Source organism: Tauraco erythrolophus, chromosome 2 (genome assembly GCF_009769465.1).
Source record: "Tauraco erythrolophus isolate bTauEry1 chromosome 2, bTauEry1.pri, whole genome shotgun sequence".
Classification (NCBI taxonomy): Eukaryota; Metazoa; Chordata; class Aves; order Musophagiformes; family Musophagidae; genus Tauraco; species Tauraco erythrolophus.
The window spans coordinates 16,306,707-16,595,064 of record NC_141466.1 but is presented as its reverse complement, the minus strand read 5'-3'; the positions used below and the strand labels follow the sequence as shown (position 1 = coordinate 16,595,064).

Here is a 288,358-nt window from a genome sequence, read left to right as displayed (position 1 = left end):
AGGGGCAGCAGGACTGGAATGAATTTAGCATAGAATTTGATCCTATGATGAAATTTAGCTAATGAGGCAACAGAAATAAAAGGAACTAGTTCACTTTCTCTGAAGCATCTTACACTCGCAAAAGCTTTCTGGAAAAAAATTTCATTCAGAACTGGCTCTGAACATATCCAGATAGACCTTGAACACAGGCAGGTATTGCAGGAGTCACTTTAAAGATGCAAAGATATTTAACTTGTCAGATCAAGATTCAAGTTAAAAACTGAAACCTCCTCAGAAGGATCATGCAATTCCAAAAATTATAGGTTAAAAAAGTATGCTAAGACAACTTGTTACTATTTCTACCAACTTAGAAATGTTCTTTGCAAAGCATCAGTGGCTGCAGTGTCCCATACACTGTCCAGACCAGTTGCTTGAATTTCCACGGCATTGGTGATTGGAGGGGAAGGAAAAATGGAGAGTGCAGATTTTATTCTATGGCTCAACAAGGGAAATTTTTTTTGTAATCATATTTCAAGGGTTTTTTTATTATTTTATGGCAGATACAGAATGCTATTATGGATTCACTGAAGTGTGAACTTGAAAGGGAAAGTTACACTCGAGTTTGTGAAAAACGAAAACTGACCCAGGCAAACGCAGCAGCTCTTAACCTCTTGTACTAAGCCAATAGCTTATCCGTAAGCTCGAGAGGAGTAGAGGCAAAGGGTTAAAGACATATTTTGCTCCCCAGCTGCTTTGCTTCTGCATCTGCCATTCAGGCCCCTCCAAGCATCTGAAGAAGACCAAGGGCCAGATGAGGAGAGGATAAAAGTTTCTTAACTTCTCCAGGACATTATTGTAAATTCATAGAGGAACAATCCCAGTTTTTGTCACCTTTCTTGACAACTCAGAATTTACCCAGCATCATTACATGTTCTTCAAATTCTTCCCATGAAAATCTCGTGAAGATGGCATTTCAAAGCATCAAAATACATACCTAAGAGAAGCCTATACTTTGAGGACATAGGCTCAAATCCATCTTCCTTGAAGCTAGGTCTCAACAAGGTGAGAATAATGAAGGAATCAGGGAAGGGCTGGGATCTTGCAGGACAAGATCTTCTCTCCCAATACCTTAAGAATTCAGTCACCTTCTCCAGAGGAGGTATCTCTGCCAAAGAAATGTACTGAAACATTAGACTCTGTCTGATGCTGTTCAGGTGTGAGTTGCTTGTGTTTGCTGTGTGAGCGTGTGGAGATTCATTAATGGTCACTGGTGACAAAGCACTTTGACAACTCTGTCCCTGGACAAGTTTCAGAGAAGTTAGAGTGTGTTATCTGGTTTTCACTGCAGATCCTCTGCAGAAAGAAACTAATATTTGTGAACTTGCTGGCTCCATCATGTGTCCTCCAGACAACACTGCAAGGAGGAAAACACTCCTCAGATTTTTCACGTTTCTAAGCTTAGAAATGAAAATGCATCTGTTTTAAAACAAACACTTTGAGTTACAAAAGGCTGTGCAAAGCCTCTGATGACTGCAACTGCACTGTCTGGCTGGGAATGAAAAGGCACACCTGTTCTTTATGATAAGAAAACCAACCAGAGTAAACACACTGTCTTTTGTTTTATGTTGTCAAAGATGAACTAGAATTTTTTTTAATTTGCCAGTATAATGATGACTGTAGTTAACATAGTGAAATGTGACTGCTAGGTTGAGCATCAAGCCTGACTCTAGTTCTTTTTCATTAACTTGCTATGGTTTTGTGCAAATCACATAATTTTCTTCCTCAGTTTACCTGCAGTTAGCACTTAGTTACATGAGACTCGAGACTGAAGGTATATTCATGCCAGTTGTGATAGAGGTTTGGAAGCTTTGGAAGGAAATCATTACATGCCCTGTCACAATGCTCCTCAATAAATCATCTGAATAGTGTCAATAATAAATAGACAGTATTATTAAAATATCATGTACTCAATTATACAACTTTAAGTAATGAATATTTCTTGGAGGTTTTTATGCAAGAGAAGTAGAATCACAGTTCTTTTCATGAGACATCCTTCAGCACTATGTACTTTGATGAAAGAGAAAGTACAGGAGGCAGTTACTTGAGAAACTGTGATAGTTTGATGTGTGGGGGGGTGTTCTGGTGGCAGGGGAGGGGATTTGCTCCCTGTGCCACCAGACCTGAGTCCCATCCCCCCCGGGGGAGGTTGAGCCAAATCGGCGCCTCTGCGAATTGCCCTATTTAAGTTGGGACAAAGGGGCGGGAAAGGGCTTTTTGCTCAGGAGCGAGGAGAGAGCAGGAGGGCGCTGCCCTCGCTCCCGGCTCCCGGCCGAGCGGCCGCTCGGGCCCGGTGCCGGCGCCATGTGCTCAAGATGGCGCCGGGGAGCCGCATGGGGGACTCGGTAAGCGCCCCACTCCCGGGGTGCCCGCCGGGCCGAGCTTCCCCAGAGAGGATTAATATCTAAGAGAAGACAACCACAACGACCGGGTCAGCAAAGATGGAGCAGGAGGAGGTGTACTGGAGCTGAGGCTTCCCTTGCAAATCGGTGTGAGATGGCAGGCGGCCCCCCTGCAGCCAGGGTGTACTCGGCGGAGCAGCGACCCACTCGTGGCCCGTGGAGAAACCCACGTCGGGAAGGAGATGCCTGAGCCCAGGAGAGGTCGTGGAGCAGGGGATGCGCGACCAGGTACTGTTGATAATGGGGCATGGAATGCACGACGAGGTCGTGGAGGCATCTGGAGACCGTGGGACGACCCACGCCGACGCGAGTGGCAGCAGCTCCCTAAGAGGCCGAGACTGGTAAAGCCCGAACTGGTGCGATCCATGGGGAAGGATTGCAATCCTGCGGGCAGGACTTACTTTGGAAAAGTTTGGGGACTTTTTCTTTGTGAGTAGGGGATCCACCGAAGCAAGGGAAAAATGGTGTAAAGACTCCTCCTCCTTTAAGAAAGGAGCGGCAGTGAACAACATGGATGAACTGACCTGTACTCCCCCATTCCCTGTCTCCCTGCGCCGCTGGGGGGAAGGCAGAGCCAGGAACGAAAGGAAAATAGGGGGTGGGGAGGTGTTGTTTTAAGATCGGGCCTTGTTTTCTCTTTTCTCCTCTCGAGTAACCGGTTTCGTTCCCTTGTCTCCTGTTAAGTAACTGTTAATAAATTGTTTTGTTTTTATGAAGAAAGCCTGAGTCATGTTTTGCCCGAGACCATGTTTGGTGGGTGCTCCCTTTCGGTTCTTGTCTCGACCCTCAGTCCAAAAAAAAACCACGACAGAAACATTTTTCAGAAAGTATATTAGCTGCCTTTTCTGCTATGTATAACATAGATAATGTAGCATCCTACAAGCAGTACAGTCAGTAATTACTGTGTGGATGCAATTAGTTAAGTTTGGGATTCATCTGAATAAACACAGATGTCAACAAATGTAGATGTGTACATCCAGGTTAGTCTCCCCACACTCTCTTTGTAGTCATAGGAAAGAAAGCATCTATTCTGAGACAATCAACCAAACCATATCACACAAAGTTCTGACTAAAACTTCCCTCCTGTTTCTCTCCAATAACTACAAAAGGAGCTGCAACAACCTTCAAAGTGCAGACATTGAGACTTTAGTTATCTAACAACAGATCATCTGAAACTTACATCAAAATTTGGAGTATATACACGTAGGAACTTGATTCACAATTCTGCCAGAAAAATATCAGGTGATCGTTAATAATTCACTCACTCTGTTGTGCTTCCATTTCTTCATTTGCACTGAGATGATGTATTGGATTTATGTGGCAAGGTTTTGGTAGCGGAAGCAGGGGTGCCTTCTGTGAGAAGCTGCTAGAAGCTTCTCCTATGTCCAATAGAGCCAATGTAGCCAACTCCAAGACAAACTCGCCGCTGGCCAAGTCTCAGCCTATCAGCAACTGTGTTGTAGTGACTCTAGGATAACATATTTAAGAAGGGGAAAAAGTTGCTATGGGACACCAATTGCAGCTGGAGAGAGGAGTGAGAACATGTGAGAGAAACAACTCTACAGACACCAAGGTCAGTGAAGAAGCGAAGAGGATGTGCTCCAGGTGTCGGAGCAGAGACTCCACTGCAGTTCATGGTGTAGACCATGGTGAGGCAGGCTGTAGCCATGTAGCCCATGGAGGTTAACAGTGGAGCAGAGATTCACCTGCAGCCCGTGGAGGACCCTGCACCAGAGTAGGAAGCTGTAAACCTGTGGGAAGCCCATGCTGGAGCAGGCTTGTGGCAGGACCTGTGAATGTGTGGAGAGAAGCATCCACACTGGAGCAGGTTTGCTGACAGGACTTGTGACCTCGTGAGGTACCTACGTTGGAGGATTCTGTTCCTGAAGGACTGCACCTCGTGGAAGAGATCCACATTGGATCAGTTAATGAAGAACTGCAGCTCATGGGAAGGACCAACAGTGGAGAAGTTCGTGGAGGACTGTTTCCCATGGGAGGGATCTGACTCTGGGGCAGGAGAAGAGCTTAAGGAGTCTTTCCCCTGAGGAGTAAGAAGCGGCAGAAAAAATGCATGATGAACTGACCACAATCCCCATTCCCCTGCCCTGCTGAGGGAAGGGAGGTAGAGAACTCGGAAGTAAAGTTGAGCCGAGGAAGATGGAAGGGGTAGGGGGAAGGTGTTTTAAGATTTGGTTTTATTTCTCATTATCCTTCTCCGATCTGATTGGTAATAAATTAAACTAATTTCCCCAAGTCGAGTCTGTTTTGCCCGTGATGGTAATTACTGAGTGACCTCTCTCTGTCCTTATCTTGACCCATGAGTCTTTCACTATGTTTTTACTCCCCTGTACAGCTGAGGAGGGGAGTGATAGAGTGGCTTTGGTGGATACCTGGTGTCCAGCCAAGGTCAACCCACCACAGGCAATCATGAGATTTATTCATTATGAAGACCTTTACAGAACTCAAGTGAAGGGAAATATTTAATCTAAAGTAATAATGCTATTATTATTGCAGATGACTCACCAAGAGGAGTGCCATTTTCATTTCTCTTCTGAAAATGTCTGGTTTGGTTTCATCCAGGGAAATGCCGAAGACAAAATACTCACTGTGTTCACTTCTTATCAGGTTAGATTTCCTTACTGAACATTTCCAGTCCAATCCTACCAAATAAAATTCTTCTGAAAAGATTAAGAATCATTACCCACATAATGTGATATTAATCATCAAAATTACTTATTTTGTTTGTGCATCACTGTATTTCTGTACCAGGTAAGTATTGCTTTTTCATTGCACGCCTCCCCTCAGCATAACACAGGCATAACAAATAAAAGGCTGGATCTGAAGGCAATCTATAAATGTTAATGGAAGTGTTGCATCATTTTTATCCTCTTCCCACAAAACCTCCTAATTATATATCTACTGAGTAACACAGTGAAGTATGGGAGAAGAGGGAGGTAGAGCCTCTTACCTGGGCTTGAGCCAGGCCTACAGGTATCCCGTGACCTGAGTGTGGAAATCAAAGCATGAACTTCAGAATATGTAGTAATTGGAGCACTAAGTGATTTCAGTGTCAGTAATTAGCTTGTCATTGCTTAATCTAAGTACGAGAGAATACTTAAATAGGTATAATGGAATTCTATTTTATAGAAATTTTAAATAACTCTATTAGAATCCATTATGATCCCAGTAACATGCATTCTTGCTTCTGATACAGTTTCTATGGCTGGCTCACAGTAAACAGTGTTACTCATTTCAGGTGACATAAACTATCACCTAAAATCTAGAACTGGCTGTATCTAAGAGATGGGAGACTCCAGAATACTCTCTGTTTCGGTGACAGGACTATCTCAGAAGACACATTATCCAAACATTACACTAAAGAGCAACAGTGTCATTCTTAAGTCAACACAAATGTTTGGTTGCTAATAAATTACATATCACTGGAGCAGCCAGTCATCACTCCCAAACTTAAAGAGAAGATTGAATGGTTTTCATCTAATCAGCAAGCCTGTGGGAGGAACATCAGAGGAGGAAAAAAAAATAAATTGCAATGGCTCGAGGTAAATGGATTAGCGTGCAAGGAAGAAAAGTAACCGCACTGAGCTAAGAGTTGATCCAGACGGAAGCTACTCTGAGTAGAAAACTCCAGACTGCAATGGGTAGGAAATTTCCAGAAAAATTCTGTTTTTTTAATTGGGAAAGATTTACTTTGGAAATAAAAATTTTGGAAATAAATATAATACTTTTAATTTAGTTCTTGATCAGACAGATTTTTTCATTATGTAATTCTGGGCAAAACCAGAGGGAGGGAAGGAAGAAGAGAATAAAATTTAGCAGATAGTCACCAGTGAACTAAGTCACTCCTCTTAAGCATGGAAGACTAGAGTGTCCCTTTCTACCCTTTTTGAAGAAGATTGAATGTTCTTCAGTCTAGTTTGATGACCTGATCACTTGAGTTTTAGTTACTTTTTGGACAGAGGGAGGGGAAGGCAGCTGTGTAAAATAGGGAAAGTTGTGGTAATATATAAGAAAAGCATTTTTGACATTCATTTCACCAAGCACCAGTAATGCTATCACAATAAGGCAGCAGGATCAAGCAGGATCACTGAGTCCACTGTGCACATAAACTGTCATAAGTCAAAGCCTCTGATCTTTCACATGTCAGAACAACTGACACGCTCGTTTGGGCCAAAAAATATTAACCCTGTTAGATCCTGGGACAAGGAGGTATTGCTTTGCAGTATGGAACGTGTATGTGTGTCTCTCAGAATCAGATCATTTCATCAGTATTATTTTCTACCATAGATTGTTTAGTCATGCCTTTATAAAAACATTACACTGACAGCCATGTCTCTTCCTAGGGTGATTTCCAACCTTTCCATAGAGGTAAGAAACAGTTAAAGATCTGTGATCTTTTAGTATTCCATGGGATTCCTCAGCCTCACAAGTTCTCAATTTTTATATGGACACTTACATTTTCTCACCTCGTACTCAAAATAATTTGGATAGATATTAAATAATTACATTGTGTTGCACCTTGACAAAAAAAATGTGTTTAAGGCTCTTAATGCAGTTTGATTGTAAACAGATTTATGATTTATTTCTTGCTTTTGGTAATTGGGTGCAATTCTTCCTTTTTGTGTAAAAGTAAAAATATATATTGAGCAATCAGTGAAACTTTTTAAGGAAATAACTGATAAATGTAACAGATGAAAACCATCCTTGCTTCTTGATGTGTCATAATGGGCAAATTTTTTTGAGGGTGTATCAGCCTGACTTCATTAGAGTAAACAGTGAGTCTGCCCCAGGTTTCTTTGTTTCCACAGTTACCTTTTAAAATGTGTTTTGAAGGGTGGCTAAATAATAGAGAGACTTGTGTAAATCTGTGATTTGTTATTACTATTATTGCTGAATAGATTTTATCTGCGCTTAGACTAGAAATAAAATTAGAACTCCCCCACCAAGGGAAAAATACAGAAGAATGAAGCAGGCAAACAGCCACATTTTATCTGGGCATGAAAACAGTAAACCACACTACATTTTCACAGTACACTCCTCTGAGAGCCCTTCATCATGTCTATGCTTATGTAGGCTGGTTTCTATTAGATGTTTCTGGAGATGCGCAACACTTAACATCCATGCATAAAAGGCCATTAAAGCATTAAAAGCAATAAAGGGCTAACCAGGCAGCTGCTGAACACAAATATCACAGCTTGCGTATCACAGCAATGAAATGGTGAGCATGGTCTAAGTATCTGCATTGGGAGCTCAGGATTTGAGTTTCTGCCTCTTATGGATTGTGTGACTTTTAAATAGTAAGTCTAGGCCAAATTAGTTCACGTGGTAATGATAGCTGTGCAGTGACTGTAGAACAATCTACAGGAGTTCACATTTCTTCCATAAAGAGTGGCTTGGTGTCTCATTGCCAAAGATGTATTAAGGGATGAGCCAGTCCCCAAAGAAGGCAATAACATTTTTCTTGCCGCTTTTGAGGCAATTTGTACAGTTTCCAGTATATATCAGAGACAGTAGAAAGATTGCCGCTGACTTCAGCCTGGACAGGCTGGTCCTTTGGAATGGAGTAGGGGAGACAAGCCTTTTCATCTCTGGCCCCTTTACCACCTTCTTTTGCATACCTTGTCCTTGGTAAGAGAACTTGAACTGGAAAAACACTGTGTGTTCAGTCAAATCTGAGCTTTATGCTTTGGCCTTCCAGGTTGCAACCATAGCTAGGCATGCGGCCCAGCCAGGAAAGGGTAGCCCAACTACTCCACCGTGATTTGGAGTTGACAGGAGAGATCATCTCCCCTCTGGGGCCAACTGATTAGCAATAACTGGCCAAATCTGAGCTCGTTTATATTAATCCAAAAAGAGACCAAGAGATTAGAAAGCCTAGAATAGATTTTAAACAAGTGAATGAGAAGTTATCCAACATTTAAACCCAGGGTTTAGGTCTGCAAGTGACATGCAACGTAAATGTAGCTATAATGTTGTGTATTGTAAGATTTTTGGTTGTTTAGTGCTAGTCCAGCTGTAGTGGGTTTTAACCACTCTGGAACAAAGAGTGTTTAGACATGGGCAAATAAAGTTTTATTGATGGAGTAATTAGAGCTATCATAGCAATAGAAAAATAGACAAAGCACAGAAACCCTTTCTCAAGCTATTACAAGGCCTCTAAATCCAAATTCTGTCTGTATTTTCCCAGTATATTAGGTGGTATAATAGAGAGTATTGTCTGCATCCACAGATTTTATCTCATTTTGCGTGTGCACTTTGATCTACATCTAATAATAAAACCCTAAAAGAAATTGTACGTGCATCTTTATATCCTTGTAAAACTACTTGAAAAAGGTCCCACAGTACACCAAAGCCAAACAGTTAAAGAGGTACCAAATTCAGTACTTTGGGTGGATTGTTGCCAAAATACTCACAAAGGGTGGACAAAATAATCTTAGTTTCCAACATGATACATTGAAGGTATGACTACAAACAGTGAATCCTCCTTCCAAACTAGATAACTAATTAAAAATATGATTAAGTCCAAGCGATATCTTAGCTTGTTTGTAAGTATTCCTGACAGAAAAGTAAGAAGCAGAATATAAATAGATGTTCAGCAATACATTTTGTAAATTTTACTTAAATGAAAATTTCAACAGGTTTTCACTGCAATTTAATGTGGAATTTATCCATTATTATTGCTGTATTTTCAGATTTGTTGAGCAATTTCTAAATCGTTAATTAGAATTCTAATGGTATTATTTTTTAAAATTAGAATTAATTAGAATGACATCTTTGGTATTCCATAAACTCAGATATTATTCATGGCCCTAAAGTAAAATCACATTTGGTAGTTCGGAGGTTGTATATGTTGGAGGTAATTTATTTGACTGCAATATCAGACAGTGTTGGGATTCCAATAATATGAAAATGTGATTTTTAGGTGTCTAAACATTCTCTTGACTGCTCTAGTTTCTTTAGGGGACTCAGAAAATCTCTTAGAGACTAGCTGTGTGAATCAAGTTGTTTAAAGGAAAATGGCATTCTCTTAGAGATTTTAAGATTTTCCAGTTGGCCTATAATTAAAATGAAAAGCGGAAGTGCTCCCTTTGTTCAGAGTAAATTCCAAAATCATTAGCATAAAAAGAAGTGCAAGATGTTTCTATTGCTAGCAAAACAAAACATTTTAACATCTGAAGATAATTTAGACTCGATATTTCAACATATTGTTAACAAACCATATTGATATTTTAAGACAAAATATTTTTATTTGGATGCACATTTTTAAAATTCGTCTGATTAGACTAATTTGAAAATTGAAAAATACCAGAACTGACATTTTCTAGTGTCTTTTTCAAAGTAACATATATTTCAAAGTTGAGTATATGTGCGTGTGTCAAGAAATTTTGACTGTTACCCAACTATTAGGTACAAACGGTACCTAATATCATCTTTTTAAACTAGACAAGGACAAACATTGCCTTGGATAAATAGTCTTTTCAGTGGTGATAGCTTTTCTTCCTTAACCATCAGAAGAAGAAGGGAAGGACTATAAAGGAAAAACAGTGTTCAGAATTCTTCTTTACCCAAATACATCTGTTAAAAATTGCACAGATGGCTTCTTCAGATTATACAGAAAATGTCTTCAAAGATTAAAACAAAGTAATTAAAATATTTAAAATCCTATTGGTGTCACATGTTTGCCAGTACAGTAGCTGCAACTGGAGAAAGGAGAAGTCACCTGAGTCTCAACTTGAGAAGCCTACTAAACTCTCCAGGTTTATCTACAAACTGCTCAGCAAACTTGTGCCTATTGCAGATGAGAAAATGTCATTTTATAATGTTTATTCAAGGACACCATGAAGGACATAATACTGCAGAGCCAGTTGAGGAATTCCAACAACATTAAAAAGACAAGAAATGAGCAGCAATCATTTCCCTCAGCATGTTTCTTGTCCGTATTCTAGGCAGCTTGCTTTGAATGCAAAAGAGCTTAGAGGTGGGACTTCTGGATAGATGACAAAGCTTACAAACCTTTCCATTAGAAGAACATTCAATTAACCACTTCCTTTGCCTCCAATATGTAGTCTTTCTTTTTTTTTTTTTTTGATTTTTAAGGGCTATTCTATGAAATGAAATGAAAATTAGTTATAATGCAAGTGGGTTTTTTTCAGGAAGATATATTTTTTCTTGAAAAAGTAACTCATACAAAATGTTACAAAGAAAATCAGATACAAAAGGCATGAACTTGCATGTATTTCTCTGGTCTGAATGACTACACATAATTACATATTTAAACTAGATTCTAAATTATAGGCAAAAAAAAAGAAAAACAATAGGCAGGGAAATAAGAGTTTGAAATGAAAGACTGAGTTAAAAAGAAAAATAATTAAAGGTTTATAGAAAATTTTAAAAGGAAAATGATTTTTCAGTGCTATGTAGGTATCTATTGAACAGCAAATGTAATCTTTACAGAGAGCGAAATTTCTTTAAGATAGAAAACATTGCGAATTTTGTTACTCTTTCAGCCATTTGTAGGTTAAAAAAGTAAAAAAAAAAAAAAAATCACACAAAAAAAACCCACCTCCACCTGTGGCTAAAATAACCAAAAACCAAAATTATTTTTTTCTTTTAATATTATATGAATTGATACTTTGTTGAGAACAGAAGCAACTGAATAGCTATCACAGTCTGACCTTGCATACTCGGTGGTCTGCATGTAGGGATTAGTCTCTGTGAGAAGAGTCAAAAGATTTTTTTTCTCCATTTTTCTACCCAGAACTGCAGTAGAAATTCTGTGCATAGACCAGTTTCGGTATCTTTTAAGCACAAAAATATCATGCTCTGGGTAACTCTGTTAGTATTTTCTTCAATATTACATGATTTGGAAGCATTTTTTATCTCAGTATTGTTAGAAAGCCATAGAAACTGAGTGGTGTTTTCCAAATGCTTTGCAACACACATATTTGCCCCAGATATCACCTCTCAGTTGTGATTCTTGGCATGAGATATCCCTTTTCATTGTACCATATACCACAATTTTTGTCTAGACTTTCTTCTTTCCTGAATCCTTTTGAAAGCTTTATGTTTTTCCTGGGATACAAAATATGAAGCAAGTTATTAATATTACACCTGCTGCAGATGAAGAAACACTGCTCATTAATGAAAGCCATTTAAAGAATTTCATGTTTAGATAGCAGTACATCTCCATTTGTCTCACACATTGCGTTGCAATGACCCATTAGTTTCAGAACCTTACGGTAAGTCACAGGCACAGAAGGACGCTGGGCTCAAGGAAAGACAAGATAGTCTCTGGCTATAATTTAAACTCTGGCAGCTGACAATTGCTTACATGCTAAATTAGAGCACTTTACAGTGATGCATCAAGCAGCTCCAAGGGCAGAATACAGCCCTGAAGAAGCAGCAGTTTTGAGAAATGGAAGATGCCATCTGCAACTGTTTCCTTTCTTAAAGACAGAGACACTCGGTTTTCTCCTTACTCTCCACAATTTCCCAGCACTTTGTGTTTTTATGAAAGCTATCAGCATCAGACACATCAAACTCCATTCACTCCAAGCACCCCTGGATAACTTGCTTATTTCCCCAGCCTCCAGTCTGACTTGTCGGAGAAGGTCTGCCAGCCCAGCCTGTTCAATAGCCATCTCTGTGAGTCATAACATAGCAGCTCCAGATGGAAGACAGGGCAAACATCTCCCTCCAGAGTTATCACCAATTCAGTTCCCATCAATCAACCAGCAGCTGGGAGTGAAGAATCATTCGCTGCTTTGCCTGGCTCGCTCATGCCAAAGACTCAGCACATTAGAGATGCACTTTCTTTTGCATCAAGTCCTTGGGGAAGGAAAATCCTGAAGCCTCACACAGATTTCCCACATGGCTATTCAGCCCACGTCCTCCAAGCATCATGCGAAACTTAGTGTAAGAAAGGGATTTTGTCTTAGCACTTTGACTTGGCTTTTTTAATTCGGAGAATGAAGTTTTCTGGCTTGTCAAGCCACACGTGGTTTACAGGTGAGATCTAGTCAACCTTGCCTCCATCCAAAACACAGAGGATTGTTACATTTATTCGTCTAATGGCACAGGAACAAGTGATTGGCAAGCCAAAAGTCTGGGTTAACATGTGGGAAGCAAGCACACTGAATAAATGTGATTGCTCATGCCCGTTCTGCAGTTGGTAGAAGTAGTAGGAGTTGGCTGGTGAACTGTGATAACGGTGAGAATCTAGTTTCTGCTCTGTAGTAGCAGACGTGGCAGGAGGTGGCTGTTCCTTGAGCCAAGACAAAAATGGAGAGTGAACAGTTGGAGCACTCTGGCAGCAGAGTTTTGGCATGAAGCTGCACAGCAAAGGCTGCATCATGCCAGTGTGACCTGCTGAGCAGTGCTCTCAGCTATCACCTGCACGTGCGGATGGCTGCAGAAGACGACACCTTGGAGGATACGAAAGAAACAAAATTGCATGGAAAACAAATGCATAAACTGAGTATTATCTTCTAATCTGTTACAAACACAAGTAGTAAACACCAGAGAATACTTCTTTGCTCAGAATTACATGGACTAGCAGATAGAGCCCTTGGTTTCCTTTGAATTAATGACCTCTCACCGTTCAACAAGGAAGTTTGCTTTTACAGGAGATCATGGGCCTGCCTAAGTGAGAATGGGGACCAGTCTGCAGGGTGATGTCTGACTGCCATTCTCAGGAGTGGCATTCAGTACCCCAAATTTGCCCCTTCGTACTATAAGCAGGCCTGGAAGTCAAAAGTGTCCTTTTTTGGAGATTTTTTTAAAGCAGTAACCTAGGCATTTCTGCCACTCATTCAATAACAGAAGGAGATGAAACAGATCTACACCACACATGGCATTTCCATTTTAGGGGCCTCTATTTGATGAAAAATTAATCAAAAACATAGTTCTGATTCTTATCCTTGGCTGTCTATGCAATGGTGTTATTTTTCTGGGCTGCCTGGACAACAGTGGGCAAGATCAGTTTGTATCGTTTCAAATGTACCTATCTGTTAAAAATTTGGCTCAAATACTATTGGTGTTGTCTATCTAGGGAAAAAGGAACAGTGAGCAGACCAAAAGAAAATCATACACCGCAGGATAGTGAGGAGGGAAAAATATCAACCCAAGAGGGAAGAAAAACGTAAAGAAAGAGATTCAGCTGGGAAATGAGAGAGTACTATACACAAATTATTTATAGAAAGAAAAAGAGAAGAAGAAAATCTACTTCTGTAGGCTAGCCTTTTGTGAGCATCACTTTTATCTCTAGCTTCTATATAGGTAGCAGACCTTTCTTTTGCAGAAAACCATGCATTAGAAAAAGAAAATTTGAATCACCTATGGGGAAAAAGAGAAAGGCCGTAGGGCTAAATCATATGAGTCAAAGATTTGAAACATTGAACTAAAGGTACAAAGCCAAAAAATACGGTGACAAATTCATAAATTCTACATAGTTGCTCCATTCAACATAAGACATTGTTCACTGTCTCTAGTCCTGGGAGATGTTTTATTCACCTAGAAACCTGTCTTCAGTCTGTCCGAAATAGTATTTTAGTTCTAAGATAGAGGGATGTCATTAAATAGAGGGCATTTGACATTGCTGTAGGGTTTCTCAACTGAAAAAAGTTCTATCAGATGAAGAATTTGGCATCCTTGTATTGTTACTATCTACTAAAGTTAAATAAAAAATTATTACCTTCTTTGCACCTATTGTATCTCGGAGTCTCCAGGGAAATCAGCCAGATCACAACTGAGTTAAGATTTCAAATTGTCAATCAGAAGCAAAAGCGGTTTTCAACATTTTAAGTAGGGAAAGTGGATCACCCCTCAATGTTAACCAAAGGAAGGGAGTAGCAAAGAAACCCAGCTGGGCTCTGACTGACCCTCTTTCTGATTTCCCATTACAGCACCGAATAGATCTTTTGTAACCTATTGACAAGACAAGATTTTAATATCCCCTCCTCCACCCTCATCTCCCCTTTTCTCAAATTCATAATCACTGGAAACCCGCGTTCAAGTCAGTGATAAAGCGGGCTTGTTTGTAGTTTGAAAAAATGCCTCTGTTTCCGTAGAACAGTGTTCTGCTCATTCTTAAGCTTTTTTCTCCCAATCCACCAGTCACAACTCAAAAATGTCATGTTAATGTTTTATAGGCAGACTCCTCCTGGCTTCTTTATAGAAACAGCAGCATCCTTGAATAATTTATACCAGTGTGTTTCTGCTCTACTTTTTTCCTGGACTTCAGTAAGCTTCCATGAAGAAGAGGGAGGAGGAATCAAATAAGCAAATGCTAGCAAGTATCTGCCTCTGTATCCAGCATTTGTCCTCCATTGTCCCCCCCGCATCTGGAAAGATGGGAAAGGAAACTCTCCTCTCAGAAATGTTAAAGGTTGAATTTAAGACTAGCAGGGCTTTCCAATAACAGCTACAAGGACCACAGCAGGTAAAATCAGGTTGAGCAAACACTTGCTTGTCAGTATTATGCTTAGCATCGTAAAGATGTTTTAGTGAAATATGGGGTAAAGAGGGAGTTTGACCATGCCGGGGTCATTCATAGATTTCATAGATTTCTAGGTTGGAAAAGACCTTAGAGATCATCGAGTCCAACCATCCCTAATCCCCATTAAACCATATCCTCAAGTAGATCGTCCACCCTGTTCTTAAACACATCCAGGGATGGGGACTCAACCACTTCCCTGGGCAGCCTATTCCAGTGGCTGACAACCCTTTCAGAGAAGAAATACTTCCTAACATCCAACCTGAATCTCCCCTGACTAAGCTTATACCCATTTCCTCTTGTTCTATCACCCACCACTAATGTAAAGAGCCCTTCCCCCACCTCCCCACCATCTTTTCTCAAGTATTTATAGGCCGTAATCAGGTCTCCCCTCAGCCTCCTCTTCTCCAGGTTAAACAGCCCCAACTCCCTCAGCCGCTCCTCATAAGTTTTATTTTCCAGCCCCTTGACCAGTTTAGTCTCCCTTCTTTGGACTCACTCCAGGAGCTCAATATCTCTCTTAAAGCGAGGGGCCCAAAACTGGACACAATATTCCAGGTGCGGCCTCACCAGTGCCGAGTACAGGGGCAGGATCACTTCCCTGTTCCTGCTGATCACACTATTCTTGATACACGCCAGTATCCCATTGGCCTTCTTGGCCACCTGGGCACACTGCTGGCTCATATCAAGCTGGTAGTCAACCAAGACCCCCAGGTCCTTCTCCGCCAGGCAGCTTTCCAGCCACTCTTCCCCGAGCCTATAGCGATGCTTGGGGTTTTTATACCCCAAGTGAAGGACTCTGCACTTGGCCTTATTAAAGCTCATGCCATTGGCCTCAGCCCAACGATCCAGTCTGTTCAAATCCCTCTGAAGGGCCTCCCTACCCTCAAGCAGATCGACACAGCCTCCCAGCTTGGTGTCGTCCGCAAATTTACTGAGGGTACATTCAATCCCCTCATCCAGGTCATTGATAAAGATGTTAAACAGAACTGGACCCAGCACTGAGCCCTGGGGAACCCCACTGGTGACTGACCTCCAGCCGGATTTAGCCCCATTTACCACCACTCTTTGGGCCCGGCCATCCAGCCAGTTTTTAACCCAAAGGAGGGTGTGCCTATCCAGGCCAGCAGTTATCAGTTTCTCAACCAGAACACTATGAGAAACTGTATCAAAGGCTTTGCTGAGGTCAAGAAAAACTGCATCCACAGCCCTTCCCTCGTCAACCAGGCGGGTCACCCTGTCATAGAAGGTGATCAGGTTTGATTGGCAAGACCTGCCTTTCTTAAACCCATGTTGACTGGGCCTGATCACCCGGTTAACCTGTATGTGCTCATTAATAGCACTCAAGATAACCTGTTCCATGACTTTGCCCGTTACCGAGGTCAAACTGACAGGCCTGTAGTTCCCCGGATCCTCCTTCCGCCCTTTTTTGTAAATGGGGGTAACATCCGCCAGCCTCCAGTCCAGCGGAACTTCCCCAGTGAGCCAAGACTGTCCAAAGATAATGGACAGGGGTTTGGCAATGACATCCGCCAGCTCTCTCAGGACTCTCGGGTGGATACCATCAGGCCCCATAGACTTGTGGGCATCCAGCTGAAGGAGCAGATCCTTGACCCGTTCCTCTTGGATCACAGGAGCTTCGATTTGCTCTCCCTCCCTGCTCTCAGACACCGAAGGCCAGCTCACCTGGGAACTGCTGACCTTATTATTAAAGACTGAGGCAAAGAAGGCATTAAGGACCTCAGCCTTGTCCTCATCCCTAGTGACTAACATACCCCCTGAGTCCAGTAGGGGCTGGAGGTGATCTTTAGCCCTCCTTTTGTTATTAATATATTTATAGAAAGACTTTTTGTTGTCCCTTACGGAGCTGGCTAGTCTAAGTTCCAATTGGGCTTTTGCCCCCCTGATTATCTCCCTACATGTCCTAACTTCCTCCCTGTATTGATTCCTGGATGCCTGCCCATTCTTCCAAGACTTATAGACATCCCTTTTTCTTTTGAGATGTTCCCAAATCTCCTTTGTCATCCAAGCTGGTTTTCTACCCCGGTGGCTCGACTTCCGGCACACAGGGACAGCTCGCTCCTGTGCCTCCAGAATTTCCTTTTTGAATAGTAACCATCCCTCCTGCGCCCCCTTACCCTTGAGAGCTGTCTCCCATTGGACTTTGTTAACCAGACTTCTAAACAGCCCAAAGTCAGCTCTCCCAAAGTCCAGCTTGGCCGTTTTAGTGTTCCCCCTCCTAACTTCCCCTAGAATTGAGAATTCTATTATCTCGTGGTCACTATGCCCCAGGCGTCCTCCAACCTTCACATCTCCCACAAGACCTTCTCTGTTCACAAACAGCAGGTCTAGGGGAGCACCTTCTCTAGTCGGTTCACTGACCAGTTGTGATAGGAAGTTGTCCTCCACACTCTGCAGGAACCGCCTAGACTGTTTCCTGACTGCCATGTTATACTTCCAACAGACATCAGGTAGGTTAAAGTCACCTATAAGGACAAGGGCTAGTGAGCACGAGACTTCCCCCAGTTGTTTAAAGAATAGCTCATCAGTCTCACTGTCCTGATAGGGTGGCCTGTAGCAGATTCCCACTACAATATCCGCCTTCATAGGCCCCCCTTTGATTTTTACCCACAGACATTCTACTAGGTCATCCCCAACATTTAACTCTAAACAGTTTAGACCTTCCCTTACATACAGGGCAACCCCACCACCCCTTCTACCTCTCCTATCCCTCCTGAAGAGCTTGTAGCCATCCATGGTAGCACTCCAGTTATACGAGTCATCCCACCATGTTTCAGTGATGGCAACTATGTCATAGTTTCCCCGGATAGCAAGAGCTTCCAGTTCCTCTTGTTTATTGCCCATACTGCGTGCGTTCGTATAGAAGCACGTAAGTTGGGCTTTCGACCCCACTGCACCCCTAGGGGGGGAAGTTTTATTACCTGAGCTGTTATTTTTGGGATTCTCTTTTACCTCTGGGCAACTTGTGTGTTGCTCCTGACTACACATATCACCCTCTACTATCACTGAGGCCGCAGGCCGAAGGCACCTGCCTACACTCCCTTCATCAGACAATGGAGGGCCGTCCTCGGCTGTTAATCCTCTAAGTCTGACAATACCCCCCACGCCCTTCACATCTAGTTTAAAGCCCTGTTGATGATCCCAGCTAGTTCTGTAGCAAGCAGCCTTTTCCCCCGTGGAGACAAACCCGCCCCATCCCTAGATAGAAGATCTGTCATTAAGGTCAGCCCGTGGTTAAAGAAGCCTAGGTTGTTTTCCTCACACCACTTTTGTAGCCAATTATTTAAATCCTCGATCTTTGTTTTCCATCTTGTGTCATGTCCTAGAGTCGGTATGATAGAAGAGAATATTACTTGGGCCCCCGATCCCTTCAACATTCTTCCCAAAACCCTGAGATCTTTCTTAATTGTCCGGATGTTTCTTTTCCTAATGTCATCCATACCAACTTGGAAAATAAGAAGAGGGTAGTAATCGGTGGGCCTGACTATAGATGGGAGTTTTTTTATCACATCCCTAATTGTTGCCCCAGGAAGGGAGCAGACCTCCCTATGTAAAGGGTCAGGTCTACAAATCTGGTCTCCCCTCAGGGTCTTACATTGCCTCCCAAGATGATCTGTAACTTAAACCATTTATGCCTCTGCTGAAGTAAATTTAAAAGCAAAACAAAGTGAGTCAAAACCATACACATACAAAACCCACACCCTCCCAACTCCAAAAAAAAAAGAAAAAATACTAATATAGCCTACCAAGGCTGCAGGACTGCTAGAGTATCCCTTCTTTAAGCTGAAATACAGAGCACGAGAAAGCAGCAGGGGAGACCTGCGATGGGGATCAGGCTGGAAACTCCCTGTCAACAGCCACTGATGGGGCAACTGCACCCTCCTTCGGCTACCAGCCCTCTCTAGAAAGCAAACGCCTCCCTCAGCTTGGGGGGAGAGATGGCTGACACTCAAGAGCAGCCCAGCCCAGCCACTCAGCTGGTGTAGCTGCTGTCTGACGCAAAGCCAGCATTGAGAGGGCTCTCCCAGCCAGGGCTAGTGTTTGCTCCTGCCTGTTCCCTTAACCCCCAGTGTGCAAACCTTGGTGCAAAAGCCCCAGTTCACAGGAACTGTCCTGCTTCTGCCAGGCATTTCCGCAAGACTGTGGCCAGTGTGAGCAGAGGACAAGCCATCAGATCTTGGAATTTTGGGTTTATGACTGACTACTCTGAAGAAATGAGCTTCTCAGTCATACTTTCTAAATATAGGTACGAAAACTTGAACTGTACTACTGTTTCATAGCATCCTATTTGTTATAGTATAAACCAAGGGGTTAAGGTAAGCCCCTTGGTGCCTACAGATGTGGGTCTGCGCCTAGCTCTGCGCTGTGCCAAAGAGCCTGGTGGTTCAAGGTGGGGAGAGAGAAGTGGCTGTTCCTAACGCCACACAGGGCACACCACTGCGCTCGCTATGGAGACCAGTGTACCTAAGCCTTGCTGACCTCATGCACCATGTAAACTTTGAAAAAGCTTTTTGTAAAGTTGATACCATTTCTGCTATCTCCTATGGCACACAAGGAAAGGCAAACAGCCAAAGGAAGTTGTGTCTTTGAAAATGAACGTGGCAGATTTCTTTGAATTCTTTTTTTCTAGATGAGGTCAACAAATGACATCTATATTTTTGGGCAACCTGGTGTAGTGGAGGGTTTCCCTGCCCATGGCAGGGGAGTTGGAACTAGATGATCTTTGAGTCCCTTCCAACCCTAACCGTTCTAGGATTCTATTCTATGATTCTATGATCTAAATCCCACTGGACTCGCATAAGGTCACAAGGAGACCCAGCCTTTTGGCTTAATTGTCTTCGAAACATCTGGAGGAGGACTCTAGGTGTTTAGCTGTCAGATGTTCTTGACTGCAGCACTGGTTTTTAGACCAGAACACTTCACTGCCATATGCATTCTCCTTCTTTGTCTGTCTTTTTATCTCACCTTCATCCACTTAAGGTAGACAATTTCCAGTGTTTTACACTGCAAGTCAAAAGTGAGCCTGCAGTTTGTACAGGCCTTTCCTATCTATTACCTGAACCTGGTACCAGCACATCCGCGGTAACACAGGGTGAAAGCATTCAGCTGAATATCTGCCTTGTACTGAACTCTGAGTTACCTGTGATGGATAAGAAAAAATGGCATTTTAAAAGCTGGTCCAAAGTGCTGCTCAGGAGACTATTTTTTAAACTTTCTTCTCTCTCTTTTGAAATGAAAATACTGAGCTTGGATGACTAGGTGATTTAGCTTTCTCCTTATCAATTTCTCAAAAGTGCAGAGGATATGTCTTCATTGCAGTTGTTGAAACTTATGCTAGCCTACCCAATATATTTTTACCAGCTAGTGCCGGCATTGCTAACAGTGAGGTCAAAACATCACAAAACTGCAGAGACTAACTCCATGATACATTTCTTCAGCTTTCTCTGTGAGGCTGGTAATAGATTCTAGTTTCCTACAACTATTTGGTAGTGACACCAGAGTTATCTTGCAATGTAAAGCTTGGTTAGTTATATCCACACAGATTGAAGTCACTCCTTTGCCTGAAGCATGGAAATACCGTAAAGAAAATTGCTATTTCCTAATTTCAAAAAGCCTATTTGAAGTACCGGAAGGTTTAACAGCCTTCATAGCCACAGAAAATATATTCATGTTGAGAGTACGCAACTGTAAATTTTAATCTTAGAAGGACAGAAGTTTAATTTTACTCATAAAATATAAAAGATAATAAAGTAAGGGGTCAGATGTTTTTAGCCTTAAGAAACAGCACCATTATGATTTAGATATCAGTCATAACTTAACTCCAAATCAATATTTGACACTTGCACTATATTTAAATTATATTGCTATAAAGTACATTAAGAATTCACCGTTGAGAACAGTTATTCCACAGAGCAGGCTAAAGAAGGGTCACTGTAATAAACAATTTATAACTTTAAGTATGTTTCCTGTAATAAAGTTCCAAAAATCCATCCTAAATAAATCTTAAGTAATGTCTCATTATAACTCATAATTTACTTATACGAAGAATTAAAAAAATAAATTATGGTTATTCTCTCATACTCTGGATGTTTTATCTCTGCCCTTAAGAACCCTTTCACATGATAATCGATTGCTGGAGTCACATCTCTTATCTCAAGGGTGAATAGGAAAAACTTCACAAAATTATTTTAGAGCTTTGGGGACTATAAGAGGATGTGATATGCACTTATCAGACCTGTAGAAACCACAAGTATAGTGAAATCTCTTATCACTCTATGAAGCAGAGATTAGCAAATACACTTCCTTGATTAGCCTGGCAATTGATTAAAGGAAAACATAGCTACATCACATGCCCCTGACGTGGAGCAGGTGAGAGTTTTCAGGAGTCAGACATGCAGTAATACGACCACGTGCCACTGTGGTGCCAGAAAGGGGAGAGCTATTCCATCACCCTGAAGCTGTTTCATCCTACTGCTGATCCTACACAGCAAACTGTGGCATTACTGGACTATACAGTGCTAAAGCTACAAGCACCATGGAAAATGAGCTTGGCACAAGAGTGCTTCCAACTTTCAGCTAATTCAGTCAGTTTGACAGTAAAAGTTACCCTTGCCTTAAATTACTTAACTAAAATTAGCTAGAACGTTCTAGATATTAGTAATGGCTTTAGTTAGGACTAGATTTTCCTGTGAGTCCAACTTGAAAGTGGAAAGGGTAAAATGAAACAACCATACATATCTAAAAATGTAAATGGATAACTGACCCAAAAAACAATTGATCTATTGCCCTGCATTCTCCGCTTCCTTCCTCATCTCTTTTAGTTATACTCTCCTGAAAAATTGCGTCAGCTTGCCAAGTCCTTCATCTACTTCTGCTAATATAGAAAGTCTATGGCACTAGGAATGGGCCTTCTGCTACTGCAACCTGTAGTCTTTTAAAACCTCTCAAACATCATGGGAAAGGAGCTGAGCAAGGTAGAAACACTTGCTGAAACAAAGCCTTTCCCTGCAGAATTTCCAAAGCAAGAATGTTGTCTTGGTTGTGGGTGAGCTCCAACGTACACCAGTGGTATTTCAGAAATCAGAGGTCTCATCCACATCAAAAGTCAGAATGAACCCAATTAGGAACAGCTGTTTTCAAATGGCCATGGCCAAACAACAGCAGCTACCTCAGCTGGACAGCCTGGAGCTGGTTTACAGGATTGTAAGCAGAGGCAGAGGTTTTCTTAAAGGCAACTGATAGTGATGAAATTTCCTCTCAGTTTTGGTCTTCAATATGTGTCTGCTTTTTGAGGCTGGTTGCCCAGGAGTCAGTCCCTCATGTAGTCAAAGCACAGGTAGAAAAAGCATACCAGCCTGCCCTCTGACCCAGCCACAGTTGCAGATTTATACATTGCTAACACCTTAGGCTATAGTTATGCCTTGTATCACTGATTTTTCCTCCACTAAAATTCTAGTCCATTTTGTATTTCTAGTCTCGCAGGAAAATGCCAGATCAATATTAAGATCCCGATGTCAGGAATTTAGGGAACTATCACTGTCTCGTGTCCTGCCCTCAATGAATTCCTCTTCCCACTACTCCTTCCTTCAGAAATAGGCCTCCAGAGAAGGCTATTGTGAAGTTTGTGATGTAGCAGCTCTCATACCTCATTTCTTCCAAATTCCAGTACCTTATTAATCTGACTATAGTAATATTATTCATTCATAGTAGAGAGGTCCCAAAGATTTGTATTGAGTCATTTATCATTAGCTCCAAAGGCAGTCTGTCAACTGCAACAGAAGTCTATCTTATTATCTTAATTCAATGTATGTGTGTGTGACAGAGTGACAGTTAAATAAATCAGAGAAGATCTCTGGGCTTCTAACTTGTTACTACACGTCTCTCTTTCCCTAACTGATCTGGTATCTGGCAGGGACGAGAGCATGGATGTGAGCCAGCTCGCTAAGAAGACAGGCAACACTGATGGTGGAACAATTGGAAGAAGAGAGACAGTTACTATCAAAGCGTTGTGATAAGAGTGTGGCTTCACACGACATTGTTGACTTTGGAGAACTGGTGACTACATTTAGAAAATGAGGTAAAAGGAATAGTGAAATACACATTTTTGAAACTCTTGATTTTGGTGCAAAGTAACCCAGAGCTAAGGAGTTCTAGAAAAACATGCAAGTTCAATTTTCGTTCTTCTGGCTTCTGAGAGAGATGTGGAACTGAGATGCTGGTGATGGCACAGAGCAGACAAGTATTTGTTTACAAGAATCTGCTTCATAGGAAAAAAAAACCACTGAAGGTATTGTGTTCTGTTTTTGGTCACTTCAAAAACTTACCACAGTAATGGAGCACTTTGGAATACAAACAGGTTTCGCTGTTAACAAATGTAAATAAACTAATCATAGCACAAAAACCTCTGAGTAATATTTTTTAAATATCAAGAACAGAAAAAAAATAGTGAGAAAAAACAATGCTGAAAGTCATATATGACCAACAATAAAAACTTTAGCATGTTTAGACATTCTTCTAAGTAGAAACATAAAACTATCCAGCTACAGAGAGAAACAGGACATAAAAATAAATCTGTTGCGATATTGCTGTATATATTTGAATTCTCTAGTATATCAAAGCACAGAAGTCCAATCAGTATACTCAGATATTTATATCAAAGTAATTAGAGAAAAGAATGCAGTGCAATATGCTTTTATTTTCTTTATTAGTGTGAGTAGCACAAACAGCTTGTCTAAAGAGTGTTTTTTAAAAATTCAGCAGCAACTGTCTGTTTGCTCTGAAATGTTTTACCATTTTCTTTTCTAAAGATATGAACAATTGTAAAAGTATGATAAACATTTCCTACATTTCTTCTTTTTTTTTTGGGGGGGGAGGAGAGTAGTTTAGGGAATAATCTTCAAGGCTGAATTTTTTTGGTTTTGCTTCAGCAAAAGAACAGAAAAAACTCTTACCTCTCAGCATAACTAAAAAACCTTTTTACTCTGTGGGAGTTCTAATCCTCCTGTAATGGTATTGATAAAGAACTGGGGGGATGGGAAAGAAGTAAAGAGGTTATTGCATACCTGTCTTCTCACATATCTGCCTAATTTTAGCAGAATTTATTTTGTTGAAAATTGTGGTGGGAACCAAGGTACAATTTCTATCATATTTTTCAATTCTAGCAATATTTAGATCTAAAATTCATTTCTAGGATACTGAATGCTTCAAATGCTTTTAATTTTCTCTATACCAAAATAAGGAAGGACTGAATTCTTCAGCACAATGTAGCTGTGAAGATTAAAATGCCAAAGTACTTTTCAGTGACTTTCCCAGCTTGCTTATACACGTCATTTCTCATATTGATTTTTTTTCTTTTGTATTAGTCACTCCTGAGAAGCCTGTGACTGAAAAACTAAATTACATGGACCTGCTAACACAAAGCGTGGATAGAATGTCTTTTTCATAGACTCCAGTTCAGTACTTCTTTCGAGCGTATGCAGAGCTCTTCTGGGCAAACTTTTGCACCAGGTGACTGAGGTGAGGGTCTGTAACACACTGGAGAACACATCTGGCCTGGATATCGCTGGAACAGAATGGAAGCCACAGTTTTCCATAAAAATATGCCACATATCTCTATCTCTTTGAACATAGTGGCACAACTCTTATGTGCAGCAATCTTGTCTGCTCCAAAGTCCATACAATAAAAGCAGCTGACCAGTGAGTCACAATGACTGCAGGAGCACTGAGTGGACATGATACCACAGCACCTTTTAAAGGAATGAAACAGAAGCACGTAGGAAAGCATAGAGGAGCAATCACTTGAAAGAGTCATGTGTTTCATTTCTATGCACTGATAGTTTGTTGAGTCTGAACCACAATCAAATAATGTGCTCTACCAGTTCAGTTCCTTGAATGCTAGAAGTTTACAAATCTACACACAAAAAATTGCTACAAGTACGAGATACAATGGACAAAAAAACACAGCACGAGTGACAGAAGGTTCCTTGTTGCCCTATCACATGTTTAGTATCACTGCATATCTTCTTGAATGCAGATTATGTGAGCAAAGTTCTCTAAGAGGAATCAAAAATAAACACTAGGGACTCACTAATACTTCCAGTTCAATTGCATTGCTTCATAACTTCCTGAAGAATGGAGAGTGTAAGAAAAATAGAGGTTCTTTCTTTCTGGTTGGACATTTTTAAGTTATCTTTTGTAAGACCACATAAAATGAGTTAATTCTCAAAGAATTACATAAATAAAACATTACATAAAATATGTCTCAGTAGAATTTATGTGAAGTGAATTTCACAAGGACCAGTTTATTGTAGAAAATTCAACTTATCTCTTCCTGATCCTTTTATTCTATCTAAACATAGAAATTTATGTCAGTTCAAAAAAATCTATTACTACTTCTCATAACCAAATCTATTATTTCCCTCCATGATCCATCAGGTAAAAACAAGTGCAATAGATAGCTCTAGCAGAACCTTGAGCATAAAAGGCCTCAAGAATAGAATGAGATAAGTTAAACCTATCTCGCTGTGCACTGTAACTGGAAATGATAATCTTGATGTTTAATTTAAACCAAGTCACAGCAAAGACTTCTGACTGTAATTGTTATCTGTCATATAACTACAATTATTATAAAATGGAATTGGACTTGGAAAGGTATAGCTTTGCCTGTTGCATTGCCTGTAAGCAAACTGAACTCTGTGAAGGTTTATTGCCCTTTGCTGCCTTCTTCCTCCAGTCTTTCTCAGTAATGGATCCATTTGACTGCTAAAATTTGGAGAGAAAGAGCTGAAAACAAATGATTAATTTTCCACATCACTTTTTATTTCCAGAGCTTTGCTGATGCCATTGCATTGCTGATTTTTCTCTCCTCTGTTCCCTTGCCAGCCCCAGGAAAAAGAGATTCAAAAAGAGAGCTCATGTTAGAGCGGCAGCGTTTCACTGGTATAACAGCAGTTTACAGACAGGCAAAATAAGGGAGCAACTTCAAGTGCGTGTGTTTAAGCCAGGAAGAGGAACCACTGGATCTCATAACAGGATCTGTGGTTTCCAAGCTTGTCCTCAGCTGGACTGATGACAGTGGCAAAGGGGCTCTACCAGGCATCAGACTTTCGCAGAGCAACCCAGTGCAAGAGAAAAATGAACATCCTGGCCCAGTAGCGTGCCTGCCTTCCCTTACTTCCCACTTCTGCTAAGGAAAGAGAGTGCACTGGTCACAGCACACATACCGATGGGGTGGAAATGGTGTTCAGGCTTGGAAGACAAAGACTGACTGCACCTCTTCCCCTACAGTACGTAGCTCTGGGGAGAGCAAACATGCGCAGGCTGCCTCAAAGATCAATACAAAATAATTTCTTTGATGCACTGCCTATAATGAGACACACCAAAGTGAACCTACCTCCTGCTTCAGCCACTGCTGGTGTTTGTCTCCCACCCTGGGCCAGCACATGCTAGAGGCAGCTGGCAGATCCGAACTCCATTAACCAGCTGCAGCTGTGCAAGCATGCAAACAGAAAGCACAAGAGGTAAAACGGCAGCAGCCCAGCATGCCAGGCTGTATAACCTGGAGGACATCACATGCTGATACCCGCTCCTCGCACAGCTCAGCAGGGTCCAGCTCATTTGCAGCTTCTGCTCATTTCAGCTAAAGGTGGCTCACGAGGCCATGCTCAGTAGAGGGAGCTTGAAACAGCTAATTTCAGTTTACAGCATATGAGTCATTACACACACCCCTCAGCAAAGAGTCTCATGCCTCCTGGGTATCTTTACAGCAGCCAACAGAAAGAAGCCAGTCAGGGGTGCTTTGGAGGAGAAATGCAGTTTTGGTGCACTGATTCATCAACTCAAGGAGCCTCTCTCTCTCTCCTTTGACTATAGAAGAAATTAAGAAGACAAAGTATTCAACTTAGCTGGACAAACAGAATTTCTGTTCCTTATATGATGGTTTAGGAAGATATTTATTGTACAGGTGTGCTTCCTTCACAATTACTGGTGTCACTTCAGCGGAGTTTTACAAGATCCCTTAAGCATAGCAGTCTTCCACTACTTAAAGGGGGCCTACAGAAAATCTGGAGAGGGGCTATTTACAAGGGTATATGGTGATAAGACAAGGGGCAATGGATTTAAACGAAAAGAGGGTAGATTTAGATTAGATCTAAGGAAGAAATTCTTCACTCTGAGGGTGGTGAGGCACAGGAACAGGTTGCCCAGAAAAGTTGTGGATGCCCCATCCCTGGAAGTGTTCAGGGCCAGGTTGGATGAGGCTTTGAGCAACCCGGCATAGTGGAAGGTTTCCCTGCCCATGGCAGGGGGGTTGGAACTGATGATCTTTGAGGTCCCTTCCAACCCAAATCATTCTATCATTCTATGATCCTGCTGATTTCCAACCGAGTGCAGAGGCCAGCACAGAGCAGCATGGATCAGTTGGTATAATCTGGAATTCTGAAAGCTTTGCTATTTCCCAGCTGTCAATTCATTTTTTTTCCTGGTAACTCATCTCCTGGGAACTGCATGTATTTGTACTTTTCGAGATTATATTTCTTTTATCAACAGTTTTTTTGAGTTGGGCAAACTCAACTTTTATTTGCAATATTCTTAACATTTTTAGGTCTGAAAAATCATGTCAGAAATAGTGCTTGAACATCAAAATTGCAAGTTTGATGCAGGGATCTTTCCAAATAACAGTATTCCTGTTCTTATTACATAAACCTACTCTGTGGGATTTGCTAACCTCATACTGTAACAATGTTAACACAGCTCCTAGCCAAATGAGAGGTGGATGGATTGATGGAGGTTTGATAATCACAAATAACAACTTGTTGGGGCCATGAGCCAGTAGCTAGCATGAGTCTCAAAACAAACATGGATCGAGGACAGCAGGAGACTTTGCCTGGGAGTCTCCCAGTTCCTTCCATGCCAATTCTTATCAGGATGGATTGGGCAAAGCTGTTTAACCTCTTCTTCTTTCAGAGTGGATGATTATTTTCCAAAATCGCATGGATGCTATGACAGCTAATTAATTATCACTGTGTTGTGCTTTACAAATGTAATTAGTATAAAGAGGGTTAGTAGCAAGAACCACTGCACAAAAAATGAAGGTGAACAGAGATAGCATGCTAGAAAGACTTCAAGCGTACTAATATAGAAAGAGGAGAAAAACAATAAATAAGGAAAGGAGATTTGAGTACCGAGTACAGAAGAGATGTGTATGAAAGAAAAAAGAAAAAAGGTGCGCTGCCTTCCAAAAGTAGAGGAAGGGAATAGGAAATTAAAAATTAGAAGCAAGGCATTGAGATGAATGGATCTGAAGTATAAAGAGACGAAAAGAAAATGAAAAAGATGTAATAAAAGCTGCCTAGCCTTTAAAGTAATGAATCTTTTAATTTATTTATACTCTTTTTTGATTTTAGAGGAAAATGGTAGCACACATACTGAGCTCACACTGTGTTAACACAGTACAGCTCTTAATTCCTCGATTATGTTGTTAAATAATTAACTGATGAATCATAAGTAAATAATTGGAACTTGGTTCTCCAAGGCTCACAACTGAGAACATAAAACCGTCACAGTGATATTAGATTTTAGCAAAACCTATATTGTAGTTAATTAGAAAAACTGGAAAAAAATTTAAAATCTGCAACTACAAAGACTGCTAGGAGAAGCACTTGGACTCTATTTCCCCATGGAACAAAATAAAATGGATCATCTATTATTTAAATCTCCTATATTAAAGTTACATCTGGAGAAGGTGGAAGCATGGATTGCTAGTTCTTCTGCAAAATACCTAGACCTTCCCTGGGCCTTGTCCTGTTGGAGAGGGTCTGTGCAGGAAGATAGGAAAGAGTGTCACTCTAAAAGGCTAAGGCAGTCTTGAGTTCATGTTAAATATCTTTTCCTCCAATATTTCTGAAATTAAGAACTACAAAACAAATCCTTATACTTCAATGGACAATAACTCGTCGGTTCCATGGCACTATTTAACAGCATTAAGAACAAACAGCTTCAAGAATCTAATAATAATTGTGTTTATTTTTGTAAAAGAGGAACAGTAGACAAGCTAAAAAAGATCACTCTTTGCATCCACAAAACAAAATAATTCCTTTTCTCCCATGAACATTGGTTTAATTTTCCAATATAACAAAAGCACAAGTACGTAAATTCTAAGCAAGGCAATTAATCTGGATTCTGCCATCATCACAGTCACGAGATTACTCTTTTTTTTTTTTTTTACAATGAGAAGACTCTGGAAGCACAGATCCTGCTGTGCAGAGCCATCACATTCCTTCATAAAAGCAACCGGCTAGGAATCAAAAATCTAAGGAACAGCAAATAATTATTCCGATAAAGAAATGACAAAACGCTACAGTGGTTATTGAATAACACTCATTTCAATTTCATTTGTTCATTCTTGAAATCTGTTATTTAAAAAATAAATAGAAGACATTTTATTTTTCAGAAGCCCCCACCCTTCCAGCTTCCTGATGCTTAGTCTTGCAAAATACTTGCCAGCAGCAAAAATTTGAAGTGTCTTTGAGTATCAGCGTGGAGACGAAAACGTACCACAATTCTTCAGCACTCCCTAATAACCTCCACGCCTGAGGTTAGACTGATTTCACACACACCCCTTCATCGTGGTCACTAGCATCTGTCCCTCAGCCCCTACCTGGGGTTTCATTTCACCATGGACTGGACGTGGGCGTAGGAAGAGGAGTCGGTCTCAAAGTAGCACTCCAGCTGCCCACAGATGGCCTCGAAGGTGGGCCTCCTGTCTGCTTCTGCGCTCCAGCACTGCAGCATCAGCTCGTAGAGTGGAGCTGGGCAGGTGTCTGGCTGAGGAAGTCTATACCCCTTGTCCAGCATCTGGATCACCTGGTGTCCTGGCATACCTGTAAGCCAAAAAAGGTTTGTCAGACTACTCGTGGTCTACTTAAAGACACCACAGGTCCCCATCTCTTACCAAGACAAGGCAACGGGATGCTCTCGTGTGAGACACAAATGCACGCTAAAGGCAGAACTGGCCTCAGCAACAGGCTATAGAAATCACTGGAAGATCCCAAAACAGCAGTTAAAAAACACCTCCAACACTTCCTAGTCTCCTCACCCTGACTGCAACACCTAAGAGGCATAGCAAGTAGATTCATCCAGGTGTGAGGCTTTTCCTCTGCCACTTGAGTTTGCCGAAACTTTTCTGACATGTTTTACTTAAATTGCTCCTAAATTGCTCTAGTCTCAGTGACTCCAAAATCTCCTAAGAAAATCTGTCCTGCTGCTGAATTTTCCTTACATTTAGGAAGTTTTCTGTAGCGTCAGTTCTAATTTTCCTCTGGTGTAGCTATGTGATGGCGTCTTGCCTGCTCTGTCACCACGGATCACAGAGAAGAAACCACTCCCCTGCCTTTGCTATATCTTTATATATTAAAACTATTGTCCCATTTCCTTTCAATTTTCTACTCTTTAAATCTTGAATTGTATAATCTTTGCTTCTTTTCCCTGGATCTCTGAATGGCATTTCCTCTATACTTTACCCACTGCCACCATGGATTAACATAACCTCTTCTCCCAATCAATTACTGAGGGCAACTTCCTGAAAGTAATAACAAGTAAGCAAATAGCCATGGCAAAAGGGCATTTTCTACTGTAAAGTTACAGCTGAACTATGCCTTTGCCAAGGGATAATGCTGAACATATATGCAGACAATACTGAGAATCATAGTGTTATATATCATTTATACTTGAATAGTTTATTTACATCCATGTCTTCATATGCACACATCTATGGTTTATACAAGAAAGAGTTGAGGATTTTTGGCTTTGTTTTTTTTTCTTCTCTTTTCAGAATAGTTTCACAGGAGGTGAAGGTGAGAATCAAAGAGCAAAATCAATTTCTCCTTTTACAGGAAATACCAGTTTGGGACCCTGTAAAATGTAGTTTATGGCGAATGTACCAACCCTCAGGCCTGTACAGATGCAGCATAACTTTTTTTTTGGTTTAGTTCTTCCCTTGTGTTCTCCTCACCAGCACAAAATGAATCACAGTCAATCATTTCACTGATATCTTGTGTTATTGGAGCCATGGTTCCTTGAGCTTTTCTCACAGTGCTAGGAATAATAACTGCTCTCATACCATTAAATCTACTTCTGAGGTTGGTGACATTTTATTCCTAATTCTTGTGATTCTTCCCTTTCTGAAGGCTCTCCATTCCAATAGTCAAATATGAGGTAAAGGCATAATAATACCCTCATTCATTTTTCAGACACCTTCTTCCTGAAGTGTCTGTGCAGAACTTTACACATAATAATCTATTCTTCCATGAGATATCCTAAAAAAAAATAAATTTGAAAAAGCAGCAAGAATGGAATGGGGAATAGAAAAATTCTTCCCTTTTTCCACATTCCATGAATTGGCGTCTTTGATCTGATACTGGAGAGAAATAGCCGGTTGGCTTAGGCACCTGTGCAATGCAGTTTGACTCCAGCAAGAGGAAGCTTGCATGGCTGCCAATCATAGCCTTTGGAAAGTTTCCAGGGAGTCTGGGACAGCCAGGAGGTCTGACCCACTAAACGAACCTCATCTGAATAGCCTTCTTGCTGTATTTACGGTTTTAACCCTTTCACATGCCTGTAGTACAGGCATTCAACTTTTTTTTTTTGAGTAATTCTCAAAGCAGGAAAACGTTAGATATCATTCTTTAGGTAAAAGCACTTACCAGCATAAGGCATCTTCCCGTAGGTGATTATTTCGAACAGAAGTATTCCAAATGACCAGACGTCTGACTTAACGCTGAATTTGTTGTAGCGGATTGCCTCCGGAGCTGTCCATTTCACTGGGAGCTTGGTTTCAGGCCGAGCTTCATATACGTTTTCATTTTCTACCTGTCATGGGTAAAACGAAGCAAGCCTGATTTCAGATCCGCTCAGCAGAGCACTTAAGCACCTGACTAAGTTAAGCATGTGCTTAATCTTATCCTCTTTTAGCTGAGCACTTGCCTTTCATGGTGTTAAAACACGCACTTACTGAAGTCTATTGTTGAATTGGGCTTCACAGTTGAGAAATGCTACCCTTCATCGGAGGCTGTTCTAAAGCATTTATCATTTCAAGAGAACATGCAGTGTTGGAGTGGCTTGTGATTAATTATGAGCTACTATTGTGAATTCTGGACCTGGCATGCAAGATTTCAAAAGTCTGTCAAGAGTGGCAGTGTAAGCATCCTGCTGACACTGGAGACCAAATGGCTTCACGTCTGGTCTTCAGTAAACAGAGAAGGCAAGAGCAAGAGCTAATGAATTTCGGAAGCTTTCTTCTGTGATTTATTGCGGTGTTGAAGGGCCATTGACTTTAATAACAATCACTTAAGCAGGTTTTAGGGACCAAAGAACAAACTCCAAGTGCTTCAACTTGACGTATTAGCTTACTAGCAATTAATGCATGTAAAGTGAAGGTGAAAGGCACGTAGAAAAGGGAAAATTGTTTACTTGCAAATTTATAGAATCATGTCCTTAAAGTTTTATAACACAGACATCTAAACTTTGTGAGCATTTATTCTCTCTTTAATTCTTAAACATAATTTAGCATGCATCGGTCACATGCAAGACTTGATCAGGTTTTTCACAAGTAAATCCAGGCAAATGTGTACAAGATTTTGTTTGTTTGATTCTTTTTAATACAGAATGTATGTTTCCCAGCTGTAATGCTCTGTAGTTTTGAAAAGATGGATTGCTAGTGTTTTGTATCTACATACTGATACAGTTGGCATCTTGACCATAATACTCATCTACAGAAACAAGAAATTTTTTCATTAGGCTAATTAATGCACACAGAAATACAGATTTAATTTCTCACACCTACTCCGTTGGGATCTTTGCATGCACCCATGCTAGTGCTTTGGCTTAAAAGACAGAATATTCCTAAGAAAGTCTGCCAAGATGACTCTATGATAGAGTATTTTAGTAAAGTTCAGTTTTAACAAGAAATGTCAACAGCTGTAAGTTATTACCCTCCCTAGAGAGGACAGAGGAGAAATATCCATTGTAAGTATTGTTCATTTAAAAATATGTATTTTTCATGTTAAAAAATGTGCACTCTAAACTTATGCATAACTAGAAGAATAAAAATTAAGCAAAAAACACTTTCAAAGTCCCTTGATGCCATTGTCAAGCCATTATTCTATACTTCAGTATGTAATAAAACCAACTCTGTTATGAGCTTCAACTTCTGCTGCTTGAATGGAAAAAAAAAAAAAAAAATGAGCAACAGAAATCTTTTTTCTCTGTTTTTCCTTCTCAGTGCAAGAACATGAATCAATAAAAACAATAATAAAACTTCAGAAATTATGGATTACATCTTGAAATCCATATAATATGGCAAATCAAGTCATTTGAACTCTGATCAAGTCATTTTCAGAGGTAGGAAATCTCATTTCTAAACCACAACTCTTTCCTAGGGTGATCTTGGTCAGCGTTACTTGGCATTCCACATCCTCAAGGGCTGGAGAAAAAAAATCAGTGCAATGGCAAAGAACTCGAAACTGCATCAGATTTAAAGCTCTGAGAGCTCACTTTATGAACTCCGCTGTTAGTCGTGGAGAGAAATAAGGTCCTTTTATGATTACTACCTGCACTCACAAGCATCACAGAGGCAGTGGGCAAGTGAACATGGAGAGAATAGCTGTCAATACATTTTTATATGCTTTCCCTTAGAGGCTCAGGAATATAATTTTGCCATCATTCCTTTGATCTCTCTCCACATGGCAGACATTAGTGTTGTGGATAAAGATTGTGCAGCAAAGGGTATTGCTTGCCAGGCTTCTTCCTTGGTGGCCAAGTGGGACACAGACATTGGGATGCCTTCTTCAGACTGACACAAAGGCATAGGCCAGCTTCTAACCTTGCATGGGATAATACAGGTAGAGGATATAAGTGAAACATTAGGGGTTCTTTTCTCCCTGGGCATGCCTTTTGCCTGAATGTAGCAATTCAGAGGCTACAGTTCATCCTTTAGTTTACCTCTTCCACCTTGTTCCCCAGAGTTAAAGTAGAGCCAATTCACCTTCTCACAACCTACCTTAAAAACTCTTGCAAGTCCAAAGTCTGCTACTTTGTAAACACTGTGTTCACCAACAAGAACATTCCTGGCTGCCAGGTCCCGATGGATATAGTTCTGGGATTCAAGGTAAGCCATCCCGGAAGCCACCTGAGCAGCCATATCTACTTGATGTGGCAGGAAGATCTGGGAGCCTGCATCTTCTGTTTAAAAAGAAGATGACAAGGATAACATAATATTTATGCTATTCAGATATAAATAACATAACAGCTGAGTGGTTCAAATAGCCAACGCAAATCGATAAAACCATCCAACACAATAAAGTAACAGTCCAATCAAATGACAGAGGTTAGTGAACGACACTAAGTAAAGACATGCAGCTAATTTTACGATAACTGAGCAACAATGCCTGTCCCATCTTCTCTAAAAGAGTAGATACTAAGTGCAGCAGTTGATCTAGGCCTGGAAGGAGCTGCTGACACAGTCCAAAGAAAAAGGCATTTATCTACCATTAGTAATGGAGATGTTTGCCTTTCTGACAAGTGCATAACTCATTTCAAACTGTGAGTAAAAGCTAATGTCAGTACTCACTGGGTGTAGTCAAAGCCAACCAAAGATGGAAAAGCACAAAGCTCTCCTTGTTCCCTGTCCTCCAATGATTCTTACTAGGAAGTATACCATCTGCTGTCAAGTGTAACTCTCATTTTCACTTTCCAGTCCACTTGACTGCTTCACGCTGTTATGTCTGTTGCTACTGCTCAATAGTAGAACTCCTTGAGCTGCTTTCAAGCTGCCTGCTTCTCTTGTAGAACTTTCTGAAGTAATATGCATACCATTTCCACCACTGTAAGATCAGCAAGTCCCAGCAACAGACATCTGGCAATCAAAGAACGGCTGTTCAAACAAAGTAATAGAAGAACTTTGAGCAGAGTAACTTGCCTCCTTAAACGAAGGAAAGAGCCTTAGGCAGTGAAAAATTGCAGTCAAAAATAGTAAGAGAGGTACCTCCAAAAAAAAAAGCCATTGTGGTATAACACATTAGAATTCAAATTCAGGGTCTTTGTGGCATTTTGGGGACAACTGATCTCCTCATGATAAAGAATTTATATCCCAAGTTAGTCTAAGTAAGCCAAACCAGTGTTATATTCAAGCATCAGTCACCCAAACTCAAACGCTGCAGCACTGAAGCATGAGTGCCTACCTCTGTAGCCTCTAATACTCAAAGCAGTTTCACCTTTCTGTTTCAGAACCTTAACAATATCAAAAAGCTGAGTATTTTTTGCTACAGTTATGGGCATTTTTCCTTTCTCACTGAGGATGATGACTTTTCCTTTCTGCCTCTGCGTCAAAGAAATAAAACATTTGTAACTGGCAGTTTTCTGTTGCTTATTTTGAATTGATTCATAATGTTAGTGTCTTAGCATTGTTTTGCATAGCCTGCTCCAGTTCTGGTGTTTTATCTGACCTCTCCTTGTAAATACCCATTATGAAGAGTGTGAAATTCCATTGTTTACCAATCTATTCTGCAATCTCTAGGCCTTGAATTTCCTGTTTATCTGGATATTCTGAGATGAATAGGTAAAATAAATGAATTTTAAATTATTAAATTCGCCCTTTTTGCATATTGTCCTACTTCCCTTTTGCGGTTAAACTTATTGTCACCATAATCCAGCAGTGAGATTATTTAGTTCTATTGTTGACTCAGAAAGTCTTTTCCTCTCCCTCACATACATTTAATAGCTGCCTTGACCTTTAAAAGAGAGAGGGAGAAAAGTCAGGCTATGTGAAAATCTATGGCTTAACCATCAAGAAAATCCATCATCAGGCCAGAGAATAATATAACACTCTGAAGTTTTGCAGTTTTGATAACTGGCAGACATCAACATTTATTATTCAGCTTGCTGGACAAAGATATAAATCTGCAAATGATGCTTATGCTGTATTTAGTCATAAGATAACTAAATACGTACAAGTAACTAGCACAAGTACCTGGGCTTTGGAAACTAGTTTATGTGACTCAGTTTAAAATCCCTCTCTCTGTATTCCCTTTCACACTGCCCCTTCATCTGTACTGCCTGGTGAAAGCAGACAAGGACGTAGGCAGACTTGAGCACAGGTTTGTCATTCCTCTGTCGATGCTCCAGGCTGGCCTGAAACAAGCTTGCTCCAAGAGGCAGAACACAGTAATGTCACAGCAAAAAAGGATGACTCTTAAGCCTTGTGTTTAATGAGCTGCTTCAGTGCAGAACTGGAGTTAGAGCTGCTAAACTATCCCTGTTTTATTCCCTACACGGGTGCATCATGTTAATGGACAAGGACAAGATCCAGCTCTACTGGTGGAATTGCAGCTGAAAGACTATTTCTTCCCTTGGGGCCTGTTTGGGATCCCAGACCAGCTGATCAACTGCCTTTAGCATGTGGGTTGAAGGAGGGGAAGAGGCTACTGTTGCCCTGGCTGCTGCAGTATTTCTTGGAGAGTTCCTCTCTGTGAGCTGGTTCTGTGCTGCTGCTGATCTGAAGCTAAAGAAGGGAAAGATGTAAGGAGGAGTCTCAGCTATTCAGGAGCTGCAAACTGTGCACAAAGATAAAGGATGAAAGTACAGGTCTATTTGGGATCTGAAGTGCAAAACATGTATGGTTGTCTCATAAAGGTTTCTGACTATACCTCCCAAATCCCCAGTTGGGTCAGCCAAAGCACACGAATTCAAGCACAGCACTGCATTAGTACAACTACGAAGGTTGCCAGGCCAGAGCTAGCTCCCATCTGGCTGGTTCAGAGCAGGCTAGAAGAGTTTAAAGCTGTATTCATATGGGTATGCATGTGCTTTAGTTCGTTTTAAAGCATTTTAAAACAGAAAAAAATACAACTAAAAACGGAAGTTAATATAACTTCCACACTCAAAAGCAGGCACTACTGGTGAATTTATAAAACCTTCCCATGGTTTATACTTTATCCTAAAGAAAACATAGTGTCTCCATGTCCTTTTTTACTAATAGTTTTTGACAAAACTATCATCCTTATATGAAAAATTTGTTAGAGAAAATATTAAAGAAAGCTTAGGGTCTGCACCTTGTTGTAAGCAATCAATCATGATATCTCATTTAGGAAAGACAGGAAAATAGCCTCATTGACAGACACCTGTCAATAAATAAATAAATAAGCAGCACTTTCCGCAGCTGAGAGCATTGCCTCCATAATAATTCACCGAACTTCAAGACTGCATCCCCCCTAGGTCTATCAGAATTGATAAAAACACTCATACATTTATGACGATTTCATTCACATCCAATAACAAAGAAAAGTTTTCAGTTGCATCTTTCTCATATCTGTGGCAGCTCAATAACTCTGCAGAGCAGTGTTCATCAAGAGGTATCCCAAAGTACATTCACAGGGTGCACAGGGAATTCACATGCCCATCATTATTAAGTAGCTGTTGCTATTGTGGAATGCGATAGTCACTATGCGTGAAATAGAATGGATTTTTAAAGCTAGGAAAATATACCATGTATTTCTAGGAGGGGAAATTTAACCAAAGAATAATCTCTGGACTTTCCCTCTGTTCCAGTAGAGACAGCAGCCTTTTGGAAATGTTTTCCTGGTTCCTGAAGTGATTGAGCCTCAAGAAGAATGCTTATTAGGAGCTGTGCACTGGCTGCCAGCCAGTACAGATCACTTCCAGTCACAAAGCTGTGCAAGCTTCAAATCTGTTTCCTTATTACTCTCACTGATGACGACTTTTCTCTGACCAGCACCTATCAAGGCACCTGGATCTCTGCCTCCACCTCTTAGCTCTGTTTATCCCGCTGCACATAGGCCATCAGACAAGGAGAGATACCGCTGGGCTGGGTTTCAACCAGCTATTTTTATGGTTATCTTGACAGCTGCCTGGAAACTAACTGACCTTCCACAGCCTCTCTGATGCGGGGCTACGGGAATGAGCTCTCAGGCAAAGATCAGGCTGCACACATGCACTGCCTACAGCAAGGGCAGCTACTGTGCACGTGCCGGCAACTGATCTGCACACAGGCTGCAGCGCTGGTATGTCCTGGACACATTGTACTCTGTGCACAAACAGGCCAATTTTCACCTCTGTGATATCTGTGACTCATCCTGGCTTTCTCAGAGCTATTTCTCCCATGCAATAATTTTCTTCGTGCACAGCAATCATTTCCTGATGTGCCAGGCTCTTTCAATCAGATAAGCAGCAATCTGCACACAACGGCACCAGAGATGAGATTTTAAAGGAAATTTGTGCCTCACTACCTCTGGTAGCTAAATGCCTACAAAACTTTAGATGATCAGGCCCAAGCTCCTTGCAGCCCCTCTCTGCACAGTTCCTGGTGGGGCTGTCCCTCTGTCAGAGATTTCTTTAGCTGTAATTGTTCCCAGACTGAGCCTCACTTGAAAAATGACTCCACAGAGAAGATGGGAGAACATATGTGTCATGGTAAATACTGTCTGTGGTATTTCACAGGGCTTTGCCTTACAGGCTAGAGACAGAGAAGAAATTTAGCAAGTCAATCTCAGCAAACATTTTATCTTCAAGAGATCATTACAGCTTTAGAGACATTTAGCATCTCAGAGACATCTGCTAATCTGAAAATGGATAACAAACACTAGAATCAAACATTTCTCAATAGTAGAGGTGAACTTAAAGTGTAATCATTATGTTAGTCTGTTCCAGGTTGTACAACTTTATTTTTAATTATTATTTGCCTTCAAAAGAGCGCTTTGAAGTGCTGCTGAGATAAAACCTCTGATGTGATAGGCAAGGGACAAATTCGCAGTGAAATGCTACCTCTGCCTAGTAATAGATTTCAAAGCTGCTAAGTGCGTTTTGTGGAAATGTCTCTATTTCATGTTACATATGATGACCTAACCTTCTGTATGCTTATATTTTTATCCTGCTGGTGTGTTCCTCAGGGGTCAGTACTGGGGCCAGTGATATTTAACATCTTTGTCGGCGACATGGACAGTGGGATCAAGTGCACCCTCAGCAAGTTTGCTGACGACACCAAGTTGTGTGGTGTTGTGGACACGCTGGAGGGAAGGGATGCCATCCAAAGGCACCTTGAGAGGCTGGAGAGGTGGGCCCGTGAGAACCTCATGAAGTTCAACAAGGCCAAGTGCAAGGTCCTGAACATAGGTCGGGGCAATCCCAAGCACAAGTACAGGCTGGGCAGAGAATGGACTGAGAGCAGCACTGAGGAAAAGGACTTGGGAGTGCTGGTGGATGAGAAGCTCAACATGAGCCGGCAATGTGCGCTGGCAGCCCAGAAAGCCAACCGTGTACTGGGCTGCATCAAAAGGAGCATGGCCAGCAGGTCGAGGGAGGTGATTCTGCCCTTCTACTCTGCTCTTGTGAGACCCCGCCTAGAATACTGTGTTCAGCTCTGGAGTCTCCAACATAAGAAAGACATGGAGCTGCTGGAGTGAGTCCAAAGGAGGGCCACGAAGATGACCCGAGGGCTGGAGCATCACTCTTATAAAGACAGGCTGAGAGAGTTGGGGCTGTTCAGCCTGGAGAAGAGAAGGCTCTGGGGTGATCTTCTAGCAGCCTTCCAGTACCTAAAGGGGGCCTACAGGAAAGCTGGAAAGGGACTTTTTACAAGGGTATATAGTGAAAAGACAAAGGGCAATGGATTTAAACTGAAAGAGGGCATATTTAGATTAGATCGAAGGAAGAAATTCTTCACTCTGAGGATGGTGAGACACTGGAACAGGTTGCCGAGAGGAGCTGTGGTTGCCCCATCCCTGGAAGTGTTCAAGGCCAGGTTGGATGAGGCTTTGGGCAACCTAGTACAGTGGAGGGTGTCCCTGACCATGGCAGGGGGATTGGAACTAGATGATCTTTGAGGTCCCTTCCAACCCTAACCATTCTATGATTCTATGATTCTATGTTCCCATCTACTCATAGAACTGGGTGGAAATTGTGGGTCATTATAAGGCAAGAATCAAGTTGTGAATGTGGTTCTTCCCTACTTCTCAAATACTCTGTCATGTGAAAAAATTCATATATCTCTTTCTTTCCTCTTTTCTTATTCCTCACACGTGACAAATCATATAGCTTTTATATTAAACCAGTGTATTTTACTTCCATCTTTTATGTTAGTGTATTTACTAAACTGACAGCTGTGGCACTCCTTGAAACGCATTTATATCATTTGCTTACTTTGAAGGTATTCTAGAAGACTTCCATATCTCATCAGCTCGGTAATAATATAAATTGGGTCCTCCAAAGTACAAACAGCATAAAGCTGTATAAGCTTTGGATGTCTTAAGTTCTTCATTATTTGTGCCTCCCTCAGAAAGTCTTTTGGATCCATTGAACCTGAAACAATAGCACATAACAAAACATAAGCTGAAGTTATTAAAGGCCTTCCTACCAGCATGGCAGTCTTAAGGGAATAACTGAGATTGTTTTCTGTCTTTCAAAGAACATTAGCATCTCAAATTTTCAGAGTTCACAGAGAAAACAGACAGTGCAGCTGAAATAAACAGTTAATGAGTGAAACATGCCAGTTACGCAGAGACAGAGAACATATGTGTTCCAGCCACCAGAAATATAAAGGCTAAAATTAACCTCCCCCAGGCAGATAAAAAATTAAGCTAGAATGTTAACTGATATAATTTAAGCAAACAATTATGTTACAACTGGTTAACAAAACGGCGAGAAACTGAAGCAAGAGTGCCTAGGTAATGAATATAAAATTTCTGCCAGAAAAATAGTGCTGCAGTAAGAACTTGTTGCACTGTTTTTTCTCCTTCAGCAATCAAAACCTGAAAGCATTGAAATCACTTTAGCATATAAGGAGTGGATGAGTGCATTTTATATACATAAATACAAATAACTATTTATAATGTTCACATAATATACAAATATATATACACAAACATTTTCATAGTGATCTGGAACAACGTTATTAGAAATGCCAATTTATTCACAGATGTAAAAGTAATTTTACACTCTCTTAGATGCAGGAGTATCTTAACAGCTAACGATCCCAACTTTTTGAGTGTTAAGATCATAATATCTCTGGTTCTGTTCATGTGCATAGTGAGTCAATGCATAAACTATGTCAAAGAAGCAATACAGAAATGGTGCAGGGAGCTAAAGTCAGTGGCAAATTTAGGATTAGAGGTCATACGTCCTGAATAGGGGACTGATTAGAAAAAAGTATCCACAAACAAGGAAGGAAAGCTTTCTCTATGGATGATCCAGTAGTGATCAGATATTCTTAGACGTTTGAGGAAGATGGTAAATAGCATCTACTTCACAAAACTTGTTAAAAACAAATGTGAAATTATCCAACTACACAAATCTTTCCTTCCTCCTAAATCAAAATAGTTTCATTAAGAAAAGATTGCAGTAAAGATTTGGGGAAAAAAATATCTATCCAAGTCTAATCTGCTCTATGCCATGTTTAAAAACAAATTCTTTTCTCAGTAAGTAGACTGAGTCATTTGAGAACCCAATGCTGCAAGAGTAAGAGTCTTTATTTTATAGGTTTTTAACATAAGTTAACCAACAAGGTTCATTTGGGAGTTTGGCTCTGTTCCAAATATGGATGTTTCAATGAAGTGAAGTGCTGGTAGAATGCTAAATGGCTCAGCAATAAAACTCCACCAGAAAATCTGTACTACAGAAGGAACTGGCAAATCAGCCTAGGCCACCTTCACTCAACACCTGCCCTGAATGCTGCCTCCTGAAAAGTGCTTCAACTTGTTTCCCAAAACACAACAATGATGTATATCCATGCAAGAGGAATGACTCAGAAATGCTTCTGACACGGACTTTATGAAAAAACAGCCACTTGACATTGCAACTTGTGAGAGCAAAGATTATTGGAAGGGCTAGGCGCTCCTCTCCCCACTGTCCTCATACTTCCCTTGGCAATCCCACAGGGTCCAATTTGACAATATTTTATAGGATGTCATTAGGAGCAATAGTGAAAGGCAATGGATTCCCATGCCATCAATAAATGGATAGCAGCCAATAATACATCTCCTCAACAGGTACAGGCTATACCCATTTCCTTTTGTCACTGTCAGAGGAGAGTGAGGGCCCGCATGAAAAATAAATGACTTATACTTGGTCTAGATAAAGCAGAGATTATGACAGTCAGGTGGAAAAAACCAAATACCTGTAATGCTAACACGATGTCCTTTTCCTTTTTAGAGCAGCATAATCTTTACAGCTTTATTTGAACTTTCCACCAATCCTAGCCTTTTTTTTTTTTTTTTTTTTTAAAAAAAGCCTAGAGTTATCTTTAAACGGTTTGAACTCACTTTGATACTTATTTAATATCGTGGTTCTTTTGGTTACTCTTTTCAAGAAATACACATTTGTTGTGGAATTCATCCTGAAGTCTATAGAGAAGCTGCATGGTATGAGGTATTCTGCCTCCAAAGGTAAATGCATAAGCACAGCTAGTGATTGAGCATCGGTGCCAAAATTTGACAAGTTGATCTTAAAAAGGATAAAGTATTTGTTAACTTGGGGTCTACCAAATCACTTTCCCTCTATGGATCATTATACAGGATTTCTTCAAACCATAGAAAACGACAGTCTGATTTGTTCCTATCATCAAAGTTTCCCTGTAAGGAATCTGTCGGTTCAATCATGCTGTAAACTGTTCTAACAAACTGAAACCAAGCAACATGTTTTTCACATATGACAACTTCCAATAAATAGATCAGGAGGAAAGTATTCCATTACCTGAACAGCAGTAAATAATTCTTTATGCTGTAAAAGTAATTAATAATAATAACAACAATAACAAACCAGTGACAAAGATCAGTATTGCCTGCATGTTTTAAAGAGCATATGTAACCTTCAGTTTTACTTAGTTTACATCTTTAAACAGCACAAATAGCAGATAGTGACCAAAACCCCAAAAGCCCTGTAGCTCTTATATTGTAGTTAATAAGTGATTGGATTCTAACTAAAAATGTTAAAAAGTGGCTTTATCAGTGTTTTGTCTAAGATTAGGCTTTAGCAACTAGATAAGCCAAGTAAAAACTACTTGTAAAAACAATCAGATTCAATTTTACAAATTAGTTACATAAAGCCTGTCACAATAGTGGCAAAGAAGTTACAACACATTTCTTTGAGAAAGTTTATATAAATGAAATATGTAAAATATATGCTACATGGAGTTTCAAATAACTGGGTTTTTTTAGCTTGTACTTGAATTACATGCATTTTTAATGAACTATAAGTTTTCAGCTGTAAGTGGTAAACACACTATGGAGAGCAGATTACTCTAAGGAGAAACCACTTGATCAAAAACCAATTGGTTAACAGAAGCCTTTACTGAAACAAGTATCCATTGTGTAAGACACCAGTTTGGCAGTAGATTGATCGGTACCTGTAGAAAATATGGGTTTGATAATTCATTTTTTGAATGAAAAATATTTTTGTAAATGTCAAAGTCCTTCTTAAGAACAAAATGTTGAAATATGTTTCTTTGATGTGTTCTATGATATGCTGCTTTGCCAGAAATCACCTCTTATTTAAGCCTACTTAAAGCAGGCATATCAGTTTTGATTACTATCTTTCTGAAAATACTTTGCTCTACAATTGAGGAAGCTTCACATTATAAAATAAACAATGATAATTTGGAAATGAGTTAGAGAGGAAAGCCAGGGTTTTTCATGTAGTTTCCACTGGCCTAAATGTAAATGGTCCTTAAATATTTGATAAGCCACTCCAGGGAACCTTGTTTGCAACTTTCAATAAACCTTCCCAAATGACTTCAAAGTAACCTTGTACTTCACAGCAATACTGTCTTCTGAATAAGATTATACAAAATGAACTTATGTACAGATTACATTGAGCATACATTGTGATCTTCTGAAAAAGTTGATGTTTAATAAAGAAACAACACTAAAAAGTACAAGTTCTTGGTAACACAAGAAGTTGAGTGTAAACTATTCACATTAACAGGAGAATGGGATAGGTATCTGACAATCCTCAAGCACCTTTCTCACCATACAGAAGTGCAGAAGTGAAGTTACAAGTTAGTGTAAGATTATGTACTGAACTAAACGGAATAAAATAATTTCTTTGTTCAGGGAAACTGGGAGACTTTCCTGAGTGCAAAGCTTTTTACACTGCATATGCACTGAAGAGTAGATATATTGAAGAACTCAAAACATTATTAAAACCTCTGCTGACACTACCAACTCAGACACTATTTTGAGAAAGCCTCCTTAAAAAAAAAAAAAAAAAATCATGCTTGAGCAGCTTCTATGCAAAGAGAGAAGCTTGGGAGATGTTTTGCAATATGATAATGACAAATGCACCTGTCAACTTGAGAAGACATAAGGAACTTTCTCAAATACAATTAGTTGGTGATGATAGATGTCTGCTTTATGCGCTAACGATTGGAGAAGCAAGCTAACCCAGACAACAGGTTCTAGAGAATCCATCACACTCAGCTTAGGACAAAGTGCAAATCCCTGCTGCAATGGTTTCTGCTTAAATAGAAAAAACAATGTCTCAGTAAGGAAATAAAAACAGAAATGTAAAATGACGTGTTCAGGGACCTACAGAAAGACAGTGCTCTGCAGAGTCAAGAACAGAAATAGCAATCGCTGGCTTCTAGACTATTTTCTTATCTGCTGATCCTTACACCTCTTGTTGATTGTGGATCAACAACTCAAAAGTCAGAGATGCTCCTTAAGGTAAAGATCTTCTTGTGTTTTGATTTTTCATTCACACATCCATCACTATGTTTTTGGCTGGTAAAATGTCACAGATGTCTCAAAGCAGAGTCAAACACCAGTGGACAAATCAGAGAATTATCTGAATGAAGATATCATGTTAATACTGCTTTTTGTTTATAGTCACAGTGATCAACAGATTGTTTCAAAAAGATCTATACACCTATGCCTGCAAGTCTAGGAGCCATGTATTTTAATCCCTGTGACCTGGAAATACTAATGAGCATCCAACTTTTAAACCCAGGTGGAGCGTCTCCAATGCAGTGCTGAAACATTTAAGCAACTCACTGTTAGAAGCCCAAAGAAGGCTGACATTGGTTTGTGTGATGCAGTTCCTCAACACAGGATGAATGGTTCATGATTGTGCACCTCTATATTCCTTGTGGGGAATTTGATCCTTATAGTGCAATGGACACAGTTACAAGCCCACACTGCCCAATTTTTTCATCCGACCCCTACAGTAAATGTGTACTCAGTCACACCGCTGTAAAGTTAGGAATTTATGTTTCCTTTGATATTAGGGTTACTGTATAAGATAAGGGGTTTTATAGACCTCTAAAAATGCAATCATGGGATTCTCCTCTGAAGAAGTATTGTTTTGAATATAAACACTAATTTCAGATAGCATATATGAAAGTATTAAAACAAGATTGCATAATCAGAGGGCAAGTAGAGAAGGAAATCCATCATGAACATTCTGGGGAGCACCAAACAGACAAAGTAGGGGAGTAGGAACTCTTAAGCTTCTCTCAGGCACAAAGGGAAAAAGGAACCTCCTGCTCCACTGATGTTTTTCACCTGGACCAGGTCCTACTTTGGAGGTGGCAGGGAGCATAGTATGAACAACTGGATAGAAGATGAAGCAAGAGGGAAACTCAAATCTTTGGACATTTATGATTATTGCAGAGGGGATGTGGCAGCAACCATGGTTGATAGGGTGTCTTACCAGTGCTGGGATCTTCTACCCCTGGGCCATTCTTCCCTGTATTTTTTGTGGGAGGAACAATAGGAGGGTGAACTAAAATTACCAGAAATAATGCAGGGAAAAGGGAAGAGAGGAAGGGGAGAGAAGAGAAAAGAGAAACGAAGAAGAGTAAGAGATGGCAGAACATGACCACTATCTGCATCCTCTGCAATGAAGGATACTGTCCCACAGGGACAAAATGCTACGTTGCAATCTCTAAATATAACACCAGGAAGTAGTGAGATTACACAGAAAGCTGGTACTAATTAAAGGATCAAGATTTACGATTTTTAGCATAATGACAGCCTATCTCACACTCACAAATGAGGGTTAAGATAACAAAAAGTTCTGAATATTGTGGTATTAATGAAAGGTATTAAAGATATTTTACAAGACTTGGTATTACTTTAACCAAAAGACTAGTTTAATTATGAGTCTTGTGACTCTTCGTGCAAGATTAATAGAAATCTTGTATAAATATAAAGATCACAGATTAATCATTCTGACATTTCAAAGGTCTCCATAATCCACCACTGGCTCTGAAAAAAAGTCTCCAAAGAGTCAGGGTAAAAAAAGTGGTTCTGGATCAATAGCTTTCATCTTCTGATGTTTTTGATACTGAAGTGTTGAAAGTTCTGTTTAGAGATGGACAACAAACTGCTAACAGAAACAAGAATTCATTAAATCTGAAAACAATCCTTGTTGAGTTCTTTTTCCTGCCAAATCTCCCTTACAGTCCAGAAGGGTTGTGTGTGGAGCCCTGTCATCTATAGCCAGTGAACTGCAAACCTCAAACTCTGAAGTTGGTTAAACTAGATACTCCATAATCATAAAGGCAGAGGGTGAAATGACACCCCATCAGGCTAACCAGACAGGCATTTCCCATGGCTTCCTTAGGAACTCCAGTCCCTCTGCAGTTCTTGGTCAGAGGGCTCCCAGGCTGACCAGGTTAAGGTCTCAGAGGCTCCACCAGCTTGACATTTTCTCAATGACACTTCTCATACCTAGATTCACCTCCTCCAACTGTAGGCAATTATTCAGGCACCTGGATCTGAGTTAGTTGTCCAGACCTTATAATCAATGGAAAGAAACATGCTTTAATAGTGTGTTATTCTCTCATTGTAATGCACATTTCTAAACTATAGTATGATTTATCTGATATGTAAGTTCTTATTTCTTCCCATTAATTATTTAAAAAGCCTGATAGATCTAAGACGTAAGATGCTTAAAATAGGGAAAATGTAGCTAGTATGATACATGTCAATGTTTCTGAAAGACACACTTGTGAAATTTCCAGTTTGTATGCAATATCTGAAAAAACGGCTCTTGCTTCAAACTAGAATGGAAACAGATTTCTGAATACCTTAATTAGTCACAAGCCAGGAACCACACATTTCCATCAAGTGAGAACCGGCTCCTGGAAAAGTCCATCACTGTCATCTCACCAGTATTCTGGGAATTTAATTGTTCCTACAGGTTGGAAGGTCATCTATTGAAACACAATCATTTTAAGCCTTTTAGCAGCAATAGACAGAAACTAGTGTAAGTCCAGGCAAACTATTTGAGAAATGAGGAGAGTATTATATAACACGAAATTATATTTAGCCTTTCTAAAGACTATTGAAAATTAATTTAACTCTCCCTGTATATACCTCTAGAACAGAAAGAAAAAATAATGCATATAAAGAAGCTTTAATTTTATTGTAAGAAGACAAAACAAGAGTTAAAGAGAAGACATCAGGTAAATCCAGACGAGAAATTAGTCCCACATTCTTACAGACACAGTGATATATCATTGATACAAACCATCAAAGACAGCAGAGGCAACTTCTCTCTTTGCCTCTATCTCAGGACTAGAAGACTTCTGGTTATTATCTAGTCAAGAACAAACTGTGTTTTGATTAAATACAAATACTCTATCTCAGCAGAGGGGTGAAATGTAATGGCATATAATAGCAAAGTGTTCAGACTATACACAATCTAGGACAGACGTACACTGCAAAATAATGCTCAACAGAAAAATTCAAACCAGCAGAAATCCCTTCTGGCCTTCAGGCTTAGAACTCTACAACATACTGATTGCATTATGCTCTTCTGTTTTGTTTGCTATGTGATTACCTTACTTAATTAACCTGTTCCTGCTTGGAAATGAGAGCATGGTTCCATGTTACAATTTCTCTGGTGGTAAAGCCATTTTACCAGAACCCTCTCTATCTCAATCCCCTATATTTGCCAGATCACTTACAGTTTATCACACCCCTCTGTTGTTCTGATGACTTTCTTTGCCAGTGGGTCTACACTATAAAGCACCTTAGCAAAAAGACTGATTTAAAATACGCCGCCTCCGCCCCCAGCGTAAAGACAACTGATTTAGATCTTTGAGCCAAGCAACAGGAGAGGATCATTATACATTGTGTGACACTTGAAGCCTGAAATATTACCTATGTGAATATTGGAGGTTTCAATCATCGACATAGAGCATGATGCATTTCTTGATTAGTCATGAACTACTATGTTTTCCATTCACTTATCATCTTTATATTATGATGAATGAAATTACCAGACCTAGCCTTTGCTGTAATTTTATTAGTAGCAAGCTAAGCCTTTACTACTCAGATTAGAGTGAGGTTATTGGGGTTTTTCTTTAATTATTGATATGTTATTCCTCATGAGTAACAATGAAAACAAGTTATGGAAAACCAATGTGCTAATCGATTACAGTGAGACACTCCAAATGGTGAAAAATATTGTATAGAAGAGGATAATTCCCTGCTGAAGTATACTACAAGGTTAAACACTTCCATTTGAGACTTTTTGAACTAGTTTTGTAGAACAAGATAGTTTACAGAGTACAGTGCTAAGAGATTCAGTATTATCTATAAGATTTATTAAGATGGCTTTGAGAATTGAAGTCTTCATTTTGAGCATCACTAAGTGCAATGCATGACTTCCTTATCACAGTATTAGATCATAAACTCTCTGCTATCCAAGCATCACATCCAGGTGGGGCTTGTGTCTGCCCTAACTCAATATAACCCACTGTGAAATCAATGAGACTACTATTGTTGACCTTAACAGGAGGCAGACTAGAGCGAAAAAACAAAAAAATATGGCAAAATTATTGATTGATCAAGCCCTTTTTCCTAGCCAAACCATGATACTACAAAAAGTATCAGTGTTGAAAGGGCTTCTTCATCTGTACTGTGCTAGTCTGTATGTAGTAACAAGTTTGCAGTGAATATTACGTTTATTCCAGTGTAAAATTTATTTTTTAGCTAACAAATTCATTGAAGACGTTTACGTAATCATTTTGTGTTATTTTATAGTCTTCTGTAAGGGCATTCTTAGGACACCCTATAATTATAAAACCCCTAAAAGCCCTTCTTTTCATGCTAATGTTACCCTGGAAGTATTGTGTTCTCTGTGTGCTTTATGAGAAAGACATTAAAAGGATAATGAATTGAGCAACAGTCAAAGAATGGATCTCCACAGATCAGTTTGGCTTTAAACACAGAAATCTGTTTCAGATACAAAATTAACTAATGCTTCCTTTTCTTCAGGTAGAGTATTAGTAGCAGTCATTCAGCTGATCAGCACTAAAAAGACCAAAAAAAAAGAAAAAAGAAAAGAAAAGAAAAAAGACAAGAAAGGAAAAGAAAAGAAAGGAAAAGAAAAGAAAAAAGAAAAGAAGGTAAATTGCAGCTGGAACTTGCCACTAGTTTTTCATGTACTTCTGGGTAGTCTTGTCAGTTCTAACTGGATCCATTACTAAAATAGAAGTTTGTTTCATGGAGAACTGATAATATGTACTGTCCCCATTATACAGAAGGAAAAGCTGAATTAGTTTTGAAATGAGTTATTAAAAGAAGGAGATCAAATATGATTAAGATAGCTTCCCATTTTTGCATATTCAATATAAGATAAATGTCAGCTCCACTTCCCTGCAAAAGAAAATAAGTAGAAATGCATGCACTGCAATTTGTTAATAATCTAATTATTTTGTTTGATGAGAAACAAATCTTTTCCTAGAGCGCTAATTGCCACATATTTTTTTAAAAAGGAAAGAAAAGACAATTTCTGAAAGAAAATTTAATGTCACAAAAATTATAGTTTAAATCTTGTTCTTCAGTTCAGCTTCATTAGTTTCCTTTTTTAAAAACACTGTTTAAGAGATTTCACGTTTTAGGAAGAATCCTTCTGCAATAAAATAGACTTGTCCAGATGTTGCATTAAATCACTAAAGGAAAGTAAACTCAAACAGAAATATTAGGTCCTTGTTGTATGGAGAAGAAAGGCAAGCATCATAGTGGACTGTTTAAGCAGAGGTTTAGCACATCACAAACATGAAGTAAATCCCTCTCTTTACACATCTAGACTTGTTCTTCCTTTGAGCATAATACTTAGGAAAAAATATGGTTATTACCTCTAAACAGAGTAGTAAAGATCTTCTGAAAACAATGGGATATCTAAAACATCTAAGCTACATGAAGAATCTGGTCGAACTGTTTAACCTAAAGAAGAGAAGACTGAAGAGGAATTCGATAATAGTTTTCTAGTATGTACAAGACTGCCATACAAATGAAGAAAATAATAGGTACTCTTTAGTCATGGTGTATAAAGCAAGAGGTAATGAGCTTGTACTGCAGAATGAAAGATTCAGGTCAGACACAAGGAGAAAAAGACTGGTTTCAGATCTGTGGTTTCAGAAGTCAATAAAAAATCAGAATATGGATCCCTGTCACAAAAGGTATAGGCTTAGTGGATACTGTCTTAGGAAAGAGAAATGGACAAAGAGATTTCCAGATGGTTTCTGTGTTTACTGGGTCACTAGGGAGATGCATCAGTTCACTGAAAAAGTGTCCTATCTTTCACATGAATTATAGAAGGCCTTCAGTAGGAGCAGTTTTTCTAATTTCAGTTAAGCAGAGAAAAAATGGTTCTTATTTGCTTTCAATTCGCAAGTCCCAAAACATAAACAATATCCTGATACAAGATAGCCCTAAAACACGTGCATAAATTCCTCCCTGTTCAGGGCACCATTCAAGCAGGGCTCAAGCATATTTAGTTGTTCTTCTGAATCTGTTCTACTTCGTGAAACATGATCATTAACACTCAACACAAGCTTTTTCAGTTAACAACAACTCATTATATTGTTATCTCTTTTCAAAAAAACATGTATATCATTCAGGTTACCTTTCTTATCTATGTGGTTCTTGCCATCTGCTGGTAGATATTTTGTGTTGTCAATTTAAAATGTGCAAATTACTTGAAGTTAATGAAAAGTAGTTACGAAAAATGTTAAAAGTTGTATTAGTAACAAACCAATATTGCATGCAAATATTGGGTATTAATATTCTGTATCAAAAACTTTAAGAAATTTTATTCAATCAAGATTAAAGTACTTCTTAAATACAAATTTAACATAGTGCATATTCCATATTACCAAAGGAATCATTATAATATAGAACGTAATCACTGGAAGAAATTCTATAGATGGCAAACCAATAGTAAACCAATGACTTCACCTACAGATGAAATGCAGTCATTCAATTTTGTATCAGCAATGTTGTACAAAAGAGATGGCCTTGCTGGGGTTGCTTTTTTATGTAATATAGATAACTTCAGCTCATATGGAAACAGAAAACTGCACAAAATTGTCATTCAAAATACCCAAGAGTATCTGGACCTTGAGCTTTACTAACCTTCATGTTTAAGTGGATGGATTTTAAGAATGATTGCATATATGGATAGGCTCTCTTTTTAGTAGCATTTAAAAAGGTTTCACATTCGTAACATTTCACATTATGAGCATTTAAGAGTAATTCACATACCTGGTTTTAATGTTTTGATTGCCACGGGGGTGGTATTATTCCACAGTCCTTCCCATACCTCACCAAACTGACCAGATCCTAATTTTTTCAACAGTTTCACAGATTGTCGGTCTATCTCCCACTGATCGACAGTTTTATACGACAAATCAAAAGTAGTAGGAATTTGTACCTGGTAAAAAAAAATAAATAATACAGTAGTTGACACTTCTAATATTTTTTCAACAGCATATACAAGTCATTGTTAACTATGTCATGTAAATTCACAACTGATATAAATAATATTTCCTTAGAGTACACACATGTGATAAAGTAAGTTGAGAACATAAAATACAGCCCACATCCTGGGTACTTTTTATTAGAAATAAGAAATACTCGAAAGAAAATATCCTGCCATTAAAAGACAAAATTAGAAATCATCCCTCTAGAAAGCTTTTTGAACAGTGACGTATTGCTTGCCTGAACCTTGTGGTTTTGTCTCAGTAATTACTTATAGACAGCTAGAGTTATGAAGTTGGAGATTTCATCTCCATATACATTTATAGAAAGATATTCATAAATCATGATTTGGCATATTTTCTCCTCCAGCCACATAATGATTTGTTCAAAATGGCACGGTATTTTATTATTAACATGTCAGCTTCAAGAATGAAACTGTAGCACTATACAGAACTTCTTCAAAATAAGCAGATCATCACCATTTTGAAATGGCAGAAGCAGGTGTGAGGTTAACACCTGATTGATATCTGATGAGTCAGCTTACAAAAAATGTCTTGTACAATGTAATACCTGCTCTTACCTTTAGGCATGGCTTTCCAAGCGCCACGCAGAGGCCATCGCTGTTCTTACTGTAATAGTCAACAAACTCGTTCAGAGTTTTGAAAGTTTTCCTTCTGCTTAGGAAAAAGCCTCCTTCGTCCAGCTTTCTGATCCTGTAGTGCTTCACAGATTCACCATCAAAAACTAAGAAGATTTAAAAATATTAAGTTTCCAGGAATTATAGCGGTGGTACAATATAGCTTATGGTCAAACCATCATAATGTTCCTTACTGTATCTGTGAGGACCTTAAAATAAATTATTTCTGTTTCAAAGATAACAACAATAAAAAATCTCTTTCAAACCAAAGCCCGCTGTTTAGATAGCTTAACATATCTAGTCTATTGGTTTTCAGCCATTCAGGTTCATTGATTCTTGCTTGCACCATAAGAACTGTTCCAAAAAATACATAAACACATCTTCTGTGAGGCAGCTCATATTTTCCATCTTCTTGGGCACTAAAACCAGCCAGGAGCATCTAATTCACAGTAATAATTTAATCAGTTTTTAATATTTCATTTACCAGTGTTAACATTCCAGATAGCAACCGCTGGGCTGACAGGTATTTTAGAGCAAACAGACAAACCCTCCACACGGCTATGATCCTCCAAAAAGCACTCATGTTTTCCATTGGTTTTATTGAGTTTTGTTTGTGTTTTTCCAAATGTAATGTAAAAATCAGACCTTTAATTCTCTGTTTTGAGTAGCTGATGACTCCCTTTCCATTGAAATACATTATATTCTAACCTGTTCTTTCCTAATCAGCAAGACTGTTGTCTCTTCACTTTTGTAGGTTATTTGCCTGCAACTCATGATACCCAAAGTATCCTTCCCATTGACCGTCAGAGCAGTCTTTGGAGGAGTCAGAAAGAAGGTTGGGATGTTGCGTCCTGGGGCTAGACCTGGATTAGCAGCAGGCCAGAGATGGTCAAAAAAAAATGCACTGTCACTCACCTATGTTATTTAAGGAATATTAGGCTTGGAATTGCTATTTCCAATGGCTCTGTCATATATGGCTTAGACCAATGGTCTCCAGAGCAGATTGCATGCAACCAGGGAGTGCACAAAACAATCCATTGCGGAGTGGAAAAAAAGTATTTTTTGTACTATAAATCAATAAAATAAAATCAATATTTTAAAAAATACTGTTTATTCTGTCTTTATCTCTTCCTTTTTTTAATTTCTTTTCTTTTTTGTGTGTATTCTAGAATGTACATAATCTGTCATTACAGTACTATATGTATATAATTTACAAATAAAGATATAAATAAACATATATTAAGAGAGAATGCTCAAATGCACAATCAAAAAAGTTTGGAGACCACTGGCTTACAGATCTCCTTTATAAAGGAATATCAGCAGTAGTGATGGTGGGCTGAGCGTCAGCTGAGAGAGCAGTTCTGAAGAGTTGGAAAGGGATTAGTATCTCATGTGGGACATTATTTAGCACGATGCTCCATGACTGAGACATCACTGTCCATTTCCAACGGGCAACGGAGAGCCTATGCTACATACTGAAGGGTAACTTTAGCTCCTATCCATGAGGGGTATCCCACTCTGCATTTAATGAAAAAACAGTGCTTTTCCATGAAAAGTGAGGAGGGAGCTCTCAAGGGGAGGTGGATGCTCCTGTTGCCATCCTAGTCCTCATAACCCAACATTACACCTTTCCAATAGGCCAGGTGGCTCCTTCCACACCCATCGATTTGGGATTTACCATTACTGTCCCCTTCTCAGGGCCCTCACACAAGATGAAAGCCTGAAAAGCAAAAGAAAGGCATTGGGGAAAGGCTTTCTGCTGTTTACCTCTAGTATATTCATAGATTCATAGATTCATAGATTTCTAGGTTGGAAAAGACCTTAGAGATCATCGAGTCCAACCGTCCCTAATCCCCATTAAACCATATCCCCAAGTAGATCATCCACCCTATTCTTAAACACATCCAGGGATGGGGACTCAACCACCTCCCTGGGCAGCCTATTCCAGTGGCTGACAACCCTTTCAGAGAAGAAATACTTCCTAACATCCAGCCTGAATCTCCCCTGACTAAGCTTATACCCATTTCCTCTTGTTCTATCACCCAACACTAATGTAAAGAGCCCTTCCCCTACCTTCCCACCATCTTTTCTCAAGTATTTGTAGGCCGTAATCAGGTCTCCCCTCAGCCTCCTCTTCTCCAGGCTAAACAGCCCCAACTCCCTCAGCCGCTCCTCATAAGTTTTATTTTCCAGCCCCTTGACCAGTTTAGTTGCCCTTAGATCACTTCCCTGCTCCTGCTGGTCACACTATTCTTGATACACGCCAGTATCCCATTGGCCTTTTTGGCCACCTGGGCACACTGCTGGCTCATATCAAGCCAGTAGTCAACCAACACCCCCAGGTCCTTCTCCGCCAGGCAGCTCTCCAGCCACTCCTCCCCGAGCCTATAGCGATGCTTGGGGTTTTTATACCCCAAGTGAAGGACTCTGCACTTGGCCTTATTAAAGCTCATGCCACTGGCCTCAGCCCAACGATCCAGTCTGTTCAAATCCCTCTGAAGGGCCTCCCTACCCTCGAGCAGATCGACACAGCCTCCCAGCTTGGTGTCGTCCGCAAATTTACTGAGGGTACATTCAATTCCCTCATCCAGGTCATTGATAAAGATGTTAAACAGAACTGGACCCAGCACTGAGCCCTGGGGAACCCCACTGGTGACCGGCCTCCAGCCGGATTTAGCCCCATTTACCACCACTCTTTGGGCTCGGCCATCCAGCCAGTTTTTAACCCAAAGGAGGGTGTGCCTATCCAGGCCAGCAGTTATCAGTTTCTCAACCAGAACACTATGAGAAACTGTATCAAAGGCTTTACTGAAGTCTAGGAAAACTACATCCACAGCCCTTCCCTCGTCAACTAGGCGGGTCACCCTGTCATAGAAGGTGATCAGGTTTGATTAGCAAGACCTGCCTTTCTTAAACCCATGTTGACTGGGCCTGATCACCTGGTTAACCTGTATGTGCTCATTAATAGCACTCAAGATAACCTGTTCCATGACTTTGCCCGTCACCGAGGTCAAACTGACAGGCCTGTAGCTCCCCGGATCCTCCTTCCGCCCTTTTTTGTAAATGGGGGTAACATCCGCCAGCCTCCAGTCCAGCGGAACTTCCCCAGTGAGCCAAGACTGTCCAAAGATAATGGACAGGGGTTTGGCAATGACATCCGCCAGCTCTCTCAGGACTCTTGGGTGGATACCATCAGGCCCCATAGACTTGTGGGCATCCAGCTGAAGGAGCAGATCCTTGACCCGTTCCTCTTGGATCACAGGAGCTTCGATTTGCTCTCCCTCCCTGCTCTCAGACACCGAAGGCCAGCTCACCTGGGAACTGCTGACCTTATTATTAAAGACTGAGGCAAAGAAGGCATTAAGGACCTCAGCCTTGTCCTCATCCCTAGTGACTAACGTACCCCTTGAGTCCAGTAGGGGCTGGAGGTTTGGTGGACGAGAAGCTCAATATGAGCCGGCAATGTGCTCTTGCGGCCCAGAAGGCCAACTGCGTCCTGGGCTGCATCAAGAGGAGCGTGGCCAGCAGGTCGAGGGAGGTGATTCTCCCCCTCTACTCTGCCCTCGTGAGACCTCACTTGGAGTATTGCGTCCAGTTCTGGAGTCCCCAACATAAGAAGGACATGGACCAGTTGGAGAGGGTCCAGAGGAGGGCCACAAAGATGATAAGAGGGCTGGAGCACCTTTCCTATGAGGACAGGCTGAAAGAGTTGGGGCTGTTCAGCCTGGAGAAGAGGAGGCTCCGGGGTGACCTTATAGCGGTCTTCCAGTACCTCAAGGGGGCCTACAAGAAAGATGGGGAGAAGCTGTTCAGGAGGGCCTGTTGTGATAGGACAAGGGGTAATGGTTTTAAAATAAAGGGAGGTAGATTCAGGTTGGATATTAGGAAAAAATTTTTTACCATGAGAGTTGTAGAACACTGGAACAGGTTGCCCAGAGAGGTGGTGGATGCTCCATCCCTGGAGACGTTCAAGGCCCAGTTGGATGAGGCCCTGAGCAACCTGATCTAGTTGGAGATATCCCTGTTCCTTGCAGGGGGGTTGGACTAGATGGCCTTTGAAGGTCCCTTCCAGCCCTAACGATTCTATGATTCTATGATTCTATGATTTAGCCCTCCTTTTGTTATTAATATATTTATAGAAAGACTTTTTGTTGTCCCTTACAGAGCTGGCTAGTCTAAGTTCCAATTGGGCTTTTGCGCCCCTGATTATCTCCCTACATGTCCTAACTTCCTCCCTGTATTGATTCCTGGATGCCTGCCCATTCTTCCAAGACTTATAGACATCCCTTTTTCTTTTGAGATGTTCCCAAATCTCCTTTGTCATCCAAGCTGGTTTTCTACCCCGGCGGCTCGACTTCCGGCACACAGGGACAGCTCGCTCCCGTGACTCCAGAATTTCCTTTTTGAATAGTAACCATCCCTCCTGCGCCCCCTTACCCTTGAGAGCTGTCTCCCATTGGACTTTGTTAACCAGACTTCTTAACAGCCCAAAGTCAGCTCTCCCAAAGTCCAGCTTGGCCGTTTTAGTGTTCCCCCTTCTAACTTCCCCTAGAATTGAGAATTCTATTATCTCGTGGTCACTATGTCCCAGGCGTCCTCCAACCTTCACATCTCCCACAAGACCTTCTCTGTTCACAAACAGCAGGTCTAGGGGAGCACCTTCTCTAGTCGGTTCACTGACCAGTTGTGATAGGAAGTTGTCCTCCACACTCTGCAGGAACCGCCTATCTCTCAGTAGCCAAAATTCCAGCAAACATGTTCAATTTAGTCATGTTGACTAGTGGCTACTCTTACCCAAAAAATTTAATAGAAATATTTGTCAGTCCTAGAAGCAGCATCAGTCTGTTACATTCGAAATCTAATTATCTAAAAAATTGTTATTGCCCTCTCCTGGAGGTATTATAGCTGATAGATCCTTGATATTGTAACACAGCATGAATTTTGGCAAACACTTGGGTTACACTAAAAGAATACACAGCTACATATTTTATGTAGAAAAAAATATAGAAAATTATGGATTACATGCAATTATGAAGCTGATATAAAGGATAAATTCGCTCACTATTTAAGTGATTAAGTTAAAAAAAAAGAAAAATCTCTCCTTCCTTAATTCCTGTCATGTATGATCAAATATTTTTTTACTGTACTGTGCGATTGTCGTTCCAGACCACCAGAGGGCACAGAGGAGCCGTTAAAATATTAGGAGAGTTTATATCTGCCAGATAATATTTTGAGAGTTGATTTACAACTTACAATTCTGCATGAGGACCAGAAAGAATAAAATTTCTAAATATAATTCCATAGTATAAAGATAATTACACCACAATATTCAAATGTTATTTCTTTTTAATTTAACACCTCACAATTAGTATTTTTTAACTATAAAATGCATATATATCTTTGTGATGTATTAGATGGAAATGGGGCTGAAGCAAAACAAAGGAAAGCATAATTCATTAACAACGAACTGGACATGTAATGACTTTTCCAAAGCCCACAGTAAAGTGTCTCTGGTCAAATGAATTGCTATTTATGATGAATAAAAGGGCAACAGGACAACTATGTTAATCCAGTCTCAGTTGTGTATCAGAAGTGATAGTAGTTTGACTACCTGTTTTATTTATTACCAGCATTATAGTTATTACTTACGAAGCAGCTAATGTTAATGCAAGAGTTGGTTTGAAGGATGTGCTATAATTTCTTAAACGAGCCTCGTATGAAGCCCTATGATTGGCAGTATACAGGTCAGGCAGTGATGTGTGTACAGAATCTGGAGAAAATTTCTGCACTGATACCATCTTTGCTTGTCATAAGCAGCTGACATTAGTGCAGTATTTGACAGGGGTCTGTTTACTTTTATCTCAGGGCTGAGTCTGACTGTACGAGTCCTGCACCGCACACTCGCAGAACTGCAGCATGGTGTGGCTCCTCTGCCCTACACGACACATATCATCACTCAGGGAAGAGCTAGCCATAAGTCCCTCGGTGTTTCCAGTCATCCCTACATACACACCAGACCATTTAACAGGACAGGAGTGCAACTTCAGTTTCACCCAGTTTTACAGCAACTGGTTTGAAGACTGCAGTGGTTTTCTCTTCGACTTGCCCTTCCCAAAAGAATCACTGCTCCCCATTAGATTTCTTCATAGGATCGCTTTAACAGAGGTATTCTCCTCTCCCTGCTTCCCATCTTCATAAAGTTGGCCCACGCAGAAGTAGATTTTGCCACGCAAAAGGATGAGAATAAAATAATTTACTACTCCTTTCCCAGGGGAGCAAAATTCAATTTTATGGTGGCATCAACAGGGTCAACATCTTCACTAAATGAATCGTGGAGATACCAAGGCACCATTATCGCCAGTGTCACAACATCTCTCCTGTCAGCAGTTGTCCCCCAGTGCTGGCAGCATGACACTGCTAGAAGGAACTGTACTCAGTCTCCCTGCCCAGGGTGGATGTGAGAGAAGGGTGGCTTGTGAGATAACCCTCACCAGCACAGAATGGGTGCAGGAGCTGCTCAAAAATCATTCTCCTGATATGGAAGGCCATGATTTTGTCACTCCCATCAGTCTGCTGCCTTAAACTATTACCTATTTTTTCCTATGCTGAAAGCCAATCTGGCCTAGAAGAAACTACACAGTCTTTTTTAGGAGCAGGGGAAAAAAAAAAAAAAAAAAAAAAAACAACCACGGAAGAAAACACAAACCATTTACATTGTCATTTAATGCAATCAGTCTTTCAGATACCATTATTCAGTGAGGGGGGAAGTAGAGAGCCTCCTGCTATCATTGGCAATGACACGCAATTAAGCTGAGCACATCTAAATTATGGCTTTTAATTAAAAAGAGGCAATGTCTAAGATGGCACCAACATGTTTAAAATTTAATACATTTCACGCCAGATGCTGGAGTCATCAACATAAAAATCTGTCGACAACATGTGCATTTTTAAAATGGGAAAATCTATTTTTAAAATGTCAAACATTTTAAAACGATAGCGACACATCTCAGTGGCCTATCTGGTTTGATGTGCTTTCCATTTAACTATTCATAGCTGAGAAAAACCATTCTGAACATGACTTTCCGTTTTTAAGTTAAATATCCATTTATCATCTAAATCTTACAAATGATGAGTTTTCTCATTAAGGCAAGTTAGAAGTGAAAAGTGTCATTTTAATGAAAGGTAGAGTTTATTTCTTCCTTTTTTTTCCTTAAGGAGATCCGTTTGTCTCCTTCATTATTAACATTGTCTCATGCATTGCCCATATGAGTATGAAATCAAGCATGAAAGTCTTAGAATCAGTTTATGGGTGCTTGCATAAAATTCTCCCTCCCTTTTCTATTTCTTTTCCTTTTTAGTTTTATTACATTTAAATGTTAGTCTGGACAGAGAGTTGCAATATTTTCTTAAAGACCTTAATTCTAAAAGCAAGGTTGTCACTCTTCTAGTCATTATCATCTACTCTGGAGTGAAACCAAAACAGCAATAGCAGGTAGAGCAAACCCAACCAGTCCTACAGAAGATGGGATTTTAGAGGTCTATTCTTTATGCATTGAAAAAATTGGGAACAGAAATTAGAGAAATATTCTGAAATAGCAGTTGGTGACTTCTCCCCTATCAGTATATCAGCTATCATCGAGATAGAAGCCATCCAAGAACTCTTAAAAGAAATACTCCTGAATCACTGTCCCTGAAGAAAACACTGCTTTTCTGCCTCAGCTTTAAGTGTCTCATAACTTCTTCTGATGGAACAGAGGAGAGAGTCAGAAAAACCGCCTTCTCCATAGCATCTGGTGGACTAAACAACCTTCCTTCCAATTAATTCTCCCCACAGCACAATCTTCTTCATCATTTGCTTTAGAATGCACTAGCCATCCCAAAAGTAGACATAAGTAATGAGATTACAGACGTACAGTGTCTGGACCATTATGTATACTATTAGGTTGGAAGCAGAAAAGCTTGCACAACACAAACAGATGCCATTCAGCCAAGCCTGTTCAGTAAGCAGCAAATAATATTTAGCTCTTCAGGATGAAGTAGCATGTCGAGGTGAAATTACATTCAAGTCTTGGAAGCTGCTAAAAGATCTAGCAGCACTGGTAAATCATGTCTTCAATACTCTCTACAGACTGCTTCAGAGTTTATTCTCTTTCTTTACCTAAAATAGCACAAATGTTTAATAAATCTGAGATGATACACATATATATGCATACATGATCAGAGGACAACCCATGTTTGTGCATGTCCTGAAGGAGGGCTGTATTGTTCAGTGCCACTCTTCCCTTCCCTCATCAAACAAACCAATATGGAAACAAACTGATGGTTTCATATCTTGCTGTTATCAGCCATCATCATGTCTCCTGTTCCCAAATAAGCTCATATAGAAACCTGAAATACACTAAATTGGATGGAATATAGTTTCTGTCCATTATTTGTAAGGAAAAAATTAAACAGCAGCATCAAAGGATGGTCTCATCCTAACACAAATGCTGGCCCAATAATTATTTTCGTTCTCTTGGAGCTTTCTCTATGGTACTTCACGGTTTAAAAGAGGTACTGCTGTCTTCCTGTTACAGAAGGATTCCACTCCTACATTTACAAGCACAAGACTTTTCACTGATTTTTAGTAGGTGTCATGGATTCAAGTGCCAGAGATAAGCAGACAATACAGGCCTAGCTATCCTTCCCTGCATAACATCATGCAGTTATCAGTCTACCTCAGTCCTTGGACGAAATCGGTTCACTGATGAAGAACACTTGAAGGAAGCTGAAAATAAGTAAGACATGGATATGTTGGCATGTAGAGGGAAAGTATTTTGAAAGGTCTTTGGCTGTAATGCAATCTTTGGCTAAAAGGGTGCATGCGCAGGGGGCAGCTCAGTCTCAATTCGGGAGCAGTGTGATTCCTTGGTGATGTTAGTATTTGTATCAGTGCTTCTTGGCAAGAACAAACTTCCTTGAGGGCAAACTGAAGACTAGGGAACGATCTCTCCCAAAACTGTAAATATCATACTTATTTCATTAACTTCCCTGTGTTTCCCTCCACAGGCAACGTATCTTTCTTTGTCTTGTCAACAAAAAACAACCTTATTGCCACAAGACGTTGCAGGTATATACCCTTTCCTTATGATTCAGTAAGAGAAACCAAGAATGTGCCAACAGTTCATTAAGCTGCTTAATGTGTTTTTGTGTAATGCTCAGAAGGTGACTGCCACATAAACATCCAGGCAGAAGAGGACTCAATATGAAAGAATCTAGTTACGCACAAGGTGCTTCTCATTTTACTGGCATGATTCTGCATGTGACAACTTACAGTTTATTGACAAACATCAAGAGTCTTTACTGGTGTATGGAATTACACAGGCAGAGCACGTTAGGAAGTTTGGGTGTATAGACCTGTTGTCTCAGGGTCAACATTACACTCTTGACTCACACTTGTATGACAAGTTTGATAGAAAATGTTCATGCAAAATTGGTTGTTACCAATGAACAATCACGTTCATTATCCAACAAGGCAAATATCTACGACATGAAAAAAATGACGCATACTTATATGTGAGTAAGTAAAATTATTATCAAATAAGTGTCCTTATTTGATAGTCTTTTGAATCAAATCATCATAGAATCATAGAATCATAGAATGGTTAGAGTTGGAAGGGACCTCAAAGATCATCTAGTTCCAACCCCCCGCCATGGGCAGGGAAACCCTCCACTATACCAGGTTACCCAAAGCCTCATCAATGTAATTTTATATCAATGTTTACAACTAATTTTTCAATGAAATATGACTGATTCTAAAGCATAGCTTTTAAGATCTTAGCATTTTGCCCAGAAAACAAACAAGTACAAACCTAAGGGTGTGCTCTAGCAGAAATCTCATTTTCTTAAGCTGCAGATATCTGAAAACATGGTTTAATTTTTATTTTGTGTACTAATCAGAAAAGTAGAGTACAACTGTCATATATTTTTTGGCATTCTAATCATGAAAATAGTCTCTATTTTAAGGCAGATGGAGCACTGGCGGTACTAAGCACAAGAAAGTTAATCTGTGTTCTGAGCATATTAATAAACAAAGCCTATAAAATAAATGTTGGTAAAAACCCAAATGATTCTTGCCAAGTTTTCTTTATATATCTTCTGGGAAAGAAATATTATTATGAACTTGATTTCATTTCCGTGCCCACATGAAAATCATTCTCAAAAATTAAAAAGTCCAGATCACAAAAGAAATTTTTAAAACATTGCTTAAAATGAAAAACTAGAATATACCTGAAAGTGAGTATTCTCCTTTTAGACTTTCACTTTCTCGGATTAGGAAGGCTCCTGTCTGGTTTCCACGGTATGACAGTTGTCTCTCGGCATCTGCTCGTTTGATTGGGCCAAAAAACCATCTGAACAAATAAAAAACATTAATTTTACCAGTCAGTGAAACATATCAGGAAGACAATTTAGTTTTTATAAACATGCTGCATATTTACTAAAAGATAATCTGTGCTATGTTAATTAAATTCCAATAGCATGGGGAAAAACAGCCAACAAGAGCTATACAACAGATTTATTGCTAGAAAATATTGCTTACACCTTTGTGTGAAATCTGGATTTTACTGCCGATGGAAAGTCCTACTGATTTCAAGGGAACAAGAATTCAAAAGTGACAGACTGGCCTTGTCCCCGGAAAAATTCGCCAAGAAATTTTGCCAAAGTTACTGCGGCAGAAATTAATGCCAAGTCTGTTGATGCCACTTGAACTACCTAAAGGTGCAGGTATGTGCTAACATCTTCAAACTCAAAAATCCCGGAAACTGCACAAGGGGGTCTCAGATTCCAAGAGGTAAACCACCCTGTATCTTTCTCCGTTCCACTGCCACGTCGATAACTCATATGAGTTACTGGCAGTTTTTCAGCTCTGCTGCTGTTAGACAAACAAAGCCAGCATGTCCCTCAAGTCACTGCAAACATCTCAACATTCTTCTTGTTCTGTAACGATCTACTTCTATCTATGCCTTTTAAAACATGTTTTTCTTCTCTCAATGAACCCTGTAGTTTACAAGGACTTGTTCAAGCAATAGCTTCAGTTTGCTCCTCTGAAGGTACTATTTAGCTCTTTTGCTGCTTTGTGCCGAGTGTAAATTAAATGGAAATGAGACTGAGATGAGTCAGCATTTTCAACTGGGGCGGCATTCAGCTTCCATCCAACAAACATACAAAGCTCTTTCGAAGATTAGCTCCACCTCTTACTTGAAGCAAATAATGATAAATAGCTGTCATAAATATGCCATGTACTCATAGGAGAACTCCTTTTAAATTAATCATAGCCAAACCTATTATGCAAACTTTTAAGATAAATCAATGTATCACACCACAGGTAAGTTGCCTATTCAGCTAACTACTTGATTTGTCAATTACTAGTGAAAAGTACAGAAGGTGTCATCAACAAAGTACTTGAGTATCTGTAAAGCTTGTAATCACCACGAGGAATGGAGGAAATAAATGAGAACATTGGGTGACACCTTGGCTGAGCAAGCATGAGGAATGAAAAATGGTTTTGGATGAATAAAGAGAAAACAAAAAGAGGTAAACATAGATGATGCTAACCCACGCTGGATATGCTTTATTAACAAAATAAAATGAAATCCACATATTCCGGACTGCATTCCTGTCCTCTGACTTGAAGATTGTTCAGATAAAATAGGTCTTGATGCATATTTGGCAAGGAAAGGAATCTCATGAGAAAGCTGGAATGTCTAAGTAATAATTTTAATTAGTTTAACATGTTAATTAATTCAACTAATTAATTAAATTAATTCATTAATTAGACTGTAGAAAACTAAGTGATCAATAAATATTCAAATCCTTGACTGAGGTTCTCATTAAAGGGATGAGAGAACAGAATACAAGTTCAACTCTATTCAAGTCCCAAGGAAAATTTGTCTACGCTAAAAACTGAATTAGAATCTTTCTGAAATTTCTAAATACAACTGCTTTGAGAATAATATCTGAAAACAAATAAACCATATGATCTGAAAAAAAAAATTAAACTGATATTTTTCTCCTTAAATTATAAGATATCACTTAGTAATGCCCAAAGTGACCGATTCTCATAAAAGTGTGTAAGAAAAAAGTTTAATTTTGTGTTTCCTTTTTTCATGGTTAAAAGGGTAATATCTTCTCAAAAGGATTTCATTGCATACCAAAGCCAAAAGAGCTTCCAATCAGCAAGTTTGAATTTTATGTTCCGTGTAGTCAAAAGCATAGTCATTACATGTACAGTATTTTTACATACACTGTTAGTCGCTCATATTGATAAAGCTGAAAAAACGGGCAGTAAAACGATGTATGTAACAAGAGGGTATTGTTGGTTTATTTGGGAAATACAATTTAAAACAGTATTACATTTGTGTATATAAGATCATGTCTACAATACAACATATGATTTTGGAAAAAAATAGCATATTTTGTATATGATATATAATGATATATAATGTATATGGTATATAATATTATATTCAGGCATATGTATCTGTGCTTTTGACTTCAAAATATTTCAAATGATATGTTTGTTTTTCTTAGGTTGGAAAAACTTCATTTAAATCAATATGAATTTACCATTAAAGATTATAAGGAGCACAAGTAGTATGTAGATCTGACTCTAGATAAATTTAGCAGTTAAAAAGATCCTGGCTTGCAAAATAAGGTAATTAGAGTAGCAGCATTTGAGAAGGTAAGTGTAACTGAAGCAATTATTATGGAGAGTGAAAAGGGGACATATATTGTACATTACCGCATTTACCTGACTTTATATGATCTGATTAAAATGTTTCAGGAAAATATAACAAAAATTACTTTTAATAGCATTTGAATACGGGATTCTTAGTTCAAAGTCATTGGGCTTGCAATAATAATCATACACGACAAAAAGCAATACTGGTATTGAAAAAATAACCCCTTAACCTCAAAGCAAATAATTTAATTTGTTATTCACTTTTTTTTTAACAAAAGCACATCCAAATTTCAAGTACTATTTCCATTATAAATGGAAGTTTAAAATCCTTTTATAAAGCGTGAAGGGCTTATTTCAATTTCTTACGACTGAAGTTATGCTTCAAAAGACTTAATATTTTACTTCATCCAAAAGTGTGTATTTTAGAGGAAAAAGTACTCTAAGGAGTAATAATGAATCAAGGTAATTGCTCAACGTGAGATATTGTTCTGTGTGGCAGGAAGGTCAGACAAAACAACACCCAATACATAGTAAATCTATTTGGTTTTATAGCTCAAAGTTAGATAGAGGTTTTGAAACAATGCTTAGAAAAACAAGACCGTCAAGCACCGTCCATTGCACAAGTTACTTAACTAGCACTTTCTCTGACTTCGGAGTGCTATATTGGCATTAGGCAGTTCAGGAGAAGGTTGAATTAGCAATTGTTGTACAGTTTCACTTTGAATATCAGCTTGCAGTCAGATCAATTTGGGTCATGATTATGAATGCAGGATCGGCACATTACCAAGTACGGCACAAATTAGTGTGTTTGGACTCGGGCATAAGTTTCCATTTCTAGCAGGAGCTGTCTAGTTAGCACAGCAGTAGTGATCTTCTGTCAGTGAGACCCTTTCTTCCTTTTCAGTGTAGAATGCTAGATCTGCTTTCTGGGCATTGTTTCTAGCAGCTTCCACAAAATCCTTTGTTTCCACCATCATTCATAGCTCTCAGGAAACCCCTTCATTAAAAACTCCAGGATACTTCCAGGTCACTCTGGCCACCAGATATAGGAGGACTTTGGGGACAGAGAAGATTATTTTCATGTAGATCCATAACAAACAGTCTTTACTTGGTGCAGATGATGCCCAATACAGTGAGGTTTGCTGTGGTCATTCAGAATGTAGTGATCCCATCTCTAGTGGTCATCAATTCCACTGGCAAGTTTTTGACCACAGGATCAACAGCTGATGGACATGTATCATAGCAGGCTTTGTAGGATGTTCCATGACTGTGATAGTATCATTACTGAGACCGTACTCCTATCCTATGACCTTTTTGTTCCACCAAAGGAAAGGATGTATCTTTATCAAGATGAATGCTGCTGGTTATTCTTGGAGAGTAAATTTTTTAAGAAACAGAGGTCATGTCACCTATGCTCACCCTCGCCTCCCCATTCAGTCCAGCTTGAATCAAAATGGAGTCATGAGTTCAACAGAAGTTGATGGTGTTACTTGGTTCTGCCATCACCTTTGCTCAAAAGCTCTCTGTCCTCCAGGTTTCAATGCACTGCTGACCTCTGTCTAAATGTCAAAGCCTCATTTACTTGGTTCTGATTTTTGTTTCTCTGTGCTTTGCTACATAAAAAATCTGCTAAAATAAAACAGTTCTACTTCTGCACTTTTTTTTCTTATAGCAGAAAGATATGGCAGGAACTTTTAATCTGAAAGGTGGAGCAGAGGAAGAGTAAGATGGGCCAAGGGCATTGCATATCGCACAGCTGCTGACAGAATCACTAAAGCAAAGAAGGATACAGAGGCAAAGTTCTGCAATGCTATACTGCTGGCAAAGTTTCCAGTGCCTGGCAACATGCCTAGAAGAAGATAAAACCCCAGTGGAAAAACAAACACAAATATCCCTGTCCAAAAAAAAAAAAAAAAAAGAATATGCAAAATGAGTTTTCTTCCCTTCCATTCTGTTTGCTCCCATTAATGTAATATCCCTCTTTGATCATGTCACCCTCATCAGTGCAATGCACTCATTTGAGGTAGAGATTGGAGATTTTACAGAGGATCTCAACTAATCTGGGAACTACAGGATCTCTTTCTCTCCTGAAATTAACTCTATCCAACACCCAGAGCAAAACCCAAACAAAAGAATTCCCAGCCATGGTCCAGATGAAAAAGCTCATAGGGGCAACATGTTTTTGTCAGCCTATCATTCCTTCGGCAGCCCTGCTACAACCCTCCACTCCCCTCTTACACTGGAGCTTTATGCTTGGTCTCTCCTAAGTTCCAAACAGCTTTGATCTTCCTTGGGCAGTCTCTCAGCAGCCATAGACACAGTGGAGCTCTAGGGTTCATCTCTCTCTTAATACTAACCCTAGGCATGGGCTGACTTTTACCAAAGATCCTCAGTCATGCCAAATGAACAACAAATAAGGCATGGGTGAAGTCCCATGGAGGGGGAACCCTTGGCCTGGGCCAGACACTAAAGTCCTAAGAGGACAAATCTCTCTGCATCCTCAACCTTCATTGCCTGGCCACTTTGCCACCTCTCTCCAGCAGGAGCTCCAGCAGTTGCCTTTCTCCTAATCTAACCTCCTACATTGGAGGAACCACAGCCAAAGACTCCCAAACGCGGTCCAGGTGAAAAATCTGTTACTGAAGAATTTTTTTGGCAGCTTATCCTTTCCTTGGGCAGCCCCTTTGAAGCTGTTGAACTCCAACAGAAACTCTTAAACTCATGACTAAGGACACTGTGTGCATTCCCCTTTGGGATGCGGATAAGATCTTCATCACCAAGCCAAATATCAATTAACAGCTATGATTTTTGGCTTTCTTGGAAATTTCAGCAGATCCCTCACTGCTCTTTTGTTATTCACACTGAAGACCAGCATAGAAAATGATGTGGAAGTTCTGACTATATCACCTATTTCCAACAGGGCTCACCAGAGCACAGCTTCCCACTTTTATCTTCTGTCTTTACTTAGATTTAATACATACAGGAGCAAAGTCACAATTAGCTCCACAACATCATATCTGAAGTGACTGAATTTGCTTTAATAACTAGCTGTAGCTTGGATAAGGGTGTATTATTTCAGTTTCTCGTTCAAGTTGCAGGACATTGAAGGTAAGAAAAGTCTAAAAGCAGAGGTCTGTGACTGACATTTGTGAATGCCCAACTAAAAGCGAAAATCCTGAGGGCTGAGTCAGCAGTAAGATATAGTCACATATAGAAACCATGATCATTACAATAGGAATGAGGGGGGAAGAAAAGGTAGAAAAATTGCTGAGAAGGACTACATGGCAAGGTCATTCAAAGAGCAGGAAGGCATAACAGAAGACACAGCAGGAAATCAGTCACATGATATTTATTTTCAAAAATACTCAAGACTTTAAAATGGACATCATGATCCTACCCTGGATCAGCACTTCATGGTACCAGGACATCTTAATTCTCCTTTTCCATAAGTGTTTGCAACTGGGATTTACCTTCTCATGTTACAATAAATCTCATGAGAATGGTAAATCTCAGCAGCTGGGAGGGTTTGCTGCGATCCCTGTGGTTCCCAAACAGAATTCTCCATTATGGAAGAAATGATGATGACAAACAGGTTAGCTGGCCCTCCAGTAGATTAACTGGATTGCGTTAACTGTGTCTACAGGGCTAGACTATGAGGAGAGTAAAAGATTTCCCAGACTAAGAGCAAAGAATTACCGCAATTAGAGCAAAAGTCTTGGGTGAGGACAAAGAAAAATAGGTACCGTATATATTGAAACCAAATATATGCCAGTTTCTTACAGAATGTAGAAAGCTTGTGCAACAGCTAAAACAAATAAAGAAAAGCTTCAAAGGTATATAAATTTTACATTCTGAATGCCTCAAAATCTACAGTCATAGAAAGCTGTAGATGCAAAGTCAAGAACCCCAAAGTTAGGAGATGGTAATGTTAATATTGCTTTCACGGCATTCACTCAGCCATTTTTCAGGAAAATCCAGTATGATACCATCTTTAATTACATGGCCACATCTACTGCTTCCTACAGTGCTAATACGAATGCTGCTCACTGAAAAGTTACGCTCTATTTTGTTTTATCATTTTGTAGATAAAGTTTATTTACTGTACATTGTTTAGTCTCTGCTCTCAATACGAGTTATAAAATTACATGAATGGCTAATTTCCTAGCAGCCTCTATTATAGTATTCATGACTATAATATCTGAATGCTTTACAAACATTCATTAATTTCTATTTTTGGCACTTTTCCTTGTAAAATAATTTTATAGTGGAGAAACATCACAGAAAAGAACTAAAGCAATAAGACATTATTATAAGCATTTTCTACTAATTTTGAATGTCCAGATTGAAATGCCTAGGGCCTACCTTTCAGAGAATTTAGCATCATACAGTATGTAGTAGTTTATTCAGAGAGCAATAGCTTCTAACTTCCGTGTTACAGAAGACAAGGAGACATGTATGGAAATCTAAAGAGACAGAACTAGAGACAGAGACCATCCTGTGAGCACTGCCCTTACTCAGCACATGGAAACCTGAACAGGCTTGCATGCACCACTCTTCACTGCCGTCATTTGTGCAGGACAAAGGGGGCTGCTGAGCCAGCTTTTAATCCTTGCCAGGTTTGCAGTCTGCTGTGGGTAAACATTCGTGCAGAAGCAGGGACAGAAGTTTACCAAGGGCGACACCAAAATGTCCTCTCTGCGCTGAGAGGAAGGCTCCAAGCACTTGCTGGATTTTCCCAGAATACCAAAAACATAGCATGCAGCTGTCAAATGCTAGTGAGACTGTTCTGTCACCACATATAAAGTGCAATTTTATTTTCAAAGGCTTGGTTAGTTTGAAGCAAAATTTTCTTAGATATCAAAAAGCACGCGCTTTTAACACAGCAAACTCCCCTACCAAATATCAAGCCCTACCTCCAAAGTACATGCAAAAGGATTTCTCATGCTGTTCTGAGTCACGTCTTTTGCTTTCAGAGACAGAAAGAGGCAGCCTGTGCCTGGTATCAACTCTGAAAAAATCATATCCAATCAGGTAAAGCCTGGGAAAATTATAAGCAACTAAACAATCTCTTCTGATAGAAAATATCAGGCTGCCTTAATTATACGAATAACGAAGGAATGTCATTTCTCCAAGAGCTGACATTTCAAGAAATCAGGAAATATCACTGTAAAGATGAAAGCCTTCCACATATAACATAGTTAAGAAACCGATGTGCTTTACAAATGACGAACTGCATGCGTGAAGGAGAGCGTGGGAGATGAGCATGGGCTGCTTCAATTTTCCCTTTATAGTCTACAGCAAACCCGATGATGGCATTGGGGAAAAAAAAAAATCTGTAGTCAGGCTAAACCATGAAGATGATAACTTGCAAAAGTTTCCTTTCATGAGCGTTTTCAAAAACACAAGCCTTCCCAGTTATGGCACGAGAATCTACACAGCGAAAGGCCCAGGATTACTCTAGGGCTTGCAGACTTTCACTACGCAGAGGCTGGAAAACCTGAGTTTCTGGTCCTTTAGAAACAGAGCCTTACCTCCTTACTTCCTTCTACAGGCTTGCCTGGGATTGTTTTTGATGCTGTCTATCTCTCATTGTCATTTATTATCAGATACTGAAGGATGCGTGGCACTAGGACAAAATTTAAGAAGAGGAAGGAATTTCAAGCTAAAGCTAAAGAAATGCATATGACACTGCAGGGGGGAGGGAGGAAACAAGACAGTAAAAATTCAAAGCAGAGAGGACTGTAGAATATTTTCAAGTAAATGGAGGACGAGAAGGGAGAAAGTCAGAGGTAACAGGCAATGACGAAGAGAAAATAAAGACAAGACAAAACTGAAGACTGCATTTATTGCCCAAAGGCTATAACATGCTGCTGCCTGAGCTGCTGCACCTGCTCAGCAAATGCTGGTTTCCAGCTTATCCTGCTCCCACAGGGCATGTGTCTTTGGCAGTGATTTCAGTGCTACTTGGGGAAACAATTTCACAGAATATCTCTTGAAACAATTTCACAGAATATCTCTCGAAACAATTTCACAGACTAATGCTCACTGTAAGGATTGCTCTCGACAGATCTTTTCCCTTTCCCTTTCTTATTTCATCACACCACTCATGTTTGTACTGGCCAAGAGAATACTTTAATATTCATTTTCATCATGTATTTATTGACTAGAGGTCACTGCTGAATGTACTGGTTTAAACCTTACCAAAGTACCATCAGCAACAAGTGAGTCAGATGAAGTCTTTAAAAAAATGTTTAGGTAACAACAGCCTTCTGTATTTATAGAAGGAAATCAGTTAAAATGTTAACACACTGCAAAAAGTACCTGACTTGGACAATACTTGAAATAAAAAAATCATTTAAAACATACATACCAGTAACACAGTTCAGTCCTGATTACTTATTTACCAAAATCAGAACATAGTTCCCTCCAAGTGAAACTAGAAATTCAGGTTTTCAGGGATGGTTATGTAGGGCAGCACACTTAACCTTTCGCAACCACAATGAATTTGCTTCATACATAAGGATCTGAGTCATGTATATTGCTCAGTTCCTTGTTGTTGAATAACTTATCACGAATTAAAACGAAGACTATCTGCATGTATTGTGCATGGGATCTGGAACTTACGAGATTTTTCGCTAATGACAGGGAGTGGAATAAGTCTGTTTTTCTTTTCACAAGGGAAAACATAGAACATGAATAGTTGTGAAAAACTCAAGGCTCATTTCTACATTATGTAAGTGGCAGAGATCTATCAAAACGACAGGGCGGCATTAGTTTGTGTTACGTATGTATGTAGGAGCCTGCCTCTATGTTTGAAAGTGACAGCCTGTCTGCTGCAGCACTCTGTAAGTTCCACTGTATTTTCCATATTTCGAGATCAACACTGTGATTTTTCTTTAAGTAACCATTACAATGAGAAATACACAGTTTTGGAAAATAACAGATCCCGTTTTGCTCTTGGCTTTTGGATAACATTTTGCTAATGTTCTTGTCAACAGATTATAGCTGACTGCTTGTCGTTTCTCCATAAATACTAGATTTGTGTTAGACTTGAGAGAGATTTATTGGTGAGATGGCAGAATATAGGAGGTGATAACTGAAGAGACATAGAGGCAAAAAAAGGGAAAGAAAATGAAGTTGTACTTCTCTACATATTTTCTAAACAAAATATTATAGCTTAATTTGTGAAGGTACTTAATTTGAAAAAAATCAAATTTAAATGCTTTTTCATTTCTGTTTTCAAACAGAGTTTCCATCAAAATATAAGGAGTTTCTCTTTTATTTTTTTTCAGAAAGGACTGTGTTACCTGAAGACAAGATACAACCAAACAATACCCTTCATTTTGTTTCAAGTCATGTTAAATATTTTGATTTGATAGAAAACTAAAATGAAGAACTCTTCTTTTTGGAAAAAAAAAAGCTAAATAAACAAAAAGAGAAACATCACTGCTTCCTTCTTCCTAGAGAACGAGCTATTTTTCTTTTCTTTCTTCCCATACTTATTTGGTCATGAACGTGGGCACTAGGACACAAGTGATATACTCCTCCATGAAACAAGAGATCTTTAGTCAAAATGAGGCAATTTAAACACATTTACAACTGAAGTAATCCTTTTGGGACTGAACATACATGAGTTATCACCAGAAGTAGGCAGAACCTTCGCTACCATTTATTTCCAGGAAGACAGGAAATTGCAAGTTATTACGTGAAAAGAAAGCTTTATACTACTAGACTCAAGGATCAGATTCACCACACTTATATTGTGTAATGCCTTTTAAAAAATGGTTTTAATTTTACCGCTCACTGAAAACCTGACTCTAACACTGAACAGTAACTTACTATACATGACTCCAATGACAGCAGTGTAGCCCACTTAGGCTGGTGAACCTTGTGTATGAGACCCAAAAGAGGCCCCAGGTTGCACTAACGAATGACCAGAGGAGCCCAGATGAAGAAACTGCAGGAGAAGATTTTTAGCTCATGTGAGAAGAGGGTAGCAGATGCGTCAAAAAGAAGGACTCTGAGCTTGCAAACTCTGTTTTGGTCTAAGAAATATCTTTGGTTTGTGTTACTCCATTGTTTTTGTTAGGAATAATGAGCTGTGCCCTAAAGAAAGGGCCTGTCAGAGCTTTAAAGACTTTTACAGTAAATAACTGCTTGGGACCTTTTTGATAAAGTATCATTCAAGAGTGAGTAAGTGTGGTAAAACCCGCCACAGAGGTAGGCATTTCCTCCTACAATCTAGAACAAATTTACTGTCATGTAAATGTAAACACGAAGGTTACTTGGACATTAGTCTAAAAGAACGATGACACATTGTGTGTAAAACTTTTGTAAGTACTTCTGTAGGCCATATCTCTACTCTTATGTGATTCTGTTGTAAGGGATTACGCACAATACTACATTAATTTTTCTCTAGTTGATAGTAGCAGTTGACTGTGCTGCAAACATGGAAATTAATTTGTTCTGAGTGTGCTTCAGAGTGACAAACCATTGCACTTTTGGCTACTTTTGCACTCTGCGATGACTGGGAAGTGACTATTTTTCCTGTAGGGATAGTACTATAAGGCCAAGTGCCTGAGCTTTGTAAATTAGCATAGCTCACACAATATTAGCCTCAATGCACAATATGAACCAAAGTTGAAAAACCAGCATCCAAATTGCAATCTGACAGAGTTAATTTCAGGAAATCTCCATAAATAAATCTCATCCTGTGAGCCCCTACTTCAGTATTGCGTAATTAATGTCAACATTTCCATTCATTCTCCACAATATTGGTCATCTGCATGCTGCATTATTTTATCTCCTCTGAAGTTCTTCTGTATGAGAAAAAAATTGTAGCTGGAAGTGATATCATATTACTTTTTCTGTGGTGTTTTAGTTACGTAGGTTCCTGGTATTTCTCCAGTTTGAAAGAATAAAGTAAATCAGCAAAGTTTGTTCCCATTAGTGGTTTTCTGCCCGGATAAGGACTTTGAAACTTGTTCTAAAACAACTTGTCTTTGGAGTCGATGAAAGGTTACCATTGGCTTTAATAGGCATTGCTTTGGGACATTAGGTGTGAAATATAGCTATATAATCACCTCTTTTTAAAAAAACTTAAAATGTTTACTCAGACTCTATTTCTGCTGCACAAAGTCTTCCAAATAGAGTTGTAAAATCTTGTATCAATGCTAGTACCTGTATTTGTTAACACATACCTGAACAAAAGTACTGATATACTGCTATAATATACTCTAAAAGTAGCAATAACTCTGCTATTCATAACAACTGAGGAACAAAGTTAAAACCTTGAAGTAGCCTTAATGTTAACATGGTACGAAGAACATTAATAACATGAATTGATTTAACATTAAGGGAAACTCAAAAGGACAAGAAAATGTTCAATCATACATTCACTTAAACCATTACAGCTTCCAAAAGCACTCAATTGATTTTCTTGAGAAAATCATTCCTGAGGAATTACTTTCTTTTCTCACAGAGAAACTCATCTCAGTACAGAAGTAATATAGAAACCCTTGGAAAAAAAAGCCCCCCTTGGCTGCAAAGGGCACCGGTGGCAAAGCAGATCTGCCCATCCATTTTGTGCAGAGCTCTCTCTTGAACATTGACTTGGGCACATACCTCCTCAGACTATTGCCAGCAGTCTGAGCAGACTCATGTCCTCTGTCAGGTCAATTTTCTATGGAGAATGACCAGGCCACTCCATCCCCAGGGGGACTCAGAAAGGAATTGTGCAGTCTGGCACCCCCAGGTGACCCCAAGCAAAAGGACAGAATGGTTCTTTCACATGGGGACAAATTTCTTAACCAAATGGTCTCCCAGTTTTCAGGGTAACCTTTTCAGATGGGAAAGGTGACACACTAAAGACATCTCTGACTTCCAGCTGTAAAGCTAGAATCATAGAATCATTTAGGTTGGAAAAGACCCTTAAGAGTTCAGCTGTAAACCTAACAATGCCAACTCCACCGCTAAACCATGTCCCAAAGTGCCACATCTACACTTTTTTTAAATGCCTCCAAGGGTGGTGACTCCATCACTTCACTGGGCAGGCTGTCCCAGTGCTTGACAACCCTTTCAGTGAATAATTTTTTCCTAGAGCACACTCAATTCCATATCAGTGTGAAATCTGAGCATATTATGAGCCCGAGAACCACACTCAGGGTTTGTTTTGTATGAGATCATAACACTGTCAGAAAGATATGTCAGCATCAAAGGAAGTTTCTAGGTGATTTTTCAAAAATCTTAGCTCTGTAATAAGAACAAGATCTCATTTTCTCTTTTCTTTCCTTGCAAGTATACAGAAAACTAATAATTATCTTTCCAATCCAGTCAAGTTGTCATTCTGAAACAGTAAAAAACCATCAGGTGACTTTCTATGGAAAAAAATGACTAGTTCATCTATGTCAGTGGCTAAGAATATATACAGACATTTAAACATTCATAAATCTGTAGGAGTTTGGGAAAATCATACAATGAAAGGAATAGAAAGCCAAGACACTCTTGTTTGAAGTACACATAAAGAAGACCACTAAGGGGAGTTTGGAGCAGCCACCTCTTCCAGCCACTGCGGCCCAAGGACCCCCTGTCCAGCTGCTGGGGCCCAGCTCGGGAACAGTAGACTCTGCCCAGGCTGAGGAATGTGGCTGCCACTTTCCCGTTTGCAGGTTTAACCAGCTGGGAAGTTCAGCATGTGTGTCTAAGAGATACACAGACACGTCTGGTCACACAGACTCTTACAGACAAGGCTCTGTCTTCAACAGCACCCACTTACAGGGCTCAGGTGAAACACAAGCACAGTCCTCTCCTCCTCCTCTTTGGCTGTCAGAGCCAGAAGGTCACTATCTCTATCTCTATCTCTATCTCTATCTCTATCTCTATCTCTATCTCTATCTCTATCTCTATCTCTATCTCTCTACCTCTATCCCTATCTCTACCTCTACCTCTATCTCTACCTCTATCTCTGTCTGTCTCTGTCTCTGTCTCTAACTCTAACTCTATATCTTTCTCTCCCACCACCCTCAAGCACACGCATATTTTCAGATCCACTCCTCAAATACTGGCACAGCCGCTCTCTCCATTCAACAACTCTGCCCCAATCCCAGTCTCTCTTACCCACACTTGCCTCGTGCACACCAGTCCCCCCACAGCTGGTTTTGAAACACAGCCCAGGGGCCGGTGGCCAAGACCCCAACCTGCTCCAGCACCTGGCACTGAGATCCTACTCACTTCGGCAGCTTACACCACAGGCCAGGGACACCTACAGCCCCGCTCCAACTCCAGTTGCTGGCCCAGGAGCCAGTCACACCAGACCCCCCAGTAGCTGGCACTGAGTCCTTGCAGCACTCACACATCCTGGACCCCCAGGTTTGCATCCTTAACAGTTGCAGTGTCCAAGTTTGCCTGCCATTTCTCGATAGCCAGCCCACCAATTAGTGCAACTGGCCAGGTTTGTTTCCAATTATTGTCTTTGTTAACATGAATCAGCCAGGTTTGGTGTGTCTGTGTGTTTACCTCTCTCCCGTTCTTCATTGGCAAGGTCCTGGGTCAGATGATCTTGCCAAAAAATAAATATTCCCACACTCCACACATACCCTATTGGCGAGTGCGACTGAGCAGGCTTGTCCACATCACCACCTGCCTTCTCACCTGTCCCTCAGGTTTGTCTCTGCATGCTCTTGTGTATGGCTCCTTTCACCACGTAACCTTAGAGGAGTAGAGACTCTTTCCATAAATCCTTACAAAGACTTCCACTAATTGAAAAGATAAATAGTTACAAAAGGAAGACCGAGTTTTTTGAGTTCTCATCATTTCTGAAATCCATGGTATATATTTGTTCTCACACGTGAGTCTCAGGGGTTGTTTTCTCTTTTCTTCTGCAGTGAGATTTGAAAAGATTTGTCACAAAATCATTTGTGCCATAAATACAGAAAAATGTTATTAATTTTTCAGGAAACTGGCAATATATCTGCTTTAGTGAGAGAAAGCTAGGAGGAAATGTTTACCAACCTTACTGCAGATAAATGTATAATGTAAAATATTATGGATTGTAGAGCAGTCTGCACAGAGGTAATGAAAATGTCAATTGGTGCAATCCTTTCTGGAACCATCACTTATTATTTAATTCACTGTTTTGTTTTTCCGGTTGTAATTGATTAAGATTAGTGTACCAGCGTGGAAGAAACATATATATTTCTATCTGGTTTAAGTGATAAAGAAAAGGAACACATTCGTAATGAGTATTTTGGTTGATTATCTGAAAAGCTATTTCCAGGTGAGTTCTAAGTATGTCTGGAGAATTGAAAACTGAAAAGATGTAGATTTCCATTCTAATTTCTTGCAACTTTTATGGTTTTCTTATGCAGTTATGAATGTCAACATTTAAGAAAACTCTCACAAAGAATAAGCTTCTTAACTAAGAATTTTAGTCTCTTATTTTTAAAGTTCTAATGCAAGAAGGGTCTTCAAATATGTCCCATACAGTACTATTTAAAAATCACTGAAAATTCTTTTTTCCTTTTACAGGTAGTAGTAAATATTTAATAACATTTTGTCTTTTATTAAAATACCACATAATAAATTATATTCTTTATTTTTATGTGTGCTTTGCTTGCATAACTTGAAAAAGGAACAAAACATTTTATTACAGAAAAACAAATGAATCCTGATTAATCTTATTTTTTCTGCTAATCTGTTTCAAAATTGAAGTGCAGTTAATTTTTATGTTGTCTAAACTAGGCTACTGGAAGGCTGCATCTTTATAATGTTTGCATGAGGCATCTCTGCTATATCCTCATGTTAGAAGATAATGTCTGTGAGATAATAACAGGACACATCCTGGGTTTAGTTCTGCATCTTTGGTAGGAAGCATAATGAATTTATGGGTAAATCTGTGAGGGTAAAGTCACTGAGGTCTGCAGCCCAGGCTGACTCAGGTGCTTTAGGGTAGATGGGGCAGACAGGTGCTGTCTGTAAAGGCCCAATCCCTGAATTTCACAGGGACCTGTGCAGCACTACCATTTCCTTTTGTGCTCATTTATTTTGAGGATAGGTTTTTTTGAGTCACTCATGACTAAGCAATCACCAATTCAGAAAAAAAAAGCCAAACACTTGTTTAGGAATATAAAACTTTCTGCAGAGATAAAAGAGGTTTTTGTGACTTTTTTTTTTTGTTTGTTTGTTTGGGGTTTGTTTGTTTGTTTGTTTTTTTGTAATAGCTTGGTCTTTGCCTACAGACAGAAATAAAGAATTGTGCATTGTCAATACCTATGCTTTTGCTAAACAGACTTGACAATAGGTCTGTAATTAGACATGGCAGTGATGTACCCTCTGACATTGCTTATACAACAGTTCCAGCCTCTGGTGAAGTACAAAGGGGACAGATCAAAGAAAGTGGATGGGCCTGTGCACTTTTCAGAAAATCCTGTCTGAAACAGAATAACGAGGCTAGAGGGGCCATTGGTTTGACCTCGTAGAGTATCTCTCATGTTTTTGTGGCTTAATCTCTTCAGTACAGATATGATCCTACACAAAGCAAGCCACAAAGTCTTCTATAACCAACAGTGCTTTTTACATGTTACAAAATAATTCTTCACAGAGATACCTGACCTAGTTTGTTTAAAATCAGCCCAGCTTTAGGTCTTCTCAGCCTGGTTGAACTGTTGGTTACTGTTTTTCAGTTCTAAACCTGCTCAGAGATCACTCACCTCTGCGCAGCTCTGTATTGTGCTGCATGAAGAGCCATCAAAGCCAACTACTGAGGAAACAGTAACCATTGTACAACACCTGGGGAATGTTTTTGCCAACAACATTACTCAAAACCAGATAATTTAGGCTAGCCCACACAACACTTATTCCTACTGAGTGTGAATTAAAAAAAAACATCAAACAGGACTATTGAGTTATTCTGTCCAGTAGACAGTCTTTGTTTTTCTAAAAAGCACCGTAAAGGTCACCTGGGCTTCACAGTCCTGTAAGAAAAGCTAACTGGCTGTGTTTGCAGGTTTGAAGTATATTGCTTCTGGTCTTCACATGATTCATTGTCACATCTTTCACAACAGGGCAATGGAATCTAGTATATAATGACTATAATATATAACATACACGCTAACTTGAAATAAAGACGAGGTACGAAAAAATGTCTTCTTTTGTCAGAGTTTGAACAGATAATGTTATATATTTAGAAAACCACATTGCCAGAAAATAGGTGACCTAAATTGGACAATGTCATAATTCCTTCCACCTTTCTGAGCAGAGACACATTTTCTGGACCTGGGTATACACATGGATGGGCAAATACTGCTGGCACTTGACAAAATCTGACATTTCACAGTTCTGTAAACCGTCTCCTTTTGTGTTCAGGGTATCTTTGCATATTTAAGAAGTGAGCAGAAATGAAGACGAAGTTTGAGATGTGCTTGAAGACAGCACTGGAATGTTCAACCATGACTAGAGAAGTGAAGTGATTAAATTAATGATCTCTTTCTAGTATTCAATCATTTAAATTGAAGAGAGGCCCAATAAAACAAGCATGGCAGTTCCAAACTTTGGGTACTTCAGACGCTATGAACACAAGGTAAAAAAACACCAAAAACATGATCTTCTGGCTTTGCAATTCCCACCCTGTCTCATAGGGCTGTTTTGTGTAGTCATATTGATTATGTGAAGTATTGATCTTCTAAATATTCTTTATGTGTTTGTGTGTACAGGTGCATCCACACACAGAAGCACATAAACTATGTTCAAGTACATACATAAAGTATAGCCATTGAAAGAAAAGATTGAATTTTATGAGTTTGTATACAGATATTTCACTGATTTATAATAAACACATGTTTTGGTGAAAAATAAACCTTTTCTATCAAAAATGACATAAGAGTAGTTTTCATACTTAATGTAACGAGTTCCAAGAACGTGAGAACAACCTACTACTACCTCATGTAGTCATGTGAGCTAGGAACAGTTTTTACAAGTTCATTTCAGTACAAGAGTTACTGCTGATTTTATTGGTGTCCTCGGGAGTTTGTACTGTAATAGAGGAATTAGGAGAGTGGGAGAAAGGCAGCACACTGAAACCACAGTGGGATTACATTCAGATTTCTGAGGTGTTCAGCAGAATCCAAGGTTTCACTTTAAAAAGAGCCTCTAGACATTTTGGCTTTAAATACCACTTTGAAAAATGACCCACATGAACCAAAGAAACCCCACAAGCCTGACTTTGCAGAAAGTCTGAAGCAGGTCAGCCCAGGGAACACTTTATTGTTCACGTACAGTAACTCAGATTCAGTCAATGTATGACATAGTTAAAGCTGAGTCAGGTCACAGAGGTGAAGGGATTATGAAGATTAATAAAAATAACCTGCAAGTCACTTCTGTTTTCAATGGGTTGTTTAAAAAGCTCATCGTGGAATTTCACTAATGAGGTTTCATTTATTAGGTCTAGGAAATACCCATGTAAGAAATCTCTGTGAAATAAGGAATGTTTCTGAAACTGGCAACAGTTAAAAGTATTTGCTGTGATCTTCTTTGACCTACTCTACTAAGAATTTGCATGGATTTACTTCCCTCAGCACAGCAGTCTTGTGTCAACAATGTTGGGATGAACATATGGAATGAAGTTGACTTTCAGTAAACAGCCAAGAGTTCCATCAGGATGGCAGCAGACAGCCCCCTCTAAGCACATGAATTCACACAGTGAATTCATATCACTCCAAGAGTGGATTTTTTTATTTATTTTCCTTCATTAAAATTAACTGTACAGCTGAGCTGTGTTTGTTGTCCATAACAATTCATACTATATCACTTTCTTGTTTAGTTAAAACAACTGGCAGTAATAAAATAAGGGCAGGTGAACGCGTTACTATGGTCCCTGTTTATAGTGCAGAATTACAGGCATAGAAAGATCATAGAGGTATGAAGGTCACACTGCTTGCCAAGGAAATTTATATATTTTATCCATATTTATATATTTTTATATTATTCATATTTATATAATTTATATATTTTATCCATATTTTGGTGTTACTCAAATTGCTCTTTCTGATCATCCTTTGCTGGACATGCAAGGTAAACTTGCATGCAAAGTTTAAAGTAAAATTGTATTTTTCACTTTCTTTTTTCTAAATGTTAGGTGTCTAAACCAAAAGAAAAGAATTCTGAAGTCAAGAGATGTGGCAGATATGACCTCACTCAAGCTTCCTCAGAAATGATAAATCTGTCTGGCTTGTGATTTTGACTGCTACCTGTGATGCAGAGAGAAGAAAAGCACCAAGCGTTCTTACAGTTGCTAATTTATCATTAGCATAGTCTGCGTCTGGTTTTGGTCAGATATTAAGTAAAATAGCATTTTTGTAGTAACAGATTTAATTCCTCATGAAGTGAAAGTCCACTGTGCGACTATATAATCGTTGTTAATATAAGGAGTACTGCAGGTGCTAGAAAAGCTCAGCAATGAGAAGATGCTTTACCGGTAAATATGAAAATGAAGGGTCTTGTTTCCTCAGTCTGTCCAAAACAGCCTTTGTGGTGGCAGGTGTGCATTTCTTGGACGTATTTAATCTTATGTAGCACACATTTGGACTGCAATGTCGCAGCAGGCAGAAGCCAAGCCATGGATTTACCATTTTTTACCCCTTCCCATTCACACAGAACATTGCTGATTTCTACTGAGTCATTCACACTGGAAGCTGTCACTCAAGCCGAAAGAAGGAAGCAAGAGAAACTTTATTTTAATGAGATGTCATGCACAAATAGGAAGTGATTGACTTTTGGTATGTTAGTTATATTATTTAACAGAATACACTTATAATAAGAATATATTAGCAAAATATAATATAAGCAAAATCTCCCTCTAATTTTAGCATGCAATTTCTACCAATAAACTTTGGTCCGAGGAAAGTAACACAGTAAAGAAGTCTCTTTCTTTATCAGTTCTGCTTGAACATTCTGATAGCCAAGGATGCATGAAAATTCCCTTTGTTATAAATAGTATTTAATTTTTGTTTTCCCCAGGCTAGGGATATTGTACATCCTTTCTTCCTTTTCACGTAGTTATTGATCTGCCTTATCAGCATTACCTCAGTCATATTGGATGGAGTCAAAGAGACTTTCAGGAAGGAAAACCGTTCTCTAAATGAGGACAAGGAAGGAAAGTCTCTCACTTTCCTTCTTACTTTGCTTCATTCTCTTTCTTTCCAAAGAAAAGTTCAAAAAAGCCTTTCTCCTTGAAAAAAATTGTAGATTTTTCAGCAAGGAGACAAAATGGTCTGCTGCAGCGCTTGCCAAGAACAAGCAATTACCCAGCATTATCTTCTGCCAGAATGGACAACACAGACCCAGACGGACTTTCTGGTCTCTATAATAAAGATATAAATAAACTGTCTCTATAATAAAGATCATGTCAAAATGTTGATGAAAAAGGCCTAGATGCATTTTGTCGTTAATAATCTTGAAGGCTATAGGCAAAACCTAAATAATTAGCAAAAGAAATTTGACTGGTCTGCATGCAGCTAAACTTACATAGTGGCCCTGTAATCTCTAAGTCATTCCACGATTTGTAGAATATTCCATGCCCCTCTACCCCTTTTTTTAAGTGAATTTATGGAGCATCCATGCACGCATATCAATGTCATTGTTTTAAAAAGTTTATGTACAATCATGCTGAAATCAGCTGCTAAAGAATATGGCCAGTTTGGTTTTCTTTCCAAGTTTCCTACGAGTCATCCTATGAATCAAGTCTGTTTCCCAAAAGAGTTTAGACAGTTTGTCTTGATCTAATAAGATGGAAACCAATTCAGAAATAAGATACAATTCCCATCATCTCTGCAGACATATAGAAGCTAGCGGGTACAATGGAATGTGCCTTCAACTAGCTCAAAGACTGTTGATCAGCTATGCCTAGTAAATATTATAAAGCATAAAAAACACACTGCAAATACACAATATATATGCATTTTGGGAGGTGAACATGTCTATAAGTCTTTCATTCTTTGCCTGTCCTGTGCTGGGACCATAAAGAACTGGCATAAAGGATGGAAGGACGCAATAATAACTTCTCCTATTTCCACAGATGTCTATATCATGGCCATGAGCAATTGGCCAACACCAAAGAGGAGAGCTGATTAAAATCAAAATGGAAAGACAAAAGAAGGTAAAGTTAAAGTTCAGGCAGAGAATATGATTAAAGCACTGAATTTTAATTAAAGAGATATTAAAGTAAGTTTTCCACCCTTACTTTTTCACTTTGGGGAAAACAAAGGTTAGTTCTTTAAAACTCCGTCATTACTGTTGCTCTTATTGTTTCACTCAATAACACAAGTGTGAAGTGTAGAGGATGGGTGAAAGGGAAGTCTTGGAGGAAATTGTGGCAAGGCGTATTCCAGCTGGATACGGGGAAAAACAATCCTAACTGTGAAAGTGAAAAGCTTAATGGAAAATGACCCTAAGCAAATGGGTCTAGCTCTATTTTGGCCACCTTTGAGTTGAGATGACTGGATCAAACGTCCTTCAGAAGTCCTTTCCAACCTGTGTTAGTCTGTGGTTATATGAAAGGATATCTGTGTGGCTTGACAAAAGACAGTCTTGCATACTTCTGTTCAGGGTCACTAAAGTCAACTGACTTAGGAGGAAATCTGAGGAAAGACATGTTTAGTCAGATTAATTTTTGGCATGAAACTAAAAACTCATCAAACATTTTGGAGGAATGACTTCATGTGAGAGCTGTAAAAAGATCTTCATTTCCTCCTCTTCACTGTTCTAAGAATCTATATTAAAAAATATTTTGCCGAGACTTAGTCTTTATCAATAAAGAGAGAAAGGTATATAAAAAGGGTAAAATAAAATAAAATCTATTCTGTAACACGGAAAAAAAAGAGGTTATGCAACAATACACATCGGCAAAGTTAACTACATATTTGATGCTGTAGGCAAAGATAAGAGGGACTTTAAAAGCTGAGTCTTTGTTGTATAACTGAGCAAAATTATTTTCAAAGTATTACCAGCAAGCAGACATCTTAGATGACTTGTAATAAAACTAGTTCTTGAAAGAGAGCAAAGGCCAAGCTGAGTTGAATTAGAGCCACCACCATTTCTCTCGTGGTTCAGAAAAAGCCTTCCCTGCACATTAATTTCTGCAATTGGAAGAATTCTTTTGAACATGACCACTGAAAGGGTTGTCTGCCAGAATACAGAAATAGAAACAGCTGGTTAGACTCCGGAAATTAAGGTCTTCAGGTTAGAGAGGAATCTTACAGTTGCCTCAAGATGCCTCTAGCACAAATTCTACAACTGATAAAAGACCGGCATAATCATATCTGAGCCAATTTTCCTAGCACTAGCCAGTACAGTGGGCAGATGAAATCGGAGATGATGTTTCAGGTCCAAATGAGATTTAACTGAAAAGCTGCAACATCATCCCTCTAAAGTAAAAATGAAATCTGAGAGTAGTAATGAATGACATTTCTGCTGGCTCTTTCCACGCTGGTAACTTTTGCCAAAACATACCTCTGGAACTGCAGTCAGAGCTATTTCAGCAAAAGCTGCTTCTGATTGCAACACACATAAGTAACTCTGCATTCCAGGCTGACTTAGACCCTACACGCTCTCACTAGGGGGTCAAGTAACTGATTTCGTGTGATTTCTGCTCTAGTTCTGAACATTAAATAAGATCAGACATGTTTTGAAGGGGCAGAAAAACATAGGCTGCATAATTAAACTCTGTGAAACTGGAACACATACGATTTGTACTCTGTTGCTATATCCGTCATTGGATGAGGCTTTGCGCAACCTGGTGTAGTGGAGGGTGTCCTCGCCCATGGCAGGGGGGCTGGAACTAGATGATCTTTGAGGTCTCTTCCAACTCAAACCATTCTATGATTCTATGACTCTATGATCCACTCCTTTTCCCTTTGCAGTACTTATTCCAGTTAAGTTTGTCCTGAGAGTAGAGATTTGCCTCCAGAGAAGAAACAAATAATTGAGAGGAAACCATGAAAAAGTTATCGGTTAGAGACTCACCCATCACTTGTAAAAAGATTTAAAGGTGTAAAGGTAGCTTCCTGAAACTCTGATTAATTGATAACTTCGCAGTTGGTTAGGCTGAATGCTATTTGGGGCAGGGGTCATATCTTTTCACTTTCTAGAAGCATCTGACACACAGTTACTGTTATCCAAAAAATAACCCTAACCATCACAGTGGTAACCAACCTGATATTCCCAGATGCTTCTTAAACAAGTGATTAGGTATATCAGAGAGGGAAACAATGTAAGCCAAAACAAAACCCTCAACACTCTGCCTTTTGTGATTGATTTTCTTGTGATTGCAGTGCCTTTTCCTTGCACATGCTGACCAGCCCTATCACTGGTAGGACCACTGGAGGTTGAGCGTGGCAGGGCACTACTCAGCAAGCGAAAAGGCCATAACCCCCTGTCCCAAACCCATTCAACCTTGCAGAAAAGAGACTACAGTGTGCGTTACGTAGGTTGGTTACTCACGGCTCAGCTTCGATGCTCTGGTCAGCAGCTATGTAGTTGGCAGGGATGTAGCCTTGGAGCTTAGAGCCAGGACGGACTGACCCTGTTGGCAGGAGGAGCCTAGCGTACCACCAGCCCTCATGGGACGCATCCAGCACTTCAATTTTATCCCCGGCTCGGAAGCTCAAGTCCTCCTCAGTGCGAGCCTCGTAGTCGAAGAGTGCCACAAACTTGCAAATATTCACCAGATGCTGGCCAGGCAGTGCAGGTAAAGGTTTCTCTTTTATCTTATTTTCTCTGTCTTTCTGTCTTGCTTGGAAGTCGTGCACCACGGCAGCATTGGCAAACACTTGGCCACCTTTCTCATCCTGCTCACCATCCCTCTCTGAGAATAAGCAAGGGATGTAGGGCTCCAAACAGGCACAGTGCTTCTGACAAAAGTTTCCCATCCTGTTTCCTTGTGCCTTCCTCTGCTTCTGCTTTTCTCTCGCTTTTCCCCGTTGCGATACCCTTAGACCAACTTTTGCACCATCAACATTTTAGCTTTTTGCAGGATTTCTTCTCCTCCTCCTCCTTTGGCACAAAATGAAACAGCTCTTGGCACAGCTGGAAGCTCCTCTCCAAGCCCCACTGAGAGCTCATTACAGGCGGCTCCTGGATCGGCAGTGAAACCTGAGTATCCAAGTGCTGGAGCACATGTGGAGGGAATTTCTCACTTCCTCTTTGGAACAGGAAAGCAACACAACAGCTGGCCTGGGCTGAGCTCCGGGAACAACAGGGGAGAGTGGAGCCTCTTCTCCCACAGCCAATGAAGTCAGAACATCTAAGGGGAGGAGGCTTCTCAGCTCTTACTGCTCAGGGTGGGTGATTTCTTATCTCAGATGAGGTCCTGTCGTATGATCACCGGTGAAAGTCTGTAAAGCCTGTCTTGGTAATGATTAACCAAGCTGACCTGCCTGTTTCCTTAGCAGTCTCTGACGTGGACAGCTTGAATACTTCTTTTCTGTTTCCTGATTCGCTCTGGTTTCAGTTCCTGGGAAAAAGCTTTGACTCACCCGAGGCCGGCAGACACCCTCACCTGGGGCACACCTGCAGCTTCTGTTCTCCTGAACACCTAGGCAATCTCCCCTGCTGAGCTCCCGCCCTTCAAACCACTCCTCTGGCTTTTTCTTTTTTTTTTTTTTTGAACTGGGTTTGGCATTTCTTACAAAAAAAATAAATATACAGGGCTTACGGTAATACAGTAATAGATTTTAATTCATTCCATATTCTGCATTTTAAGGAAACAAAAGCATTAGCCAAAAAATTGTTCGAGGTGGTCAGCTAATTAAACTAATCACATATAAAAACAATGGCTGCCTCCCAGTCACCAAGCAAGCTGATGAAACTAAGTTGATCAGTACATCCCCATTTCTAAAGCACCTATAACCTGGCATACAGACCGAGCATGGGTGTCAGGGTGCTGCTGTGGCAAAGCAGCCTGGAGTGGCACCTGCCACATCCCAGCAGCACAGCCTGAGCTTTATAACAGCTGGAAATCACCACAGCCTGGGGGCATGTAACATGTGGAGTGGGAGCAGGAAGCACAGGGGACAGGCTACCTGCACCACACGGTGGCATTTCAGTAGGAGGCAAACTCTTACAGATAAGAGGTCAATCAAAACTCACACATGGACCTGTAGCTTCCTTAGCTTCCTGGTGATAAAGCAAGCTGGCTCTTATCTTTTTTTTTTTTTTTTTTTTTTGTCAGGAATAACTGCTGTTTTCCTAACCATGTCTCTCAGTTCCATTTAGAGTTGATTACTTCAGTCGCTTTGCTTTACTAGAAAGAAAACTCAGCTAAACAATTTAGAAACCAAAGCCACTTGTTTTCATCATGTCTCTCAGTCAGTCCTTTGAATGAAGAGAACAGCGGCACAGGCATAAGCCTGCTGATGGACTAGGGACTATGGGATGCCTGAAAGAAGTCTCTACTGAAAGTTTATCACTGTCAGGTGCATATCCACTGAAGAGGAATGGGGACTGCTTACTCAATCCTCTCTGCAATGCCACAAAAGAAATCAAATAATGGAGAAAGTACTATACACATGAAGTTATCACTAAACCTCGGAATCTTTAGTGAAGCTTTTGGGTCTGATAAAAAAATGGCACGCTGATTTTGATTAAAATGGTATTTAGTTTCTGAAGCACCACTGGAGATTACTTCTCCCCACAAAAACTATTAATCACTACTCAGATCAGTAAGAACACAGATATTCAAGAGATATTTACTTTTCTTAGGTCCGAGGGACAACATCCAAATTTGGGAAAGGTCTGTGTTGAAAAAGAAACTATCTTCATTAGTCTTGTTTAAAAAATTATCTACATTTACTGAAACCAGAGAATATTAGAAAAGATGTATTGAATAAGCTAGGTTTTTTCAGATTGCATATTTGTTTGGCTTGTCCTGTAATGTTTCATGGTTCTGGCAACTTGGGCCAGTTGCCCAGATTGCGTACAGTTGATTCTGTACGATGTAAATGGCTCCACTGTCATGAAGAAACTATTCTGTGCAGTAAATGTGTATGCAAATATTGGTCGGATATTTGCATACACATTTACTGCACAGAATAGTTTCGTCATGACAGTGGAGCCATTTACGTCGTACAGAATCAATCTCATGTACAGCTCTTTTCAGGATCAAGGTCCGTCTTTACACTCAGGGACCAATAAACATGCACATTGGAAATCACACTGCATTCACTGACACCGCTCGTATTGTAATTGTATGTGTATATGAATATCTTCTCTCAAATAAACCCAGGCATTAAATTCATCTTCTCTCCCAATTTATGCCCCTTCTTGGCTTTACAAGACCAGAAAGACTTTTGCTGGAAGTGATCAACACTATAAATCAGATTACTTTCCTTCCAACTGACTCTTCAGGATCAGTTCTATTTCTGAAATAAGTAGACTTTAACAAACAGCCATGAGATTCATCAGTCAGATTCAAAACTCTCCTCAAAAAGAGAGAGGAGTGGGGATGCTAAGAACTGCTGAGAAGATGGTTGAGGCCGTGTGGGGCAAGATTGTGGCTGAGCTGTGGTGGCCACAGCAAGGGTCTTTGTACCCATCCTGGTGACTTTATTGAGGATTCCCTGCATTTCTGAAAATAAAGCAGGACTCTCTATGTTTTAGAGACTATATAATTTTATCACAGGCAAGAAAAAAATTAGCATGTAATAAAAATGTTTTTGCCGGTTTTAGTGAAAAAAATAAAATCTGATAAATCCTATAATCCTAATTTTCATGCTCACAGTTTGGAACAAATGAGGATAATCAGGCGAATTCAGGGGCTTTTCAATATAAACTACTGTCGAAGTCCTCTGCACTGGTATTACATGTAATTCAATAGGATAATCTCTGCAGCATCTATTCCTGGGCTTAACTTATTTCTTCTGTCTTGCATCCCACTATATTTTCTTTTTGCAAAAGGAGGCCAAACAGTTCTGTATTGCTTACTGGCTTTCTGTATCTTTCCCTTAATTTGTTTTGGAGGCTGACTGTCAAACCAGAAATTGACCAAGTAAATAAGCTACTGGATGTAAAGTGACTGTGAAAGACTTAATCAGATACATTGATGAATTTTATTAGCAAAAATGCTTTGAAAAGGACACAAGAGTCTCACCTCATTCATACAGCCAGCAATAGCTGGAGAGAAAGATGAATTTATTATGACCAGAGTGGCATATTTACAGTATGGATACTGAAATTTAGCATTCTGGTCCCCATATTATTAAAAAAAAAAATCATTAATATTGCAAGTAGTTTCTTGATATATGCAACACCTTAAAACAAAGATGGATCATTTACAATCTGCATCTGACAGGATCATATAAACTTAAATTTTAAAAAAGGAAACAAATCTATTTGATCAAGTAGTACTTTCCCTCTTCAGACTATATAATTTCCCATTGTTTTTAAAGCAGATTTCCTTGTTCCATAAAGAAAAAAGTCCATACTGATACTGTAGTTTTGAGGGTGACAGATATCTGAAGTTACTTTTTTATATTCTGTGTGTTGCTTACAAAGTCCTATATAAGCAAGACTCTTGCAAGTAGCCTTACCCCTGCTTAAAGGATTAATTTGCAGTCCTCTAAATCCATTAAATCAAATTCTAATTAACTTAAAGTCAATATTCTTTAGGCCTTGCTTATTCTACAAAACAATCATGTTTAAACATGGTGGTGAAATACATTTCTCTTAGTTGTCTGAATAGACAAAAAATAATGTGTTAATATGATATGTTTTAGTAAGCCTAGTGCAAACCTAATCTGCAACATTGATATTAATTGAAGTGCTCTTGGAATGAGGTACTGCTCTGCATGAATTAAGGTATCAGACGGAGTCATATTAACTAAATACAGATAAGATTTGAATCCATAATATTTCAAAAGTCTTGTTTTGATAGAATTTTTAGTTGTATTCCATGCTTTCAAAAATGATTTTGTATGAGGTTTCATTACAGATATTCCCTATGGAGAGGAACTTTTTACAAGGGTATATGGTGTAAGACAAGGGACAATGGATTTAAACTGAAAGAGGTGAGATTTAGATTAGATCTAAGGAAGAAATTTTTCACTCTGAGGGTGTTGAGGCACTGGAACAGGTTGCCCAGAGAAGTGGTGGATGCCCCATCCCTGGAAGTCTTCAAGGTCACAAGGTCAGGTTGGATGAGGCTTTGAGCAACCTGATGTAGTGGAGGGTGTCCTTGCCCATGGCAGGGGAGGTTGGAACTAGATGATCTTTGAGGTCCCTTCCAGCCCTAACCATTCTATGATTCTATGATTCTATGATTCTATGATTCTATATTTATTGAGTTGCATGTTTTCTGTATGGAACTACTGGTATAATTACATAAAACTTTAGAATTTTAGAAAAAAGAACCCTCCTCCATCTCGTAAATATGCAGCTAGATATTTCAGAGTCAACGAGTGAACATCACTGAGTGTCAGGGTTTGGCACTGACGATATATGATGTTTGAAAAAATTCCCCTATGCCACACGGAGAAGAATTACAGTCAGAGCAGTACTCTGCTGGGGTAAAAAGAGTATTCCAAAGCAGTACAATATATCCACTAACAGTTTTGTGAAGAAATATGAGAGTTCAAACTGGATACTGAAAAAGAGAAGGATTTTTCCTAATACTAAGATGAGATCACAAAAGAAACAAACATTTTGTTCCACAATTGTTTTGAATTTTGTAAACAAAAACTGCATGAGGGAAAATGAGAAATCAAGATATAAAATACAAGAATCGTAATTAAATAATGTATGAAACTGCTGCCTATAGCATCACTTTCTATATTGTGTATTTTTTTCAAGTCAGTAGTTATACTGCTGCATTAATATATGCTAATTTGAATATTTGACATAACATATCTCACTTAGAAAAACTTAATGCATTATGATAAAGCAAGTCAAATGTTCCAGCAAAGTAAAATATTCAAATAATATGATCTTTAAAGAAATTAGAAGAAAAGTAAATGCTTACTGCTCTGAATTTGTGCTTAAGTTAAAGTTCTGTTGTTTTTTTAAAGTAACAAATTGAAATGAAGCACCATGGTTTTTTTATTACAGCTGTCTTTTCAGCTATTACTTTCCATTTGCAAATTAGAATGGAACACATTACCACCACTTTGTAGCATTTTTGTAATCCTTTTCATCAGCACTTCCATTTTGTTTCTGTAATTTGCAAAATGCCATTTTTTTCAATGAAAATAAATTATGTGTGTAATTTTACTCTTGACAAAATTGTTTACTCTTATTGATTAATCACATTCTTGGTTTTGTATATTATCTTAAACCATAAATCGACAAAGACATAGAGATATATTTGATTCTCCATTTTCCAACCTTCAATCTTTCGCATCTGTAATGAGAGAACTCTGGCTATTTATTTTCATAAGGCTGATCCAGTAATCCATCTCTACTCTAGAAAGCATTAAAAGTGCATTTTGAAGTGCTTCGGTGATGAGGGTTGCTTATTTATTAGCTGAATTCGGACCTAAAACAGGCTACATCTGACAACAAATGAACACAGAGGAATAAGGCTCTGCCAAGGAGTGACAGAATAGAGACTTTCTCTATTTTTTTAAACAATCAGATCTCACTCTGCTTAAATTTAATGTGATTTTTGCCATTATCTGCAACGGGACCAGACCTCAGCCATTATTTTTCATTTTATTGTACATTATTCTAAATGATATACAGCACACACTGTTAAAAATTGTAAGTTAATTTGCTTTCTATGAAGCAGCCTTTCTGAATAAAACCATTCTGCAGTTCTGCAGCTCTCTAAGGCATGAAAAATACTTCTAATCGAATCTATCTCTGGGTGAGAAAAAATATGGTAAGTGGATGACAAAGAATTATCAGTGAACATGACTTTGCCATTCTTTTAAGAAAATGTATTCCAAAACTGACCCTGTTATGGATAATTTTCAGATTTAGAAAGTATATTTATGAAGATTTTAAGATAGGTCAAGATCATTTCTCACATAACTCTATCAAAGTGTGTACTCTATGCCAAGGATGACTTATGAACATGATTTACCATCTTTATCTTCAGAAGTCGGAATTACATCAAGAGAAGCAGAGAAGTCCAAAGAGGAATGGATGGAAAAGAATCACAGAATCACAGAACATTAGGGATTGGGAGGGACCTCAAAGGATCATCTAGTCCAATCCCCCTCCCTGAGCAGGACCACCTAGATCAGATCATACAAGAATGTGTCCAGGCGGGTTTTGAACATCTCCAGAGAAGGAGACTCCACAACCTCTCTGGGCAGCCTGTTCCAGTGTTCTGTTACCCTTACTGGGAAGAAGTTCTTCCTCATGTTTAAGCGGAACCTCCTGTGTTCCAGCTTATATCCATTTCCCCTTGTCCTATCGTTGGATGCCACTGAGAAGAGCCTGGCTCCATCCTCATGACAGTCACCCTTTACATATTTATAAACATTAATGAGGTCCCCCCTCAGTCTCCTCTTCTCCAAGCTAAAGAGACCCAGCTCCCTCAGCCTTTCCTCGTAAGGGAGATGCTCCACTCCCTTCATCATCTTTGTGGCCCTGCGCTGGACTCTCTCAAGCAGTTCCTTGTCCTTCTTGAACTGAGGGGCCCAGAACTGGACACAATATTCCAGATGCGGCCTCACCAGGGCAGAGTAGAGGGGGAGGAATAGTGTATCAAAGTACTGTACTCATTTTTTCACTTGTGAATGAAAGTGGGCTTTTTTTTCCAAAATAAAATCTTCACTCTAGCCTGACTTGTGCTTGTAGGAAAGGCAGCATGTTACAAGGAGTTAAAACTCACAATTAGAATATACTAATATATCATAAAAGAATACATCTTTTTAATTACTTCAAATTACTGAAATATTACATGTTAAAACAGTAGAAAAATACTAGCTTTCAATTTCTAAATAGCACAGGAGTCGAATCGAATCGAATCGAATTGAATCGATCGAATCGAATCGAATCGAATCGAATCGAATCGAATCGAATAGAATAGAATAGAATAGAATAGAATAGAATAGAATGGAATAGATTAGAATAGAATAGAATAGAATATTTCAGTTGGAAGGGACCTACAAGGATCATCTAGTCCAACTGCTTGACCACTTTGAGGCTGATCAAAAGTTAAGGCATGTTATTAAGGGAGTTGTCCAAATGTCTCTTGAACACTGGCAGTCTTGAGGCATCAACCACCTCTTCAGTAAGCTTGTTCCAGTGTTTCACCACCCTCTTCATAAAGAAATGCTTCCTAATGTCTATTCTAAACCTCTCCTGATGCAACTTTGAGACTTTCTCATGCCTCTTATCACTGGGTACCAGTGAGAAGAGATCAGCACCTCCCTTTTAGCTCCATTTTACTTTTATTCTTCCTGCTAGATAAACCATATTTATATGAATTGCTCCACATTACTGTAAACTGTGCACATACTGGGATTTTACACAGCTAAAATGTCTCTGTAGGAAAAGGGCTGGGTCTATAAAAAGTTTCTGTGATTATATGACCCCTGTGGATTGTCCATCCACCCTCCAGATTAGGTCTCCCTCTCTCCTTGTATATTTTCTATATGGTTTCCTACCACCTGTTTTGTTTCTGTTGCGTGTCTTTCACGAGTATGCAGTGAGATGCTGTATAAAGAACATTACCCAACATGGAAGACATTGTCTTTATAAACCAAAGAAAAGGGGATCGGAAGTGCCCCACAGCAACCTCAGGATGTGCACGTATATATTTTCCAAATGAAAAGGAAAGGTTAGGTAGAAAAGGAAGCTATAATCCTAGGGTTTACTTCAAAATGATGTCAAGAGGCAGCAGTCAGGGCATGTATTGAACTCTGGAAACAAGCACTATAACATAGGCATTGCCAAGGGTACAACTGATTTAAAAAACATTTTCTTACCTACCCATCCTCAGAAACATAGGTATAATCTGAGGGTCAACAAATATCAATACTTAAGTGATTAATTTCTATATTTGACCCATTATGAAAGGTCTTATAATCATGTTTTTCCTACTCTAAAGTCAGTGACAATATACTCATTGGTTTAACTAAGAGCAGGATTTCATTTTTACCCTTAGTTCATGTATCATTATTTTTGTATCAGCTTGTGGCTTCTGTTTAGAATAGTCTTTATGTAAAGGTAAAGATGCAATATGTGAAATTTCTTTACTGTGTTTCAGCATCAGTCTGACCTGTTTTCTGTATGTTCAAAATACAAAGTTTCACAAAAGAACGGATGCAACTTATCCTGCAAATATGTATATTCTTACTCTTCTTCCTTTCATTTTGTTTTTGTTCTTCTGTCACTCTCTCCTACTATCTTTTCTATATAGTTTCCTACCTCCTGTTTTCTTTCTGCTGTATCTGTCTTTCACAGGTATGCAGTGAGATGCTGTACAAAGAACATTACCCAACGTGCAAGATATGGTCTTTATAAACATAAGGAAACGGGGACAGGAAGTAAGCACTTTGAGTGATACTCACTTTCAGTGAGCACTTGTAACAGATTTCTGTTGTTGCAGACAAAACAATTTAGTTTCTTTCTCTGAAAAAATTGTCCAAAATGCAAATTCCTCTGTCTTTGTTTCCACAGCTTTAAACCTTATTGCAATTTCCCCTCTCCCTGAGAACAGCATGAAGCTTAACACAACATCGTAGGTAAAGGCAAACGTGCTGTTTTCCTAAATACAGAAGAGGTGGCTCCGACCTTCACAGACTTATATAGAAACAGAGTATAGATCTATAAAAAGTTACATCAGCATGATGGAATTTTCTTGAGGCTTAGGATATACTTAGAGTTTTAGAATATATTCTTTTAGATCACTTCCTCCTTATCAAAATCCAGCACAGTTTTTTTTTTATATCCTTTCATCAGATCATTACTAGACACCCTCTAGAGGCAGAAGCAGAACAGTAGTATCAAATGTAATTTACGTTCAAAATAAGCTCTTATATTTGAGATATATAAGCATTACTATTAGCATTTTATTATTGCCACTCCAAGGAACATCACTCTCACTGTCCAGTATGCTCACCAATGAACATATATAGAAGAAAATATTTCTTAAGTAGAAGACGAATCACTTCTCAAGAAAGATAAGTTACTGTAAAAGAATTTAAAAAATAAATAAATTGATCTCTCTACTTATCACAGTGATAGGGTAGAATCTGATCTTGAAAACTCTAAATGATGATGATGGAAATAAATTAGGTAACTTGTATGTTACTTTGAAAGCACAGATTGCTGTGTTACATTACTGTGGGTTCATTATTTCTGTACTCAGAAGCAATGTGTCCAGTTCCCAATCCTGTGTTCAAGGAAAAAGATACAGACTAATTTGATAAGAAATGAGTGATTAATCAGTATCATTCAGTTTAAGAATGAAATCTCAGCAGGCTCAAAACCCCTCAGCCTTTAAGGAAGGATCTTAAACAAACAGCCAAAAAGAGATCATGGGAAAACATAGAGTAACAGCCTTCAAATAGGTAGAAGGCTGGTATGCAATGTGGTTCTTAAATCTGCTAGGAGTAGGACGAGATGTAAGAAAAAAGGATGCATTAGAACAAGAGAGACTTTGTTTTGACATAGCAAGGGGTGGAGAAAACTCAGCGTATTCTTTGTGTGAAAGCTGTTAAACACTGGAAGAAATTGCCCCAGTGGCTCTTCCGTCCTTTTTAAGAAGGTGGCAGACAATTGACTATTAGGGATGTTTGTAGTCAGATTGATCCTGTCCCAGGGCAAGAAGATTACTGTCTTTAGGTGTCTCCCAGTTCTGTTGAATCTTCAAGTCTGTAGTTTTATAATCGTGGTGTTTCCCACTGGCTGTTTGATAGCTCTGTTCTTTTGCATTGAAATACACCAGATTTGTCTTTTATACAATCATTAGCAAGTCCCAGGCTTGAAATTCAGGTCTGTAACCTACTTGCACAACTCAGAAATCCTCAGAATGTCTGAATTAGACATATTCCAATTTGAAGATATTGAAGCCATAAGTGATTAAATTACCAGCACATGAATACATCATGAATGAATGGGAAGTAAGGACTGAGAACTTAGGAGTCCTACTCTGGATTTTCTGCTTAAAATTGTAAAAATAAAATAATAATATATTCAAAAAAAACCCAAAACAACAGAAGAATTAAGGCAGTGTCCCATATATCATAGAAACTGCACAGTTCTCTCGCCACAAAATACACACAGGTCTACGTTGGAAGTATAGCTTCCCAAAAAAGTCCACAATTCCAGTACAATTTCTCTTGACTAAATGTAGCATCCATCCAGCTCAAAAAGAAAAATCTTTCAAAGTACTTGTAGACAACTATTCGGTTTTAAAATATAAACTCACTAAAGGGTCCAGCAATCAGTCTTGGCTATTAATCACTCTGAGCAAATCATTGATTTTCATTTCCTTGTTTCATGTTGCGTGGGAAGAGCCTGAGTCAGATTACAAGATCTGAGAGAAATGATAAAGACAATAAGCAGGCTTTCGAGAGATTCTGAACACCTGGTGGATTACTGTCTGTTTAACCTTTTAAGGAACCCTTGGATTTAGTTTTGGTAATCTCGTCTTTTCAGCAGCATGAGTCCCATTTCCATACTGGTGAGACAGAGAATGTAACCAATATAGTACTGAGGTGCCAGATGTAATCACAAGTCCCACTCCCAGCAGGATACTATAAATTCTATGTACGTGGTTCTGCTGAGGAAGTTAATGTGTCTATATTTTGTGCCATATAAAAAGGCTACTAAACAACCCAATAAACAGTAAAACTTCTGAAATCACTAGAATCTAATCAAATCTTAAATCCTGATCAATAGTCAAGTATGTTCACTGGGCTTTTATACCTAGTAACAAGACACAGAGGGATGCCTTGAAAATTTTGCTAAACTTTTAAAGGTCTACTAAAGAAATAGTAAGTGTCAGTGATTGTTTTTCAAAGCAAATATATTCTTGACAGCTTTCAATTACTCACAGAGAACCAGGATATCCTTGAAATGAATGTGTTGTTTGTTAGATCTATGTCTACTAAAGAATCACTCTGTAATAAGTTTCAGACCTGCTTCTGTCTATTCTTAGATTACTGCTCTGATGGTTCCTAAACAAAAGTGCTTCTTTCTAAGTGTTCTAGATTTCAAAACATAGAACCTAATCCTGCAAACCTGTTTAATTTAAACGTGTGAAGAATGCCATTGAAAGTACATTTTCATGCAAATCCCAGAAACATGTGTTGTACCTGTGTGACTACCACTGCCTACTAGTAAGTTCTTCTTTTAAGCTGTGATTGCAGGGTCAGGGATGAAGCGAGCTTTACACTCCCTAGGCCCTTTGAGTTAAATAGGTACAGCATCCTTATGCCAAAACAACTGCATTTTATTTGAATCTGAGTATCGATTCATGTATAAGTGAGGAAGCAGAAGGGTAGTGGTGCATTGTCAGGAACTGTCTATAGGATCGGAACTGTGTTGGTGGCTTTTCAGAAGTTGTTAAGGCTGGACGTGTGCTGTGGCAGCACCAAAATTACTAGCACATGGGCCTACCTGAGACAGGAGTGACGTTAGAGCAACAGCAGTGTTTGTTTGGGAGCTACCTCAGGTTCAAAGTCTTACTAATGTGCTAAAATAAAATATATTAAAAAACCCCACACTTTTTGGTTTGATTTATTCCACTCCAAAAGTATTTTGTTTTTAAAAACAAACAGGGAAAAATCTAGAATGTTCTGGGCTCACTTTTGTGTAAGCAGGTGCCTCTTATCCAAAATGAAAATGCTTCCTGTTTGTTCAAATTCTTCTTTTACTTTCATGTATCACTATTGCGTACTCTTCGCAGCAATACGAGTGGTCCTTTCCCTTTTTTTTAATTAAACTCTTACAGCCTTTGCCTAAGTAGGCAAATGGCTGTAATTGCAGTCAGGAAAAAAAAAAAACAAACAACTGACGAGGTCAGCTTACACAGCCTGAGGAAAATCAAACCGAAGTTTGAGGGAAGTAGAACAGACTAAGGCGAGGAGGATTCCAAGCAAACTCGCAGGGATGCTCCACTGCCGCCCTCTTAAGGACACAGAAGGCGAGGAGCTGGAGCACCTCTTGCTTCGGGGCGTAGAACTCCTGAGCGACAGCTAAGGTTTATTTGAGGTGTTTTGCCACTGCTCTCCTGCCTTTCTATAGGTTACCAGCCTCCGTTAACGTTCCTTTCGCGCTCCGGGGCATGTCAGCACCCTCCTGCCCGCCGGGGCGGCTGCAGCTGGGGGCTGCGGGGGACGGCTCCCTCCCGGCCCTGGCCGGAGGGATGCGGATGCTGCTGGAGGTGAGTCACACAGCACAAGTAATTATGTCTCCTTCAGCGCCACCGGTTAGGAATTTCCCCTGCTAGGACAGGATTTATGATTTTTCTCAGTGGGTTATCGCCACATACTTACAATACAAAGGCGATTGTTGTGACGTGTAAATTAACCACGGAGAAACCTAAAATATTGTCGGCTAGGACCCGATAGCCCAGCCCGAAAGGTCACCCTCAGTTAGGCGGACATCTCAGGGTAGCTCATGGTACCATCACAACTTCAAAGACAGAGGTGAAAAAGTAATCTGAAAGGATGCTGTTAACACATTAAGGTACTTCAGTTGTTATTAGGGATTTTGATTAAAGGCAGCTCTTTTCTGAGAAAAGCCCTAGAGTGGGATGTCAGTATGTTCAGGGGATTCATCTGAAAGGAAGAAACTAAGAGACAAACTTTTAAGACAAAAGAAAAAGAAATAAAGTTGAGGGTTATGTGCTGAAAGTATAACTGCCGAGTCTTTCCTGTTATCAGGTTTGTGCTGTGAATACTGAATATGAAGGTGATATTCTCTCATTTATCTTATCTTCTCCCAGAACTGAAAACCAATTTTCTTCATCAACATTTTCTATGTTTATTGTTGACATAGTTCTAATTTAATCTTCAGCTTCACGTGCTTGAAATTTAACTTGCCGAAACTCTCCACTGGTGAGTATTGTTCCTCACACAAAGTGGCTTACAATTAAATATGATTAGTACTTTTCTGTTGTAAATTCTAAGATAGCTTGTCATTACTGCCAGTATAATTGCGCAGCAGTCACAAAACCTGGATGTTCAAGGTCACGTTCAGATGACAGTAAATACAGTGACCAGGGAGTTGGACTAGGTGATCTTTAAAGGTCCCTTCCAACCCAAACCATCCTATGATTCTATCAGTGAATAAATGATTTTCAATATCTGTCTAGGTGTTTCAATACTGCAGCGCGGTGAGTTCTCATATAACATGTTTTACAGCCATTGCAAGCAAAGTTATAAATTTAAAATGCCATAATCTAAACACAATTTTGGAAGCTACATGCGTTCTTGGGGGGGAAAAAAAAGTCATTTTGGAATAACAGACCTGTAATGATATAATCTTCAAGTCAGACATACTTTAAGTTAAAGCGAGGATAATGTGAAACAGCAGCTATGGGTGAACTTTTGGACCTACTGAAGTCAATTGAAGTTGCAGTAATTGCCTTCAGTGGGGCAGGAATTTGTTCCTGTTTCCTAAATTGAGCAGCTTTAGGAAGATAAAATGTCTTGGGCTCAGAGTTCCCAGGCTGCTGCCTCATCTTTATGGTTGTGATCCCTGTCATTTGTGGAAACCCTGGGTGAATCAGGTTTCACACTTGTTAATTTGAAAAATATATACATACATGCATATGTAGGCATGTATTCAAACATACATGAATATATATTTATTTAACATATATCTAAAATGTATGTATCGTTATTTCTATCTAATTTATGGTGTATATATAATGTATGATGTATACAATATATACAGTGCTCATGTATATACGTGCACAACTTTAGAAATTATATTAATATCTGTGGGAGAAACTGAGAGCCTTTGAAAGAAGCTGCTATACAATGATCTGAGGTAAAATTATGCAATACGTTTGTTTCTTGCTCTGACACCTTAAGTGCTCATTCTGTTCTACTATTAGCATTAGTGAATTTTGTTCCTAATTTCCATGTATTTTCCAGTCTAGTCCATATTCTAATCTGATACTGAACTTCTCTGTAGAATTTTTAAACATATGTGATAGGTCATGTTATTTAAATTTCTCTTATCTGTGCTTACCTGAGCATAGCAAACTGAATTTTAACATGAAAGTACATTTTATCTCATTCAACTATTTGAGTGTATTTCCAAAAGCATTTCACTCTGGAATACCAAATCATCATTGAGCCATCCCGCAAAAATCAAATCATAATTTGATATAATCAAAACATAATTATTTTCATATAATCAAAACGGCTGCTGTGCACTGCTGCTATGGTTATGCACCCCAACTTTCCCACCTGCAAAGAACAACATTTACAGCTGTGCACAGGAAGGCAACGCTGGAAAAGATGACTTGCATTAGATATTTCATAGTGATTACTCTCAATTCAGACACTTTTTGTATGACTCTATATATAGCTATACAAGAATTTTTTAAAATGAGATTTGTTTGCAGAGTAATTGAATCAGAATTTTTCATCTTTTGTGAACCAAACCAAAGTTTTGATGGTGTCATTGGTCTAAAGAGAGAAAAGAATCGCAGAGAGGTACGAGGAGGTCCTCCAAACAAGGCTGTCAAGCCCAGCTATTTAAGCATCCTGAGTCTGGCCTTAACTGAACACTATATTCAAGTTCAACCCCAGATCACAGAATTACATCAATGCAACTCTCATCTGTTTACTTTTCTCCAAATACGGTACTTCCTTTCAGACAGCACTTTCTTTCTAATGGCACTATGGCGGTACTTGTTGGGCAGGTACCCATCCCAATACCCATCTGATTATGCTATCTGGAGGCAGACTGTACTGTTCTTAATGTTATTGGGGTTTTTTTGATTACCAAAGCTGTCAGGAAATTAAAAGGTAGTTAGTTCATAGAATCATAAAATGGTTTGGGTTGGAAGGGACCTCAAAGACCATCTAGTTCCAACCCCCTACCATGGGCAGGGACACCCTCCACTACACCAGGTTGCTCAAAGCCCCATCCAACCTGGCTTTGAACACTTCCAGGGATGGGGCATCCACAACTTCTCTAGGCAACCTGTTCCAGTGCCTCACCACCTTCAAGTGAAGAATTTCTTCCTTATCTCTAATCTAAATCTACCCTCTTTCCATTTAAAGCCATTGCCCCTTATCTTCTCACCATATAGCCTCGTAAAAGTCCCTCTCCAGCTTTCCTGCAGACCCCCTTCAGGTACTGGAAGACTGCTATAAGATCACCCCGGAGCCTTCTCTTCTCCAGACTGAACAGCCCCAACTCTCCCAACCTGTCTTCATAGCAGAGGTGCTCCAGCCCTCGCACCAGTTAACTCCGGGCTTTTCGTTTTTTACCAGCCACGCCTGTACAGTGTTGCTCACTTCACAGTGTTGCTCACACCCTGCAGAGCCCTTGACAACGAAGTAGCAGTAGCGTTTCCCTACGAGCACGATAAGGTTCTCCCTTCCCTAGCAGGGCCCTTGCGGCGCGGCGCGGCACGGCGGGCCGTTCCCGCTCCCGCCGAGGCCGGCTGCCTTTCTCCCCGCACACCTGCGGCTCGCCGCGCCTCGGCCCGGCGCCCTGCAGCCCGCTCGCATTTCCGAGGAACACGGTGCCGCTCCCGGCGCGCTGCAGCCAGGGCCGGACCCGGCAGGAGCCCCGCCGCTCCCACGCCTGTTCCCAGGCACGCAAAGCCTCGGCGGGAAAAGCGTGTTTTAAATCTCAGCGCTTAAACACGCCTCCGGCCAACTGCCTTGGCGCTCGCCTTTCCAAACCCCGTCTTTACGGGCGGAGGCTTTGCTTCCCTGGAAGCGACGGCCCCTTCGGCGGGAGGGGATGCGGTCACCCGGGCCCGGCCCCTGGGGCGCCCCCAGACCCGGTACAGGTGAGGGCGGCCCTGCCGGGGCGGGACGGGACGGGGGCGGGGCGAGGGCGGTGGGGCTCCGGGGCTACGGCTGTACCGATCCGCCCAGCGCCGCAGGAAGCACCGCCCGCGCCCCTTCCTCCTCCTCCTCCTCCGCCCGCCTCCCCGCGGCGGCGGCGGCGGCAGCGACTCGGCGATGCAGCAGCACTTCTCCCTGGCCGACTGCGACGTGGTGGGCTTCGACCTGGACCACACGCTCTGCCGGTACCACCTGCCGCAGAGCGCACGGGTGAGTGCGGGCCGGCACGGCCCGGCCTGGGAGCCGCGGACCGGGAGCCGCGGGCCGGGGGCGCCCCGCTCCGCTCCGCCCCGCTCGGCCGAGCGAAAGGGAAAGTACCGGGGCCCGGGACTGCCGCTGCGGCGACGGGGAGCGCCGAGCCTGTTGGCTCGGATACCCCTGGGAAAACCCAAAAGGAGAAAAGAAGCACAAGTGCGTGTCTCGCCGGCCGCTTCCTCAGCAGGCCTCTGCCCGAGCAAAGGGGACAGCCATGTCTTCTGCCTTGAAAATGGTGCTTCTTGAGAGCTTTCTGAACTGTAGCGGCGCCGAGAAGGTAGAGCCCCCCCCCCCACCTCGCTAGATCTAGAGATGCTGCAGCCGGAGTTGGCAGCCCGCAGCGCTTTCGGCAGGCGACCTTTGCAAACTTTCTGCTGCTTAAAATAAAACGCCGAGCTTCAAGGCGCTCAGCATCTCTGACTTTGCCCTTACGGGGAGGAGCTGCTGTCATGTGCGGTACCTTCCTGCCTTTGGCGTTTTTCTTTTTTTTTGTTTTTCCCCGACTGGCACGTTTTATACTCCCTGATCATCTTTCGTTGACTCGCCCTTCTTTGTTGATGTCAGGACTTTTCCACGGAGCTGTCGTGTGTCATGGATGCTCGTGGTGTCCCCCTCCCTTTTATTTGCCTCCATTCACCTGCAGTACATTTCGCACTGCATGAGACTCCTACGTTAATTGCAAGATACTTTGGAATTTGATACAGAAACAAATGTTTATGAAGTGGCCCAATTACAAATAGGTATGGTTCAGTGAGTCCTGTTTTGAAAAATTACATCACTTCCTTTAGCTGTGAGTGACTTTCTGTAGAGAGACATCTTTCTTACCAAAGAGAGTTCAATAGTAACAAGTTAAAAAACGTATGTGCTTCTAAGAGCCTGCTGGAAACTGTACAACTCTAGGTTTACCTTCCATCTTTCTGTTATGCCACACATGTTACATCTTGCACAGGCACATTCTTCCTTATAAGAATTTTGTCCAATGAAGGCAGACATTAGGCAATTGATGACTAGAAGGATTAAAAAAAAAAACCAACAAAACAACCCACAACTAATGAACAAAATAGACAAAAAACCAAAATCATTTAACATTTACTAAGCTTGGCTCACTCTTTATCATTCTCACAGCATGCAGAGACAGACTGACACATGCCCGTTGCATGCCTCCTTATCTATTGGAAATAAAAAATGCTTAAAAACGCTGACAGGCACAGATGAAGATGCACTTAGTCTTGCTCTTTCACTGTTGGCCTTCATATTAGTCTTTCTCAGACATTATTCATGTTCATTCCAAGATCAGCTTTTGTAATTAAGAAAAAAAAGGCCAGGGAACAGCTTTAATGAAAGAATCTTGAGAAAAAGGGAGCAATTATATTTTTGTATGGTCATTAAGGACCTGGCAGCATCTGCATAGATCTTTTTGTACAACTTTACTAGCACATTACATGAATAAATCACTGACTAATGTCCCAGGCTTTAACGGTGTTCTTTCTGAACTCAGTAACAATATACTTAGTAGTTGTCTGTTTCCTTCAAACTATGTTCCTTCAGGTACTTTTAAAATGTCCCCTAAGGGTACTTGTTCATTGGTTCAGAAGCCACTTGTAGAGTGTTGGTAACTGTGACATTTAAAATTTAAAACCAAAAGAAGTTTGGAGAGGGGAAGTAGTGACTAGTTTTAGGTACTTGCCATCTGTGTTTCCCAACAGTCTTGAACCTTGGGGGCAGTAAAGGTAGAATGATGTAAACTTGGTTATGCTGGACACATTGCACCAGAACTATTGCGTGAGCTTCTTGAGCTGTCTTCCAGCCACAACAGAAATACCTTCAGGCACTATTTCTCAGTAGTGGAGGCCATGGGGCAGGGCCCTTAGGTCCTTGTTTTGATTTTGCTTAGGAGGCACTAACACTCCCATTTTGCCACTTTCCAGAGAAGCAGTATCTTTGGTCTCACTTAATCAATATAACTAATGCTTATATTTTTTTCATTTGTAGCTAATATATGATAGTTTTGCCCAGTATCTGGTAACAGAGAAGGGTTATGACAAAGGCTTGCTGACTCTAGCTCCAGACAGCTTAGACTTCTGGTGAGTATGTTGGAAGTAACAGAAACTTTCTTCATAACTTCCTTTATGCTGTAACTTTTATAAAGCTTGGAAAACAGCTTCTTTTATTAGATGGTAGCTATGATTGTCAAGCTCTGTAGATAAATCCAAAATTACAGGTTTAAATACCTGTTCAAACAAATATTTGTCGTGAATTACTTCTAACGTGATATTTTGAAGAGAGAACTGAGCATCCAAGCTTGCTTTCTCTGTGCTTCTAGCTGTCTAGACGGAAGCTTTTCAGTCTGACTTATTCTTTTAATTTATATATCTCCTTTGTCTTCTACCTTTAATTCAACTGGTAAATCCAATAACCATCAGAATTTAGTAATTTTTATTTTGATAAATGTGGTTTTGTTTGTGTAAGGCAGAATAATCTCTCCAGCCTTCTGAGGAACTGAGGAAGGGTGACAAGTGAGGAGGTAGCTCTTGGGTGGCACATCAGGCACAAAGCTGGGATGCAAAAGGCTGAAATGCAAGTTGCTGCTCTGAGCTCAGTGGTCTCTGAGCAGGACCTTGAATGTGAACCTCTGATCTTCCAACTTTAATAGGTTGTTATTTAGGCTGGGGGGTGGGGGCTTGAACGCCAGGTAATCACTAAATTTTTTTAGAAGAAAGAAACACAAGGGTTTTTTTTTAAGTAATGTGTGTGTTATTGTGTAGCAGTTTTGATCAGTTGTTTTTACAATTCAAATATTTGACTGGACAGTTTCCAAAAAGATCGGTTTCAACTTCCGTGAGACAAGCAATGTTATCTGTATTTCTCATATTTTGAGGCCTCTGATGGATGAAATCCTTTGTCAAGATCTAGATATCTTGGCCTCAGTCCTTTATTGGAGCTGGAGGTTCATTAATGTGGACCTGGAAGCCCAAAGTGCTGGTAGCTGTGTGTTGGTGCTACTCACCTAGGTGTCAGTTGTGAAACGCTGGAGTCTACTTGCTGTCTTCACGGCATATCTTCTTTCCTTTAGGTACCTTTTAACAGAGGTACAGATTTACTAGGAGAGTTAGGAACTCTTGTTGGATGTCTGTCCTACGCTGTCAACTCTTCACTTGTTAGCGCTGCCTAGCATGACAATGCTTCTGCTTCATGTGCTCCTTGGATGTTCAGTTGCCTCATTTAGAATGATGTTCTACCTTTCTCTCCCTTAATAACTGGTGTTATCAGTCTAGTAATAATAAGTAGAGAAGTTGCCACCAAGAAAAAATGTATTTCTTTAATAGGAGTGGCTTCATTATCACATTTCTTAGTCATATATATTTGGACCTTAATTCTCCAACCTCATCTGTATGAACAGTCACTGAACTCACTGAACAATGGAACTGGATTTATTTAGTAGGAATTTGCTATGTAAGTGAAATCCAGTCCTCATTGTAGTAATATGTATTTGCATATATAGACCATTGTTCAAACATTGAAGTATTTGAAGGGTTGTGATTTTGCTGCTTTTGTGTAGCATCATTACATAGCTTCTGTAACTGCGTTTCACTATATAACATATATAACAAGACATTCCTCTGAAAGCATTAATTGTTTGTTTCTTCCTTAAAATAAAATTATTCTTAGTTGTAAAGGCTTGGTGTTGGACATTGAAGAAGGAAACTTCCTGAAACTTGCAGAAGATGGAACAGTTTTAAGGTAATATTGACAGTTTATGTTGTTAAACACAAAAAAATTATCCTCTATCCGTAAGCCATCTTTCAGGTTTATTACATATTTGAAATACTGATTTCATTTATTAGATGCAAAAGTTTAAATACTCTTTGGTAATGTGGTGCTCAGTTTTTCATAATGTTACATATGCATTTTTTTTAAATATTTCCATGGTAGCTGCTAGTAAAGAATATCTCGGTTTTAGTAAACATCTAAGACTCTCAGGGCATAATGATCTTGAAAGTAAAATCACTTTTTAAATCACTACCGATGTACTCTTTGTCCAGTTCTGCTAAGATCCAGAGTAAGGTTTTTCTGTGAGAAACTGGCTCAGAGTCACTGGTAATGACTAATGCTAATGATGAGAGCACTATTATCTTTGTACCATACCCTTCAAAATTGTGCAGGCTTAACATATAATTTAAATAGCCTGAGGTAAATTAAACACAGAAACTGACACATTCTCTTTCAAAAAATCTGGTTTTTGTCCTCATAAAAGCTGTATTTTGCCTTCAGTCATCACTTCTATTTTGAATCACAAGTCTGAAAAGTAAAAATAGCTAAAGTACATGAATCCTAGTCCCATTTCCCTCTTATTTTTTTTTGAAAATGAAAATATGCGTAATTTAGTACGCAAGATAGACTCCACTTTTTCTTCTGATAGTGTGTGGGAGAAGGAGCTTGAAGATGCTATGGAAAATGAGATTTCATTGAAAGAAAGGAATAAATACATGTGGGTCTGTACTGCCTATCCCAAAATTCGTTTAGTACCATGAATTTTGGAGTACTAAATGCAGAATTCAAGACTGGAGGATATACCGCAGTAAAGGGAAGAGTAGTACAGGATTACTTCTCCTAGCATTGCCTGCATTTGCTTCAAAACTGGAGTCTGTGCATTCTCTTGGGGCCCAATTTGATGGTCAAGCTAGTTGACTTTTAATTCCTAAAAAGGCTTGTGTGTACTTCTGTATTACACAGCTGCTTGTTGGGCTCAAACTAGCGCTTTTCCATAGTTCCACCCTGCACTCTGTGAATGTTACCAGGCTTCAGAATGATGTATAGGCTTTCTGCCACTGTGTTTATTGTGCAGTGTATATTGATAGTTCAAGTATAGCGAGTGTCCTCACACAATTGAGAACAGTCGAGCAATACAGAGTGATTGTGTTAGCAGGTGAGGCACAGTAGCTGTTCCCCCAGCCAGCCAAACCTCTGTGTAGTAGGGCTTTTATCGAGGGCTGTAATGTATATAATAAAAGCTTAGGTCCTGGGAAACGTCTAAGTTACAACTTAGACGTAGTTGTTGTGTAGTATTAGAGTAACTTCTGATCAACTTGCATGCATCTCAGTATTCAGTTGCATTGTGTTACTTTGCACTAGGAGTAGTTTGGCTGTTTTCAACTTTTTTATTTTTCTTTTTTTTTTTTTTAATGTAAATAACTTAATGCATCAAATAGGGCAAGCCATGGTACAAAGAGCATGACATCTGAAGAGATCCTGGAGACATATGGAAGGAGAGAGTGGAAGCATTTTAATACAGTCAGTGGAATGGTTTCCCGCTCAGGTAGCTATACCTTAGCATATCCTCTTCTTTGAAATTGCTCTGGTCTCTTCAGTGCCTTGTAGTATTTAGATCTTAATACCTGGGCTGATAATTACCGGAATGAATGCTTTGGGGGAGAGTTGCTTTTCTTATTATTTTCAACTTCTAATACTAGAGTTAAGCTTAGATTTAGGTCACCAGTGATGAGACAAACAAGCTGACATTATAGGCATGTTGTGGTTATAGAGATGGGCACCTTGTTCCTTGAGGTAGAATAAGATTACCAGTCTATTGCATTTGGGACATATTTGGTAGATCCTAAATTTTTCTTAATTGTTGACTCATTGCCATCAGTGCTGTTACTGGAGGCCTAGGTGCAGAGAGAAAGAACTGAGCAGGTCTGGAAACAAAACTCCTCTTCCTGCAATTGAAGTTTCTTGCTTTTAAGATGAGAGTAGCTTTGAAGGCACTGTGGCTAGGTTTGTGTTCTTGCTAGCCGCTCTGTGCGTCCTCTCCATTTCACTTTGATCTTGGTGATTGTGACTAATACACATAATGTGCTCAGTTAGTTCACATTGTCTCATGTAATGGAGATATTTTCCTCGAGATTTTGCTGACATAAACTTGGTTTTGATGCTTATTCTAAGCTTCAGGCAATCATTTGCAACAAGGTAGGAGAGAAAGGTTTCCATTGGTCATGTAGCAAATGTGCCTTTCTTATTCGTGGAAAAGTGTGCTTGGTCTCTCTTGTGAATGTTAATCCCCGATTTGCTGACTTGTTCTTTAATATACCTAAGAGGCAGCACAGACAAGGTCATGAATACAAAAACGATCACTGGTTAAGTCACTTTACTCCTAGGAAAGAGTTATTGAACATAACCTTGGTCTGGGGGAACATTTACACCGTTCTGATTTTGTTTTGGTTTGGGGGCTCTGCTTCCCCTTGGACTAAGGCACTGTCTGCAGCATGTGTGTGCAAAGGGAAAGGCTGTGTAAGACCTGTCCAAATTTTGCTGAAACAACTTTTCAAATCCTTTCTTTGTGTTTCCACTGGTATGGAAAAGATATTTTGGAAGAGTTTAGTGATACTGACCTGACTCTTAAAACTCATGGTTCTCCCTCATCTCTTCCACCTTAACTTTTAGGACCTTAAAATGTATTTTTAAAATCTCACTGCCTTGATATAGGTGAACAACTTTAAGCTGTCAGTTAATGAGAATCAGAAGTGGGAATAAAGACTAACAGAGATTGGAAAGCAGATAATGCTTGTTACCAGTAAAATCCCAATAGGAGCTTATACTATTATTTAAATGTTGGGGTTTTTTTTTGTTTGTGATACAGTAAGGATTTTTTTAAAATATTTTTTTATTTTTTTCCAGCTAAATACTATTTGTACGATAATTATTTTGACCTGCCAGGAGCTCTCTTGTGTGCGAGGGTTGTGGACATCTTAGATCAGGTAAGAACCGGATTGTTTGAAACTAATATTGCTTTGTCTTTCTCTTCCCCCTCCCACACTTCTTGCATACATTATTAAATGCATAGAAACAGTATATTGAACAACATCAAGTTCTTCAGTGTCTTCCTTGTTTGGAATTTTTCATGACGGACTTAACGTTATTAAAGTTGTCTCCTAGGCTAGGTGTGAGCTACATGGCATGTTCAAAATAAATGTACTTCCACCAGAGGGCACAAATAACTAGGATACGAATAGAAATGCACTATTTACTCAAGTTTACTCTGTGATATGCAGAATATAGTTCTTTAAATCCCCTTTAATTATACTTGATGACACTTGAATTAAATCTAATGTGAGTCTTCTGAATAACGATTTGCCAGTTTGCAGGGTGTTAATGAATTGAAAGCTTAATTCCATTCTTTTTTAAACATGTTTTTGTCTTAAATATATTGATCTGTGTACACAGATGTAAATATATCTCTAGAATAGTATCCAATTTTTTTTTCCCTGATAAACAATAAGTTGAATTCTGAAGGAGGAAAATGCAATTGCTTGAACCGTCTTCAGTGCTTTTTAGATAGATAGAATGTCCTAAATTCTACCTTAGAAATTTGATGCTAATTGATTTGGTTCTGTTAAAGGCTTGAATCTTTAACTTGCGTGCAGTTGGGGAGTAGGAGAGGGTTCTTCTCATACAGTAAGTGTATCGGTGTCAAAATATGTTGGTACTGATGTAGTCTTCTGGCTGACGGTGCCAAAGCACTACAGCACTGAAAATTGCAAATATTAAACTTTATCTGCAGAGTGAAATTCAGAGCTGCGAGATGGGAGTCTGGTGTCCCTTTGGATATCACCTGACTTGAGGCTTTAACCTCTGTTCCAAAATAGCATGCTGATTAGATTGCTGCCTAAGTCCATGCGCTGCATGAAAAGTTAGCTAAAGCTGGCTTATCAGGAAGCACTGAGGGCAGGTGTACCATAAGACTCTTAATTTTGTCCCTGATTAATCTCCTTCCTCTATTCTTCACAGCTTAGAACCCTGTCTCAGATGTGACATCTGTATTTTATTACTTCATTTTATATTTGATTTAGACTTGACACAAGTCACCTACTTATTGAGAAAGCATGTCATAGCATATGTGTTACAAGCGTTCAGATTCAGTTACTAGTTTGCAAGCTGGACCACTGACCCTGGATCAGTGCCATCTTCAGCCAGGGAGAATTAAACCCGTGCCATTTCTCCAGAGAGTGACCAAAAGTGGGTCATGGCTCTTCTTTACCAGCTAGCAGTTCTTGAATATTTTACTGGATGTTGGCCTAGTGTCAACAGGAGGGCTACAGTAATTCCCTGGAAGGTCAGCATCATCCCGATGAGAAAGGTGCAAGGCAGGAGGTGGTAGGCATCTCCAGCACTCACATCTGCAAAATGCTGCATCCTAAGGATTAGAAACATCAGATTTTCTTCTTCCACATTTCTAAAAGGAAGTAGAGGCTTCTGTTTCCTATTCTGGGAGCCTGTTTAGTAAGGGTTTTTTTTCGTATTGTTCCAGGCAACGTTCTAGCGTCAGGAAAGCTTTCTACTGGAAATGGGTGGGAGAACTGCTAGGTTGGAATTCAAAATGGGTTTAGACATGAGGTGGATGCTGGGCTGCTCCACACTGTTAAGAATGAATCTGGTTTTGCTGATTCCAGAGCCAGAACTCTTACGTGTTTTCAGACAAAGCAGGGGAGCTTCTTAGTGTTTTTGATTTTCACGTTGAAGCTTTACACAAAATACTTCCTTGTCTGATACTTCAGCTAATGAAATCACACTTGGTAATCACTGCCAAAATCTTGGTGGACCGCATGGGCACACACACAGTTTTCTCTCTGCTTTCTGGGAATTGGTCTGTTTTCTTATACATCTCAATGCAACAGCTGTAGATTTGCAAGGAATTAATTTGACAGTCTTCCCTGAGATCAAATGTTTAGAAGGAAGTATACTCAGTTTTAAACTAGTATCCATCTGTCCTCAAAACAGCGCTCTGAGGGACTGTCAGCTCATTGCACTGATTATTTTTTTTTTTTTAAAGAAAGAAACAAAAAAAAAAACCCCAAAACCCCAAACTAAGGAGTAAGTCAGCCATGTGGGGTATGAGGGGAGCTGGCAGCTGAATCTCTCTGTCCAAAGGCTAGTGCCACCGTGGGCTAGTGCCATTGCCTCTATACAAGCAGGTGCTCCCTAGCATCTCCCAAATGTGGCTTTGAATAATGACCTTGGATAGCAGCTAAATGAAGTTTGACATTCATGAAAGTTTTTTTCTCTCTTAGCTCTGTTATGTATTTCTCTGGCAGTTTACTATAGGAATAGATTAAGAAAAGAGCTAAAAGCCACAACGTTGTATCTTTACTTCTTTTAACCTTGTTATGTTAAGAGTTTGTTTTGGTTTTGTTTAGTTTCTGAATGTGTCCCTCTCCAGAAAATGCTTTATGCTTACAAAATGGATCATTATTCGGGTATCAGTGCAGTGGTCAGGACACAGAGGGCAATGCTATGGAATCTGTCAACAGTTGCATTGGAATTTATCCTAATGTAGGTGTGGAAAGCCAGTAACAGCACTGCAAATATACTTGTATGGCGTGCAAATTCAAAGAGAATATACCACCTGTTTTACTGCTGCCAGGTTGCCTTGTAACTGTGAGCACCTCTTACAAGCTCAGTAGCTAATCCTCTGCTCTGTGATACTGACTGGCTGCATAGCTGCATCTGATTAACTCGGCGCTCCTAAAATCTGAACTTCTGAAAATGGAGTTTGAGTGCTGTGGGGCTCAGCTGGTTGAGAAGCTTTTTCTCTCCCTTGGTGAGATGCTGAAAGGGCTGTTGAGGTCAGCTGGAGCTCTTCTGTGCCTGGGTGGCTTTCTAGGAATGGTGAGAGACTGTTCACAAGTGCAGATCGCCTTCCCCTGTCCTCCTGCCAGCGCTGGGGTTTGGCAGTCTCGGAGTACAATGTAACACGGCGCTGCTCAACCTGGCTCCTGGATGAATGTTTTATACGGTGTTTGGGCTGGACTTGTTGGCAGGAGGACATTATCTCTAAATTATAGCGAAGAGCTTTGCCAGTTCTGAGGGTGGAAGGTGATATAAGTGCCAGGCTGTAGATAATGTCAACCTGCTCATTAAGGACAGTATCTGCCGCTCTAGGCACTTCTTTTTCCCAATGTCAGTGAGATCGCTCACGCAGTAAGGTGCTGTTCTAATGCCATCCTTTGCTGTAACGTCTTCACAAATATGAATCCTTTCTCCTTTCCCCTTCCTCCTCCCACCCCCACCATAAGCTTCTGAAGTAGGGATGCAAGTTGTCTGTGGTTACCCAAAGTTAAGCTGGGTACTACTGAGTCCCAATGTCCTGAATCCTGCTGTCTAAGACTGTTTTAGTAATAAACAAAATACTTTTGTTTATTAATGGCATTCCTGTTGCTGTTTCAGTAGGAAAGCTCAAAATAGCCAATACTTGGTATAATGACTAGATTCCTTTTGACACTTACAGCATGATGGTCAGAAAAAATATGACTTCTGGAAGGACATGGTGGCTGCTATCCAGCATAATTATAAAATCTCAGCTTTTAAAGGTAAGTGGGTTCATTGAAAACTTACTATAATAGCTGAAAACATCACGTGCTTGCCAGAGCAAATACGTTTGCAAGTACAGGGTAGGATACTCAACATAGCTTTTACTTTTCAAGCTTACACATAGTTCTATAGTAGACACATATTTATCCTGGAATAGAACATCTTTGTCATTACTATTTTTATTTCATTTAGCTGTAACTGTTTTGCTGTCTTTAATAACAATTGTGATGTGCTACTTCACTGAATTTAGAGGAAAAATGATTTCTTACCATGATTGGTATGGTAATGTGGACACCCTTGAACTGTATTTTAATTCTATTCCTTCTGTTCTTGTAATCATAAATAAAATGAGAAATGCATTGGGAAAAAATTAAGATTCTAACTAATACTTGATAATTTTCTTTAGCGCTCTAGTTTTGATTAGAATCCTTCATGTAGTATTGACACAATAGTGAAGAGATTGTTATTTTGTTACAAGCTTACTAAAAATTGCAGAGGAATTATTATTAATTGTTTTTTAATAATAGCCTTCCTCTACCCAAAGCTGACCTTATAAAACTAAAATGTATTACAGTTGGGAAACATCTTGGATGCCCTTCAGCTAGAAATTACTTGCCTTCTTTCACAGACTTAACTTCTGAGTTTCTATTAGGCTTATAATAATAAGTTGATAAAAAAGTGTAACCATCTTGTGTGCGTGTCAAGTTAATTGAAATTATTTTTAACTATTTTTTTTTTGTAAAAAGATTATATGAAGCTCAGTGCAAAATTCTGTATCATTTTGCTGACAGTATTTTCCAATAGAATTACTTCTATTAATGCAACATTCATTAAGCACGAGTGTAGTTTTGACCCTCTTAAAACTTACCTTTTGTTCACCAGAGCTGTACTACTTGCTGTATTGCTTTCAACTTTAACTGACAGAATAGAGAGAGGTTCCAAACAAAAATAGGAGTTGATATCAGGATGTGTATTGCAAGAGACAGCAAGATATTCCTAAAATCTTTTGATGGTTGTTACTGTTTCCTTTGGAGCTTAGAGTGTGATTGGTAGTTAAGAATTCCTCTAGGAACTCATTCAGACGTGAAATAGATGTATCCTTTGTTTTCTGCTGATGTTAAACAAATCCTAATCAACTGTAACTATTTTTTTAGCATTTTGTTTTTTTCCAATCATGAAAGCTCTTTGTTTTAAAAGGTATGGATCATGCAGCATTTGGCAAAAAGTGTAATTTTTAAGTGTTCTTTGGAAATTAATTAGATCCAACAAAAGTTAGTCTGATCTTTTAACTCATATAAATAATTGCTCAGTTTTCTTTACGTCTAAGTGTGTACATATGTACATTCATGAATATACCTACCTATCAGGTACCTATTTGTGTATGTAAAGCATGGAGTCTGCATACAAACAGATGTGTGATATGGCTTAATCCTTTTTAACTCCTATCAGAATTGATACCTAATTTAATACACCTCATTCTCTGTTACAGAAGTCATAAGGCACATGCACAACAGTGTTGGAAATATAAGAAAACAGTAATTGATAGACACAATTTTTTTTTATAAAGCTCTGTACAGTGCAGATTGTATACACCTCTTAAATATTTTAATACATGACAGTGTTACGCTGTCAAGCATCGCTTTGAAAGGGTTCATAGTGGTCTTATTTTCCTTTCAATAACATGGTCCAGTACATAAAGCACTGAACAGGAGTCGGAAGAACTAGAGGTAATTTCTTCCTGTATCACTTACCTGTGATATTCCCATGGAGTATCTCTTTTTGCTTCAGGTCCCTCTGTGAAATGAGAATAATGGTCCTAATGCTCTGTCACAAGTTTGTGCCAAAGAGATTTTTTTTTTTTTTTTTTCTTAGCTGCAAGCTTAACATAACTTCCTGAGGAAACTCCTAAACCTGGCTCCAGCCCAACATTTATACACCAGGAAGCCCCACTGTCTGTTTTAGCTCAGAGCCTGCCCTGAAAACCACAGTCTCTTGACTCAATCCCATGTCCTCAATGCCTTGTAGAGGGTTTAACCCTTCAGAGAAAAGCAGTGCTCATTAACAGTTAGTCAAGGTAAAATTTCAAAAGCAAACTCATTAAGTGGTCAGTTGAGGAGACGCAAAGTTCCCAAGTAGAAATGCCCTCTAGTAGTGCCATTGTCAGTGATGGAGCAGAACGACTGACCATTTTATTTTTTCAAATTTGTAAGTGTTTGCAAGTCACTTTGGTTTGTTGTCAGTATGCCCTTGTTTCTCTATGGCCCTTCTCTTTTTCACATGATTTCTTTGATCTTAATCGGGTGTCTGGTGGATTTTGCTTTTCATTGTCTTAGCTATGGTAATTGCCTTAGATAATTGCTCTGTGATATTTTTTTTGGATGGCTCTTTCAGATAGCCATGATTGTCCTGACTCAGCTTAAATGAAGGGTATTAACCCACTCTTCTACTTGTAAAGAAGTGAAGAACTGAGGATTGCAGAGGGAAAAGTAAGATGGTTCCAAAATAATCTTGTGTTGTTCAGGTCTTCCTTTGTGAAGAATAACTCAAAAATACTTGGGATAATTTTTTAAACAATACTATCAGAAAAGCATGGTGTTGGATAGCAGTAAACACAGATATTCTTAGTTTCTAAATAGTCATTTCTTACCTAACCATACCTACAAGAATGCTCTCTGCATTCTATATCCAAGTTGAGCATTAAATTACTTGAGAATCCTTTTTGTAAATTTTTAATTTATTACTGGAATGTTTTGCACCTTTAAGGTGATTAACATTACTTTGTATGTGTTTCATTTAGTCTATGTTCTATAGAACAAGCCTTCAAAGAATATGGGTCTGAGGTACTAAGCTGTAGACTTATTTGAAGTTCTATATAGTCGTTCGAGGAGTGAAGACATTAAAGGACAAAACCTGAATTAAAGTGGATGGACAATAAGGACTGGTGAACCATGCTTTTTGAGAATACTATCTAGGCCCACTTCCTTTTGCAGAGACTAGTTAATTGGAATCACAGGACAGTAACGTACTGCTGAGCACCGAGCATCTCCCAACAGTTTTAAACACGTGCTTTGGCATACGTTTCAGATGTATAGCAATTAACCAGTGTTTTCCAGCTCCAGTACCCAGTCTCTCTCTTTGCTTCTGAAACAAAAGTGCCAGATTGGTTGAATGTACTGGCAGCAGCACATGCTATGTTTAAATACTGGAAAGTGCTGTTGAACTAATGCAAGTGACTGCCTTTTTAATGCAAAAAAAAAAAAAAAAAAAGATAATTATTAGGAGCTATGTAATTAATATTTGGCCTAAAACGGGAAGGTAGAAAAACAGGGACAGATAATTCAGACTCGAATGTCTTGAGTTTTATTTTGGCTCAAAAGAAAAGTATCACAGGATTGCTTCGTATAAATTGTGGTACTGTCCAGCATATTAGTTCCATGCAACAATTTGTATGTGATGCTTGTAAGAGTAGTTCCAATTTGCTTGCTGAGGTCTACTAGACTGCTAAAATAAGCACATCTTGTGTTACACTCTCTACTTACTATTTTACCAAAGCATAGCCTAAGCCACAGGCTTCGTTATCCAGCAACACTTAATAAGGGGAGAAAAAACACTTTTCCAAAGTTACTTCTTGGTAGTTCTTTACAGTTCCCAAAACATTATATAGTTTCGCTAATGATCAAGTACTTAGCAAATTGCTGACTTCAAATGTATGCAATGTAACAAGCCTCAGGTTCTGCTTCCATGAAGAAACAGTGATACTACAAAATTTTTAAACGTGGGCCTACGTACTTTTAGTTCACGTGATTAAAAACATGTTTAAAAAAAAAAAAGCTAAAAATAGTAGTTTGAGTTGATAAGGTTTTGATGTAAACAATACTTTTAAAGCATGTGAATGGTGACTTTCATTGGAAGAAATGTGTGATCAAACTATTATGGTTCGATAATTTATAAGCACTGGGTTTACTAAGCTATCTTACTTTACACCATTAACTTTTTGTAGTGCCATAACAGATTTATGTAATGTCTAATGTTTGTGAGACATGAGTGTATGTAGGAGTATGGTAAATATGATTGTGTCTGCTGACTAATTACTGTCGTCATCTGATACATTTACCGTTTAAGTAAAATATAGTCTCAAGAGTGGCGTATTTTCAAGGCATGAACTGTTCAGGGAAAAGCAGTGCAAAGATCGTCTCCAATTTTGGGGTGGTAAAGCTGTTTTGATTTTGTCTGTTTGTGGAGATATGCTCTTAACTTCTGGATTTAGTGATAATTGTTTTACTGTAGTTTGAACATTGTAGTTTTAGAGAATGTTAGGGGCTTAAAAATACTGAACTATTTTGTTGCTGCAGATTACAAAACGTGCATCAGACAAAGCTGAGTGTATTTCTAGGCTTCAAATCTGGTTGCTTTTTTGAAAAGTCTTAGATTTTTAGTAACAGGTAATAATTTGTAAATCTACCTTTCTCCAAGGTAGATATTAATTAATAAGAAACGTGGAACTAATTTAAACTGTGACATGATATATGCAGTTGTTAGTTGTGTGTTCTTTACTCCTGTTTGATAGCTCAAAGATGAAGCTGTCAGATAGCAGACTAATGTTCCTGAAACATATTGTCCAGCTGTTGTGATAACTGTGTTGTATCTGAGACAGTTTACTTTGAATAATATCTTCAGTTAATTCAAGTACAGTGAAGTATGATCTAGAGTCCTGGAATGGCTGCTTTGTGTGTTATGAGAAATGATAGTTATAAATTCTGATTTGACTTTTTGTTTTTTTAAAAAAAAGAAGAAAAAAGAGAGAGTCTGGTGCATTATATTAATTCATAAAATTTTAATGTTTCATTCAATTGGACAATTGATCATTTGAAACAAATTTCTTATGACAATTATCTAAAAACATACAATATTATTCTACTAGGTGTGAACTGATCTCTTCCACCTTCTCACTCCCTCCTCCATTTCTGTTGCAAAATTGAAGTTGCATGACCTGCTAATGACAAATTAGGTCAGTGCCCGTTAAAACGGTCTGAAGGAGAGAGTATCAGGAGAGTGTAAGTGGGATGTTGTTACATGTGAGCAAATAGGAAACCTGAGAAAGAAGAGTGAACGTAGTCAGAGGAATAGAGACCATTGGATTCTGCATTGGGCAGTTGGAGCCATACTTGATCGTTCTCCATGAGATCGATGACAGCACTGCCAGAAGCCTGGTCAAGGTATCCTTTCTGGTACTCATCATAAGTGTACATGAGTGGGGAGCCGTTTTTGTAGAGTGCAACCCAAACATTTGTTCCTTTTGCATGTACGTGGTAGGAGAAATAGTACAGTCCAGGGATCCTGCAGGTGAAGATTCCTGTTCTGGGGTCATAGTGTTGCTGCCTGTTGTACAAGATTTTGTCAAATTTGATGGGGACTGTTGCCCCAGGGTAGGCTTTCGAGAGGATGACACTGAAAGCAGACACTGGCATCCCTGTAAGAGCTTGGTTTACTCCTCCTTTCAGGAAAGACATTCCTGATAGCTCCCGAGACTCTCCTGCTTTAACGTAGCTTTCGGGTATCTGTGGGATTACAGCTTGGCCGGGGGGACCGGGAGGACCGGGGGGCCCTGGCAAGCCAGGCTCTCCATTGTTACCTTTAGGCCCCGGGGGTCCGGGTGGTCCCATGGGCCCGCTTAAGCCTTTTGTGGAAATTCCCGCCGGGCCTGGCAGCCCCGGCGCTCCTGGCTCGCCTTTCGCACCGGGGGCTCCCGGCAGGCCAGGGGGGCCGATGGGGCCTCTGGTCCCGGGTATTCCGGAGGGCCCCCGGGGGCCTGGCTCGCCGTTGATCCCTGGCACTCCCTTAACTCCTTGTGGACCCATCGGACCAGGCAAGCCAGGCAGCCCAGCGTGGCCAGTGTCGCCTTTTGGACCTGGGAAACCCTGGTGTCCCTTAGGACCAGCAAGACCCTGCTCGCCTGGGTATCCTGGTTTTCCCTCTAATCCCGGCAGACCTCGTTCACCCTTGGCTCCCGGGAATCCTGGGGGGCCTGCGGGGCCCATGTCGCCTTTGGGCCCGGGCAGGCCGTTCTCACCAGGCAGGCCTTTGAGTCCTTGAGGGCCCATGTTCCCTGGTGGCCCAGCCGGCCCTGGTTCTCCCGGCACACCAGCGGGGCCTTGGTCTCCTTTAGGTCCTGGAAGGCCAGGAGGACCTTCAGGCCCTCTGTGTCCCTTCATCCCTGGCAATCCTGGCTTTCCAAATCCTGGAAGACCTGGGGATCCAGGCAAGCCAGCAGGTCCGGGGTGTCCCTTGGCTCCAGGTATGCCTGCTACTCCTGGTGGTCCCATTGGCCCAGGCTTGCCAATGCCAGCTTCTCCTGGTTCTCCGGGAGGACCCTGGGGACCTGGGATACCAGCCGCTCCAGGTGCACCTGGTAAACCTCTATCCCCTTTCATACCTGGCTGACCTGGAAGACCATTTTCACCGGGCTTCCCTACTCCGGCAGGACCAGGGAGGCCCTGGGGCCCCTGCGGACCTGGAAGACCTCTGTTACCCGGGCGGCCCGGAACCCCAAATCCATTTTCTCCCTTTTGTCCATTTATACCGGGGATACCTGGCTCTCCCTTCTCACCAGGGAGGCCCCTTGGTCCTTGAGCTCCCGGAGGGCCTTGTGGTCCTGGCTTGCCGGGAACAGACAGTCCTGCGGGGCCGGGAGTGCCGGGGGGTCCCTGTGGCCCTCTTGCGCCCGGGAGCCCAACAGGTCCAGCTTCTCCTTTCTCACCGTTCAGTCCTCTCTCTCCTGGCTTTCCTGGTAGACCTGGCATGCCTGGCTTTCCGACCGCAGAGAATCCAGGTGGTCCTGGGGGACCAGGGGGACCCTGGGGACCAGGGCTTCCAAACCCTGGCTTTCCTGCAGGACCTGGTTGTCCTCTTGGTCCGATGGGGCCCGGAGGACCAGGAGGACCTTGTTCACCCCGTACCTGCACACCTGCAGGAGAGAGGAATCAGCTGTAACAGATTTGCAGACTTGTGGCATGGTGGTGAGTTGCGTGAAGGGTTAACTTAACCTGAACCTCATAGAAGTCAAGTTTCTAATGCTGTGTTCGGTCACGGAGAACCTGACACGTTCAGAGCAAAAGTGTCTCAGAGCCCTTATATGAATAAGTAACAGGTGCAAATGTGTTGGAGTTGTGTGGTGAGAATTTTTTTGGCTTCAATACATTTAAAGTCATCAGAGAGCTTTTGAAAGATGCTGTGCAGGTAGATGCAAACTATTAAGGAGAAAAAAAACACAATACGGGTAACTGATTTAGTAGGTCATCGGAATTACATCTTGATGAATGAAACCGGAGAAGGCTTCCTGTGTGGGTGTAGCTGCTTTTCTGAAACTACTTGGTGCTACATTTAAGTAGTGAGATTTTTGTCCTTTTCCCTCCTATTTCCAACAGTGGGCCATGGATCTGTTTTTCATGGTAAACATACAAATATTACATTTTAAAATTCTGTCTTAAAGATTTTTGTTTGTCATAAAAATTTCACACAGTGGGAAGGTCACAATTAATAACTCATCTTACTGCAGTCAGAATTCCAGCATTGTTTTGTTTTTTTTTTTAATAATACTTCATTTTCTTAGTTATCAAAACAGCAGGTGGAGCCACTTAACCAAATGTCAAAACCAGAAGAATAAACAAACAAGCTCACGGCTTAGTTTTCCGTGCACTTTGGGAGAGCTTGCAGCTTCATGTTGGAATTAGGATGCTTATTCGTAGGATGTTAAAGACAAGATTAACATGCATATTGTGAGACAACTTCAGTAGTTTGCAGCAACTGACAGCATTGCAGAATGAATTACCATACCTATGAGAAATGTTAATTTAAGAAGTTGTTTTAAAAATAACAACTGAGGGGTGTAAGAAGAGCCTGGATTCTGTTTTTCGTAATGGCAACATACTCTGTTTGATGCTCATTTAGAAAAGATTGGTAATTGATCAACAATCGAATCAGCTAAAATTTGCATTTCAGTTTCTTATAAAAAGGGCAGAGTGTGCATGTGTGTGTACACATACACATATATATACATATTTATATGTGAAAGTTTATGCAATTACTATTCTGCTGTCTCTTAGATAGTAAATTGCATTTTCTAGTCAGTGGCTAGTCTTGACGAACTAAAAATGAGATAGAGGAAGACGACTATTCTTGTACGTACTGTATTTAAAAAAATAAGAGATGCGTATATGAAATACATTTAGTTTTGGTTTGATATTGGATATGCAAGGTTGCCTTCTTCCTATGTTGCCGGGGAAATTGTTCTTATCTACCAAGAGTAGAGAGTGCATTTTCTCTTTTGCTGATGCATAAAATCAGCACAAATGCGTATCACCTTGTTTTGCACACCTTCCTGGCTCATCCTCCTTCAGGCAATGAAAAGGAAGGTAGTTGTTAAAATCCTACACATCGGAAGAAAGTAATGTCTGTGACTTATTGACAGACTGAAAATGCAAGCACGCAACCTTCTCAGCTGCAAAGGAGATTGTGGAAGCTATGGGTACCAGTGACAAGTCTGGTGCAGTCTTTGGTATCTTACTGATATTGTTGGATTTCTTGCCACTGAACTCCCACATTTAGTAGGCTGCAGTTGCAAGTTGGTTTTCTTGTTATTTAGGAGACATAGGATATGGCAAATTTTAGGAATGACATAGTATGAAAAAAATAATTTGGAAAAGGCTTAAGCCTGTCAGAATTAACACGTACCCTGCAGCGAAGTGGCGTATAAATGTTCTTTACATGTTAAACATTGTTTCTTCACCACAGATAAGGGAGCTACCATCAGAGAAAACAGCTTACTCAGCTGGAGGACTCGGAATTTATTCCGTAAGTTCTATCTGTGGGTAGAACTTCAAAAGCTACCTAGTCACATCAGGTAACACAGGCAGGTCAGATCGAAGCCTCAATACAAATACCTAAACAGGTTCCTGAGCTAATGCTGTTTCACTTGTTAAAGATTAGGGGAAAAATACAAATAGGTTTGTACATCAACGGCATGAAATCCAAACCCAAGCGTTTATGTTGGTACTTTAACAGAAGACAACAGTGACTCCAGCCAGGTCTGCACTTTCATAACCATAACTCAAGGAACTATGGTCATGCCTACGAATTGTGTTTTGTTCTTTAGCAGTCAGAGTGAGTTTAATTTCTGCAGGGGGGCAACATTCATTGTATTCTGCTATGTTATTGCACTCGATCTAAGTTTATTTTTTTTTGGTGGCAAATTGTATCAGATTTTAGCTTCAGAGTGCTTCTATTTCTTCCTTTTTACCATGTTTTAGATGCACCTTCATGTCTGCCCTAGGTTCATAAAGTGGTGGGTGCTGCCTTTTTGCAAAAGATGCTAAAGGCTTTGTCACTGTTCATGTTACTATAGAGATTTTCTGTGAGGAGTTACATTGCTTCAAAGTTGTGCTGCTTTTACATATATCTGGTAATTGTGCTGTCTAGAGACAATGATAAACCTTCGGAGGAAAGGACAGCTGAAGACATTAATGAGGTAGGATTTTTTACCAGGAAAATTGAAGTAGTGGTTGACTGCTCTTTTATATGTCTCGGCATGTATCTTAATGCAAAATTGGTTTATGTTTTCTGAGTGTAGTCAAACCCTATTTGTGTGTTGAATTAAGTATGAAGACTTCAGCAAAACCTGCAATAATGGCTTATTTAACCATTGCTGAACAGGCAGACTTAATTCAATGATTATTCTCAACTAGGACTTTTCAAAGATTTCAGGCTAAAGAGTTACTAGTTTAAAAATCATGTCCTAGTGTATTTAAAAAATGATGACACTAAATACATACAGAAAAGGAAAGTATATTCTGACTGGAGAGCTGTCAGGAACAGGATTTTTAAAACTGTTAATTTCACCAAATTAAATGAAGCTTTAATAGGGTTTAATTGCCAACAGAAATTGTATGTTCTATTACGTGTTGTCCTGAGTCACCAGCTTGGGCCTAGATTAAATTTTAGTTCCAGATTGCTTTTTGACAAAGCAGTACAAAAAAAAAAAAAAATTATTGGTAACTAAATCTCTAGAAGCCAATGTTTGGTGACCAAAAAAGGAAAAGTAAGCTATGATGAAAAGCTTGCCGTATGCTACTTGGGTTTCTTGCATATGGAAGAACTCACTAGATAATAGCGTTAGATGAATTTGGTTCTCTAGTCTCCTGGTTTATTCTTCCGATGTCATCTCAGACTAGAAATTATGATCCATAACAGTCTGCTATCTGTAAATTTTGCTAAAAACCCTCTATAGATGCTTGTTTTCCAGACTGAAGAATAGCAGTGGTTTTCCAGTCCTCCACTTTGATGGTTGTTCCCCAATTGACGATTTGTCAAGCAGTTTGGAAGACTGGACTCCCACATCTGTAAAACTGTAGGCTGTTCCTGCTTTTGAGGTCTAGTATATATATATAGTCTTTATTAACTTTCCTAAACAGACAGCATTTTAAACTTCTCACATGTTGATACATTCATTCTCATTCTAAATATGGAGTTTCACGCCTGTTAGATTCTGTGTTAGTATATAAAGTGAAAACTTAGTTCAGGACAGTTCATTTCCTCCTTTTACCCTGTTTCCTATTTACACTGCTCCTTCCTTAATTTGCTGCTGGTTTCCCCCTTTCCAAATGTTTTTTTTTGTAGAGCAGGAAAAAAACCACAACAGTAGAAGAAGAGAAATAAGTGAAGTATGTTAGAGGATAACCAAGTAAATACTGTACTTCACTTAAAAAAAAAAAAAAAACAAATATGTAAATGATTCTGAATAAAGTCATGGAAAAATACTATGAAAAGTTAATGTGGGGAGAGGGAGGAAATGCAACTCTAACTTAGTGGGAATTCCAGTTAGCAAGTCCTCAGAGTGTCTGTTTATATACATGTACCTAAATTCAATCTGAGAGTGCTGGTAGGTTTCCAGAAAGTCCTTATACTGAAGGCAGTGGGTGAAACTTTGACAGTATTTTGGTCAGCCCAAAAGAAGAGTTTGGAGGGTAAGCTTCCTAGCCATGCTGCTTGCGCTCGGCTCTTACTGCAGAGTGTTCTTGGAGCACAGGGGCAGAAGCTGGCTGGAGTGAGACCAGGGCTGCATCTTTCAACTCAGTGTGCTGCTCAGAAGCATCCAGTCCATAGGATCAGAATAAAGCTATTCTGAAACCGAACCTCCTAAATGAAGGTAATGTGGGTGCTGTGTCCTGAGCAGCAACTGTTCTGCTCTCCAGATCTGCTTCTGTTGTACTACCCTATTTTCTTATGCAGATACGGTCTAAAATGTCTTTTTTCTGGTGAAGAGAAGCTTATTTACAAATCCCATTTTCTGAGTCCCTCCTTCAGTTTCCTCATTTCTGCCCAGCTAAAAGTAGATGGAATACAGCAAAAGCAAAAACTGTTCTGAATAGCTTGTTAATGTCTGAAAGAAAATAATATTGTTCTTGGAGGGGAGAGAGGGATGTTTACAAGGAAGATTGTTATCTTAATTTTAGTCATGATAATTTTGAGTAGAGACCACTGATCATACTTTGGGGGACAATTAATCAAATAAAAGCAGCACCTATGAAGTCAGAAGTTTTGATTTCAAGTTTTTCGAAAAAATAAAAACCTTTGGCCTAACTGTGGAAAATAAAACAGGACTCATAGTTTCAAACACTAAGTCTGCCCATTTGACTTATAAGGACAGGATACCCAGAAATGAGATGTGACAATGTATAGCATTGCAATTATATGTTGCCTATACAATAAGACTGATTTATGAAATGAGAACTTTTTATAATAAAGCTGGATTTGTTATATTACTATGAGATTAGTCTGATAATTAAAGTATAATCTTAAATCACTCATGAAAAAATATATAGAGGTTTATGTCATGTTTTTATGACTATGTATCAATTTATTTTGCCTTTCTAGACTTTAAACATGTCTTCTTTTGTCCATATGTATCATATATATATATATTTAAATTCACACCTGAAGTCTGTTTTGAGTAGAGATAACCTGACAGAATATGTAGAAGTTCTTTCTGAATATTGTAGATGGTAGGTCTATTATTACAAACCCCAGTGCTGAATCAAGAAATTTGAGGATGATTAGCATGTTGTACATAATTATGTACACAATCATGTTGTATTATTCCCACTACTGAAGATCAGATCTGTAGCTGTGATTTTTTTTCTGGTCTTTATGTCTTTAGTGATTATGTAAAAAAATTTGTCTGTGGCAAATGTGCATCTTTGTCAATAGGAGTCAATTGCCAGAGACAGACAGTTCTTTCTGCAGTGATGACGTTATTTTAATAAGCTGTTAGTGAAAGTTAATACCAATAGTATAAATAAAGAGCTTTTGTTTATGTATTGACCCACTAGGAATAGTTGTATTAATTTATCATCAAAAAATAGTAACTTACCTTGACTCTTTACATTGAATGGTAGAAAATGTGGCCCCTTGATGCTGGATTGTTTCTGATATCGCTCAGAAAAATATCCATCGCTACCATGGACAATGTTCAGACAAAACAGCAGCAGTAAGGATATTTGTAAATGCATGTTTCCAATTCTGTTCTGTGTTAGAAAGGAGAGAAAAAGTTTGTTATAGAGAAAAGCTGTTCAGTTCTGTTTCTTGTGCATGAATAAATGAGTTTTCTTAAAGTATTGGTATTAAAAGTAACATTATTTTGTGCTTTCTTCCTCCTGCTTTCACTAGTTGTGAAAGATCCTCTAAGGAAAAGAGAATCATTCATTATTGCTTTCACTTTGAATGATAGAGCTCTTGTATAGATAGCTTAGAGGCAATAGTGTCACTTTTAGAAAAAGAATAATTTTAAATGGATGCCAGCCTATTTAACACCACTGTCTTCAGAAATGGTTATTATTTTCCAATTTATGCTAGGGCTCCGCAAGTAAATTCAGAAGTTACATATATCAAAACTCCTGAAATGAAGAAAAGTTTTCAGTGGAAATATAGACACTCTACCACGACCTCGTTGCCTCTGTCTAATGCTATAGCAAATGAAGCATGAAGTCCTGGCTCCTTCAGCATCAGTGGCAAAAATCTTACATTGCCTTGCTTGAAACCAAGCTCTTATCTGTCGCCTTTCAGGTAGCCCCAAGTGGCAGTGAGGATGCTGTCACTGGCCCTGAAATATCAACCCCCTTCCCTCCCCAACCAGAAAACCTGTATCCTGTAGAAATTACCTTCAAAACCAAGTAGAATGGAATGAAATCATAACATACCAAAATGTTGTGGAGCTCCAGTGCAGAGTAGTAGAGCAGTGAATCCTCCTCTATTGAGGAGTAGTTCTGCCACTGGTGAGTGAGCAGAAGCTGATGATTTCAAGTGTCACCCTTGAGTATTTATACGATTTTCCTCCTAGTTGGTTGACTGCTGGGCATAAGCTCCTCCCCAAAAATCAGTAATTGTCTTTGTTTATAAATGTGCCTTTTTTAGGGGTGGGGGAAGCTATTTTGGGCAGTTATCCTAGATCCTGTTACGTGTTTTTGTTTTTTTCTTCTTCTTTCCTTGGATTTCTTATTATTGATGAAATTGTATTGCTCATAGTTAGTATTTTCTAAAATTTTACAGCCCCTCTGTTTTAAGAACTGAGAAAGGTAACATTGGAAAAAATCATGAACTTGTAAGTAAGGTTGGTAATTCTAAGTGCTTCGTTTGGATTTCTCTGTAAATGTTTTAAGGAAAGAACTGTACATTTTGAACTTCGGTGGGCTGTTACTTTCAGGAGTAACTCCACTGAAGTTTGTAGAGGCTACTTATGTGAGTAGTTGTTTGTTGGGATACGAGTGGAGAACTTACAATGAAGATATTAATAAGAGAGTTGTGTGAGAACCTGAAGATTACTTATAAGCAGTTATTGGTTTAGGAGATTGTTATTTTCACATTATATTTCTAGACTTCTGATTTGATGCTGGAGATGCAGTACTGTGCGTATATGATGTATTCTGCAAGTAATGTTTCTGTGTTATGAATTCTTGAAAGGAAAGCCTAACGTACACAATGAAAACTTAGTTCTCTCTATTTGTAATAAATGTATTGAAATCCATACTGCTTAAATTTGAAAATGTTATACAGGCTGATGTTTGGGGCTGGTGCAGCTTTTTTGAGCTTTTCTGCATTCAGCAATTAACTTCTTTTAAGGTTTGTTTGATCAAATGCAGTTAGTGCTGTACTTTTACTAGATGCATGTTTTTCCTATTAAATGGTTTCAGTTTAGTAAATATTAACTACTGCAGTTTTACTGTTGGTGAATCAAACTTGATTGCAGCTTATCATGTTTTGCCTTTCTTTTTTCTTGAGATTATAAAGCGATTTTAGCCATTAAGAAAATTTGTTAAAGTAATCTTGCTTAATATACTGTATCCACACATTGTGACTTCTTTTTTTGAATAAATAATGGAATCTTACCTTACAGTGTTTCTGCATCACTTTGATTAGTGTTCAGTACTAAATAGGCAGTAATTTTCAGTCCTCGAATTGTTTGTGACTCTGAAACATCACTTAAGATCGAGGGGCAAAGTAGGACAGAAGAAGCAAACCCTTCTCATTTAGAATGAAACTGTAGAACTAAATATGTAGTGCATTTTGCTTTTATCAAGCATTCTCAGCAAAAATACCTACATATAAATTATCTGTGTATTAAAATTCTGTTGCCAATTGTAGGCTTCTTTGAGATGGATATATGATATTCAGTCTTGTAGGAGTTAGATTTTTGGATGTGTCTGAAATTCTTCGTTTCCCTTGCATAAAAATTAGTGGAAAATAAAGATAAATGATGTCTGTGTTCATAGGATCATAGAATCGTCTGGTTGGAAGAGACCTTCAAGATCATCTAGTGTTGTTAAGATCAAGATCGTTTAGTATTGTTACTAAAGGAAGCTGAGCATGTGCTACAAGTTACTGTCCTGGTGAAGTGAGCATGTATTTATTTTTCAAGTTAATTTATCCCATTTGTGGAAGCTGTCTGGAGAGCCTTTTCATGAGGAACAAGCAGTATCTATGCAGAAGAACATGTATGTGTATGCACCCTTACCCTAATTCCAACTGTAGAAATACTGTAATCAGGCAAGGGTACTAGCATACTATATTATCGGAATACTAATAAATAACCTGTGCTACCGTGAGTTCTCATGCATGGTGGGTGCAGAAGGGACACCTGTTACCGTTCCAACCAAAAGACTGAGCTGGTGGCCCTGAACTGTGCAGCTATCCTGTGGAATGACAGGTTAACGTGGGCTGAATTTTACCTGCTTTGTGTCTTTGTTTAATTCCACACTCTTCAAGTAACAACTTTTTTGGCTTTTATGTGTTATGGCAAATATCCTAGAACACAAGTTACTGTACTGAAAGAGACCAATGGACCATCAAGTGTATTCTGCTTACAATTGTGCTAATACCTTTGCTTACTAGAGGGCTGTATTAATGTTGTGATTTAAAGACTACTGCAATCATTTACTTAATGTAGTTGAACAGTTCTTTTCTTCTATTCTTCTTCCTAGCCATCCTCTGAACGACATTATGTTCCATTTTTGTAAGTAAACTCTTTCCACTGCAGGGGTCTTCAGACTGAAGCCTGCTTTCCCTATTAAGCTTGTGTGTCCAATCTTGTCAGTGATTTTCAGAAAATGTTTGCGTGTCTGAGATGACATTTCTACTCCCCTTGTGTGGATTCAGTTCTTTTTAATCTTTTGAAGAAGGAAACTTTGTCCTCAAGTTGTTTGTGTAACTTCTCAAGGTGCTTCATTTAAAAATTATTCTCTATAAATCCAAATGAGAATCCAGCATCTGCTTTTGACAGAGGCAGCAAATGTATGGGCATAGAGTTTATTTCCTCCTTGAGGAAACACAACTCCAGCTCCTTTTTTCAATTCACATAAATCCCAAAATAGCTTTTAATTTTAAAACATTTAAATATACAGCCCTTAGTGGGAAGTGTGGTTGTTGCTAATTTGGCAATATTTGGTTAAGAAAGTAAAGAACAGGAGGCGACAGTTCTATGCACACACAGTTTCATGCTAATTTCTGGCCTAATTCCTAAATACCCCCAAAGCAGGAACACTTATGTCACAAAAGCACCAATAATGTTCCCTGATATTTGCCCAGCAGCCTCGCTTCCTGCCTTGGCTCCTCCTGACCAGGAAGGTGAATAATCTCTGTGTGTCTCTGCGTAAACAGGGATGACTGGGGGGTCAAAAGGTATATACAGGCAAACCTGTTGTCCTCGTGTTTAGCCTGAGCTCCACCTTATTGTGCTAACTTATGCCACTTTTTGGGTTTGAGGTTTTGTTTTTTGTGGGTATGGGAAATTGAGGTAGAATTAGTGTTCACTTCTTTTTGTATGTTTTCCCTGTTGCTGTGGATATTTTCCATTGGCAGAGCACTAACACACATTTAGCTCTAAGCACACATATGAAAGGTAGGCTTCGGTATATATTTGCAGGTGCAAAAATACGTACAGTAGCCATACTTGTGTATACCTATTTACAGTAACAGCACATTTTAAAAAATAGATTATTTGCATGCCTCTTCTCAAAGTATAGACTTTCAGGTGCTTTTGTTTTGTAGCCATGCAGTTAGAAAGTTGACTGCTTTCAAATGAAGGTATCTTCACTGTTCCCTGCTCCCCTGTCCCACGACTCTAAGAGTCAGGAATAATGGTGTAACACATGGATCCATGGCACCACTCCTGAACTTGCTTTTTAGTTATGTACTGGCGGCTTCTTCCTACGCAAAGGTAGCTGTGGTAGTATTCCTTCAAAATAGCTCTGTAATGCTTCAAGTCCTAAGTTTAACTGCAATAAAAAGACTCAAAATAGATTTTCTCTGGACCATATGAAGTAGGTGCTGGAATCACAGAGTCTTTAATGCCATTCGCAGCAGTCTGCAGTGTTTCATCATATTTGCTGACCGAACGTTCAATTTACTGTTGAATATTGTTGGAAAGCATGCACTCACACATGCTTTCCAAAATCCCTTTTCTTCAGTGTCTCACTCCCACAGTGAGTGGAAGCGCCTGTGTAAGTGATGTGGAAGTGGCACCATGCCTTGGGAAATGGCAACTGACTTTTGCCACAGTCCTGCAAGTTACTTGCAAAGAGACTTGAATGAGTCCCACGATAAGCAACTGCTTACCAGGAAGAAATGTGGAATAGCATATTTAGGCATAAACTGTAATAAAACAAGCAACCACTCTCCCTTTCACACACCCCGCCCCATCCTCCAAAAAGAAAGGCTGGGCTAGGTCCTTGCCGTAATTGAGAACTGGCTGTGTTCTTGATACTGAGGATTTTGTGCTGCCTAAGCACAAACCATGTGCTTGGAGAGTTTCAAAGAACTGTGAGTTCTTTGAAAGTAAAAATTCACAGCTTTTTAACTTGGAATTTGTCTAATTTTTAATAATTGGCTTCTAGTCTTAATCCTGGAATTTTTGTTATTTATAACTACTTTTTATGTTAAAATATGTTACCTAAGGAACTGGGGGCGGGGGGGTGGTTACTCCTTTTGTTTGGTTAGGTAATCTCAGTTTTGAAGAAAGAGGCAAGAAAGTGTTGGTAGGAGGTTTCTCCTGTAGTTTAAATAATAGTCTGAAAAAATTGAAGTATTTTTTTATAACATAAAATCTCAACGTTATTAAGAGGACACAATTATTTTGGTTCTTATAGCTCAGTATCTATGACAAGTGCTTTCTGATGTTGTCAGTTCCAATTTTGTTACCTGCCTGAAGTTAACTTTGAAGACCCTACCCTAGTCTGTGGTAAGTTTTCCTCTATTGAAGTGCTTATGATAGCAATGGACTCTAATAGCCTGTAGCACCATTTTTGGTGAAGAAATTCTTCAGTCTCTGATTTTAAGTTCTCAAAGGAAGGCGCTTAGGAATTTCTAAGAGAAGTTTGAAAGCTGTCATGATATTAAAAAAATAATTGGGTTTTCTAGTTTGTAGTGTATGTTATGACACTCTGGAAACTCCTAAATCATCTCAACTCCATGGTTTAAAACCATCCTATCTCCCTTTCCATCACACAATGCTGAAAAGTGTTTGCACGCTCCTGTGATAGTAGCCAAGTAAACCCTCAATGGGAGTGCAGAGGAACAAAGTGTTCCACTGTACCTTTCTTAATGGGGAAAACTAGTGCAGCTGTCTTTCACCTTCTTGTTGCTCACAGTCAAGTGAGCTCTAGGAAACAGGAAGCAGGAAAATCTGTGAATTTAATAGCTGTAAGAAGTCTGGGATTTTTTTGTTTGTGTTTTGATGGTGTTGTTTCTTTGTTTTGTTTTGTAATCATTGTTACTTTGTGTTTACATGGAGGGGATTTTCTGTTCCAACACTAGCCACTTGGGCTGCATAGGACTAGAAAACCTCTTAGTGAAGAAAACGTTTACCTTACTAATTGCAAAATAAATAAGATTTCTTCTGAGTTTCAGAATGCATGTCATCTTTTGTAATTAATAGATGCATGTTGAGGTAATCTGCAGGGCTGTGCAGTCCTATCCATATTCATACTTTGAGATACAATAAACAATTCTGTCTTCAAACAAACAAAAGAAACTGTGTTACCCCTACAGTCCTGTATTGGTCTTTTTATAGGTTTAAAGCCCTTGTTCTTCTAACACTTGTAATTGTGGTTGGATAAATGTCCTACTTTCAAGTAGTAATGGAAAGATGGTCTGTGTTTATTCTGGCACTGCAAAACTGACTGACTGCTGACCATTTTGTTCTATTCAGCTCAGGTAACTGTTGATCACAAGAACTCTATTTAATATAGCAATATATTTAAATAGATGGCACCTAGTTAAATATTTATAGTTATATTCTGACTGTGTTAACTTGCAGAGGCAATGAATAACCATACTGAAACCTCAGGAAAAGACGGGTACCATGTAGGTTATACAGAAGGCTTTGAGACTGACATGAATTTCTGATTATACATTCCTCAGAGTCAGATAGTATTATTGATTAATGCTTTTTAACAACACTACATTGTTCATGGCCCCATTTCATTATGCTTATATAAAGATAAGGTGATCTTCACCCATCTTAGAGAATTTATGATACTAGAGCAAAGCATGCCAAACAGAAGTACTGGTGTTAGGAAAGATGTTTTCCAGTACCTTGGGTATGCTGCTGGCCTGAATAGACCAGGAATAAGGCCTAACCTTACTCCTTTCTTATTTTTATTCCTTCTTGCCCTACCTCTGAACGTAGAAACAACAAGTATTGATCAAATGAATGCATTAATTTGAAACTCATATCAGTTGTGTGGCTTTAAATGCAAGCTGATCAGTTTTCAAGATACGGAAAACACAAATGTGTTTTATATACTGATATTCATCCTTTCTCCCTTAAATGCATTTCTAATTAAGTAGCATAAATGTTTATATATTTAAAGTTCCAATTTTCACTAGATTTGTTTAAAAATGCAAACATGCACGGGATGCGAGGACTTATGTCTTTTTGATGAAGAACAGAAATATCCTGTTAACTTTGCACACAGTTTAGGAAAAGAAATTTTCAAAGGGCCTGACCACTGAATAGCCTAAGCAAATGTGAAAATTTGACTTTGGATTTTGAGGCAGGAATTCCACAAAACTGTTTCTGAAACTGCTTAAACATAGCCAGATAAAGAGGCTTCCAGTTCTTTTTACCTGGAGATGCTCATTTTCAGCCTTCTGCCTGATGTTGACTGCACTGTCACTTGTGTCAATACAGTGGTTTATGAAGCTTTTCTGTAAGCTGAATTAGTAAGAATTTGATTTAGACTAAAATGTAATCAAACTTTCCTGGGAGTGATGGAAGGAGGAAAGCTTGTTTTCCATAGGTCCAGGTCAATTCACAGGATGTGTTAAATGATTTTAAATACCTGAAATATATAATTCGTCTTTAAAGATTACTGCAAGTGTTCTTTCTTTTTTAGTAAGTTCCTGAGGTTCTGTTTTAAAAACCTGATATGTAACAGCAGAAAGAGCGTTCACATAAAAACATGAAAATGCTAAATAGTATTTCCAGGGTGGGGGTGTATTTTTATGTTTTCTTTAATTCATGCTCTATTTTTCTTTTAATTAATTCTTTTAATCCATGCTCTTTTTTTTTTTTTTTTTAAATTCATGCTCTATTTTAAAGGCCAGGTTGGATGAGGCTTTGAGCAACCTGGTGCAGTGGAGGGTTTCCCTGCCCATGGTAGGGGGGTTGGAACTAGATGATCTTTGAGGTCCCTTCCAACTCTAACCATTCTCTGATTCTATGATTCTAACTTTTACCAGAGTATTTAATATCTTGTTCTACTTATGTTCCTGCTGGACTCCAAGTTTCTTTCAGACTCCCGTGGACCGCAGTAAATAAAGTAGAAGCTGTGGTAAAAGAAAGGTGAGAACACCCCTACTTTCCCAAAGGTGAAAAAGTTCAAGCAGCTCCCTCAGGTATTCCTTAATTAGGGGAATCTTCCAAACACTTGGCGAAAAATAGGTGTAACTAAGCTGCTTTTGCGAGTGTACTCACTGGAGCAAGTAGTCAGCCTGCTGAATAGTCTTGTTCATTGACCTTACTACCCGCTGTGGTTTGGACAATTGGCACAGAGTTGTTTTTAAGCTTTCATGTTTAAAAACAGGTGCCGAACGGGGAGTGTGGGGGGAGAAACCCAGACTTTTACAGCCAGAACAAATAGAAGTTGTCTGAGTTCACTTTAAAAATAAGGGATTTGTTTGGGTTTTTTTTAAGTCTGTTTCCTTTTCATTTATTTAAATTGAAACTTGGGAAAGTTCTGTTGGTGAGTGTATATAAACTTTCTATACTCTCTCCCTTATGCAAAATAAGCTTGAGTTCATGGAGCCTAATTGTTCCTAGTGATTATTAATAGGACCAGTTTTAGCTTCCTGTAGCTGAGATTGGATTTTTACAGTCATTATATTCTTATAAAGGAGAGTCATATTTACCTGCTTGTAATAAAGTGCTAATGATGTGGCTGCTTTTATTATTACAGAAAATGCATCAGGGCTGCAAAGTTTTATAGATGACACATATAATACCTGACTCAAATTCAATGTCTCCTGCATTTCATAGAAGAAAAATCACATGAATGTGAAGGATGATTTTTTAAAAGTACTTTAACCACTAGGCCCTCACATTCAAATATTTGATAATTGAAAAGACAGTTATAAAAAAGTGGTTGATATGTGGAGCAGGTAAATAATTCCCAAGCTACTGATACCAAAAATTATCCAGATATCAGGGAAGCATAGGGACTACTAAACTCATGCCAAACATCCTGACCAAAATGCCACCTTGTTTCCAATGGTGATACTTTCTAACTCTGCTGTTACTGTAGTAAATGGGAAAATAAAACCAAAAATGGTACTCCTCCTGGAGGTGGTTAGATGACCTCTGCACCCATTGGTGGTGAGATGTAAGCAAGTTGCTCCATGGAGTTAATGGATAAAAGCCCGGTGTAGTTCTGCTACATACAGGTAGAAGTGGGTGACTTTGCAAGCAGAAATTATGTACTTTGAGATTTTGAGTTTGTCACTCCTGGATTTAGGTGTTCAGGTTCCACTGAAGCCATTAAACCTTTCCAGTCATTCACAGTAATTGACTATACCTTTGAATTTGTAATTGTCACAGCTTAAGAATAGAGCTATGGAAAGGTAACGGCTGCTTGGATTGTCTGTGGTTAAAGTGCTATAATGTGAATGTGTTTAAACCTTAATGGATTTACTAAAGATCAGAGAAGCTGATCTGAAGATTTTCTGACGTGCTGGTATTGCTACAGGTCTGGAGGGGAAGAAGTCTTCCATCAGTCTGCAATAACAGGAATAAAGAGTTAGGACCTTGAAATGGGAGTGAGAGAGTCATATAGGATAGGAAATGAGATGGGAAGGAGTTGTTTATCTGTGTTACACAGTCCAGATTGTGATGTGGAGCCTGAATTTTGTGGTTATCTTATACAACATCTTTCTTGAGGAATTCTTGTAGAACCTGTGAGTTTCTTTAGTAACAAAAGATAAAAGGAAAGGAGGGAGGACACTCAACTCCTGATGCTCAGCTCATCTGTTTTCTGATCAAACTTCATGAAATGGGGAAGACCTCTGTGCAGCTCACCGTACTGGGTGAGTGTTAAGCCCGCGTAATAGACAAATTCAAGAGAAGTAAATGGTGTTTGGGACAGCTGAGTTGGAAATGAAACCGCCTTAAATGTAGCTGCCGTAACCTGAGCCTGAACCCAACCTTTCTGGCTATATGCAGGCTGTTGGACTTCAGTGCCGAAAAGCAGAAGCAGTTTTACTCAGCAGTCTGGCTGCAACCTGTGTTAAGTTGCTACAAAACCAGAGGGAAATGCCTTATGGTTAGCTTGCCCTGTGCTCCAAGCTGTTGTGGAAATGAGCGATCTCCTTCTACAACTAGTTCGAGATGGTGTACTATGCATTTGCACCTTAGGCATACTCATGAGTGCACTCATTCTGCTATATATTACACTGGTTTGACTGAGGTTTGAAACTTACTATAGTTTGAGTATGAAACTGCTGTAGTTTCATTTCATTCTCACTACTGAATGGATTTAGTAGGTCTTTACAGTGCTTGAAAGTCAACCTTAGAAAACCTGTGGCAAAGGAAGTCTCTTGTTCAGTTTGCATCAGTTTTGTTTCTGATTAGAGCTTTAAAATGGTATTTTTTTTAATTTATTTTGCCTGACTGGGGAATGTATCTAATCATTGCAGCTATAGCATTGAAATATAAGGCAGACTTGATCAAGATCTGTAGTGAGCATCTAGTCCAAGTATCTTGGAGTTCTTTACAGATTCACCTTGGACAGAAATGAAGAGAGATATAACTGAAACGAGTGACTTTATACCCTAGCACATATTCGAGATTTTTCAAATAGTGCAAAGAATTGGCCACTCACAAGCTGCAGATTCCAGTTTGAGAGCTAGTATAACTACTTGTCTGCAGAGGAAAAAAATATCTTATGATAATTAGGAGGGTCTTTTGTATGTGGAAAATAAGGGAGAATGTATGCAAACCTTGAAGGTTCTGAAACAGCTTGCCATGTTACTCTAAATTATTTTTCAACAAAAAAAAAGTGTAGAATCTGGGAAGCTAGGGCTAAAATGAATGCTATTACTTGATATGGTATCTACATTTTGCTTGATATGTTTTATTTATGCTATTATCATCACATCATTTATCATTAGTTTTGGTAGAGACAATTCAACATTGCCTTATTGGCATTGCATGGCTTATCCAGTTAATATCTGGTTATCTGATTCTGCACTTAGAAACAAGACAAAATTCTGTCTTTATTTGCAATCTCGTTCTGCATACTAGCTTTTTTTTTTAAGGCACTTCACAGTTTTTAGATAAGTGAGAAATAGACTTCAGTATTAGATTTAGATGCAGTAAAATCAAAAAGGATCCTTATATACAGAAGATCCATTTGCAAATTCAGTAGAAGTTACAGGAATGAGATTTGGAATTGGGTTTTTTGGATGGGAACCCTTTTGTTTACCAGCTTGAAATATTTTTATATAAAGCTGAACATCTTTAAATATTCTCCTTTTTTCAGGACCTAAACATAACACTGTTTGTCCGTTGAAATACTGGATCACCAAGAATGCATGTCAGGTCATTCAGAGAGAGCTTATTGTTTCAGAAAATAGACCTTCTGTGTCTATAGACCTATGGTGGGATATATTTGCTTACCTACGTATTAGTAAGTAAAAGTAAAATTAACATTACTAGCATATTTTCCTCCTGGTTCCTTTTTATATCTGTCTAAATCCAGATCTTTTCTGGTATGTCCTGTGTACATAACCTGCATTGGGTTTCAGAGTTGGATTCCACCTTGGGCAGTGCTGATGACCGCAGGATGTTTATGTGTACTATGCAAAGTTTCTGGCAGACTTCTCCCTCTGAGGCCTTCGTGCAGTATTCAGAGATAGAGACACTCATGTCATTTAGAACAGGGTTTTTTGTTTGTTTGTGCACCAATAGTTTGCAGGTACTTTAAGGCAAAATATATTTAAGCTAGTCATGTTGGGAGTGTCAACATTGCTGAGAAACTGAGAGCTGGCAGGAACATGAGCAGAATTTCTTTGATATGTGAAATAATCTCTGGACAACCTTAAAAAACTATTTAATAGTAGTGTATGATAGTTTTAATACCTTTTCTGGTTTCTATGGATCATAAATGCCAAATAAAGATATGACAAATTTTTGCATTAACAAAAGAAAATCTATTTTACAAACTTAGTGGGGATAATGAACATGGTTTTGTCATGTTCTTTCTAAAACTGATTTGGAATATTTAAACTTCTAATGGATCATCTTTTAGAAGCAGAGAAATACCTCACTTTAAAGATTCATCTACTCTAAGAAAACAGTCTGTAGTTTCTAGAGAATTTGATTAGTCATAGTGACTTATTGTCACTTATTGTCATAGTGAATGTCACCTATGAATCTCCCAGTTAGGGCTAAATGATCTTGTGGGAACGCAGGACCTTGGTGGTTTGAGAATGAAGCGTCAAAAAAAATCGTAGAGGTAAAGGATCGAAATATCTATTTCGATTGAGCATTGACTTCTACAACTTCAAGAGTAGAAAGCAAGTTATAATTTCAGTATTTTTTTAAAACTGTCCTTCTGAAAGATAGTGTGGGCCACACTAACATCTGGCTTTTCTGATGGAAAAACTGCCTTGGGCTGTCTGTTTAAAGTCCCGGGAGAAGCCTCTCTGCTGAGTTGTTAACATGCTGTCCTTGGAGTCATTCATTCCTAGGTTACCTGAAGGATGAGTATGACACCTCAGATGCATAGATGCACGTGCTTTTGTATGTCTAATAGCTGTGGGCAGTTATTTTTAATACTGACATGCATACAGCTGCAAAAAAAGTGATAGTTAGCAAGACAACATTTTGTGTTTGGAGTTATTTTATGTTCTTCATCTAAAATGTCTACTGAAATGAAACATTTTTTGTCCTCATAGAATCATAGAATGGTTAGGGTTGGAAGGGACCTCAAAGATCATCTAGTTCCAGCCCCCCTACCATGGGCAGGGACACCCTTCACTACACCAGGTTGCCCAAAGCCTCATCCAACCTGGCCTTGAACACTTCCAGAGATGGGGCATCTACAACTTTTCTGGGCAACCTGTTCCAGTGCCTCACCACCCTCTGAGTGAAAAATTTCTTCCTTATGTTCGGGAAAGGACTGTAGGGCTGTCTAAAAGAAAACAAATTTATAGACAGAGTCTAAGAACCTAGTTCTGAGTTTATACAATCAAGTTTATGGCTCATCGAAACTTTAGCAGTTCCCCATGCCCCTACAGTGCAACACTTTCCTCTACTCCTGCATTTATGCCATGTGCCACATGCCTGGAAGGCACATAAGAAGCATCTCAAGTTTCTGTTCTTGTGCTTGGAAGACAAAGCAGACGCAGTTATATTCTGCTACTGCCTCTTCCAAAAGAAACACAGTCTGTTTCTTTTGGAGAGTGGTCCATTAAGTGGCTAAGTAGGTGTGAGATCTCAGGGGCTAAACATAGATAAGCTCTTCAGAGCATTTAGCTCCCAAACTCTAATAAGTCTTTGTTGTACAAATGCAATCTTATATTTGTAATAGTTGTACAGAATTTAATGACAGTGGCAGAATGGATAATTTGCACATTAAGCCAATATGTGACAAATTTCAAACCTATGGAAAGAATGAAGGACTTGAAGCTGCTTTGCAAGATGAATGTACAGAACTAGAGACTTTCTTTTGCTAATATTTTTGTTAAAAAATGGACAAAGAGTTTTAAACAAATCTTTCTGAAAAAAGAAAAAGCCTGAGGTGTAAGAAATTGGAGTTGAAATGGTGAAAATTTGGCAGTTTTAACTGTCTGAAAACCTGATCTTGAGGAAACCTCGCACTTCGCACTAGAGATGAAGCAAATCGTGTTATAATATCAGGTAATTATTTTAATGGTTAAGCTCTTTTCTCTTATGCTTTTACAATTCAGGGCACTAGTTTTAAGGACAACTGCTTTCCCAGTCTTTACTTTTTATTATTATTTTTATTACTACTACTATAAAAGACATATTTAATATTCTTATTAAAAGCTGTTTAATCTACAAAAACTGGGGTTGAAGCTGCTGTGTATTAAGACTAAATTATTATGAATTAAAATGAAATCTTCACAAGAAAAAAGCCAAGAACACAAATGTTTCATATGTGTCCTTTATAATTCTATAATTTAAACTATGATTACTTGTTATCTCTTCATTCCCTCTCCTTACTGATATTTTCCTTCCTCTGAGAAGCTCTTGCCAAACAGTTCCTAAAAATAGGAAACTAGTGCTTTGGAAAAGTTTAAATTCACAAGTACACCAGCTTCAGGCTTGCCATCTCTCCCCAGTGGGATTTCTTCTCTTCTTCATCCCAATCATTTATGAAGTTTACATCTGGAGAATCTTTTAAAGATGAGTATTGCAACGTTCCTGGCTCTTTTTAAAGAATGATGTTTTTTACTTTTGAAGTATAAAAAACAACGGCAAAGTTGGTAAGAACTGGGGTTTTTTCATTCTGTTTTCCCAAGGTCTGGCATTTGTTTTCTTTAGTCTAGTACAGAATGTTTGCTCTGAATTTTAGTTATTGTCCTTCAATATGAGGACTCAGAAATGCTTTCTGTATTCTTTATGTTTTGTAGCTGATTGGACTGTTAATCTTGTATCCTCCTATATATAGATATGTATATCTGAATAATCTGTAGAGGCCTATAAATATGGTTAGGAATATCAATACATCTTTTGGGGTGCATCCCTTTGGTAAGCGGGATTGTAAGATACTTTGGGAAACTGGTTGGTCACTACAGCATGAGAGGATTACAGAGTCACTACAGAGAGAGGATTAGAGTTTTAAAGCTCTGCACACATGGATAGATGATCACTCTTTGGCTTCACCTCTCAAAGTAATCAGAATATAACTATTAGCTGTTTTTCTGTGGTTAGTTTTTGGGTTTTGATTGGTGTGCGTTTTTTTTTTCCCTGCCGTTTCTTTCCTCCTGGATATTGCGGTTAGGCAGGTATTAAGGATTTTCATGACTATACAGATCTCCAGCTTTTCTTAGTGCCCTCATACCAGGAATCATGGATGCCAATAGTATGTATATGACCACTGGTGTCTCAATGGCAGTAGCTAAAATGGTAAATGAAAGTACAGATGATCATATATCAGTGTGCTCCATTCATATTGTTGTCTTTTAGTTTACTTAGACGTAGCCCACAGGTCCAACGCTGTCCAAATAGGTTTGACGTTGCTTCCTGTTGTACTGTGCACTGTGAAGACATGGTACTCATGTGCAGTAAATGCAATGCTTCCAGGAAGTTTTGTTTCTTAGATTAGAAAGATTCTCCCTCAGAGGACTCAGAGTTACTTTGTGTGCTGTGGTTATCTGGGAAGCCTGAGTTGTCAGACGGGGTCTGTAATTCAGAAAATTAGCGATATGTTTTACCTCCCTTCCCAGTCACGAGGGAGCCAGCGTTCAGAATGGGAGTCAGTAGAAGGCAGTTTCATGCCTGAATATCTCGTTTATAGAGGCAACTAATTACTGTCCTCAGATGAGGTTGGAGATGTTTCAGATGCATGCCTTTCTCCAGGTGACTGACCGAAGCATTTTGGCACTTGATATACTGACAGTTATAAATCCATCCTTAAGTGTCTCGCTCTTCTTTGTCCATCGTTTAGTGAGCTCTTTGGTACTAAATGCTCTGTAATGCCTTCATCTCTCTTTGCGTATGGCCCTTAGTACCCACTGATGATGACTGGCAGAACCACCCAAAAGGACTAAATCATGGCAGGATGCTGTCTACATTTAGTCAAACCTTCCTAAAATGAAGTTGTAAGTACCTTCATTGATGGAGGAGATGAGATCGTACAGATTACCACATTTTTATTGTAGTTTATATTTAGAATGGTTACGCAGTGGAAGATGAGGGTGGGTAATTTTATTTCTTTGGACTTAGGGAAGTGTTACGTTCTTTTCCTGTATGACCCTTCCCTAGCTTCTGCTTATGGCAGCTGTTTAAGACAGGATAGTAGAATAGGCAGATATTTTGATTTGACCCATTTTGATCACTTGTAAATTCTTAAAGCATGCCTCTCATTCCCCAGAATGTTTGCTTAATTTCCATGCTATGAATTGGACCATTTTGGATCAACTATTCTATTCTGTTTCTGCTGAAGCTGGATCACTTTTGAAAACCGTGAAAGATACAGGGAGATAGAATGTTTGCAAAAACATCTTGCTTATACTGCAAACTCTAGTCTTGCCATGAAGTGTAAGACCCTATTTCAGAAGTGTTCTGCTATACAAAGTAATTTAAATGGCATTTAACAAGTTAAATGGCATTTAACAAGTATATAAATTTATCTGCTGTCATATCTATGATCCGTGCTGATTCCTCACCTATGGTTTCAGGAGCGTAGAGGGACACATGGCAATAGTAGAAGATTCTGATGTGGAATCATAGAATACATCATAGAACCATAGAATAGCCCAGGTTGAAAGGGACCTTCAAAGATCAGCTTGTCCAGCCTTTTATGGGAAAGGGAGCCTAGGTGAGGTTGTCTAGCACCTTGTGATGGGGGTCTACCATGTCCCTGGGGAGGTTGTTCCAGTGAATGATTGTTCCCACTGTAAAAAATGTCTTTCTTATGTCAAGATGAATATACTTTACAGCAGCAAAGGGTTTTGTCAGTTTGTTTTGCTTTGTGGTTGTTGTTGTTTTTTTAGCAGAATAGAACTAATAGGAAAAAAAAAGTGCATTTTAAGAATACCTCCTCTTTTGCCTTTCCTCTACTGTTGATTTTCACAGCCTGTCAGTTCTTGAATGTTGCTTTTCAAAGTTTGCAAAAGGTAAAACGGCAAACCAAGGACACAAAAAAGGAAACCTATTTTGATGTCAGTCTATCCTCATTCAAACAGCACATCTGAATGTGTTTTTACTGCCTTTAGAGCAGAATTTCTTCTCCTGAAGACTCTCTGGGCTGGTGGAAGTGGGTGTTAATGGAGAAGACAGTTAGCTTTTAACTAGAAATGTGAACACTACACAATTCATACATTAAGCATGTAAGCAATAAATTTTAGAAATGAAAGCCTGTATCTGCCTTTCAGTGATTCATTCTATGCATTTCTTTCCATCTTCCATATCTTCAGCTTTGCTGTCTGCTACTCCATGTATTTGTTACTTCCTCCTCCTATTTACTGTGTCCTACCTATGCATTCAGCATGGCATGGGTGAAGGAATTTGTTGCTGGTCCTTGTATCATCTCTTGATGCTTATGTATTATCAAGCAGGGGTTCCTTGGAGCCAAGCAGTATGAGTAGGGTGGGAGTCCTTTTCTGAAAAATGAGGCCCAGACAGAGAAGGAAGGAAATTTTTGAAGTTGGCTAGGATAGAGGCTTTAGATAGTGAGAAACCGCTGCATTGTACACTATATTCTTGCTGCAAATCTTCTGAAAAGTTGACATAGAATCAGTGCTTTTAACTAGAATAATTCATCTAGCACATAGTTTAGATCATATTTTAGTCTATTTAAACCTCCCTTCAAAAACACTGTATCCAAAACTCGATATTTAGCATTAGACCACTGAAGATGCAGTTCTGTCCATTGACTCACTTTAAAATGCATTCCTATAAAAATGCAACCTGCAACAGAATCCAGCAATCCTGAAACTTCAGGAGGAATCACCATCTACTTCAGGTGAAAGCTTTGACTTTTCTGATTTTCTTACAATTTCTGTCATGCTATCTGAGAGCAGAATTTGCAGTCTGTCTCGTCTTATCTTTCTCATTCAGCAGAACTGAAGGTCATTTGAATTTGAATGCCATCCTGGAGGTACTGGATAAAAATTAAGTTTTACATTTCTCACTATTTTTGCTTGTACTCACTGAAAAAAAAAAACAAAACAAAACAACCTGCTTTGTGGCTCTTAGCTCTGAGAAGCTGCAGAGTACCTCAGGCTTGTGATGAAATATTTCTGCTGTGACGACAGCCCAAGAATGCCGCCTGTTCTTTTGGGTCAGCTTTGGAATTCATGGTACTTTTCTTTTGTTTATGTCCATGAACTTGACAGAAGCTTCTTTCCAGCAGGAAAAAAATAGGGATGTTTTTGATATTCCACTTGTTTCAGACTTTTTCTTGCAGTTGCTCAGTCACTTGTTTTCTTCAATTGTATTTAAACTTGGTGAGACTGAAGAGCCTTCTTGCTATCTGAGAAATCACTACCAGGTTTCCCAGTAATTCTCTGGAGTCTTGACATGTGCCTCCAGTTTATTCTCCCTTAAGAAAAACATAGTTTTAAGTATTTTCATCGTCTCAAGCCAGACTGGGTCATTACAATAATTCATTCCGACTGTCGTAACACAAGCTGAAGAAGCTTGTCCAGTAGCTTCTGTTTCTGCCCAAAGCAGATCTTCAAGGGCATAACATCCTAGGCTTTTTTTAGCTGTGGGTTGCTCTGGTTGCTTCACAAAGAGCTCCTGATTCTCAGGAGGAGAATTCCTACTTCACACCATGTAGGGGGGCTCCCTTTAGATGATTTGTCATTACAACTTTTGAATGTTTGGCAGGAATTTTGAGTTTTTTCACTTGGAAATGTGAATTTTCTATTAGAGTATTGTGCAATACCATTTTGGTATGTAAGGAAAATTGAACTTTGTTAACTATACGGACTTGTTTTGATTTGGGAGAATCTAAGCATCTGGAACTATCAGAGATGGCTACTTCAAACACAATCTGTCCTGTATCTCCAAAGGAACTCGATTTTTTCTTAGTTTGATATTTTCTCTCAATTACTTCTTTAAGAATTGATTCAGTGGTTCCATGTTCACATCTTTTTCTTTTAATCAGGTTTTTTATCCTACTTCCTACTTGGCTATGATACATGTATTGTGGATTCAGCATGTATATTGCTGTTAATATATATATGTATATATCCACATATATTTTATGTAAGTGTACAGATTGGATAACAGACTTGCACAAATAAACTTTACAAGTATTTTTTTTTATAAAAGACATCTTTTGTGTATATGGACATGAAAAGTTATTTAGCATCATCTTACTTTCAGCATTTGATTCCAACACCATTTCAGACCATATATAAAAATCATACATTATGTGTTTTTTACAAAATATTCATTAATTTTGGAAAATCGATGTAAAAAATGTACCCAGACAAATTTATGATGTTACATAGAAAGTATATAACCATTTATTTCCAATCTGTGATTTCAACTAGTTCTTGAGTTGAAAATTCAACTTTTATACTATCTTACATCAAAGAGATATCTATCAGTGCTAGGTAAGCTATAGCAAAACTTTGTAAATGTTCTATTTAATATGTTTATCTGCAAATTTAAAAAAAAAATGAGGAGCATTCTTTCCTTATCAGAGAAGGAATATTGCTCGAACTATTTTTGAGACTTTACTCTTAGGTGCATCGAAATCTTTGCTTTTTCAAGTATATTCTTTTTTCTTTTATCTTTTCCAAAGCAGTTTTAAACAATGTAATCATTTTTTGAGAATTATTAATTAATGCTTTTAAGAATAGAGCTCAGTTAGCTCATTCATTACACCTCAGAACAGGATTGTTCCCAAAAATGAAATTACGAGTATCTTCAAAATTATTTGAGGGTCTATACATTAAAACTCCTCTCCTTTGAAAATGGTGGAAAGTGGAATGACAGACTGAACTGTTCACCAGAGCAAATGTGGGCTGGCCCCCTGCATCTCTGAGTAGAGTCTGTTGGATCCTGACTTTGTCTATGTTGACAAAAGTCCTGACCTCGTCAAAGGTTTTCTATTAGAATAGTCTGCTAAATTAGTCTGAAGTGTATCTTTCAATCTGGAAAATGAGTTTAAACAGGAAAGGGTAAGGTTGAAATAAGGCTGTGGTAGCAAATACGAGTCAACAAAGGAATGCTGTCAAGCCTGACAGGCCCGAAGCCTACATGACCTACATGAAGCATTTCACAGTGTTTCTTTTGACAGATGCTTGACTGACCTTGCATCTGGCAAGTTCTACTACGAGACACCAAAACAACTCTCTTCTTTTTGACCAGAAGAGTGGATATAAAACCCTTTCTGTGACTTGCCAAATGCACACAAATAAATTTGGAACATCAATTTCTATTTGGGACTGTGGTAGCAGGTTGTACTTTTCCTCTGACTGTTGTTAACTCTTCACAATTTCTGATTTCACATTAGCACTCCTCATGTTCACGCTCTTCACATCTTCCAGTGCTAGTTTCTAATTGGCCCCATTAGATTTGTTGTGCTTCCATTTGAGTTATCAGGAGATTGCCCCTTTTGTAGCAGCTGCAGCTTTCCAGGAAGGTGTTCCTCAGTGTGTTTCGTGCCTCTGGCCAGCTGCACCAAGCAAATCCTTCTTTTTTTGATATTTGGACCTCTGAGCACATTGGACATACCTATGCAGCTGGCACAAAAGTCTTGCACTTCTGCGGAAGCCGCTGGATGTGAAGCAGGTCTCAAGTAGAAGCTATGTGATCATCGTAGAGTGGTGCAGTGCCTGAGCACTCGATACATGCATTAGCAAGGGAACTTGCATACTAATGCAGCTAAACTGCTTCCAGACCATCACTGCTTCATATGCAGCCAGCCCAGGGAGTAAGCAGAGTGGTTGCACTTGCCTGTGCAGATATCTCTGCTGTGTTCAACAGATTATGTAGAACTGCCAGTTCTGGTCACCTAAAAATAAATTATCAAATTACAGCAAAAAGAAATAGTTGCATTCTTACAGAATATGAAAAGAGTGGAAAAAGAATGCTGCTGGAAAGGGAAAATAACTTTTTCTTTTACTCCAAACTATTTCCATCAAAATGCCAGAGCATACAAAACTGGGAATTGGCAGGAGCCTCCTTCATGCAGCAGTTCTCTGTTGGACGCTTAGGGGAAAGCGGCTTAGGAGCTGGATGAGTGAGGAGGAGGCTGGAAATCCTATTGTGTGCACTTATGATTTTGAACAGAAGAACTTCTTCATTCTGAACTGCAAAATGTGGTAGTTGGTATGTGGCAAATGGTAAAGTTTATAGCAAATATCCATAAATTATTACAGAGTATGCTGCGAAGCAGTGGATCCAGGGAGGACAGCTTTGGTGTCTGTTACGCTGCATTCCTAGAACTCTGCTTGGTGATTGAACGATTTTAAAGAAAGGAAAAGATAAATACTTCCACACCCATTGGAAAAACAGATATTTTCCTTTTAGGAGAGAACATCTGTTGTAGTTAAACTTATATATGAAATACTTTTTTCTGGGAAATCAGAGCTACTACAGTTTTTACAAACAGTAAAAAAGGACAAGAGTGCTTATGAATTAAAAGTCCCCTTCTACATAGAAAACAAACACTTCTTTTATATCAACAGAGATTTTACCATAACCTCCATGACTTACATGGATTTGGAAAAAAAAAAAAAACCACAACAACAACAAAACAAAAACAAAAACCAATGCAGCCACATCCCCAAGAAGAACTCTAGAGCTGTTGTCTTTCCTAGTTTTAAATAGATGTAGTTTGTGTTAGTATTCTGGAAATGTAGACATGTCAAAAGCCCTGCTTTACACACGAGACAATGTGAACAGCTAAATATTTGTGTAAGTGACAGTAGGTAGCATTAGTCTTTGTCTCCTAAAAAGGCTAGTCCAGATAATAGTATAAGAGCCACCTTCTTTAGCTCAAAAGTTGACTCATGCTTTTAGTTACTGATTCAGCTGAACAAGTTCTGCTTACAGCACACGAACAGCCCCATAGAATCGCACAAACTGCTCACATGATTCAGAGAACAATTATCTTGTTGGTTAGTACGACGGTGGGTTTTTCCCTCCATAAAGAAGGTCAAGAGTCACAGAAGATGGTTTAATTTATCTTTTAAAAATACATTGAATACTTTACTGCTAGAAGCAATATTTTGGGGCTGATTTACCGCAGGAGGAGCCTCCAAACATGGGTTAGGAATATCTACTCCTTTACAAACCAACATTATTATAAAAGGCAAATGTTGGGACTTAAAAGAATTAGATGAGAATTTTAAAAAAATCCAAGCTAATCAATCCTTGAGGCTTTTTTTTTTTTTTTTTACTTTTTCTGGCTGTTGCAGTTAGATAAATAGGTATAAATACACAAAAAAAATTTCAGAGGAACAGGATATACTATAAACACGCGTTGTTTGAGACCAGCCATAGCTTTGATACTTGCAATGTTGGGTACAACTAGGTGTTTTTTACTAGCCTGACTTAATTAAGTGAAGCATGGATTTGCCTAAAGTAGGTATTAATTAAAAAAAAAAAAAAAAAATAGTGTCCAAAATGTTTAGTGCTATTACAACTTAATACCTCATTCAATCACTGGGCTAAATATTTTTTTTTCTGAAAAATAATTTCCAGTTCATCTATACTTAATTTTCACCCTGTCATGGATTAGTTAATGTTTCCAAAATAACCTAAGGGAAATGTAGAACATTGATTTACAGTGCTACTAATACAGTGTTAGAAACAAGCTGTTATGCCTTGAGAGAGCAGCGGAAGCAGTTGTGTGCAAGGTGTGATTGTTTTTATGTGGAGGTGAAAGTGACACGGTTAATGAAGTGAGCTGTTGGAAAATGTCATTATATTCCTTAGTAACTAAATTACCTGTCCCCTACAAATGGAAAGAAATCTCAATTATGTTTTAAAATCTGGGTTTCTTTTAAAAAAGTAGTTTTCATTCAAAAAATCTTTTGTTGGGAAAACTTTGTAATATATTTTTTCCATGAAACTCTTTTTCTTCTAAATATTATTGTGAAAGGCTGTGAAGTTTGTGGCTCAGTTTTGTTATGTTTCACGTGGTCTTCATTTTCTCTTACTAAAAGCAAATTGCATGTTATATGTATGTATGTGTGTGTACGTGTATTTATAGTGAGAGAGAGAAAGGAGGCTGGAAAAGGTGACAGAAGATTAACAAATATTTTCCCATCACTAATTTAGCCATTCCAACTTAGTTATATATGGTCAACGAGTAAGTTTCTCTTTCCAAATTGGCTTTTGCTCATGAAACACAACATGTTTACTTTGGCTGCAGGAGCTTTAAGCAGAGGTGGTACGAGAGGCGAACAGTGCCAAGTTAGTTGAAAGGGCTATTAAAACGTTTTAAAGTGGGCAAGGAGGAACAGTGCTACTTATTTTTTTGAACTCAAAGTATTAAAATATGGAACTGCTTTCTGTGGTAGTAGAGAAAGCGTGTTTTTTCATAGTTGAGACTGTAAGATGCTATTGGCAGATGGCTGTTGAGTATTTGTAGACTTGCAAGAAATCATTATCTCCTATTATAAGTAGAACTATTTGAACTTATCCTCCTCTATAGACCTACTTTTACTCAGCAGTTCGTGAAAGAAAAAGAGTAAAATTCATATTAACACTGAGGATGGAGAAAATATTTAGTTAACAGTGGTTTGAGTTTAGCCTGGGAGGATACTTTTTTTTCTGAAGCTGGAATGCAGTTGTTTTTCTTTTGTTTGCCCAAGGACTGAAGTCCACAAATTACGGCACACCGACTGGTCTACAAATAGCTTTTAATTTTAATGCTTAATGCATAAATTGGTATTTTTTCATTGCATTTTGAATTTCATATTAGGTTTTAAAAAATGATGTGATGAAATATAGAAATATATGATTTCCACAAAACAGCTTGTAAAAGAAACAAGGTATATGTCTGTGTCTAAAACTGAGCCACAGAGTTGGCCCCTTCTATTTCTTCTTCCTTTGCACATCTTTGTCACTCATATGTACCTTCTGCCTTTTGTTAATTTTTTTTTATTTTAGTTTTTCTAGTTTTGTTCAGATTGTAATTTTTTATTGACAGCAATATATTTTATTACAGCCTTTTTTTGAAATCAACATTTATTTTTCTAATTTCCTATATGTAATAATATTTCTTTATGATATCACATAATTACATATGTAATTATTGCATTGTTTGTTCTTGTATGCTTAAGGATAAAATGGAAACAAGCTGTATCTCTTGTAATCCATTTGACAACATAGAACTAAATGAAAATAGCACCTCATTAGAATTGTTTGTTGAACACTTCTATGTCGTTATAAATGAGAAGTCTACTGTTATCTTCCTTTGGTGTTGATTGTCAAAGGTGTATGTGTAATGGACAAGAGATATTATATTTTGATGAAACAAGAAGGATTAACCATTTTCCAGAACCAGAAGAGCAATGCGATTGTGAGAGAAAGTAACCTATATGAAATTTCGCTATAAGCTTGTTCATCATAACAATAGAATTTATCTGCATGACTTTTTGAACAACCTTATGTCCAATTCCTTATTTAAGTAGGACAGAGGAACAGCACAAAGGTATTTAGTAGGCTGAGAACTCCTATCAAAGCAGTTTCAGCACCCTGCGGTAGCATTCTTGTATTCATATTCAATATATGAATTATTCCTTATGTTCCTTTGCTTTATGCTTTCTTGTTATAGTAAAAGAAATAAATAGAGAAGACCTCTTCATACACAGGTCAACACAGGTGACAAACACGTCAGGGTTTATCTTCCTACTTCCAGACTAGAAATCTCTCTTAAAGGAAAAAGTATTTGTAAAGAATAAAAAGAATACGTACCTGAGTGCTAAAAGTATTCTCATGTTTCTATTTCAAACTAAAGGTGTCTCTGAGTAATTCCCACAGATATAACATTATGGTTACCTTTAATAACTCAGCCTACAATTTTGTATGTGTTTTACTACAAGAGTTTAAGTGTTCAGTCTAGCACAGAACTGCATGGGACAGGAAAGACTGTATTTAGAAAATATACCCCTTGACTATTGGAGTACCAGATTCTTGCCCTTTTATATCCTGGTAGTACCTATTTTTATGAGTAGTACTAGTTGGATTTAGATGTAAGGATGGCAAAAGGCTCTCAGCTTACATTGTAGTGGTGTAATTTGTTTCACAAAAAAAAAAAAAAAATTCTTTAATAAGAAAAAAAAAGGAAGCCAAAATAAGTAGTATCTTCTTGGTGGCTTTTGCAAGTTACTTTTCATATTTTAAAAGTGTTCTGGCTCTTTTTCTTTGTAATATAATGCTGCTTCTTAATTTAATAACTTCCAAGATAATCTTTGGCCTGACGAATGATTGGAATAAACCTAAGAAAACTGTAACACCATGAGACATTTTTTCAAAAGCTAACCTCAACATCTAAAATAGCAAAAGGAGAAGAATTTTATTCCAAATTTGACATCTGTGTCTTATTTTTAAGCAGACTTCAAATAATTTCACGTGTCACACATCTTTATGAAGTGCGTATTATCTCCTAAACTGTAACCCTTACAATTCTGCAAGATAATGTGCTTCTTACTCAGTACCCTTTTTTATTTTCCTCCAAAGTGTCATAACCATTGGGATGGTTTATGTGTATTTCCAGGGGTAGGTACTTGAAGGTTCACATTTTATGTGTAACGTGCTACTGTGATCTGTTAATTCAGAGTAATTTGGAGGCAGAGGAAAAGCCACCAGCATGTGGATAGAGTCCAAAGTGCAATGCTAACTGTCATCCCTCTATTTCAGTGCTTTAACTCTGGGACACGCCGTGTAATTAATTACTTTGCATCAAAACAGCAACGTGTGATTACAGGCTTAGTAGCCTGTGGTAAATGTGAAATTATGAGAGTAATTAATTATAGTCATTATCTTTATGGGCTAAGCCAAAGTTTCACAGCTGAGCCCATCTAGAGGGCTGCTGCCACCAAAAACTCAGCTTCTCTGCCCTTGCTCTGTCCTCTTCTCTCCCTCTTGTGCTCTCTTCATTCCCTTACACTATGTGTGGTGATTGTCAGGTTCTTCTGGGTCCTATTTTAACTGAGATAGCTAAAACTAACCAACCTTGTTTGCTGGTTTAGTCTTCTCACATTTTAGAAAAATAAAGAGCATTACATAAATGTTTCATCAGCATTGGATGGAAGGAGTGAGCAGAGGAGGAACAGGTCCATAAATCACCTAGCACGTTTCATAGCCCGTATTTTAATTCAGGTGTTTGGCTCTGGCCATGAACACAACAGTTACTATGGTTTAGCTGAGTAGTGTGATTTTTTTTTTTTTTTTTTTTTTTTTAAACCTGCATCTTGCATATGAAACAGAGCCATTTCTTCCCTGATATGGTTAGAAGTAAACTGAGGTCCTGAAAATGAGCTATGTTGCAATTTATCTTTTATAACATTAAAAGGTCGATTGTATCAATACACTCTAGATATTTGAAATCCTTTTGGATTACTGAGTAGTTTGGAGCATCTTGAGTTAAAACTTGATGTTCTGCAGGAAATCAAACCAGTTCGAGTTCAGATCTATGACAGCCAGTAATTTCAAACTGATTAATGCTGGAAAACAAGACTGGAGAGAAGTGTATATTGGAGGAAGAGGTCCAGTGGTTGGCCAGTCCAGCTTCTCTTTTCCCCTGTACGTCCATGACTACAAACAGCCACCACAGCAGCATCTGAACGAATCAGATAGCCAGTCCTCCAGTGCAGACATGCAGGAGTCCAGGATGTGGCCGCCTTCCTGCCCTGCCCACAGGCTGGTCAGAGCTGGTTGCAGGCAGCTGCAGGTGGACAGCGCTGGTGGACTCTGCTCCGCTGGATGTGGCACTGCAACAGCTGAGCAGTGAGGCTGGACTCCTCTGGTGCCTGGCTCCTGCCATGGCAGGGGAATAGGACAAGCTGTGACATTATCCTGCACTAGAGACTGCAGGATTTGCAAACTTCGTGAATATTAAGGAGAGCTGTTTCTTAGTTAAATCACTTTTCTAAACCCATAGCGAGAACCTGTTAATCTAAATAAAGTGTGAATGAAACCAGGAAACTTCCATTAGTACAAAAGCAAATATACCAACTTTTATATAAAACTTGGGTGCAGAAGAAAACATATGTTCTATTTCACATCATTCTGTGAGCTCTAGGTTTTGTGTTGAAACAGTTCTGAAAGGTATAGGCAAAAGATTAGAATACAATAGGCATTTAGTTTGGTAAATAACAAATATAGTTGTACTTCTTACTACTAGTTTTTTAAGACCTATGTCTTACATAATTCAAATATAAAATCAGACTCCCTGAAGTTGTTAGTTATTCTGAATCCCACAACTTTTCAGTAAGTATTTTAATTAGTTTTTAGTTCCTGCCTCTAAACTTATGACATTTGCTTTACTGCAAAATTGTTACCATTTTCCATGCCTGTCCCTGACACATACGGACTATGCTGCTCCAAGGGAAATGGAATGAGGTCACCTTATGGAAATGTTTGTCATATAATAAACATCATAGGAGGAGAGAGTAAAAATGGAGCATAGAAGTGACAGAAAATTGTCAGCTATTGGCAACAGCTGAGGGGAGTAGAAGGAAGCGTGTGACAGCAGGGAAGTGTGCAAGGGCAAAAGGAGAGAGCAATGCAAAAGGAGGTGGAGTGGAAAGCTGGAAAAGAGTTCCTATTGTTCAAAAAGGATAGCACAGCAGCTTTGCATACCCCAGCAACATCTGTGTATTCACTGAAACACAGACAACATGTTTAAGTCTGTATTTAAAACTGAACATTGGCTGTAGATGATCCTACAAAGAAGCTGTCAGAATGCGATGACGTACTTTGTCAAGCAAATGTCCCTGCAGCCCAGTGTGCTACTTAGAATAGTCCTAAGCAGATGTTTGGGGAAGAAGAGAAACAGAGTAGGCATCCTAAAAGATGAAAAGGTCAAAAGGCTGTTCAATTTGGTTTTAATTTCATGTTTCTTGGGATTTCAGTCACAGTTTTTGAATACTTGCAGATGACAATACTTCTGTGTACAGTACACCTGTCATGCTGTCTCCTTTTTATTTCCTGATAATTTAGATTCTTGGTATATCTTGATTTTGATGGGGAAAAGTTATTAAAGATCGTTTTTAGATAATAAATTTTGTCTCGTATGAACACTTTTACTTTTTCTACCAGAAAAAAAAGAAGCTAACCAGCTTAGCTTCAGCAAAGTATTGTGCCTTTTCCTTCGCAGCTTTTTGAAAGGAAGCCAGTGCTTGGGTAACTAGTGCTAATGTGCTAATAAGGGTTTAATAGTCTTATTTCAGTTACATAGATAATACTTAGGCAGCTTTGACCCAATGGATTATTGTTTTCCTCTGTTTCATGAAATAGGATATGATGCTGATGTATTGCTCATTTTGAGAAGAGTAAGCTATCGATAGCTGTATTCATCCAGACTCTGATGTAAGAGCACCTGCCAATTGCTGTGTATTATGTTTGCACATGCACTGTTGTCTGCAGTGTGGCCTAACAGAGGATTGTGATGTTCCTTAACACCACCCATCTGGGTGACCGTCCTAAAAATAACCAGATAATGCTGATTAAGGTAATGCCCTAAGCACATTGACTACAGCCACTGCCTACTAGCTTCCTTATAAACACCAAGCTATTGTGTAAAATACAGAGGAGACATGTTATGCTCATTTTGGTTCTGTCTGCTTTAGAGTTGATCATGGCATGCAGTTCTGCTCTCCATGACCTATTCGTTTTTTTAAAGAATCCTATACATACAGTCTTTTTTCTTTCACCTGTTTGCCACACTATTAGGAAAAACAACATCTGTTATTCAAAGGATCCATGTATTCCTGGATGATGGGGTAGGAAGCTCTGAGCAGTGGCATTTGTGAAACCTTAGCCCCCAAAATTACTACCTAAGTGTATCTTGAGACTTAAACAGATTCCCTCCTGATAGATCACTTAGTACAGGCCCAAAGCTTGTCTTTGAAAAAGGCAGGCATTCTTAGTTAAAGATCTGGATGTTTTCCCCAAGATTGTCTTTATTCTACTTTTTTCCTTTAAGTAAATTGCTGAATGGACTTCCTTGGGTTTGATTTTTTTAATACTATTTTCTTCTGAACCAATAATCAGTGGTGGTTTCTATGCTCCGTATTTTCCACTTGAGATAAGTATTAAGTGTTAGAGAAAGATAAATACTGAGCTAAAAGATAACCTTAGTATGATTCGACCAAATTCTTGTTCCTCTATTTCATCTTCAGAAGTTATTTTCAATAGATTTATTTTTATCCAAATTGTGTGCTATCTGTCTTTTCTTATGTTTCACAAAAAATATTCAATGAGCATATCTTGGAATTAGGGTTGAGTCGTGTCCCAGACACCACTATCCCAATCTACTGTGGCAGGTGCACCCACCCTGACAAAGACCTGGCAAAAGCCTATGAAATCTTCCCACCACAGCTCTTGTTACACCCATACAGTAGTGGTCAACATGTACGTGTTGCGACTGAAAGATTAGGAAGTTAAGGTCTTCAGCCAATGTGGGAGATGTGTGACCATATTTGACCACAGATCAGATTCGACTAGGGTATGAATGGAGCCCCACTGGAGAGCCACTTTGAGTTAGTCCTCCTCGGAGCAGCTGGTCTGCAGTTGGAAGCTCTTCCTTTGGGTCAAGACATTTCCCAAGGAGGCTCCTCAAGGTTGAGAGCCCTCCCTTTTTTAAGTGAGCGCTTGCACATTTTGGGTCATTGGCCATAAACTTTAAGAATTCCGAAGTCGGTTGCGTAGTATTAGCTCCCAACTGACGTTCTGAACCTGTGGATTGTTAATGTTTGTTGGAGCCTCAAAGCAGTTTTGGTTGGGGTAAAACTTAGTTTGATTTTGTTACCATCTTGTAAAAAATAAATCCTATTTCTTGTTTGTTAGTCGGTCTGGCTTGGTTTTGTGAGGTTCTACGACATCTACATGGCTGATTTTTCCATGAAAGACCTTAAGTGTGATTTCATACTTATTCTTCGTCGAACTCTGTTCACTGATTTATTTATTTCTTTAACATAAAGTGAAAGTTGATAGCATCACCGTTTCTGGACCATAGTGTGTGTGGTACCCGCGTTTGTCCTATCCAGAGGAGTCACCTGTGACAGTGCTTCTTCTCTCTAATGGGAGAGCAGAGGACCATATCATAGCTGATGTGGGCCAGTCATGCCACCCAGACTGCAGGGGAGCAGATAATACTGGCAGTTGTAAATATAAGGTGCTATTGCAGTATTTGCAAGTTGAATTCTTTTTGCTTTCTATAAAAATTTTCCAGGCTATGATCAGTTTTTCAGAAATGTCGCATCTCATTACCCCTACAGTCAAGGCATGAAAAAAGGACTCTGGTGAAAGGAATGTTTAAAATGACATTCTGTCATTCAGGAGGAATTGTATTTATAAAAGATCAGTAGCATTTCCCTGAACTGTGTAGTGAATGAACCTGATAGTGGACTTTTTAAAATGAAAATGAAATGTTTATTGAGAAAAGTAATTAAACTGTTGCAAGCTATGGAGAGAGTAAGGGAGTGAGTGCTTTCAGAGTAGTAAAAGTTGAAGAAAAATCACTGATAAGTCATTTAGGAAAGCAATGAATCTGAATGAATTATGTGAATTGGTTTAGTAAGCAACTAACACTTTTCTCAACCCCCAAATAATTAACAACCAGTTCCATCCTTAATCTAATTTAAATTTGGCAAAGTAAGAGAAATTTATCAAACCTTTAATAATCTTGGGGCAGAATTATGAAATACACATGTGCTTTGAACTTGACCCGGAAAATGACTTAATGCAAAAATAAATAGCTCTAATGCTGTTTCTTGGAAAATATTAAAAATGAAAATTCAACACTTGGATCTACTGATGTGATTGGTAATAAAGAATACACTGTCCCATGAGGAATTGTGCATAGGCCATTGATAAGTGATTTATGACTGAAAGATCAGGCTGAGTTCACTAGAAAATGGTCACAATGAGGAAAAGGCTGGTGATCTGCAGTCTCCCATGTGCTTGCAGAATGTCACTGAGCTTGAAGAGAAGCTGAACAGCAATTCTGACACTGAAGGAGCCATGAATAAGATTTTTTTGCTGACAGAGTTACTCAGACTTGTTATATTCTGTTTAAGTTCAGATTGTCCCTGGTGCAAGATTTTCTTACTGGATTAGACAATCCAGAGCAGAGTATTAAGTCAGCTATAATGAGAGTTTCATTGCTTTCAGTGAAGCAGCTATGTTAGCTTCATCTTGCTAATTCCTTTATACTATAAAGGGCCACGAAGATGATCCAAGGGCTGGAGCACCTCTCCTACGAAGACAGGCTGAGAGAGTTGGGGCTGTTCAGCCTGGAGAAGAGAAGGATCCGGGGTGATCTTATTGCAGCCTTCCAGTACTTAAAGGGGGCCTACAGGAAAGCTGGAGAGGGACTTTACAAGGGCGTGTAGTGACAGGACAAGGGGCAATGGCTTTAAACTGAAAGAGGGCAGATTTAGACTAGATCTAAGGAAGAAATTCTTCACTCTGAGGGTGGTGAAGCACTGGAACAGGTTGACCGGAGTCAAGTTGTGGATACCCCATCCCTGGAAGTGTTGAAGGCCAGGTTGAATATGGCTTCAAGCAACCTGGTCTAGGGGAAGGTGTCCTTACCCATGGCAGGGAAGTTGACTAGATGTTCTTTAAGGTCCCTTTGAACCCAAACCATTCTATGATTCTGTAAACAATCTGCGAATCTATTGGCAGCGTTTTGGAATGACATTGATTTGGTGATCTTGGGCTGTGTCTGCATTAGTAAATTAAGCTGTGCTGGAGCCCAGGGCCAGCCCCAGCAAGCAAATTGTTAAACTCTCCTTGTCATCGTGTGGTCCAAAACAGCTGCCATGCTCCCAGACAGTCCTCGGGCCTGCTTCAGGAGTTACAGACTTGGCCAGCCTAGCCAGTGATCCCACTAGGCATTTGGATGGAGCCTTTTTTTATTCTTTTTTTTTTTTATATTTTACTTTCATATGATCAGACTGTGCTAGTTGTGCTCAGGGCCAAAGATCAGCAGGCAATGGCCCTCTTCAGCTCCCTGGACTGAGGGGTAGAGAGGGAACTACCAAAACACACCAAAATGTTCTGCAATCTGTAAAAAATACGGTGACACCAAATAGCAAGTACTTTAATGAAAAATGTTGTCATGTAAAAAATATGTCCAAAGTCAAACAATATTTAATAGAATGATATTAATTTAGTGAATCCTAAATGCAGCTCCATATAAGGTAAATTTTATTATGTCAATCCATTCCATAAATGTATTAGGAAACATTATTCATCATATCCTCAGATAATAGCTTGAAGTAAATTGAAATAATAGGTCGAAGTTGTAGTGCATAGCAAAAAGTCAAGTCCTGGCAAAACAGAAAGATAAATGAAAATCTTAAGTTTTAACTTATGTGTGCACTTACACACTTTGGAGATCCTTTAGTCAGCAGCAGCTGTGTTTAGGAGAAACAGTATTGTCTGGTACAATTCTCTCTCACTCCATCTTACATTATTAAGGATATTCTCCTTTGATTTATACCACAAGGTAACTTAGGCCACGATTATTAAAATGCATGCATAGTTTTCTTTCTCCAAGCTGCTTTTAAAAGGCAGGATTATCAATTTTCATGGCAAGCCATTCTAAACTCTTTTACCAATCACAAAGTCTTAAGTCTTTCATTTTAGGAAGGCTGCGTTCTATATCATAGAGAAATTTCTGGCACATCCATTTTAAAATTAAGGAAGAATTCTGCTGTTTGTAACAGGCTGTTTAGGTCTTCTGCACAAATAAAAATTATAATGCTACGTTTTAAAATATGTTTGGCTCCTCTCCTCTCCTCTCCTCTCCTCTCCTCTCCTCTCCTCTCCTCTCCTCTCCTCTCCTCTCCTCTCCTCTCCTCTCCTCTCCTCTCCTCTCCTCTCCTCTCCTCTCCTCTCCTCTCCTCTCCTCTCCTCTCCTCTCCTCTCCTCTCCTCTCCTCTCCTCTCCTCTCCTCTCCTCTCCTCTCCTCTCCTCTCCTCTCCTCTCCTCTCCTCTCCTCTCCTCTCCTCTCCTCTCCTCTCCTCTCCTCCTCCTCTCCTCTCCTCTCCTCTCCTCTCCTCTCCTCTCCTCTCCTCTCCTCTCCTCTCCTCTCCTCTCCTCTCCTCTCCTCTCCTCTCCTCTCCTCTCCTCTCCTCTCCTCTCCTCTTCTCTTTTCTCTTTTCTCTTTTCTCTTCTCTTTTCTCTTTTCTCTTTTCTCTTTTCTTGACTTTTTTCCTTCGTAAAGCCCTATGTTTCAAATTTCAGAGGCATATTTTCTTAAAACAAATGTCAAACAGCTTTAAGATTCTGATTTTCCTTCAATTCCAAAGTTAAGAAGCAAACTCAGCATTCATATTCTGTCCTTGATTCTCTTTTTCCCCACTCCTCCTATATAGAAAGGCTGTGGAGCATAATTGAGTGCTGTAGCTGTGACAGCTTTTATGCTTTCCTTTTACAGACTCGTTTTGAGGCACATTGATTTATGCGTGTCCTGGTGTGTAAGTTCCTACACCAGGCTAAGATACATCTGAGAACCTCTTATAACAAAAGCTCCAGTAGAATTGGGTCAAATGCGTATAAGTAAATATGTCAGATACAACACAGTAAAAAAGATAATAATGTAATACTAAAAATCTCATAGTCTGCCAGATGATTAGATGTGCTCTTGTTAACATTGAGCAAACTAATGAGTTATCAGCATGCATTATTTAGTTTCAGGTACGAAGGAAGTGTGTGGGCAAAGATAAGCCTATACTTGCACTTTACAATATGAACTGTAAAATAAGTTCACGGAAGAAGTTGTGTTGGTGGCTTCGTGTGCCAAACTTGGGCCCTCCTGTATTAATGTATAACACGATAACTCTCTAAGGTGATTTTTCACTTTATTGAGGTGGGTACTTTGCAAATGTTGCATCTCAGTCTGTGTCCAGAGTGGAGCTGTAACAGTTGGCACGGTGAGGATCATCTGGAATCTGCATTGAAAGTTAATTTTTGTCCTTTCAAAAGCCAGTTTTCAAATCTTAAACTTTTAAGGAAAATAAGGCCAACACCACAATTGATTGCTGAGGACCCTAAAGTGCAAAGTAAGATTATGGGGTAAAATTTTTTCTTTAAACGTTACTGGGTCGACTTTGAAAAATACCTGAAGCATTTCCCTCTCCTTGACCTAAAAATAGCCAAATCACTTTAGAGGAAATCTTGGTAGGTAGGAAAAAAAAAAAAAAAACAAAAAATTTGTATGCCACGTATCTGTTTGAATCTTGTTTAAAGTAAAAAAAATTAGAGACAGTTTTCAATGCAGCCTCAGTTCTATAGCTGTGATGAGCTGCTTCCCGAAAAAAGATGGTCATTTTTGTAAACCTATTTTTGCACTTTTCCGTGTAGATACATTTCCAATGTATTTAAACAATAAGAGCAGACAGGAAAACAGATAGAAGAAAATGAAGTATTTATTTTCAATCTAATTTTTCAGCGCTTTGGTGCAACTCACACTTTTTTGTTAAGCTCAAGCTCAAGCAGTTTTGCCTAATGCTATTGTGTTACAAGGCTGCTCTGGAACATTTTAAACAGAAGTCTTTTGAACACACAGGAAATATTTATTGTTAGTAATTTGTTAAATGATCAGGCTAGTAAAAATCTAACATATTATTAATCTGGGAGACAAGTAGTATTTCTTTCAAGTAGCTTAACAAGTAGGACAAAACCCCCATTTAAAATGCATCCCCTTGGAAATGTGAGTGAATTACAGCAGAAATAGTTTTCTGATTGTGTATATTGCATGAAGGAATATTAAAAGCATTTGAAGGCACAGCTAAATCATTCTGTGATTCAAGCACTGAATTTAACATGAGTGGTATAGTTAGTGCTATTTTAACATTTTGTATCGTTTCCCGAGACTTGAATGGAATGTCTTTTTCCGACTGCAATAGTGTTTATTACTCAATTATTCAATGTTTGCTAGTATAATCGTAAAATATAAGCAAAAATCAGCATATTTTATGAAGCATCTTATTTTATGTAATAAACATATTTTTCTTTTTAGAAAACACTATATTGGATACTTTTTCTTTAAAAATGCTGTGGATGGGGAAGGGTTGTAATTGCTATGTATTTAATCATCAATCTAGTACCTTTTCAGTGTCCAGCTACAGGAATTCGTGCTTGTCCTACCTTTTAGTTGAAAGAAAGCTGTCCCTCGATAGAGGGAGTGTCTGCTTGCCAGCTGTCACCGAAAGTCCCTGCTTTCTTAACTCAGAGGTGCTCCTCTTGCAGCAGGCATAGCACACAGGGGTGCTCGGCAGGCATTTCAGAAGAGTTAGAAGGAGGCAGCCCTCATTCAAAAACCTTTTTTTGGAGGCTTTTGGACTTTTTAACTTATTGAAAAGCTGAGCTGAATCATATGCTGGCTACTGACCGACGGGTCTGCCTTCTGATTCAGTTCCAGGAGAGAACGGTTTTGTGTTTCCCAGCAGAAAATGGCTCTGTATGAGAGGTGGAAGGGGATTGGGGATTCTCACTCATTTAACCCCTGTGTTCTTATTTATCTATGTTAAAGAGGAGCATGAAATTTCTTTTACATGTCTCTCTAATGGAATGGGCTTTTTTGGAGAGTAGAAAACAAATTTCTTTATGTTCTGTAACCAATAAGAATTGCTTCTTAGAAAAAGTTACAGCATTTTCCCATGTTTGTTGCTCTATTCATATTCTTGTAGAAAAACTCAGATTTCAGAAAGAGGAGTCAAGCTTCCTAGAAGATTGTACAAATGCCTTCGTGTCTGTTATCTGGTTTTGCACTTCTGTGAATGTATGGGTCAGATACAGTATCTCTGAATTTTTTCCATCTTAAGAAACAATAGATAAGTCCAAAGTGTTAGTGTTTCCTGGAATACAAGAGAACAATCTCAGATCAAGATCTTATCTTCCTTTCCATTACTACTTCTGAATCTATTAGTTCAAGTGTTGGATTTGGATGATTGGAAAATTTCATCTTTTAAACACTAATTTTATGCCTATGATAGCTCCACACCAGACTTTCAGAGATGACTATGCTGTGCTCTACTGAATCCATATTTTATCGCTTGTTTTCTTGTTTTTATCTTGTTGATATAAGATATCTCTTATGCTGATACTTATATTCAATATAAATAGTTCTTTGTTATCGAAGGAAGAAAACCTTTATTTTGGAGTATATTCAGTCACTGCCATACCCTTGGGAGAAAGGAAAAAAGATTAGAAAATTAATTATAAATCTTGAAGATGAGAGCACAGGGTACCAATTATGATATCACTTGGTTGAGGCAGATTAGCCTCTTTTTTTACAGTCACTGTTTTGTTTTGACGTTTCTCTCTAAGCTACATCTTAAGAGCGCTTCTTAAACACCATGAGAGTTACATTATTGTGCTATTTCAAAATGCAATGTCAGAAAAGTTATATACTTCTATTAATTTATATAGACAACTCTAACTTTCGTGTTCCCTGCACCTCAGTTTCAGAGATATTTCAAACCATTTTTTCAAAATTTAGTGCAAAGTACCTCAGAATTTAAATATCAAAATTATAGTTGGCTCCATGGCCTTGAATTTTGCTGCAACAATATAGAAAATACTTTTTACTTCAGATTCTTTCCTGCATGTAGCCAAAATCTTGTGAGACTAGTCTGTCTGCAGGTTTTGATCTTACTACACATGGAACGTATTCTTTGAGAGCTGCTTATCTGCCTGATTTATTTCAGTTTAATATGAGACTGTCCACTCTCATGATGAGCAAATTTCTGAGATTATGTTGATTTCAGTCAAAATGCAAGTCAGTTACAACTCTAAATCTAAAATGAAAATATTTTGGCTGAAAATTGAAGTTTAGTGCCCTAGACAAGACTAAGTGGGAATGCCAATGTTAAGGCATTGCTGCTCTGGAGGCAGCAGTCCCATTCATTTCTGTGGCATTTTTGGCAATGATTTGAGGAGACACAAGCTTTTCACTGAACTGCAGACATTTAGAGACAGAAGACTGCCACAAAGCACATCTCTTTGCAAATGATCATTCATTTTTTGCCGTACCTTTTATCATCCTTCAGGCACTGGGGGCTTGACATGACAGGAGAGAGGATCGTAATACAAGTCAGTGGGATTTCTGTATAAATAAGTATAGAAGAAACAAAAATGTGTCAAGCAAAGATGCACCCAGAATTAGTGGATATACATGCCACAGAGTCTCTCTGTTTCAAGGAACTGGAGATTCTTGTAGGATGGAGATAAAAAAATACCACTATCATCTTGTACAAATCTGATGAACGTTCATAAATATTTAAAGAACTCTCAGATGCCTTGGTGGGTGGTAATGCTGACAGTCATAAGAAAGCCAGCTTTAATGGATTTCTGTGCAAAGTATATGCACACATGTAAAAGGTATATAGAAATATGGTAGCGAGTCTGGCATATTAGGAGGAGAAATAACTGTACGGTTAGAAAGTGCAAGGAATATAACATCATATTTCTGGCACTTCAGTCTCAACTGTGTTTCACGTAATGGATGCATGACTTGATTTTTATGATAGATCTTACAAAGAAAGTGACATTTCCTATTCTGTATTTGTTGAGCTGATCCTTTAAAATATATAAGAACTGTCTTAATGCGTGCCTTTAAATTCACAGTTTAGGACCACAGTATCTAAAGGCAAATTGTGACTGACAAATTTGGTGGCCTTCTACAATGAGGTTACAGTGTTGGTGGATAAGGGAAGAGCAAATGACATCATCTGCCTGGACTTGTGCAAAGTGTTTGACACTGTCCTGCACGACATCCTTGTTTCTAAATTGGAGACACATGGATTTGACAGATGGACTCCTCAGTGTATAAGGAATTGGCTGGACCATTGCACTTAAAGAGTTGTGGTCAATGACTTGATGTCCAAGTGGAGACCAGGCTGAGAGTGGGGTTGTTCGGTCTGGAGAAGAGAAGGCTTCAGGGAGACCTTCTAGCAGCCTTCCAGTACCTAAAATGGGCCTACAAGAAAGCTAGAGAAGGACTTTTTGCAAGAGCGAATAGTGACAGGACAAGGTGGTGAAACACTGGAACAGGTTGCCCAGAAAAGTTGTGGATGCCCCATCCCTGGAGGTATTCAAGTTGGATGAGGCTTTGAGCAGCCTGATCTAGGGGAAGATGTCCCTACCCATGGCAGGAGGGTTGGAACTGGATGATCTTTGAGGTCCCGTCCAACCCAAACCATTCAATGATTCTTTGATCTATAGTCCAGACTGTCAACACTACAGGAGTGTTGAGGAAGACAGGAACTGGCAGCAGGTCAGCTATTGATCTCTACAGAATCATTTCTGTATATGTGGGCCTGAATTTGGTCTTTGTCAGTTCCAAATTCTTCTGAGTTGAATACACTTGTACTTGTCCTTTCACATATCACTGCTGGGTAGTTAACATGGCTGGGATAAGGACAGATTAAACCATCATTCCTCTGCAGCAGATCCTTGGTTCTTCCCCTCTCCCTTCCTATTTTCCTAGTCCCACTTTCCGATGTCTGTTTCTTAAAAATTTCCACCCCAGTTCTCTCTAAGATGTGTCATTTCTGGAGAGACTCTTCAGTTCCTCTCCAGACTATCAGGGTAGCAGAGAACTGAGAAGCTCATTGCTCTCAGCTATGACTGCTTGTCTTGCTGAGGGGAGGAATTGCAAGCGAGGTCTTCGTCATGCTAAGGAGACTTGGAACAGAGTGTGTTGAGTTTCTAGGCAGAAATAATGAATTATGTAATCCTGCTGGCATGGTAGTGCTACGTGGGAATAGAAAATGCATAGGAAAGATGGAATCTTTGGAGAATTTTACTGCCTGAATCCATAATGCAAATTTCAGAAGTGTGTATTTTAGCTTGTTGCTGAAATGTAAAAACAGAGCACTTTAACACCAGGAGACAGCCTGTGCTGTTACATAAATTTCAAGGACCTATGTTATAAAAGTAAGAGTTGTTTTTTTTTTATTATTATTATTATTATTATTATTATTATTATTATTATTATTATTATTATTATTATTATTATTATTATTATTATTATTATTATCAAATAAAATAATTTTTTTGTTGTTCTTTGTGTTCATGGTAGTGGCTAAACCATTTACCTGAAACTCTTTACAAATAAAATTCTTTCAAAAGATAAAGAAATTTATCATGATGCAGCCATCTGGTGTGGAAAATCCTGACTGACTGGGACAAGTTTAGCAGTCGCTCAGTTTAGGAGTGGAAATGCCAACCCACCCTAGCTGTAGAGATGGTGCTTTATCTGTGGATTCATTCTTTTCATGCCTTTTTCACAGAAAAGAAAAAAAAAATAAACAGACCTAGGTTCTTGTCTTAAATTACTTGTCACTGCAATACCTGCAATACTAGAAAAGACTTCCAAAATCAATTCATTGATACAAGCTGACTGCAGTGCAGTAAATCCTGCATACAGCAAAGTGTATTTTAGCAATCGCAGCTGTATAAATTTTTAATAGGCTTTTATCTATCTTAAATCAAATCACATTGTTGTGAACACTGTAGTCACATATTTCTTTTCTCAATTCACACTTTACTTGACATTTAACCACACATTTTCTTGCGGTTTTAATTTAAATATATCATCAGACCTTTGATCAGTGTGAAATCAGTGCCATAGAATGAACACACATACAGTCACTGTTCCATTCGAATTGAACATTACTCTGAATACCTAGGTACTAACCCTGTTATAATGAATTTAATGGCTGTTAGTTTTGTTTCCATTAGAGCTGTAAAGAGGTCAGACTCTGCTGCTTATTGTAGAATTCTGGGCATTGTGTGAGTTGTGTTGGTCTGCTTTGGAAAATGAATTTTGTGTTCAAAGTGGATATTTTTTTATTTGTTGACACATTGATATATACTTTCGTACATCTTCAACCTTGATTTGTGTAATTCATTCTTTTAGACAGGAATCATAATTTAAATTTCAGCATGTAAATTGATATATCATTATAAAATACTTCAATTTACTTTTGAGATGTTTTATTCTCAAATACATTGCTTATTATTCTTTGTTAATGGCATTAAATCACACATGACTGTACCCCAGTTTTCAATAAAGCGAATATATTTAGGGTTGTGGTATTTTTTCCCCCAGCTAAGCATGAGTTCATGGGATGCAATTCTGCTGTAGTGGAACAAACAAACACATAATCATAATTAATTTGTTGTATTTTAGTTGTTAAGGAGGAAGAATCTGAGGCCAGATGCTTAACTTAAATTGAGACGTTGTAGAGCTGTAGCTTGCTTTAGCCATCAAGTATGTAATTCTGATGGAGACAGAAAGATCTTATTCTGTTTAAACAGAATCTTTTTAGTTTCATGGTCCCCACCACTTTTCTTTTTCTTGTCTCTTGATTAAAGCTTTCTCAATTTTTATTTTTTTTAAATACAACAGTTAATTATGATGATAAATACATTTAATCCATAACATGTTATTTTGGGAAATTCGAATATGTACAAATTCTCTTTCATCATTTAGTTTTCATCTTTTGTTAGAGATCACTCTGCTTACCTTGAGATCTACCTAAGAAAGCTTTGAATACATTTCTGATTGGAAAGGAGACACTGGTAGTATTTCAGTTTTCACTTAGAATTTTTCTTAGCCTAGAGTGCCAATAAATATTATGAAAAGTAAGAATATAAAAGCAGGAAATAAAAACGGGAACGGGCAAAGTTCTGCACAGTTTTGACATCTCAGTGTTTGACCTCTTTCTTTCGTTTAGAAAGGCATTTGATCATTGCAATTTGCTTTTAAAAAATATTTAAATACAGATTTCAAATGATGTTTTATAAATGGGATTTGTGATTTACTTTTTGAATACTGAAAATTAAAAGATAGCTCAAGCACAGGATGAAAGTGCTATACCATAATGTGTGTCAAACTGGATGGTTTAGGAGACTGATCATCAACTAACATCTGAGGATTATCATTTTTAATTTGAATCAATCTTTCAAGTACTCATTGAAAAGAAGTATCATCTGACAATAATAACTTTTCATTAATCCATGAGTCTTATTTCAAGTTATTACTGGAAGTCTTGACCTTGCAATAGGTACAGCCTGATAGACAGAAGTATTTTCCTTGTTATTGTCAAAGTGTCTTAGTGGGAGTTTCCATTTTTCAGTGGTTGTATTGCTGATGACACAGAGCTAGTGCGAGATGGTAGTGGTCTTCCTGTTACTGTGTCAGAAAAGTCATGACTGACAGTCATGCACAGGAAATTGCATAATTGTATATGCAATTATCATGATAGTCCCGTTAGTCCTGATGACTCCGTAAATTGCTGTAAGCTGGGACAGACTACCTATAACTAAGCATTAAGGACTTGTGCAAAGCTTTTGACACTGTCCCGCACGACATTCTTCTCTCTAAACTAGAGAGGCATGGGTTTGATGGATGGACCACTTGGTGGATAAGGAATTGGCTCAATGGCCGCACTCAGAGAGTAGTGGTCAACGGCTCGATGTCCATGTGGAGACCGGTCACGAGTGGCGTCCCTCAGGGGTCCGTGTTGGGCCCGGCCCTCTTCAACATCTTTGTCGGTGACGTGGACAGTGGCATGGAGTGCACCCTCAGCAAGTTCGCCGATGACACCAAGCTGTGTGGTGCCGTCGACACGCTGGAAGGGAGGGATGCCATCCAGAGGGACCTTGACAGGCTGGAGAGGTGGGCCCGTACCAACCTCATGAAGTTTAACCAGGCCAAATGCAAGGTCCTACATCTGGGTCATGGCAATCCCAGGCACAAATACAGACTGGGCGGAGAATGGATCGTGAGCAGCCCTGAGGAGAAGGACTTGGGAGTACTGGTGGACGAGAAGCTCAATATGAGCCGGCAATGTGCTCTTGCGGCCCAGAAGGCCAACCGCGTCCTGGGCTGCATCAAGAGGAGCGTGGCCAGCAGGTCGAGGGAGGTGATTCTCCTCGAATCAGGGAGAAGAAGGAGAAGATTCAGGGAGAGAAGGAGAAGAGGGAGGTAGATTCAGGCTGGATATTAAGAAAAAATTTTTTACCACGAGAGTTGTAGAACACTGGAACAGGTTGCCCAGAGAGGTGGTGGATGCTTCATCCCTGGAGACGTTCAAGGCCAGGTTGGACGAGGCCCTGAGCAACCTGATCTAGTTGGAGATATCCCTGTTCCTTGCAGGGGGGTTGGACTAGATGACCTTTGAAGGTCCCTTCCAGCCCTAACGATTCTATGATTCTATGATTCTATGATTAATGCACATAATAACCTTGTTAACAATAGAAATTTAAAATATCTTCCAGAAAAGTTTGTTCCTGCAACAGCTTAGCTTTAAAGTGTAAAGATATAATTTTACACATACGTACAATGAAGTTCAAAATTAGGTTCAAAATAGTATCTATTCTTGCCTTTCTTCCCAGAAGTTGCTGCAACTGAATGTTGCATGCCTCATACATCTTCATTTGGGGATTGGTTGCCAACCTCAAATTTGGAAATTCCTGCTTTTGGTTTATATCGGATCGTTTATGTTTCCTTAGTCTTAGGTATTTTTCAAGTTGCAGGGTTTTTTAAAAACAAATTAGACAAAGATATATCAGTTTCTGATTTTTATGTTTTTTAAAAGCTCATTGAGTTTTAATAGATGTTGATTTTATAAAACTTAAGAATTGTCTAACGTCTTATAGATCTGTTTCTTGTAAACATGAAATCTAAATATATGCCTAAATCATCATTATTTTGAGGTCCATATCATGTTATGTTACTGTGCTTGAAACTCATCTAAATAATGCAAGTAGCAAAGTTTCAGTTCTAGATGTTTTGATCTTGGTTGGTGGGGAGGGGTGGATTTGTTGGTTTTAATTTTTATGTAGTGCAAAATCTTGAACATTCCTAAGGACAGTGCATATTTAAAATTTGTCGCCAGAAAGTTAGCAACATTGCCCTGAGTCTTTAAAACAGTATGATAAGGACATATTTTTAGTGTTAACTGCAGTTTAATTGTTTCATTTCATTAGAGCTACATTTGTGGAATTTTATGAATAAATTTCCATCCTACGTACAAGGTATTGACATAAACATTCTTCCTGCAACCAAAGCGAGTGGGAAGTCTTTCTGCAATTTATTAATGCACTTTTTAAAAACTTAATTGCTTTCTCAGTTGATGATTGGTTTAGTTTTGATGCTGATTAACCCTTTGCTTCTTCCTCATGTCTCATCTTACAGGCCCATATTTAGTTTAAACTATTTGTGAATTTTCTATAATGTTTGTCATTTACAGTGTCTAAGTGATTCCCAAGGGAACTAAAATGAAGCAAAACGAAACATTCACAGTCATGTCTTCTGCAGACACCAGAATTCATTGTTCTTCTCCTTTTGGTTATATTGCTCTTACTTAAGAACTCGTTTTTTTCTTTGATTTTTTTTAATTTTGTTTCAAGTTTGCTTCATTAATTAGACTTTTCATCATGCCTATTTAACCATCATATGAAAGATCAGCCAGTCTACCTCTAGAAGTTTTTTCACAAATGAATGTTCTTGAGGTATATGGATTTATCTTTCACCCATGCCATCAGCTGTATTTATTTTAACTCAGTGTGGTACTCTTAGGTAGTATTCACTCATGGCCTATTCTTTCATCATAGTTTATTTTTTTTATACCTTTCAGAAACGCAACATAAGGCACGTTGAACCCATATGGGGCACAGATGCCACATAATATCATTTATGTCATGTGACTTTCATGGGTATCTTTGGTGTTCCACTGAGCACAAGTAGAGATACCAGTGTTGATCCTGTGGAATATCAGTCTTGATTAGTAACTTCAAATACTATTAACACATAAACTGCATATTCTTTTCTGTGTGCATCTATGTGACTTTCTCTGTGTTGCCTCTGCTAGTACTTACCCATGGATGATTCATATCCTATTAGCTTCGAATGCCCTGTTCCAAGTCTGAATATGCCAAGACAAGCCTTGCACTATAGCAGAAACTGAGTAGATTGGGTTATTTCTTCAGCCTGGATCGTATTCTTTTTGTACAGGCCAGGTCCTCTAAACAACTTCCAATCACTTCAGATAATTTTCTAGGATTCCTGCTTCCTCGCTTTCCTTTCCTCAGCTTTCTCTTCACCTAGACAGAACATAAATTTGGTACCATTGTACCAAATCTTACTAGATGGTCTATGTGGTAGTTCTTCTGCTGAACAAAGTAGCTCACTGTTATAATTTTATTCATTCAATTTTGATTACAATACTGGTATAAATAAAACATGAGCCCAAAATCTGCTTTTAATCTGAAAAGACTGATTGTTTTTCTGTTGCTGAACATGTTATTGGAATAAAATCTGATATCTACAATCTTAACTCAACTTTAGGTGATTATGTAAAGGAGATGATATTTCATTCAAATACTTAAATATTTTTCAGTACACTAACTTCAACAGAGATTTGATCTTTCCTAAAAATGACATTATGTATAATTTCAAGAATATGTGTTTTCTGAATCTCCTTCTAGAAAACAAAGAGAAAAAAATAATGCATATAACATCATTAAAATAATTATATCTTTGTCCTGTTTTATTCATGAAGTCTGGAAAAATAGTATTTACAATCACTTTTTTTTTCTTAAGAGCAAAAATTAGTTCTTGAGCTGTTTTTACAGTAACCTTATCCCAAAGTTAAAATTTATTTCTAACATCTCAAAAAGCCATGAAACAAATGCCATATTGATTTGCTAAACTTTTGAATCGTGATACATATATTCTTGGGTTTGTGTACTCTTTGTTTCAATGGAGAGGTCTATTTTTAGATGAAAGTTAAAATGACGTCTTAATAAAGAAAAGATTCTTTAATGTTCTGTTCTGTGGGAAAGAGAACTGAGTGTTTCTTCAACAATGGGAAAACTTGTGGTCTCTCAAAAGCTCTCGCTAGAATTTTGTCCTTGACTTCGTTTTCCTCTACTTAACTGACACTTCTTTTATCCATACAGTTGAAGATTACAATCCCATTCATCCATCAGATACAGTCTTTCTTATCTGTGTCATTTCCTTAACATACAGACATCTCTCTTCAAAGAAGCACCAAGCTATAAATAGATAATAAATTCTGCCTTGGAAAAATATTTTAGGTCCTTGAACACTACTAAATCTTATTAAAATGATTTAGCCTGATCCCAGGCTTTAGCCTGGACTAAGCAGCTTTTTAAGGCTTTGTGCCATATAAAAATTCTGAAAAGATAAACAGAACTGGGGGAGGACAGTGTTGTGTTTAGGAATGAAAGAGTATACAACACATATCTGAAATAAGCAAAATAAAAGAAATGCACTCTAAGCTCGGTGTGAGCATTACTTGTCAGCATTTTTGGTTGCAAAATGATAGAAATTACATGTAAGTAAGTTTGTTAAGAGGGAATGATACTGCAAAATGTTTCCGACTGTCTGCTTTGCTTAAAAAAACTTCCTTCTTGAAAAGTGTAGTACTAACATGGGAAACTTTTCACTCATTAAAAAATGCCTACCTGGAGCTTGCCCTGCTGTTAATGAGCTAGTTTCTTTTAGTATCACAGCCGCTGCTGCTGCTTTTGAAAACAAAATGAAATAAAACAAAAAAGTAAAACCAATATATTTAAAGCTCATTAGGAAAAGCTTTGCAATGAATACTGCTCCGAAGGCCAGGTGACATATTACTGATGTGAGATGGGGATGTTGTTAGAGCTCTGGAGCGGGAAGGCATGCTTGCCAGCTGGCCTTCCTTCATGTTATGCAGATCAATTACCTCTGGACCTCAGTCCCATGGGCATAAGTGGCTCCTACTGTAGTGTACATATAGCACTTGGTTAATGAAAATATTGAGCTGGAACTTGTAAGTATGATAAGCCTTTAACAGAGGAACAGGCAAATGTACAAATGCTGGAAGAGCAAGCTTGTCATCTTAGGAGAAGGATCTGTCCCAGTGCCTTCTACCCACCAGATTTCCACAGAGCCATTGGCATGTTTGGAAAATAAATGCATTAATCTTCATAAGAAACTTAGAAATTTCAATGAGACTCTTCATAGAAATACACAGACAGATAAGCAGGAGGAAACAAAACCACTTGGAGCTTGAAACTGAATTTGTCAATAGTAAAGAGATTTAAAGCTCAAGCTTCTTTCTTGTTCCCTTAATTAAGTTACCATATGATATTAAAGTATTGTAAAACTAATTAGAAAATATAGATAGATAGATCGATAGATAGATAGATAGACAGATAGAAAGAAAGTAATAATGGCATATGTAGTTCAGTCAATTCCTTATTTTTCTATAATTTTCTGTTAGAATGTGGAAACTATATTTTGTTCTAAATATGTATGAGATATGAAGACATCAACACTTGCAGTGATTTTCTGCTCTTCTAGAGAGTTTATAGCCTTACTTCAAAAATTAAGTATAAAACCTTGTTTACTTAGGTGTTGCAACTAAGCTTCAACATGCATCATTAGTTCTCACACAGTTTCACATGGACTCTGTTTAAAAATAATTTCTCTATGCAAGATATACTTATTCAATAGCTAATATATCTAGTTACAAATAGAGACCCAGCTGTGAAGACTGACTCTCTATATAGGTTTGAATGTCTGTTTTGAATAAGATGGTCCCTAACACAATATCCTTATGTCTTCAACATGGAAGAATGACACTGAAGCTCCATGTAAAGGAGCAGAGCAAGTTCACACTAAAATCAGTCATTACCTCTTCAATCATTACCGTGTTCACATGGCATGTTTTTTTATTTATACCTAACTGACAAGATAATGTGTAGTGTGGAAAGACAGTCAAGTTACTTAATGTTTATTGACCTCTGAAGGTGCACTCTTCCTGCACACCAATTTTTCAAGGAACCTCTTCCTGCTATTCCACCATGCTTTGCAGAGTTTAGTGTTCTTTATGTCACATTTCTATACAATTTTGGCTTTAGGTCACGATTTCACTATTATACTAATCCTTATCTTGGCACCTTTTGAAATAGATTGGCAAAGCAATCCTGGATTATACTATTTGAGATCTATTTTCCTATCTTTAAATGTTTTGCTTGACTTTTGTTAGAAAACACATACGGAGTCTATGTGAACACAAAAGGATACCTTGTGTGGGTGTCACAGGGTAAACTGAAGACCTTTGGGAAATTTCAAAAGACTTTTATTTCAAAAGACTTTTACAAGTTCAAATGTAATTAAATTCCTGAAAATCTTCCTTAGAATTGTTAACCAGATGAAAGAAAGAAAACTGGTTTGCTACCTTTTATATAAGCTCATTTGCTAACAGGCTGTAGGAAATCCACATGGGGGAGAGACCATATGAGCTTCAGCTAAAATTCAGATTCAGCCTATGCAACAGCAACCCATAGGGTCATCAGATGCCCTCGTTTTCATAGAATCATAGAATGGCATAGACTGGAAGGGACCTCAGAGATCATCTAATCCAACCTCCCTGTCATGGGCAGGGACGCCTCTCAACTAGATCAGGCTACTCTCAAGGCTCCGTCCAACCTGGCCTTGAACACCTCCAGGGAGGGGGCATCCACAACTTCTCTGGGCAATTTATTCCAAAGTCTTACCACCCTCGTACTGAAGAATTTCTTCCTAAGATCTAATCTAAATCTGTTCTCCTTCAACTTAAACCCATTTCCCCTTGTTCTATCAGTGGACACTCTTGTAAAAAGTCCCTCCCCAGCCTTCCTCTAAATTCCCTTCAGGTATTGGAAGGCAGCTATTAGGTCCCCCTGAAGTCTTCTCTTTTCAAGGCTGAACAATCCCAGCTCCTGCAACCTGTCCTCGTAGCAGAGGTGCTCCAGCCCCTGGATCATCTTTGTGGCCCTCCTCTGAACATGCTCCAACAGATCTATGTCTCTCTTATGGTGGAGACACCAGAACTGGACGCAGTATTCGAGGTGGGGTCTCACAAGAGGAGAGTAGAGGGGGGGAATCACCTCTCTTGACCTGCTGACCGCGTTTCATGTTTTGATTATGCAAGCAAAATTCCACCATATGTATGGAGCAGGGTGGGGATAAGCGTGTAAGGGATAGGCAGCTGCAATGCTCTGAGTATGGAGAAATATTTCAGACGGTAGTTGGAGCTAATGGGCCGTGTACATACAGCTGCTGTATAGCTCTGACTACATAGTATTAGCACATCTCAGCACTGTGCCAGCAAGATCCCTGATAAAAACAGAAATTAGGTTAACAGATTTATTTTTAAAATGGCCGGATGGAAATAATTTGTAGAACAGTATAGCTAAAGTAATTAATTTTAAGATGTACGTATCCCTGTGAATAACGTAACTGATATTCCTGCCTTTATTAGACTTTTTTGTCTGTTAAGACACAGCACAGAAAAATCAAGAGATGTCTTGATTTTGCCTCTATTTTTTGTTTTGCAGAAGGCTTATTGTGTGATTTTGGATAAGCCACTTCTTAAACTTTTTGTTTTTCCATTTCCCTTATAAAATCAAGATAATGTATGTTTGCTTGAAAGGGCTTTTCAAAGATACATGACAGAAAAGGTGATATATCAAGTGTAAAATATGCTTCATATATTTTAAATTAGCTACCTCCTTTTTGGGGGGTGAGGTAATGTAATGTGAAGTTGGGAATTGAAGACTAACAATTTTCTTGTTTATCATACATTTCTTTTACAATTCCAATATTTTTATCATTAAGTAGATGTGCTACCCAAGATCTATGCTACAAGAAGATGCATTTATATGAGAAATGTAGATTAGTCCGTAGCTATTTGATACTCTACAATTGTGACTGGCGTATGACAAAACAACAAAGTGATATTTGAAGTCCTAGGGAAAGAAATAAAATCTGATTATTCACAGTTGTTGACTCTTCACTTACACTGAGCTGATTTAAACTGGACATGCTACAAAACCATCTGATGTCTGTGTTGTAGGTTTTGTAAATTTAATTTTTTGATGAAACTTTTTAATCGCTCTGTCAAATTTAGATAAGGACATGAGAAATTAATTAGATTTATCTCATAATGAATTTTAAACCTTCTATTTCATATAAAATGGCAAAAAAATAGTTACTGAAACAAATTAAAGTTATAATATTCATTTTAGTTATGGAATATATTCTTTCACTAATGATTTAATTTTTTTAACCATGTGTATATACCAAAAAAAACTCCACCAAGCATGCAATACAGCTCTTTAATAAAAAGTTCATGTGCTTCATCTGTCCAAATGAATTGTAAAGAAATAGTGCACTGGAATATATTTTAAGGGAAGGCTCATCTATATTGTTCAAATCACTCTTTCTTTGTTTCTTTTTTTTTAAAAAATATAAAACCAAAAAAACAACAAAAACAACAACCAAATATTTGATATGCTTAAATTAACATGTTCCCATAAAGAAAAACATTAGCTTTGGATTCAGACATTTGATTCTGTTACTGCCATCAGATTTGACAAATCTGTTATTTCCCTCTGAAAACCTGTTTCAATATACTAAGGTACACTGGCAAAGTATTTTAAGAGCTTGAGAGGTAGCTTTTGGGGATTTTTAAGGTTTAAAATAAAGATTTTCCAGGGCATTTCAGCCCATTTCCAAATTACAGTTAGGAATTCAGCTTTTTGAGTCCTTTTTCAAGTAAATATATAAAACTAGCAAGATCCTTTTGGCGCACCAAGTCTAGCCTCTTCTTTTCAGGTCCTGCATCATATAATCTATTTTGTAAAACTGTCCAGATCACTTTTAAAACTCCTCAGGTATGTAGCCTACGGTCCCACAACCTCACTGTTCTGATGGTTAAGAAAGTTTCCAGCCTAAATTTGTTCATGGCAAGTTTATAGCCTGTTGCTCTTGTGCTTTTTTAAGATGAAATTGTCCTTCTCCCTTGCAGGGGGTGTCTAATGATATGATGTATTTAACTATTCACATGATTCTTGATCTTGCAGTGCTTTTTTGCCAGACAGGCTCTCTGTGTTTTGAAAGACTCTTGCAGAATATGGGCAGCCAGGTATTTACTCAGATAAGATCTCACCAGTGTTTTTTACACTTATATTAACACTTTGCTGTTGCAATTGAATTTGCCTTGTGTAGTATGTCTGATGACGTTATTTGTGTTTTACAGAGTGCTGGGTCATATGAAAAAGTGCATGTTTTCCTTCTGTTTGATTTCTGGCTGATGAGCTTCTATAATGAAAATTTGTAATAATACTTGGGGAGATTTTTCTCATCAAATTTAGAAGTTTAAAAGTTAGACACCTAAGTCTTCCAAACATCCTTTATGAATGACTACAGAAAGAGAGAAAAATCTCCAAAGAATCTCCATTTATTGCGTTTAGATGTATGTCTAAACTAGATAATATAAAATTACCAGCTGACTTGTTCACATCTTTCTAGCGATTATACAAGGAGACTCAATAGCTGTGAAGATAAGTTTTTAGATGGATTGAATGAGATGAATCACATCTTAACTGCAGGATGCTGTACTTTGTGCTGTTACATTTCTTCCCATGTGTATTAGTCGAGTCCATTTTGCCCTTCACATGGTGTTGTTCCTCCTTCATGCTGGCAGTGCTTCTCATTTTTCTCGACTTCTCGCATTCATTCCTGTTTTAAGGGTGAAATCACAAAGTAAAATAGTAGATAAAATGAATGCCAAGACTAATCCAGGAGGAGCACTACTGGAGTAATCTGGTTTCAGCCCAGAGGTTCCCCTTCAGCACAGTTCATTGGCATTTCCTCTGCAAGAGTCACTTTAGTCAGCACCTTCATAGTCTTTTTCTAATCTTCCTTTTTTCCAGTTTGCCTAATAATCTCCATTGTGACACCTTACCAAATGTTCTGCTGAAATTCAGATAACATCTAAACTCTCTGTGCAGTTCTTTTGTCTGGAAAATCAGGTATCCCATCAAAGGGAAAAAGCAGGCTAGTCTGACATGACCTACCTTTTCTAAAGCCATGTTGCATTTTATTCTATTGTCCATTTACCTTCAAGCCGTTAATTATTCTTTCCTTGAAATTTTATCCTAAGATTAACATAGAGCCTGAGGTGTGAAAGGATGAAGAATTTTGAGTCACTTTTTATTCTCTGGTTTTGGCACAAATCCTGTTATGATTTGAACATATTTTGTAGCTCTACTTAAGTAACATCTTCATTAAAAATCCTTTCTATTGGCTCTAGTATTGTGTGGCCATTTTTCAGAGTTCCGAGATGAAAGTGGGCTTGTGAGTAGACTCAAGTGCATTAAACTTTTTAAGCTTTGCTTGTGCCTTGACTATGATTATGGGCATATACCTATCTCACTACATTCTCTTCACTGAAGATTTCCATTTAATTTGGGGATCCCGTTTTGATTTATACTGTGGTATTTCTACTTCCTTCCTAGAGCTACTTTTTTTTTCCCCCACTAGTTAAAGGAGTTGTTGGCATTTCCTTGAGTATATTTTTCTTCAAGGAGTAATTAATTTTGCCATTTTGACAGTTCTTTCTTTTCCCAGTTGTTTTAGGCTCTATGCTCTTTCAAATATTATTATTTTTCCATTTTAGATCTAGAGACATTGTATAAAAGGATTTCCCTTTCCTTGAGATGCAAGTTCCAATTAATATGTGAATATTTGATACGAAGAAATTCAGTTGTCCTTCACCAATATATTGGTCTTTTTAGCAATTTTTTGTCTGAGGACTACAATTTTCAAATACATTTCAAGGGAGCTCTTGAAAAGATGCTTTAAAGTATGTCCTCTCTGCTGAGGACATAGCTATGCATGTTTAGCAGTAAAATTAAGCTTATATTACTTGCACACTTATAACTGGTTAATCAAAGCTTGTTCTCAGTGGCTGTGTCATTGCTTAAGTAGAAAGAAAAAGCCTTTGATATGAGTGACCAAAAAACTTTTACAGAACACTTTGAATAAGGTATAAACACAGTATTTTAAGTCATTAAAAGGTAGCAGACTAAACTAATGACTTTAGACTGAAAGAGGATAGATTTTAATTAGATATAAGGAAGAAATTCTTCACCCTGAGGGTGGTGAGGCAGTGGAACAGGTTGCCCAGAGAAGTTGTGGATTCCCCATCCCTGGAAGTGTTCAAGACCAGGTTGTATGAGATGTTGAGTAACCTGGTGTAGTGGAGGGTGTCCCTGCCTATGGCAGAGGGGTTGGAAATCAATGATCTTTGAGGTCCCTTCCAACCCAAAGCATTATATGATTCTTTGATTCTATGATAAACGACATTTTGGAGAGGAAATGTAAGAAAATAATGCAGTGGCATTACAACACTCAGTAACGATTACAGAATTATTGTGCTGCATGTTCACCAGAAGGATGAGGAAAGCAAAAAAGACCAAGTGCTTGTAGACATGTGGCCCACACAGTGGATGTAGCTCTCCTATGACAGTATGGGGCCTTTTGCTGTCTAGATTTAGAAGTGCTTTGACAGCCCAACAGAAGAGAGAGACGGCTTTGAGAGCCGTTTTCTTTACAAGAAAGGAGAAATACAGTTGATTAATGCCATTTTGGGTTGCAGCTGCTTTGTTTGCTCCTTCATCTGTTTCTCTGAACTAATTGGACCATGATCCTAGCAATCTAGTTCAATAAACAATGGAGTACAGTTACAAAGAATATCACAACTGAATATTTTCTTATGAAATCAAAACACCTCACCATCAGTGACGCTTGGCTGCATATTTTTTTCTTCTGTATTAAGTGGGGAGAAACAGAATTATTTAGCTAGTTTGTTCAAATGTTTAGTCAATGAGGTTTCGGAAAGTTGCTGATGAAGCACAGAGGCCAATATTCTCTTTTGCAAATGTGAAAGGAGGCTGTTACGTGTCCCACTGGAAATACTCTGTGCTGTTTGCTTATGGAAAAGGCTTTGCATGACAGTTAGAGATCACTGGGAGATCCTTTTTCAAGAATCTCTGTATTACTAGTTTCTTAATCCAGGTAATGAGATTAAGCAGAAACACCTGTTGTTACCCACTGTAGTATCCTGATGTTTAGAATTGGGATCAGCTGGTTACCCTGGGTTTTTTTGTTCATCTTAGCCTAATCTAAAATGAAATACAGACAATTAATTGCAGAATTGCAGAATTGGCAAGAAAGAGCATAGTCGCAAAGTTTTATGAGAAAAGTGAATGCAAGTAAAAGGAGTAAACCCACATAGCTTTGCGTAGCGTAAATTTTAGTTTAAAGGTTTCTTTCATCTCCATGCCCTCTGACACTGGCTGTTTTCAAGCTGAGAGATCTCATTTTCTCCAAATTACAGGTATTTACAGAATACAGTCGTTGTGGTTGAGGTCCAGCCAGCAACTAAGCACCACAGAGCCACTCGCTCACTCCCCCTCACTGCCCCCAGTGGGTTGGGGAGGAGAAAATATAACAAAAGCCTGGAGAGTCAAGACAAGGACACTTGAGGAATCACTCACCAATTATGGTCACGGGCAAAACAGACTCAACTTGGGGAAAAAAAAAATCCATTTAATTTGTTACCAATCACATCAGAGAGCATAATGAGAAAAAAAAAGCCAGATCATAAAAACACACCTTCCCCCCATCTGCATAGTCAACATTCATCTTTCATGAAAGATGGAGAAAGAGGATGGAAAAGGAGACAATTCATATTCAGTCTTACCCCACTAGCCATTTAGCATTCATTATTCCAATCCGTTCTTGCCTAACCGTTGTTTGCCATCTCCTGTTTTGGAGATGTTCATGTTTAGTTGGCCCAGCTGAACAAATCTCATCCTTCCAGCCAGACTGGGTTTCATGTGACTGAACACTGGGCATCGACAATTAGGCATCTGTTGTCTAGATTCCTTTTTTAAGCAAAGGAAAGAAATGGGCATTTGTAGCGTGTGACTCACATGATCTATTTTAGACATCTGTGTACACTGGGCTGGGAGGAGCAGCACGCTGGAGACACCCGTTTGTCTCCACCGACTATAAGAGAAGCCTTGCCGTCCTGCACAGATTTAGGGATTGTCGACCTTAGGTGGGGTGATTCCCGTCCTTAAAGACGGTTCTTGTACTAGGCTCGGTTTTTACCAAAGCAGTGATTCATGAGGAAGTCCTCTCCTCTCCTTGCGGAGCTGGGAAATTTCCATGTTCGAGAGAGAAACTTCTCATTCTCCCTGTTTTCTCACTCCACAATTACAGTGTAGCTGTACATTACATAGCTGGGACTGAATGTTCATCTCAAGGGAGAGCCCATGTTTAGGACTGGTCCCAGAAGTGACCCGTCAGTGCTGGCATTAACTGCTTTGGGAGTTTCTGACTCTTCTTCATGACACTGTGATGAAGGCAATGAAAATCTGCCTTGGAAGACCTGGGGGGCAGATAGGAGTTCCCAGTGCTGCTCTTGTCTGTGATCTCCTACAGTTTCAGGACTTTGCCAGCATTCTGCTTGCACCTGCAAATGTTCCTGCAGCAAAGGGAAACAGATTAGAGCAATCGATACGAAAACTCAAACAAAGCAAAGCTTTCACAGAAACAGTGTTTGCAGTAAGGAGAAACCATTGTAGATGTTGCAAAACTGGTGTAATTGTGGACGACTGTAAAAGGGCACATTTAGAAACATCCTTAGTGCCAGAGTATGAGCTTCTTCAAACATTTTCTTTTGAGTTGAACCTGAATGCATGTGCTCTTAGGTTCAATGATGAACTGAAGCTGGCTTAAGGCTCCTAAAGCCAGATCCGGAACACTGCATGACATAAAGCATTGATGAAGGTTAAAATCACTTTGCTAGTAAGATTTCTCTCCAGAAACATCATCAGGTTAGCTTTCTCCCAGCAGGCTTTCTTTGAGGCCTCCACCACTCAAACTTTATAAAAGATCAGGCATTTGATCTGCATTTAGCATAAAACTAGCACAAAGTCATAATGTCAGCATAAAGAGCTTATTATAGTGTGCTTTGGGAAATATGAAAGTGATGTGATTATGTCCACACCTGGTGCAAAATTGGGTGATCTGCTAAAGCACGAATCTGAGATAAATGTCTGTGGAGCTTGAGTTTTATCTTGTTACACTTCTGTGAACTTACCTGCCTATTCTAAGGAGTGTAAAGAAAGAGTGATAAAAGAAAAGAGAAACCACCTAGTGAAGGTATTAAGATGACAAAGGTGCTTGTGTTGCAACTGCACTAGTATTTCCTTCCCAAAGGAAAAGTGAATACTGTTCTGGTTCCTGGGAGGAACAACAACAAGGGGACATGCTTATCGCAATGAAAAAGAAAGAAAAAAGTACATTTTAATAAGATAACACTGTTGATACTTGATTTATTCGTTTTTATTTTACATTTCCTAGTGGAAAAAAAGACAAAAAGAATAAAGAAGTAGAGACATTGAGCCTCTAGTAGACCTTTGTGATTCAAACAATATTCCAAATTTTTGCTGTTGTAGATTTCATTAATTAAAGACACAGTAATATTCTCAATATCCTAGCTGTTCCTCTACATTACAAAACACGCTGGGGCTTTGGTTTTGAAAGCTAAAATATAGCAAGCTGTTAACAGAATTTTATGTTTGTGCTCCCAAGAGATTTAAATGAGCTCTTCAGGGTAACCACAGTCCCTGGCGAGAATCCTCTTTCCTATTAAAGCTGACCTGGACAGGACTTGCTTTCATGCCACGTTTAAATTGTCCAGAGAAAAAAAATCTTTGTGGGAGACATCTCATATTCTTCTTGCCTCCCTGCTTCTAACCAGCCTAGCAGAGCCACTGCATCTTAGTTATTAGCAGGAGAGAGAAGGAAACCAATACTTCCCAGTTCTGGAAAAGAAAACCGTTCAAGAAAAAAATACTTACTAGATCTTACAGACTAATAATGAAAGGTCTGTTTGATCACCAACAACTTACTCCTGACCTCATGAACTGGAAAATATTTTCTGTTCTCCTTGGGTAAGTCTTGTCAGTGAATTGTTTCAGGATTTCTTGGGATGGATGAAGTAACTTAAAAGGTGACTTGTTTAGGGTTTTTTAATAGTTTTTATTTATTTATTCAGTACACTTCACTTTGCTAATTATTAGCCTGAGCAGAAGCAATTAGCTGCCAGTAGGACATTAGCAGTGAGTTTTCTGTGATGTTCCCTCTTCAGAGTTAGCACCCATGTTAAACTCTTATTCTAAACCAGCACCTGGACCTGTCTCAGTCTCTGCATTAATAAATTAGGAAAACTGGTTTTGAAAAGTTAGACAGCATAAAGAACTCTCCTCCTAAAAAAAAAATAAAATAGTATGTTATTTGCATACATTTTTATATCAAATAGATTCTTTAAGGTACATTTGTTTTTGAAGTTTTAAAGTTATTGAAACTGCTTTATAAGTCCAAAGCAGAGATGTGCTAAATATAAAAGGAAAAGGAACCAGAAGTTATGTGTGCAGTTGAAGTAGACCGAAAAAAAACTATAAATCATTTTCCATTAAAAGCAGATAAGCGTCTGCTAAATATTGATACTGGTGGTAGCTGATTTTTTAACAAAACAACCCAAAAAATTGTACACAATCACGTGGGGTTTTTTGAGAATTGTGTCAAAGAAATCTGTCAGGAATAACTGCTTCAACACAGAATTACCACTCTAGTAACTTAAATCAATCTTAGAAGCTGACTGGAACTGTCTCGCTGGTAAACTTGAAAACTGTGAAATACATCCAATCACTGGGGATATGGCATGCATCCACCTGCCAGCAGGAAAGCCAATATGTGGCATTAATGTGTGTTTCAGAGGGAAAGTATAACTTCCGAATGGCTGGAGGATACCAGCCAGCTGCCTGCACGGAGAGCAAGAGAAACCAAAACCCAGGGGGAGAACACAGCCACTGAAATCCTTTAAGTCTCCTGTGCCTTTGCACCAACTGTGTGCCTTATAGAGCTCTGAGCAAAACCCAACAGGAAAGATCTTAGACCTGTTGCACTGCCAAGTATTTCGTGGTCTCCGGGAGCTTGAGCGTTGAACTACGAGACCTGCGTGGTATGTGAGGGCTGGAAAGGATTGTTTCAAGTAGAGAGGCAGCGACGGCGCTGCTGGATCTCAGTAGCCTGCGTAGGTGCCAGGCGGCCTCTTCCTTGGAGTTAAAAAGGGCAAGTGAAGTAATCCAGTAAGGTCAGGTGTAGTACGAACTCCCTAGTTACAGTGACCTCTCTACTTACCAAAAGAAGCGAAAAACACTCTGTGGAGTTTATGAAATCAGTTATACTTCTTGCATTCAAATATACCTTCCAGTCTGTAGACACTCACTGCTCTTCCGTAGACCTGGTATACCAATCTTTTGATGGAGTTGTACAACTTGCAAACTATAGTCACAGTATCACTTCTCTGAGAAAAGGATGAGTTAGAAAAAGCTGTGTTGCAAGGCTGTCCCACCCAGAGGTGGCTGTCATGGCTGGAATGGCCTTTCTTTGGGTCAGGGCTGCTAACGGCGCTGGCCAGGAGCCCTCTCACTGCAGGCTGCCGCTGCATCAGATCCATCAGCAAACGTAAGATCTCAAGTCAGACAAGGTAAATGTCATTAATTCAAGGAAAAAGAGAACTCAAGTGGCTTCTCATAGAAGCTTTCAACTCACATAACCGCACGGAACCCCTGGGAACACGTGAGCTCGCTACTTTAGGTGAAAAAGTACATTCAGAACGAAGGGCTGCCGTGCCATTTGTGGGAGCTGGAGCATTGTGTTCACCAGGCAACAAAAGCCATATACTCTTTTTACAAGCTGGGAAGTAAAACTCAGCGCTTCAAACTATATTATGAAGGCAACTCTGTAATAAAAAGTTCAACACAGTGTTTCACAGCATAATATTACCTGAACAACAGGCGTTCAAGTCACAAAATAATGGGAAGGAGGATGTAGGAGGGTGTAGTTTGTGAACAGAGTCCAAGGAGCCATGACTTGTGTTCACTTTGGGTTCTTTAAAATCTCATTTCAGGACCTCCGTAATTTCTAAACAGCCATGTGGCAGTGCAGCGGTGATGTAGCCTGAGCAGAGAAATGATGCAGCCATGAGGCGTGCGTGCGTGTTTTTGGAGGAGGGATTGTAAATCCTGGCACGCACACACGGAGTGAGCTCGTGAAGTTCTCTAGCACAGAGGGCAGGCTTGGCAAGGTGTCAACTTTTCCATATGTCCTGTCTCCTGCACTGCCCCAGTCACGAGGCTGTGCTTGCACCCCAGCAGCCCTCATGTTGCCAGGTGCTGTGACAGTTTTCCTTTTTTCAGCCTGTACTTTGGAAGCAGGAAAATACTTCCATGAATTGATGGAAAGGGCTACACAATATTTCTTCCGTATAAAAACAGCACTAACAAAAAACATAACGTACTCTTTTCTGCCTCCCAGAGGCCTCTCTCTCTGAGGCCTCTCAGCCTTAATTAATCCAGATGAGATTTAGGTATGAAAGAAACTTTTTTTCTATGTCAGGAACATGATTTATTTAGGTAGAGTGATTCTGATCTCAAACAGCAAATTAAACACACTTAAACTGTAAATAAAAGAAATGCCTTTGATAATAATAATGAGTACATTATACTCAAAACCCTTTCAAGAACAGTACTTGGTGGAGGCAGCTTTTCAGTATTATCCCAGCAGTGACTTGCCTTCAAAGATGGAGATTGTTTCCTAAAAAAGCAAGGAAAAACTGTTCATTAGTTCCTGACGAACATCATTCATCTTCCACTGCAGCTGTAGTATCAGGTCTGTGATAGATGTGCCCTATTTCCTTGTGATGTGCTGCCAGGGGAGCGTTTCTTTATGTGGACTATGTGGATGCTTCTGAAAGATTTTCACCATATGTCAGGATTTCTAAGGGAAATGCTGCTAGAAGACATGAGAGGCTAAATAAAATATTATCAAGCTTTAATTTTCAGGCATGTATATGACACAATCAATAAAGCTGATGAGTAATCTTTTCTGTATAGCAACAACTACATCTACCCCCTGTGGAAACTGCAAACTCAAGCAAAGAGCTCTTGGCCACCCAGTCCCAGCAAGCAAAGATTGTTTTCTGCATCACATATAAACCTGTTACTCAGTGCCTATAAATTAATTTTGATGGAAATGGAACATATCCTAACACACTGGTTTTTTTAAATGTGGATTGAGATTAAATTACTATGGTTTGACAAAGAGAGCTTACAGTTTAGAATCTGTATTAAATTTCAGGAGGAAAAAGGAATTTAAATGAAAAAGCTGTATTTTAAACTAAAAGGAATGACCATCAGTAGTCTGAACAGTTAAGAAAATTGAAAAATTCTCCATGAGGAGAAATTGCACTAATGGTAATGGAAAGACTATTCCTGACTTTAGAGGTCACTCTGGAGCAGGGCATCACCAGCAAGAGGACAGCAGTCATGATGAGAATCCCTTGGGACCTCACCATGCAGTGGGTAGCAATGCCTTTTGGCCCAATCTGGGCCCAGTATAATGGCATAGAAATGTTTTTAGCATTGCTAAATTTTAAATAGTATTAAAGACACGGGCATAAATTGTCACTTGATCCGTCCTTAAGAGCAGCCGAATAGTTTCAGTTCATGGTTAGGACTCAGCAGCAAGGTCACTTCTGATTCAGGTCTAGGTTTTTTAGATGTGAATCATCAGGGAGACAACTGATAAGGGGGGCTTTTTTCTTTTGAACCTTGCCTAGGTTTAATCCCTAATGGATCACAAGAGAAAGGGAGTTTTTTCAAGTAACTCAGTTCATTGCAGAGATGGGATTGCCTTTGATCACTTCTATGGCTTTTTTTTCTAATCTTCTCTTAGAGGAGGTATGACTGACAACTGAATCTATGACTTTGTGCTGTGAAGGAGGAGTATGAGTCAATTTTTAAAGATCAGTCTGTACCGAAATAATCTTTATTAGACAAATACAGAAAGGCTGTTAGTTTTTCATCCTCTAGTCAGTAACAGAAGATTTTTAAACTTTGGACATAAAAACCTGCAGCCGTCCAAACGAAGCACATCTTCACTTTTTCTGCTGTTTTGTGGCTCCTTGCTACATATTTCCTCACAAGTTGAAAGGCTTTGCTTCACTGGCATACCCTCAGCCATTCCGGGTAATCTGTGTAAATTCTTTTGCGTCCTTACTCAACGATGAAACACACACTGTCGGTTGCTGGGAAGAGTCTCAAATCGAAGCACTGGATCCTCTGTGAAACGGGCTCCCTCTGGTGTTAATGCTGAGCCAGTGCTTGGTGACGTGTGAATCCAGGCTTATTATTTAATTGCATCATAGTAACGAGGAAATTTTTTCTGTCCAAACTTTGCAAAATTATTTTTAAAACTTACTGTATTAAAATCTTATTGTGAAATAATGTTTTGTTCAGTTGATGTGTTCACAGAGACGCTTAGGTGTCATTGCTGCGACTATAAAGAGCAATACATGTACCTTCCCGTATGGCTCTGAAGGCCATCTTCCTTATAAATAATCTTTCCATTCTATTCTATTATTTCATTGTATTCCAAGCTTTATGCTTACGGAATGAAACGAAAATAATTTGTCAGTCTCATTTTGGAACCTTCATGTAGAAACATAGCGTGTTGTTTGGGTTTTGGGTTTTGTTTATGATGTAAAACTACTTGTATGTGTCAAGCTAGAAAAAAATTACATGTAAGCATGGTACTAATTGAAATTGTTCCCAGAATATTTGTATAAAACCTACTTTGGGATCATAAATAATCTTTGATATTGAATTGGAATTATATTTAAGAATACCAAATTGTGGAGAGAAGGCAACTTCTGTACAATCTGACATAAGGTGTTTCAAGGGTTTCATCCTACTCACCGAAATTGATATTGCAATTCTCTTCTACTCCTTGAAGGATCAGGACCAAGCCATTATGAACAGGTCACGTGGATAGCAATGGAGGTGACAAAAAATACTTGAAAAAGCAGGAGGTTGACACCCGGGAAAGACAGATTGAGGATAATGTCAGAGATGTTGCAAGCTCCCTCGCAGCTATCCAAAATATTTCTTTTGTGTCAATTTTAGTGGATTATTACATACTTTAATTGCTCTCTCACTGAGATCAGAAAGGTGTCCATACTAAAAGCATTATTGATGATCAGCCAAGTTGACATTTCTCTTGAACTTGAACAAACAGTTTCTGTAAAAGTGAACTCCTGCTTCAGTTGATCAGTATAAGACATGTTATGGTCCTTCAGTTCTCGCCTATTGCACAAGAACTTGATATTTCATATTATAGCATTATTTGAGGGAAAAAAAATTCGACCTTAACATGGTAGCAAACTTTTAATAAGCCAGTTTTCTTTTCTGGTTGTTGGTGGTGGTTTGTTTTTTTTATTTGGAGTGATGTCGAGGCACTTTGTGTGTAGCGATTGAAATCTTTCTTGCCTGCCTAAGATTGTAAGTCACTCAGACAAGCTTCTTACCGCACTGTGGGGAAGTACTGTCACCTGTTTGGTTTAGTTCTCTGTACTTAATAAGCTAGAATACTTTTCCCAGTCTCGGACTCCTGCAATCATCTCTATATCCGTTTTGGTTGGCTTACGTAAAGAACATTTTAAAGAAGCTGGAAAGGAAGGGTTTAAACCTCCCAGGCGAGCACTGTGAAAGGTGGTTTTAGATTGGCATTTTACATGGGGCATGTTCCTGGGCTTGCAAATAGCATAAAAAGTTACTGCCTGCCAGGTGAGATGGAGTGACTGATGATATATGTGCACGTTAAACCTGTCCCAACGGTGAAAGAAAATGTTCGCCTAAACGAGGGAGAAAAGGAAGCAGGTGTGCAGGTACAACTTCTCAGCTGCCAGATGGCAACTACTTAGATTCGCTTGCTTGATCACTTGCAATCATCTGCAACACAGAAATTAAAAGGAGAGCAGGACTAAGAGCAAAATCAGCTAGTGTCTTCTCAGTGTATAAAATCTCAATGATGTGCTCAGTCTGTCTCTTGTCATATTTAAGAGAATAAAATCCTTGAAGACCCTTATTCCTTTGAAGTCAGTGAGAATTTTGTCATGGGAGTATGAACAAATCCTTAGGAGGCATACTTCTATTGGTCTGTAAAACATCTCTTAGTAGTTTACAGTCAGCTATGTTCAGGTACCAACAGATACACACTTATCGAAGTGTATATTGCTAGAAAGAATCAGATATTGTTATTTAGGCAGCCTATGGCATGATACCTTTTGTTTCTATATAGCACTCCCACTTTTGGGGCAAAAACATTTATGCAAGAATGCAACCATAGATCCAGGATAAACTGGGAAAGACTTATTATTAACACAATGATTGTGGCGAGCTAATCATGAAAAAGTATGAGGTTAAATAAAAATTCCAAGAAAATTTGTATTACAGCCTTTCTATATGTTTCCGTTCATAACAGCGTGTGCTGCTGTCCTCATATTTTCTAACAATGCATTTCTGCAAATGAATAATTATATTTTATAAATGCAGACACATTACTGCTTTCATGAACACCATCATAATATAATCACTCACTGGGCATTCATCTTTGGCATCTGAATAGCTACCACATCAAGGCACCTCACATTTGACTAATTTTTCCAATCATATTGCAGCTTACCTAAATATTGACTGTTGTTCCAGTCCTGCCTGTACCAAGTCTGTCCACAGCAGACTATTCTTGGGTGGATTTCCATTGATCTCGCTTCTGAGGATATATTTCGTTCTTCTAGACGATTGCTTATTTTTCCACTCGACTATCTTGAGATTGCTATCTTATATGCTTTTCTGTTTTACTGTCTAGTATAGTTTTTAAGGTACACTTAGTCATTCTAGCCAGCAGGAAAATTGTATTACCACATTTTGAATGTCTGAGAAAGACAGGTTTAAGTTGTAACAACTGGATGCAGGCGTTGTATGTCCATCCTCCTTTTGGCACTTTATATTTATGTTATGTTAAAACAGCAAATATACTGCTGGCAAAACCTCCTACATCTTTGATTTATTAGGGACCTTGTTTCGTGTGTGCAATGAGTGAAGGGAATAAACACTAACAGCATTACATTGGATTCCCTGGCTTATCCCAGGATACTGACATAAACCATAAGCCAAAAGTTCAGAATTTTCCAAGAAAACCAGCATCACCTTTTACTATCACAGAAACTTTGGGTGTCTAGCCATGGGAAGAGTAGGAAGGCAAAAAACAAAATCCAAAGACAATTGTACATATGTTTTTAATACTTTTTCATTATAAGAGAATATGCAAGCATGTGCCCACATTTCACAAAAAAATACATTTCTATAAGCAATAATATCAAAGATTACATATTATCAAGTAAATACTATGATTGCAACTTATACATGCAAATTTGGCAATTGAGTAGTTTATACTACTGAAGTACCACACAATTTCATAGAATCATAGAATGATTTGGGTTGGAAGGGACCTTTAAAGGTCATCTAGTTACTCTTTTTGGTTTTCTAATGTATTTATGGCATTCCAAAATGCTTATCTTATCTACTGATCTGACTATGTTTGTACTAAGCTATCCATCTCATGGCAGGATGTACTTAAATGGATTTTATATGTTCTTACACTGGTGTGCTTCCATGCCTTCCATTACATTAGCTCTTTGTTGCATACAGAGACTTGCAATTTCCTGCAGCTGAACTCCTACATGAAAATTATCTCTATTTACAACTAAAGATTTTTTTGTCTCCAAGTTTATCCTGCATAATTTTTGATGTTACTGTATTCTATAGAGGGTGGAAGAGGAGACAGATAGCCTGGGAGGAATACAGAGAAGTTGTACGAGTGACCAGGGATCAAGTGAGGAAGGCTAAAGCCCTGAAGGAATTGAATTTGGCAAGGGATATAAAAAGCAATAAGAAATGCTTCTATAGGTATGTAGGGGACAAAAGGAAGTCCAAGGAGAATGTAGGCCCCCTCCGGAAGGATACTGGTGCTCTGGTTACCCGGGACATAGAGAAGGCTGAGGTACTCAATGAATTTTTTGCTTCAGTCTTCACTGATAAAGCCTCTTGTCTTACCACCCAAGCTGTGGAAAGAACTAGCAGGGACTGTGAGGATGAACCACCGCCCACTGTACTTGAAGAGCAGGTTCAGGAACATCTGAGGAACTTGAAGGTGCACAAGTCCATGGGACCTGATGAGATCCATCCGCGGGTCCTGAAGGAACTGGCGGATGAAGTTGCCAAGCCACTGGCTATTGTATTCGAGAAGTCGTGGCGGTCTGGCGAGGTCCCCGATGACTGGAAGAGAGGGAACATAACCCCCATTTTTAAAAAGGGGAACAAGGAGGACCCGGGCAACTACAGGCCGGTCAGCCTCACCTCTGTGCCTGGCAAGGTCATGGAGCAGATTCTCCTGGGAACCATGCTAAGGCACATGGAGAGCAAGGAGGTGGTGGGTGACAGCCAACATGGCTTCACCAAAGGCAGATCGTGCCTGACCAACTTGGTGGCCTTTTATGATGGGGTGACAGCATCGGTGGACAAGGGTCGACCAACGGATATCATCTACCTGGACTTGTGCAAAGCTTTTGACACTGTCCCGCACGACATTCTTCTCTCTAAACTAGAGAGGCATGGGTTTGATGGATGGACCACTCGGTGGATAAGGAATTGGCTCAATGGCCGCACTCAGAGAGTAGTGGTCAACGGCTCGATGTCCAAGTGGAGACCGGTCACAAGTGGCGTCCCTCAGGGGTCCGTGTTGGGCCCGGCCCTCTTCAACATCTTTGTCGGTGACGTGGACAGTGGCATGGAGTGCACCCTCAGCAAGTTCGCCGATGACACCAAGCTGTGTGGTGCCGTCGACACGCTGGAAGGGAGGGATGCCATCCAGAGGGACCTCGACAGGCTGGAGAGGTGGGCCCGTACCAACCTCATGAAGTTCAACCAGGCCAAGTGCAAGGTCCTACATCTGGGTCGTGGCAATCCCAGGCACAAATACAGACTGGGCGGAGAATGGATCGAGAGCAGCCCTGAGGAGAAGGGCTTGAGAGTACTGGTGGACAAGAAGCTCAATATGAGCCGGCAATGTGCTCTTGCGGCCCAGAAGGCCAACCGCATCCTGGGCTGCATCAAGAGAAGCGTGGCCAGCAGGTCGAGGGAGGTGATTCTCCCCCTCTACTCTGCCCTCGTGAGACCTCACTTGGAGTATTGCGTCCAGTTCTGGAGTCCCCAACATAAGAAGGACACGGACCAGTTGGAGAGGGTCCAGAGGAGGGCCACGAAGATGATAAGAGGGCTGGAGCACCTTTCCTATGAGGACAGGCTGAAAGAGTTGGGGCTGTTCAGCCTGGAGAAGAGGAGGCTCCGGGGTGACCTTATCCCTTGAGGTCTTCCAGTACCTCAAGGGGGCCTACAAGAAAGATGGGGAGAGGCTGTTCAGGAGGGCCTGTTGTGATAGGACAAGGGGTAATGGTTTTAAAATAGAGGGAGGTAGATTCAGATTGGATATTAGGAAAAAATTTTTTACCATGAGAGTTGTAGAACACTGGAACAGGTTGCCCAGAGAGGTGGTGGATGCTTCATCCCTGGAGACGTTCAAGGCCAGGTTGGATGAGGCCCTGAGCAACCTGATCTAGTTGGAGATATCCCTGTTCCTTGCAGGGGGGTTGGACTAGATGACCTTTGAAGGTCCCTTCCAGCCGTAACGATTCTATGATTCTATGATTCTATGATTCTGTATTCCTTTTTCCATTAGTGGTAGCAATACAATTTCTAGAAATTTTACATGTGGAAAAGCCGTAAGTAATCCGAATGTCTAACAATTATGTGAGCACAAAAGAAATTTTTATCCTTTCTGTAAAGATTCTTAAAGTCTTTATGTACACACAGACCTGAAAATTTAAACTTTAAGTACAGTTACTGATTTATTCTATCCACTAGCCCATAAATTTGTAATTATAATGGTTCAGTAGCATTTCCCGTAGAAGTATATTTATATCTCTGTACAAATACATCTTACACTCTATATAATATGTGCATATACAGATTTTGTTTATAGCAGCCTTTACCAATGAATACAGATACAGGCAAATTCCCGAAAGATCTGCATTTAAGTATATCTGGTATATTATTATCAGACAGAGTTATGTCTTTGATACTCAAATCATCTCTGATGCCTGACAATTTCAATTTAAAAAGGAAAAAGAAAATCTTATTTCTACTTCTGTTCAGTTTTGCTTATCTTGAGTGCTTGTACAGCAGCGAAATTCCTTCTAAAAAGCAATTTTAATGTAGCTACTATTGCTAATATAATTTAAGATTCGTCCTGATAGAAGAGTTTTAATAATAAAAACAGAGCACTCTGTTTTGTATCCTATATCACTATAAATAGTCTGAGACCAGCATTAGCTATAGATACATTGTCCATACTTAGTTCATATCTTCTAGTAGAATAGAGGTAATAAAGTCCATATAACACATAATATTAACACAAGAATGTGACATTCATGTTCAGATGTCAGTTCAAAAACTAAGTGAACGAGGATTAATGTTAAGTCTCGTTATTGCAGAACACAGCGCTACATGCAAACATGCCATATATGTCATTGCCTTTGGCATGAAAGATAATTTAAAGCCTACAGCTGAAATGAGGCTCTGTACACGTCTGTTTTCTTGGGACTTAATAACCAGTCCTGCAGTCTGGAAAACAAAAGAGCTGTTCGTGTGGCGTCTAGTTTCTTCGTAAGTATTCAAGGAAGAGTTTCGTTGCTCTGTGGAAGCTGCCTCTACAAACATTGTGAACGTACCATATTTACAAATGCGGGTTGTTCATGCAGTCTTTACTTTCATAAAGACTCTGTCCTGTTTGGCTTAGCGCCATGTAAATGGGATTTGAGTGGCAGGACTTTCTTCCTTGCAGCCTAGTGAGGGTTTGAGTGGTAACCAGGCTCTTGCCTTCTGTCTTTTCTCATTAAAGTAGTATTTAATTGAGGGTGTAGTAGGAGGGGAAGAGAATTGGAGCAGGGCTGTTGTTGGTGGAGTGGAGGTCCACAGAAACCCTCCTGCTCCACAGCCCACCCACCCAGGAGAATAAGTGGGAGGATGCCCAGGAGTGCCCACTGCTGTAATGAACGGTGTGAGTTCCCAGCCACCCCCTGCCAGGCCGCCAGCCACTGCACAGCGGAGCAGGGGCTCAGCCACATCCTCTGACCTCTGCTGTTACCCCTGCAGTTTGGGGCACTGTAATGTTGGCGTTGTTCCTGGCTTCTGGCCAAGGATGTGGGTAAGGCAGAGGCTCCTTCTCATCAGTGCAAGGCGAGGCAGAAACGAGCCCTGAGCTTTACAGCACTGTCACCGTGTAGAGGAGAGTCCTGAGATCAACCAGTTGTTGTTTGCTGATCAGGGGCACCATGCATTTCTCAGAAGTTTTATAGCTCTGCAAGTAATACAGATATTTTCAAAGTATGTACCTTAGTCCACATCCTTTGTAACTGGGGTTTTTGATGTAAGCAGGTTTAGATTGTTGGCTAGCAAGAGAAGGAATCAGTTCCAACAGTGAAATGGATGTACTGTATACTGTTGAAGTTGATGAATCACAAGCAGATTAGTTACAGCGGAATAAAATGTTTTTTCAAATATCGTGCTCAATGAAAATGTATTACATGACTTCAGTAGACCTGAGAGATTGAGCCTCATAAAGTTTGCATCAACAGAAACAGCAACAGCATTTCAACAGTGCTGTAAGAGATATTCTGTTGTCACATATTTTTATCAAATATATTAATTGACTTAAATTTCCAGAATTTCCTGCAGACGTGCATACAGAAATGGCCTGAGAAAGCCAAGAGTTCTCACTTGATAGAGCCTGTAGACAACCTGAAGTGGCAAAGTGGTCTGTCCAAATAGATACAATCTATCCAGAGTATGTTACTATCCGCTTGCTGCAAGAGGTCTCTTTTAAAGCCAGAGCACACCAAGACGTGTATCCAAGTGTATCTTCAAAGAAGACTCCAGCATCCTAATTGTAAACGTAGCTGCTTTAACAGGCAATCAGCTTGAATTGCCCATGCTGCGTTGTTGCAATTCTGCAACTCCTTTATAAGAAACAAGATCTGACAGAAAGCTGACGTATTTTTTACAAGAAAATGGCAGTGGAACTGGCCGTGACAATACATGATCTCACATTAGCAGTTAGTTAATTTCTAATCAGAATGAGAAGAAAGGCGAAGATCAAGCATAAGCAGATATCCTTAGTCAGACATTTGTGTGGCATGTAAGAGGGCCTGTGTTCACGCCATTCCTTTTCTGCCAGATTTAGGTTACAATTTTGGACTAACTGATATTTCCAAAGGATGAGCTCAAAATACAGAGCCAGAAACTAATTCCAGGTTTGATGATTAGGACACTCACACGCAGAGAGGTATTGTAAAGTTTGAGTCCCTGTTGCCATATGAAGTGGAGAGGGTCAGATAAGTGAGATTAAAGCACAAAAACAAAATCACATCAGCATCAGGATTCAGCCGGCTGGAACCATGTTCCAGCAAGGCAGAGACAGTACTTCTGCCTGGGTTGCAAAATGGACTTGTGCGCAGTAAGCGACTGTCAGTCCCTGTGCACGTGTGTGTTCCTCCTTTATTTCTGTTTCTTTTTTTTTTTTTTTTTTTTAAGGGATTCTGTTGAGTCCTGATCCAGGACAGGGGAAAATCCAGAATCTCAGAGAAGTTCAGGAGCTAAAAATAATTGTTTCTTGTACAATTCTGCTCACAGATACCCTTTTTCCTCCTGGTGCTCACTCCTGGAATTAATCTGGGCTAGCCACCATTCATTTGGGATCTATTTTACGTTAAGGGTTATTTACAAGTTTACTTTTCATCTGTTTGCCCTTCTTTACTTTAAACTGAAAGAGGATAGATTTTGATTAGATCTAAGGAAGAAATTTTTTACAATGAGGGTGGCGATGCACTGGAAGAGATTGCCCAGAGAAATTGTGGATGCCCCATCCCTGGAAGTGTTCAAGGGCAGGTTGGATGAGGCTTTGAGAAACCTGGTGTAGTGGAGGGTGTTCCCTGCCCGTGGCAGGTGGGTTGGAAATAAATGATCTTTAAGGTCCCTTCCAACCCAAACCATTCTGTGATTCTATGATTCTTTGGATAATAATAAAACAGAAGATTCAAACTAGGAGATAAAAGAATTCATAACTTTTAAATACAGGTTTGCCTGGGCTCTAAACTCCAAAATTCTTATAGACAGACTGACCAGCAAGGATCTTTCCAACAGCACTTCGGGTATAAATTTAAATAATTTTTTTCTTTTCTGTTCTCCTTAAGAGAGTGATGAACTCAACACACAGGCTTTACCCAAAATTAGTCAATTTAGTTTTGCAATTTTTATAACATTTTTTAATGGAGACTGTCTGTCTTCTTAAATTTTGAGAAAGCAGCCTTTTTTTTCTTTGCTCTCAAGCTGATAGCACTATAATAAGAATATACAGGTCTTCATGCTCAAAAGAACGGCGTTAGAAACTGAATGTTCCTCTCTCAGCCTTCCTATGGCAGGTTAGCTGGTGCAAAAGGGAGAGGGATGGTCCGCAAGGAAAGTAGCATGAAATCAGCAGTCTGTGTCTCTCTTGTTTTGATGAAGTTGTCAGACCTCTAGTTTGTGTGTTGTTTAGATTGGTGAAAACTGTGTTATTAATAGAAAGAAGTCAGAAGCTGTGCTGCTGCTTCTTGCTGAATTCATTCGTTTTTCTGCTTACACAGAAATTTTGTTTCTGACCTGATCATAGGCATCATTATCCATAGGTGAGGTGGATAAATAGGAACACTAGCATCACTCATTAAAGCAATGGATGGCGATGGGGGCCATATTCATCTGTAATATGTAATTATAGTACTTCAAAGAACTATAGAAGATGCCTTGCATTTAGCCCACTGCTACCAAAGGGATGGGTTAGGTGTTCACTTCCTAACAGATAATTTTCTAGCCTCTTTTTAAAAACCTGCACTTACAAGATCATACAGCCTCCTAAGCCACCTTTTCCAGTGCATCAATACCCTTAAAATTAGAAACTTTCTTATCATTTCTAATCTAGACTTGCTTGCAGAAGCATAAGCTCGCTGTGTCTTGACCTGTTGACCTCGGTCTCGGGACAGATTATTCCTTTTTTCTTTTTTTCCCCAAGCAGGAGCTTTCTCTATGTTTGAAGACTGTTATTATTTCTCCCTTAGATTTATCTCTAAGCTGTCAAATCACCCAGTCTGTTCCACTAAGCCTTCCCCAACACCCACACCCTGACCTCTGATGGTTGCAGATCGTGGCTGTTTGGGGTCATTTCTGTGTAACTGCTCGTTTTGGTTCTGTAGGGTCTTTTGAAAGTTTTACCTAAAAATTGTAGGGGATTTTCCAAGGCCCTTCTGCCTTCACAGAGGCCGATAAATAGAGAAAACGAAGCAAATTACAGGGAAAAAAAAAAAAGACAGCCCAGGAAATAGCAGGGATTTGTCCTCCCAACATCCATGTTTTGATGGTTCTTGATAACAAGAGAAGCTGCGGTGCTTCGAGCTGACGGTGCAGCTCCCAGCCGAGCGCATCCTCCTCCGCGCTGCCCGCCGGGGCGCTGGGGGCGACGGTGCCGGCGCGGCTGCGCTCCCGCGGGCTGCCCGGGAGCGGGGTTCCCGGGAGCGGGGTTCCCGGGGAATGGGGTTCCCGGGAAGCAGGGTTCCAGGGAGCGGGGTTCCCGGGGGATGGGGTTCCCGGGAAGCAGGGTTCCAGGGATCGGGGTTTCCGGGATCGGAGTGCCCTGCTCGCTAGGTGGCACCACCCGCGCGTTGTACCGGAGAAAGGCGGCCGGGAAGGGTGAGATCCCAGTGAGGCCGCATCGGGAATATTGTGTCCAGTTCTGGGCCCCTCAGTTCAAGAAGGACAAGGAACTGCTTGAGAGAGTCCAGCACAGGGCTACAAAGATGATTAAGGGAGTGGAGCATCTCCCTTCTGAGGAAAGGCTGAGGGAGCTGGGTCTCTTTAGCTTGGAGAAGAGGAGACTGAGGGGGGACCTCATTAATGTTTATAAATATGGAAAGGGTGACTGTCATGAGGATGGAGCCAGGCTCTTCTCACTGGCATCCAATGATAGGACAAGGGGAAATGGATATAAGCTGGAACACAGGAGGTTCCGCTTAAACATGAGGAAGAACTTCTTCCCAGTAAGGGTAACAGAACACTGGAACAGGCTGCCCAGAGAGGTTGTGGAGTCTCCTTCTCTGGAGATGTTCAAAACCCGCCTGGACGCGTTCTTGTGTGATCTGATATAAGTGGTCCTGCTCAGGCAGGGGGATTGGACTAGATGATCCTTTGAGGTCCCTTCCAGTCCTTAACATTCTGTGATTCTGTGATGGAAGCCGCTCGCTCTCTTTCCAGTACCATATGGCTGAACTATGCCTATGGCAAAGAAATACACGCACCTGTAGGTTTTGTCTCCTCCAACTGCGCTGGCTCCTTAGAGATCAATGAGCGCCTTTAGACTACGTCTCGCTGTGGTGTCTAAATGTAACCTGCCTCTCTTCTTGTCCTTTAAACTCTTTGGGTTTCTACCTTGATGGCCTTGCTTGGTACGTCTTCTTGTTAATATTTCTTTAATACGTGGGACTGGAAAAACACTTCTGCAGTCTCATCCAGGAACTGATTTATGAAGCTCTACAGGCCAGAACCACAAAGAGTGCTTGGTATATATGTGACTTGAGAGCTGGGTAGCTAGTGTGAGATCCCAGGCAAGAAGAGTAAGATTTTTGTTATATGTAATAAAATATGACAATCAGCGTAACAGAAGGTGGTACATCACCTACAGCAGGAGTAGTTGTTACTGCACACTACTTAGAAAAGTCATGAGATCACAGAAAGCACAAATGACTCATAACTTTAATTTTCTGGATGTATAGGTTAATCATAAAGATGAAAGGTGAATAGCCTGTTACAAATCTCCCTTATTGTCACATTCTTCTATATTGTCTTTTATTTTCTGATGTGTTTTCTTGATACAATTTTAAATGCCTCATTCTACACATAGTTCTTCTCTCTACCCCATTCTTGTGGTGCTTGTTGCTTGCAGGTTCTTGTTACTCATCATGCTATTGTTGAGGTGCAGATGTGGCATCTGCACAGGAATGTTAAGCAGCAAGCAAAACTGGAGTCTGCATACAGCTCTTGGTCCATCTGTACCCATTTGGAAGGTTTGCAACTGTAGACTCAGAGGCTGGAATTAACACCATTTGTTATTGTCAGTGTGCAGTTCCTTGGGAGACAGAAAAAGATTTATTGTTTTAGGAAAAAATACGATTTTTCTTTACGATATGTATGCATATCTGTATCTTTGTATGTTTGTGTGTATTAGTATGTACATCTGCATATACAAGAGGTATATGATGGTGCTGCTTCCAGTAAAAATATTTCTGAGAACTTTAACTTCGTTCTTACTGCAACAAGTGCCTCAAAGTAGCTGATGCATTCACAGCTTCAAAAACAGTTTCAGTTCCTCCCCAGAGGAGGATCTGAGATCTACAGAAAAGGGGATTACCTGTAACGTCTTCTTGGTGGAGCTGAATAAGACTTTTAGTTTATTTATCAGCAACTTGTAGTCTGGGTGTCATTATAAAACATCTGTAGGCTATATTTTTTTTTTTCATTATGAGTTTCACTTCCACACCAAATAGAAAGTGGTACATGTTTTAAGCAAACCTCGTAATGTACTCATTGCCTCATCAGATGTACAAATAAAAATACACTCTAATATATGGCTTCCTGTCAAATTAGGTGGCATTTCTTTTACACTACAGCAGCATCCTGAACAGATCTCATTTCCCACCTTCTTAGCTGTGTTCAGTTGAACAAAACAATTTCCTTCTTCTCTCCTAAGTTGTTTTGCAGTTTTTTATCATGTATACTAGGGGATGTATTTTAAAGTTGTGTGAGTTTACCCCAGGTAAAGTTTAACAGGCATTTAAGTATGCAAAGTTTGTTGCAAAAAGAAGATGTTCAGTGCAAATAGTTGTATATAGAAGCATAATCTCACATACACTTTTGTATGTATAAGGATTGGTAGTTTCAGCAATCTAAGTATAGGTGAAGATGGAGATTTCCAAAATATTTATGATAATTTCCCACTAATAGGTTATCTTTCTATAAAAGCTAACACTATGCCAATACTTATATAACAACTGATCCATATAAATCTTTAACGGGAGGAAAAAATGTGGGTTTTGTTGCTTTGAGCAATCACTATATCACCTTTCTGTCTTTTACTTCCGAGCATAGGTAAGCGTGTTGCATTAAGCCTATAAGAAGACATTCTTGACCATGGAACAAAACAGATAGTTCCATCTGCAGAATATTCACTTTAGATGGTCACACGTTGCAGTAGGGATCATGAAGCTCTGGAGAATCAGACTGATTTAACTGAATATGTTTGTCCAACAAATGGTAGTTACCTCTGCATGGATTTAGTGCTCAGCTCATGGGTTGCGAGAGTGTTGTCACAAATGAATTGATCTCATACAGTTTAATAGATCTGGTCTTTTACACTGTAAACTAGCATAGTAATGTAAAGCAAGAAAGTGAAGTATTTTGAGAAAGAGATAATTTCCTCTAAAATGTAGCAACAGATCCTGTCCTGCCTCCAAAGTACCTCCTTCCTGCTTTGCAGTGTACTGTGGAAACATTGCTATGTTGATGTAAATATTAACGTGAAACCAGAAGGAAAAGAAAAAACAAGGAAAGAAAGAAATGCTGTTTCCAAGTTTTGTGTGTACAAAACTAAGGAAGGTCATTCAAACTACCCACATCTAGATACCTTTCCAACAAATATCATGTTAGCAGTCCTCATGAAGTCAGGCTGCAAATTATGCCACATGTCATGTGCTTCTCATGACTCCTTTTCATTTGCGTTGTTGCCCTTTACTAAAGGAAGGGATATGCAAGTCTGGTATGAGACAGGGCAACGGTTAAAGAGTGGGGCTAACTGGCAGTGGAAGCAGTTGTACCAGCAATGTAGAAGTGATCTGGGCTGGTCTCAGCCATTTGGCAATGCTAATAAGAACAGATAACATATGAAAATAGCCTGGATTTACTCTTCCAGTGTCCACAGACCACCTCAACAAGAAGCAAGAATAACTCTACGTGCAAAAAAAACCACGCAAGCATCTGGCCGTGGCATTGCACTCCTAGGAGCCTTGACCGTTCTGCAGCCAGATCACTGCTGATGCCCTGGGAGATGAGGCAGGATTAGGAAACAAGAGGGTGAAGACTAGGGGCAGACTGAATGGGGTTGTTCTTTCAGATAGGAAGGGGAGGAGGGCAGGAAATGGTAGTTTTTAAGCTTACTTGAAAAGCTTTTGGGAAAAGAGTAGTTAACGTTATGTTTTCAGGAAAAGAGGCAGCCTCACCTTGAAGCTGACTTTGGTGAAGGCCAGCCCTGAATCCTCTGGCCTTGAGGTTCTGGGCTGCCCATTGTCGGTCTTCAGTCTACTGTGAAACGCAGGTAGCAGGGTGGGGGGTTGACATTCAGCTAAGAAATGGCAGAGCAGCAATTTTAACATTATGACTTCCATTTCAATATAGCTTAAGGTCCTGTGCTGTTCTTGACAGCCTTTGGCACAGGAATCTCACCTTGAAAACATGAGGGTAGGAGGGAGCGTGGTGGTTCGTGCCTCGTTATATCACATCAGAAGGCAAAACAGCTGCTCTTAACTTCCAACCTTACAAGAATTTCTAGTCGTTCGGCCTCCTTTTAGTTTGAGACCTATCTTTAGCTACTAAGGCATTTTAATTTTTGCAGTAAGCTTTTCGTAGACCACAGGAGTAGAAAATGAGTAAAAGAGGAAGTGACCCATGAAATATTTGCAGAGGTGATGTTTTGTGTGTGTTCTGCTGAAGAGTTTCGTTCAGTATATTAAATATTAAATAGCCTTGCAGTCACTATTAATGCAAGTAGTCGTGTTTTCCCTAGCCCACCATGGATCCTTACCTTATGGTTACCCTCTTCAAATTAATCAAGGTGAACACAAGAGTTGTCATTACTGGAAAATAGTTTATTACTTTAGAAAATATGATCTACTTCTCCCTGACCAGAGCTGGATGTTGCTAAAAATCTTGAGAGTGTTAATGTTACATGAGCTGTAAACGTTTCCTTTAACAGATACACAGGACAAAGAGGCAAATGGAGAATCAGTTGATCCTGTGTTTCCATTGGTAATATGTGATTTGTTCAAAACTGCAGTGTCACATGGAAAGCATTTACTTTGTGATCATAACAATCCTTATTTTTCTGAGAACATAGGAGGAACAGTTTTCTCTTTAATTTGATTTGACATACTGATACATGTTCCCTATCTATGGGTATGCATTATGAGTAGAATACAATTTACCCTTAATACTGGTCTATTTCTCATTTCTCTTCATATTTCCTAGCGCCTCTCTTCGGTCTGATTTCTGTAATTTTTTCCCTTTCCGTTACTGTTCTGTTCCAGTTATACATCCAAACGTAGCTTGAAAGCTGGTTTGTAGGCAGCCACTCATATACCCAAACACACAAGCTAATTCTTAGCTATGACAAGCAAAGGTTCATCATGCCACCAGTTTCAGCCTCGTGAAGGGCAGCAACTCACCGAGGTGTCATTCTAAATTCCTGGCCTCCACTGACCAACCCACCCATAGTCCTTTTCTTCCCTTCTCTCTTCCCAGAAATACCACTTCTATCTTTTTCTCAGATGAGAACAAGAGATTTGGTACCATAATGCTAACATGTTCCTTTGTCTCCAAACTCAGTTCCTCTTTTCATATCTGCTCCTAGTTAACTAGCAAGTGTGAATACCTAGTATTCTTCCTGTCTGAACTGGACCAGGATCCTTCACCCTTTGGTCTATTAAGAAACTGCACAGTAAGGAATCAAGTCAGTTGCAGAAAACATTAAAATACAGAATATTTGACATCAGTCACACTTCTTTTTTGTTTTTAAGACATTTGCCTTTTCCTAACCTCCTGTCTTCCTGAGCCGTCATCCTTTTATTCTGTTTATAAACATCTTTATCTCCTGGGGGAAGGAAAGGGATGATTTATCTCTTCCTGCTGCTCTCTGAATGTAACCATATTTTGCCCAGTTATCCTTGCTTCACTCTGCTTGCTTATCTTGCTTTATGTTAACATTTCCTTTCCTCTGTCTTGTTTTACTTCTGCTGCTCCTACTAGAATACATGCTGGAGCTTAAATGAAAGGAAATGAAAGATGACTTGTCTAATGTAATTTTAACCATCACCCCCTCTCTCCTCTACTTGCTTTCATTAGATGAAATGTAAATTCTTTTGTAAAATCTTCTGTAATTAAGTTTGTTTCTTGTGTTTCTGTTGAATGCTCATGTTAGTTGTTGGATATGTTTATTCAGACAAGAGAAGAAGACAACAACAAAAGTCAAAGGTGCTCTGTTCACTCTAAAAACCTGGAGTGCAGTAAGACTGCAGTGGAAAGTAATATACAGATAATATTCGTATACATCAGATAATATGTCTGCATCATTGTTGATAGTAACACTTTATTTTGGCTCTACTCTATTTATCAAATTAATAACTGTTACCTACAAGCCTGCATTCAGACGAAAATTAGGGAAGAGGTATAGATTCTTATTCACGTCAGAGCTACAGAGAATTTGTATTTATAGCTAAGCTATCAAATTGCCTTTGGATTTAAAAGAGAGAAAAGTCACATTCCCAAATACTACTTTCATTGTAAGAGATGGTTAGTTGTTAAAGCCACTAAACATAAGCTACAAATTGGCAGCTGCAAGTTTATTTTTCTTGGCTGAATTCTACGGATTTTTTTAGCCTCATACCTCTCTGCTTAGCTAAATCGTATAAATAGCGGATAAATTACTTTTAATTCAATCGAGTAGGTGCCTCTTAGAAGCAGTGACAATACTAAAAAATACACTGTGTTCCTGTGTTTTAGTTCTGGACTGAAACCTTGCCAGAAACGTGCCTTTTGAATATTTGCCTTTTTTATAATCCAAATAACAGTTAAGGGAAGAAAACTGCAGTGTCCTGGCAGTGTGCATTTATGGACATTGAGTCCAAAGGAGTCCAGGGCCAGTGGGGTGTAAACTGACCCTGCCAAAGAGAAGTGATGTAATAAAGAGCGCAAGACAAATCCACAATTATTTTTCCCCAAATAGAGGTATTATAGTAGAACATCAAACAACATACTTCAATAAAGCAATTTTGCAACTGGAGTAGAGGAGGGTGGTTGGATTAAAGACTGGATTATTGTCTGTGCTGGAGGACTTCTGCCAGCCATGGCAAGCATAGTACAGGCTCTTTCTGAGTTTAGTCTGGGGGGTTCTGCGCTTCCAGCTATACATAATTCCCATCACACTTGCTATCACAGCTGTATTACAAGCAATTAAACTCTAAGGCAAGACGATGCAAAGAACATCTTGATCAAATTATAATGTCAGATGAGACAAGAAAAAACAAACTCCAAACAGGACACTAAGGGAACCTCTGATAATATACACAGAGGAAGTTATATTGCTTTGAAAATACAACAGGACGTAGATCTGGTAAGAGGCTCTGGCAGGACTTTAATATGTGGCAGTTCTAGACAACTCATTTTAATTGCTTATATTTCTATCATCTGCTTAAAAAGGAAATATATTTTTCTGAAAGGATACTTAATGGATTGCAAAGGTGATCATTATTTTTGAAAATGTATTTGGAAGCTGATTATAAACCCCTGCAGAGAGTAGTTGCTAATTTGCTATCTCAGGCTGTATTTCAGAGATTTCAGATAAGCTCCAAATTGTTTAGTAACAAGAATGGAAATTGAAAAACTGCATTTGCTCCATGGCAACATACATGTAACAAATTACAAAGTTGTGCACAAAATGCTTAGACGTTTGCTTTCCTGCTCCACATCATTGGTTTAAGTTTTCTCATACAATCACAGGGGGTAAATATGTTGATTGTTATGTTGATTGTCACGGTCTTCTTGTTTCCATTTTTTTATGCAATGCTTCTTATATTCTGAGAAAGTGTTCACACTGCCAAAGAGCCAGGGGTTACTAGTGTAGGCTTTGGCATGCATGCAGATAACTGAAAGCAATAGAGACATTTGAGGTGAAAGTTGGGACATTTGTTTTGTTATTGTTGTTTTGCTTTTACTGATTTGTGGGTACACGTTAATACATGTCAATGTCCGAATAGCCACATGTTAAGTGATATTCATAAAACAGAGTGATAAAAAGGTAGAGATTTGGTTTAGACAGTGTATGGATAGCAAACTGTCAGTTGTAGATCTGGTGATGACCATAAGTCCCCCATTTTGGTACAGTGAATTTGTGGACCAACAAAGTTTGTCTAAAGCATGCTTATAGTTCTATTTTTAAGAGTACTTTGAAACTTGAATGGTCCGTAAGCGTTATCAGGAAGGTACTGCAGGCTAGAGACATTTTTTATTTCTCAAGAATGGTGTTTGTCTGAAGAATTACTTTTTTGTTTCTCAAGAACAGAGCTGTATGACAGTTGTACAAAATCACTCTTATTACCATTAACTCACTTTCTCTTTTCCTCTGTTGGCTCTGGTAAAATTAGTCTTTTCTGATTTCTCTCTGACTCTTTGCTCAATAGAGTTTTCTTATTATTTTTATAGTTTACCTGCTTTAGGAAAACAAAGTGCAGCAGATGGCATAATGGTAATATATATCCCGGGAAAAAAAATCCTTAGTTACTCACTGTCAAATCATTCCATTTGATCGTGAAGGCTTGACAGGATGCTATTTCTCTATCCCATGTTAAAACTTCCACAACTCTTTTTGCCAACAAGGTGCCTGTGACTCTCCTGTCCTCAAAACCGGCTCTTGGCCTGAGACAATGAGCAAGGTTTTCAGCTTTTATTTTATTTGGGTTTCAGTAGACTCTTGCAAGCTTTGGTGGTTAAGCTCCTTTACAGGTACAAGTATATATTCGACCAAACTATCTTCACCAGACGCAATAGTATGTTAGGAATTAAGCTAAACTCTACTTTCCTGGGCCATGTTGGCCTAATTACAGTAGAGTGTGCTTTAATGAGGGTTTTTCTAAGGTATTTTGGCCTGATAGGGCAAACAGCCCAGAGGCAAACTTCAGATCCCAGTGTCAAGATCTGATTCATTGCTTGTCTGCAATTAATGGTTGGGCTTCAGGGTCTGGATAGAAAACTTAAGACTCTTCAGCTCATATCTTGAGTTCAGAGTTGTTGACCTTTTCCAATGCAGATGTAACTCAAACACTAAATATCATAGATTTATCACGTAGCAGATAGTACTGCACAGAGTATGGGCAAAGAAGATAGTGTTGATTAAATTTACTCAAGGTTTTTAAATTAGTTGCTCATAAAAGAATAGTCATCGGAGGATGGGAAGCATTTGATAGGAAAGAAAAACAGAGTGTCAAACAGTAAAGTTAATATAAAACAGATCTTTTTATCTTAGGTTAAAAAATGATAGATCACTGTATATATAAATAAAATTTGCCATCTTTCTTTTAATTGCTTGAACCTGTGAGAGCTAATGCCAAGCCTGCTTTGGTTTTGTACCCGTTCATTCTCATGTAATGATGTTGTGCATTTTCCAAAACAATAAAAAGCAAAATTATCATAGCATAGCATATGAAATAAAATTGCTAATGATAATACTGAAAAAAATTATGCAGATGCAGCTTCCACTCCTAAAAACTGTATTTCTCATCCCAAACAATATTCACACTCCAGGAAAGAGCCGAGGGGAAACACTACAGGAAACCTTTCATAAATCTTCTTGGTCTTGGCTCGCTCTCCAGGCTAGCTCTCAAGGCAAATATCATGGCATCCCATAATGCTGGCTGCAGGAACAGGCTCATATTCCCCCAGTACAAGCTGGTACAAGCTGTTACATAGCCTCACTTAAATACTGTGAGAACTGGAATAGTGACCTGGTTATGAATTGGGAGATTTTGTTTGAGAGACTTTCTTCAGATATAGCAGTCCACCCTGTAGCTTTTGGGAAGCTTATTCTATACTGTCAAGTCACAGTATAGAATAAGACGATTTTGCCTCCTGTCTAGTTGCCGTGATAACAGCCAATTCAAAACCTCTTTTGGGAGACTTTTTTTCCTGCTTCTGTAATGCTTGAATGTGTAATTTATGAAATGGTGTTATGTTTAGCACCCAGCATCTTTCAGTCTTTCTTTGATGCTACTGTTTCAAACATACATGTTCTCTTCCATTAAATAGCTAAAGTTCAAGTGGTTTAAATCTTATTTTTTCAAACTAGAGAATAGCATTACTCACATACCAGAAGGCTAAGTAATGTCTGGGATTTATTAAATCATTCAGCAAAGTTGACCACAGACAGTTGCATATAGAACAAATGCTGGAAAAAAAAAAATCTTCTATGATGATGTTCATTATGCTATAACACACACAGACTGAGAGCCAAATACTTGGTATCATTTCAGTCTCTACAGTTATTGTATTTCTTTTTAGACCTTTAACTAGTTTGACATTTTCGGTTATAGAGGGTTTGGGCACAGAGGAAATATATAGTCTTAGATCATAGGAATGATTAAAAAAGGTAAGTTTAATGTTAATTTGACGTCTCGGTAAAGCAGCTATGGGTTATAACAGAATAAATGTTTATTGGTGACTTCAGTGAATGGGGAACTTTTACTGCCAACTTAGTGTTATTGCATACTTTTTAAAATCTTACATTGCAAGTGTATTTGCAAAATTCTATTGCTGTTATATTCAGCAAAAAGAGCATTATTGAAAATGGAATTAGAATTGGGTTTAGTTTCTTTTTTGCATTTGTGGATAGATAAATGGATATCCATTTTGCATAGATATGTGGAATACCTAGTATTCCACATATCTATGAGTCTGTGTCAGTTTGTTTTTATCGACATTTCATAGATAAAGTGCTAGTTGTGAAAAATGTAAAAATATTAAAATGGATCAGACAATGCTAACCGAAAGTGTCAGAAGTAACGGAACAGATGTTCTTGGGAATTTCAGGTCCCTACCATTTTCTAAACAGTAAACTAATTTTAAAATCACAAATTGAGTATCCAGAAATTGAGGAAAGGCAACAGGAAGTGATTATTTCCTGTGTAAGACAACAAATCTATTATTTATGTATTATTTACTCTTACGAGCAAAAGAACGTCAAACAAAATAACTATGAAAATTGCATAATAAAAGAAAAGTCATAAAAACTTATTTCTGCCACAATATACCCTCTTGATTTGTTTGATTTTTTGATCTATATTGAGTTACAACCCCGGGAAAATTTTAAACTTTGCTTCGCCTTTTTAAAATTACATTGTTTGCACATAAAAGGATATTTGTTGTGTGGATTAAGTGGTTTGTGAGCAGGACTGGATAATACATAATTATGTTTTAATTTTTTTAGAAGACTGTGGGATGTATTTCCCAGAAGTGAAAAATCATCCAGACAAATATTTACAAAGATGTCCCGAGTCTGTAAAAAAGTGGCTGAAACAACTGAAGAGTGCTGGGAAGATTCTGCTATTAATTACCAGTTCTCACAGTGACTATTGCAGGCTCCTGTGTGAACATATTATTGGGTAAGTAAGTGCAATGTCCATTTCAAATTATATTTGCCAGGCATCAACTAGAGATAAGCCTGAGCTATAGGGAAGTTAATTTGAGTTTCTTTATGGGCTATGGATTATTTAGATCTGAGGTTTCTGGTGTTACTCTCTCTAGTAAAGTGTAAGAGGGAACTCAAGACAAAGTAGCCTGTCTATGAGCCTGTGAGCTATTATCTGACCCGCAGCACGCTTATATCCTGCATCTTTTCTGGACATCAGATGGGATTGAAGATGACAGGGAATATCTTTCAGGCCAACACCCAATTGAGGACATCTGAATCTCAATTTTATCACAAGTTTTTGCTAGACTGTCTTATTCACGCCACTTCCTTTCTGTGCTTCTCCAGTGGTGAGTGTCTGTAGTAGCAGTATTTCGTTTTCTTGCGGTAAATCTGCATGGAAAAGCTTACAAATACTTCTTCGCAATGGTGGCTTGCAAGAGGCAGCTGTGCATGAGAAATTTGCATTTACAGATCACAGCAGAAAAGATAAAATAGGTATTGATTGCACTTGGCAATTGGTTGAGATTGCGGTTGCTGATGACAACAGCTATTTTTTAGCTGTAATGTTAAGAACAGGACTGGTCAAATCAAATTCAGTGAAATGCAGCAGAACCATCACCTGTACCCCTAGATATGAATTAATCAGTGGTGCAAATAGCCAGGTGGGTGACATGGTGAGACTATTTAATGAATGAATCAACGTAACAAAGTAGCGCAATGCGAGCCAACCTTGGCTATCTGGATATGCAAAGGAACAGCAGAGTGAATACAGCAACACAGGAAGAAAACCACAGGTAAGGTGAAAAATGGAGCTACCTTCCGAAACCAGTCCTGCCAGTATCACTTCTTATTTGCACTCTCTGGGCTGAATGCTAACTGGAGCATCAGCTCTGCCAGTGCTTGCTGCCTTACGTGAACATTATGCTCGGTCACCTGAGGGGAAAAATCTACCTCCTCACAAAAAGCAATTCTCCTTACGGGTAAGATGCCTGTGAATTAACTCCTTTGTGTAGCTCCATCTGTGGTTTTCTGCATGAAAATTAGGTATAAAACTAAATTCTTGGCCACATGTAATGATTTTGGCTTTCTTTTCCTTGGTGAATAATGTTTCAGCTGTTTAAGGCAGCTGTAGAGATCCTGCTGGAAGACAGTAAGCAAGATCTTCTGGAGAACTGAGTACTCCAGTGTCCGTTAGACCTTACTGAAGTATTTTTTCCTGAAAATAATTCAAAACTTTTTACTGCCTTTATTTGTTCCATGCTTCTTATATCAGACAACAAGACTCTACATACCTTGTGCTGCCTTTTGCAATGCTGGAATATAGTCTAGGTACACGGCTATTATCTCTCTGCCCTTAACTTTAATTTGACCAGGCTAACTGCATTTTATTCTTGACATTAACCCTTATGAATTACTTGCATATAGTCCTTTATAAATTTCTTTCCCTACTTCTTTCAGTTAATCAATATGATACTGAGAATTTCAGAACTGTATAGTATTGCATCGAAAAAAACAAGGATAGAGATGAAAAGCAGAGATGTGTGTCACGTTCTAGTCTCTTACTCTTACTATCCTTACCTTGTAACTGTTAACTTTTTTGAACTTTATTTGAAGTTCTTTTTTGGCTAAGAAATTATTGTCCACGTAAAATCAGCGCTGGGAAATTGATGCTTCAGTGTATCATTTACCATTTCAAGATCAAACTGTCCCAGTTGTATTTATCTGACCAAGTTGCCCTTAATTGAAAGACATTTTGGTAATGAGAGAGGAAGCCTAAGAGAAAATCTCATTTTGAAATAAAGTGAGAACCATTTTCCAGTCCGAGCACACACATAGTTCTGGGATCAGTGTATAAGACATATAAACATACGGAAACAAGTCCCACTTCATTCACACAAGTAGCAACATCATGAGGTGACTTTTCAGGCTTGCCTACTATGAGAATGCATGTCCAGTTAACTGAATGTTTAAGCACTGGCAGGAGCACACTTAAAGACGAGTCAATCATCAGTCACTGAAGCCGAGTGTCATTTCACCTTTTCGTGAATGTTAGCCATCGAAAAGCTAGGGATTTTTTGAAGCTGGTCATTTTGATTCCCTCTGTGGTTAGTGGAGAGAAAACACTGGGCATTATCCTTGGCAATTCATTCTATACCACAGAATTATGTCTGAAATAAATGGGATGACTTGCGTTCTAAGAATGTGGTTGTTTCTCCATTAGCTCCATCTGTGGTGTAGATCACTAGCCGTGAACTTAGTGTGCAATTTTTAGATGGCTAAAGTTACATGAGATACATCCTACCCTTTGTCTTAGCCATTTACTGTAAGCACAGGCTACTATACCAAGCACGAGCAGTAATTGGAACAGATTTTATCATGTATAATGTTACATAGTAATGTAACACACAGTACAGGCTTTCATAAAATCAGTAGCTTTGTCCTGGAAATTTAGTGTGATTCAGAAAAAGCCATAGGTAACACCTCTCTTCACACAAAACAGTTTTTTCAATAAATCAATAAAAAATTAACTGAATCTTATGAAAACTCTTGTTCATTCTGTGGAATTTCTTACACAAAGCACTTGCCAATGTTCCCACAATTCTTCATTGTGCTCCTGCTTTATTTTGAAAGTTCAAGCTTAACTTACCCGTGGAGGCATTATTTGCACCGTGTGCTGCTTTGAAAAGTTTACCTCCATTGTCACTTTTCACCCAAGGACAGGAGAGCCATGCCAGTTTGCCCAACTTCTGGCATCTTCAACACAGAAGCTAATTTTATAAACACAACATTGTCATATTTGATACTGGTTCTTTTAAAAAGGCAAAGGTTTACGTATGGTCACAAGTGGAGAAAAATAGACAAAGCTAAAATTTAATTAGAGGAAGGAAATTTAAAGACATTTGATTTTAAGGCTAGAATGTAATTTAGAGCACAAAATAAAAGCTTGAAGATGAGCTCATGAGGAGAGCATTTGTTTTTTTGGTTGATACCTCAGTCTCCTGGGAGATTGTAGATTATTCGAAAATGGCACAGTAAGCTAGTTTACTTCCAGTAAACTTCCTCTGCTGTTGATAGCACTTTAGTGCCTGTACCCGTCCTGGACTTGCCATCTGGGAATTCTTTGTTCCATGTAAGAGTATCCATCATTTTTTGATGTTATACGCAATAAATTCACCTTAGCAATGAAACATTTCTAATATAATGCTTCACAGATGGGGAATGTTTACATTTTCCAATAATAATAATAATAAAACCCCACTCTTTAAGCAACATTTCTTTAATTTTATATTTTAGTAACTTCAAAACTTGTAGGTAGGCGTTATTGTTCTTCTTTCTTGCTATGGTTCCCAGCTCAATGAAGTGAGGTTAGATTCCTTAAAATAAGGAAGACCCTTGCTAGTAGAAATAACTAGCACCTCCAGAAATAGTCCATCTCACAGTAGGACAGGTGGCGTGAATGTTCCCCAGGGTTGCCTGTTTTTCCTGTTGGCTTTGTGATGTTACTGACCTGTATATGGGTCTCTAAAAAATACCTAAATATAAGTAAGTCTCATTTACATACCCTGCTAAAACATTCAATCCCATTTAAATCAATGGGATTCCCACAGTTCAGATATCAATCTGTATTCTTCTTATTATTACTATTGTTATATTATTACATTGATATATTATGTATTGATAATATATCTATGTTATTATCAATGATCTTTGATCTTTGTAGTCAACTCTGTTGACTACAGTGGCATCTTAGACACCTTAGGCCTGTGCATATGTACAGTACGGATACCACCAATATAAGCACCTGTGTTTCAGTGTCTTTAGTGTTCAGTTACTTCCTACCCCATCACTTGACTCCATGTATTCTGCTTTGTAAAGAAAATCCCTCATTTGCACCTTTCTATACTTGTCTATTCATCTGTTGTTGCCTGAGATTAAAATGTCATCTGTCACATGTTATCCTGAGATTTAAAACCTCTCTGAGCCAAGGAAGATCTTTTTAGAAATAAGGAGTGGTCCTGAAGGTACAGCACTGTGGGTTCTCAGCCAGCTGTCCTCTCACTTTTGATAACCTCAGGAAAGGAAGTGCAGTAGTGACACTGAACAAGCATCGGCGAAAAAGAAATGTTTTGCCACTTTCTTATGTCTTAAAGAGTATTTAGTGGCATCTTAGCTAATTCATTAGTTTAGCTAATTCAATTTCCTTTACTTCCTAGGAATGATTTTGAGGAGTATTTTGACATTGTGATCACAAACGCTTTGAAACCTGGATTCTTCTCCCACACTCCAAACCAAAGACCTTTTCGAACTCTTGGTAAGTTGCAGTTGTGATTTCCTTCTCATCTGCTTACCTCTATCCAAAAAAAGGAAAAAAAAAAAAAAGCAATAGAAGTGACAGGACTGGACAACATATTTTGAAAATCTAGTGCTAGTGTTAAGAGAAGAATGATCTCTAAATGAGACTCTTCCAGAGATACAGAGATATTAGTAAAAAAGTCTCTTCAGACTGAGGAGCACTGAGAAACTAAGAATTACAAGGCTGAGGACAATGAAAAGGCAAAGCTGCAAGAGTAATTAAAAAATGATATTGAGGCTCAGATATTGCATCATTAATGAAAAAGTAAGGATCCTTTTCTTTGTCGTGTCAACAAGGTCATACACAGAAAATGAAATTTAGTTCTGGAAAAATACACAGCAGAAATATTTCAATAATTTAAAGGAAATTCAAAGAACAGTACAAATAAAATTGAAAGGCTGAAGGAAATTATTTATGATGGAAATCTGACAGCATTAAATGTGTGTACTTTGGCTAAATAATGACAGAGTAGGCAAAAAGGAAGTGCCCCTGTACTCACTTAATTTAATTAAAACAATCTGAAATGTTTGGCAATGTTGTCCATTAGGTAATTAAGGTTGTAACAAAAGAGTTTTGCAACAGTGTTCCTTGAACTGCAAATAACAGTAGTAACATGGCTGAAGTCAGTTAATTTTTCCATATTTTGGTGAATACTATTATGATTAAGTGATACCTGAAAATTAATGTCATCTCCAAAACAGCATAAGTCAGCGTATATTGAACTGTATTTTACCATTTTATGACAGGAAAGTCACTGTTCCAGCCCAAAAGAACTGTGGAACTTTTACAGTAAAACTGAAATGGGCAGTGGAAATATATATTGAAACTGTATTTTAATGTTTCACCAATTTATATAGGAAAATAAGTAAGAAATATCTTAAATGTGATTTTTAAAGGATTAATCCAAATAGGAAACTGCCAAATGGACAATCTGAGAAAACATAAGCTCAAAAGGGAAATTGAAACTATTGATATGAAATGAGGGGGAGGGAAGCCAAAACATAAAGGGTGAAAAAGGCTGCAAGCATTTTATTTAGTTTCATATAACACAAATTGAAAATAAAATGTACTTCACTTTGGATATTTTTTAAACAATCAGATTAGCCTGACTTCCTAAGGAAATCCTGCTGTGTCCCTCTGTCAGTAATCCAGCCAGCAACTTTTGAACCTGTTGGCCAGTTTCAGTAAATTTAATAGACAGCCAGAAAGCTCCAAGAGTTTTTTAGTGCAAATCAGGGCAGAACGGAAGGATAAGACTTGAAATTACTGTCTCCATTGAGAAATATTGTGTAGCGTTACCTTAATCACATTATTAGATTTTAAGTACTGATTTTCATGAAACTGTTTCTTTCTCATGCATGCAAACAGGAGCAGCATTCCCTGGAGTCCTCTTACTGACTTACTCATTCACTTTGTATTTCTGGCGTTGCCAAGAGGCTCAAGTGAGGGCTGATCACTCATTACATGAATACCTTATTAATATAGAATAAAATGTAGTTTATGTTCTGGAAACCTCACTATCTAAGTAGATAAGGGACACAAACATAACTAGAGCAATCATCAGATAAATAATTTGCTGAAACTACTAACCTGTGAGTGGATTTTTTTTTAATATATTTGTATTTGATTGACAGTAACTGGTTTCTTCTTCATTCAAAGCAAAGAATTATACATGTAGGACAAGGTTTCGAGAGACATGTTTTGGAGTAGTGAAGAGCTTATTTAAGAGTATGTGAAGTTTAAACCATGAAATAGGAGCAATTATATGAGAAAATTACTAAGATAATAATATATTTTTATACTGTATATTTTGCTGCCCTCTATCTTAGAATCATAGAATCATAGAATCATAGAATGGTTAGGGTTGGAAGGGGACATTAAAGATCATCTAGTTCCAACCCCTCTGCCATGGGCAGAGAAATCCTCCACTACACCAGGTTGCCCAAAGCCTCATCCAACCTGGCCTTGAACGCTTCCAGGGACAGGGCATCCACAACTTCTCTGGGCAACCTGTTCCAGTGCCTCACCACCCTCAATGTAAAAAATTTCTTCCTTATATCTTACCTAAATCTGCCCTCTTTCAGTTTAAATCCATTGCCCCTTGTCCTATCACTACACGCCCTTGTAAAAAGTCCCTCTCCAGCTTTCCTGTAGGCCCCCTTTAGGTACTAGAAAGCTGCTATAAGATCGCCCCGTAGCCTTCTCTTCTCCAGGCTGAACAGCCCCAACTCTCTCAGCCTGACTTCATAGCAGAGGTGCTCCAGCCCTCTGATCATCTTCGTGGCCCTCCTCTGGACTCGCTCCAGTAGTTCCATGTCCTTCTTGTGCTGGAAACTCCAGAGCTGAACACAGTATTCTAGGTGGGGTCTCACGAGAGCAGAGTAGAGGGGCAGAATCACCTCCCTCGACCTGCTAGCCACACTTCTTTTGATACAGCCCAGGATACGATTTGCTTTCTGGGCTGCCAGTGCACATTGCTGGCTCATGTTGAGCTTCTCATCCACCAGCACTCCCAAGTCCTTTTCCTCAGGGCTGTTCTCTATCCATTCTCCGCCCAGCCTGTACTTGTGCTTGAGATTGCCCCAACCCATGTTCAGGACCTTGCACTTGGCCTTGCTGAACTTCATGAGGTTCTCACAGGCCCACCTCTCCAGCCTGTCAAGGTCCCTCTGGACGGCATCCCTTCCCTCCAGCGTGTCCACAACACCACACAACTTGGAGTCATCTGCTAACTTGCTGAGGGTGCACTCAATCCCACTCTCCATGTCACCAACAAAGATGTTAAATAGCACTGGTCCCAGTACTGACCCCTGAGGAACACCACTCGTCACAGGCCTTCACGTGGACATTGAACTGTTGACCACAACTCTTTGAGTGCGACCATCCAGCCAATTCCTTATCCACCGAGTGGTCCATCCATCAAAACCATGTCTTTCCAGTTTAGAGACAAGGATGTCGTGTGGGACAGTATCAAATGCTTTGGATAAGTCCAGGTAGATGATGTCAGTTGCTCTTCCCCTATCCATCAATGCTGTAACCTCATCATAGAAGGCCACCAAATTAGTCAGGCAGGATTTGCCCTTAGTGAAGCCATGTTGGCTGTCACCAATCACCTCCTTATTTTCTATGTGCCTTTACATAGTCACCAGGAGAATCTGCTCCATGATCTTGTCGGGCACAGAGGTGAGACTGACTGGCCTGTAGTTCCCTGGGTCTTCTTTTTTCCCCTTTTTAAAGATGGGGGCTATATTTCCCCTCTTCCAGTCATTGGGAGCTTCACCAGATTGCCACGACTTCTGAAATATGATGGATAGTGGCTTAGCAACTTCATCTGCCAGTTCCCTCAGGACCCGTGGATGCACCTCCTCTGGTCCCATGGACTTGTCCACCTTCAGGTTCTTTAGATGGTCTCGGACCTGATCTTCTCCTACAGTGGGCGGTTCTTCATTCTCCGAGTCCCTGCCTTTGCCTTCCGTGACTTGGGCTGTGCTGCTGGACCTCTTGCCAGTGAAGACTGAGGCAAAGAAGTCATTGAGAACCTCAGCCTTCTCCATATCCTGGGTAGCCAGGTCCCCCGTTTCCTTCCGGAGAGGGCCTACATTTTCCCTAGATCTCTTTTTATCACTGACATATCTATAGAAGTTTTTCTTGTTGCCCTTGATGTCCCTGGCCAGATTTAACTCTATCAGGGCTTTAGCTTTCCTAACCTGATCTCTGGTTGCTCGGACAATTTCTCTGTATTCTTCCCAGGCTACCTGTCCTTGTTTCCACTCTCTGTAGGCCTTCTTTTTGTGTCCGAGTTGGTCCAGGAGCTCCTTGTTCATCTATGCAGGCCTCCTGGTGTTCCTGCCTGACTTTCTCTTTGTTGGGATGCACCGCTCCTGAGCTTGGAGGAGGTGATCCTTGAATATTAACCAGCTTTCTTGTGCCCCTCTTCCCTCCAGGGCCTCATCCCATTGTACTCTAGCGAGGAGATCCCTGAAGAGGCCATAGTCTGCTCTCCTGAAATCCAGGGTAGTGAGCCTGCTATGCACCCTCCTTGCTTCTCTAAGTATCTTAAATTTTACCATTTCATGATCGCTGCAGCCAAGGCTGTCCTTGAGCATCACGTTCCCCACCAGCCCTTCATTGTTGGTGAGAGCAAGGTCCAGCAAAGCACCTCTCCTCATTGGTTCCTCTACCACTTGGAGAAGGAAGTTATCATCCATGCATTCCAGGAACCTCCTGGATCTTCCCCACAACAAATGTATAGCTTCAGAGTAGACACTGATAGTTTCACCCAGTCACTGCAGACACCAAGGAAGAGAGTTCATTTCTGAAACAGCATGTGGTGGAGCTTCTAACATGTTTTGTGGAGGGTGATCTTGCAGTTTCCAGAGTTTTTTTAAGGCTTTCTTTCATATCAGAACCACTGAAAATTCAAAATTTCAGTTTCTAGTTTCTATCTTCCTTTTGCCACTATAGATTTCAGGCAGAAAAAGAGTTTAGCCACTGTGCTTCAGACCCTCTCTTCTCTGAGAGCACTGGACATACTATACCAGGGAGACAAAATTTCTGTATTTTTGCTTTGAAATAGGAGAAAAACTAGAGGTGGACATCATAGTAAATATTTCTTAAAGCACAAAGAGTAGACTTTGGTTTGTGTAGTTTAGGGAAAAAAGCTCCACTAAGTGAAACAAAGCTTGTTCCATGAAGAAGTTTGTTGCAGAAAATGAACTGAAGTAACTTGCTCATCAATCCTATCCACTACTGCAGGGCTGAGTTTCAGCCATGTTCTTCCATCCATCAGTGGGTCTGAATGACAATAAATTCCTAATACTATATTCCCTTCTATTCCAAGGGAATGGTGTTATAAATGGACTTAAGGCACAAAATATGGAATGTGTCGTCAATTTCAAACACCCGAAGTGTTGCACTGTGTACCGAAGCTAAATTTTATCTGTATATAACAGGATTTTTGCTGCATATTTACAAAGGAAAAGGTTTTGAAGTTTCCTAAAGAGAAGGATAAATTCTTTTCAGTGAATAATTTCAAAAAGGCAACTGTGTTCAGTAAACATTTGAAGGAGGACAAGGAACAGGACAAGATGACAAAGAAGGCATTGTCTAGAAATGTGATATCAGATAACTGCTCTGCAGAAGTTTTTTCTGTAGACAAGTAATTTTAGAACTAATCCATTTAGAAACCATGAAAAGTTATTTTAATTGCACAATTAAAAATGCATCGCTGCTTCATTTGAGTTTCAAGACATGCGTCATTTAAACCAATCAAAACACTTTTAGAAATCTTAAAAGAGTTGTGTGACTGCTTTTTATTGAACTGGGGCACCGAATAGTGCAATAATTATTTAATTTGCATAATTTTCTTTCAAAGTACTATTCTGTTAAATGGAGGAACAGTTTATATGTATCTTAAACATAAAGGTTTTAGAGCAGCTACTTTTATTTTTATCTCACAAAACATTTTTTATAGTTAGAGGTAGCTTATGTAGCAAAGCATATAGTTTATGAGAACAGTGTTCTACAAAAAAACTTTACTCTTGTACTACAAATGCTCCATAATTTATTTGTTATTCATAAAGTTACATTTTCTTTTACAAAGGAAAATTCTTTAAATGGTTCTTGAAAGTACTAATAGTATCTTGAGCTATTGGATCTAAGGATCGGGTCAAAAATGTTTGTGTAAATCCTATGTTGAGAATGTAGGGTTTTCTTTGCTTTCAACAGCTACATCCAGCTTAAAATAATATATCATGCTGTGAAGGACTTGAAGGAATACAAATAGCAAATACATTTGTGACTCATCTGATAATCTGCAGTGCACCAAGATTTCTGTAACATTTCACAACAGAACTCTCCCTTTATACATCACTCGTTAATGTATGTCAAATTACTAGCCTGACTGCCAGTTCTGATCATTGTCAAATACATATTTTTAGAATGCAAAATTAAAATAGAAATGCTAAAGGTAACCCTAAATTCCCTGAAAGCCTTCTATAAGTCTTTATGCACAGGGAATTCTCACTTGGTCCAAAATAAGACTTTCATATCTTTTATTTCCAGCCCAGGAACACTTGCTGTCTTTTTTGATCTGTTTTTTTGGTAAACTGAAAATGTGTTGCTGATTATTGTGTCTGAATGTACAATATATACTTTAAAATATATGTATATCTTCATATACATGTATGCATATATGTACAGGCCAAAACAATCCTATATATGGAGTGTCAGTAGATGCCATATTTCTATGAGATCATGTGCCCTTATCCAATACCCAGAGAAACAAATCCACTCTCTTCTCCTGTAGAGAGTCTCAGGTTTTCAAAGCCCACTTTCAGTTACACCTCCTACTGTCTGCCTTACTCCTGCACTTGAATTTCTGTCCAACTTATGGTGCCTCTGCTACATGATGTAGCCCCCAATTTAGGAAACTCTTTTGGTCCTCCAATTTTTTATGATTCTCTGGTAACTGCCATTTTAACAACTTGCTGCAGAGCTTTTTTCCTCCCTCAGTCATTTTTCTCTAGTCTTCTAAACCTACAGGAAAATGCTATAAACTGAAAAGACCAACTCGGAAAAAAAATGTAAGAGGATAGGATATAAAATGCCATACTTTTAGGCTGAAGACTGTCTTTGATTATTAGAGGCTGCAAGACTTCAGAAGAAGGAGATGATCCCATGTCTGCTTTTTAAGTTTTCTTCTGCCATCTTCTGCGACGTTTGGGCTTGACTGTTGCCAGACACGGGATACAGAACTGGGTGGAGAATCAGGGCTGATTCTATATAGAACTATTTTTATGCATTTATATTCTATGGCCTTTTGGGCCCAAGGAGTGGGCTCAGGAAAGGAGTGCCTTCATTTTCCTGGAAGTTAAATGTGTAAACCATATAACTTCTTTTTAGGTCATTCTTTTTATTTGAGATCTCTGTCTTTACTGCCAGTAAATATAAAATATACCCAGTATATTTTTTAAGACCTTTAGTAAAACTAGAATATCTATTAAAAATGTGGAAATTTTGAAACGGATGATATTGCACCATTACAAGGGAACATCTCATTTAAATGGTCATGCATTATTCACTGATTTGAAAAACATAAATGCCATCTCTAGAAAATTCTGATTAAATTTTCAACCAAAACACATTGAATTGAGCCTCCAATATAGTTCAGTTGCTATAATTGCTATATAATAGGTATCTCTGTTACTCCCTCTACAGTGAAGGCTACCTTGATAAGAATTTTTTTTTTCTTTTACATCAGCCTGTGAGGTTAGAACTCTTTTGGCTATGTTATTTGTTTCAATCATCTCTTCTTACCAATCTTGTCTTGCTTTAGATCATCAGATCTTCATATTTACATGTACACTCAAATTTAAATTTAAAAACCCTGTTACATTTAGCCTTTAGTTCGTGACAGATGCGACAGCACAATTGTTGATGTTTTCATGCAGAGACTTGATATTTGGTGGAGAGCTCACCCTCCCAGTAGAAACCTGGTCTTTTGCTGCACCTGTGAATCCTTACCCAAATGTATGGGTTGTGGTCCTCAGTCTGCAAAGACTGTCATATTTTCCATGGATTTGGTTTGTGCTGAACTCCCCCAGCCACAGGTCATTGCTGGGATTAAATATGACTTTCTCTTCCGTTGTTTGACATGGATTCTTGGTACATCCTTATCACTGAACACTGAGGCTCGGATGCCTACTGCTCCCTCCATAAGTAGCAGAGGAGATGGGGGGAAGGAAAATATCTTGACCTAAATACAGAGGTGTGCAAGGGCATGCGTCTGAGACCAAGATGAATCACAGAGGCTGAGAGAGCCAGGTGAGGGAAGGGAGAGCACGGGAGGAGGCAGAGTAAGAGCAGAGCAGCACATGTAAACACAAAGAGAAGAGGGATTTCAACCTGATGGCGTTTTCTGAATTTCAAGTCTTTGCTTTTTGACTTCTACCATTGCCTCAAGGAGGAATTTTGAAGTAAGTCTAATGTGTCAAACAGATAGCTTAAGCTGATTTACCCATGTACCGCATGGATTCGCCACAGCAGGGATGCAGGGCTGCCCTTGTGGGAGCTCTCTGGGCTCAGGGAGCATTTTGGGGCGAGATCACAAAGAGCCTCTTTTCCCATTTCTCAGAAGACACAAGCAGAGTAACACCACCATCAGCAAAGGACACCTCTGTAATCTACTCTTCCAATGACTCGGGATGTTCCTTTATTTAATGCAGCTGTGCGTGCTGCCATTGTTCTGGGGATGGTGCCTCTTCATGTCAGCCTGTCTGGAAATATTCTATAACATGAGGCCACATAATAATACATATTTGCTGACAGTTTGTGACAGAATGGCATATAAAGGTTGTGCTGGCTGAGGACTATGTTATTCAAGAGGAATAAAGTCCATAAATGTTTCCCATATGTCTTCTAATGTTACTGCCTTTATATTGTTATAACATCCCACAGTGCCATATAGTCTGTGAAAGCAGTGCAATTCTTTTCAAGGAAATCTTGTTTAGCAGTTCTGTATAGTGTATTGGCACTATTTTTCATGTATTTTCTGGCTATTTAGGAAAGGAAAAGGAAGGTTATAACTAATAAATAATCATATTTTGTACTTTAACTTTCCAAACAAGGTCTTTTTGTAGATCATGAGATCATGATGTTAAGATCAAGGGTCTCCTAACTCTCGAATATTGGTTCTGTATCTGGCTCGCAGTAGGAGGTCTACTGTTTTAAGGGATAAACTATGAGATATAATTCCCTGCTCTTATCTCAACTAGGGATTTTTGGTTTATCCATCATTTCTGGACACCATCTTCAGCAGCATGATCAATGCCTGATTCCACTTTCTGGAAAGCACCCTAGGATAGGCCAGTAGGGCTGACAATGCAACATACATAAAAACAAACTTAGTCTCATATAACAAGGTTTGTTTTCCTATAGCTATTCATCACCCACCAAAGAAGCTCAGAGGGTATTTCCAAAAATCTACAACGTCAGGCTCCTTGGTCTAATGTTTCACCTCCCATCCTTTGTTAAAATGACCTTAATCTGAAACTATTCCACTCTGTGTAGTACTTTTGCACAGATTTCAGCCACTCAACACATATTTTTCTGACAGTGTAAACAGCTGTCTCGGGGACTTCTGGTTTTCCAATATTATTTATGTGCTGTAGACAAACATTTAAAAAATCAGTGTATGTTACCTAGTAATCAAAGGGATTTACCAATTATTCTTTTTAAAGTTTGCTAGATAGTACCTGTGTGTAGTTAGAAATCAACAATTTGAGATTAGAGTGGTGATCATTTCCTATCGCGTCATCAACATTTTTAATTAAGCCATGAGATAGGTAAGATGGAAGACTGTAAAGGAGATGTTAAGACATCTTTTCTAAGAGTTAAATTTTATTTCATGTTTGTTAAACATAGTCTTAGTTGACAATAACGGTCTGGATTTTGGTTTTATGTGTTCAGTACAGAGGTCTATGTGAAAGCATCTAAAACAGATGCAAAAAATCAAAATAAAGTTGGGCCAGTGCAAACCCACATCCTTTTACAGAGTAGATTGCTACAGTCACAGACAAACAGACACAATACATTTTTAACAGTTGATAGCAAAATGTTGGCATAAAGCTTCATTTTTTCTGATAGTTTTCAAAGTCCCTGCCTACCATATTTGATGGTCATTGCCTCATAAAAAAAAGTGGGGTTTACATTTTGGTTCCGTCACAGAGATACTGAATTAGAAATTTAGGAAGTACATTTTTGTGACTAATTGGCAGTGTATCATTTACAACCCATTGTAAAATGATGCAAGGGGCCACTCTGAAGTTTGCATTGATGGTACATGTATCCACTCGTACAGTGGCATAGATAAACTGGTGTTAATTTCTGTGAAGTTTCTACTTCATAGTAGTCAGGCCATGTGGTAGCCAAAGAACAAGCAAGCCAAGCTTTCCCTTACAGTATATCCTTTTAGGAAATCTGAGCAGAGAGGCCATTCCTTTCTCCTGGGGAGAGGAATGAAGCGTTCTTGTTTTGTTCTTTTGTTCAAGAACTTTTTCCAAGTTTTCCTTGGATTGGGCTTTGCTGGTATTTGCTTCTGAATTGTTGGGAGGCCAGATCCTCATTGCATTGTTTAGACATATTCTCACCAATGACTGGTCTCACTCAGGCGTTTTACAGCACATCAGAAGCTACAGCTACCAAGACACAGGCTAGCTAATTCTTTAACGTTTAGTCTGTTTTCCTAAGCATTGAGGCTTATGCAATCACATGGCATGTGTGAGAAGGAATTTCTGACCATCCCATACTGCAAAGCTCTATCAGTAATGCAATTTTAACCACATTTAAGTGTGGCCTAGTATTCTCAGAGATATTACAGCCTGAGAGAAAAAAAATGGGTCTGTCCCTGCCAACTCAGAGAAAGACTGCAGTGTAAACTTACCCCTGATTAGATACCAGATTATCCATCCTGGAGAGCCTGTCCACAAATGAACCACTACTGGAAAAGCATCCATGAGACTTTGCAGCCTATTAGACATTCAATTAATCCAAGTGCAAGACACAACTTCATAGGAAGATAGGCCCCCATTATTTCCACTGTTGTTCATAAACAAGTCCTTGTTTATTAAAAATAAAATAGAAAAAAAAGAGTCTTTGAAGTATGGCATCTCTTTGTTTCTGTGTATCAAGATGAATGCTGAACTATGGATGTGTTCTCCAATGCCTAGCCTTCTTTAAAAGAAAAAACTAAAGTAAATTTGTCAAGCCAAGTTCTTTATATGTTTGCATAGTGTTCAAAGTACCTCAGAGGATAAAAGGAATAAGAAGTCATTCATCCAAAACTCAAAACAGTGAAAAACTGCAAAGTGCTTCTGCATAAAGACAGCAGGGGTTGCTTCAGCTGATTACCTTTGATATTAAGTACTTGGCACAAAGCTGATAAGAATATTACAGAAAGCTAGTTCAAAGAAAGCTAAAGCTGCTGCTTGCAAAAGCACGATATCAACAATATTCCTTTTGTTAAAATGGAAAACATTTAGCATAATTGCCAAGTACTCCAAAACCGGAATTCTTTGTGCATGGAAAGTGTATTTTCATTTTCAAAAGGAGTTACAATAACTAACTAACACTACAGCAAAATCCTAGTTATTGATTATGTTACATTATATTCAAGGCCTGAATAAAACTCAGACCCCAATTCTTTAAGGTATTGTGCAAACACATGATAAAAGCCAGTCTTCAAGGAGACTGAGAAGAGAAACTTCAAGGAGCCCACAGGCAGACCAGATAAACAAATAGCAGAAAACCAAAAACACTGGCTTTTCTGTTAGAGCCAAGGAACTGAGAGATTGAATGACTTACCCATAATCATATCTCTGGCAGATCTGCATATTTAACTAGGATTTCTAATGTCCTAATCCAGAAGAAGTGAAGAACTGTAAAGTAAGTTTCCAAAAGGACTTTATGAGAGTCTTGACTATGAAAATCCTTTTAGCCCTTTCCAAAGATTTATCATAATGGAGAAATTAAGATAACATAATTGAAATTAATTCTACTGAATTAATCTTTTGTGGTTCAGTGATATATCCTTTGTAAGTTCAAGGCATTCAACCTGCAAAGTTAGAGTGTTCTATACTGAAATTATTCAAATTATTCAATAATTATTTCAGATTATTGAAAGCAATAAACTAGAGTAGTTGTCTGCTTTGGAAGACAGTTCCATACTGATGATTTCTTAAGATTGGTTATTGGTAATCAAATCATGTTTATGTTTAATTTTAATGGAAGAAGCTTTCTTCACAGAGAAGCATGTCAAATGCCTTCTTAATACGGTGAAATATTTTAAACTTTCCAAGCCTGTGTATTTAGAAGTTTATCAAATAACCTATTTCTGTGAAATAGGTTGCAAAATGCATAAGTCATGATGATGCTTTAAATATTGTTGCCAAAGAAGTGACATCAATATTTAAAAGTAACAGTTGTTTTAATAACAAAATTTAGTAACTATATAAACTGCAGATAAAGTGAGTTAAATATAGTAGCTGTATATAATTTCATGTAAACACACACACCGTGTGATTGGGAGGTCATTAGAAGTCAAGATCTACCTCTGGTGATAGTTTTGTGGTCATGTTCTGGTGTTGCTATTTTATTTGATTTCAAGATATTAGCAGAGAATGTAACCATGGCACAGTGTGATCTCGACTGTACCTGTGTCGCTCACCAGCCTGGGCTGCGGCACCAAGGACGTTGTTGCATCCTCCGCAGCCAGGAGGAAATGGCCTGCCTCTTGTAGGCAGGATAGGTACCTTGAGTTGATTAGAGTAATTAGTAGTTCATTATCTCAACTCAGTCCAGCTGGGTAAGAATGATTGGTGCCATAATTCCTCCTTTTTGTTTTACCATTTTTTGTTTTCACAAAGGCTTTATGGGTGAGCAGAGACCCGGCCCATTCATCCAACTCCAGCACGCTTCCCTCCCGCGAATACCACATCGGGGCTTGCGGCTTTACCTTCTTCTCCAAAGGACTCTCACTCGAGCTCCCGGCTCCGACTCTTTTGGCTCGGGCTCCTTTGGCTCGGGCTCTCGGCTCGGCGAGGGAGCCGGGGCTTCCCAGGGTCTCACGTCGGGGTCACCAGTTGTCGCTCACCAGCCTGGACTGCGGCACCAAGGACTCTCTTACATCCTCCACAGCCAGGAGGAAATGGCCTGCCTCTTGTAGGCAGGATAGGTACCTTGAGTTGAGTAGAGTAATTAGTAGTAGTTCATTATCTCAACTCAATCCAGCTGGGTAAGAATGATTGGTGCCATATACCTGCAGTACCAGAGAGACAAGGCACGATAGCTCCTGCTCTTAGGAAGCCAAATTCATCCAAAAACGCAGCTTGTTTTTACAGCAGAATGAGCTGCTAAGAGCCTGTCAACCCCATCCTCTCTCTGTAGTGAGTCCCCACAGAACGTGAATTGCCATATCCTACTCTGTGTTTTCAAAACCAAAGCCGAAGTACCTAAATGACCAGTTTGTATTCCAGACAAAACTGTGTTCAGCAAACGGACTTGTCTGGCTTAAGGGAATTCTCCTCCAACACATGAAAATATTGTTAAGAGGAGATATTTCTTCCTCTGTAGTCTCTGAGAAAAGACAGTCAAACACTATGCAAGATTTAGAAGCAAAGCAGTCATCACTCAACATAGAATAATAGAATCATAGAATCATAGAATGGTTAGGGTTGGAAGGGGACATTAAAGATCATCTAGTTCCAACCCCCCTGCCATGGGCAGAGAAATCCTCCACTACACCAGGTTGCCCAAAGCCTCATCCAACCTGGCCTTGAACACTTCCAGGGATGGGGCATCCACAACTTCTCTGGGCAACCTGTTCCAGTGCCTCACCACCCTCAATGTAAAAAATTTCTTCCTTATATCTTACCTAAATCTGCCCTCTTTCAGTTTAAATCCATTGCCCCTTGTCCTATCACTACATGCCCTTGTAAAAAGTCCCTCTCCAGCTTTCCTGTAGGCCCCGTTTAGGTACTAGAAAGCTGCTATAAGATCGCCCCGTAGCCTTCTCTTCTCCAGGCTGAACAGCCCCAACTCTCTCAGCCTGTCTTCATAGCAGAGGTGCTCCAGCCCTCTGATCATCTTCGTGGCCCTCCTCTGGACTCGTTCCAGTAGCTCTATGTCCTTCTTGTGTTGGGGACTCCAGAGCTGAACACAGTATTCCAGGTGGGGTCTCACAAGAGCTGAGTAGAGGGGCAGAATCACTTCCCTCAACCTGCTGGCCACGCTCCTTTTGATTCAGCCCAGGATACGGTTGGCTTTCTGGGCTGCCAGTGCACATTGCCAGCTCATGTTGAGCTTCTCATCCACCAGCACTCCCAAGTCCTTTTCCTCAGGGCTGCTCTCTATCCATTCTCCGCCCAGCCTGTACTTGTGCATGGGATTGCCCCGACCCACGTGCAGGACCTTGTTGAACTTCATGAGGTTCTCACAGGCCCACCTCTCCAGCCTGTCAAGGTTCCTCTGGATGGCATCCCTTCCCTCCAGCGTGTCCACAACACCACACAACTTGGTGTCATCTGCAGACTTGCTGAGGGTGCACTCAATCCCACTCTCCATGTCACCAACAAAGATGTTAACATGGATCACGTTTATAGTGTGATAATACTCTAACAATGTGTGATGCTGAAAAAGACTTGAGGTTTACAGAAGATTTTGCACTGAATGTGAAGACTTAGTTCTGTGTGGAAGACAAAAGCAAATGCACATCTTCCACACATGAGCAAGACTTGCAACACTAACACTCATTGCAGCATTAGTAGCATCCGTTCTGAAATAATACCTTCTCATAGAAATACTGTAAGTACTTCCATAGAAATACTATAAGTTTGAAAAGGTTGGCTAAGCAATTGCATGAGAGACATGTAAGCTCACTTAATTTAATTTATTGAAGAGAACATTAAGATGTAGTCTAAATGATCAAGTAGTTTGTGAGTCCTTTACATTGGATACATGGGAGCTCAAACTAGTATAACATGATACCTGAAGAATGTCTAGCGATTATTTATACAGATAATTCAATATTCAAGATTCTTGACTAGAAGGGTGTTTGGGGTTTTTTATATTGCTTCTGGTTATATGAAATGTTTCTTTTAACCTTCATTCTGTTTCCCAGCATACATAAGAGTGTCCACCCATGAGTAGGGGGGAACAGCTGAATTGGAAATGTCAAAAGACTGAAAGGAACACTAGGGCAACAAACCATGTGCAAGTCAACAGCTGTTTTGACATTAAGAAAATGCATGTTTCCTTTTGATATGTTTTGTGCATTTTTTATATAAGGTGGTTAAACAGATACATTTTATTTTGTCCGTGGAGTAATAAAAGTCCCACTGGACAGCTTATTAACTCATGCAGATCGTTACCAGACTCTACTGCTGTTTATAGATAGGATGTTACATCCTTGGTAGCTTTGTCTGAAACCTGGCTTCGCTTCTTGCCAAACCTGAATCAGGGAAACCAATAGTTTTCAGAAGCTAATTTTTTACATTGAGTTGCAAGCCTCTCTTTTAAACAAAAATTGACTCACAACTACATTGTAAGAGTGGTGCCATAAGTCAAAAATCAGAGGTCTATTTTGAAATAAATAATTACCAGGAATGGATATGGAAACCACGCTGTGTAGGAGCTACTCTGACTATCATTTGGTATTCCTCAGCCGACTCCCATTGTCGACAGTGAAGAGCTAGCAACACGGTCAGAGGAGGGCTGTACAGCTGCCCAAACAGCAGCGCCTACGCTGTACTTTACAGGATACGTTGGTCCCATTGACTCACTGCTGCAATCTGCGGTGGCTGTGCTTCCTATTGTAGAGCCTTTGACTTGTGTTTCTGCATCTGGGGCTGAATCCCAGCCATGGCGCACTCATTGCCTAATTATAGACCTCCAGTGCTAATTGAGAGCCCCAAGGAACCCAAACACAGGTCTTGGAGAAGTGGTAGAGGACCTATGGAAGACCCATGCCTTTCTAGCTTAGACTAAGGTGCTGAAGGACCTTAGGACATCTCAAATGTCTGTAAGCATCAGTATTTAGCAAGTGAATAGGATCAGGCTACCAGCTGAGTAAAAAGCTATGATCTGTGCAGGTCTACTCCTATGCCTACAGCAGCCAAAGTCTAGCTGCCTGCGGGATGGATCAATACAAATTCATCAACTTTACCACTCCACTAAGATTCACTGCAAACCTGTGAGAAATAACTTCACATTATAGTTCTTAAACAGCTGTCAAAATCCACAGGGAGTTTCTGGAAGAAAGAGAGATTACTGATGTCATGGCAGACTTTCCAGTATGACTTTGCAGGGAAAAAACATTCTTCCTCATAGATCACATATGTGTAAGCAATATATGATAGAAGTTGAGCTTTTTATTCATCTTTGTTCTCCATGGAATTGTTTTCTTCTGTAGGATTCAAAAATAAGTAGATGATTAGACAGAGAATCTCACAAAATTACCTTGTGATTTGATTTGTAATTAATTTGGAAATTGGGATTGAGACAGTTTGTAGTAGAGCAAAAATAGAGGGTTGCATATGGTACATTCCTGGCAGAACGAGGGCTGGTAACCACTGCAGAAAACTTCCCTTCAGCATAGTTTCCATGAGTCTGTATGTGCTGGTTTTCATTAAGGAGCTTTAGAGTTCTCTTGTGTGCTCTTCCAAAATGTCAAGCTTTTATTAAGGTTAGCCCGTAGAATTGTTTTTCGCAGAAAGCACATGTTGATTTTTGTACTGCAAGCATCAAATCTGCTATTGGAAGCAAGTAGATATTGAAGCTGGTTAGGAAGCCCTAGAAATGACCTGAGAACATGAGGAGGAATCATGATGAAAGCCTGGGCTGAGATCTGGTTCACTTTGATATGACACTGAATCTCTGCCTCAATTTTCCAGTTTATAAGTACGAAAGCTTACCTAATGTTTATGAAGGACCCAGGAGAACTGTAAAGTGGTAAGCAGCAGAGGAGAGCTGCAACAAATAGCAGGTGTGGATTTATTGCACATGAGGGAAATCTTAGGTGGGTAGAGAATTAACTAGTTCAGCAGGAGCTCTGCCTCTCCCACCCAATACAGGAAAATGAAAAGGTCAGAGAACACAAACTGGACATTTCTTGCGGCAAGCGATCGTGGGACACTGTGAAGGGAATTACTTCTTGCAAACTGAAAGCTCAGGAAAAGGTAAAAGAGATGTGCCATCCTCTTCCTCATTCTCTTTGTTCTTCATTCTTTCTTCATTATTCACTTGGGCTCCAGATGTCTTAAACATCAGTATGTATGTTACATGTTTTTCTATGTAGAGTTAGCGACCCCAGGAATGAATGTATTTTCTTTTCATAAGTAAACACATTCATTCCAACCTGATTCTAATCTGCTGTGAAACCACTTTATATATTATTATTGTCCACAGATCCCAGGTGTCTCTGTGATACTGCCAGTCTAAGGCTGAACCTTCCAAGATGATTATTTTTTCTGGAATAATAGTAGCGAGAGATTTTATCTGTGAAATTCTTGCATAAGGAGATCTGGCACAATGCTCTTAGTTCAGAGAAACAAGGTAAAGCACATTTTCATATAGATGCTAAGTGGTTTTGCAAACCACACAAAATGCACAGATAAGGAACTGGAAAAGTATTATAGGAAGTGTCACAGGATCATTTCTCTTTTACTTCTTCAAAAAACTCATTGCTACAAATCTTTCATGTCGGTCTTCCCATCAAAGAATAACTAAACATACTTTGCCAGAAAAGAATAGTTTCCATTTTCCCTTGCCATCTCCAGCCCGGTTTCATTGTTCTGAGATTTACAGTGACTGTTTCACACGTAAAAAAAAATTCCTCTTCGTTAGAACATTGATTTCCTAATGTTTTTCATTTTGGTAATTAAATATGAAGTTCTACTATATCTTAACAGATCTAATAGGAATAGAGTTTCTCGTTCTTCTTCATTTTGGTGTTGACAAAAAGTAGTTGTTCTTGTGGTAACACACCTGGCCTCATGGCAGACCTTAAAAAGCATCTGAAATCTCTACCATTTGTTCTAACCCTGTCACGTTCTCTATCCCCCCTTTGAATTCATCCATGACTGTGGTCTACAGGGCTGTGAAGTTGTCCCCAGTCCTCAAGACTGAACTTGACATCAGCCCTCTGTCTTCTGTCATACGCATACTCCTTGTCCTTCCCTTCTGCTCCTCGTCCACCACAGGTCATAAGTGTCAACAGGGAGCTGGATGTGCACACCTGACATAGACAGAAGTTGCAAAAGGGCAGAAGAGACACAGAGAACGAAGATGAAAATATTTCTTAGTTTCTCGGACCCCCAGGAGAAGCTTTCCACGCTGTCCCTCATCTCCACATTCATGGCCTGAGCCACATCAAAGCACAATTGCTTGCTCTTTTATCCAGAGTCAACATAACTCCAGTTCTGCCTCCTGCATCTTCATCTCACTTTGCCCTCCTGAGCCACTTAAATGGCTGTTGTTGCTACTGTACTGGAATACTTCATGAACCTTAATGTATTTAAACTCATAGGACTTCTGGTATATGGGAGCTTTAACACTTCAATTTACATAGGAAGTGCCTGAGGTCAAGTTGGAAACCTGTGGCAGAACTGGTGACCTCCAGTCCCAAGAGCTAGACTAATTCGGATCAAACCATGGGTGCAGCATCCTCCCCCCTTGCAGCCGACCACGATATCCCAAACACTAGATGCATTAGGATGCTTTTTCCATGCTGTGCTCCGAGGACGAGCACCCTTCCCAAGGACATCCCTGGTCATGGCTCCCCGTGCCTCTCGGGCAAGGCTCGAGGAGCCGTCTGCAGCTTGGCCATAATGCTCCCCAGCTGGCCCGTGCTCCAGCACACCCATGGTCTGCAGAGGTTCCCTAGTTTATGTTCTCTTTTTTCTCCTGGTTAGCTGTAATTTGGCGTAGTGCCACCTAATTACTCACCAGTGCAACTCCAAACAATTTTTTTTCTATAACACTTTCTGGTAAAGGCTTTCTGTGATGGCTTCCAGTGTGCTCATTGCTCATGGCAAGGGTGCACTGCACAACCCCGTATTTTTTAAGTTATTTTATTTTCTCTAGAAGGAATAGTAATAATATCTACTACAGTAAGAATAGTATCAGCTACAGTAAGAGTAAGGGTCCTCCTTATTCTCATAAGATTGTAAAATCCCCATTGGGATTCGTTGATATGTGAACAGAGATATGTCTTCAAGGGGAGATTCTCTGAAGCTAAAATCAGTGTTAAGTCCCAAACTGTCTTTTAATGCTACTTGAACATTTTCTTAAGCAAAGGGAAACAAAATATAAGGCAGAAAATGTATCAGGAAGAAAAAAAGTCTATTTGCTACTGAACAAGACCACTCACTGTGATTGTTTTCATATTTTATTCTTTTCTGATATATTTGATATTCTGTCATATCTATGATTTTAAACTATTAGTGGCAGTTTCTATATTTTCTAATAGAAAATCATCCGTAACTATTTAATGCCATCATATTCTGATTAGAATTAAAGATTTTTCCTTTATTATTACTTGAAGTGCTAAGTATTATTAATAACCTATAAAAATACTCACATCTAGTGTATATATGAAGCAATGTCAAGGTAGTCTGTTCCCTGACAGGCATATTCAAATGATTTTAATATAAGTGTGATTTTTAAGTGTATAGTGTAATGCTTCTCTTACCATGTGATTCTTGGGTCAACAGGAGCCAGAACCCCTCTCACAATAATCTCAAGTGGTAGCTTTTGTTTCCATAAAAAAATGATTATTCTAAGGCAACCAGTTTTGGTTAGAAATATTGGGAATGAGCGTACTTCACAGCTTCTATATAGCAGGATACTTGTGAAGCACTGAGAAAATAAGCTATTTTCAAATTGTTCTGGGTTTTTTTTTTTTGAGAAATTTCCTCTTTCAGACAGGAAATATACATATTTGAGTTTTTTAACCTCTACACAGCAGCGAGATGCCTGTATCCCAGTGACCAGCCCTCTGCACTCTCCAGGAATGCTCTCACCACCGCTTGCTGAGCTTACCGGGCTCGGCAGCGGCACTTGTGCAAAGGAAACTGTTGTGGGCTGGGGTGAGAGTCAGAGAGGCAGTCGAAGCAAGGTTTTAATAACTGTTATCTGCAGCTACAGAATGCTTGTATGGTGATTAACAGGCAGAAGGCTGGGTGGATATTGTTTTTTAATTCCCAAATTTCTTTTTTTTACGTGTGGAATTTTGAGTCTTAAGTTAGTCTTTAAAGATTGATGTAAAACTGCCCCCTTCAGAGGCAGATGATATTTGGAGAGCTGGGACTCCAGACAATTAATCAATAAAATTTAAGTAGACATTTGAGGTAGGAGAAAAGAATGGAGCTTTCTTGTAAATCATAACTCAACTTGGCTGTATAAAGGGTTTTCATACAGAAGTTAATGAAAATGTCTATTGTTGTTCCAGGCAAATGAGTATGTGCGATAACTATGCTGCTTATGTCTACCTTGCAATTATTATGCCCTTTGGAATATCATATTTGAGGGAACCGAAGAAGTAAACACAAAGGCCCCTTGCAGCAGGGTCCATATATTGCTTTATGGAGATACATTTGTTCAGAGTCAAATTGTCTATTCTAGTTTGCGTATGTATTTTATATCTGAAGTATTAAGAGGTAGGGGAAAAAAAATCTTGGTCTTTTTGTAACTGAGAATTAAAGAACTTTTGTTCTTTTTTTCTCTTTTTTTAGTGTCTGAGGCCAAAGTAAATGATGGCAGGAAATTTTTCCCCACTACACTGCAGTGTCTGTTTTCAGTGCAGAAGAGTATGGTTCAAGAGCAAATTGCAATATTCCTTATTTCAGTAGGTATTGCTAGAGAGACTTAGAGAGTTAGGATAAACTGAAAATTTACAGTCTGCACAGTGCAAAGAAGGTGCTTTGTGTGTCTCAATTTTATCTTAGTTATGAAAATTGAGACATTTTTCTGAAGGGATAGGTTAGGTCAGAACTGATTGATGGCCCTCATCTAATCTTCTGTACTTCCCTCCATCTGATTCCATCCACTCTTCAAATTTTTGTACATCAGCAAAGTACACCCCGGTAAGAAACGTTATAGACAGTTGCTTGAACTGAACTGCATATTCCTGAAATTATGATGTCCGTTTTTTCTTCAATTACCGTACCTCTCTTAACTTACTTGAATTCAAAATGCTTTCTGGAAAAGCCTGTCTCTCTCCATAATTATATAGGGATCTCTAAGATGACTATGATATTAATATTGATAGGGTTATTTGGGGACATTTGTCTGGATATTGGGAGTTCCTCACTTATAAGGCTCTAGAGCTTTTTACAAAACTAATGAAGTCCAGAATAAAACTGTTCTGGAGAGGGAATTTATTTCTTTTCTTGCCATTTTGTACCTCTCCAAGATCCCAATTAAAAAAAAAAAATAAAACAAAAACCAACAGCTTACAAAATATGTTCAAGGAAGGAACAAAATTCTGTATTTATATACCTCTTACCCTTCCAAAGTAGAAGTTTTCTGAGTTATAAATAAAATTAAATAAAATTATGGAATAAGCTTCACCAAATCTGCACATGAACTACATTTAAAAATGAATTGCAGATGAATCATTTTCCAAGGAAAAACGGCCTTGCTTGTATTTCATCATATCATTGTTTTAAACAGAAACACTATTCATTAGCCAGACTGTTGCTGGGAAGGTATAAAGTCAATACTTCGACAGATTTGAAAACAAATTACTAAATCTGAAGTGAGCTATTATTTTCAGTTGCTGTAACACAGTAATCAAAACTTCCTGAAGAAACGTACTTGCTGACTTCTCTAAAGGAAATATGGATTTTCTTACAAACAAGTAAAAGTGTTGTCACTACATAGCCTGCTGCTTGGCACAATGAAGCAGTAAGGCAAATTGTAAAAACTAAAAAGGTTTTAGTAAAACTAAAAATGTAAAACTTTTTTTTTTAAATTGATTTCTTTTCTCTAAGGAGTTTGTGGTTCTTATAGGCCCAGGACAATTTGAGAATACACTGTTGTACTTTGTTCTTATCAGGCCTTATAAATGAGCAAAAGAGCAGAAGTCCATCATGAGAAAAGGAATTGTTAGTAATTGGATAAGTAGCACTTATGAATTATTATGAAATAGTTTATGTCTCATCCCTGGAAGTGTTCAAGGCCAGGTTGGATGAGGCTTTGGGCAACCTGGTGTAGTGGAAGGTTTCCCTGCCCATGGCAGGGGGGTTGGAACTAGATGATCTTTTGAGGTCCCTTCCAACCCAAACCATTCTATGATTCTGTGATTCTATGTTTTTAGCAACATAAAGTGATGTGCTTTCCTGCCCCAAGTCCCCTTCTAGGAAAGAGATTCTGTGTGTCTTAAGTGAACTCAAAATGCCATCTAGAATCAGACTGTGCTTGCAAGCTGGGCTGGAACACAACCCAGCTTTTGTAGTGATGTCCTCAGGGCCCGAAAGGACATTATTTTAAATTGCAGCGAGGAGTATAGTACGATAGTTGCGGATCACGAAACGCACTTGTTTTGCAGTAGCCCCCTGAGGTGGTAACGAAGGTGTCCGTGCGCTGAACACGTACGCCCATCCGTGCCGTGCGGTGAGAGCCGCGAGAGCTGCCTGTGGGTGGGAAGGGGCCGGAGCAGGTACAGGCGGAAGCAGCGACAGACTCACATGTTTTCGTTCAAAGGAACAAAACATACCAGTAACCCTAATAGCTGGTCTAACCAGATTTGTATGGAAACAAGAAAAAGGCTGTCAGGAGAAAGACAGGAAGGCAGAAGAAGGGGTTGCAGGGAGCTGTACACTCGCTGCAGTTAAACCTAGCACATCTTCAGCTGGCATGGCCTCCAGGCACAAGAACTTGGTTTCCTACTCCCATCTCTGCCTGGTCAGGTAGGTGTGAGGTTTCCTCCAGCTCTCCAGTGAGTCACTTGCGGGTCCTTGCCCCAGCTCGTAACCAACACTCGCCGTAGGGCACCCAACACAGGGTGGTGGCCTCAAGGGTGGTAAGCTGATGAAAGTTAACCTCGGTGTAGGTGTGGCTGAGTACAGGTGAATAACTGTTGAAGCATAAATTCGTCCTCACCTCTTAGTTTTTCGCTTAACTTCAGGCTTCCCAGAGAGAAGAGAGCACCATCCCGTGGGCTGGGGTTTAATAGTGTAAACACCAGCCAGGTTCAGACAGAGCTCCAGGTTCAGACTCTGGGCTCAAAGCAGTGTGGACACAACCTTAGCACCACACGTGTTCAGGTTTCCATCTCGGCAGGTATAACCTCTAAATGGATTGCAAAGCAGACAGCAGTAAGCAAATGTGTGCAGGGTCTTTCCCAAGGAGCAACGCTTTGCCAAAGTAAATTACTATCCGTTGTCATTTAGATGGGAATAAGATTCACTGATTACTTTTTGCATATTCATTCAGAATGATACCAGATGTTCCTCAGCCCATGTTGTAAACTTGCAACGCACATTAAAGGCAGCAAGAAAACTCACAAGAAAAAGGATATTGAGTCTTGTTACTGAATTGTTTTATCTGAAAAACTATACCTGCTAATGGTGACGGGAGTACATTCCCCATCCCTGGAAGTGTTCAAGGCCAGGTTGGATGAGGCTTTGAGCAGCCTGGTCTAGTGGAAGGTGTCCCTGCCCATGGCAGGTGGGTTGGAACTAGATGATCTTTAAGGTCCCTTCCAACCTCAACCATTCTATGGTTCTATGATTTAGAAAACATTTCCTAAGCTGTTAGACACAATAATATGCAAATTGCCATTCCAGCAATATTAATATTGCCCCAGCATGAGTCAAGCTTTTGTTGTTTTTAAAAAGGAACAGTAACTTCCCCTCAGGAAAACTGCTCTGAAACACTGTTGAGGTTTGGGTGAGTGTTTTAACAGAACAATTTTCTGGGTTTAATTATTTTAATTTTACTTGCTTGCTGCCTTTACATTTCTTGTTGTGGCACGTTTTCTGTCTACAGCCAGGAATCCAGTGATATATTAGACTTCAGAAGGAAGAAAGTCACTCCATCTAAATCATCTGAGAAATTCTTTTTGGTTATCCAGTCTGTTTGAAATTGTCAGGACATCTCCTTTTCTTCCCAGCTTATAATACCTGAAGGATTAGCATCCTTGCCTATATATGTGTTACTTCTGCTGAAGGAATATTTATAGCATTTCTGACCTTTGAATGAACTTTTACGAATCAATAACAGCAAAGTGGAAGGAAAGTCAGCAGCAGTTTTCCTCTTGTCTGAGTGTAGCCAATGTTAAGATTGGAATATCTAAAATATATTAGGAACTATCATGATCACATTTATGCAGCATTTTTGCAGGAAATTTGCAGATTTCTTTAGCACTACTTCTTTTCATGTAGCTGCTAACTGAAGGATATGATACAAGGCCAGAGCCAATGATGTTATTAATGGATTTTTAAGTTGTTGCATATAAATTTCTACATGGCAGAACTACTACAAGAGGCCTTAAGAGCTGGTGCTGAAGAATAATTTTCTTGACTATATTTTGCCCCAGGGAAAGTGTAAGTGGATTAGAAACCATTCTCATTTCACTTCAGATTACAGAAAGAAAATTGACACAGTCACCTCTAGATGTGTGAGCACAAGCAGCCATATGAGATGGTTCAAGGCAAGGTTTGCCAGTTCAGAGTCATTATTCCTGTAACACTACGACTCAAATATTATAAAGGACTTTTCATAATTGCTCAGATTTCTGAAGCTCCCTCCAAAATCAAGGTGTGCCCATGATGAATTAGACATCTCAATGCTGTTTGCTGCCTCCAAGCATAAAGGAGGAAACTAGGCTTTGAAATTTCCCTTCATTTCACTGCCTAAAAGCAAAGTTCGTAGCTTAATTAAATCCTTTCCTTCTCCAGAGCTGACACCTCTAGAAAGTGCTTCTTGCACTCTTTTTTGCCTACTAAGATATCCTGGCCAACTAGTTCAGATTGCAACTGTAAATTAGAAGCCTGAATTCCGGAGGCATCGAGTTAAGTGAGATGAATCCCATTGCTAGGGGTGACAGTAATAGATCTCAGAGAGTGAGAGATTGTCTACCTTGTAATTAGAGTGAATTTTTTTCAGTCAGGGATGCCCGTCATGCCTTTCCATAGAAGTAGCAAAGCAAGGTCTTGCTCATTGTCTAGCCTTCTGGTGCTGCTGTAATACATAGGGCTCCTATTTGCAAATGCAGTGTTGTTATTCTGAAAATCTTTCTCATAATAGCTCCATTTTTCTCTATGATTTTCCTGATGGAATGGAGAGACAAGGATAGCTACACAAACCTTCGCGAATTTCAAGAAACTTTTGATAGCGGCTCAAAAGAGTTGTTTTCATAAGTTTCTTTTTCTGTATGCATACTGTTGGAAGATTGTGTCTACTTGTTCAGCCAGCCTTACAAATATGTCTAAAAATACAAGGAAAATAAAACAAAATTGCTGAAGTTTGACAAGTTCTGTTTGATCAAAGTTGTTTGGCCAAAAGTATCTTAAAAGTCAGGAAACTAAGATTTTTTTTTATTATCATTAGGTTTCTGAAGAAGAACAAAGGAAAAGAAATTTCCACACAAGTTCTAAGTGAATTGTTACTGTCAACTTTGAATTTCCTCTTTTTTTCCTACTTTATAAAACACCCTTAATATAGCATCATTTTGTCTGAGAATAAATCCTGTGTTTATTCAAATTCTCAGATCCATAATATTAAAGAAAGACTTGCTGCCTCACTCCACATACCTATTTCCCTCTTTTGCTTCTTTTTTTATTTCTTTCAAGGACCAATGCATTGCATCATGTACATCTTCAGTGCTCTTAAACATAAAGCTGCCTTGTCATTTCACTGTTTTCCAATGTTTGCATTGCAGCTTTCAGCAGTCTCTAACCAAACAAAGTTTGCTCTGTCTTAGTCTTCTTCCTAACAGATTTTAAGTACTTTGAAAAACTTCAGACATCTGAACAAAGTACTGTATTGGCTTCTAACCCCTCTGTCTCTAGCATAAAAAATAAGACACGTTTGACTGAGACTGAGTAACAAAATCACCCTTTTGTTTAACCACTTCAATAGACAGAAGACATTAATATTAATATTTCTGATGAAATTCTAGTTTACCGGTTCACTAGTATTTTGGCTCTAGCAAGAAGCTAAAAGGAGTTCATCTGGCAGTAGCACGTGGATCTGAATGAGCAATAAGGTTACATGGACACCAGGACAGATCCAGCTGCTTTGGGATCAGCTAGAAACAAAGCCTGTGGCACAGTTGGAGGATGACGGAGGAGTTTCAGCTTCTACTGATTTTTCCGATTCACTGACAGCTGCCAGTGTAGACATTTGCCGTAATGCCAATGTGGATTACACCACCAGCAGCAATATTGACTGCTCATCATTTCTTCAAAACTGGATGATAACTGGAACTGCTCATTATTTTTACTGATCTAAGGCTGGCAAATCCCCGTAAGAGCTACCTCAGTCTGTTTTGCTGGGTGTATGTCAGTGTTTAAAAGCAGTAGGTAATTTATCTGTGGGGAAAGGTACATGCTGTCTCTTACAGTCTGTCCTATCTCATGATTTCACCTTAGATCTGTAGCAGCTCCTCCATCAGTCTGGCCCGTATGGTTTCCTGCCTTCACTGCTGCAGTGTTGGGAGGCAAAGCCTGTGACTTTGACTCCTCAGCTCTTCTGTAGCCCTTGCAGACAAGGCCCAGCTGCTTCTTTTCTCACAAATGTCTACCTGCTCCCAGCTACCAAACATCTTGGCTGAACCCACAGTCAGTACCAGGACTTGAGCCAGACACTGGAGCTGGTTTGATGTCAAAATAGACTGTGGTGTCCAAGCTGTGCACAGGCAGCTTCTCACACATCTCACAAAAACAGGAGCATGGGCTGCTCTCACTAACAGCAGATGATTTTGCTTGGTGGTTTCAGAGAATGATGAGGAGCAGGAGGCTCTGCTATCACTGGACAAGCCTGGCTGGTATTCCCAAGGTAATGCTATCCAGCTTTATGAACTACTGAAGAAGATGACAGGCAAGTTGGATCCTAAGGTATGTTATGAGTGAGAGTAAATCTTTCTGAAAATACCCTGTTTCACTCTAAAATTCACCAGACAAGCTTTCAGTAAAATTATTGATGTGATTGGTCACAATTTTTTTTTGTTCTGGTTATGCTTGCTGTTGTCTGACTGCAGTCCAGAACTGGAAGCCGCATATTAGTCAGCTTATTGGTAGAATATTTGAACTTTTGAGATGTTTTCTTCTGTATGCATGGTCGTGCATTTCAGCAACTTTGGGGAGTATCAGATTGTAATCAGGAAATAAACAATTTCCCTGAGGAAACAGATCAAATAGATTTAAAAAGTGGCATCAGTGTTATTTTAATCACAAGTCTGGATGGGAGAAAATGCCACTGAAGATGGTGGGATCACATTTTCCCTAGTAGGTAAACTACCCCCTGGGCACAGAAGAGTTCTGAGTCACCGAGAGATGCTCTGTGTTGTCCCTTGTTTCCAAGTTGTCCAAACTTCATTCCCGTTGTTTAGTGTATTTTCTGGGTAGTCTTTTCCACTGCTTCCTGGCAGTCTATTTCTGTCAGTCAAAAATCTCAGCGGCGTCCTGCATGCTGGTCCCAGGCAGGCGTCCCCATGCAATACCCCTGGGGGGTAAGAGTGAGGAGGGTGTGTGGGGCCAGCCTTTTCCTTACAGAGCTGGTTGAAGATAAAACCCCAAACTGTGACATTAATAAGATCTGTGTGTGTCATGGCCAACTGTAAACACGAAGGAATTTTTATTAGGTTGTTTTAAAGCTCTTTTTCTCTCTGTGAAATACAGCTTGCTTGTGTTTTCCTCATATACAATGAACTTTTAATTTGCTGCTTCCCTCGTAGGTTGTTTATTTTGGTGACAGCATGCACTCAGATATTTTCCCTGCACATCACTATAGCAACTGGGAAACCGTCTTCATCTTAGAGGAGCTTCTAGGGGACAAAGTTACGGTGCCTGAGGAGGCCGAATCTGAGCCCTTGGAGAAGAAAGGAAAATATGAGGTAAGGGTTACTTGAAGATATTTCCTGGGACAGAAGAGAGTAAGTTCCAAAAAGCCTCGTGCCACCTGCACTGAGAATGAGCCTGCTTCTCTTACCATCGGCACCAGCATCCCTTGCAGACATCTCCTTGGCACTCCAGGAGGTGCCATGCTGTCCCAGCTCGTCATTGCTCAGGTGACATGGAGGCTCTACCCGGAGCGAAATCGCAGACCTCAGAAAAACAGCTGTATGTGCAGTCCCTTAACAAAAAAACATGGTCTTCTCTTCAGTAATAAGAACCTGCTCTGCATCCTACAAGGAGAAATTTCATGGCCGCTTATCACAAGTCCAGCACCTGAACTCTGCTGAGCTCATGATGTTTCTGTGCGTGTCGTGGCCAACTGTAAACACAGAGGAATTTTTCTTAGGTTGTTTTAAAGCTCTCTTTCTCTCTCTGTGAAATACAGTTTGCATGTGCTTTCCTTAACATACAAAGAACTTTTAATTTGCTGCTTCCTTCGTAGATTGTTTATTGTGGTGACAGCTGCGCTCAGATAAGAGGGGTTGTTTTGAAGTCTGGTCCAGTGCAGACTACTGATAGTTACCTCAGATAAATAACGGGATTTTGGGGTTGATTGCAGCTGGAAAGCAAGGCCCTAGCACAACTGCCACACTTTAATTCTCCCACAGAAGTTGGAAGGTTACTATGGTTTATCCTTCTCTCCACTGCTGAAGAACAAAGTAGACAGGGAACGGTGCTCGGATGGCCAACGCAGCAGCATTGTACCTCCAGCATTTCCTATGTAGGAACTACAGCGCAGCTTCACTCTCCAGTTGGAGTGTTTCTTCTTTTGTTATGTTCCTAAATAACTAGGTAATTTTCTTCTAATTGCATAGATATCTCTATTCTTTTTGCACTTTGCTTTGAAAAGCAATTTTTTTTTTTAAATAATTATTCTTTGTGATTAAAAAGGTAACTTACTGTTAGGAAGATTTTTGTGAGGTGCTTTTATACTAGAGCTATTTTTAATCTGACTAAGCAGTGTTTTAAAAGCCCCTTTTTTTGTGGAGAAAAGGATGATTTCAATGTGACTAAAACAATATAGATGTGACATCTATTTCTCTACTTTTTTAATAGACATATCTAATATTTTCCCCTCACTATCCTGATTTCTAAACTAAGTTCAGGCAAGGACCTTTCAGTCACTGAAATAAGGAAATGTAATCATGAATGTTTAGGCTTTTCCCTGGGTTGTAGTAAAACAAAAATTAAGACAGATAAACTCAAGACTCCTATCAAGAAAAATGTGTTTCTCAGTAAGAAAGGGAGGGAAAAAAGGAAGAGAGAGTAGTAGTGCTACATAGGTTAATATAATTTGATTTAATTGATTAATTATGTTTAAAAAACCCTCATTCTCCTCCATAAATGTATTCATTCTCTGACTGGAAATTCTACTTCATTGCTGCATAGAACTTACATCTCTGTAAGGTTTGGGGTTTTTTTATTCAACCATGGTTTCTTAAGCATGCTCAATAAATGCCTTTGAAGCAGACATATTTAAACAGACAGACAGAACATGTTTATTTTCCGGGAAGTACAAAGAAACAGTTACTGCATGATGTGTTTTTAAGCTCTTGATGATGATTTGGTTTTCCCATGTTGGAATACCTCTGGTCGACTGCTCACAGGATCCATCTTCTCTATCGCTGCAGTTATCAAGCAAGAAATTGAGACTTTTAGACAGGTACTTGACATTTCACTAACACTGTAGTATTCCTGATAAGAGACTGCAGTATCTTGGGGAGACACCACCCCTGCCACGCACAACCCCTGTTCAGTTTACATCCGCTGCCAGTGACAGCAAGCAGCAAGGGAGAAATGAATCGTGTTGATTAAAGGAACCTGAACCAGGGGGGCCATGGCAGGTCAGTGGTGTTATTTCATTACCACGCTGCTCACTGGAGTCTGAACAACGGGTCACATCCATATCTCTGCAGTTGACTGGACACCACTAACTTAACAGGACTAGTTCAAAGGGACTCCATTTACCCGCCTATGACGGTTTTATTTTCATTCCCCTAATCAACTTCTCCCATTAACTCTTTGGTTAAGAGGAGAGAAAAGCCAACTCAAAGGATTGAACAAAGTCAGGTATTCTCAGAAGATTAGGCACTAACAAACTAGATTTAGTCTTGTTCATCAGCCTTCTCATTCATTGGCAATAAAAATAATACACTACTGTTGCAGATTTTCCATGCCATGCTGTGTGTGCAGAGTGACTTTAATACAAGATGCAATCTTCCCTTCTATCAGTCTTTAGAAAATATTAAAGAAATAAAGTATTACTTCTAATTTGCAATAGCATCTTTTAGAAAGAAACTACAAAAACCTGTTTTCAGTGGTTTGACTGGTATTTCATCTCTAACAGAGAGAAAGGAAGAAAGCGAGCTCTTCACACACAAACTGGGAGGCTAATAATTTCCATTTTCATTAGCAGTTTTTGTCTTTTCCCTTCTATTAAATGCATGATAAAAGCCAGAAATGCAGAACTGTGAAATTACAGTAACAACTGCAGTTCTTTCAAGTATGTATGTGAGTCACAACCAAATGAGCAAGAGAATGGCAAACTGAAAACTACCCATGCAGTTACTCGGCTCCTAAGTGAATTGCAGCATGCAGGGGGAAAAAAAATACCAAGCATTGTGTTGAAACAAGATTCCCCCCACATCTGGAGGTTTGTTTGCTTGGCTGGAGGCTTTGTTTTTGCCTTCTGTTCTTTAAATACGTGATCAATTCCATCAACGAAAACTCGAAGAAAAGCTGGAATTTATCTCAGGATTTCGAGGGAAACAATTACAGAGGAGCTAGTTAGTCTGTAAAAACTTTGGGCTGTAGAAATGAATGGAGCAGAAATAGAAGAATTTATTGGCAGATATAGATGATATTTTTTCAGTTAGAAGGAAAAACTAATTTTTACAGTATTGCCTAGGGGCTGGTTGTCTAGGGAGAGTCAGAGCTCTTAAACCCCCTCCGAATTTCCAGGCCTCCCTTGCTGTGACCATAGACAAGACTAATTACTCTGTTCCTTTTGGCTCTGTTTGTCTCTTTATTCTCCTTTATCTTCAGCACAAATCTAACAGTACTTTCAGGAACAACCTGATGGGCTGTTGTGAAGCCTGGTGAGTTAAAGCAATATCCTTAAAGCGATATTCTGAAGTCAAATGCATTTTATTTTACAGTCTGCTTATAGTGATACATGTTATAGTTCGGGAACAATGATCATGGGTGAAATGTTTTCTATTTGCACATGGCTTGTCGGGGGCAGGTTCTGTGCAAAAGTTAGACCGGTGGCAGGTTTACCCATTTGCACATCCAGCATGGGTGTGTAATTCAGGGACATCTGGTTGTTGTGACCAGCACAGCTGTGCTGGTGGAAGCAACTCAAATACTTGCTGTTATACCAACAAAACTGTATTTTAAGCGTTGTGCTTTCTGGCACTAAGAAAAGTCGGTGATGGTGTTATTACCTTGGCACAAAGCATATAGCCATCAGGACCATCCATCGTGTTGGATGCAATAAAGTAACCCTAGTGCTCTGCACTCGGTACAAAGACAGTGGCATAGATGGCAAATCTCCATCTAAATAATGCCTTTAAAAAGTACTAACAGCTTGATTTTTCACTCCTGTCCCCTTTACATCATTCTTTCTTTTATCACTTTACCAAATGTAGAAAAACTTCAGAGCTCAGTTCCTTGCCTATCTGTATTTTAGAAAGGTCATTTGTAAGCTGACAAATCAGTCTTACCCAAGGGTCCTATTAACAGATTCTGTCTGCTCTGTTAACAGGCCCTATTTGTCTGCAGTTAATAAAGCAAAGGTGATAGTGAGTATTCCAGGTGGTTTAACTTAGCAAAGCTTTGGGACTTGGGGAAGGCTTCTCTGAAGTCTAGACGTAGTCTTTGAGGCTTTGTACCTTCAACTGACACAATCAACGTCTGACCTGCTACTGTCTGACCAATATGCTTAAGAGCAAAACCACATGCCAGGGGGTTTTGCGTAAGAAAGAGGGATGGCTCAGCACTGCCTAGGATCTACTGTCCTGCTGTGAGAGCAAACCTCATCTCTGGGGACTACAAGAGTGGCTGGTGCACCTTCCAGAGCTCCTCAGCCTTCTTGTTGAATGTGTGCCTCCAGGCGTGTGAGGAGTAGTGGTGTTAACTGGGGACTTTTGCCTCATTTCACAGATGTACAGATTCATGGTACGTGGTCTGTTGTTCATTGCAGGTTGTGTGTGCTGTGCATGAGATATGGACATCTTCTATGCATCAGTTAGGGATGGCAGGGGGAGCAATGTCTGATGGTTCCTAAGGATGTGGGCAAAGTTTTGACAGCTCTTTTCAGATTTGAGATCAAGATTTAGCCTCCCAAACCACCCCTGTCATGTGGAGATAAGCCAGTAGCAAAATGACGGGAGTTCCCTACCAGCTGACTCAATGACAACTCTCATGTCAAAATGGATTTGGTTTTACTAAGGGCTTGGGCTGTAAATCCAAAATGTAACTCCCTCCTCCTTAATAGGAAGAAATTCCCACTCTGAGAATAACACCTCTGAAAAAATCCATTAATTTCCTCAGATTGCGATTTTAATTGCCATTGAACCAATCATACATTTCACAAAGCAGAAGCCTCAGATTTTTTTCTCTTGTCAATAAACAAGGTCCTATCTTTTGTGCAAATGCTTATGTGGGCCAGTACTGGGGTAGTTGTTTTGATTAATCACCTGAACAGCCGTAAGGGCCTTAATAGTTTTCTGCATGTGTCATCCAGCTGGCAAATGGATTTTAAATCAACATAGCATCTACATTTAGTTATAACTGATGTAAAGTCCTGGGATTTGCATGAAAAGATAAGATTTGGGGAAAAAAAAAATGTAAGATGCTATCCCCGTCTGAGAGGCAAAAAAAAAAAAAGCCACAAAGGAGCCCAGATCTTAAGTTAACTGCTTGTTTTGAAACAAAAGTTATAGGGGGTTTTTCCAACCTATTTACATGAGAAGGCAGAAACCAATATCTGTATTTGTCCAAATCAATACTTCCTGCCAGCCCCAGCTAAGCTCAGAGGAAAACCTATTACGCAGAATCACAAAAAGCATGGCTCTGTGTTAACTGACATGGTCCGTTCAGCTGGATCAACATCTTTCGTGTGATCAAAAGCCACAGACCTCTACCATAAACACAAATTATTCCAGCAGACTCCCAAGACTATTAAGAAAAGGGTTAAATGGAAAATAAAGTACAAAAGTTCACAAATCTGGAGGCACATGCTAGGATATCTTCTTCTATGCTATGCTGGTCTGAAAAGTTACTTTGCATACAAATGACTTTAACAGATTTTCTGTAGTGTAGTTCACAGTTTTGTTTTCCGTTTTTTTGTCTTTCTGTAGAGGCCTCCTGGAGCTTTTTCTGGTTGCTCATGGCAATATATAGCAGGTTTCAAGATGAACTGCTAAAAAAATCCGTTTTCCCAATGCTGCTCAAATGCTTTCTTTAAAACATAATGAGTCTACATGTTGTTGTCTGAAAATATACATGAAAAAAAATAAATTTTCACAATTTGCTAAGCAACTGAATGGCTCTCCATGGATCCTGTGGCCCTGTTCTCACTCATTCCTCAGCTCAGAAACAGATAGCACAACACAGGTGGCATGACGCATTCCTCGCAGTTACTCCATCCAGCACTAGGAAGAGGTCCTGGCTGGGTTATGATCTGTACCACAGCTATCCAGCTTCTCCAGCAGAGAAAGGCAGCAGGCTATTCATGCTATCAAAACCAGGAGAACAGGGAAAACAGGAGATTTTTAAAGGGAAAAATATTTAAAGCCAACTTTTTACGTCCTAGGAAACCCATAAATTGCATAAACAGGAGCTTGGGGACCTAGGGGAGGAAGATTGTTATTGTTTTTCTTTATAATATTTTATAGTCACATTGCTCCTGAGATACAGTACAGTTTTCCAAGAAAATAAAAAAAAAAAAACCACACACTAGAGTTCGTTAAATGAATGCTTGTGGTTGGATAGAGAAAGATTTTAAATTTTTTTTAAGATTATGTATTCATTTATTTTTCTTTCAGGAAGATCAGCTCAAAGCTCCTTACTTTGTATCTAAGCAGTGGGGCTCTTTCTTCGTGGACAGATTGCCAGGCCTGGAAGATGCAGAGGAAACCTTAGTTCGCACGTGGTCCTGTAAATGTATTAGCACTTACAGCACTATTGCAATCCCTAGTCTTGAAGCAATAGCAGGTAAGGAAGATGGCTTTTTTTTTTTTTCCCCTAATGAACGTGTAGTATTCATAGTAACTTTGTAATGCTGTAGATGTGTTTTTGAGATTACATGTATCCAAAATATTTTCAGAAATACTCCGTCCATTTCACACAACAGTTAATGCTAGTGGCTATTAATTACTTTGATGTTTGTGCTTTTAATAATTGTCTGATACACCAGTTTTTTGCTTGTCTCTGCAAATATTAGATGTTTAATTTATCTTATGTTAGAAATAGGATGCAACATTTAACAGACTGGAAATAAGGCCATTCCAAGCAACGTCTTGTTCTCCAAAAATTCACCTAATTGAGAAACCGGCTTAGGCTTTCTACCTTCTTACATCAAGCCTGCATCAAAGGTGCAATTCTGGCTGATCTTCTGATTTCTACTAATGTCTGTCGCCAGAGGGACCATATATTATTTTGGATACTTTGTAGCAATAGTTGTAGCAGTAATATTGCAATAACTTTGCAACTGCATTACATCTTAGTTGATTACAGAATGATGGTGAAGACCCTCTATCTATCCTCAATCTATCATTTTGCCTTACTGAACTTTATCAATACACCATATCTAATGGAATAAGCAAATTATTAAATGAATGAGATGCGTATCTGTAAGAAGAACACAGCAAGTATTCAGTTTATTAACCCCTCTGTTCAGCATCTGTTGCCTACTTCATGCATAAGACCAAGGAATAAAAAGTTGTTCCGAGAGAGCATTTCAGATTTGCCCAGCAGTTATTTCTACACCAAAACACGTGATAGACCTGTTCTTTGCAACCATATTCCTCATATGTACGTACATTGTAAGGATATCTCGAAACAGAAAACTCATGTGGTGCCACAATCTTTTTATGCTTCTGGTATTTAATGTGTTGCAGTCTGTACTTCAGCCTAAAGGTGCAAAGCCCAAATATGCCAAGGGAAATTGCCGAGAGAGAAGTAACTTCTGTAAAACTCCATTCTGATACCTTTCCCAGAGTCATTCCTTAGCCTGGAGGAAACCCGTCAGTCAGTCACACTCTATGAAGCTGCCTGCCAGCCAGCTCCCCCCAGCCACAGCCCAGTCTGCAGGGCTGGCAAAGGCTTCAGACCGCGAACGTGCCACCAGACTTCCAGCTGCAGATGAAGGGATGAGAACCAGAAAGGCATCTCTGTTTAAATTCGGGAGCGCTATAGCTGCCTGTCAGCAGCGGTGGAGCCCCGGCAAAGCATGTTCCTCCATCAGGAGGGATGCTGTGTGCCGTCCCTTGCTGCGTAGGACCAGTGCTGGGGCAAGGGCCAGTGCCTGGGAAACTTATACCCCAGAGCTGAGGGACAGGGGAGAAATAACGTTTTTAGCTTACAGCTGTGCGCCTGAAAGCTGAAGGTACGGGAACATCCCTGGTTTCTTTCAGAGAGAGGTATTTCTTGTTTGTTTGTGCAGAAGAGCAGATGTTCATTATTATGGACGTTGAGGAATTCCTGACTCCTCTGGAATACCTTGCCTGACTCCTGTCACAGCAAGCTGTGAGAGCCCCGGCTTTGCCAAGTCCTGAAGTGTTTGGCTGCAGTTGTAAGTCATAGCTTAGCTGCAGCTATTTGGGAAAAGAAGAGATTCAAACGGGTTGTGTGAGTTTGATGCGCTACAGCTTTTCCTTTTCTATTCGTCTGCTTTAATTAGCAGTAGACGACTTTCCACTGCCAAGCTGCAGAAATGCAGGCCTTTCCTCAAGGTCCCCTGAACACAAACACGCAGCCAGGCTGCCAGCACGCTGACTGTACGAGCCCAGCTCCTGGCCACCGGCTGACATGGCCCCGGCAGCACCCGGCTCGACCTGACCCAGCCGAAGGAGCTGCCACCTCACCGGGGTGTGCTGCAGCCTCCTGTGAGATGTGGGCTCATGAGGGCTTCACTATTAGCAATATCTGACCTGCCCTTTGTACGTCTGTGTGAGCAATAGGAAGTGCCACCCACGAGTAAATATCCCAACAGTTTGCAATCTGCTAAAATGTTTGGTGGAAGGCAGACAATTGCTGCTATGCTAACTTTAAAATCGATTCTCGTTGCTTGGATGCAACATATATCTGTGCATAAAGAACAGCTTGGTTTGCTCCTCAAGACACATTTTTCATTGAAAAAGATTTTTCCAAAAGTTATTCAATGTTATTCAATGCTAGTGGTGTTTTACAAAAAGAACTCAGTTTTCACCAAAATTCGTTTAAAAATTCTTTTGAGAGAGTTATCAGAAATTCATTTTGGGTAATAAAACCCTTCAAGGCTCTTTCCATTATTTTACAATGGAGGAAATATGTTAAAAAAATACTAAAAATAAGCTGTAGATCTGGATTTAGAAGTTGGAGTAGAAGCAACTTCAACAGTTCTCTTTTTTCATCACTGAGTTTTAAGTTTGTTGCAGATGCCTTCTTACAGTTTCACCTGAAGAACTTGTACATGTAACTAAAGGGAACAATCTAATGCTTACCAAAGAGCATTGCAGGAAAAGGGTTTCACGGGGAATGCTGCTGTTGCAGTTTTTGGCCATTGAAAGGATAAAATAATAGAGCAGATACACAAATTGTATGTGAAATTAGTAATATGACAGCGCAGTGAAAAAAATAATCCAATCCATTCTTCATGAGCTTTCTGTGCTAATACATTTCTGTCCTCATCTTTTGTTGAAAATTCAGTATCTCACTCAAAAGGAGTTTGCATTCAAAGATGCATGATAAATTCTGAACGCTAATCCCACCTCTGGCAAGGAAGGTATTAGTGGGATTGCAGATTGCTGTGTCGCAGCTTGTCATCTAAACTCCCCTGGCAGTTCCTGAAGAGGAACTGGCATTTTCCTTGTGCATGAAGAAGGATTTATCATTAAAATTGCCCGGAGGACAGAAAGGATCTTCTATAATACCTTCTGTGTACTTTCCTGAGTTTGTAGACGAAATCAGATAAAGATCAATTAACACTATTCATTTAAGACGTTACCACCTTGACATTAAGACGACAGTGAAAAAAGTTTAACTGAAGAGCAGCGTTATGGTTATATATTTGTAATGTTGAGAAAAGATAAGTTGCAAGTTTTCTAAACATTTCATAGATCTTTTTTGAGCTAATTCTCCTTACCCACTTTCAGTAAGTAGAGAGATTTTTCTCAAGTATTAAGAAGCTGATGAACTCGTGATTATATTGATAATATGTGATTAATAAAATAGTAGAAGCCAACACCTCTACTCCTATTCTATGCCTGTGCCTCATTCACAAATCCATCTGTTTCTTCACTTTTCTGCTATTGAATCTCACCTTATTTACAGCTCCCTTACAGTTTTTGACCATTTTCAAGCACAGTGATATCAGAAGCCAAATTTTCCAGATCAGGATCCATTACCGTGGGAATGTTACATTTGAGCTCACACATCGAAATTAAAAGGTGTAGGAGTCCGTCTGAAAAATGGCGTTTTGCATAAACCACAGTTTCTAATACATCCTCCTCCATTTCAGGAAGTTTGGTATGAGCCAAGTAGGGGCAGGTTCCCTTATCTATCACACCTGCGTAACCTGAACTTCACCTTCAAGGAGCAGGTGACTGCTACTCTGTGGCCTTTTGATCAAATTTCCAGATATCCATGTAAATAATTAAATGTCCTGCATCGCATAGGTATTCCAACAATAACTTCAGAAGATCTCTCTTATTTACAAAGACTATAAAATATTAATAACATTTTATTTACTAATTGAGTTTTTGATAAATAAATTAAAATAACTAAAATAACTAGCCAGTGCTACCATTTTAGATTGATATTTGATTAACAATTCTTTGATCCCCAAAATAATATGCATATTTCAGGCTAATGCTTTTCCTTTGATTCTGATCATGACTGGTATTTTTTATAAAAGTCCCACTCCAAAAAATTCCATGATAAGTAACAATGGAGTTTAAGAGATCATGAGGGAATTTTGGTAAGTTTGTTTTGTTTCAAATGAAAGATTAAAAAAGAGGGCCCTAAATCCTAAAAAGGAGGACCCAAGAAAAACTTTTTTTTAATTTCAGGACTGTTAACCTAATCACCTGAACATGTCTCTCAATGGTGAGGTTTGTCATAGGATTAAAAGTTACTGCAAGTAAGAACACGAGACTAAGCGGTGTTGCAGCTCAAGAGAGTTGCATTTCAGGGAAGAATTAGTGCAAATGTAAATGTTTTGTGGAGACAGAGCTCATTTCACACTTTGGAGATTTGATAAGCAAGCTTGTGTCATGCATGCAGATAATGCGTTTTTTTTAAATCTTGCATGCTATATGAAATCTTATCATGCTTTGCCCATATGGGTGCATATTTTTTTCTTCATGCCTTATTGTGATTTCAGTTAGCTAGTACAAGAGGAAAATCTGTTATGGTTTGCCAAAGCTGTCTCTTTAAAGACCCTACAGGTCTGTACCCTGCCACTTTCTGCGGGAGTCTGAGTCATCAGCCTGCTTGCTATATAAATTTAATGGTAAAATTGCCAGTGAACCATGACAAAGAAGTTCATGTTTCTGCTTAGAGTTGCAAATTATTTGCACAATGGAAAGCCAAGGCAGCTGTGGCTGGGGCACCAGAACTGGCAATGCACGGGTCACAGATACACAGGTCGGCCTGTCACAAATCAACTACAAATTGCATACCTCGAGCTCTTTCTTCAACATGTACTTTAAAGGTGAAGGCCTTTGAAGAATCAAATATTGCCATGGAAGTCATGAATTTCACTAAGCATGTAGCAATATACTCTCTTACATATCCTGAAAAATATAACTCGTAATTATTGCTGAAGTGAAACAAAAAATCCCCGGTATTTGAATGCATTATAGAATCATAGAATCGTAGAATGGTTTGGGTTGGAAGGGACCTCAAAGACCATCTAGTTCCAACCCCCCTGCCATGGGCAGGGAAACCCTCCACTACACCAGGTTGCCCAAAGCCTCATCCAACCTGGCCTTGAACACTGCCAGGGATGGGGCATCCACAGCTTCTCTGGGCAACCTGTTCCAGTACCTCACCACCCTCTGAGTGAAAAATTTCTTCCTTATGTCTAATCTAAATCTGCCCTCTTTCAGTTTAAATCCATAGTCCCTTGTCCTATCACTACACGCCCTTGGAAAAAGTCCCTCTCCAGCTTTCCTGTAGGCCCCCTTTAAGTACTGGAAGGCTGCAATAAGATCACCCCGGAGCCTTCTCTTCTCCAGGCTGAACAGCCCCAACTCTCTCAGCCCGTCTTCATAGCAGAGGTGTTCCAGCTCATTAGTTATATGGTTTCTCATTGACATTACATCATTTAAAGTCAAATCCAGCTCTTATTAAAATTAAATTAGTCTTTCCTGTAACTAGAGTGATAATTATGTACTCTAAGTCAAATAATGAAGTAATAGCATGTAATTTCCTTAAACATGTAGGACTATCCATATGTATTACTTGATTAGCAGTAACCTTTTGTATTTAGTGCCTTACCTTAAAACCGTGATTTTACTTACCAGCTTCAGTGTAAAAATGTATCTATACAGTATCAGCTAAAGACTGCCCTGAGGATTTAAACTACTTCAAGGCTTAGCTGCAATAAATACTAATTGCTACTAGAAGGCCGAAGAGGTCATTTTTATAATGAAACTTTTTGTACAAGAAGTGTCTTTTAAAAAATTTGGTATACCTATATGACAGCAACATTTCTGAGGTTTTTTGGTTCTGAAGTTTTGACTCAAGTGAAAAAAACAAGTAGCAAATATAATTAACTGGAGAAATCATACATGTTCTGAATGTATTAACAGCATCTTGCCCTATATGTAAACTGAAAAGCATCAGATAATGTAAATCTGATTCATCTGTTCCAGGAAACTAGTTTCAGTGTTCTTAATTCAAGAGAGAAAAACATACTCAACAGGACAGACAGATAGATACCATAGAATCATAGAATGGTGTGGATTGGAAAGTACGTTAAAGATCATCTAGGTCCAAGGCCCTGCCATGGGCAGGGAAACCCTCCACTACACCAGGTTGCTCAAAGCCTCATCCAACGTGGCCTTGAACACTTCCAGGGATGAAGCAGCCACAACTTCTCTGGGCAACCTGTTCCAGTGCCTCACCACCCTCAGAGGGAAGAATTTCTTCCTTAGATCTAATTGAAATCTATCCTCTTTCAGTTTAAAGCCATTGCCCCTTGTCCTTTCACTACACATCCTTGTAAAAAGCTCCTCTCCAGCTTTCTTGTAGGCCTCCTTCAGGTTCTGGAAGGCTGCTATAAGATCACGCCAGAGCCTTCTCTTCTCCAGGCTGAACAACCCCAACTCTCTCAGCCTATCTTCATAGGAGGGGTGCTCCAGCCCTCTGATCATCTTCGTGGCCCTCCTCTGGACTTGCTCCAGCAGCTCCATGTCCTTCTTGTGCTGGGGACTCCAGAGCTGAATACAGTACTGCAGGTGGGGTCTCATGAGAGTAGAGTAGAGGGGCAGAATCCCCTCCTTGACCTGCTGGCCACACTTCTTTTGCTGCCACTCAGGATACGGTTGGCTTTCTGGGCTGCCAGTGCACATTGCCAGCTCATGTTGAGCTTCTTATCAACCAACACCCCCAAGTCCTTTTCCTCAGGGCTGCTCTCAATCCATTCTCCACCCAGCCTGTACTTGTGCTTGGGATCACCTAGACCCATGTGTAGGACCTTGCACTTTGGCCAAAATAATGAAGTTATACTTTCAGCTGCAAAATACAACTGAAACCAACAATAAACTGCATTTCAACCATAACAAATTTATTATTAAATAAATCAGAACTAGCTTGTAAATAGTCTTCAGGAGCAGTTATTTCCCAAAGGGTCTGAGACCTAAACTTTCACGAAGGATTTGACTACTTAGTAGTAATTTTCAACATAGAAAGGACAACTTTCAATGTATTGCCATTTGTTCAGCCTTTCCTTCCTCCTCCAGAAAGGTGTATTGACTTGTGCCCTGAAGGCCGTGTCAAATCATGCAGAACCCAAAAGATTACTTCCTAGCCAATAACTGACAGAAATGTTCCTGCCATCGTTATTCTGCTCTGTCAAAGTACAGCCACCTCTAAAAGATTAAAGGGAGAACTCATGAGCAACTCATTAAGAAAGGGAGAACCACTCAGTCATTTCTGCTTTAAAGTTATCCTTCAACTCAGGCAGCATAATTTCATTTGCAGGCTGTAATTAAAGCTATAATTGGGTTTTGACTAGATCGGAGACTTATGGGCGAGTTTAGATTGCTTCTTTAAAAACACTGGTGGTAATACAAAGTCTTGATAATTTTTGAGTGTGAAAAGCAGTGAAAATAGGTAAGTCATCAGGTATTGGAAATATTTCTTTGACCAGGTTGGAATTTTACATAACCTGCAACCTCACATGTACAAGGAAGTGTTGCTTCTGTGGTTATGTACTCTGGATTCGTGCCTAACATATTCCCTCTGGATTAAGATGGTAACACACAGACAAAAAACAATGTAGACTTTGTCTCCACTGCTTAAAAAGCTTAATGTGTGTCTGTGTGTGGCATTTTACCCTATGGTAAGCAATGTTTGTCACCCATCCAGAAGGAAAAATAGGGAAAGGGAAAGAAAACATTTGTTTTACAAGAGGGGGGAACGTGACAACATTAACCCAAGTTTGGAGAGTAGGTCTCATCTGGGTGAGTTTACCTCAAAATGAAAGTAAAGGGGCGTATCGTCACTGCATTTATCTTAGTATAGCTCCTTCATAGTCTCAAAATGCAACTTACTTCTTTTTCTTAATCCATCAGAAATGCCTGTCATCTCAAACAATTGCTTATTTTCAGGCTAGAACTTCTGCAATTTACCTCAGAAGCCCTTCCCACCCCTCTTAGATCCAGGACGAGTCATTCACATAGAAATTAATTAACAGATCCCTGAAAGACTAACACCTGCTAGCAGGATCTTGGCGTTCTTTTAGGATTTTTTTAGATTAAGTCTTTATTTAAATATTTAAAATTATTATAGCATGATATTTCCTTGTTATCGTTTCCAGATCAAACAAAGGGCCTTGACACAGGGCTATTTCCTCAAAGGATCTCCAAAAATCACCATTTAAACTAAAAGAAAAATGAGACAAATTTCCTTCGAGTACAAATAATGAGTTTGCTCCTATAAATACAAAACAGCAAAGGAATTTCTAAGGCTTTCCTTCAATGCAGATCGATCAGGCCCAGATGCGGGTTTAGTGCATGCCTAGTGCACAGCTGTTGTGTTCAAGCTGGGGACAGCAGTCCCTTGGCCATAGGGTAGACCTAAAGTAATGTGAATTGTTACTCCTAGGATCATAGCGGTGAAACTGCACGCCACAGGCAATTGCAACAGCCATGATGGGATGGTCTTTCCATCCCCCAGGCACTCTTTCCTCTGCAAAATTCTGACAGCGAGGCTGCTGCTCCACATTCCCCGCCTTTTGCCACTTGGATTTTCTCCACTGCCACCCTCTTCTATGTTACATACAGCAGGAGAGTAACCAGTAAAACACCCCAGCAACAGGGAAGCTCTTCCTCAGGCCAAGCTCATGCTACAGATGTCTGCTGGCAGAGCCACAGGCGTGGTCTCTGACTGATACACCTGTGTTGGCAAAAGCTCTTACGTAGGTGCAATTAAAGCAGCAAACCTACGCTTTCACTGAGGCCAGTTTTCATTTTTATTCCTTTATTCTTGAATGCCTAGGAATAAACTGCACTGGCTTATATCACCAGCTACATCCAAACTCAGACGTTTTAGGTATTTCATTCTATAGAGCATACCTATACTGAAGGGTATACTATTGTATTCCCATATGATCGCATGTAGATACCTTCCCTCCACCTCCTCCTCCTCTCTGACTTTCGAGTCGCAGAGTGCACAGACAGCACCAATGACTTTCATGTAGCTGAGAGAAGGAACACTTTCCTCATGCTGACTTCAGTATTTTGAGAGCTTTGGTTTAGTATAACAAACATCTGACCTCCTGTTTAGGAAAATCAGCCTTAGAAGTTTTGCTAAAAAATAACTGTTATCAGATAAGTCTTCTTGTGACCTTGGGGTTTTTTTCTTTTTGCCACTACTACACTCCTTTGCGTTCTGAGCTGTTGCTGCAAGTGTTGCTTTGATTGTTATAAAATAGAAATGAGTCAGGAGATAAAAACGTTAGTATTTCAAAAAAACGACACCTGGTACTGTTTATCTGTAGATTGGCAAGTCACAGAGTAGATCACTTGACAGCACAGCCAAACTAGTGAGCTCCCCAGCAGCAGTCGTGCTTACTCCACTGTTAAGAAATTATTGTTAGAAATTGTTACCATTAAGAAATTAATATTTTCCTTTTTCTTCAGCAGTAACTTTGAAATACAAGGAAAGGTTTATGGCAAAGCTTCTAAGCCAGTGTAAGTTACTGGAATTCCTGTACAAGCAGAAGAATTGATACTGGCTGACAATCTGCCCCTATAGCTGTGCCACCTGGATGCTGAGCCGTAAGACAGAGCTCAGGGCGTGTTTTCAGAGATTCACCGCAATTACGCAGTTCAAAGCTTTTTCAAAAGTTAAAACCTGAGTATCACTAATGAGGTTTTAGTTTTCCTCCCTTTGCCTTCTCCTTGGTGATAATCAGGAGGATATGTTTGGATGCACTTACCAACACAACCCTGCTGTTTACAAGGAGGTTTCTGCAGCGCCTGGCTCCAGCCCTGCGTACTGGCAGGGAGCAGACCTCAGAGAAGAGAGGGAAGTTCTGCTTTCTGTAGGGCTTCTCACTCGTCGCTGGGATGCTGCTGTGGTGTCATGATGAAAAAATGTTGGCATTGCTTTCGTTGGTCAATACTGCAAAATTATTCCTGACGTTTCTGCTGTGTATTTTGGGAGAAATACGTTGCAGTCTTGGACTGTGCTATTAATTGAAAAAAAAATGCCTTCCATCTAAAGAGCTTAGTTAAGATTATATTTGTTTAATGTATTGGTTTGTTCGAGGAAATCTCCAAAAAGGATTAGATGTGAGTATTGAGTTTATCAAGCAGGCCTGTGTCTGGATTAGATTATAATTGTCTTCCATTCAGTTACTCAAATATTTTCCTGATCACTCATCAAGAATATTACGTTTTCCCTTCTTCTTGTGGTTTCCTTTTCCTTCCCTGTGGCTGGAACTCTAATTTTTCTTCTGATAAACACTTGTGGCTTTCATTTAGTTTACTTACACTAACTGAACAGCACAGAGACACCGAGATGTTGTCAACTTAATAACTATGAAACCAATTCATCCATCGCACCTAAATGCATGCATGGATATGGGTATACATAAGCATCAGAGCACAACATTGTAATTAATGTCACTTAATACCTGGATCTGGATAACCGAAACACAGCAACTGGAACACAGTAACTGACAGCGATTACTGTTCAAACATCGTCATTGCCGTTTTATTTACACCAGGGCTGCTGGAGTCTTGCAAGGGAGGTAGGACAGAGCAGGAGTCCTGCTTCTGAGTCCAGGCTAAGGCATATAACCTGTGAGGGCCGCCCAAGCCATTGGGAAACGCTACTAACGCTGAATGGTCACTGCAAAGGAAACTGGTTTTCATCACTGACTCGCACTCAGGCTCTGGTGTGGGAGCAAAGAAAGGAGTGGGACAGAAATTCAGGGGGATGCATCTAATAGTTGACATTTTCATAGATCTCGAAAGGGACATAGACCTTGAGACCCTCTGTGTCTGACTTGTAGGGTTCTTTGGCTCTAAAAGTGAATATTCTGTTTGTTTTAGGAACAAAATAAGCCAGGGTGAAATTACGTAATTATGATGGAAAAACTCTGGGATTGTGGTCCTCAAGCAGTTGGGTAGACCCAGGTTCATTCTTCCAGCCTCAAGCTGTTCAGATTGCTCAGGGTTTGTTGTTTGGTTTGTTTTAGGATAGTGACCATATTGGATGAGTTTTGTACTGAATTCGTCATCAGTGTACGTTAGGACTGATTAGAGCACTGCTGTCAAATTATATCTCAGAGAGGACTGAGTATCTGCCCCCTGCCTAATTCATGACTCCGTCAGGGTGAGGTGAGAAGTGGATGCTGAGATGCAAAGGTCTGCCACGGCAGCAGCAGTTGTGAGCATGCACAGTAGCAGAACCCAAAGGAGTTTACTGGCAGAAACACTAGGAAAACCAACAACTTGAAAATAAGCAACTATTTTTTCCCGAGACTGGCTTTATTATCAAATACGTATCTTATTTTTTGCATGCTTTCGCATCAAACTGTGGCCTGTGCAAGCGCTTCAGTTCAGTGAAACGGAGCTGCTTAGTTCTTCTCTATGGCATCAGTGATAATATGGAATAAGACCAGATATGAAATGAATTGCTGCCATGTCCAGGAGGCAGACTCCAGACCTATATCATTGCTCTTTCTTGATGAGCCAGTATTGCTGGAGCTAGTGATACCATTGCCATTTACATCAAAAGAAGTTGGATTGAGCTTTGGTGTACAATTCACATGATACTTTTGCAATTCAGAGCAACTGCGATTTATTTTAAGTTGAAAAGTTTTTAAAGAACTTCGTTTAAATGAACTTAGTTTAAATGAACAGACTTCATCTGTGACATTTTCTGGATTTTCATTTTTTCATAAATTTTGCATTCCCTTAATATAAAATTATCATTTCTCTTTCCCTGTATACTTGCCCTTCTTCCTCACTGTATGTTTATTTATAGCCACTAAGATTCCAACTATGCCTATCTGGATCAGTCCAGATTTTTCTCAAAAATACATCACACTGAAATCAAGCAATAATATAAAAATTTGCATATTCTGGGCAAAGCAGGTGCAACAGATACAGTAAATGAAATCATTGATGAAAACAAACCTGGAAATACACAAAGATTTTTCCTGTGTGGCACATAAAATCTGTTTCATAGATGAAGAATAGTATCTGCTTCATGTAACTTTCAGTGATGCCTTGGGCAATATTTTAAAATACAGATACCTTCTGGTCATCTTCCAAAGTCATCTTGCTCAGACAAAAGCAATATTTGAATGGATAGATTGGGGTTTGAATACGTAAAAAAGTGATTATTCTCTTTTGGAGTCTTGTGTATTGTATATAGAATGCATTTGGTGTTTAAACTGACTTGTAAAGCTAGTTTACCAGGAAATACCAACAAAATTACCATTTTGATTCAACTGGTTCTTTTCTTCAGCATAAGCAACGTTGCAGCAAGTCTGCCCTGTTTGTGCTACACTTTGATTTAAATAATTCTTGGGAGACTCCAGGCTGCTAGACTAAAAAGCTAGTGAAAGCTTTTATATAAAAGTAACTGTATGGTATTTAATTTTTACAGCTCATAAAGATATTCAGAAATATTTGGTTTCTTTTTTATTATTATTTATTATTTTGGAAACCTTTGTTTTATACAGAGCTGTCATAAATGGACTCAGCAACCAGTAAATCCATTGGGCTTTCTGCAGACTAGAAAAACATCTGTCTGTTCTGCCGTGCTCAGAATGGGCTCCAGAGATTCCCCTGACTCAGACAAAAAAAGCAAATATACTTCTTTGACAAGCTGAAGTAACCCACTCCATAAAGCTTAATCCACTTCCAATCAAGTCTCCTCCCATTCCAACTGTATTCCAGCCTCTATCTGATTTTTCAGCTGGATCAAAATGCTAATTTGTTTTCTTTAGTTATGTTTAATATAGTTTTAAAGCTGTGGACCTGGATGCGGTCCTGGTCCCTGCCCGAGAATCAGTTGTGAGACAGACCTGAACTTCCTGTTGTTTGTGCCAAAACTGTTCAGATGGTGGTTTTCTGTTTCACAAAAGCTGCTGAACTAAAAAAAAAAAAAAAAAAAAAGTAGCATAAAATGACAGGAGATCATCACCCCAAATTTACTCCAAATTGCAAAAAAAAATATGTTGTCATTAATAGCTTACTGTTTAGATAAGCTGAGTAATAGTTTTTATGTTTTGCTTTGGTTCTAAACAGACAACTTGGGAAGGAGCTAACCCTTTTTTATTGTTTTTTTTTCTCATTTATTGGAAGGTTAATTGTTTCTTGAATGAAGTTTTATTTGTGTATTTTTTTAATTTGGTTTCTTGAACTTTGAATACGAGGTGAGCATGGGAAGTATCAGTTTTCTGGCTGTGAGGGTGGGCGGGTCACTACTGGCAGTAAAGACTTTTTTAAAAAACTATGGAAAAGAAAGCTTTGACTGTTCAGAACTATTTTAATGCATTCAGTGTTCTTTACAGACTGGAAGCGATGAGTACGCCAAGTTACAAGTGCAGATTTCTAAGAATGTTTGGTACAAAATAATGTTGTTAACACTGGGCTGCAAGAAGGTCTAAGAGCGGGTGCCTTTGGGGAGTCTCGCTGTAATAGCCATGAAAAAAAAAAGAAATGGACTTCTTTGTTTTGAACATAGCCCTCTTACGAGTAGATCGCTGAGATAAAAGACGAAGGTGACAAATTGAAAAATTAACTTGAAAGTGTTCTAGTGGGAAAATTCCATCTAGGCTCAGTGAAGATTTTTGTTTAGTTTTTAAGCATTAGTTAAATCATTTTTTATGAGTAGCATTGTTTCAGCCATCAAGGAACTGAATATCTTTTACTGCAGTTGAGTAAACTCTGAAAGTCAATCCCTTGGACAGCTGAAGATGTCAAATAAATATGTAATGACACAATCTGATTGAGTTCTAATGCTGGTGAGCAAACAGCTCAAGGCCTTAAGAAGAACTGCTGTTCACCACAGGCTTATTTTTTATGTGATATGGGCTGTGTTGCTAATCACATGTGATATGTTTCTGTCTTTCAGATTTACCACTGGATTATAGATTTACACGATTTTCCTCAAATAGCTCAGCAACTGCTGGGTACTACCCAAGCCCTCCACGAGTACTGCTGCCAAATGAGGAGTCAGTGACTATGAAATAGGTTGTCGGCTTTTTCCTTAAATGACCCTGTGGCCCTTACTTAAACTGCTATCAAATGCTAATTGGTGAAAATGCTGTGTGATGCTTCATAAAATAGAATGATGGATTAAAGCAGACTCCTGTGTAGACTTGTGTTTACTTGTTTCTCTAGTCCAGCCAGAACAGGTGAGCAATGCGTCCTTCTCTCTGGATCTTCTGACCACTACTACCTTTCACAAAGTGCTTTCAGCTTTTTCCATGCACTGCCCAAAGCCTTCAAGAGAAATATTCTAGTAATAACTCATGCCAAGTTACATTCTACATTTTCAAGGACATTTTTGATACTATGCCTATGTAAGGTAATGCTATTGCTTCCGTAAACCCCAGAAAAGACATGAACCAGACCCTCAGTCATATTCCATTAAGAGTTACCTTGGACAGCCCAGGTAATCACCATAAGTCAGTGTTTTGCAGGCTCTGAGGAATTTATTCTCTCACTATGACTGTTCTTGGAGATACAGGAAGACGGAGGCCCAAAGAGAAAGATGCGTCATACCCAAAAAGAGAATTGAATGGGATTTAGGCAACTAAATGCTGACTGATAGTCCTGAAAGCCTTTTTCACATGCTTTGTATTCCTGAAAGTGCCTAACCACTATTCAACAGTAAGGTTCCATACATGCCTTTTCTTCCTTTAGTCTCCAGTACCTCAAGAGTCAGAGCTCTTCGGCAGAAGGAGGGAAACCCATGTACAGTTCCCTTCCCAGCTTGAGTGGATTCAAATCCATATTCTCCCCCTCCCTGGGAAATTCGTCCCAGAGTAGGAAGGATATAACACCCAGCTATGTAGAGCCATTTTTGCTAAGCACAGCCTCAGCCCAGAAGAGAAGCAAGACTGAAGACATAAACTGAATACATGCTTTCTTATCAGCCAGTTGAAACGAACGGGCATCTTGTTCTCTGCCAGTTGAATTCCAGAGACCCTTTCTCCAGCGCTTTGGACAAGGAGTCTTCGGTAACTAACACAGGGTAGCAGATGCAAAAACATGTCCAAGATATTTGTTTAGTCAGCAGTTTTGTCACACTAGGATGGCAGAGTTTTGGATAAATTTCCCTCAAAGTTTAAAGAACAGTAATCAGAAACTTCATTTTCTTGTTTTCAAGAAAAAGATTTTACTTCTTAGGCCTAGACAATTATCAGAATGGATTTAACTTATGTTAACACTTAACTTGTGTCACCACAGCTCACTCTATATTTTTGCAGCTTCACCAGTTAAAATATTTTGTGTCAGCATCAGACACAAAAAACATTCCACCTCATTTCAGATATACCAGCTTTTGTGGCCGTACTTTTTTCCTGCATTTGCATAGGATGTTATTTTTACATTCTTGTGGTCCAGTATACTTACAAGCAATATGCAACATTTCCAATTTAACTCTAAGCATTGTTGTTTTGAAAGGGAAACATGATACGAGGGAAAAGTAGAGAAAAACCTTCCTTAAAGCAAGGTGGATGAGAAAGGAAAATGAAAGTGCCATTCTCCTCATAAACTATAGGCTGAAAATATTTGACTTAAGAAGGTAACAAGAAGTAATACTTGAGTTTATTTTGAAATTTTTAAATTAGCATCAGTGTCTTAGGCTGCAAATCTGGCTCATGATAAGGGCATTATTTGTATTAGACAGAAAGATATCCAGATTAAAATCTCAGATCCCTGATTATAGCATCATTTGAAATTCTAACCTGAACCAAGTAATCCTCTGCAAATAATTTCTAACTAGGTTGTAGTCCAAACCAATATCACGTACCCTCACACTTCTGTTGTTCTGAATTTGAACTGATTTTTGTAGGTTGGGGATTTTTATCTTGTTTTTTAAAGAAAATTAATTAAAATTGAATTTTTAATGAAAATTAGAGTGAAAATCCTCTAAGTAAGTCCTTGGTTCCTGGCATCTCAGTGGAGAAGCAGTATTATTTTTAATGGAAAGGTGACAGATTCTAAGGACACCCTGAACACAAAGTTCACCAGAACAAATACGTATATGGACTTGCTCAACTGAGAGGTGACGGTACCTGTCTCTGATGAGGGCTGTAACCAGCCATTTGCACTTGCTGCTGGAAGAACCACACAGTAGCAGAGAAATAAGTGGATAACAGAAGGCTACTGCAAGCATGACTCCATGTGCCACCATGTGCTGCAGGAAGACTTAGGAAAAATAATTGAAGCGTTTGCCCCAAAACCAGTATTCCTGTGAAACCAGGACTTAACAACTCTTACTAAAGACTCTTCTCATTCAAGGATCTCTGAAAATCATACAGGTCTTATTACAAAGTGGAGTTTGGCAATGGAGGAACTTTAAGAGGGCAATCGGTGCTGTGGTGACAGGAGAGCTCTTGGAAATGGAGGTGGTATGGAGACCGGGGAGAGGAAATGCACATGGCAGAAAATTGGTAGAGAGCTGGCCGTATTTAACATGACACTGTAAAGACACCATCTTTGCGTCTTCCTTCTTTCTCTTTTTTTTTTTTAATTAACACTTGAAAATCTCCGAAATTTCTTGGATTCTGTAGTGAGAGGCCATTGACGTAGAGACTGCTGAAGTGCCTGCAAAACTATCTTGAGTATTGACAGGGAGATATGAAGTTGTAAAGATTCAATAAAATTACTGTGTCTGGTTATATAGCCCTGAAATCCACAGTTTTGCTTAAAACCAGAGATTAATACCAAATCTCTTTTGGCGTCTGTTTTGGTATAAAGCAGATGTGTCTGAATTTTAAAATAAAGAGGATTTATTTCTGAAAAAAATACTATGTTCTCTGAATTTATTGTATAGCTGAGCAGCAAAAAGAAAAAAGAGAGACAAGGTCATCACGAAGCAGTGCAAGAAGAGGCTTGTACTACAGCCTCAAACAAAGCAAAACTTGACCCACTCAGAATAAAAGATATATAAATCAACCAAAGCCTAGTATAAATTAATACCTTTAATAAACAAATACCTTTAATATCTATAAGGAAGTCAGCTTTGATGCAAAGCAGAGCTCACAGCAAGTGTTTCCTGAATAGGGCTTGTTCCTGGAAACTAAAGGCTTCTTAATCCTCAGTGAGTAAAAGTTAAATAAACAAACGCAGATAGCTTATCTGTGGTGGACACGGGCGCTGCTGGACATGGGCCTTTCTGAGGCCTGTGCTTCCCTGGGCTGCTGGGGCTCTCCAGCTCGTCTGAGTACCAGGTGTGCGATAGTGCAGCAGCGCTGGAGGGATTCTTAAGGAAATTTCCAGGGAAACCTGTCTGATAATAAGCAGCCGGAACGAGCACTCCCAAAACTGGTTTAAATCTGCATTAAGTAGCAACCAGCCTTTGTCCAGCCTGGTATGACAGCCTACCTAAGGAAAAAACATCTATAAAACAGGCGCGCAGTAACATGAAAAGAGGGGTTCGTACACAGATGTGCGAGGGGCAGACATTTGGGATGCAGAAGGGCCCCGGGGCTCCAGGCAAGGCAGCTGGACTGGTCCCCCCACTGTCCTAGGGCTCAACACGTTGCGTAACCGCTGATCTCCCCTGTCCCCTGCAATGACCCACAATGCTCCAAACATTATCCGCGTTCAAGTAAATAGCCTTTAGCCCTGCCCGCATTGCCTAGCGTGATGTTTTAGAGCAGCAGTTGGCCATACTGCTGCTCTAAAACAGTTGGCCATACTGGGTCATTAGGGACAGTCAACATGGCTTCACTAAGGGGAAGTCATGCTTGATAAAGCTGATAGCCTTTTATGAGGACATCACTCAGTGGGTGGATGATGGTAGAGCAGTGGATGTGGTCTATCTTGACTTCAGTAAAGCATTTGACACGGTCTCCCACGGCATCCTCACAGCTAAACTGAGCAAGTGTGGTCTGGATGATCGGATAGTGAGGTGGATTGTGAACTGGCCGAAGGATAGAAGCCAGAGAGTAGTGGTCAATGGGACAGAGTCCAGTTGGAGGCCTGTATCCAGTGGAGTCCCTCAAGGGTCGGTACTGAGACCTGTATTGTTCAACATAATCATCGATGATTTGGATGAGGGAATAGAGTGCACAGTCAGTAAGTTTGCTGATGACACTAAGCTGGGAGGAGTGGCTGACACACCTGAAGGCTGTGCTGCCATTCAGAGAGACCTGGACAGGCTGGAGAGTTGGGTGGGGAGAAATTTAATGAAATACAACAAGGGCAAGTGTAGAGTCTTGCATCTGGGTAAGAACAGCCCCATGTACCAGTACAAGTTGGGGAGCCGCACAAAGGAAAGGGACCTGGGGGTCCTGGTGGACAGCAGGATGACCATGAGCCAGCAATGTGCCCTTGTGGCCAAGAAGGCCAATGGCATCCTGGGGTGTATTAGAAAGGCTGTGGTTAGTAGGTCGAGAGAGGTTCTCCTCCCCCTCTACTCTGCCCTGGTGAGGCCGCATCTGGAATATTGTGTCCAGTTCAAGGAACTGCTTGAGAGAGTCCAGCGCAGGGCCACAAAGATGATGAAGGGAGTGGAGCATCTCCCTTTTGAGGAAAGGCTGAGGGAGCTGGGTCTCTTTAGCTTGGAGAAGAGGAGACTGAGGGGGGACCTCATTAATGTTTATAAATATGGAAAGGGTGACTGTCATGAGGATGGAGCCAGGCTCTTCTCACTGGCATCCAATGATAGGACAAGGGGAAATGGATATAAGCTGGAACATAGGAGGTTCCACTTAAACATGAAGAAGAACTTCTTCCCAGTAAGGGTAACAGAACACTGGAACAGGCTGCCCAGAGAGGTTGTGGAGTCTCCTTCTCTGGAGATGTTCAAAACCCACCTGGACGCATTCTTGTGTGATCTGATATAAGTGGTCCTGCTCCAGCAGGGGGATTGGACTAGATGATCCTTTGAGGTCCCTTCCAATCCCTAACATTCTGTGATTCTGTGGTTCTGTGATACCATCTGAAAACAATACGACCGTTTCACTGCAACGAGTGGAAACCATGCCTGCCACTCCTCCTAGGTCACATTTTTGCCATCAGCTGTACAGGTTTTAGAGTTTTTAACATTCTTCTGGACAGATACTTTAGAAATTGAGGAGATATAACATACCTCATTGGCAAGTTGGAGATTACTTATCAGTTGCTATATTGTAAAATAGGATGCAGAAAATCATTTACCGCACGCAATACACGACACTGATCTTTGTTTGAGGGAAAATAAATGTAAACTCTGGCCCAGCTCCAAGTCATTGGCCCTAGTGCACTCTGGATCAGATCTGGCTGCAACCAGCTTATAAACCATGTAACCCTCAGTAAAGGCTGGCTTATCGTGAGATTGCTCTAATTCAAACCTGTTCCCTTGTGTTTCCCTGAGAAACAGTTATTCTCCTGTAGAAACCTCACTTTTTTTTCTCTCCAGGAGTCCTAATCCAGACTGAGAGAGGAGCAGGGTACCACCAATACCTATTGCCTTAGCAAAATGAATGGTTTCCAACCTGATCTTGGAGTGCTTCTCTTTCCTATAGATGCATAGTCATATTTCCTAGCTATGTAGAACAATATACGTTTCATAATCACCTTTCTTACCGTCAGTAGAGATGTGATTTTACATTTCTCACAGTGACCTTGTTTGAAAAGTGTTTGGCCATGACTTGTCCAATCACATGCTAAATAAATATTGTAGCTTCACCTTTATTCTTTCTTCCTGAGGCCAAGTATGCAATAAATCATACCAAGACAAATGACAGTAGAGTGTAAGAATATATAAATTAGCAGGGAGATGCCAACAGTGAGAAGGCAGCATCTGAGCTTCCACGTCAACCTTCCGTTGCCACCACAGGGAACAATAATGCAGTAAGTGTAATACACACTTTTATACCCCACAGTAGAGAGTTTTTCAGAAAGTCAGGTTTAGAAAGAAAGTCACTTCTGTGCAAGAATGTGAAAGTCTCGCACTCTACACCATGCAGAGAGGGATCTGATAGGAAGCTGTTGCTTCTGACTTCCCTGGCAAGGGGACACAGCATGGGGCAGCCTGCTGCTCCTCAGCCTCGTGGAAGGAGTGAGACAAGTTTTCTAGCATGTTTTAGTGTCATGGTTTGATGTGGAGGGGGGGGTGGTTCTGGTGGCAGGAGAGGGATTTTGCTCCCTGCGACCTCCCCGGTTTCGGATCCAGGTTAGGCTTAGTTCTGGCCACCGAATCAGACTGCCATCCCCCTCGGGGTTGAGCCAATAGGGCGCCTCTGCGAATTGCCCTATTTAAGTCGGGACAAAGGGACCGGAAAAGGTGCTTCGCCCAGGATCGAGCAGAGAAGGGAGGAGGGCACTGCCCCCGCTCCCTGGCTCCCGGCCGGGCAGCTGCCTGCGTCGGGCCGGCGCCGCCCACGGAGAATGGCGGCGGCGGAGCCAGCTGGGGAACTCGGGGGCACCCCACTCCCAGGGTGCCCACTGGGCTGAGTTCACCTGGAGAGGACTGAGATCTGAGAGAAACAGCTGCATCGACAGCAGGTCAGTGAGGATGGAGCGGGAGGAGGTGTGCCGGAGCCGAGTTTCCCCTGCGGCTGATGGTGAGATAGCAGGCGGCCCCCCTGCAACCAGGACGGCCTCGGTGGAGCAGCGACCCACTCGCAGCCCGTGGGGAGAAGATGCCTGAGCCCGAGGATGGTCGTGTTGGGGGCACGGCAAGGCAGAAAGGCATCTGGAGTCTTCGTGACGACCCACGCCGGAGCGAGTGGCTACAGCTCCCTAAGTACCCGAGACTGTGGTATAGCCCACACCGGAGCAATCTGTGGGGAAGGATTGTTTCCAGTGGGCTGGACTCACGTTGGAGAAATTTGTGGATTTTTCCTCGTGGGTAGGGGATCCATTGGAGCAGGGGAAAAGGGTGTAAGGACTCCTTCTCCTTTAAGAAAGAAGCAGCAGTAACAGCACGGAATGAACTGACCTGCACTCCCCCAGTCCCTGCCCCCTGTGCTGCTGGGGGGAGGAGGTAGAGCCGGGAGGAAAAGGAAGGTGGGGGGGGGGAGGTGTCGGTTTTAAGATCTGGTTTTGTTTCTTTCTGTCCTCTCAAGTAATCGGTTTTTATTTCCCTTTGTCCTTCTAAGTAATCATTAATAAACTGTTTTGCTTTGAGAAAAGCGCTGCCTGTTTTGCCCAGGACCATGGTTGGTGGGTGCTCCCTCTGTTCTTGCCTCAACCCTCAGTCCTTTTGGTTTTTTTTTCTCTCCTCTCTACTTTATTGGAGAAGGAGAGACTGTGTGAGTTTTAGTTGCTGGATCAGCCTAAAACCACGACTGACTTTTAAAGCAAAATGTGCCTCTTTCTGTACACATGCTTGGAGGCAGATATTATTTCAGCTGAAGCGTAGCATCAGACGTAGGAGGGAAGGCAGGCAGCTAAGCTACAGGAATCTTATCTCAGCAGAGGTTGCCAGCTGTAATGGTGTAATGGCTCTAATGGTGTAGCCACAGACATCTATTGTTAACAATTGCCCACGAACCAGCCCGTAGCTCATCCAGAAACCCCTGGGGGAAAGGATCAATCTCATTATAAATCCAGTTGCCAGTAATTTTGTTTTCTGCAATTCTGAATAACTGGAACACCAAACCTCCTTGGTGAGTCACAGGAGAGAAAAAAAAAAAGAAAAAAAAAGGAGATTTTCCCCTGAACGCATTCAGTGCAAGAAACAAATCCTGCTTTTCCGTGAGCACTATAAATAGAAATGCTTAACTTGAAAACAGAGCCTGGATTAGGGCCAAAATAAGATGGAATCCAGGAAGTTAAACAGACTCAGAGATTCCCAGCTCGAAAAGCTTGCCAGCATCTTTACAGGGCAAACTGGGGTTTCCTATCTACAGGTCAAAGGACTAGTACTATGGCCAGTATGACCGATCATTTTCTTGAATTTAGGACAAAGATGTAAGGGAAATCTCAGGAAGAGGTGGGTACCCATGGCAGTTCTCTGGCAAGCACAGCAAGACCGCAAAGGTTCTGCAGCGGACCAGATGTCACGGTTCACAGAAGGGCAAACATCTGAAGCACCGCATCTAACTTCTGCCCCCGCCACAGCTAACCTGATTTAATCAGAACTGTGCTAAAAAATTCCTCGTGCTTCCCACTCACGCTGCCGGAGCGCATACGTCGTTCTCTCACAAACCGTCACAACAACTTTTAAATACTTGCACCGGGGTGAGAAACCATCACAGCCACTTCAAAACAATGTTATGGCTTCCAGCCCCTTCTGCAAATTAGAGGGGGCAAGACACAAAATGGCAGCAGCACAAAAGGAATAGCAAGCTGCACAACACCCTCCACAGCTCCCCTGGCCCAGGAAAAGCAGATTCTGCCAGCCAGAAAGGTATTTCTATTTTCCACTGGCTGTTAAACGTTGAGTACAAACACTCAGCTTGATTTCCTCTTACAAGGCTGAAGAACCTATGTTGTTTTTAACAGTGAAGAAAATCACAAACTATGCACTGTATAGAGGAGGAAAAAAATTGATGTTCTTGTCCAAAATTTATGAAAGTAGCATTTTCAGGGAATGATTTAGGAAAACAAGTCCATTAACATTCAGTAGACCTTGTTCTGTCACAACATTAATGCAACTCTGAAGACTAACTCCATGTGCCTAATAAATTTACATTTAAAAGATTAATTTTTAAAGCCTCCGCTGCCTCTGAGGAATAAAAATATAGGTAAATGTAGTAACTCTTGTCTTGCCTTACATCAAAATAATACCTGAGAATTGTAGCTTTCCTGCTACACCATCCTCTGGGACCTCAGGCTCAGGAATTTAAATAGGTACTCCCAGGTGCTGAGCAGACTGCAAATTATATTAATCCAGAGAAAGAAGATGCCATTGTAAATCCTGTGAATAGAAACACAATGTTATGAAATTGAGAGATACAAAAATCTTTATCTTATACTGACAGAAGGTTTCAAAAGTACCTACTGGAGGGCTGCTATTGAAGCATCTGCAGCAGTGTTGGAGACAGCAGCAGTGAACTGGTCTGTCCCTGTTTTCTCCCTCAAAGCTGCCCAGAAAAAAAGAACACGAGTGTCTGTACATATATACACATGAACGGGCAGCAGTTAAGGGCTAGAATTCCATGACATGGGAGCCTAGAGACTAAGGGAATTATCTGCATGTCATAGGAGGTGTGGGAGGGGGGGTTAGGTCAATGAAATAAACTAAGCACTCCTAGGCAATAAGCGGGGAAATCTCTAGATCAGTACCAGACAGGTAATGGAAAATGGAGTATAGGTGAAGCTCAAGGAGGATAAAGTTGAGGGTCAGCATAAACTGACTTTAATAGTTCAACAAGGCAATAGATGGCTAGAGGATATTAGGAATGGAGTTTACATAGTTTAGAGTGAATAATAACTACCAAAATATATCTGTTATGTAGGGTTTTCCTCTTTCCTCTAACCTTTCTCCTGTTATCTTGCAGACTTTGGAGATACCTGGTATATTACTGATAGTAATCCATACATAAAATTAGCAAAAAAAAAGAATTGTAACCTGAAGACAATTACATGAATTTAAGAAAACAGATTTGATAACTACCATTAATATGATCATGCTAGATAGATATTATTAAAAGTAACTGTAGAAGTATTTGTAGGTGTGTATACATATCTGTGTACACATTCAGAAACCATTGCTGTGTGGAGTGTGCTGCCAGTGACTACCGAGCATGGATGTGCATATGAGTGAACGATCACCAGGTGATCACAGGGGCCCCTGAAATGCTCAACAGCAGCGCCCTCGAAAGCACAGGAACAGGATAATACCAAAAGCCCCAGAACAATACACACAATAACCGATTACTGATGCAGACTAGTGCAACAACCTCATAAAGCTCCTAAAAACTAGGAACAGAGACGAAGCCGTCTTTCAGGAATACGCATGGCTACAACCAGGGCAACCAGTTGATGGGCAGCATCACTTCAGAATCAAATGTGCAGAATTGATCCCTATGATATCCTCTAGTGCTGCATATGTAAGTATTATCTTTAAGTGGAAATTAATTTCTAATACCTGTGTTTGTGTTTGGTCTAATATCCCACCTTTGAGCCTTGGCTGCAACTAGGATGCAGCAGGTCAGAGTGAGATGGTTGCAAGGAGAAACGGAGAGTCAGCAACAAGCTCAAATACAGTCTCTGAGATGTACCTTTTTCATTTACGCATCTCCAGTGTAAGGAGAAGAAAGAGACATGGGAGCATGAAATACAAGAATTGGTAATGAGGCTAAGTAAGTAACTTGTAAATATTTTCATCAATTCCAGCAGTTGTTTAGTTGTCTGCTTGGCTTTCCATGTATCAAGTGACTCCATAAAATAGGTGGATTCTAGCCTTAAAAACTCCATTCATTGGAAACAGTGTGTTACAAATGGAAAACATTATTGCAACATTTCTGGCATCCAGAGAGGGAGATTGTGGCAATCGGCTCTCAGGGAGCACTGACAAAGTCTGTCTTCAGGAGGTTTCTCTCAGTACGAGCATTCACGATTTGTGCTCCTGGGGAATACCGCTCAGTTTTTAATGTTGAAGAAATTTGGAAGGAAAGAAGTTGACATGTTGAGAAAGGTCACACATGCGAGAACATAAAGTAACAACCAACTCAGCTGAACGAAAAGCCACATGCTGCTGGATGCATCCATCTCCCGGCCCCTGCCCCACTCCAACCTGTTCTGATCATCACCAGGGAAAAGACAGGGTAAGTGCTGGAGAAGGAGTAGGCCAGTTAGACAACCTGACAGCTGCTAGAAGCACATAAACCTAAACCCAGCCGATGCCTACAGTAATGTAAAAGCGATAAAATTGATATTGTCCTACTGCTGTCATAATGGATTCTGCTGTTGAAAGGCACAGACCAGACGATACACCTCATTTTTTATTGATCCAGGTATTTTTTGGTGTTTCACAATAAGTACCTATACACCTGCTTCATGGCTGGTGTCTGCTGGACATGTCTGAGGACCACGAATCTGTCTCCACTCACAACTGTTTCACCTCTTCTTGCTGAGGTTACTGATGCTGCAGCTTCCCACTCACTAAGAAATCTGCAGGACTTTTTTCTCATCTGACTTTCTGTCTGCTGGCCTAGGGCTAAACCAGGCTGAACACATGGTGAGGGAAAGAAAGGAAATGTAAAGCAGAGAAGGATGTCTATTTACATACAAAGAAGAGCTGTTTAGGAAACGTGTCTAGTGCTTTCTCCTTCCAGCTACCCTACTGATACTTTGGCTACCACAACACAGAAGAGTAAAACTGCCTTTGTGAGGAAGGGCAAAGCATTTCCAGTCTGTAGATACAGAAGCAGACAAAGGAGGGAAGAAGCATTTGTTGCACTGCTCCATCCTTCCAGTCCCATAAATGTACCTGGCACCTGATAGACCTGTGGGAAACAACTGGCCAGATCTTCCTTCGAGATAAATTGCTTTGCCCCACACTAAATGTGCCCCAGCCAGAAAGCTATCCTGATGAGCTTAGACAAGATTTCCAGATTTCCAACTCTTTCTGATTCTCAGGGCTGATTTCAGGCCACTCCTTTTCATTACCTAGTTTTGAAGCTGTGACTATTTCTGCGCGTTGCCTGCACAGTAAGCCAGAGCCCCAAATCCCCGAGTAGTAAACCGTATGAATCATGCAACACTCTCATAAATTTGATGGACATAGTAGGAACAACAACGAAGTTAGGACACTGTCTGGTCCACACCCTGGTTGGAAAAGAGGAGATAGCCAACATTCTTCCATATGAGGCTAGAATTGGGATAAATTTTGAAACTTAGAGCTGCCTTCATGTGGCACTAATAAAGTCCAGGGGGAAGAGTTGGGGAGAGCAGCCCAGATCAAGGAGGGCAGGGTGAGCGTTATGCAAGTATTCAGATTTGCAATTCTGCAGTTCAGCTACAACAAGAGGCTGGCCTAAGCTCTTGTCCTACAGATTTCAGAAATCATCACAGCTGGACACAAAAGACAAAGGGAACACAGGGGTGACGGTCATAAGAAAATCAATTGTTTTGGAGAATTAGTGAAAGAATCCAGAGAAATTTTTTTTATTCCCTCTTTTTATTTGAAGAATTTTGTCACTTCATGACAAAAGTAGAAGTGCTTCTTACATGGAAATTAGAGACCAAACGTACCACACAGAGAATAGAATTTCAGTGATAGGGAGGTAATTTAAAAATAAATGAACAACACAGAGGAGGAAAATAAAAGGAGAAAAAAAAATGCTGTTGGGCAGGAAGCAAGAAAAGAATTGTCAAGGCTGTATATGTGAAACAGACTAAGTGACATACAGCTTCCTTTTTTTAGGCTATCATCGTCAGTCATAAAAAAGGAAAAAGGACACATCCCCCCATTTTCATGACTGAGAACTAAAGGCATGCATGAAGCATCAGCAGACACTTCGTGTCTCCTCCAGAAAGGATAAGCTCTACATCACTGGCTTAATGCAGCCCCACTGCCTCCCTTTCCCACCACCCTGACACAGTAACCGGGGCTTGCTCCCTCCTCAAGTCCTCATGTCCCAGCTCATCAATGAAGCAGGAAAATAAAGTGCATTTCCCTTTCCTATAAGCCAGGGCCTTCTTGGAAGTCTTTCCTTCTCAAATACCATTTACTATAAGGCAGAAAATGGACAGATGTTCTCAAGACCTAGTAACCAAGAGCTGGCTGCTCACAATGTCTGATGCAGCAGATATTTTCAAGACATGAACTGTATACTTTGGTGTCTAAGTGATTTCAATATGTGTGACCTAAAAAAATTGCCATTGTTGGAAAAGGGCAGCATTTCCCACATACATTTGGCTCAATCACACAGACATCAGACATTTCATGTCCCTGGTAATGGTGCTTGCCATAAAGGCCAAGGGAAAATAAAGAGCATGTGACGTACGAATAGAACAGTTTCTGACCTGAACAGTTTTCCAACAATTTCCATGGAACATGCTCTGCACATCCCAGCCAAGTCAGTGGTCTTTAGCTCCAAAAGGTAAATTTAGCTCCTGTCCTAAATCCATTCTGGAGCAATGCCACCTGAAAGGTCAGTTTGCTGTATGTTTCAGTGTCGCATGATGTAATTTAAGGAAATGACAGCTACAAAAATTATTAATCTTAGTGGGATCTTTCCAACAGAAAAGAAGAAAGGAACAAATAAACTAGGGTTCTAATACTTAGGAGCAGAGAGGGAGTGAGAGATTTAAAGGGCAGAAACACCAAAGGACTGGAAATCGTATGATGGCATGTTACTGAGTCAGTCATTTAAATGAACTTTATAGTTAGTGGCAAGAATAGGTAGCTTGAGGATTTGATTTGTCACATCATAAAGAAGACGTGTAAAATACGTCAGACAAATTCCGGCCTGAAAGTATTGATTTTCTTTCTGCGGTTATAAAGACAGTCCAAAGTGACTTGATCAGAGATAGTCATCAGCAAGTATAGAACAAAAGTGCATGACACGTTTGGAGGTCAAATGAGTCCCACACAGAATTTCTGCTCCAGATTTACATTGTTTTATTGTTTTCTTGCTGTTATCACCAACAAATTCACTGGCATGCAGCACAGCTGGCAAATCACAGAGAGAAGTTCAGCCTTAGCACAGGAGGTTTTACTCCTTGCTAAAGAGGTGAAGGGCATAGGAAGATCAAAGAGGAGCCGTAATCTTGCCTATACAAGTAGCATTACGAACATAAACATATAAAATAGGACTGGAAAGGACCTTCACAGGTCGTCTAGTCCACCCTTTGCTCTAAGGCAAGATCCATCAGACTTTCTATAACCAAACTGTTCTTGTCAAATATATGTCCAAATTGTACTTAAAAACTTTCCAGGGACAGAGATGCTGTTGACTCTGGCTTTATTTACCCTTATACTTTTTTCTTCCTATTTAGCGTAAATTTCTCTTACTGCTGTTTACATGCTGTTCTCTGAGGATGTGAATAAGAGATTATTATATTATTTTCAGCAGCTTTTACATAGCTAAAAGTTGTTATCAAATGTTTCTCCAATATTCTCATCATTAAGTTAATTATTTCAGTCCTTCTATATACATGACGCTTGCTAAACCTGGGGTCGTTCTCATTTAAAAATTATTAGTGGCAATGCTGAAATCAACCTAAAGTGGACAGATCTTGCCTCTCTTAGATATCTCTGAATCATCCTATAAATTTTAATTTATTTATTTATTTAGCCTGACAATCACTGTGTGAGTTATTCAGAAGTAAACGAGCCCCATTTTACACAGAGCCCAGCTCATGTCCTCTGAGAGAGAAACCCGAGCGCACAGGCCATAGGGGAGCCACAGCGTGCTTTGCCCAGGTATTCAGTCGTGACAAGGCAGCATGGTGCAGTTTCTCTAAAATATAGATGAATACAACCACAGATGAAGGTCAAGATTTCAGAAGCCATCCAGGCATTATGCTATTCAGAATCGTAAGGTCTAAGCAAATGACAGCTACAAAAATTATTAATCTTAGTGGGACCTTTCCAACAGAAAAGAAGAAAGGAACAAATAAACTAGGGTTCTAATACTTAGGAGCAGAGAGGGAGTGAGAGATTTAAAGCGCAGAAACACCAAAGGACTGGAAATCATATGATGGAATGTTACTGAGTCACTCATTTAAATGAACTTTATAGTTAGTGGCAAGAATAGGTAGCTTCCATTTAACTTAGTCAGATACTTAATATATTTAAATATCTAATGATGCAGACATGTGACTAGTACTCAGATACCTCCATCCTCATCACTTTAGGTGTCCTGATGATTTTAGAAATTCCTGGAGAATTGTCCTCTCAGCCACATCTGGGCTGACCAGAAGAGTCTGTAGCTCTTCTTGTATCCATTCGTGTCACAACATTTGATTTTACAACTACTATCAACACAGTATAGCATAATACCATTCAAATAGGTGCTTTGAAACATATCTTCTAATGATTAATCTAGTGTTTGCGTGACTAAAACGGAAGCACTTACTGCTTTTAGGCATGTCATTACTGGTAAAAAAGCAAGGCTTCATTCCAGACTCTGGCATTACTCTCGGAGTCGCAGCAACTGCTTGTGGATCCCTATGTGTTGCACTAATACTGTCACTAGATATGGCTGGGAAATACAACAGGAGTGAAGGAGTGAAGAGGAATGTATAATTTCTAGTTTTGCCTAGTTTCCACAAGTTTATTAGTCTTGATAGAACAGCAGGAAATCACACTGTAAACCATGAGGAGCCTGTTTAAAACCATCTTCAGAAAACATGACTTTTACATTCTAAAGATAGAGAACTGAGCACTTAGAGTCCACTGATTGATTGAGTAATATCAGTAAACACTTCATTAAAACAAAGAATAAGCTTTGTGAAATGTAAACTTTAGGTAGTTGGACATCATCCTGGTCTATGGCATGTAAATGTTTTTGTTTTCATTCCAGTAGAGAAGTCTGAAGATAATAAAACATGCTCAGGTTCTGGGAGCCAACAAACATTTGAAATTCTTCACTTTATACTTTTCCTGGTTATAGTGACTAAGAAAGCAAAGACAACTGTTCCAAAGGATCATTTATTTTGTCCTCTTTCATATTACTTTCCTAAATCTCCTCAGTTGAGTGGCTCCAAAAAAATTGTCAGGATGATTGGCTTGGATGGCCACGGTGTTTCACGTTTTTGTTGTATCAGGGAAACGTTCACGTAAGTAGTCACACCATGTGTCAGAAAGCAGATTGATAAATTGGCTTTCTGTTTCTTTGCTGGCTTAAGGGAACTTTCGGATGAGAGGTCCTGTAACTCTCAGACGGTATGGTGACAGCACTAGAGATGGATATCGCGTATGAATGGGTCACCCTGGATGCTTTAACTTCCACAGCCCCCCTTGCCCGAACCATGATGCCGGTGCCATACGATCTAGGTGCAGAAAATCAAATTGCTGACCCTCTGGCGTCGGGGCTAACACATTCCCTGAAGAGAAACGAGTCCTCCCGATAAAAAGAAGAATTTTAGGGCATTTCCGTGAAGTTCGAGCCGGGGAGGAGCTGGCAGGGGAGAAAAATCCGTGTGCACGCCAAGAATCAGTAAATAACGAAGCACACACAGAACTAAACGAGCGCCCCGGGCCGGACCGGGCGGCTGCGAGGTCCGTGTGTCCGGCTGCGAGCGGCGGCGGCGGGGCCGTGAGGGCCGGGCGGTCCCCCCGCCGCCGGGAGCGGTGCCGCGGCTCTGCCCGCCGCCGCCATGGCGTGAGGGGCCGGCGGGGAGGAGGAGGAGGAGGAGGAGGGCGAGAGAGAGGTAAGGAAGGAGGGCGGAGGGCGGGGAGGGGGAGGGGGGAGTTACTTTCTTCCTGAGTTGAAAAACGCTCCCCCCCGCTCCATCCCCCGGGACTGCGGAGGAGAAACTTTCTGGCTGCCGAGCGGCGGGGCCGCGCCGCGCCGAGCCGAGCCGAGCCGAGCAGCGCCAGGCAGGGGCCGCCGGCGGTGAGTGCCCGTGCGGTGCGGGGCAGCGCTCCCCTCCGCTCCCCTACGTCCCCTCCATCCCGTCGCTACCCTCCGAGCGGCCGCTCCCGCCCCTCCTGCCCGCAGCGGGCTCCGAGGAGGCTGACGGCGGGGCGGGCCCCGGGAGCGCCCCTCCGCCCGTGCAGGGCTGGGCACGCCGGTTACCGGCAGGTTTGGGAAGGGGGAGGTCGGATCCAGCGCTCCCCCCCTCCCCGCCACATCTGTCCCCATCCCCAAGGCGCGGGGCGCGCTGTGGGCGGCCAGCGGCGTTGGCGGGCGCCCCGCGGCAGCGCCCGGCGGAGGCCGGGGAGCCGGGACCGGGTCGACCCGGTGCGGTGCGGGGTGGGGTGGTGGTCGGGGGCGCCCTGCAGGGAGCAGCGTCCAGGCACGGGCTTTTCCGGGCTGTCCCCGGCGGGGCGGGGCGGGGGTGCTGTCAGGGCACCCCTTTTTGGACACCCGCACCCTTCCGGAGGCGCTGGGCAGCTCGCAGGGTGGGCCCCGCGTGTGCGAGGGAGGTGCGCGCAGGGAGACGTAGCTTTTTCTGTTTAAAGCTTTACCTCCGGGCCCCGTGTAACAGCTTTCTGCTCTTCCCCAGCACCATTAGCGCAAGAGCCTCCGAGCCTTTAGCTGACGAGTGAAGCCTCCCCAACATGCGCGTGTGAAAGGTAAGCGGGAGCATCCTTGTCTTGCACCTAGGGAAGCCGAGAGACAGGAAAAGAGCGATTCGTCCGGTGCAACTTCCTGCCACTTTTGTTGTTATTGTTGGGGTTGTCGTTGTTGTTGAAAAAGTCGCGATAAGTGACCTAGGACCACAGTTGTTAACTCACGGAGCTCGGTCTCCTCAGCCCCGGCACGGCAAGTTGCGACTCCTTTACCTAGTGTTGCGTGAAAGCTGTGCCTCGTCACTTGGTGCATCGCATGCCAACTCTAAAAATTCAGTTTGGTATGAATGAAAGTAGCCATTCTCTCTGCTTTTCTGTCATTCCCTCTTGAAACGATATAAAGCTGAGATGTTCTCCTGCATTTTCAAGCTGGAGTGGCTTCTTTTTTGGACATAGGCAGTGGCAATATAAGAAATAGATACAATTGTGAATGAAATACAGGAAATATTGCTCAACTAGTTGGAGAATTTTGGTCACCCTAAGAAGACCAATTGCAATTTAAGTAACACTAAAGTTTTAATATAGTCTAAACAAAGAGAAAGAACATCTCGGCAGAGTATTGCCACATTATGTTTATCATGCCAACAATTATTATAACATTGCAGTATTTCAAAAAATGAACAATTCAGCTGAAGGGCAGCAGTGGGAGTCAATAACTCAGATGCTGAAAGACTCTTGGTGGGTAGCCTCAGGCTAGTCACTCCACCTCTCCAAGGCTCTGTTTCCTTCCTTATAAAACAGATAAATGTGCTTGCTTGCTTCACAGGGGTGTTGAGAAGTTTAATTAATTAATTTGTTTCATAACTGCTTGGAGATCCTTGGGTGCTTTCTTCTACAGAAGCGCTAAATATTATTTCAACTATGAGCTCTTTTACTGTGTGTCATTGCTTCTATCTGTTTCTTCAGTGACCTGAATTAGCTAAGTTTTTAGTGGAAGTCAACAGAGTAGCAGTTCTGGATTGGGATTTTCTTGACTGTAAACTTCACTAGGATGTGAAACCAAAATGTACTAATCACAGTGTATCTTACTGGGACAGAACTACTGGTTCTTTAAGAAAAGATCTTTTTCTTTTCGTGTTATTCAAAATAAGAACTTGCTTTTGTTGTTTTGTTTGAAGCCTGATACTTTGCATAATTTTAAATTGCCATGAAAAAACTGAGTGCTGTTATTTAATACAAGAGCAAGAGATGAGAACAGTTTATAAACATATCTGTATACTCTGCTGTAGAGACTGACCTCAGAAGACACTTGATGCCAGTTTTCCACTGGATATTCATATACAGTCACTTCTAAAACCTGTTCTTCAGTCATAGAGAATATGGGTTGCAAAGGAAGAAATATATGAACTGAACAAATCGATTGTCTATGGTAAAAGTTGAAAGATTTTGGTTGCCTAAGTGAGCTCAGTTTTTATTACAGTGTGTATTAGTTATTCTAACTAGATAGTTAGTAAATGCCCTCATCACAATGGAGAGCAAAACGTGTTTAATTACCTGGCTAAATGTTAGACGCAGTTTTCATAAGTTGCGTACAGTTATAAGTAAAAAGGAGTAGCTGAAGGCTAGTTTTAGAGTGACTTCTCAGTTTAGGTACTTTCTAAAGGCCTTTAGAAACACTGTGCTCATGAGAAATGTGTGCCATTTCTTTTCCTCAATGACAGCACACGTGTAAGGTTTTTCAAAACTGAATTAAAATAAAGCCTTGATCAATGGTGGTAGAAAGTCATTCCCATCACCAGGCAGCTGTTGGGTTGTGAATGTAGTGAGTTTGTATACCGATGGAAAAATGGTCCATCCGTCGGTACCCAGCAGTCTGAGCTGTGAGAACTAGGGTTAAATAAGGCTGTACATGATGGGTCTGTAAAACTGAAGTGTCCCTACTCTCGAAAGTGATTGCATTTAGCTAAAACTGAGTCACATCCTTACGCTTGTGTGTGGAAACTTGCACATCTGGCACCCACAACAACGCAACGAGCTGAAAGAAATTTAGTTACTATTGCTATTGTTCCTGGACATTTTGCAAGAAATAAAGCCCATTTTCCCTGTTTTTTTTTTTTCTGAAGGGATTAAAAAAATAGAGAAAGAACTTTCTGTAACCATTGTTTCCTGGTTTAGTCGTGATAATCCAAGTATCTGGTGAGTGAAAGAGAATATGACTTTTACTTCGCAAGTGGTATTTAATTGGTAAATATGATATCTCAGCAACAGGTTTGTCCTGGCTGTTTACACCTTCTTCACTGTCTCCATTCAACTGAGGCAGATAAAAGAGCTTAGTTACAGTGGTGTAGTCCCCTAAAGCTGTTAAACTATGGTGCCAGTTTGTGTTCAAGACTGTGGCCACATATTTATTATAAAAGACTCAATATTTGGTGGAAAGCCCTTTCTTTGAGCTACTTTTCTGTTTAGATGGGTAAGATTTGTACCAATGTCTGTTAGCTAAGCCCAGCTGGGATGTGATGACGTGTGACAGAGCTGCATTAGCCAAAACCCCAAACCCTTGTGCGCTGCACAAGGCTATCTGTTCAAGATGAGAACAGAGCAGAGGAGGGAACTAAAGCCTGCTAGGAAAAAGGAAATTTAGCTGACCTTTCTCATGAATACTTTGTCAGTAGAAGTTTAGCAGAAGTGAAGTGTTGGTAACGCAGAGCTGACTGGAGGGGTCTGGTCGTTTTCGCAATCATGTGAAGGACAGAGCGCTGGAAATAGTTTCTCGCATCAGGTGCTGACATCACGCTTTCATCCACTCTTGGGACATGGTCAGGTGTGAAAGCCCAGGCACAATGCAGCCATTATGTCCAAGGTCTGAAATTACCTTTCTTGGATCTTTCTTTCTGTTTTTCCCCTTGCTTAGACTCACAGAGCACACAGGAGGAATCGGCAATAGCATTATTTAGAGCAGGATTGTAGGGACTCAGGCAGGTATTGTGTCTCAGTATCAAACATAATTGTAACATTAAGAGTTCTTTCACCACAGTTGTCCTAGTATACGTTCTTGTTTTGGGTTTGTTGGTTTTTATCAGAAATAGTTATAATGCTGAATGTTTGATATAAACCTGGTGTGCCCTCTTAAGTTTTCTTATCAAATTGCTGCTTAGAGTTATTAAAGTATTTTCAAAAGTTGTTTTAAAGCATTTCTGTGGATGTCACGTCATTTTAAAGCCTTTTAATAAGATCCTTGTAACCATCCTGCATCACATTTTTTGCCAAAACAATGTGTTATGTTTCAGTTCTGCTGTGAGAACCGTGCCTGCACAACTCCATGTCAGTAATGAGATTATACAATTTTAAATTTCATAATTAACCTGCAATTTAATGGTTGTGCTGATGTCTGCTCACGCGAATTGGTCATGCCAAATGTGAGTAGCTAAATTTTGCAGGAATAATGTAGCCTTCTAACTCCATGTGCATTTGAGGCTTCTATCCATGAAAATGTAATTGTCACTGTTTTATCAAGTGTATTCTGGGCAGCAGTGAAGATGGCAATAATAACCCTGAAGGAACTATAAGACAAAACATTTTATTGTTCTCCAAGTTCGGACCTTGAAAAAAATCAGCTGCGTCTGGGTACATACGTATTATATCTGTGGATAGATATCTAGATAAACTATATGCTACATCTATATATACATAAACCATAGACAATGAAATAACAGATGAAAGCAGCAGAGGTAACAACAGAATTGTACCAATAGTAATGAATAGCATATTGATCTGCAGTGAGATGTGGCTACTGGGTAGAGTGGTGCAATTTCAGTCTACAAACACGTATAGCATTTACCCTATATTTATGAAATAAATTGCCCAGAGAAGTTGTGGATGCCCCCTTCTTGGAGGTGTTCAAGGCCAAGTTGGACAGAGCCTTGAGTAGCCTGGTGTAGTTAAGAGGCGTCCCTGCCCATGACAGGGAGGTTGGATTAGATGATCTCTGAGGTCCCTTCCAGCCTATGCCGTTCTATGATTCTATAGCAAATGAAAGAGTAGTTCTTCTATATGAATACACATTCGAAGTCTGTGTACACACATCTGAAGATGATATGTAGATAATATAAAAGCAAGTTTAATATAAAAGTTTATTTAAATTGCTTAGATTGAAGTCTTTTTAAGTTCATAAATTGACTTTACTGGTGCTCCTACATCCTGTCACGATACTTTAATATAAATAATAAATAAAATTTTAGTATAGTTTCATACGCAAGACTGAGTCATAAACAGGATATGGAAACATAGTTAAAATGAGTTTTAATGCCATAGCAACTGAAGGATGTGATGCACTTCAGAATTCCTGTCTATTAATATGATGTCCTGTGGAATGCTTTACAAATAAAAGTATCTATTTGGTATCTTCAGCTACTGAAATCTGTAGATATAGGTATACAGAGAGCGAGAACTGGTTTTGTAAAACTCCAGCTGCAATATTTCATTCGCTTGCAACATCTTGGAGGCAAATGAATGAAGGACAATTAAAACAACAAGCAGGAAAGATTGAAACTTTCAATCTCTAGCAGAGGAGAACGACAAACCAGGAGACTTAAAACATTTACAAGGATTTGGTAGAGTAAAGGTCAAGGCTAATAAGGAAGTATTAGTTGGAAAAGAGGATGGAAATTAAAGTCAGAACTGGAAACACTGTTCTCAATCTCAGAACTGTTTCTGGTGGTGTCATTAAGCTCCTAAGAAGTGAGGGAAGCTGCTCGGCACGCAGTGGTCTGAGTGGGCTGGCTTAGGCGCCAGGAGGAACTCTCTTTCCACAGTGGTAAAATTGGCTTTCCCCATTTGCATGTATAATTAATGTTTTCTGTCCTTTCTTTGCACCTCCTGGGCATTGCAATCACCCTCTGAAGGTTCCCCAGCACTTCCTCTGCATTGTGACCGTAGCTCTCGACCCGCACAGAGACTGCGCTCCTGCTCACCTCGGATGATCTCATCCTTTGCTCACTTGCTGAGCGAGCGGCGCTTCTGGGTTGTAGGTTGCTGTCAGAGGAAAACCCGTGCCTGGTTCCTGACACCCCACACCGAACGGTTCACATCCTTACGGACCCCCAGAGTGGGTCTACCTCCCTGGGCCGGGAGGACATGTTACTTCTTAGCAGCTGCCAAATTAATGTGGTGTTGCCACCCAAACCGTTGCAGGCTCTTTTGTCCTGTGTTTCTGCAGTGTCTGTGACAATCATAGTCCCTGGCCCCAAAAGTGCTCTACGTGCTGTGACAATATAATAGATGGATGAATAGTTTACAGGATTGGCTTCTGGGACATTAATGGAGTGGACAAACCTAGTTAATATATCCTTTTGGTCTATATGGCAATTCCCAAACTGCCTGCCATTAATGTTAGCATCTGTGAAAACATTTCTGCAAGAATAACCCTATATTTTTAGTTCTCAAAATGGCCTTTTAAAAGTACTTCAGCTCAGGATAAAACAAAAAATGCCGATGCTCTGAAGGAAATGTTTCTGTGGTAGCTTATAGTTTTATGCCTTTGATGGTAAAAATGACTGAGCTTTCATTCATTGAATGTGAATGCCTTAACAGGCATGTCTGTACTGGTTGGGAATGATCGTCTTCAGGATTCTGGATATCAAAATTACTTTCTTGTTCATTCTATACAGTGAAGTATGAAATGAAAGGTCTCAGTGAGGGTTAGGAATAGTAATGTTAGTGCAACCAAAAAAGTATTGAGAAAGCATTCGTATGGTAGGATAAATTATAAAATAGAAGAAAACTCCAAAATCCCAGATTATGGTTTGGGCATGCAGACAATTTAAATCTTGGTTTTGCTTGAGGCAGAGAAAAGCTTATGCATTCAGGAGGTGTGTGTCTATGCCCTGTTAATTTAGATATACGGTAGTAAAATAGCCAAATAAGATTTTAAAGAAAAGGAATAAACAGATGAAACTTCCATCGCAGATGCCTTACACGTCCTACTCTAAACTTATAAAAATACTTTGTAGTTGCTATTCTATCTGTAGCATGGTGCAGAATGAGTGCAGCCCTCCACTCCCCCAGAACAAGTCTCACTCGGCTGTGTACTGCTCTAAATAAATGCATTGAATTTTGTGCATAGATCAAAGGACAGACACAAGTTTAAATCTTGACTGCTGACATGACATCATACACCAATAATTCCTGTAGGAACTGGTTGTTTCTTGTTGCCTTTGTGATTTTCGTAGCACAGCTGTTATTCAGACATGTAACATGATTCAAAACTTCTTTTAAGGTATTTCAGATCACTTTAGAACAAATGCAATGCTAACACCTGGGTAACCTGAGCTATACTTTGTTTTATTGTACGCTTAGTTCTGAATTATATCTGGGGTTTCAGTATTTAAGCTTTTAAATACCTTTGACATTATATAATTGTGATGTAGCATATTTCTCATTGTGAAAAAATCAGAGGAAGAAATGAAGTAATGTCCCTTGGTGGCTAAGGTCGTAATAGGTATTTTTCAAGTTATAGGCAGTGATTTTTATACCTTTGCAGCACTTTTATTGGAGAGACAGATGGTCATTGATGACCAAAATGGGACTGGAAGAAAGACTCATAACTGCAGTTATCTTAGGACATGAGAATTTCCTGCACTGGTGTCCAGCCCTGCAGCTTTGAGAGGAACACGGCAGTACTGCTTGCTGCTGTGGGAACTATACAGCTTGGGACTTTGGTCCATAGATTTATTGTGATTGTTACAGTACAAAGATGAGTTTATACTTTTCTTGGTCCCACTCCATCTGCTGCCTAATTTTACTGTAGCAGATATGTTTCTGTGAGTCAGTAGGAACCGAATGGCAATACATGGGAATTAGTCTCTATTGACCCTTTCACCTCTCTGTTTTCATGGACTTACCCTGCATTGTTTAGTACTTAAATGTCATTGGATTCAGTTAGAGGACTTAATTGCTCTCCCATTTTTAAATATGTTTGCAAAATATTTCGATCAGTGTTCAAACTGACATTGTTAGACAAAATATCTCTCCAGTTCAGTAAGTGTCGTGGTTTTAAAACACCACTATTTCCCACTGATAAATTCAGCTTTATAGATTCTATTCCTTTATCAACAACAAAGTCATTTGCAATGTGTGTGAAAAGATTTGCTAATGATTTGAGGTATTTGGACAAAGTGCCAAAAAAGAGTTCCTACAGAAGTTTGCTTTTCTCCACTGTGATCTAACCTAGCACTCCTCATGTCATGCAGTTATGTTTTGGCAGCTGTCAGCATCGGTACAAAAAGATGCGTACCCATCTACATTTAGTGCAACAAGATACCGTGCACATCTTATTTCAACATTACCTATTATTTTCATGGTATTGGTATGGCAGCAGCTGTTGCTGGGTGTTGACCACTTCTTGTTAAAATTATGACTCTCTTACCTGTTTTAGCATTGGGTGCTAAAATGGTTTATTTTATTTTTGGTGCTAGTACTTTTGAATGGCTTAACAAGGTGATGTTATCATGTAATTTAAGTTGTGACAAAAGTGGAGGGACACTGTTGCTCAACATGAAATTCAGAACTGACTAAGCGTTTCAAAAAATTGAGTAGAAAAATCTTGCTTTCACTTTGAATAATCTATTAAGAAGCCATGCAAAAAAATTATGAAAGTTAAGTCCTTGCTGATTCAGAGCTCATGGCATAAGGTAAAAGTCTGCAGGTTGAACCTGAAGATTTGCTTTTTATCAGCATGGTGGAACAGATTTTCTGTTAATTATTTGACCCTAGTTCTTACCCAAACACTCATGGAGGTAATTCAGATGGCAATAATGAGAACTGTAGCCTTTGCAGGAAATAGGAGCTGCCCAAAAGAAGATGAAAAGTTGTAAACTCTGTGGAGATAAGTCTTTAAATGGTAATTTTGAGTTTTAAACTAGTTAAAATATTATTTTTTTCCTTAGAAGCATAGAGGTTCGATACTCAAGCTGGGTGTTGGTTCTCCTCTTACCTTCCCTGGAGACAGCTAGGCACTTTGCAGGGGGGTTCAGAGGAAAGCCAGCATATCCGCAGTAGAGATGCCAGGAGTTTGCCTGCAGCATCTCCTGAGCAATCTGGAAGGAGAAGATAGCATGGGAGTGGGAAGCACAGCTCTCACCGAGGGCATAACTCCATCCATCTTCTTCTGGCTGAGACTCCTGTTACTGTTTGAGGATTAGCCTTCCCTGGGGTACATAGTGAGGTGGGAGAGGTCCCAGGACCTCGATGGGTCACACGATGAGGTGGTGGAGAGCCCAGGAGCTCAGTGGGTCACGCAGTGAGGTGGACGAGGGCCTGGGACCTCAGTGAGTGTAGGTGAGAGCTGTGTGCTGTGACAGTCACTCCTGATGTGACTGAGTGGTGGGCAGGTCTGACTTGTTTGTGTCCCAGCCCTGGGCTCTGGGAAGCTCTTTCATTCAGAAACCTGAGAAAACTGTGGTGTTGTGATGCCTCCAGTTTGTGGAAGTTTTAGTCACCAGAAATCCCACCTTCTCTATTCCTGGCTGCAAAAGTTGATGAGATATCCATGTTGGAGGTGAGTCATGGACTAGTGTTGGAGACGTTAGCAGAGACACCTGCGACTTCTGCTTTTGAAGAAGTGATACAAGTGTCTCAGCAAAAAGCATCCACAAAGCATAGTGGCTTTTCAGAACTGATACTGCAGAAAGCCGCGATTCTCTACATGTTTTTATTTTTGTAATGATCCACAAGAAGGTCAGATTGCTTCAAGAATAGCTGTGCTGGCTGAGAGTCCTAAGAGCTGTCCTTTCCTCACACCTCTCCACTGCCTCTCTCCCACTCCTGTGCTCCCAGGAGTACCCCCAGAGCAGCCTTTCCTGCACAAGTGGCAGGAGTAAACAGGGCCTCTCTTTTCCTTTAAATAATGTATAACACCAAGTTTATTTGGTGAACTTATTTGTATAAAGCAATGTCCAGTTCAGTTACTGGCGTCAGTTTTACATTACTTTTCTTTGCTGCAGTTGAACATCTACTCATTGATGCAGATGGGGAGAACTGAAATAGTTAAGATTTAGTTCAGTTTTGCTAGAATAATTGGTGTTCTTTACTGTTTGTTTCTGCTGGCAGTGGAGTGGAAATCATGGCAAATGCTCTTTCAGTCTAGGACTAAGTGACAACCTTTTTAAAGCACATTGTATATTAGCATTTTCTTCCATGAGCAAGCATCCTTCACTCTCCTTTTAATTTTTAATACTTTATCAGCTCATGGTTTCCAAACTGAATAAAACCTCCTCATTTTCAGAAAAGGTTGAGTTGCTTGATAAAGTTTTTCTTGGAAGATGTAGCTGGTAATGATGTAGTGTAATATGAGAGTAAGAAATTCTTTAAACTTTAAAAAATGGTATTGTGAGTGCAATTTAAGCAACCAGAAGGCCCAAGTTCCTATTCTTTTGAGACCTGTGTATCAAACAACCTTGTAGCAGGCTCACTCACAACTAGTAAGTTGGAGCTTATGCAGCCATTTATCTGTATGTGTCTGGCTTCACTTATGCTATGCAGATAATCAAGGCTCACATGTGTGTCTTTGAACAGTGCTATGTGTTTCTTTAGCTTTCAGGATGCAAGGAAGTTAACTAAGGAAACCTCATAATACAGAGTTCAACACATTTGAGTATGCATTCTGCTTCAGTGTTTTTGGCTTGGTGGTTTTTTTTTTTCTCTCCGCAGTATTTTTATACCATTGTAATGAATTCTAACTCATCCCTGAATGTTACTAGTTTTGGTCACATTCTTCTGCTGAAGGTGCTTTGGTTCTTTTGCAACCACCTGATAATTTTTGAAGCGGCTTTATCTGTATCTTAGCAGTCAGGGCTGTTTCTAAACAGCTACTGAACTGAGGAATGGTGATCATGCTCATTAGCCTTGTGAAGTTACCCGGGTGAGTCAGTAAGGCAGTGAAGTGTGTGGTCAGGTCTGGTCCTTGTCTGCCAAGTGCTTGATGGTGTGCGTGGCTGAAGGCAGTTCTGCCATTCGAAATCGCTGCGGGGGTGGGTGGTTTGTCATGGCTGTATCCAGAACCATCCAGTTTGTATTTCCTCACTATCTGGGTGATAGTTTTTGTTGCAAATCTACAAGTTTATTCCATTTGGAGCTTTGTGATTGTTTTCAGTATTATTTTTGTTGGTCCTGCTTTTAAGAACATAACGGATGAGAAAATGCGGATCATGTCTCTCTCTCCTCGCTCTCTGTAACATGGTTTGAGCTGTAGTCTTGCCATCCTGGGGCCTCACATGGGCTATTCCACATGGTTGTGGCTGGTGCCTCCACAGAGGTTTGCATGGAAAGGAAGGTGGACCCTTTTCTAGCTGCCTCCTCCCATCCACCCGTCTCACCAGGCTGAGCCCTGCAAAGTTGTGGGACAGGGCTCACTGGCCTTACTGAATCATGGCTGCCACGGATTATCGTCTTCTTATCACGGGAAGGGCGTCAGTGTGATTTAACCAAGAATAAGTAAAAATGGCTTTGTAGCCCTATTTTTGTCACTGCCTATTGACTTTCTTCCAGATCTTGAGTCTGAATGCACTGCCTATGAATATACTATAGATTGGTTTTCCAGTTATGCTGTTGTTAGTCTAAACAATGTGGTACGGTGGTTGCTTCTTATATACAACGTGGAAAAGGGTTTACCTTCTCTATTAGATGCACACATGCATGAGGGGAGAAAATGAGGGGATTATTGAATTATTAAAATACAAACTATGAATTTTAGATAACACTGGAGGTGTTTGATGATGGTGAAATGCTGGGAAATTTGTGTCCAGATTTACAAAGAAGGAGTTCCGTGAAATCTTACTGTATATTCCCCAATCTCTGGTCAGAAAGACCCTAATTTAGGGAACTCTTAAAACCATCTCTAAATTTATGTATATGCTTAATTCTCATTGATGTGCAGAAGTATTTACAGAAATCAAACCAAGGAAAAGAATGCTTGAAGTCGTTACTGCTAGCTGGGATTTTTTTCTGATTGTGTAAGCCAGGAAATGTCTTTCAATATATGATCATCACAGAAAAAACTACAGACATTTTTTGCTTTTTTCAGTTTTTGGGGTTGTTTCGGTTCTTTCCTCTGCCCGCAGTTCTAAAGGATCATAGAGGCTTTTAAAAAACTATGGTGATTTTTTTTAATTATGAAAAAGCAGTTCTTTTCAACAGTTAAAAAAATGACATCGTGTTTCAAACATAACGTACTAGTTTGGCTGGTTTTTACCTTCTTCCTTTCAAAATCTGATGTTGTATGATTTCCTTATTTATAGATGACAGTATGAGTAGACTTGAGTATGTTTGGATAAACTACAGTGCATGTTTCTTTCTGTGTGTGTATGCAGTGAGAGGCTATGTAGATACAGTAAAAGTATTACCAAATAAACCACCCTGTGATCTGCATAATGTGTCCTGTAGTGATTGGTTTATATCCAAAAAAGGGCAAAACTTTCTTGCAAAATGCGTTAAAATACTATGAAAATGTCATCTTCCATTACGCTCTGTTAAAGCAATTATGCTACGCACTGCAATACATCAATGTAGGCAGTTACAGGGTGCAATATTATTTTTACCCCAGGCAGGAATGCTTAAGAAAAGATGTACTTCATGGCCAAAGACTCTTGCTCCCAAATCAATTTTAGGAGCTGAACACAAGCACCTAGAGGTGTGTACCCAGTTGTCATGGAGGGACTCAGTCTGTCAAGGTTGTCGCATTGTCTATGCTAGTATTAATGACGCTGTTGAGTCAGGGTGTGGGTCTCTAAATAAGGTTTTAGCAGCCTAAGTTTCTTTTAGAAAATTTTGGCATCTGTAGGTAGGGAGCTGGAGGGAGAAATAAAAGGTTGCTTTGTACTTCAACTTCTTACTAGTTTTATGAGTGAATCCTATGAAACAGGTTTTCCATGGGGAAAAAAAATCATATGTGTTTTTAGGTTTCCTTTTGTCTATTTCTCCTTTTAATAATTGAAAAGTACTGTTCATTATTTACATAAAACTGTCTCTCTTGGGTCTGCTTTCTGTAACCTTTCCCCTCAGAAGAATTCTAGGAATTCGCCAGCTTTCCTCAGGGGGATCCTGGCTATTTTTTATCTGAGACTTCAGGCTAGATAGTTGGTAATTTTAATGAAGTAACTTAGTATGTTTAAATACTTGCATTTAATTTCTGCATAGATTTCCCATTTGAGAATGTTTTGAGAAGTCATGTACGTAGGAAAATATGCGTTTTATTTCAGTGTTCAGCCTTCTTGGTAGCTGGCAGTAAATCTCCGCATGCAAAATGGAGAGCCCCTTAGAAAAATAATTAATAATAATAATGCAAAAACCCTAAATGCCCTGAAGGCAAGGTATTTCAGCCGTTTTTCTAAGGCTCTGCTGTTTTATCTTTCTCTTTTTTCTTTCTGACTTGGGTTTTGGGGTTTTTTTTGAAAACGCGGACGTGTCAGAACCGGAGGCCTTGAGTGCAGTATAAAATGACCCCAGCGCAAACCTCCAGCATTCCTCATCCTTCCCTCTCCAGCTGCTAACATCAGCCAAGGCAGCATGCAGGCTTGGCTGCTGCCAGCACGAACTCCCTGGCTCTCCTCCTTCCTCCTCCCCTCCCGCCCTTCTCCGCTTGCCAGTACAGTCAGCACTGCTTCTCATTAGGCACCGTTGCAATTATTCGGAATCTTGAGTGGAAGATCTGTCAGCGCGTCCCTTTGCCTCGTATCGGCTAGATACTAGAGGGAAAGATGTGAGAGGGAGGGGCTTTCTTCAAAGCGTGCAGTTTTTTCTTTAGGATGAATTGCTCAGTAGGTATTTTATCTGAAGTATTCCTATAGAAATTATTTGAAAGCCACCTGGACAGAACACATCCCTGGAGGTTTTCAAGGCCAGATTGGATGAGGCTTTGAGCAACCTGATCTAGGGGATGGTGTCCCTGCCCATGGCAGGGAGGTTGGAAC

General features: G+C 39.7%; 3 protein-coding genes across 3 annotated transcripts; 1 reads left to right on the top strand and 2 right to left on the bottom strand.

Annotated features, from left to right (window-relative positions):
* Window positions 1–29,634: 29,634 nt before the first annotated feature.
* On the bottom strand, window positions 29,635–86,019 carry FRK (fyn related Src family tyrosine kinase). The gene is made up of 8 exons (XM_086632134.1): window positions 85,592–86,019; window positions 62,650–62,771; window positions 52,324–52,487; window positions 51,528–51,696; window positions 40,177–40,335; window positions 34,025–34,206; window positions 31,671–31,836; window positions 29,635–29,849 (listed from the first exon to the last, which is right to left on the bottom strand). Exons 1-8 carry the CDS (start codon window positions 86,017–86,019, stop codon window positions 29,635–29,637), a joined length of 1,605 nt encoding a protein of 534 aa, XP_086488260.1.
* A 16,182-nt stretch (window positions 86,020–102,201) lies between these two features.
* On the top strand, window positions 102,202–258,352 carry NT5DC1 (5'-nucleotidase domain containing 1). Its single transcript, XM_086632133.1, has 12 exons — window positions 102,202–102,294; window positions 104,332–104,423; window positions 106,009–106,080; window positions 107,550–107,656; window positions 109,015–109,094; window positions 112,622–112,703; window positions 205,971–206,145; window positions 210,389–210,486; window positions 237,025–237,143; window positions 237,983–238,141; window positions 244,253–244,421; window positions 258,234–258,352. The coding sequence occupies exons 1-12, from the start codon at window positions 102,202–102,204 to the stop codon at window positions 258,350–258,352; spliced, it is 1,365 nt and encodes a 454-aa protein (XP_086488259.1).
* COL10A1 (collagen type X alpha 1 chain) lies at window positions 117,774–125,267 on the bottom strand. The gene is made up of 2 exons (XM_086632132.1): window positions 125,129–125,267; window positions 117,774–119,668 (listed from the first exon to the last, which is right to left on the bottom strand). Exons 1-2 carry the CDS (start codon window positions 125,265–125,267, stop codon window positions 117,774–117,776), a joined length of 2,034 nt encoding a protein of 677 aa, XP_086488258.1.
* Window positions 258,353–288,358: the final 30,006 nt, after the last annotated feature.

Coding starts and splice junctions, on each gene's coding strand:
- FRK (XM_086632134.1), bottom strand. CDS start 86,019: ATGGGAAACTTTTGTCAGAAGCACTGTGCCTGTTTGGAGCCCTACATC. Junction 52,488..62,649: donor AGGAGAATACTCACTTTCAG/GTATATTCTAGT, acceptor AAATCTTCTTAG/TTTTTGATGGTGAATCTGTG. Junction 51,697..52,323: donor TTGGAAAGCCATGCCTAAAG/GTAAGAGCAGGT, acceptor TTTTTTTACCAG/GTACAAATTCCTACTACTTT.
- NT5DC1 (XM_086632133.1), top strand. CDS start 102,202: ATGCAGCAGCACTTCTCCCTGGCCGACTGCGACGTGGTGGGCTTCGAC. Junction 206,146..210,388: donor CTGTGTGAACATATTATTGG/GTAAGTAAGTGC, acceptor TTTACTTCCTAG/GAATGATTTTGAGGAGTATT. Junction 237,144..237,982: donor CAGGCAAGTTGGATCCTAAG/GTATGTTATGAG, acceptor CTTCCCTCGTAG/GTTGTTTATTTTGGTGACAG.
- COL10A1 (XM_086632132.1), bottom strand. CDS start 125,267: ATGCATTTACAAATATCCTTACTGCTGCTGTTTTGTCTGAACATTGTC. Junction 119,669..125,128: donor ATTCAATGTAAAGAGTCAAG/GTAAGTTACTAT, acceptor TCTCTCCTGCAG/GTGTGCAGGTACGGGGTGAA.